Raw genomic sequence first — 288358 nt, 5'->3', positions numbered from 1 at the left:
TCGCTGACTGCCTTGTTGAAACTGAAGGAGGTTGTCATGCTTGATCGGTATAGAAGGCCAGGAAAGGTTGCACTGTCTTGGGGCCTGAAACTGTCTGATGAGCTTAGAATAATCATCTATCCTTTCATATAACATAGTCAGGGAAGTGAGTTTCAGTCTGATTTTAAGAACCTTCTCACAATTTCTAAGCCATGGATTAGAAAGTTCATCAAAACCAAATAGCTGTGGTACCATACATATTATTATTCACAATACACTTGGATTTAATACTGGAATATGAAACCAGACAGATGATGAATAGCAATGCCTCCACTAAAGCATATGGAAAGGAAAACCTTCTCCTTTGTTAAGATGAATCAATTCATCTTTATTTTAAAAGGCTTTAAAATAATTTTAATTGTTCTTTTCCTCCGTTACTGTTTCTGTGCCTTCTACTTGGGACTACTTTTTATGTTCACCAGAGCTACATAAGTGAGAACTGGGGAAGGGTATAAGAGGGAGGCATGAAAAAATGACAACTTTGGTGTCTTCCTCACCATTTGTGAGAAAATCTTTTTAAAGAAAACTGTAATAAATGCAACATGCCTATCAAATTGCAGTTTAGTGATATCGACCATGTTCATACGAACACAAAGTATGTTAATTTTCATTTTAGCAAGGTGTAATTACCTACAGCTGTCAGACTCATAATACATTTTCAAATTGCCTATGCAACATAACCTGTATTTAACCACTCTGAGATCTTATGATAAAGGGCAGAATATAAATAAAATAAAAATAAATGAAGGTATTAAAGCAAAACATCAGACTTCAACTATTCCCTCTGACAACTCAGTAGGTGGGAAAAGCCTCTGCTCTGTGTTTCATATTTGCTACTGTGATGATCTCAAACAGATGCTGGACAATTGCAACAAATCTAATTTCTTTCCAATCTCTCCGTCTCTTCTGCAAATTTCAGAGGCCAGTTGCATCCATTAGGCCACTGAGTCAAGATGCATCATCGAAAGACTGTAATTTATTGGACAGATAGCTGCACACAGCAGAGACTCGCCTAAGCACAGATATGGAAGTAAGCCAAGGATCAAATGAGGATGATGAAATGGCTGTTTCCATTAAGGGAGCAGAACATTGCATCACAAATATTAATTAGAAAGTACTGTAATAAAGTAAAGTGCACAAAAAACCCTGAGAAATAATGCTTCCTTTGTTTGTTTGGCTGTCCCTCAGAAATAAAAGCATCCATTTTGGATTCAGAAGCCCTAAAAACTATTTGCCTTTGCCCTCCAAACAGATTATATATTATATAAATATAACAGATTTATATATTTTTCAAGATTTAATTTAGTACATAGCAATCAACTAAGTTGCAACCTTCAGCAACAATCCATATAGCTCAAATCATGCTTAGTTGCTCTCTTCGTTTGGGAAAATAAAACAAACGGCCATAGTAAATATATACACAATCACAATTTTTGGATTCAATTGGGAACCTCTAACATCATATCTGGTACCTGGATCATATGTTTTTGCTGTTAACAGTAAAGGATCACATATATCCAAGTTGCCAGTTGTCTTTGTATTGTACTTTCCTCTAGGCTGGGTAACACTCAAGAGTTCCCATGCATCTAACCAGCTGCATCATTTGACTTATGGCTCATTTTTAACTCCCCCCCCCCCAAGGAGCTCAAAGTGGCATAAATTGTTCTCCCTGCACCCCCATTTTATCCTCAGCCTAAGATATAGTGACTAGCCTAATTTCACACACTGAGGCTAAGTAGGGATTTGAATCTGAATCTCCCCAATTCTAAAATGAGTCTAAACACATTGGCTCAGTTCCATTGAATACATATCCTAGATTGCTGTCTTTTGCCCAGTGATACGAACTGGGAGTAAGTTTCTGGAGTTGTTTGGCACCAGGTTCACATGAGGTATGTGAATATTTCTCAAGTGCGAGGCTTACAAAAACTAACCTGTGATAATTAGACATTCATTGTGATCCAGGACTTCAGTAATGAGACGAGATACAATCAGTTCTGGATTGATTAAGAAGCGAATTTCTTCTTGCACCAGTCCTGCCCCAGTGACGCCACCTCCAACAAAGCGATTAGCAAAATCAACCTGACAGGGGTATAATTTTTGTGGTTACAGCACATTCAAACACATCTCCAACAGCCACAATAATGTAAACATCTGTTATACATGCTCATTTTTCATGTTCAGGTGTGGTTCTCTTGATCTTAACCACAAAATATTTAAGCACTGCTACCATCTAGCCTGAGCCATTTTATCGTGCTCCTTTTTTGTTAGTTAGTGCTTGCTTGTTGTTTCATACTTCAGAACTCAGAATTACATGGCTACAAACATTTAAACCCTGATTTTTTGATTTTTTTTGGAAAAGTTTTTATTGTTAAAATAATTCAGCATTAATACACACATATTGCGAATATACAAGCATACAAACATACATTTCATACAATCCTTAAAAATATTCAAACATACCTACATTCAGTCCCACAGAAAATTCCTTTTCCCATCACCATCCCCAAACCCTGATTTTTTTTAAGATGACAAGTATACACAGAAAAGGTTACACCTGGCAGATTTCAATGAACTTCTTTCACTAGCATAAGGGTTATTAGCACTAGCACAAGATAACTTCCCCTCTCTCCTCCCCCATGTCATCCTCGATTCTGCTCTGGAGGGTTGGGGGACTCCGGCAGATTTAGAAAGCACATAGGACAGAAGAGGGAAATAATATTCTGTTGTGTGATGAAAAATCCTTGAACTGATGGAACCTTAGCTGTGGTGCTACACTGAATAGAACCCAATGAACTTGGGATCCAAAGGCATCTTCACACATTATAACCGTACCTTGGATTCCGAATGCCTTGGCTCCCAAACAAATCGTCTCCCAGACAACTGAAACCCAGTAGTGAATGTTCCGGTTTTCGAATGATTTTCAGAAGCCGAATGTCCACCACAGCTTCTGTGGCTTCCAACTGACTGCAGGATGCTCCTGCAGCCAATCGGAAGCCACGCCTTGGTTTGCGAATGGTTCCAGGAGTCGGATGGACTCCAGGAATGCATTTTTTTCGAGAACCAAGGAACAACTGTATATTATTTACAGGTACACAAAAACATTTTTCTATGCCTGTAAATTTTAACATGTGCACATAATAATAAATGCATGTTTTTTCCACATGATGATACACACAAAGTAGGGAAGTGGAACTGGCTGCAACCTCCTGCCACTTGGGCACACAATAGCAAACATGTAACACATGAAGTGGCCTAAGGAGATTTGTGTGTTTTATTTGCATCTCAGATGGCTGCGATTATTTGTGTTTTAAAGGACTGATGAAATATTATTTGATACACTACATCCTTGGCCATCTGCAGCCTACCCTGGGGCACATTTAAGTTCTGTAATTAAATTCTATCAGCACTTTTCAGTCTAGGGAGATCTAAGTAAATGTATGACAGAAGACACCTGAAAGGAATGAGAGCTCACATTCACAGTGAAAGGAACAAATTGCCAGATGATAACAAGCTGTACACTCTTGGCTTTTTTGTACAAAAAAACATGTGGGATACACATATAATCAGTGCCTTGTCATCTCTTTCCTCTACTTTATGAGTCCCTGGGGTCTCTGTCACTAGTCTGATTAAAGAGAAAAGTAGATCAGCCTGTTCATACAATTGGTCATTGCCAGAGGCTCTTCTCTGAGTGCCCCTGCCAAATAACACACAGTAGACATGGCTGAGGAGACAGCTTTCTTGATGGTGGTGTCCCACCTATGGAATGGTCTTCTACAAGACACTGACTCGGCATTTATGTAGCCATCCTTTCAGGACCAGGCAGAAATCTTTTTGTATTTTCCCAGGGTTTCTAAGATTTGTGGGGGTTTTTTTAGAAACGTTTGCTTGGAATTTGATCTGGTTTTAGATTGTGTCTGTTGTTTTACATTTCATGCTACTATTTTAATCTGGAGTTTTATAAATTGTCCTGATCAAAACATACCGAAAGGCAGGATATAAATTTATTAACTAACATCTGAATTGTTTAAAAAATAATGAGAGTTACAATAAAAACGCTGAAAGGCATTTGTGGTTGAACTATTGCTCAAAGTATAATGCATAAACCTCCCAATAGACCTCATTCTAATATTTAGTCTGAGTCTGGCCAAGTAGAGGGATTTGTTCTGTTTATGCAGAATCAGAAAGCTACATAGCTGAAATGGGACTGACAATAACATTGCCGAGGTGAAATTGGATGCATTCAATGCAAATTTGTACGGAACAACAAATGCATTATTAAATATTTTCCTGCCTCCAAGGCTACAGTTTTAAGTGGCTTGGGATAAAATTTAATATTGCTTTGCAGTGTTAAAACACACCTTGGTTTTAATGTATTTTCAGGCTCTTCAAGTGTAACAAAAGCTATAAAGTTATGCTTCAGAAGAAAATAATCACGACATTAGAAAATGGCCTCATGTTTCAAGAAGTATGAAAGAAAATCTGCCAGAATGGAGTGACCATCATAGGCTCCTTACCTATGTTTTTTGCTAGAACTACCCACTCCAGAGACATGGGAATGAAAAATGGATTGCCGAAGGTCTCTCTCACACACAAACGAGAAGTTAAGAACTCAAAGCCTTTGAACAATTCCCAAATTAAAATACTATAGCTTCCTCCACTGTACAACAGCTATTACCTGAGCCAAATTAGTATTTATGTCATCAACTATAATTATATGAACTGTTGTCTTATTATATTCATTCTGCATACTGTAACAGTGCTCAAAGATTATAATCAGGGTCAAACCCCATAAAATAAGGGGATGTATGAGGGCTAACAGTCTCTCTTCTCAGAACCACACTAATCTAATTCATGATAATAAGCCAGTGAACTAGATCAGTAAATGGTAGAAGAGACAATATAATGAACACAATAATGAGATCATGTAATTTTGCCAGCTACTAACAATACACAAACAACACTATGCACATTCTACTTTTTGGGAGTTTTTTTAAATTCCAAATTGTAACTTATGCTACTCCATGCGTTTTCTTAGCACTACAAAATGTATTATGGACACAATTTTTCATTAGCTCTTACAGTTGAGACTTTCCTCCCCCCCCTCCCCATGTGGCCTTCATTTGCCCTGCTCCTGATTATGTGTGTCTCAGGCACATTGTTTTTATATGCTCAAACGCCTTGCCAAAGGGCAGGAAATAGTTATTTTGTCTTGTCTGTTCTTGCTAAGTAGTGGCTGCTAACTATGTTTTTCCCCTGGAGGCTTTCTAGAGCATGCTTTGTGATGAGGATGGGAAATCTGTGGCCCTCCAGATTTCAATGAACTCTCATCAGCCCTAGCCAACACAACGAATTGTCATGGATGATGGTAGCTGTAGTACAACATCTAGAAGGCCATGAGACACCCCCCCTATATTATATGGGCATTCCCCCATGATGCACCCCAGAATTCTGCAATCCACAACTGCATTTGGAAAATGGAGTTCCCACCCTTTCTGCATTGCATAATAATTACTGATCCAAGTTTTCCTGCCCCATTTTACTCTAACAGGTCTAAAAAAAGGATGATGGTCTGTAACATTTTCCTTTTTTATTCAGAAGTGAGAAACCAAGTTTTAAGCAGGAAGACAGGAAGCAGGAGACACAAGTCCTAGAAAACATACAGAGATATGGGACACATAAGAGGTTCATTCAGATTTGTTCCAGTAGTAGATAGGTAGCTGTGTTGGTCTGCCATAGTCAAAATAAAAAAATTCCTTCCAGTAGCACCTTAAAGACCAACTAAGTTAGTTCTTGGTATGAGCTTTCGTGTGCATGCACACTTCTTCAGATACACGGTATCTGTGTATCTGAAGAAGTGTGCATGCACACGAAAGCTCATACCAAGAACTAACTTAGTTGGTCTTTAAGGTGCTACTGGAAGGAATTTTTTTATTCAAATTTGTAACAGCAGTCCAGAGTTATCTCCTAACTCTGGACTGCTGTTACAAATCTGAATGAACCTCTTATGTGTCCCATATCTCTGTATGTTTTCTGGGACTTGTGTCTCCTGCTTCCTGTCTTCCTGCTTAAAACTTGGTTTCTCACTTCTGAATAAAAAAGGAAAATGTTACAGACCATCATCCTTTTTTTAGACCTGTTAGAGTAAAATGGGGCAGGAAAACTTGGATCAGTAATTATTATGCAATGCAATGTTACTTTTAAGGATGGCCTAAATGTCAGAGAAATGCCAAAATATTATATATATTTTCTTCTCCTGGGATTTAATGCTATAACACATCTAACTATAGTGTTCAGATAGGTTTATATGTTATTTTGGAATATCATTTGTAAAATAAAGAGAGTTTTTTTAAAGAAGAAGAAGTGAAAAACAAGGATGCAAACTGGATTTAAGTAGATTTTGTTCCATTAATGGTCTACTATGGGAATGATCTTCTAGGAACTTCTCCCAGGCAAGCCTCATTACAGTGAAGGGACACACACCAGAGCACATTAATGGACTTGTGCATCTCCCTGTGATTGCAATGAGGCTTGTGCAGAAGAACAAGAACAACCCACAATTAGTTTGGTGTAAATCCTATTACTCTGGCATCCTAAGGCTGCTGAATGGGTTTTTAAGTCTAAAAGGGATAAATCAACCATTATTAACAAAACAGGTACCAGCCACCCATACCACACTTCAGAATTCAGTTCCCTCTCGGCTAAAACTACATCAAAATGCTTGTAGATATGGACAAGGCGGAATCGTTATCAATCTGTTTTAGCTGACTGGCTCTCAGACCAAAGCAATTCCACTAGCAACAGACAATGCCTCCTGAACTACTGAACTGGTCATCTGCTGGGGCACTTCCAAAATAAAGGAAACAAAAAACAAAACTGTCAGCCTGTCACTTTCATACCCTGGAACCACCCCTCTCTTGTCGCTCTTCAATCTCTGTGTGACCTGAAGAACCTGGAGCTATCCGGGTATTCCGATTGTCAATCAAAAGGTTATTCACAGAGTACACATGTGAAAAACAAGGTGAGCTGGAGACAATAGATAACGTTAAGGCTGTCAGAATAATCAATTCTGCTGTGTCTGTTATACTGCACACTAGTTTGGTACTTTCACAATCAACCTAGGGCACAGCTGAATCATTCTGCTAAAATGCCCAATAGAACAAAAGTTTTGTTAGAGCATAGCACAAGCCAATATATTATGCTGCTTTTACCTGTAGCATCCCATGCCCGTTGCTCTCAATAGTGCCTTCATATGTGACATGCAACCTGGACAGCTTTTTCTGGGTTCTGTAATAAAATACAGAAATGAGGAATGGAACAATACCTTATAGAGAGAAAATACATTTAAAAAAAACAAAAAACACAATTTTATCATGTTGCAAATTTATAAGGAAAATGTCTCCGGTCAATCAATCTGTAATTACATAGGATGGGTCGCACTTATGGTTAATGAACCAATCCTACACAATATCTGCACAGTGAGAGGAATAGAAATCCAACATTAGCAGTACCCTAAAACCATGTTGTTTGCCGCAGTTGTAAATGTTTGCACTTGGTACAGACTGTTTAGGTGGAGATGGCAGTTCCCTTTAAATGGAGCGCCATCCCTATACTGGGAGAAATTAAATAAAACTCAAAAGGGTTGCCGGGAGTGTTAGCACAACACACATCATAGCAGTTTTGTGATTAGGCCCTATGGCCTTAATAAGTTTATTCTCATTAAATACAAGCAAGCAACAAGTCCCATGAGAGAAGGGCAGTCAAACTCCATTTTGGATTCTGCATTGCTAGCATGCAAAGAATCAACAGCAGCTCTTGTTCTTTTACCATTTATATACCCAATTGAAGCTCTATAAATGCCTATTTGCTGGCACACAAAAACACCTATGGAAAGCATATCCACTGTTAACCTCAGACTGAATGCTGAGGTGAAAGATGAAAAATTGACACATATTGAGGAGAATGGAAAATCTATTTTATTTCTGCTGAAATGGAAAATTTAAAGCTTTCGGGTTTTCATTCAAAATGGCCCCATTTTGCTTATTTAAAAACAAAAAGAAGCATTGTACTATACTGCAAAAAAATTATCTTCTGTTTCCTTTTTTAATAATACTCAAACTTTTTGGTTTAATACCCATTCTTTATCTAGACAGAAATTTTTATTCTGCATAAAATGGTATTCCTGGCATATTTAATCATCCTGTAGTGCAATTAAACAGACAAGTTTAAATTAAGCTGCATTAGTCATATCTAGCTATTGATTTACTGCTCCTAAAAACCTTTATTTTGGCCCCTACTTGAACAAGATCCAAATGCTAACAGAAGAAATTAATAGGCTTCATAAAGCCATTTCTGTACAAAACTTGAGTGCATTGGCATTAATGCAAAGTTACATTAGTCATTTCCAGAAGAAACAAAAATTTAAAAAGCAGCTTTCTCACTGTGAAAGCATTTTACTGCTTAGCCTCACTCAGCTTAATGGGAAGCATGTGATCATTTATTAGCATACAGTTAAAGTCATTTAGAAAATAGCACTGAGACAGATCAATCTAATCTTTAGAATGTACAAATATGGCCTTAGACCCTAAAGTGTTCTTCTGCTGATGGATGGGTGGGCAGTTCCTTCTTCCTGCTGCAGCCCCCTCTGCCACGTAGCATCCTGTTACAGTCGTACCTTGGTTTTCGAGCAGAATGCGTTCCGGAAGTCCATTTGACTTGCGAAACGTTCGGAAACCAAGGCACAGCTTCCAATTAGCTCCCAATTGCGCAGGCACACCGGAAACAATAGTGGAAGCCGCATCAGATGTTCGGCTTCCAAAAGAATGTTCAAAAACCAGAACACTCACTCTGTTCGACAACCAAGGTACGACTATATTAGGTTTGTTTCCTTCCAACATGAGCCAAGAGGAGCAAAGTAGGTACAAGTTGCTTGTGTTTTGTAAACAATCGTTTATGACCTACTGCAAGGTGCAAACATGGTTGAAACAGAAAGTTACAGAGAACTTGAGATATAATAATAACAGTAACAACAAACAACAACAACTTTATTTTATATCCCAAAGCCATTTTCTACTCTGTGAAACTGACATGGATCAGTCATTTGCACAAGATGCTTATACAACCAACCTGGGTTTCCTGACAATCCCCACCCCCACCCCCCAATCCCAGGATGTCAGGCAAAAGAAAAAAGCTGAAACATTACTGGGATTTAGGTAGAACTGCTCTAATCAAAATGAAACTATTTTAAGAGATATTTTACCCTACCTTTCCCAATCTGGAAATTCCTGTAGACACTGTCTTGTAAATGTCACCAGCCCAGTGGGTTCTACAAGAAAACAAACCCAAGCAAGTATATAAAAATGTAGCACTTCATTTCATTTGGAAGATAAATCTACAAAGGATGTACCTCTGGCACAGAAATGTTGCTAGAGAAACAATATGTTGAATATTTGTTTTTTGTCCAAATAATTTTTATTGGCTTTCGTGTAAATACAAGAACAACATATAACTAGTTGATTGCCTATATTAAGATGTTCATTCCTTGAAAGGGAGTACTGATGTTTTGATTTTTAAATTCCAAGTGAACAGAGTAGTGCAATCAAATAATAGATCAACAACAAATAATGAACAGAAAATAGAAAACGAATGGTGGTTGTAAACTATTTATATTACCCATCTTACCTCTCAATTCATATTCTTTTGAATTTAAAACTACTAGAGGAGGTGTGTTCTCCACACTTTTTTTTGCTTAATTTTAAACTCTGTGTACCTTTATCTTGAGAGTGATTTTGAGGGACAGAAACCTATGAAGTGGTCTCTGGTAAAATAGAAAAACACATTTTATTTATGTAACCTTCCTAGGAAGGGAAAGCTACATCCTTCTGATTTAGGAGCATTAACCTGATCCTAGGTACCTTTTCTCAATGAAGGAGAATGTACTGCAGCATATGTAAGCCTAAGCAACAATCTAAGTTTGATTTCTTCTAATGGATTAGAAGTGGGACGGCAATGGGCTCCAATAGTGAACCCTTCTAAGGTATGCATTTGAAGATGCAGGAAGAAAATAGGATTGATCTGTATGAGGGTCTGCCTTCTTCAGAAAAATGTAGTCACTCCAGTGTTCTCCAAAGGGGAACTCGGAAAGGGAGATAAACCTCATGACTCTGGCTTATTCCCGAAAATAAATCTGTGTGACAGGTAGAACTCAAACTAAACATGTAGATTGTTATGTGCAAGGGAATGGCTGCATAAACAGGCATTTATTGTTGGTCTCTGTTAAAAGTTTTGGTGAACAAAATTAAAAACATTAATAGTGTAAACCCAATTAAGGTTGCAATCCTGTGCACACTTTCCTAGGAGCAAGCACCACTGAACACAGGGATTTCCTTCTGAGTAGCTATGCACAGAATTGCATAGAGACTATCTTAACCACCTGAAAATGTTTCATCTCTTGTGGTTTGCTATGATTTGGCTTACTAGTTTGCTAACCTAATTCATAAGGGAAGAAGACATGAAATATCCTGGCAAATGACTTTATGGAAAATGTTTGAAGAGTCTTCTTACCAAGCTAGAAATTCTAAGATATTCAAAAGGTTAAACAGAAGCTTTGTTTGTTTGTTTTCCAAAGGCAGTGATTTCTGCACAAACCTTGTGTTTACTCACAAGAGGACTGTCATATTATGAGATCATGTTTCACAAATTAAATGTTTGTCTTCTGAAAACAAAGCCCTTGGTTTTCAGGAACTCAGGATAATGTTACAAGTGATTTAATTACTGTTTGTAATAAAAGAAGTTTTGGAAATGGAATATTTAATTTCTTTTCATTTGAAAGATGAATTACTGTTGTTGTCTTCTTATTAATTACATGGAAAAAGCAAATATGCCATTTTGTCTCCATCAAAAAAGAGGCTACATGTTACTAATAAAAGGCCAATAGTCCCATCATTACCTTTAAACAAACGAAAATGAAAAAAGCGCAAAATATTGGTATCATAAAAACTTGGGCAGTATAACAAGATTAGATATTTCCACTGGAAAAATACAGCATGAGGAGGAGATGTGAAACTATTGGGTTACATCCATTAGTTAGAGTAGACCTTTTGATATTAATGGAGCTAAATTAGTTGTGCCCATTAATTTCAATGGGCCTATTCTGAGTAGGATAGCATTGGAGAGAACTCGCTGTTTTTGCCAGACAAGCACATGTATGCCATAATGACTAATTTCAGTTTGATTGCTAGCCTTCTTTTTGTATTCTCGGGTAATTTAGATTAAGGTACTATATGTGTGTGTGTGTGTGTGTGTGTGTGTGTGTGCGCGTGTGTATATATATATATATATTTGTGTATACATATGTAAACGTGTGCATATATAATTAGTATATCCATTTTTAAACTACTGCTCAACTACAGCTATACAGAAGTATTTTGAATATGATTGCATTAGCCATCCTGGGCCCTACAATCAATGGAGGCCCTGTTGGTGGTCATGACCCCATGACAAGGCCTTCATGGTGGTGGTTCCCCATTTGTGAAATGCCCTCCCTGAAGAGATGCATCTGCCCCCCTCATCAACAAAATTCCGGAGGACTTTAAAAACATGCGTGTTCTCTCAATAATTTGATAGCTGAAAGATACTGTTCTTGGAAATCTTGAAATTATTATGGGAGAATGTGACTGTTCTAAAATGTTTTACTTTTCTCTGTGACTCTTCTGAAGTAGCAGAAAAGGGTTTTCAGTTTCTCAGGCTTCCTTGGCGAACGCCCTTCAAACAACCTACAAAAAGCAAAAAAGGGGGGAAGATTATTATAATTCAGCAATTTACTAACCAACGGAAGCAAGGGATGACTTGAATGAACAATTAATTATAGCAATTCTTCAAATATGGAGGCTTTAGAATAGAATTTGATTTAACCTGAGTTAAAGACAGTTAAGGGACGCGGGTGGCACTGTGGGTTAAACCACTGAGCCTAGGACTTGCCAATCAGAAGGTTGGCGGTTCAAATCCCTGCGACAGGGTGAGCTCCCGTTGCTCAGTCCCAGCTTCTGCCAGCCTAGCAGTTCGAAAGCACATCAAAGTGCAAGTAGATAAATAGGCACCACTCCGGCGGGAAGGTAAATGGCATTTCCGTGCGCTGCTCTGGTTTGCCAGAAGCAGTGTAGTCATTCTGGCCACATGACCCTGAAGCTGTACGCCGGCTCCCTCGGCCAATAAAGCGAGATGAGCACCGCAACCCCAGAGTCGGTCACAACTGGACCTAATGGTCAGGGGCCCCTTTACCTTTAAAGACAGTCCAGTATTAGTACTGTACACATCAGTTCCCGACATATCAAAGAAACCTCAAATTTCTTAAGCACTCTGTTGTACAAAGATGCCTGAAATTGTGACATGAAGGCTGGCATCGTTAACCTTGCCATATGGGAATCCCTTGCAGACAATTGCAGAGCCTGGAGACTGTCAGGTAGTGTATCCATAGCAGTGACCAAAGGAAGTATGACCGCTGGGAGGAGCACAGAGAGAAGAAACCCCATAGTGCACCTGTAGCAGCACGTCCAGATGCCTTCATCTGCTCCAGCTGCAGCCAAACATGTCTTTCCTGTATTGGTCTCTACAGCCACAGAAGGTGCTGTAACCCCACAACTGTTTGACTTTATGCCTGAAGGAGTACTACTCCATTGTCTACCAAGATCAATGGACGCCAACAACAACAAAATTACTCACAAGTTCCAAAAATTTAAAATGGCCTAGGACGCATACTGACTTTCTGAGCACACATTCTTCATGAACTCATTGCAATATATTTGATGGAAATATATTAGATTTGTGAGTATATTTCTCATGGGCCACTCAGACAACTGTTGGGTTTTTTTAAAAAAAAAATATTTCATTTTATAATGTATATAAAGCAGAGAACAATTATAAGAAGAAATATAAAGATGAAAAACAGAACTCTAAAACATGTAGAAGTAGTAGCTACACATGAGTTAAAATAACAAAGTCCAAGACTATCAAAATTATCAGATCATCAAGTTTCGTTCCAGATTTGCCAGGCTTGTGACGAGGATTGTCATGAAAATGATTGTTCGGCAGTATATGTCAAAAAGGAATGCCGTATCATAGAAAATGTGTCTTGAGGTTCCAGTCACACAACTACTGAGTATTACTGTATTTTTCGCCCTATAGGACGCACTTTTTCCCCTCAAAAAATGAAGGGGAAATGTGTGTGCGTCCTATGGGGTGAATGCAGGCTTCAGGAAGCTATCCGCAAGCCTTGGGAGCCTGCGGGAGTTCCCGCCGGGATCCCTAGGCTTGCAGATAGCAGCCTGTTCTGGGGGCCGGGGTCGGGGGAAGCTCGGGCTGGGTGGGGGGGGGGATAATTTTTTTTTCTTTATTCCCCCCCCCCAAAAAAAAAACTAGGTGAGCCCTATGGACCGGTGTGCCCTATAGGGCGAAAAATACGGTAATTATTTTTCTTTGCCTGATATTTTCCTGAATTGAATTAGAACTAATATGTTTGATTCCTTTCCTTTCAATGAACAGGAAAGTGTTGTAATTTTCCTATTCCTGGAAAAGGAGCTACATGAATTACATGAATTAGTTTTTCAGGTGCTATGCTGTTCCTGTGTGTAGACCATTTGTGTATGAGCAGTTTCATACGCAGTTAACCAACTGCAGTGACATCTGCATTGGCTTTAGTGGTAAAGAACTCAGAATCTAATTCTAGACTATCTGAAGAGCTATCTACATCCCCTCAAGTGAAAAGATTACTTTTACTGACTTACACCTCAATGGTGATGTTAGGAAGGAAAAATTTCACTACTCAAGAAACATTCCCAATTCTTCTTCTTCACTGCATTTTAAAGCTTTAGAAAACTGCACTCTAAAAAAACACCTCGCGTTTAAATAAATTCTTTTATGAAAGCCAACCTAAGAGACATCCTCTATTTTTAGTGATTAAGGAAGAACATACTTTTACCTCAAATCATCATTTAAAATAAAAATAAAAATGTGTCATGTACCTTCCAGCAACCTGCCCTTACACTGCTTAATCTGATTTTAGAAAGACGAAAAACGTCTTTATGGGTAGCATAATGCAATTTGCCTGGAGAGAAAAATTGTGGGGACTTCAGAAGCAGAATGCCTCTAGTTGCATGTTCGCTAAAAGATATCAGATATAGTAAAAGCCCTTTGGGGGATGCAATCTCGTTTTTAAAAACTATTCTTGAAATACTGAAATGTTAACTGGGAATGGAAAGTGACGTAATAGCATCCAACTAATTCCATTTGTTAGAAAGGCAGACAAGCTTTTACAGTATACAAAACAAAAAGAACAAAAAGAACCCATTACCCTTCAGGTTTTCAGTACTGAAATGTATTTCGGTTTTTTAGTTTGCAGAAGTTAACTTACATGAAAGGCACAATAAGGAAAAAATAAGGGTGGGTTTCAGCTAACAAACTCTGTCAGCAGACGTTCTGCACTTCCTCCCCACTTGTCCCACCCACCACATGCTCCCCACCCCCAAAGTGAGCCACCTGCAGGGGGGAAGAGAAGAGGGTTTGTTCTGCCTGGCAAGCTGAAATGCTTGTACAGACAGAATCTTTGTCACACTGCAATATTGAATTCTACTTATTTTAAAGTAGACAGCAATTTAAAAAAAGAAAAAGGGATTTCTCGTGGTTTAGTTGACCTTGAAAATAACTATATTTCATGCTTTTATTCTGCCCAGTTTTTAACGTTCAGACTCACAGTTTTTACACTGAATTGTTTCACAAATAAATAAAATATCAATTCAATTTCCATTGTACTTTCTCTCTACTTTAGCTGATTTCTCTATCTCCCTGCCCTTTCAGGGGGAAGGACTACTTCTTCCTTCCTTGGCCACTGTTGGCCCTACATAGAAGACTGGGGAAGAGGTCCTGTATACTGCTCTTCCATCAGCAGCTCCAACGACCACCTCACTGAGCATAACACATGCCAGGAGTTGTTAATATCATCCATTTGATGAAATCTACATGCTACAATGCATTTCCTGCCAATGAGGAGTGAAGACAAACTCTAGTGAAATCCTTGGAATTGACATGTTTTGTGTTGTTTTAATTGTTATACCGTGTGTTTTTTACCAGGGACATTTCTTTGAGAACTTTTTTTCCTTGAAAGGCTGTATATCAGTAAGTATCAATAAATAAAACCAAGTTTGTGCACAAGACATTATAGGTCATACTTGTGCAATCTGCATAGCTCAATTTTGTGGTGTACAACTCCACCAATCCTATTTTGCACATTTTACATTGTTGTAAAGATGGAAAACAGGAACCAGCCTGAACAGGCAAATCATCTTAGATATTATAGTTTCAAGAGAAGTTTACAAACACAAGAAACTGGTTCACTAGTAAGAACTTAATCATGCCTGCGTGTTTGTAATGAATGTCAAAATAAATGAGTCAGGACAGTCATAGTAGCCAGGGATGCTCTAAGCAATTAACACATTGATCCCCACCCCACCCACAACTCTGAATGACAAGAATACATGAGTATGTTTTATTACAGTTTCTCAAGCCACACTGCAGCCCAATCCCAAAGCAATTCCCTGATTGGAATTCAGATAATCAATTTACTAATGCAAGAATCCAGCAGAAAAACAAGTCATTTAAGAAATAAATCTCATTATGGAGCAGTCTAAGTAAAAGACAAAGCTCAGCAAGCCCGGCTTTACATTGCAGTAATTGATAAATTACTTGCAGTTGCATATTTCCCTCCAGTACGCCACTTTTGTCCAGAACAAGATGCTCTGTCAAACTGCCACATGGCTACTTCAATTTAGAAGAGAGATGTAAAACTTGAACAGGGCTGATCATTGCTGCAATCCACAATTTGTCTTTGACCTTCCAGCCTCTGAATAAATACAGCAGCAATATTAATCAAATTGAAGACATTTTAAATAGAGATTTAAGCATTCTGAAATAATATGGAGACAGATATGAGAGAATGCCAGAGGTCTTCAAAATGCAGGGTATAGTAGGAGAAATGCAACCAAGGTTGTCCAGCTACTACTATGGTTCCGATTCGGTTTTGATCATGTTCTGAATATGGTGCTCCTGCTGTTATTCCCCTTATTCATCTGCTACTGGAAGCCTAGGTTTTATGCTGTTTGTGTTTCTATTGTTACTGGTTTATGGCAAGCTTCCCTTTTCGAAAACTGTTTCTTATTTTATGTCCTGTTAGTCACTTTGACTTTCCTTTGCAAAGAAAAGATAAAACTGGCATCAATTTCCAGGTAAATTTGTAATATTCTGATAATATTTTCCACCATTTTTTGAGCCCCTGCCTTGCCCAAGTATTAAGTAGGCTTATCATTCCTTATTTTGCAGTTGATGCATAGGGCTGGCAAGAAAAAACTCCTATTTGTGTGGTCTGTATTATGAAAGGAGGATTGCATTCAAGGAAGTCATACTCATAGGGGACTCACCAAAATCAATGAACCTGGTCAACGTAAGTCCATTACTTTTGATGAGTCTGCTCTGAGTAGGACTTAGTTGGATGCAATGCAGAGGACTTATTTTAGAAATCATTTTTCAGCAGCACTTTGTCTTTTCCTCCTCTAACATCTAAGTACTGCTTTTCACATCCAGCAGTGAATTAGGCAGTCAATTGAGCATAAAATGGGTGTTTGCAGATTACTTTTTTTTCTTTTTTACAAAATTGAGAGACATGAGAATTATTCACTACCCAATTAGATTTTATGCTTTCAGATGAGATAGCCTCAAAGCAGCTTGAAATGATGTCACACACAAAGTGATGTAGAAAACAAACCTTTAGTTATGGCTGCAAGTCTTTTCAAGTTAATTAAGTAAATGAGCTTCAATTTCTCTATTTACATAGAAAGTAGCTTAGAGGCTTTAGATTCCCCTGGCTTCAAGCTTAAGGAACACACCTCAACCATTTAACCTCACAGGCAATATCTTCTTAGGTTTATTGCAGTCAAGCAAATGTCAGGTGTAATATCATCTCCACACAATTAAAAATATTGTCTTGTTTCATCTAAAAGTGAATTATTTCATGCACTTTCCACATTGAAGCCATTCCCCCGCCACCGCGCTCCACAATGTGTGATAACCCATGCCACACACTGCTGCTCACTGCTGCATGCCAACACATTCATCATTCCTAACCACTGGGCATGATGGCTGGGTTGATGGGAATTGGAGTTCACAACAGCTGAAGAATACCACGTTGGCAACCTCTGTACTAGCCAATAAAGAACAACAGGCTATTGTATTTTTCATACAATTCACACTTGAGGTAGGTCTTTAGAACCAGTTTTAGGCCTACATACTGCACCACTCTGGCTCCTGAAAACATCCAGGTGTTTGAAACCGGTTTATATGTAGACGGTAAACAGAATCAATTTTCATAAATATAATATGGAGCTTTATCCCCTAATCAGATTACTCTGAACAAATGAAAAAAAATCCCACAGAGAATACTCATCAATGTTATCAAATGGATGTTTATGGTAAGAGAGAATTACATTACAGCTAAATTAGATTGTCCAATCTCCCTGTGTAAACACAATATGCAACATAATAGTTTCCTTTCTTAAAGCTATTCCATAAAGGTGCATATATCTTAACTAGTGTACATTTCCCCACTCTCCCATTTTTTAAAAAGAAGTTAACAAACTTTCCTTGTTGACACTAAAATGATGTCAGGGAGTATTGCTTCTGCTACCTTTAAACAAAAGAAGCATATTCTAGTTTTAAGCTTAATATTTGCATAAAAAATCATATTCAGAATTGTGCTTCAAGAAAAGAAAAGAAGGATCGATCAGGAATTTTCTACTTGATGTGAATGCAGTTTTGTTAATGAAACTTAAAAATGACTGAAATTAGGGAGTGAGGGCACAAAGGCTCTTATACAAATCTTTTGGATCAAAATAAGCAGGGAGGGGGAAAGAGGCAGTTACAGTAATTATATACTCTCTGATCTCTATCTGTATTTGGACTACAATTCCCATCATCCATGACTAGCTAAGGATGATGGGAGTTGTCGTCCAAAAACAGCTAGAGACCCAAGTTTGGGAAACCCTGAGCTAGATTAACAAAGGAAAGTAACCCCTCCCCCATTTCTGGTTTTGCTGCCATGTACGTTTTGATGTTTTTATACAATAAGTTTGATACAATAAGAGTAGCTGTGCTAACTGATGTTCAGTGCTGCCTTGAGCGATTGGGAAAGGTGGGGTATAAATGGTTTGAAAGGCTTTTTCAGCCAGTTTCTCTCACAGATTCTAAATAGCAGGCCAGTCTTTTGACCTGGCTTTCAATAACTGAAGTTTTTAAAGAAACTACACGGGAGGAGCAACACTACAGCCACTTACTCAGGTGTAAGTCCCACAAAACTCAAGAGACTTGCTTCTGAACAGATATGCATAAGATTGCTCTGTGAATTAGCATGATCCCCTTTAATTTATAAGACTTTAAAAAAAAAATAAAGCGCCACATGTACACAAACCAAACAATCACCTACATTCCCAAAATAGTTATTTAGGCAAAATATTACACATGTGATATATCACAGGATGTTTTTTTAAAAAATCCCCAGAATACACCTTTCTCAAGTGGTTATTTTTACACCAGCAAATATTTGATTTGCCTTTCATTCTTCTGCAAAAATCACAGAAGAAAAGCAATATGGAAACATTTTTAGATACTTACTATTGGCAGAAATCTAAGTGAGATTGGCAACAAAGGCCAGAGGAACAATGAAATTTGGAATGTCCCCTTGCAATAAAAGCCTGGTCCTTCATATGTTTACTCAAAAGTAAATCCAATCAAGTTCAATGGGGCTTACTCCCAAAAAAGTTGTCCACAGGATTGTAACCTAAAGGGGTCTTCCAGGCAAAGTAGCTTGCAAGTGTCATTCATTCTGAGACAGTATGTATGCCTGATTTCTGCTCCCTGTTGCAATTCCTGTGTTGTTACCCCCTCACTGGTATTATCTGAAAGCAGTCTAATAAAAGAAGAGAGAAAGTCCTTATGTTCCAATTCCAATACATAAAGATTCCTAAAAATTCTGTCAGCTGGATGTTTCAAAGCACTTTGGATCACTTGCTGTCATCAGCATGTAAGAGTACCAAGCAATGGTATACTTGAGAAGATTTAAGGGAAATAAAATACATAGTGTTCTCAACCTTTTGTACCAAGTGTCTCTTGTTTTGATAAAACAGATTGATGGTCCTGTCAGATATCAAGACATGCAACTGAGAGTTTTCTGTTTAATATGTACATATTAAATGTGTCATTTCATTTTATTACCTAAAATGGCCAGGCCCTACACAATGTAAAAATGATATTTCCTAAGAGAAGGAATATATCCATCTAGGGAAGGTGCTAAACCTAATCTGCCAAGCACGTCTTAGCATACAATTGATTTATTTTTATTTATTTATTGAAAGCGGGTGCAGCTATAAACAGAATGGTTGATGTAATTTTACTTAAGTGTTTACAAGCAACAATTTGATGTAACCCTGTGATCTGAGGATAGAACTCCTAATTTCTTTTCTACCCAGGTGTATGCTTTCATAAGAGACCCTCACTAAGCATTTTGTAGAACTTTTGGTGGCTGTCACCTATTTTAACTACAAGTAGCTGTGAATGCACTATGCTCCCAGAAAGGGCTGTGTCCAATGTGATAAAAAACAAAACAAAAAACCAAGCATGTATAACCCTGAACAGCAAAGAAGAGGACAAGGGGACAGCAGTTAAAGAACCCCCCAATCATCTAAGCTGGTCTACCAACAAACACACTTTCCACTGCCATGTCAAGACAGATAAAATCTATGCGCTGGGCTTTAGTTTTGGAATCACTGTTTCATTATGCATTGAAAGGTTTTAACTGGGTTCAAATAAAATCTGAAATTAACACAAGCATGTTAATATATACCTTTAAAAGCTCTTATAACTAGATTCCTAAGCTTCTATCAATGATTTGGATCCTAAGATAAGTTAACTTGAAGGAACATTTCCAGTCTCTTCTTTGCCCTGTAGCCATCTGCACCCCTTCTCAAAAGTATCTTGAACAGGTTCTGGTGGGGTGAAGGGGTTTCTGAGAAATGTGGGAAAGGGCATAAGGGTTGCTAGACCCCTAAATTGGGTCCATCTGATTTGGGGCAAATTCTGCCCTCCACCAAGCAACCCTCTGTGTCCTATCACACATTTTCAACAAGAGAATTTGTTGCCTTCATGTCTTGACTCTGGGCTTCTCAGAAGCATCATCCTGGCCACTAATGGAAATAGGATGCAGTGCAAGATGGACCTTGAGTCTGATATAGCAGGGCTGTTCTTATAAATGGGGAAGTGTTGAAGGAAGTGACAAGTGAGGGGAAGGACCACTATTAGAACTGAAGCGGTGAGCATGATTACGGTAAATGGAAGGAAATTAGCACTCTAACAATAAAGATTATCTTCACCAATTATGAATAGTGCTGCTCATTTTAAGCTCCATAACATTTCCATCAATAACTTTAGTCTCAGATCTACTTTTCCATATTTTCCAAATCTCACAAAACAGGTTTGTCAGGAATCATTTCCTATTTTAATGAGATTCTTTCAGGAATTAGCAATACAATATGGACAACTTCTCCCCTACAGCAAGACACCCCTGAGTATCAGCTACTTAAACTGGCACCATACCTGTTGAAGTTAATATCTGGATAGCTAGAATATTCTGATTTCATCTTGGCATTTCGCCGGGGGAAAGTGCAGAAGAAGGCATTTGCTAGCAAACTAGCAGTCTGCTCCTGTGACATGGTGATGGAGTGGTTCATTTTTTGTTTCAGTAGAGGTACTGGCTAACAAAAGGGCAGAAAGATGGACATAATTAGTTTAGCAATTCAAAAAACAAAAACAGAACCATCACCCAGAACCCAGAAGAACAAAATTACATTTACTAATTTAGAGCAAAAGTAATTTAGGGGCCTTAGTGGGTTCTTAAATCAGCAGCACCATTAAAATCAAGAGCTTTTTATCCAAGATGATTGGGAAGCCTTGTTTGACGAACTGGAGATTTCTAATCAATAACAACAAAAAATGTCAAACAAAGCACCACTAGCCTGAACAAAAAGGAAGCATCCATAGGAACAACGGATGCAATATGATTAATCGTGAAGGAAAAATAAAACATCAGGAGATTGCAACAGCTGTATTTTACAGTCTCCCTGTCACAGATTAAAGAAAATGGGCAATTACAGCAATCACAGCAAAAGAAGACAGCAGGATGATACAAAACAACATAACTAAGGTATTCTTTGATTTTCTTGCTATAACTAAGAGCAAAAAAAAATCAAGCTTCAAGAAAAACCACATAATGCTTCATTCAAACACTACCATTGTTATATGTTTATTCTATAAATTAGCTCCCAATACTCAAAATAGAGAAGAAAGGGAAATACATGAGCCAGATGCTCTGATTCTGGCTCATGGAGACCATGGTTCAATGTTAAGTGAGAACTAGGCAATTTAAAATTATTTTGTGCAGCTACTTTAAAATGCACAGTTAGAATTAATCAGTAAAGGGATTTCATACCTTTTCTACAGATTTTCCAAATCTCCTTATTCTTCCTTAGTTAAATATGAGCTTTTCTGATTTATGAGAAATCAATAGTTTTGCCTTTATTCCATTAACTGAAGTGTAGCTATTAAAACTTAACTGTTTGTATCTAGGATGGCTTTTGGAACGACTTCTAGAGATCCATACATGTGAACAACTTTTAGCAGAATTCATAAGCTGTTCCAAGTTAGTAGTCTGAGCTACAACCAAGATTCCTGGATGGATTCAGCTTAATGTATCATCTCTGAACAATCTTCAAATATGTATATTTCTAAAGGCAGAGGTGGGGAACCTCCAGTCTGTGGCAAAATCTTGGTCCTCCGTGGCATCAGGGGTGGAGGTGAGAGGGCAACGTAAGGGCAGGGCTTTGAATGAACTATCAGGATAAGTAGCTGCCTTTGGAAAGATTGCCTGCATTCAGGACTCTTAAAGGAGAAACGATGTCTGAGCAGCTACCTCCCTTTTCCTTAAAACAAGGAAGCACTTTAAGGACTGGACATGGGTCTCCAAAAGGAGGAGAAGGGGCTGTTAGGGAGATCCTGTTGGAGGCAGAGGTGGGGTAGGGGGAGCAAGCCAGCAGAGGGAAGTAGGGTGGGGGGTAGAGTCCATGGGTGGCAATATTCAAAAGGGGCTGGGCCAGAGTTGTCCCTGGCAAGAACAGTGAGAAGAACAAGGAAAGACAGAGCTGAAGGCCTGCAGAACTTCCCTGAGCGCTAGGAAGGACAAGCTTTTTGCAGCTTTTCCTATCTGAAGGGGTTCGCATTGTTGCCATAACATGCTACCCCCAATTGAAGGATATAATGTGCAGGACAACCTAGTCTAATGGACTTGGGAGCTCTGGAGAAAAAGCATGAGGTCCCTGAGAAATATGAAGGTATCAGCCCTTGTGTAATTATTATACAGGACGGGGTCCAAGAAGGTACCAATGTTGGACAAACTCTTTCCTGCCATTAAAACTACTGCTGAGAGGTCCTTTGAGGTGACATGGGTTTAGAGGTTAGAAATGAGTCACTCCAGTCAAACTGCTTCTCACTGAATCAAGAATAAATATTGTTTTTTTTGCCACAAGGGTCTGTGCCAGTATATAGATTCAAAGGAACCTTGGGGTTTTGAATTTACCCTCCTTGCAGGAGTATTGTCTTCACAACAAAACAGCTTTAAATACAGAATTATTTGTGGATCTCAGAGCTCTGCTGTTTTTACGTTTTTAAAATAATACAGCTGTCAAAAAGCCGTGTTAAAAAAAGGACTGAAAAATATTCTACTTACTTTTTTCCTGAAAATATCTTTGTCAGCATTTAACTAAGCATAAATGTTGTACTCCAATATTGGGTTTTTTAAAAGTGTATTACTGGGGGAAGGGGGGGGAAATGGGCCCCACAATTACACAATTATTACTTGGATACAAAATATTATTATTTAAATTGAAATTAAGATGTTCACCTGATCAAATATCACTGTAAAATATTTCCGACTGCAATCCTAACCCCTTACCTTAAAGCCCCATTAAATTCAATGGGCTTTACCCATGAGTAGATATGGTTAGGACTGAAGCCTTACTTGTGCATGCAATGACATACTGTGCGCAAAATACCATCACTGTGTTACACTTGAGTTTGTACAAGAAGTGACAAATCAAGAATTTTCAGAAAGCAAGGAGTTGCTTTAAGCAACAACAATGATTTCACAACCAGTTATCCTTCTGTACGTTAGAAAGACCGGAACAAAAAGAAGCCACCTGAAAATGCCAGCTTTCTGACTATTCTAGCACATCTCTCCAGTGTATGCAAGATTTTGATATATAGCTCAAATCAAGGTTCAGAAATGGGATAGCGCATTTTTAATGTCCTTTTATATTGTTATGGATGTGTGGTGTCTTCACTATTCCCTAGGCCTCAGCTCAACAAGGCAAGTACCACGTATCAGGACCTTGGCATTTTGACCTCAACCATTCGTGGTGGTGCACAGCAAATTAATCTGCTACAGAGAGTATACTTAAGATGCGTCCACTAACCTGGGTGCAGATGCTAGGCAAACAGAGTGCAAGCTTCACCATATCGGGCAAAATGGACTGAAACAAATGCTGAGCCTCTGCATCTTCAAGCACCTAGAATGCAAATAAGAGGGTGGATTTAGGCCTAGTATTAGGAATATGGTCTGCCAAATTAGTCTCTCTGTACAGCAACTGGCTTTTCAAGACAAAGTCATTTCTCAGTGCAAGCATTTTTAAAAGTCAAATGTACAAACATAAAACTCGGGAGCCCTTACAATTCAGCCTCTAATGCTACAGTAGAATCAGTGTTTGGCACCAAGTCAAACCTGAAATGTTTGGCACTATATTTTTAAATTTTATTTCTGCAACAAAAGTGCATGGGAATGTACTAAAATGAAAGATTAAGATTCTCGGAATTTAGAAGGGTGGACACATCACAACAAACTCTTTAAGAACCATTCTTGGCACTCAACTCTTCCATCTTCCTGGAGAACATAACCTGGATTTTCATATACAACCTGGAAATCAAGACCAGACATTTTCAATCCTGAATATTTAACAATCCTGAACTTTAAAAGTAAGGCTATTATTCTAACAACCCACTCAGATGTTTGGCGTGTGCATCAGTTTGGAAGCAAAACAGGGCTATTCAGAATAAGGAAGTTGACTCCCTGAATATGCAGAAGTTCATAAATTAAAAGGAAAAAGATTACAAAAAACCCAGAAGTGGCCCTGAGAGCTTCCACGAATATGGAATGTTGCGGGCAGAGAGATAAGAAAATACAATAGTCTTTAACTAATTTCATGTCTGGAAAGGATAGTTCTAGACTCCCAATGAACACCAAAGACAAGAACTCTGAATCATTTTGAAGGGGAGGGGCACACTAGCTTAGGGGGAAGGGAAGCACAGTTCCTAGGTTACAGAGTATTCCCAACTATATTTGCAGACCCTGGAGGCAGTTTGCTTTGGGTGGGGGAAGGCTGTGGGAGGCTTTGCAAAGCAGTCCTGCTACTTTTTCAAATAGGTGTACAGTACACTATCCACTAAGAAAGTGTGGTACCTAGCAGCCAAGACCAAATGACACCAAATGTTTTTGTCCCTAAGGACTGGGGTTCTCTTCACTCAAGCAGACAGTTTGCTGTACTTGGCTCTTCCTTGCAGCCGAGACCGGGGGGGGGGGGGGCAGGGGAGAGAGAGAGAAATGGGGAAGGATTGGTGATGGTATTAAGATGCCCCCTCCCCAGCCTTTAGATTTTCATTGTCAGCCTTGACAATGTCCCTCCAAACCTCTCTTCTCTACAACCCAACTTGACTGGCTTATGCTTACATTGAATAATGTCTATCTATCAAGTACCTTAAAAACAACAACATTCGAGCATGACAAACAAGAAAAAGAACAAGTCTCTATTCACAATCTAATCAGACAACATGAACAAAAATAAAAAGGGAAGAAATGGAAGATGATACCATCTAAAAATACCAGTAAAATAAATTGCAAAACAATCAGATTTTTATCTTATGAACATTTCATGCACCACACAATTACAACTTCATATTTTGCAGCTGCATAGCCTAGAAAACTACGCTTTGAATTTTAGGCTTGCAACAGCTGGCAACCACATAATATTGAGAAGGAACAGTACTATTAGATTTAAGGTTTTGTTTGAGGGTTTTTCTCTTCTCCATTTCACAAATCATCATCTAGACTGCAAGCCAGGAGCTGTGTTACTTTATAATATTTGTAAGATGCTTAGATGATAACAACAATAACACATCCTGCACAAGGCACATAGTGAAGAAAGTCTATTAATTCAAAGTAATTTTAAGTGGGGGAATGCATCTGCATAGAGAAATCATAACAGTTAGGAAAATGAAGAAGCTATCAAACTGATCCAAAAGCTTTCACAAAATGTAAGAGCGCACTAAAATTCCTCATTGCTCTCAACTACAGGCATGGGACACGAGAGTAATTTCAATTGTCAGTTGAGATGAACAAGTGTGGGGAAGTGGTTAGAAATGTCAGATTAGGAGCAGGGAGACTGGAGTTCAAATCCCCACTCAGCTATGAAGCTCACTAGCTGACCCTGAGGAAGCCATTTATCTCTACCTTCAAATCCTGTTTGTGAGGATAAAGTGGAGCTGGGGAAAGAAGAAAAAATATTTATGCCACCTTAAGCTCCTTGGAGGAAAGGTGAAATACAAACGTGCCAAATAAATAAACGCAATAAATTTCAGATGCCAAAAAGCTATTATTCTCTGTGTGACCAACCCATGCCAATGAACGTTGACTTGAGGGGGGGGGGGCTACAAGAAGATCCATGCATTCCTTGGCATCCACATGCATTTTCTTCATGGATGAAGACTTGTAAATTTTATGGCACAGTTCTTGCAATATTCTAATAAGTCTTCTGTTTATTTATGTATGACCTACATACTTCCACAGTGATCCCTATTTTTGGAAACAGATTTCTTTGTTACACAAATTGCATCAAATAAGAGTCTTTAGGCTGTAAAATAGCACTTTAACAGCCCCTAGGCTTTAATTGTAAGAGAGAAATTCAAAACTGTGGAGGTGTTCTGCCAAAGTAAACATATTCCCAAGTAGTAACATATTGGAATGTTAAAGGTTGAATTTGGATTTCAGGAGGCAATATAAAACAAATACATATAAATTTAATTCAAAGAAAGACATTTAACCTTAAGCATCTATAAGACTGTCAGCTTCTGATAGTTCTTCTCCTTTGGGTAGCACTTCCTGTCTTTTAAAACTGACACATGAATAGTAGCTGCCATGCTTTGTTGACTGCCACAAACTCTATAGTCTCACTCATCTGGTGACAGATTATGGCACTGGACTTTGTCACAGCTGTCAACACTTCAACCTTTCCCTTATGCAGCTCTGGAAGTAAATGCAGTAAGAGCACAGGAGACTTCCCCCTTGAAACAGAACCACAACCAACAATTTCAGAGAACAGGTTTGGAAAACAAATAAGAACTGCACTTGCTCTGTTTAAAATGGGTATTTTATTTCTTTTTAACTCACCTCCATCAAAGGATTCCAGGGCAGTATACGGAATTGCAAATAAAATTAATTCACACCACGTATAAAAAAAATTAAACCAACAAATAAGCATACAAAATACAACAAGACAAAACACTAAAAACGGAACACAATTCCAAAAAACTACAATCAACTACAATCTAAAATGCCTGGGCAAATAAGAAGGTCTCTTGACACCTGCTTCATCCTGCTTTGGTCTGCCTGAATGTAAAATGGTCTTTCATTTACTTGCAGCAAATAAGTTAATCAATTAGCAAACTAGCACATTAGAATAAATGCATCAGGTATTAAGAATAAGGACATGTATAGGTTTGCTAAGGACCAGCCTCCAGAGGCTGCTCTTGTAGCATCTACCTAGACAAATATGGCCACCAGTCACTTAAGAATGAAAAGGGTTTATTGTTATTTTATTTTTATTATTTAATGAATTTATATACTGCCATGGAGCTCAGCCAGATCCAAAATAGGAAGTTATGTAGGATCTTGAACCTCTAAAAGCAAGGGCTTATTTGGTTTAGACTTGCCACATGGTGCAACAAGCAGGTATCTGAAAGCAAATGTATGATATGGGTACCTTTATCAGAGCAAGCTGATGCTACTCAGCTACTGAGTGGATCTATTCAGACTTAATGTTGTTTATCATTACATGCATGATAGTCAGAATTGTGTCTCTCCCCTCCCCTCTTGTGGTACAGAGGTTTTAACTGTAAATTGACCACAGTTGAGTATTCTGTCTGAAAATTAAAATGTGGTTAATCTTAACTATGGTTGGTTGAAGCTAGACAGCATCAAACACTACGGCTTCAACCCATCATACTTAAGACTAACTAGTGCGTCCAGATTCAGACAATACTTATTCCAACTCTCAGTACCACAGCATAATGTATGAAGCAGCCCTTTGTCACCAATTACTGCTCAAGTTCTACCTTCAGGATTCAACTACAGTGGTACCTCGGGTTACATACGCTTCAGGTTACATACGCTTCAGGTTACATACGCTTCAGGTTACAGACTCCGCTAACCCAGAAATATTACCTCGGGATAAGAACTTTGCTTCAGGATGGGAACAGAAATCGTGCTCCGGCGGTACAGCAGCAGCAGGAGGCCCCATTAGCTAAAGTGGTGCTTCAGGTTAAGAACGGACCTCCAGAACGAATTAAGTTCTTAACCCGAGGTACCACTGTATTGAATACTGAAAACAAGAATATGCATTTTTCTTTAATGACACTGGTATTTTTTGAAACCTGCAGGAAAAGGGCTATTTGTTACTTTTTCTTCACATATAATAACACTGCAGTACTGTTCATAACCCACCCCCCAACACACACACTTCCAACCACTTTTTATCCATATCCTATTATAGTATATTGGTTGTCTCATCTTCTGAGCAACCTACACTTTGAAACAAAGTTGTATGATAGTATAAAACCTAGACTATATCCATCTTACCACCTAAGAGATGTCAGATCACAGACAGATACCATTTTTTAAAACTCTCATTTTAAAGCAAATTTTATTTCTCAGGAAAGGTACCTTGTTTACACAATACCGTGTGCCACTCACCAGAGAAATTACTTGAGTGAGTCTTACCAAGGTTAGTACATGAGTGATTGCTTACATGAAACCTAGTTTTAGCTCTGATCACCAAAGACCTGTATCAGCAAGAGTCCTGCTCATTTTAATGGGAATTTGCTCAGGCAGATTACACTTGAGGACTGTGCTGAGGATTCAAGGAGCTCAGCATATTATAAACAAGAGGTTAACAGCTCTAGGCCGAACAACTGTGACCTGCAGCTTCACAAAACAAATGTTCATCGTGCGGTAAAAGTGGGCTTGATAAGCAGCACCATAAGTAATGATCTCATAATTTTATAAACTGATCCTCCCAAATGCAAACCCTGAGCACACTTGACATCACAAAGGAGAAGCAAGGAAAGATAGCATGGGACAGAAATGCTGGTGTGAGTTTTTAAACTGTACAGTGGTACCTCGGATTACATACGCTTCAGGTTACATACGCTTCAGGTTACAGACTCCGCTAACCCAGCAACAGTGCTTCAGGTTAAGAACTTTGCTTCAGGATGAGAACAGAAATCGTGCTCTGGTGGCGCGGCAGCAGCAGGAGGCCCCATTAGCTAAAGTGGTGCTTCAGGTTAAGAACAATTTCAGGTTAAGTACGGACCTCTGGAAAGAATTAAGTACTTAACCCGAGGTACCACTGTAATCTTGACAGACTAAACTAAGCATGTGATGCACCACACAAAAATGGCTTCACTTTCTCCTCTGTCTGCCCCATTTTAAATCAAAGGATGCTTGCTAACTGATTGATATTCCCCTTAAGAAGATGAATGTCTCCCTCAGACCAGTTGCGATTGCATAAGCTCAAACACACACATTCCCTACTTTTAAAAATAAAGGGGGTTTTGCTTGCTGGATTTTTTATAAACTAAGTGCCATGACTGATTAGGAATTGTCTTTACATGTGGCCATTTACTGCCGCAGCATTCTTTAACAAAAGGAAGTTTCTCCTGCTATGTTAAATGAATACAAAACACAATTCCAGGAAAAAGCCTGTCTGCTGAATTCAAAATGAGTTGCTGTTTTCTGTTTGAAAACTGACTACAGTTTTCCCCAAAACGACAGTCACCTGCTTCTCAGTATAGCATAGCTTTCATATTATTTTAAGCCATATGATTATTTCTGCATCAGAAAGACATTCCTTATTTTTAACACATTTCAGAACAGAATCAAACAAAATTAATAGGCATCATAAATGTGATTCCAGAAAAGAACTTAACGTAAAAGTGTGTTCTCAGCTAGCACTGTCTCTCCTATCTCAACAGATAGCCCCAGACTGTCTTTATTATGACGTATTATCTATTCACACAAAATCTGGTTATTATCCTGCATCTTCTAGCGCAATTATCCCATCAATTTCTAACTGAAGGAAGTCCAATAAGAAATGTGATAGGAAATTGCACTGGAAAGTATGGGGCAACCGTCACCAGCTGCCAATGCCTCATAACCACAAATGTGCCAGGAAGACTACTCAATAAGCAGATGACGTTGTATAACCTCTGTGCAAGTTTTATATGAATGTTCAACGGCCAGCTGGTCTGGAAACTCCACCAGCAGCCCTTGATGCCCTGCTGGTCCTCAACCTGGCTTTCAAGCAGTCACTTGACTGGCCAGCAAAAAAGGAAGAAAGGATCAGCTCATTCTAAAAATATTTTTTACAGAAGCTTCACTACCTGGTTTCATGGAGAAAATTCTTACTATCCACAGTCAATGAAGTGTCCATTTACAAAGCCTAGTCTACATGGGCCATGTATTAGCAGAGGCCGCTGAGTAAAAAACGCTTCAGCCTGAGGTCATTTCTTGAGATTGGAGGCAGAGCCATCTGAGCAAACCAAGAACCATGAAGGTGACTCCAGAAACCTGAATCAAATATCACTTGGTTGTATCCATGACAGCATGAGCGTAGAGATGACTTGCCCAAGAGGAGTTTCCTCCTCCCTTCTCCAGACTACACTCTCCTGAGTCCCCTGAAAAGCTTCTCTTGAGCCAACTCTCAGGAAAGTTTTGGGATATGGGGCCACAGTAGGAAGAGTAAATGGAGAAAATTGGTTGAGATTGCTTATTGTGCATTGGATGCATTGGCCCACAAAATAATGCTAATTCCAATTTCTAACATTTCAGGTTAAAGAAATACTCAAGACTACCAGCACAATACAAATGCATCCTCTAAACCAGGGGCAGCCAGTGTGATGTTCTCCTGATAACGCTGGACTACAACTCCCATAATCTGCCGCCATTGGCAATACAGTGGTACCTCGGGTTACATACGCCTGAGGTTACATACGCTTCAGGTTACAGACTCCACTAACCCAGAAATATTACTTCAGGTTAAGAACTTTGCTTCAGGATGAGAACAGAAATCGTGCTCCGGCAGCGCGGCAGCAGCAGGAGGCCCCATTAGCTAAAGTGGTGCTTCAGGTTAAGAACAGTTTCAGGTTAAGAACGGACCTCCGGAATGAATTAAGTACTTAACCCGAGGTACCACTGTACTTGCTGAGGCTGGTGGGAGTTATAGTCCAACAAATATCTGAAGGGCACCAATTCCCTGCTCTAAACACTGAAAGTGTGTCAGTAAGCTCAAGTTATTTAGTATTGTTGTTTTTTTACACATAAATTTTCTATTCTTACAAGTTGTTAAAATGAATTACCAGCACCACAAGTGAAGGAGAGGAGAATGGCAAGCTGTACCCATTCTCTACTTCAGTTATTGTATGAAATGAATCCACTAGGAAAACATGTACAGCTGTCAAAATGCAGCCACTATCTTAGAATGGTTTTCTGATTAGAAAAAGCAAAGAAAAAGACAAGGTAATCTTCAGAGGAAGTAGGGGGAGGAAATCTCATTGGATTATGCAGGAAAGAGCCTTATTTGAGGGGAGGGGAGGAACATTTGACATTTATCAAAACCACAGACTGACACTTGGAAAAGAAAGGAGGAGACAGCTTACACCGACAGAGGTTAATTTGACTCTCTTTAATTGTTTCTGAAAGCTAAAATATGTCTCCTGCCAATCCCAGACTGCAATGATCTCTCAGGTGTATCTTACTTGACAAGCAATGCTTCATTTAAATGATTTCCATAATTTTAAATAAAGTTCAAATGTTTTATGAGAGTGTATAATAAGAATGTATTTTCTTCATTTTAAAATGTAAATTTCTAATTTTTAAATAAAGCATGAGATAGTGCTCCCACCAGCTCCTTTCACAGTTTATATATTTCTCCAAGGCTCATAATGAACTCAGGCTTGCAAGAGAGGTGAAAAATAATAATTAAAAAAGGCTTCTTCAGCTATGTTTGGAGAAAGAGAAAGATCAAGCAAGTAGGCTTGTATAGAGAAGACAGGGAAACGCTATTGGGTGGCAGAGAAAAAGCAGAATTGCTCAACACCTACTCTGCCTACATCTTTAACCCAAAAGGAAAGTAGTGCCCAGCCTGGTGATAAGAGAATAAAGGGTGCAAGGAGGGAGATGCAGCCCAAGATAGGGAAAGAGGTGGTAAGGGAACACATAGCTGCTTTAAATGAATTAAAATCTCTAGGGCCTGATGAGCTGCACCTAAGGGTACTATAGGAGCTTGCAGGGTGTGATATCAGATCCTCTATCTATAATCTTTGAGGATTCTTAGAGAACAGTTGAGGTCCCTGCACACTGGATAAATGGTGACCCCATCTTCAAAAGGCGGGGGGGGGGGACCGAGGTAACTATGGACCAGTGAGCTTGACATCAGTACCAGGAAAGGTCTTAGAACAGATAATTCAACAATTGCTGCATAAAAATGTTAATCTGAGCCCTTTGATATCAGTTTAAAATAAAGTCCATCCTGAGACATTTGAAATCTCGACTTTGAACACATACTTAAATCTTATTGTTGCTTCATCTTTAAAATGCTTAACTCATATATTCAAAATGCATATAGTCCACAAAGCAACCATCTTTCAATTCTAGAGTTTAAAGAAGTTTGCAATTTGTTCAATAAAAAAGGAATGTTTCTGCCCTTCTGCACGGGGGGGGGGGGACCTCCACTCTGCATCTGAAAGTTCAGTTTTATTAATACTGGATTCTGCAACTATAATATGACCTAGTATTTTTAAAGCGTACAAACTAAAATGAAACGGAGCATGGAGTAACAGGATAATATATTATTGTGCCTTAGGTCATTCATTCCAAGCTTAAAAGCCTATGTTTATAGCACTGACCTCTCTCAGTACAGCTTGTATCTTTTAGTACTGTCCAGACAATTATAAAAATGATTTATCAAAAAACCAGTCATCGGTACAAAGTGCTTATATATACTAGCTTTGCCATTTATTCTGGTTTTATTAATTGAAGCAACCATTTCATTAAAATTATATATGGGTTTTACATTCTACCTGACACGCCATCTATACATAGTTTGTAAGTCAGAGAACAGGATCTGCCTTATTTTATGTACAACACATAGTCTTTGAAGGCACTCTAGAACTAATTGCAAAGAAAGCAAAAACACTGCAATAAATATCTGGATTTTAGCTAACGACATATATCAGGCACCACCTCCTACGCCAAACAAGCGAACAGACATGAGGCAGGCATCCAAATATGTATTTTACCTATATAGAGCTTTCTGAAAAAAGGCTATGGCTCATCATCTGTATGTGTTCATAAATACAGTTGTTGTTGTTATTATTAATTTATTATTTCTTCCCCGCCCATCTGGTTGGGTTTCCCCAACCACACTGGGCGGCTTCCAACAAAATATTAAAAATACATTAAAACATCAATCATTCTAAACTTCCCTAAACAGGGCTGCCTTCAGATGTCTTCTAAATGTCATATAGCTGTTTATTTTTTGACATCTGATGGGAGGGCATTCCACAGGGCGGGCGCCACTACCGAGAAGGCCCTCTGCCTGGTCCATGAAAACAAAAGTATTATAAATTTCCTTAGGACCAAACTCTGAATTACTATAATTGCATGGTTGCTGAAATAAAAATGGGAGGTTTATAAGACCCCCATGTGGTTGGAGGTGAGATTTAACCCTTTCCTGTACAGTCTCTATCCTGGTGAATTTGCACCTCCTTTGAGTTGCAATAAGCCTTAGGGCAGGCTTCCTCAACCTCGGCCCTCCAGATGTTTTGAGACTACAATTCCCATCATCCCTGACCACTGGTCCTGCTAGCTAGGGATCATGGGAGTTGTAGGCCAAAAACATCTGGAGGGCCGAGGTTGAGGAAGCCTGCCTTAGGGAGAAAAGCTGTCATTGGGGCCCAACGCCTGGATTTTAACCAGGAACGCAGAAAGGGAAGACCTCAACCTCCCTTCCCTGTGCACTACAGTCCCAATGAAAATTCCCCACAGCACTTTGTATTATGAGTATCTTCTTAAAAACCAGATGTGCCTTAACATAAGAAGAGCCCACCTAGTCCAGCATCCTGTTCTCACAGCGGGAAACCCGTGGGAACCCTCATGCAGGATTGAAGCAAAAGAGCATTCTCCCCTTCTGTGGTCTTCCATAGCTGGCATTGAGAAGTATTACTGATACCAGCTGCAGAGACAGAACATAGCCAACATGGCTGGTAGCCATTGAAAGCCTTGACCTCCATGAATTTGCCACTCCTCTTTTAATCGTCTGCTGACCATATCATTACAGCCTCTTTCCTTCAGGATCTTTGGAATACCATGGTACCTCGGGTTACATACGCTTCAGGTTACATACGCTTCAGGTTACAGACTCTGCTAACCCAGAAATATTACCTCGGGTTAAGAACTTTGCTTCAACTTGAGAACAGAAATCGTGCTCCGGCGGCGCAGCAGCAGCGGGAGGCCCCATTAGCTAAAGTGGTGCTTCAGGTTAAGAACAGTTTCAGGTTAAGAACGGACCTCCAGAATGAATTAAATACTTAACCCGAGGTACCACTGTATCTAGATTAACATTTTTATGAATCAGCTAAAAGCTAAACATTTAGAAGTTTTTGAAAATCTGCCAAACTTAACAAGTAGATGTTATGAAACAATACAAATTCTCCATCTGGTTTGCTTCCGGAGACTAACTCCACCCAGACAGTTTTCATAAACCTTTCAGTTTCCCCTTAACTTTAAAAACAAAGGCCAAGACCAGTCGTTATTATATGAACTACTTGCATAGGCCTGTAATTGAATTCCAATCTGCATTTATTGTTTTATCACTTGTTGTTTGCCACCCTAGGCTCCTTTGGGAGGAAGGGAAAGATAGAAGCAAGTAAATAAATAAAATAAATAGCATACCTGCTCTGGATGGAATGCTTTCACTTCCTTTTGTAATTATAATTGTTTTGTTTTTAGAATTGTGTACTATCCTGCTGTAGTCCCCTTTGGAAGCTTGTGGTGAAGAGAAGGTAAGAAATCTTAAAATAAACATGACTTATGCACATTTTGGACTATGTCCATCTACAGTGAAAGCAATGCTTTGACTTTTCCTCATTTAAACATGCATCTGAAATTAAAGAAGATTAGCAATATTCAGGTCTAGAGGAATATTTTTTTTCTGTAATGGAAGGGCTCCCTCTTCTGTTGGTATTTTAAAAACATAGTTAATACATGCAAGCATATTGTACAGAACTATGCATCTGGAGTGCAAGTTAGCTAACCCAAGCTAATAACACATGTGTTTCAACACATTTGCCTCAAAAAATAATCAACTTGTTTCAAGGCAAATTAAGTTACATAGGTATAGGCCAAGAGCTCAGAACTCAAACCACAACCTTAAAACACCTCCTGAATGTTATGTCGATTCCACAAGAGATACCAAAATTGTGTTATTTTGACTAGAAACCATTCTTATAACCCCAGTAATGCAGACAAGGACCGAGGAAATAGTGACTTGTTTAAATACACCTAGAACCTTAATCGTTAATGTGAGTTGTAGCTGGGGGAGTTGCATGCTTCCTTCCCAGTTCTATGCCACAAGGTTGGGAGACTTTATATTCGAATCAACTTAGGAACAGTGTGGTTATCATAATCTACAAATAGGGAAGTAGCGTGCAAGTTGAAAACCTGCATCTGATTTCAGTATGTGTAGTGAGAGAGTAGGCTGGAGCAGATATAACATTTAACCAACGCAATGTTGCACCATGTAATATACTCTTGTCATTCTCACTCCAACCAAATCTCTTATATTGAGCATTCCATAGCAGGCACTTGACCTTGTAACTACTAGTAGAAATTAACCCTAAGCTTTACTTCAATGTTAGATCAAGCAGATCTCAACACTCTGTGGAATCAAGAGGAGTAAAAGAGTGGCCTACATGTCAGACACAAGGCTATTTCTGCATATTATAAAACAAGATATCCATGTCTGGACATCACAGTAAGCCCAAGTTCTTCCATCTGGGGTCTCCAGATGAGAATTCTTATTGCTCTCAGCCAACTTAACCGACAGGAACAAGCCAGCTTGAATCATGGCATCTTAAGCTCTCTTCAGACATTTACAAAAATATCTGAATTATAATCATGAAGTGGGGGCAAGATAAACTGCTTATCACTTCAGTGACAAAAGCAGTAATTTGTGCTCATAAGTGCACAGAGGTACATTAACAATGCTTATTTAGGGCAAGATATTGCTTGTAACAAATATAATATTTCATACATACTGGAAGAAGGACAGAGGGCTCCAGAATTGGTGTGCGGATTTGTTTGAGGTTTTATTAAACTACAACTTTTTTAAATGATTTTGTACGCATCGTGCTTGCTTACTTCAACTAAAGCTCAAAGCTAGCAAGTCTTCATTAGATTATCACACTCAAATGCAGTATCTTAGTAGAACCGGTTGTGTTTTAAAAAACCAACAAAAATACTAAGTAAGTGCTTTCTGAGTATCCAAGTAACTGTTAAATCAACAGTCATTTGTCTGATCTAAATATCTACACAGCACACACACACACACACAGATGGTAAGGGGAAACAGATGCACTGATGTGAGCTTGTAGGAATATAAAGGCTGGCTCCCACAGTGACATACAAGAGGGATCGTTCATATTATCCCTTTCAAGTGTGCATCAGCAAACCAAACAGGGTACAGTCCTCTTTAGTTAGGAGATACAGACAACCATATAGGCAAACCTAAGCATTTCTGCTCTGAAAATAGAGCTTCTCACTTTGGCTATATATACAAATTACTACAGAATGAATATCAACAGCAATACCATAGAAAAGGCTGAGCTACAATTCAAGACAAGCATTTAACATCCTTGTCTCTCTTCTTGAAATATACATTATTGACATATTGGGAAAATCCCTATCTACAGTTTTTTCCCAGATGGTCATATTATCCCAGCTGTAGCATGCCAGATGTTTTACGTTTCAGTTCTAATTAAAGATATTAGTCTGAATAGCTTACAATTTTAGGTGTATAAGTACATTCAGCTGAGATCCTTTTTAAGTTTCTTACAAGATGCGCAAGTCTGAGAAATAGGTTAATTTTGTCCATGTAAGATCAGTCATTTGGTACTGTGCTTTTCTAAAAGCCTTCCTCGTCTAATATTATCATGGTTAAATGAAGTCAACCATTCCACACGGACACAAAAGCAACTCACGTGGAGAATAGGAAACAGAAACAGGAAGTAAGAAAAGTGCCATATTCTCTCTTTTCCATCCAAAAGTCAATTAAATAATGGAGAGCATATAGAGAGATTTAACCTCTCTCAACTTCAAGCCCATATGTTCTTATCAGAGCAGCTGCTGCACAAGATCAATCTCATAACATCAATGGCCCATTCCCATTGCTTTGCTTTCTGAGAAAAACAAGAAAGGGGTAGAATTTTTTTAAAAAAACAATCAAGGATCTTGAATGTTTCACCCATTGATGCTCCTAGCAAACATTCATTTGGAAAGCAAACTGCAGAATTATAAACTTGGCATTTGGTTAAGGGGGCATGTCACAAACTTGAATTGCATATGACCTTAATCTTCTCTTAGTGACTCCCAAGGAACTTTAAGCTCACCCAGTGCTTGTGTAAGGCTACTGTTGGCTCCTTATCATTGTTGACTTATTTCAAGTCAACAATAAATCCTTATGTGTCTCATTAATAGGACCAGCTCTGGGAGCTAAATTAAAATGGAAAGGGATCCTAATAGCATGGAGGCCAAAGGTTCTTCCATCTTTATTTATGACTAGGGAATAATCAAGGCTGGACTGTGTACATTCATCAGAAAGAATTAACGGGCAACATAGGCCAACAATGATCATTACTTTTGAAAAGCAATACTACTATAAAATAAGATACACCCTTTAAAAAAAACCCAACCAGACACTATTCACTTAATGCTGCTCCTTGTGAATAGCAAAAAAAATTGCACTATTTCATTAATTTACCTTTCATTTATATAACTGTTAACCATCAGAGAAGAATGAAAAATAAATCTTTGATTAAAGATACAGGCTTCTAAAAGCATTCATTAGTACTGATGATCTTTATTCTGTAACTTACTGGAAATCTATTACAATTCCTTTGGGAGGAGAAACTGCCAAATTAAGTGAACTGATACATTAGGAATATAAATTATCGGAGTAAATGTTTGAGATTTAATTTAGTGGAACGTGACACAAGTGAGCCATAACATACAGCTCATTACTTCCAGCAGCAGGTAAAAGGAAAACCAACATTAGCAGATTAGATTGATTGATTGATAAGATGTCATTTTTACTAAAATAGATTATATTCTCATCTTTAGAGGACTCTACTGAAAGAAAATAGCTGCTAGTACATAGCTACAAAATATCTTGCTCAAATGCTAGTGGAAAGGTTTGCACAATGCTATTATTAGTAAGTTCCACAGCAGTTCTCTTGTTTCCTCAAGCAGAAGTACATGTTTGGATTTAGTATCACTTTATCACTCAACATTCTAACTAAGGTATACGTATTACCCTAAGGACAAATATCATTTTGAGGAGCCACTGCCATCACCAACCTCCTTTCTGCAGTACGGTACACAGGAAGTACCTTAGCTGAATGCGTCTGATGTGGATTTGTAGTAGACAACACAACTCTAACTCAGTTCTTTACTCTTCACTTCAGACTCCCGTTTCTTATCATAGGCACCTCCATAGTCCACTTACTATTCCTTCACTAAACAGGCTCAAACAATCCAATGGGCCTCAACTGCAACATAGACAAAATTCCATTCCACCCCTACTACTCATACAAAGACCTCCTGGGCATGACCAGAAGATACCTCCTACTACATAAGAGCATCTGTGCCTTCATATATATACTTTCCTTGTTTGAGGGCTAACCCCCCACCAAAAAAATACCCAACCCCCCTCTAGCCCTTCATAGTCTAATTACCTAATAAATTGTGGACACTTTAATTGTGCGTGTACACACATACAGAGATTCTGCCACCCTAATGTCCTGATGGATTAGATCCAACATTTATCTAGTCCAGCACCCTATTTCCAACAGTGGCCACAAGCAGGACCAAAGCACACTGGTCCTCTTCCTTTCATCTTCTCCAGCAACTGATAATTTAGATACTTCCAGGATCAGAAACAGCATGTAACAAACCATGATACTGAGACTAGGAGCCATCAATATTCTTACCTTCCATTAATTTGTATAATTTTCTTCTAAGGCCATCGAAGTTGGTGGGCATCACCATCTCTTGTGGTAGCAAATTCACAATTTAACTAACTGCTGTGCAAAGTGGTTTCTCTTCCTTTCCTGAATCTTCTACCACTCAGCTTCATAATATTCTAATATTTGAAGAGGGAAAGGACTTCTCCTAAACCACTTTCCCCACATAATTGTATACACCTCTAATATGTCCCCCACTTACTCACGTTTTTCTGAATTAAAAAGCCGCAAACACTAACTTCTACTCATAGGAGAGCTTCAACGGCCCCCTGATCACTGTGGTTTCTCTTTTCTACAATCATATAAACACTAATCACAAGGGCTAGAAATGTCTTCATTTGTATTAAAAACCAAAAAAAAAGGTAGTAGATAGAAGATAGAAGCTGCCGTGGAATCTGGCATTTTGGGGTCACAGTTTATTATCTACAGAGTGATCACAGTTACACGGATTTTAAGAATTGTACAGTGGTACTTTACTATTCTCCCTTGTCCCCTGTCCAGCCAGTTCTCTGATTTGAACTATTAGTCTCCCAAGCAAAAGGAAGCTAAGTCTACATGAAACATCTTGCCTTAATAAGAGTAGAAGATGAACAAGTCAAAGCATCAGCTATTGTTGAAGCTCTGTCAGCTTGCAGTATCACTGGGATCAAACTCTGCATTCCACCCCATCTGGCATGTTCAAGTTAATCGGCAATCATCTCCATTTAGTCCCCAAGGAAACTCTATTCCCATTCAATAGCTAGCATGCTCTGGAACTGCAAAGCTTTCGGCAGCTGCCTTGGTAATTAACAGAATACCTCAAAGCTTTTGCAGTACTTAACTCTTATGCATAAGGTCAATTCTCTTTAAAATACATGCCTGAACAGTCAATATAGTTCTTCAGTTTTTGAAGGATAGACAGAAGTAATTCAAAGCTGTCAGTTAACTGTGCGAGGGTTTTGTGCATGTGCAAGTATGCAAACAAAAGGATGGTTAAATAGGTTACTACCTTTTCTTCTAGTTTTAATCATTCAAGTAATGTCATGTGACCCAGTAATCATTTGAATGTGTCACTCTAGCTTTACTCCTTAAATTTCTAAGACATTTCAAAATAATTCAAAATAATTCACTATTCTAATAAACCAGAAAACATCACCATTCTCTTTTTACTGAACCCTTACTCCCTCTTCTACAAAGGCCACTGAAACCATATACTACTCTCTTTGGATGACATTCTCAACCCAATCCATCATATTCTTAAACTTTTAAGTGTCTCTTGCATGCTTTATTGCCATTTATAAGTGTCTCCTGTGTTTAACATTAGTTTAAAATACCCAACTGCATTTTTAATAATAGAAAGGGGAAAGATGGTGGTCACATCCTTCTACTTTTCAGTATTAATGAGTGGAATCAAAAACAAAACGAAATATTTTTGAATAGTACAGCCTCTGTCGTTTCTTGGTTTTGTCCAATTTCACTAACTACTCACTCAGGTGATGGATGTTACTGGAGAAATGTGCTATATGTTTAACTGAGACATCACACCAAGTATGGTTTACGCTAACCATAGTTTAAAAAGCAAACTATTGTTTTAGCATCCAAATATAAAACAGGCAAACCATAGTTTAGGACATGTCTGCTTCTGTGTTCCACCATCCCAAAACTTAATTCTCTTCTCCATGGTAAAAGAACACTTGGAGGGAAGCAATTGTATTAACTATGACTTGTCAATTCAGGCATCACGTTAATCTGAATTTATGATTTGTAAACCCACTTCAAATCATGGTTTCAAATTCTGGTTTGAGGGCCAATCACCCTCAACTATGGTCTGTCCATTAAGAGCTCATGCCAAACCATACTTAAAACTTATTTAGCTATTATCGCCTACAAAGTCTGAATTGAGTCACAAAGTCTGTTCCCATTGTTCTATCTATAATTATCACTTCTGCACATGCTTCACTAAGTGCATTCACTTATTAACTGGTTAACATTACGAATAAATTATATTACAATAATGACAAAGAAACAAATAACAACAAAATATATATTTATTTCATTTTCCAATATGAAAAACGCTTGTTACCTTATCACAGAACTCAGTAAGGGCTGTGAAGTCCCATTTCTTGGCATATGCAACATTATATCTGAGTATAGCTTCCTATGAAACAAAAAGTGATAAAAAGGTGATCAGTAGGACAACTTGAATTTTGAGAGATCAGCACCCTCTGCTGGTCCAAGTAGTTCTGGACAATTTTTCAGCAATCCTTAGAAAACATACCCTGTCACAAGAAGATAAAGGAGAAGCAAAATTTCAGCAGACACAGAGTTGCAAGAATGGACCCATTGATCCATTCAGTCCAATGCCTCCCACCCTGGGACAGAATTTCCCAAATTTAATTCATTCCCAGCAAAGGCCAATGCAACCCTTATTCTGGTAAAATCTTACCAATAGTAAGTTCAGAATTTATTTTCTTCAGTTACATACTTTTTACTGCTATTGATTTTAGTAATGGCACTTATTTTCAAAATCTTTGGTCAGTCTGATTTTCACAATTTGTGCTGATTTCATCTCTTTTTAATTCAGATTTTCTAATTATACACGTAATCATACAGAAAGGCTCTTAAACAGGTTCGTTACCACAGTGCACGCAGAATAGTGTAATCAATACGTGGCGGTATTTCCTTTCCAGAAATTCTCTCCATCTCACCCCCAATAACTTTTTAAATTCCATTAAGTTCAAAATGCAGTCTGGGGATTTAGCATGAGAGCTTTTTAAACAGGGAATGCTGCCAGCCTGCATAAGCTAGTCTCCCCTCCCCACCCCAATCCATATTTAGCCTCTGATAAGCTTTTGTGCCAAATCTCCAACCAGCTTTTTATGTTATTTGTTTTCTTTTGTTTGTAACTCTGCTATTTCATGCAAAGAGCTCCAACCAATTCTCAGGCTTCAGCTAAGCTGGGAACTGTATGTATTAAAACCTCAATGGTCATCACAACCCAGATTCTGCTTGGACAAAAAAATAATGTCATACCAGAGACTCAAACCTATGCCACTGTCTATTACACCGCTCCCCAATTTTATTAACTCCCACTATCTCTGCAACATGTCCCAAAGGGTCACTCTTTTGACCCTTTTGAATGAGAACATGAAGTGACCGTCTGTGACATTGTGATAGGAATTTTGAGGTCTTAGATATATGTTAAATGTTCATAAGCGTACCAACCAAGCAAAACCATTTTGATTCCCAAACTGAGCAAATGTTTTCTCTGCAAGGTCAAAGTGGGAAACCTCCCCATTGTCTCTTTCCTCACAAATCCTTTTAAGATTTAAGACTTAAGATATGAATTGGGTGTGAGCCTGTGACCTGGCCCTGGAACTAACTATTCATCATTACAAAAGACTGGCCAGGCTCTCCAGGGTATCCAATCAAGTAACCTGCCAGACAGGAGATAAGACAGGAGAAAAACAACATTCAAATTTTCTGTGATATAGGTATGATGTATCTAGGGGGGGGGTGATCTTAGGTTACACCCCTTCTGTGATGTATGTATGATGTATGGAGGGGTGGTCTTGAGCTCCAGGGCAGGGAATTTAAAATGTCTATATAAGGCCTTGCGTGCCACTGTTCTGGGTTCCTCCTTCCTTCTGTGTGTGGTGAGGGAGGACCCTGTTGCAACAGATCAATAAAGATCAGGCTTACTAACTGCTTTGCTTCTCAATATTCTCTGGTTGGCCTCTGTTATTTTCTCCTACCAACAGGGAACCTACGTAAGGACTCTATATGGGCTCTTGGGTACCCCATAAGGGGAAAAGGGCAGATTTTTGTTTACAACAACATAGAGATTCCTCAGGCAAGATGGGGAAAAAATGCTGACAAAGTATACTATGCAATGCAATAGCATACAGACTGTCCAATAAAACAGTCTATTTGTACTAATCATTCTCAAAGTGCAGCACAGCAATATTTCACTGTGCTATCTTTCATGCAGTAGGATCTTGCAGAATTGATGGATGTTCATTTAACTGTGAAGCATGTAGTCATTCATTTGAGTTCCACTTCATCAACATCTTGAACCACCTACCCCTTTTCTAGCAACTGTATCAAGATGGGGTCAAACAGTTATTTCTATAGATGACAGGATAGGAATACAATCATAAATGGAAGGATGCCAGACTGCCTTACAGAGATGTTAGCACAGGTGTGATCAATTTCAATTTTCAAGCCTCTTTTTATCTTCTGTCCTGCAAACTCAGGCCACCACCAACCTTGATAGCAGGTTTAATTATTTTGCTTTATTGTCATTGGTAGGCACCTAAGAAACACTGAAAACCCCATAATTCAACACCACTTGCATTACAAAAGACCTTGAGCTACAATAATAATTGTGTCCCATTTAGAAAAGGTAATTTTCTCTATACAGTGGTACCCCGCAAGACGAATGCCTCGCTCAACGAAAAACGCGCAAGACAAAAGGGTTTTCTGATTTTTTAGCCGCTTCGCAAGACAAATTTTCCTATGGGCCTTTCTCGCAAAACGAATTTTTTTTTTGAGTTTTTCCCCACAGGCTCCCTCTAAACTTCAGCGGAGCGGGGCGGGCTGGAAGGGAATCCCTTGGCCCCCCCCCCGCCGGACTTCCCGAAGCTCTTTTGAAGTCCGGCTGGGGTCCAAGGGATTCCCTCACCGCCGCCCGCCTTTAGAAGCGCTCGGGGAAAGCAGCGCGCTTCGCTGCTTTGCCCAGAGTGCTTTTAAATGCGGGTGGCTGGGAGGGAATCCCTTGGACCCCCGCCGGACTTCCTGCAGCTCTTTTGAAGTCCGGCGGGGGTCCAAGGGATTCCCTCACCGCCGCCCGCCTTTAGAAGCGCTCGGGGAAAGCAGCGCGCTTCGCTGCTTTGCCCAGAGTGCTTTTAAATGCAGGTGGCGGTGAGGGAATCCCTTGGACCCCCGCCGGACTTCCCGCAGCTCTTTTGAAGTCCGGTGGGGGGAGAAGGGCTTTTCTTCCCACTGCCGGCCTTCAGAACAGCCTTCTGAAGGCTGGTGGTGGGAAGAAAAGCCGTTCTCCCCCCGCCTGCCTACAGAAGAGGTTCGAGGAAAGAGGCGAAGGAGCGCTGCCTCTTCACCTCTGTCCCCGGAGCTTGCCGTTCTCCCCCGGCCTGCCTTCAGAAGAGGTCGGGGGACAGACTGTCCCCGGACCTGGTCTGAAGGCAGTCTCCATAGGAACGCATTAATTGATTTTCAATGCATTCCTATGGGAAACCATGCTTCGCAAGACAAAAAACTCGCAAGAAGAAAAAACTCGTGGAACGAATTAATTTCGTCTTGCGAGGCACCACTGTATTGGTAGTACATGAATAAGGATGCCAGGCAACTTTGAGTAGAATGAGCTTGTCATAAAGGCAAAATTATGAAGTTACTTTTTATTCTTTACACATTACTAAAGCATTAGTGTCACAACACTAACAGAACTACTCATTCATAAAAGAACTGATGAGGTATTACATTTCTTTGCCTTCCCAGAAGATTGTGCTGAAACAACAATTTAGGCATTTTGAAATCAATTATTGGAGGGTTATTGGGTTGGGGGGTTATTGGGTTGTTGTTTTTATTTTGATTATATATTTTGTGGTTTTGTGTTCTGGTTTTGTTCTGTGAGCCACCCTGAGACCTCCAGGTCTAGGGCAGTATATAAATTCAATAAATAAATATTTACAAACCAACTTAAATTTGTCTACACCAACTGTGGCTGCAGGGCAGAATGCAACGGAAAATGATGCTGTTACCTTGCTGAAGCTAAACATGTATGGGTCTTGGCTGTGCCTGCATGGCAGACCACCCTGTTCTGGGAATCTTGGAAGCTCAAATTAAGAATACTTAAAGGAAAAAAACAAATTTTTCCATGAGGATTATCAGCTTTAAATTCCACCATAATGGATTACACATTCCAGCATGGTGAATGGGCTACAGCAAGGACTTAACAAGAACCACACATTGCCGTAAAAAACAAAGAGAGAACATACTGTAATTATAAGCACATACTCTACACGCCCAGTTTCTGTTTTTTTCCAACAAAAGAAGTATACTGACATACATATGAAGACAGCAGCACCTACAGGAAATTTATTTAATATACTTTCAGTGATTTTGACCAGTTTGGCTTTCTGAACATGTTCTTAAAAAAGAATCTACCCAAGCTTATGTACACCTTCCAGTTAAAGGTAAAGGACCATTAGGTCTAGTTGTGGACGACTCTGGGGTTGCACGCTCATCTCGCTCTATAGGCCGAGGGAGCCAGCATTTGTCCGCAGACAGCTTCCAGGTCATGTGGCTAGCATGAGTAAGCAGCTTCTGGGGAACCAGAGCAGCACACGGAAATGCCGTTTACCTTCCTGCCAGAGCGGTACCTATTTACAGTGGTACCTCTGGATGCGAATGGGATCCATTCCGTAGCCCCGTTCGCATCCTGCTGTAAACGCAACCCGCATCTGTGTGCGCTGTGTCTGCACATGCACGTGACGTCATTTTGAGCGTCTGCGCATGTGCGAGCGGCAAAACCTGGAAGTAACGCATTCTGTTACTTCCGGGTCGCCGCAGAACGCAACCCGAAACTGCTCATGGTAAAGGTAAAGGTACCCCTGCTCGTACGGGCCAGTTGTGTCCGACTCTAGGGTTGCGTGCTCATCTCACTCTAGAGGCCGTGAGCTGGCGCCATCCGAAGACACTTCCGGGTCATGTGGCCAGCGTGACGAAGCTGCTCTGGCAAGCCAGCACCAGCGCAGCACACGGAAACACCGTTTACCTTCCCGCTATAAAGCAGTCCCTATTTATCTACTTGCACTTAAGAGTGCTTTCGAACTGCTAGGTGGGCAGGAGCTGGGACCGAACGACGGGAGCTCACCCCGCCGCGGGGATTCGAACCGCCGACCATACGATCGGCAAGTCCTAGGCACTGAGGTTTTACCCACAGTGCCACCCGCGCTCAACCCGAAGCTAATTTAACCTGACGTGCTTTGGAACTGCTAACACCTTCCAGTTACCGTATTTTTTGCACCATAACACTCACTTTTTTCCTCCTAGAAAGTAAGGGGAAATGTCTGTGCGTGTTATGGAGGGAATGCCTACGGGTGGCATGCCTACGGATTTTCCTCCTCTAAAAACTATGTGCGTGTTATGGTCGGGTGCGTGTTATTGAGCGAAAAATACGGTACCGTATTTTTCGCTCGATAACACGCACCTGACCATAACACGCACGTAATTTTTAGAGGAGGAAAACAAGAAAAAAATATTCTAAATGAAACAGTAGATGTATGATTTTTGTGGTTCATGCTGTGGCCACAGACATGTGATCTGATGGTGAGTTTGGGGTGACCCAGTGCAAAAATCCTGAGGATCCATGTGGATCCGTGCTTTGTAACCACGTTTTAAGTGGGGATGGAAGGAAAAGCACTCAAGGGATAAGGAGCACGCGTGGGGTGGGTGGAGAAGCAGCTTTTCTGCGAGCTGAGCAGGGAGGGAAAGAGCACTGTTGCTTTAAAGGTATACTTAAGGTATTTGCCCTGTGCCTGGGGTTTTTCCCATTTAACAGTTTGCAGCCTTTTTCTTCTGCTCCTTGTTTTGAGGCAGAATAGATTTGAGCAAGTGAGGAGGACTTGGATTGCAGGGGATTTGCCATTAGCTGTGTAAAAGCTCTCCTCCTTGCAGCCTTCTACTTTGTTTGTACAGGTGGCTACTGGTATCAGGTTCAGTTTGAGTGATAAGCAGCCACCAGCAGCAATAGAATGGAGCACAAAAAGCAGTAGGGGCACTAGGACCCAGACAATGCTCAAATCTATCCTGCCTGAAAACAGCTGAGAAGCGGGGGGATAGCCTTTTCTTTTACTTCCTGGTTTTCACTGCGCTCCTGGCTCAGAGCTCCAGGTTGGTTTTGGTTTTTTTTGCTGCTGGTTGCTTAAACTTTATCCTTCCTGATCCAAGCCCTCCTGTCCCTCTGCAGCCTCATTGCTCCATTTAGAGAGCGCTGGGACCTTTGCTAGCTGAGGCTGCAGCAGCTGTTGCCGGCTACTTTAAAAGCGCCTGCTGGCTTTGAACTGCCTGCCTTCTCCCGGCTTGCTATGGCTCCCGTCTGTCCCTCCTCGCGTGTAAGCGGCTGCTGCCCGCTTTGCTGGCATGGCTCTCCTTCCCTCCCTCCTCCTCAGCTCCTCCCCCTCCTCCTGGCTGTAAAGCAAGCAAAGCTAGAGCCGTTCAAAGCCCTGCAAGCGGCTCCGCTTTGCTTGACTGACGGCAGCCATGGCTCCGGTCGAGTGCATTCGCTCCGTAACACGCACAGGCATTTTCCCTTACTTTCTAGGAGCAAAAAACTGCGTGTTATGGAGCGAAAATTACGGTACTTTGTACTAACTCAATAATTTCCAGGTTCAAAAGGCAGCTGGGCAACTGCTGCTAATACATAGTGGTTTATGTGAAACAAGTTATTTGCAAGTATTAGATTTTCCAGTTTCTAAATGGCCTAATATTTTTAGGAAGTAAGAAACCTCTGCACAAAGTGACTATTCTCCGCAGATCAGCATAAACATTTCACTGCTCTCTCTATATGTCACTGTTTTCCATTTAACTGGTGGGTTGTATTGTGATGTCATACCACTTTTATTATTATGCTTTTAAGACAAAGAGAGGTCAGTATCCCTTTACTTTTCATAGTTGTATAGAGGATGGAATTTCAACTATAGCATTTCTCACTACCTGCCAAAATTTCTTCTTCTATACAACACTGGAGGTAAAAGGTTTTTGTCCTTTGCATCTGGAAAAAAGGAAAAAAAAGATGGACATGTATAATAAAATATTCAACATGTCTCCCCTGTTGCAGATAAAAGACCTAGGTATGAAAAGGAGACTGCTAATTAAAATAGATATTGAAAATGAGATCAAGAGATATTTCATTCAGTTAAAAGACAATTGAAGCATGACAACAGTTGTGGGCTTGTTTTGGCTTAGATTGCTATGACACAGGAACAGTATTCTAGCTAAAAAGGACAAAAAGGAAGCTGAATCTAACTCATAGTTCTAATCAGGCTTTTTTCCACTGGAACTCACCAGAACCCAGTTCCAGCACCTCTCAGATGGGTGCCATTGCCATTATAAGAGAACTCACAGTGCCATTATAAAAACTCATGGTGAGTTCTGGCACCTTTTTTTTTCTTAGAAAAAAAGCACTGGTTCCAATGCTTTTGCAGGTTCAGAAAGTCAACTGGTTGAATTGCTCTACAGAAATTAAAAGTGCTATTGACAGGATCTGTTTATTTTTAAAACCATTGAACTGAAATTTAGTATTTAAAAGTATTTTTCATGGATACTGGTGCCAAGCATTTTATTCATTCTAATGTAAAGAGATATTATTTTTAAAAATACTATATAATCAGACCACACAATTCTACTTGTCATGCATCTGATGCAACTGTAAATAGTAGCCCTAAAAGGTGATTAAGTTGAAAGATAAGAAATATCATTGTACTTTCACCTGTTCTTAAGCAACCTGTTTGGAGGAAACTAGCAGAGGTATATTTGCTCAGTTTTAGAATTTCCCCAAAGAGTCCCAAAGTTTTGATTTTGTTAAGTCACCCAAATCACAGGCTGTGTGTACCTTGCCAGTTGCCAAGATAGGAGGAAATGGTAGCATATCTGATGGTTTGGGTAATCAACAATTCAAACATGTCACCTCTCCAAATCACGAAGTCAACTGGATATCCTCACGCTTTGGGGAGTGCAAAAATGTAACCATACTAAATCAGGTCATCCACTCTCTAATATTGTTAAGTGGAAACTTCCAACATTTCCAATTTTCTTACTATGGCAATAGGTAGAAATCTCTTTGATGAAACCATTATTTGAAACTGGCTTTCAAACCAGTTTGTCTGCTCAGATATAATAAGAAGTTATGGTTAGGCAAAACTGAAGAGAAAGTTTCCAAATTCCTCTTAGCCACAGTGCCGGAGGAGGAAAGTGGACCTACCTGCATATGTTGGTTCACATCATGCTAAATTATGGTTTAGCATGACAACCAAATGCAGCCAATTATTTTTTTAGAAAGCATAGTGTTTTTCCGCCTTACCTTCAAATCACGGGAGCTGGTGAACTTCTTAAGCAGTGAAGTCTGGATCAATTCCCATCGACTCCCAGCAGTTCTTTCACCATTCTTAAGAAAGAAAATAATATTTAAGATTCAGCTTAGAAAATTATATTCAGGCTCACAACTAACATGAAAATAATAGTGAATTGGAATAGAATGACTGCCTACTTGGTAATTGTGCCACAATTATGGAGGAAAAGAGGAGAGATCTATTGGTTCAGTTTTAGAATTCACAGGAGTCCATAAACTGAAATTTGATACGGTAGCCAACAATTTTTATTTTCGTTAGCTAGTGGGTATACTATAGATGCACTTCTTAGTACAGGCAGTGTCTTACCCTTTGGCCTGAGCAAATACAGCCTACTGCTCACAGAATTCAGGATTAAGACTTACAGGGCAAATGGAATACCTCCCCTAAAAGCCTGACTCTCTCAAACGCTCGTTCCAAAAATTAAGACTGCACTCATCTCTCTAGGAGCTGTACATAATTAAGACTCCCACTTTGCAAAATGCAACCCTTGTTTTCCCCTCAACTCTAACTCAGCAGCAATTCATAATTAATATTGTCTCACACAGACCTTTCCAACTTTCCTGCCATAGGAAGATTCATACAATCATAGAGTTGGAAGGGATACCAAGGGTCATTTAGTCCAACCCCCTGCAATGCAGGAATATCTGCTAAAGCATCCATGACACATGGCCATCTAACCTCTGCTTAAAATCCTCCAAGGAAGAGTCCACAACCTCCAAAGGGAGACTGTTCCATGGCTGAACAGCTCTTACTGTTCTTCACTCTTTACACCAGGGGTAGGCACCCTAAGACCCGGATGCGGCCAATCACCTTCTCAATCCAGCACACGGATGGTCTGTGAACCAGTGTGTTCCCCTGCTTTACATACATCCCGTAACACAAAGCTTTATTTATTTCGAGAAACAATACAATATGTTTTCATGGCTAAAAAGACAAGTAGTGAATACCATCCTTTTTCCCACAAAACAAAAAATAAAGTCCACTCCAGGCTTTTCTGCTGAAGACCCTTTCCTATAGCAGCTACAGATAGCTTTTTCTTTAATCAACCTTGGAAGAACAATGCTGAAGGGATTGGTGGAAAATGTCTAATTTCATCCCTCCTCCGGAGGAAAAATTGAGGCCAGTTACAAGTGGACTCTGGTACCTGAAGAAGAGCTGAGGGACTGGCGTTGGACTCTGGTAAGGTGGGGGCAAAGAAGAGAGCTGCAGACATAGGTAAGCACAGAAGCAAGAACAAGGACTGAGGAAAATAAAATGCTGCAGCTAGTTCCCATTCAGTCAGTGAATCAGATGACTATGGGGAGATGTGGCAGAATTAGTGATTCAGCAGCAGAGGTTGATCCGACATCATAGTTTAGCTACTAATAGGGAAAATGCCAGCATGTTTAAACAAACAAAAACAAAGGGGGGTATCAGAAGAGGAGACTACACACTAATTATAGCATTAAATTATTGGTCACCATGGTATCAATGTTTGCGGACTCTTGAAATGCTTGGCTTTCACACATTTTTTCTGAAAGCTGTACAAGTACACTCAAGTTGGCTCTAAAGTAAGGTAAAGTGACTCTTCCAAAGGTCAGGTATATCAAACAACTCCGTATTCAGCATTTTTTAGTCTTTGTGGACTCTAGAAAAATAAACTGTATATAATTCAGAATGAAAACAAAGGTCTTCCATAAAGCAAAATACTATGATTATATGGTGTCTTTGTCCTTATGCTTAGTGAAGTCATTTAGCAGCAGATTCAGGAAGGACAAAAAGGAAGTTCTTCTTCACATGCCACATAACTAATCAAGGACTTCACTATCAACAAAACGTGGAGATTTCCAGTAGCTTAATCAAATTAATGGGGAACCGTCCACTATATACAGAAGCAGTTTGCTGAATATCATACACCAGCGACAAAGGGGGAGTATCAATCTCATGTCCTGCTTTTCGAAGGAATCAAACTGGCCACTGACACAAAGAGAACACTAGATTGACTACATGACTCATAAAAGCACCTCATATGCTTCTGAAATCTTCCACTGCTCTGTCTATAATGTTCTATGAACCTCTGCAAATCATTTCTACGCTGTAAAATCAACTGCCGTGAACCTTTGGGATGGGGAGCTATACTTTAAAAAATGAAAAGTAAGCGTGGAATTACAAAAACCAATAATATCACCTCAAATTCTACCATAAGCCCAAGAAGCTAATAAACAGCTTCTAATATTTAGATATAATTATTTGGCTCAAAGTTTGTTCATTTGTTGCCCTGTGAAATAAAATAGCTTGGAACCATGGATTTTCGTAGCCCATGGAAATATATTGGCATGCACCTACTCAATGCAAGCCACAGTAGCGAGAAGTAAGGGTCGTTTATGGCAACTTTATCTTCACTCATAATACAAACACTTTATCAGTGCTAAGCAATCATATTTAAAAGTAGCAGGCAGGAAAATGAGCTGTCATTCTGTCACACAATTATCTGGATTCATACACTAAATGTAGTGCAATACATCACATGCATTAGAATAGTTATCAAACTTGAACAAATCATCTAAAGCCACAATAATTTATGATTATGAATTTAGAGCATATCTAAGAAACTTGGTGGAGTTTTTAGCCTGACAAAAGTTTTATTGCCCAGATTTTTAGCATGCCTCACCTCATCTTCTACAGGATATAAATTTTGTTCTGAACAAGGCATCTTAACATGCTTATTGTCCCACAAATCCTTATAATGTGTTGGGAAAGGTTTAGGCACTTCTCCTTCCTTCAAAAGATCTACCTGCAACAGAGAAAATATGTAAGGAGCGCTGTATTAAATCTTACAAAAATGAAGAAATTACCTGTGATCTTATCTGCAAGTACAATGCACATTAAAACTTAAAATATAATTACATATCCAAAAATACACAGGCAATAATGTCCAGTCTATGCAATATGCAGGAATTTGCATTACAGCAAAATAAACATATTCAATACTATGCAAAAGTACAGTGGTACCTTGGTTCTTGAACTTAATCTGTTCTGGGAGTCCATTTTACTCCTGAACCGTTTGAAAACCAAGGCACAAGTTCCGATTGGCTGCAGGAGCTTCCTGCACTCAAGCGGAAGCTGCATTGGATGTTCAGCTTCCGAAAAACGTTCACAAACCATAACACTTACTTCCGGGTTTGTGGCGTTCGGGAGCCGATTTGTTTGACAACTGAGCCGTTAGAGAACCAAGGTACCACTGTAGTAGTTCTAACTTAGGCTGCAATGTTATGCAGAGCTACTTAACAAACTACTCTCCCTCTAGAAGAGCAAAGAGGCAATTTTGAGTTAAGTTACAGGCGGAAACGTGTTTAAGTGCCTGCCCTCCACACCTCTGTGATCTCACTCATCCCTTCCTGAAGTGGTTGTCCTTTTAAAACAAAAGATGGCAACAGGGCATGAACATGTGTGCAACAGGTAGTTAGCTCCTAAATGCTACTCTTCTGAATTCTAGGGTCTACTATTCTCAAGGCATGGCGATCTAAAGACCTCCACAACCTGCTGAATCAATACTTAATCCAGACTTTATCAAGAGAACAATAACTGTCTAGCTTTAATTTACAAAGGAAGCTTTGTTGGTAAAGCAGCTTGGATTTTCATACTCTGATTGTCACTGTATGATTGGCAGATGGCCTCAAATGTGGCAGACGAGTCCCACACATTGGCATTCTTCTCATCTCTTCAATTGGTGTCCCAAACCATTTTTTATTAGTTGGAAGTGGAGGAGGAGTATATTTAGCAATCTTCCTTCCTGGTCGAGGCGGCTTTAATTCACATTGTTCATTCCTGCCATTAAAAGGAAAGTTAAATTATCATCTTAAGCATGCCTTTTTCACTGAACAGAGACTCTCGGTGTCAAACATATAGTTTTTTTCTCTCTAGATGTCTTACTAACATTCAAAACCAGTAATGCAGTATGTTTGCATCATGTAAACTAGCCTGATGCTTTTTATCTAACAGAAATAATTTCATTCTCTCCAAAATATAAACAGAGGAACTATTATTACACAGTGGGGGCAAAATATAATATTCACAGAGGCATTTATGCTCACCCCCTCCATAAAAATCCTTTTATTTTGGAGGGAGAAGCAAAATTTGCACTGCCACACACATAGGCTGAGCATATGAACATGCATATCATCCAGTAATGCATCATTTGGTAATACATTTCTTCTTGTCACATGACATGCAGCTCACAATTGCATGAGTGAACCACCTTTCTTGAAAACTACTGTGTTTGAGGTGATATCAAGTAATAGGAAACAGCTATGATGTTTAATGATGTTTATGGTGTTTAATCTATGATGACTATTTCACATATCCAAGTCATCACTTGAAGTTTTTTTTAAAGAAAATTAGTGTTGAGTGGTGGGTAAGGGGATTTGCTGTACACTTAAAATGCTCGCCTGCTGTCCTAAAACAATGGACACATGATAAACTTAAGTGAGCATATTTAGTTAATCTTGGGAGATGTTTGCAGGATACACAAAATTTATTCATTTATGAAAATAATTTAGATACAGCTCTTCAGCAGGTAGCTCCCAAAGCAGCTAACAATTTCACACACACACAACCCATAATGAAACAAATTAGCTCAGTTGCATGCAAAACCCTGTACCTTTGCCTATATGGTTTAATTTCAAACTGTACAAGCAAAGGAAAACATTCCAGCTGATAACATTGCTCCTGGTGATTGTCAGGCAGGTGGCCCCTTGCACTTGTCAAAATGACCCAAGGTGGGTAGAAGTCTGGATGATCCAATTTACCACCTCTGCTACAGCTGGTTCCATTTAGACTCACAACTGTATTTTAAACAAACTGAAGTTTCTGATCAATCTTCAAAGGCATCGCACAAAGAAGGCCTTAAGGTGGTCTAACCTGGAAGTTACCAGAGCAGTTATATCTGTCCAGTAGGAGTTGTGGTTGCTGCACAAGCCTTAGCTTACGCAATAGCTCATGTTAAAGTAACACTGAATTAGACATGTTTTTATGTCTGTTTTCATAGATGTAAAGTTTTACTATATAGACAAGAATGAAATTCTAACTGCAGTGCTACTTGAGTGCAATAGTATGGAAAGACGAAAGGGAGACAGATTACCTTTTCTCCTCTGTCCTGGGAACCCTCATGAAATGGGAAGTAATTTTAGAGTCCTTCCTCCCACAATGTTTGGCACCTTTGCATTCTGATGACACAGCTAGTGATATCCCAGGTGATTCAGTGGGCGTTTCACCCTGTTTGACTTGATTATCCACCCCTTCCAAGTGGAGATTAAATCGAGCACCTTCACCTCTCCGGGATTGTGACTTTCTTGAATCCAGGTCAGCATCTGCCTTTCGAAACCGTGAGGATTTGTTTGATGCTTTTGGCACATCAATGTCTTCTCGGTCCTCAAGAAGTGGACTGGTTTCTTCATCAGCCTCTGAGCCCTGACAGCTGTTTTTGGAATTATCTACATCCATTGGTGAGTCAGGTTCACTCTCTTTCTCAAAAGAAGGAGATTCCCCCCAGCATCCTTGATCTCTTTTCTGAGTGGCATACAAATCAGGTGAGCAAGCATCACAGCCTGCATCTGAAAGTGGGCTCTCAGGCACTACATCCACCTCCTCCGACTCAACAGCTATGCAAGTTACATGCTCAGAGTTGTAGTTCTTAAAAGGCTGCAAATTTTGCAAAGTTGCTTGCCTTTCCGGATCATAGTCTTTTAATGGCTGTTTTATATTTGCTACCTTCACAGGGCTGCCTGATGAAAGTTTCCTATGAGTACAGTTTTCCTGATTTTCATTGCAACCCCGATGGGCCTGACTGCCAGTTTTATGTGTTTGATTAGCATTAGCATTTTTCAACTGGTCTCCAGTTTGGAGTCCTTTCAAAGACTCTGCTTCTGAAAGCTGATCCCTACCTAGCTGCTCAGCTTCCCAATTACGCAGGGCGGCAGTCTGAGGCAAGGCCACATGCTTGGTGTTCATTTCCACAGGTAATCTGGAACAGCCCTGCTGAAGAACATCCTCAGCATTTTTCACTTCATGTTCAAAAACATTGTCTTGTTTTACAAATGTCATTTTGGGCTCTGCTTCTGTGCTGCAAGTTTTGTTTTGTGAACTGTAAAAAGAAAAACAACACAAATACAAATAAAATGTTGACCCATAACCAAATGTAAAACTGATGTTTATCTTCCCACAAAATAACACTATAGTAACACTTCACTATTTTAATAAAGTTGTTGCAATTCTTTGAGTCCAAGGCCATTTTCTTCAGTAGTGGCCACACCACCTTCTTTAAGGTATCAGGCATTCCCCGTGCCCAGGGCCCACCAGCTCAACACACCCAGTTAAATTTCAGCAGCCATCAGAGGCAGGGCTCAAAAGAGCAAGTTCATGCACTGGTAACCTCAAGACTTGATAATGCAGTGCATTCAATGTGGGGCTACCCTTGCACCTGGTCCAGAAGCTGCAGCTGGAGCAAAATGCTGCGGCTAATAATAATTTATTATTTATACCCTGCCCACCTGGCTGGGTTTCCCCAGCCACTCTGGGTGGCTGCCAACAGAATTAATGATGATAATAATAAAAAAGCAATTAAACATCAGACATTAAAAGCTTCCCTAAACAGGGCTGTCTTCAGATGTCTTCTAAAAGATAGTTAGCTGTTTATTTCCTTGACTTCTGATGGGAGGGCGTTCCACAGGGCGGGAGCCTCTACCGAAGAAAGCCCTCTGGTTGGTTCCCTGTAGCCTCACTTTTTGCAGTGAGGGAACCGCCAGAAGGCCCTCGGAGCTGGACCTCAGCTGAGCAATGGGGGTGGAGACGCAGTAAGTTTAGAATGAACAAAAGCACCAGGCATATTTTGATTATGAGTTTTCTCTCCTTTTGTTACATTCTGGATAAATAAATTACACCTGTGTTCTGTTTTTACCTTTTTGACTCCACTGTTTTGGGTCCTTTATTCTCCATCCAAGAGGTAATCCTCCTTTGTTTGTAAACTAGAGGGGGGAAAGAAGAACCACAGTACAATATATTGCAACAACCAGCTTCCTATTTTAAAACCAAAAGGGATACAATATTATATTTTATAATTGTCTTGGCATCTGAATTTTCTGCAAACTCCAAACTTGTTTCATGGTGCTTTGGCTAACTCTGGTAAGTCAGTGAGGCATGCTCAAAAGGCAGCTGCAGCCAATCATAGCTTCCTGACAAGCATATCTGTATGATATGATAACAATAGGTTATCCGAGTAATCCAATTACTAATACCACCAGCTATTTAATTAAAATGTGTACTAGAAATGGCATTTCTTGGGTCATCTCTTCTCCAATTCTGTTCATGCTTTACTCCATGAAGGTAAAACAAATTCAGAACAATTAAATCAGATGCTATTTTCAGGTTATTACTAAACAGAAAGTTGGATGAATTTATATGTACGATAAAATAGTTTGTACTATTTGAATTATTCAAAAATAAAACTGTCCAGAATTGATACAATGAAAGAGAGAAGACCAGTGCATTTGAAACAATGCCTTGAGAAACTGTTGTGCTAAGAAAAGCTAAAAAGAGCACTGCAAACCAAGAGATTTCTTCAGTAACAGAAGCTCCACTTCTGCTTCAAAAGGAAACGCCACTCAAATTCTCTCGGACTCGCGCCTTACACACCCAATTCTGACACCTTCACTACACTGTATGGATTCCATGAAATATGTATGCTCTTGTCTATGAAAGCTCATGCCATAATAACTGGGTCAGTTTTTCAAGTGCTACAAGACACTTATGCCACTGTATACCAACAATGTATCCCTTCTCAGGCTGAGAATTTTTATTCACAACTTTGAGTTTTACCAAGCAACTTTCTTTGTACAGTGGTACCTCGAGTTAAGTACTTAATTCGTTCTGGAGGTCTGTTCTTAACCTGAAACACTTCTTAACCTGAAGCACCACTTTAGCTAATGGGGCCTCACGCTGCTGCTGTGCCGCCAGAACACGATTTCTGTTCTCATCCTGAAGCAAAGTTCTTAACCCGAGGTACTATTTCTGGGTTAGTGAAGTCTGTAACCTGAAGCGTATGTAACCCAAGGTACCACTGTACTAGATAGTTCCTATCTTTCATCAATCTTGATTGATCAAATAATAATTATCTTAATACATTCTGGCCTTCCTAAATACACATTACCAGGGCCTCAACAACTAATCTAAGATGCTAAAACAATCAAATTCAGAAGCATACCTTTTGTTCCAAGTACTCATAAGAGTTGCAGAACAACATTATACAGAACTGCGATACCAATAAATTGACTAGTCAAATACTGTTGTCAGTTAATTCTTGTCAAATGAACACCAAAGCCAAGAATGCTTTTATATGGCTTCCCTTTTAATTGCAGCATATTCTGTAAAGCGGAAGTGACCACTCTTCTTAGATGGAGCCACTGTCATGTCAAACTATGACATTATAAAAGCAGGACAATGATTTTCAGTTTTTAAAGGTAATGTGACAAAAGCATCATAACTTGTTTTAAATTACTGCAAGCGACCATGCCGAATCTGTCTACTTTACAGCCCAATCCTATGCACGTTGAGTAAGAAAGGAGCATCACTTTATTCAGTGGGCCCGTTTCCATCAATTGGTAGAGCACAAGACTCTTAAATTCCAGGCCCATGGGTTCGGGTCCCATGCTGGGCAAAAGATTCCGGCATTTCAGGGGGGTGGGCTGGATGACCCTTAGGTTCTCTTCCAAGTTGCAGCATGTCTCGTGGACCACAGCCTTAAGCGTGATCCTGACATAAACAGCTTGGAAGGGCTGCAACCTTTCTCCCAAGCAGAGCACAGGGATCAAGGCTGGCACCGTAAACCCAAAAGCTCTTGGCTTTTGGGTGGAGAGCATGAGGGCAGCTGTGGCATTGGAACCACACGCAACTGATGCGCGCGGGGGGGGGGATGGAAATGCACACACCCCTTTCCCCACCCCCAAGCAAACCAGATGAGAAAAGCAAGTGAGCAAGAATGGCCTTTCCCCCCCCTTCTTTTTGTAGAGAAAGGATCCCCACGGCGACGCAAACCTTTGTTCCCCACTGTGACTGCGGGGCTGGCTTTGCTGCTGCTGCTGGACCTTTGCTCCCTGCTGAAGGGAAGAGGCGGCTGCCACTGGGTCACTTTCCTCTTCCAGGAAGGGGGCTGCGCTTCTTCTTCCGAGCCGCTGCTGCTGCTGCTGACGCCGACGGCAGAGGGGGCGAGCGGGGGGTCCGACCTGATCCTTTTCCTGGGGGCGTCAGACCCCGCACTCATGCTTGGGGGGAGCAGCACCCGCCCTCCGACCCTCCTCCGCTCGCCTCACACGCCCCCGGTGGAAGTGGGGGACGACGACGACGACGACGACAGGGTCACCACCGGGGAGAAAGCGGGCCCGGGGGCGGCGAAGGGGCTCCGTGAGGGGGGAAGGCGACGGGGAAAGTTCCCTTCCACATTCTCCCGGCTGAGGGGAGCGAGGCGGGCACCCGCACGCACGCCGGCCCTCTTATGCCGCTCGAGGCTCCGCACCGCTTCTCTCCCTCAACCCCCCCCCCCGCCTCTCTCGGACACGCTCCCCAAGCTGAGGGAACCAGCCTTCGTCGACGGCCTCCCCCTCCGCCCGCCGCTTCCCGTTTCCCGGCCGAGCCGGAAAGCAAGAGAGCGCCGCCGTCGCAAAGCGGAAGTGGAGACGCGCGCGAAGCAGCCTCGCGCGCCGGCGTCGCGGAGTCGCTTTACGGCAGCCGCGGCCTTGGCGCTGAGGAGGTCGTCGTGCTCTCCTTTCCCGCGCCGGCCTTGAGGGAGGAAGGAAAGAGCGAGCGAGCGGGCGCCGAGGGGAAAACGTCCATTAACCGCCGCCGCTGCTGAGCACGAGGAGAGGGAGGGGAGAGGGCTGCTGAAGCCCCCCCCCCCGGCAGAAGTCCGTCCTCCATGGAAGGGGGAGCCGGGAACTCGAAGGGCTCCGGGCTCGGCGGCCTCTTCGGCGGCGCGGCGATGGGTGGGCCCGGCTATTCCCACGCGGACCTGGCCGGAGTCCCTCGTGAGTGTTTGGCATGGGGAGCTTCTTCATTCTTTTTTGGGCGTCGGGTTGGGGGTGCCCTATTTTATTCATCCCTCTTTTATAAGAAGTGGTGCGGGGGGGGGGAATAAAATGATGGTGGTGACGATACGTTGGCAGGATTATTGTAAGAACCTGCGGTTTTATGATAGTATATATTTAAAGTAGATGAATAAGTGAACAAATTAAGTTAATTTGGACATGCTGAAGATAATAAATTTAAGGAACCGCAGAAATAAGGGGAAGGAAGTCAGGCTTTGAAATGTTAAAATTAGTGAAATGTATAAACCTGAAAAGTATAAATGAAATTTTAAAATAGTAATAACCAGCTTTGACCATAGAATACAATCAAATAAAAGACTTAAAACTGACCAATGTGGCGCCGTGGAATTCTACCTTGAAAGCGTGGGGGGAATATCACATAGGACTGAACAGAAGGCTGGTGCTCTTTCTTGGAGCTTGTATTAGATCCTCTCTTTTATTTTCCCTACTGTGCAGTTTTGTACATTTTAAAGTGAAGGAAGTCCGTGGGGGGGGGGATATGAAGGTGCTGGGAGGCAGCTTTGTGGGGCTGCAGCTCGTAAAAGTTGTGAAGGAGGGAAAGCAGCTTAACTCTTCCAGGTGTATTTTCAAGGTCATGGAATGGTAGAGTTGGAAGGGGGTCACAAGGGTCATCTAGTCCAACCCACTGCAATGCAATGATCTTATGCCCAATGTGGGGCTTAAACCCACGGCCCTGAGATCTGAGATTGAGTCTCATGCTCTACTGACTGAGCTATCCCTGTCCTGTAAGCATCTGTGGTGTTTCCACCAGGCATGAGGCTGAAAGTGGTCCCTGTTTTAACTTGGGTTTGCCAGCATGATCAAATGCCTCCTTTCTTAACATGAGGCATACCAGTTTTAAGGCCTTGACACAGTGAATGGTCTAAATAACTTTTGAGCATGTCAGAAAAAGTATATATTCCTGATTTTCCTGATGTATTTCTGCATGTGGCTTTTCTACTCTGTCGTACGTAGAGTTTCAAGGTGATAGTTCTACATTAACACACAGATTTCTTGTGTGGCTACTTAGCCTGAAACTCATGTACAGTGGTACCTCAGGTTAAGTACTTAATTCATTCTGGAGGTCCGTTCTTAACCTGAAACTGTTCTTAACCTGAACCACCACTTTAGCTAATGGGGCCTCCTGGTGCCGCCGGAGCATGATTTCTGTTCTCATCCTTAAGCAAAGTTCTTAACCTGAAGCACTATTTCTGGGCTAGCGGAGTCTGTAACCTGAAGCATATGTAACCTGAGGTACCACTGTACTGGCTTTTCTCTCCTTTCATTCTCCACACTGCTCTCTTCTGTACTAATCAGCTTTATAGGACAAGCATGGCTCACACTATGAATATTATTTCATTGAGTAGGGATTGCTTGGTAGACATAAGCTAAGCATGGCTCACCTCGACTTAGCAGCTGCTTTACTTCTCTCTGGTCCTTTATTTGCTGCTGCATTTCCAAGGATTGGTGTGTTGTATGAATCAGCTCATGTTTTTTTTCTGGAAGAGCTCACATGATAGTTCTAAGCCAGTCTGGCTTAGCATTTTGTGCAACCCAGGCCACAATGTACATTTGAAAGTTAACACTGCTTTAATTTTTCATCTTTTTCTGTCTCAGCCCTTTACTGTCATATGACCTTTTACATCTAGTTATACTGAAATTTATCTTTCGTTTTATATTTTATTTTTTGCAGTGACTGGAATGAATCCTTTGTCTCCATATTTAAATGTAGATCCCAGATACCTTATACAGGTGAGATGTAAATGCTTGTTCAAATTACATTACCATATAGTTACAATTGATTGCTAAATGTTCATTTAAGAAATTTATGTAAAAGTTATGAGTATATGCATGTAAGGTAAAGAGACGCGGGTGGCGCTGTGGTCTAAACCACTGAGCCTCTTGGGCTTGCCAATCAGAAGGCTGGCAGTTCAAATCTGCTCAACGGGGTGAGATCCTGTTGCTGTGTCCCAGCTTCTGCCAACTTAGCAGTTCAAAAGCACACCAGTGCAAGTAGATAATAGGTACTGCTGCAGCAGGAATGTAAACGGCGTTTCCGGGCGCTCTGGCACTTGTCACAGTCCTCTGTGTGTCAGTAGTGGTTTAGTCATGCTGGCCACATGACCCAGAAAGCTGCGGGGGAAAACCACCTCCCTCGGCCTGAAAGCTAGATGATCGCCGCAACCCCATAGTCACCTTTGACTGGATTTAACCATCTAGAGGTCTTTACCTTTTTACCTATACAGTAGTACCTTGCGTTACGTAACCCTCTGGTTACGTAAACTTCACGATGTGAACACAGCAAACCCAGAAATATTTGTCCGGGTTTCGCCGCATGTGCAGAAGCGCTCTAACATGCACAGAAGCGCTCTATCGCGCCGCACACATGCACAGAACAGTCACCTCCGGTAGTGAACACCTCGGAATCCGACCGGAATGGATCCCGTCCACAACCAGAGGTACCACTGTACGTGTGTAAGTAGATGTTGACCCAGTTTGCCATGGTTAGCCATGGAAGGTTAAACCACAAGCACAGATTCTACTAATGTGCTAAGCCAAACCACAACTTTGCACAGAAGCAAATGAGACACTTGTCACTCTGGAATCAACCCATGCACAAGTGAGGTCATTGTATAGTTCCAAAAAGATTTTGACCAGTTTCCTCATCAAGCGCTCCAAATTGAGGACAGGTCCTCTCATATTTCAGTAAATGGATAAACCTTAACAGAAGAGATAATGTTCTCTGTTAATTTTATTCAGAAAAGATCAAGTCAGTGGGCAGTGTGAAGTGGCCCATTTTCACACAGCACCAAACAGTTCAGAAAGATAAATATATCTAGATGTTTAGCCCTTCTTAAGCATGCACCACCCACTCTTATAAGCTAGAAGAGAAGTTGGGAGCTCCCTTTCGCAGGGTTCAAACACGCAGTGTCCACTCGAGAGTGCTTACAGTGTTCAATTGCCTTGTTGCCATGCTTGCTCTTAAAGATCAACAGCCACACAGTCCCAGCTTCTTGCAGCTTCTAGGTCTGTAGGCTAGTATGGGCAGAAACTAAGTGTGAATTCTCTCTAATCTGGGAACCAGTCATACAGAGTTTTGTTTCTAAACTCCAGTGGTGGTCAGCTGTCTTTGTCATCTCCATGTCTGTGACAGTGTTACACTGCTGGGAGATAAAAGTGCTGTCTATGTTAGCTGTCTGTCAGCTCCTCTGTTCTGGAGGCAGCTGATACCAGTGGGGGACAGTATTGTGCTTCTTTGAGAGTGTGCTAAGCAGTCAATATCCTGCTCGGTGCTAGACTAGAAGCTTACACACGTGGTCAACATGCAATGGCTTGAATTTCTGTGTATTATTCTCTTATGGACCTTGTTATCTAACCTTTCATTTGAGCACCTGATTAGCTCAGAGATAGCTAATCTCTTAAGTAACACTTTTAGATAAATGTCAACACAGTCAAATGAATGTATTGCACCTGTTTTTATAAAGCAAACAAGTTTTTCGCCACAAATGTAATTTAAAAGGATATCTCTGTTTCAGGACACAGATGAATTCATTTTACCCACTGGAGCTAGCAAAACTAGGGGCAGGTTTGAGCTGGCATTCTTTACAATTGGAGGATGCTGCATGACAGGTATGGGTAACATTTAATTTATATTGTGATGTTGTTCTGTTTAAAAATGGATAGAATTTGTATATGTGTGTGTGTGTGTGTGTGTGAGTGTATTGTGTAAAAATATATTTGTGATGTATCAAATTTAGCCAAGTCTCCAGTGACATACTTCTTGTCTAAAACAAGCAACACAAACTTGAGTGCATTATAGTAGCAAATTCTAGAGGGGTAGTGTGTTACTTTTTTGTAGCAAAAGCAATAGTCCTGCGGGACAACAGAACAGACTCTTCTAGCACCATTGAGAGTGTCAATGATTTACACTGTTTTCACAGTGCATTGATTTCCAGGCCTTGTGATTTAGGTTGTATCTCTCCCCCATTTACACTGTTGATACTTTGTAAGCTTTGGGCAATTTATTATTTTTTAAACGACGTTCCCTTTGAAGGCTTTTCTGGACATAATCATCAAATGGTAACAACAGTTGCAAGGCCTTCATTGCCAAAAATGAACGATGGAACATTTGAGTGAAGGTTTGGGATGTTTGAGACTGTTGTTGATTCCCTAAATTTCAGCGGTAGTCAGCTGTCCGTGTCATTACCGTGCCTGACAGTGTTACACTGCTGGGAGATGAAAATATTGTCCAGTCTGTCTGTCATTGTCACCGTTCTGGAGGCATTTTGGCAGCAGGGTGGGGCAGTGCTGTGCTTCTCTGAGAGTGTACTGAGCAGTTAATATCCTGCTCAGCACTAGAATGGGAGCATACACATCAGCTATCTATAATGGCATTTATGTCTGCAGTATAGCATTTGTGGTTTTTCTGAACATACAAACTTTGCAGTTTTATAACAGGATATTGAAGATTCTGTGCATAGGCTAATAGATATTTTTTGCTGGTGTGGCATGATTTGGTATTTTTCCATCTCACTTTCCTACATCTTCTAGGGGCTGTTTATTCTCCCCCACCCCATGGTAGAGAATACAGTAGGTAATTGCTATGGGGTGTGATGGTATAGGAAGAGAGAACATAAGAACAAAACATAAAGAGCAAAGAAAGATTGGGCAAGTGACTCACGCAGGCCGCATTCACTGTTTTGCCTATAAAATGTAAATTGCCTTCAATAATGCAACATATATCTGCTTCAGTAGAAGCATATCATTATTGTAGTGTATTTTTCCGTAGACTGCATGTTTAATTGGTGAGCTGTTTTAATCCTTACGGGAATGTGTGTTCAGTTTTCATTTCCTGTGGTTAATCCTGATGTCCTGCCTTTTAGGAGCTGCATTTGGTGCACTAAATGGCCTGCGACTGGGCTTGAAGGAGACACAGAGCATGGCTTGGTCTAAACCTAGAAATGTACAGTAAGTACATAATTCCAGATACTTTTCAGCTTTCAAGGGTTGCTCATTTTTCATTTTGTTTTCAGAAGAATTCATAGGTATTCATGGTCTTACTTCCTTCCAGATACTTATTTGCTTGCTTGCCTTGAATTTTGACTTCCTATAAGTGTAAGTGAGATATCATTAAATTGGCCTTTAGTGCAGTCAAGATAAAATTACACTTCTGTGTAAGTCTTAACTCATAAAGCCTTTTGTGCCCATAAAGCTAAAGGACTAAATACCAAATCTGGGGTGTTTTAGTATTCCTGACAGCGGATTGTCACTGCCCTGAGATGTGTGAGAAGTCTTGAATTAGGATGAGCTCAACGTGTGGTGGTGATCACTTCATTAATCTTAAAAAGAAAGTAATTGAGTTATTTCTGAGGAAACACCTTTTCTCTTTCTATCCCCTCCTATCAATTTGTGTATGCTTACATTATTAATTAATTAATTATTGAATTTATATACCGCTCTATACCCGGAGGTCACAGGGTGGTTCACAGAAAAGATCAACAAAAGAACACAATATATATACTGTAATCAAAATAAAAACAACCCAACAACACCCCCACACACACCAAAAAGAGCCACATTTTTAAAGGGCATAGGATGTCAATACATGCACATATTCACTTGATTTTTATAAGCTTTACTTTCCAATGAGATTTCTTGTTCTTTCAGATAAATCTTGGCCAAAAACAAATTATGCTGGACATAGAAGATTCAAATTCATGATCCTATGGCATTTTTTTAAAAAAAGTATATTGAACAGATTGTTATGTAGAAAGATGGCAAACATTAAATCCTTTAGACCAGCAGGTGGCAGCAAACTAATATTAATGCTTACTGGACCTTCAGGAAGATATGTTGAAGGTCAGTTATCCCAGTCACTCCATTCTTAGCAATTGCAAGGATAAATATTCTCCACAAAATGTGGCTCATATGTGGCCCTCATTTGTAAAACTGTTTTAAAGGAAAACCATAAGAATACATATAAGATTTATGTATAATCCTTTAATTATCCATCTGTTAGTACTTCTTATTACCATTTTCTAGAACAATGGGGGTACAGAAACTTAACATTTTGGTGCATGATCCCAGACGAAACACATACCTTCAGTTATTATTATTATTATTATTTATATACTGCAACATTGTCACAGAACTAGTGAAGATAGGTTTCGGAAAAATGACAAGTGTATCCTACACAATAGGGAAGTTATATGTTCTCTAAACTGGAATAACCCAACTGCCTCTCAGAATCCATGACATACCCTTTTCCTCAAATCATCATCAATTCCCTTCTGATTCTTCATGATTCTCAGCTCTGTGGAACTGCTGCTACTATTGGTCTGCCTCCTGTAGCATCCATATTAGACACTGAGATTGGACACAACATTTGCTTCCCATCTTTCCTCCGTTTACCTCAGTTCTTGCAATATTCATTGCTCAGACATGTTAACTCCAAATTCTGTGAAAGTATGGTAGATTTAAAAAGGACACATTCGCCTGCATTTACGCAATTGGCAGCCTACATTACCTGAATGATTAGTTGAAGTATATTCTCCCATTGGATTTCCCTAGTCCAAAAAATAAGGCTCTGTGCGAGTATTCGAGCTACAATGACTATACAGGTATGTAGCTCACATATTACGTGGGGGTTACGTTCCTGGCCATTGTGTGTATAAGCAAAATCACATAAAGCCAGGATCCCATGGAACCAGGGCCTCTGCAAGGTGGAGGTCTGCTTGCCTGGCTATGGGGAAGAGGCACAGGGACTCTGACAAGGTCCCAGGACTGAGTAAGTGCTTGCCCAGCTTTTGGAAGGAGAAGGGAGAGCTTTAGGACCCTTCCAGAGCCATAGCACCTCCTTCCCAAAGCCTGACGCCTTGCTTACCTGATTTGGGAAGGAGGCGGAGGACTGCTCCACCTTCCCAAAGCCCGGTAAGCCCACAATTGAAGCTTTGCGCAAGAATGTGGGGAGAATAAATAAATAAATAGTGTGTTTCCTTTGTGCTCCATTTATTATTCCCCCTTCCCTTCCCCTCAAAGCTGCAATTGCATAAGTAAAATAAATGTAAGATGTAAGTCACCTGTGCAGCTTTTGCTACTGTGAGTTAATGAATTATCAATTTTATAGCAAGTAGTCCTGAATCTCCTGGGTTAGTAGAACCATAAAAAAGAAACAGAAGGGAAATTGGCATGGGTGTTCATTCAGCACATGTGTGTGCAAGTCCTAGCAGCTAGGCAGGATTGTAATAAGTAAATTATATGGCAGTTCTGCTTGGGCAGGAGCTTGCACAGTGGGAAGAACATCTTTCGATTTAGTTTCACTTTTCTTGCTCTCTGTAAGGTGCACAGCATGCTGTGAGCAGATGACACCTTGCACGTTCTGAAAGGTACCTTTGCCTCCCGTTCATCATTTGTCCCTAGGTTCCAGCGGTAGTCAGCTGTCTGGATCAGTATCATGCCTGTGACGGTGTTACACTGCTGGGAGATAAAAGTACTGCCTGTTTTATCTGTCTGTCACTGTTTCTGTTCTGGAGGCAGCTGACACCAGTGTGGGGCAATACTGTGCTTCTCTGAGAGTGTGCTGAGCAGTTAACATTCTACTCAGCACTAGTCTGGGAGCATACACACTTGTTCAGCATGTGATTTTAATTTCTTTGGTAGAGGATGTTTGACCTTCCCCTACTTTTTTTAATAAAGTTTATCAGAAGTACTATTTAAGGATGTCCAAATTAAAATGTGTACAATTTAGCACTTGGATTTTTGCATGCTTAACAGTCTTCCAAAGGACAAGCCTCTTAATGCAATCTAAACTATTTGGGCAGTCTTGGTATAATGTCTCTTAAAACTCTCTTGTTGAGTGCTGACAGAACTGTAGCCAAATCCAGGCTAATGTAGGAGCATCAGCAGGGGAACTCCCAAGGCTTGCAGAGGTAGGGAAAATGAACAAGAGCACTCCACACTGCACTGTGATCTAAAATATGCAGAGCAGTGTACTGGTAAAAAATGTAAATCTAGAATTGGCTCAGTTAACATGGTTGCCTTTGATGAAAGCACTTTTCTTTAGAATGTAAGAAATCAGCCTTGCATTTTGATTTAAAGAATTGCTTGATGAATATATTCAAATCAGTTGTCTGTCTTGGAGGGGGAAATTATCTAGCTTCAACAGGCTCCCAAAGCTGTTTTCTGAATTCGAGCCATAGCGGAAGGGGGGAGGAGGAATTGGATTATTAATGCACTGTGCTGCATCTTTAGTAGCTACCTATGCATAGAAATACTTCTTCATTCCTAGGCAGCAGTCACCCCATTCAGAATTTTCAGTCCTGATTTCAGCTTCACCCAAATATGGTTGCTTCTGGAATCGTGTTCTAATGACCATTTAATTGATATATTAGAACTAAGAAAAATGTCTATATAAACATGTGCTTTGGGTAGTTCATTTAGTTTATGTCCCCTGGAATCTGTTCAGAAGCTTCAGTTATTCAGAGTAATTAATGGGGCAGAAATGATTATATTATGCTTCATAGCCCCAATACAGTGCTCTTCATGGCACAAGGCAAAGCGCTTCTGAAACTGAGGGACTTTCAGAGGCTGTTTTTGAATTAGGTACACGGCTCTGGTATTTAAAGGGGTGGGGAGATAAAAAGAAAATTCACTGTGGGTATGATCAAGCCATTATGCACACCTTAACTAATTATTTGGATCACAACCCATGTTTTGTGCACTTGCTTTCTTCAGAACCTGAAACATGCTAAGTATGTTGGCCTACAGAAAAATCTATGGATCTACTTCTTTAAAAAAGAAGTGAACAATAAATCTTTTAGCTAGGATGCTTCTGGAAAAAGAAAACCTGGAAAAAGTATTGCATAACACTGAGCTCCAAATTTGCATTTGAGTTACATAAACGTTTTAATTAACCTTGGCATGTAGTGCCACCTGCCTTAAAGCAGAGCAGATTTGTTAAAAAATGCAAATGAATTTAACTTGTCCTTTCAAGTTAGGTTCCTATAGTAAAACCTGTATTGCTGGTGTGCTAGAGAGCAAACGTTTGTACAGCATTTGATTTCTCCAAGTAGAACAAGTTTCATTTAAGCTTTCCCTTTTTCACTCTTGCCTTATGAAATGCATGGAACAGATTCTAGGACAGAAGGCGTGAGCAGAAGAAACTTAAGTTGTCTTTGGTTCTGTTTAGGCCTTGAAAACAATATAGCATATGATAAAGCAGTACAGATCAATCTCTTTCTCTCATTACTTCCTTGTAGGATTTTAAATATGGTGACAAGGCAAGGGGCATTATGGGCCAACACTCTTGGGTCTCTAGGTAAGTAAGTTTGATGTGTAAACCAAATCTACGTGGGAAATGTCGACAGGGCCTTGCAAAGGCCCAGGCCAGGTAGATAATGTGCCCGCCGCCCTGGACACCGGGGAAGCCTTTCTCTCGTGCTGCCAGCCATGGCCCCAGGGAATCCACCGCCTTTGTGCCTCCACGGTCGCCCCAGTGCATCCCCTGCGATTGTGAATATGCTGACTGAGGCCCCCTTCAGAATCGGAGGCCCAGGCCGTGTGGCCCATATGGCCCCCCCCTCTCTGTCTGGGTCTGAATGTCAATATCATTCATAGTAACTGAGTTTAATTTTTCAGTAAACCTGGAAGTCTACTAGAATTAGAATGGAAGTTTTGTCAAGGATTCTGGCTTCTTCGGGTTTGGAAAGTCATTGCACTGCATTGCAAAGCATAAAATGAATCTTAAGGCCTGCTTGCCTTCCCTTAAATGAGATTTAGAGGCCTGAAAAATCTCCCTTTGTCACAGAAGACTCTGACATCTTCAAGGATTCCCTCCCCGCTTTCTGCCCGCCCCCATCAGCAGAGAAATCATAGATCATGGAAAATTGCCATTTGAGCTCAAAGGTCCCAAAGTTCAAGATTCCACCCTTGCAAGTGATACATTAACAGACACTTCGCAGCTGTGTTTGTTTTCTTGAGTAACATTTCCTTGTTTGTCATAGTCCTTTACCCTGACCTGTCTAGTGACAAGTCTGCAAATATTTTAGAATTCAGTTCCTTTCTGGGAAGAGAATCTTCAGTTGTGGGCTTTAGGATGGGTGGGTGAGTGTGGCTCTACTTCCCAACCAAAAGACATATTCAACTGCCGTTCTTAGTTTCCAGTATGAGATTAGGAATGCTTTTATAGAATGTTTAAAAGTCACCCTTTTGAAATAGTGTGAAATAAGTTTTTCAAAAGTTATAGTGGGCCCTAATCTTTTTCAACTGTGTTGCTCTTTTATGTTCAGTATTTGTAAAACATTGCAGGTCTGCTCATTTGGGTTTGCTGCTGACCACCCTTGTATAATACAACTCAATAATATTGATGGTGCTTTTCAAAGGTTTTGGCCCCAATTGATTGATCTTTGCATTTGGCACTTGTGTAGAACTATTCAGCTGATCCAGTTGGAACACTTAATAGCAAGTTACCTTTCCCTTCAGAAGCTTCAGTGCTTTCATGTCCCCTGGATCTACACATTCTGCCATTTCTTTACGTTACAGGGCTGCATTTTGCGTCTCTGATAAACTTACCTCCTCATTTCATCATCCAAAGTTAACTAAGTTTACAGAAAGGTTTCATGCCCTCTTCTCCCCATTGACATCGCTCTGCACATGTCCATACCCTGAAAAGCCTCTCTGGATGGCCAATGGGTACAGCTGAACAACATAGAATGGTGCTACTGGGGGTGAGAGGGTAATGGGAAACTTTCCTTCATTGATCTTAAGTCAACTTCCTTAAAATGCAAGCTCAGTTTTGGGCACTTTCCCCAAGAGAGAATGATACTGAGACCAGAATCTTGCTGGGTTGTTCTGTGTTGGACATGTATTGTTGTTGGTGGGTGTTTGTTTTCACTGTCGACTTTAATTCAATTCCAGCACTGCTGTATAGCGCATTTGGAGTCATAATTGAAAAAACTCGAGGTGCAGAAGATGATCTGAACACAGTTGCTGCTGGGACCATGACAGGCATGCTGTATAAAAGCACAGGTACGCTGGCAAAATTACCTTTATTCATTTTGGTTCTGCGTACAGGAGTTGGGTCAAAAGTAAGCTTATCTGTTCCATGTGTGCTTAATGTCATGTTTACTGACTTGTGGTTATATATTCTTAAGAACAAGGCATGAGCCATGTGAAAACTCAGTTTCCCTTTTCCATATGCATTAAACCTTTGTCTGAAATCCTAATACAAGGGCTCTGCCTTTAATGAGTTCTGCCTTCTGATTAATGGTGATAGAAACTGTTAATCCAGAGCTAAAATAAACAAACAGTTCGTAAAATAGAAATTGGGGGTAAATATATGAGAGAATGCTTTGTTTTGTGTGGTAATTTTGAGGGTTTTAAAATTTGTCTTACTGTGATAAGAGAAGACAGAATAAATTTAAATGTGAGAAATGTTCTAAATGTAGACTTTAGCTTTTTGGTGTTGTGGTAACAGAGTTCTGTGAGGATTGCCAAAGGAGGGTGTCAGGCTGTGCCAAAGGCCTGGTGGAACAGCTCTGTCTTGCAGGCCCTGCAGAAAGATGTCAAGTCCCGCAGGGCCCTGGTCTCTTGTGACAGAGCGTCCCACCAGATCGGAGCCACAGCCAAAAAAGCCCTGGCTCTGGTTGAGGCCAGCCTAACCTCTCTGTGGCCTGGGACCTCCAATATGTTTTTGTTTGAAGACCGTAAGTTCCTCTGTGGGACATGCCAGGAGAGGCGGTTCCGTAGGTACGAGGGTACCAGGCCGTATAGGGCTTTGAAGGTTAAAACCAGCACCTTAAACCTGATCCTGTACTCCACCAGGAGCCAGTGCAGCTGGTATATGTAAGATGATTCACTGTAGCTGGAAAACATCACTGATAAATGATATTTGAAACACACAAAAAACTCTATGCTTCCCCTAGGAACAAAGGAAGGGTTGTGCAGCCTTAGGTTATATACCTCAGAACCCAATGCAAAAATTTATTCCAAATTCTCAAGTGGAAACAAATATGTTAAGAGACATTTGTGCTGGCATAATAGATCTGCTGTGTGTGCAACAGTTACAGACAACAGAAGAGCTGAAGAAACTAGGCCATGGTTTTTTACACGGATTTTAACACACTGGAAGCAGTAAATAGGAAACCAGTTTATCAATTGTAGAGCGGGCTCCTCTTTAAAAAGTCTGTCCATCTTTTCTAGCTAGAAATATTTACCTGAACTTCTACCTACTACAGCTGTAATAGATCACTCTCCAGGTCCAGCCTTGTCCAACATTATCATAAGCAATAAAGCTATTTGTTCTATTTGTTTCAACATTAGTTAACTTTCAGGGCTCCTCCCAATTTTAAATGGCAGATTTATGCTATTGACACAGGCTACTGCAATTCTGAAAGCAAGTCTTATCTTAGCAAAGTGCCATTAGATTAAATATGACTAGTATCGGAAAACCAATTGAAATTAGTGATACATTAGCGAAAAACATGAAAAAGATCTGTCATCATTTTTGAGTGCCAAAAGTACATGGATCTATAGAAAGGAAAAATGTATTCAAATCTTGGTTTGTGCTTATTAAAAAGTTGGCCAGTTTGGTTGTATTTCTATGAACAGTCTTTGCTTTTTCCAGCTGCCTGTTGCCTTCTGTCTGCCATATAAATTAAACTCGGAAGTTAGAGTGGCATCAGGATTTGGAAGGGTGTGTGGGTGTATTTCAGAAACTAACTCCCCTGGTTTGGAAAATGAGGCATTAAAGCTGAGCAGCCCTCTTTGTCTCCATTCTCCCCCAAAAGATTGAGCTGGGAAACCTTGGAAGCTACTTCCCATGTAGCAATACATTCTTTCAAGCATGTTTAGAAAGGTTCAGGAGCATGAAGATTTAAAGCTGAGACGTGCGGTTTGCAGAAGGGACAGTTGGTATATCTGAGCTTTCTTAGTATAACTCAAAGCTCTTTCTGAGAATTCTGCATGAGAACTTGGAGAAGGAAAGCTAATTATGAGGGAAACCTAACAGAAATTAAATCATCACTACTTGGAAAATATATTTGTGGAACCAGAATGTGTGGTGCTTTATAACTATGCCTGTATAATTGGCGGTATAATGAAAGAGTTTGTACTGGTGGCATTATTCTGGATATATGCAGGCTAAATAGAAACAAGCAATGGCACAGGAACCAGCTAGGTTGGGTTTAACGGAGGTATATGGAAACCTCTAGGTTTTTGGAGTTTGATAGCCCAGCACAGCAATTGGTCTTTTATTTTAGAAAGTGGATGGTTCTTGTCTGACATGCTTGGAGCTTTCATCAGGCTTGAAACTGGGTGTTTTTAGCTTTCTCACTTCTTCATCAGTGGAAATGGCATGATTTGTATTGAAAACCATTTGGTTCTGTTCACATAGAGTGAGTCCCACCATTGTCAAGAGTACTGTCCCAGTAGATTATAAATTTAAAGCATGCTACGCCTGTAGGCTAGAATGATCTGTTTACTTTGTTGTTGTTTAGTCGTGTCCGACTCTTCGTGACCCCATGGACCAGAGCACGCCAGGCACTTCTGTCTTCCACTGCCTCCCGCAGTTTGGTCAAACTCATGCTGGTAGCTTCGAGAACACTATCCAACACTGTCCCAATAGATTATAAATTTAAAACATGCTACACCTGTAGGCTAGAATGACCTGTTTACTAGAACCATCAGAAAACACAGCACTTTTTACATTTTTGCACAAAACGTTTTACGTTAGAAGGCTGATTTATGTAACAAAAACTACCACGAAATAAGAGCAGATGGTATGCCACCCACACCTGGTATGAAATGCAGAGGTGTGTGACTTTGCATTTACTTTATTTTTAGCAATCCCATGATTTGGAGGGGGGATTTCCAATGGCAATCAGGAAGCTGTCTCTGTGGAGGTGCCTTATTATGGCAGAAGTTGGTACTGGATAGGCCTTCCCAATTGGCAGGCTCTGTAAGTGTCTGCTTTCAAATATTGCAGCCTGCAACTCTTTAAGTCATGTTTTGACATTCTCCTATCTCAACATGCGTATGTAAAAGAAAGATAATGACAGCTGCTTGTTTTGGGGGATTCAGTAAAGTGACTTGCTATCCAAGGCTAGCAGAATTGACTTCAGAGGAGGGACAGGAGTACTTGCTTGCTATCGCATAGCAAGCAGAACTAAAAAGGGTCAGGAGAGTTCCAAGCCCTGTTATTCAAAAGGCACTCTTTCTTCTCTTTGCCAAACTTGCTTTTTTAAAAAAACAAACACACACATATTCACCTTGATGTGAATATTTTCAGGCAGGAAAGGCAAACACTGCCAGCTGTGCAAATGCAAACTGAATTTCACACAAGTGACTTGGTTGTACGTTGGTGCTTAGTTCTGCTGTTCTCCTTTGGGGTGTCCATAGCTGGGTATTGGACAACTACATTGCAGTGCAAAGGGTTTCATTGCAGGGCTTTACACATTATCAGAAAAAATGAGAATTGGTTTTCATCTCCATGAGCATGTTCTTCTGGTGTGTTACACCGGAATTAAGCCCAAGCTAGACTAGCTTTTCTCCCTCTGTCCTGCTTGAAAAGACAACTCTTAAAAGAGTCAAGACTGCATTAAGTGTTCTGTTGTAGTTCCTGTTATTTCATGAACTTTTAGCTATATCACATAGAAAGTCATGACACAAAAATCCTGTCACATAGCCCGTTGTAGGCTGTATATATAGATGGGATTTTCTCCCTGCTCAACATATTTTATCTATCAGTACAAAATGTAATGGGTTTTGCTGCAAACTGCTTTTTTTCTAAGGCACTGGAAATGACAGTCCTCACTAAAATAAATCTAAACCTATAGAATGGGGATTCTGGTACCATAAAACTAGCTTTACACTAGCCACTAGTTAAGTATAATTTCCATAGTGGTAATGTTGGTAGTTTATTTTACCAAAAACAACCAAGGTTCTTGTGGCACCTCAAAGCTTAACAAACCTATCGCGGCATAACCTTTCATGGGACTACACAGTCCATTAAAAAAAGTCTTTGAAGTGCCACAGAACTATTATGTTTTCATATTAGGGCTGAAATTTAATATATTTGACCCTTTTCTGTATGTAAGTGGAATTGTTTTTTCTTCTTCACACCTTATGTCATGAACCTAAATGTAGCAGTCATTGGATCTGTGAGTTAAGACACTTAAAATTTTTTCCAACTAATAAGTGGCTGAGCTTGTGAACCACTGTTTTAAGAAGTTGTTCCCATTGAGGTGTGTCAATATTTTCCAAGGCAACGGCAGTTTTTGTGATCTCTGGTACTGTGTTTTTACTTGTACAAATGTTCTAGTACGGCACAGCCCACGCGACTAAGCCCCTGAGATTTATTAGCTGATCTCTTTTCTTTACCACCACTGTTTTCCACAGGTGGACTACGAGGGATAGCGAGAGGTGGCATTGCAGGACTCATGCTCACTAGTCTCTATGCTCTCTACAACAACTGGGAGCACATGAAGGGCTCAGTGCAGAGGCAATCACTCTGAGCAGCATTGAGAACTGAGAATCTACACATGTAGTGCAATCAGACTTGAAACCTTTCAGTACAGCATGGAGCAGAATGGAAACAAAGACTAGAAAACCTCACTGTGACATGGTTATCAGAACCGGTCTATCCTTCCAGCTGCCAGATGGTAACATGCTAGTATCTGTGAGGGTGTGATGAAGTTGTCAGCTGAAGATCTTGCTTTGGCAGCATGTTCACTTTTGCCTGGGCTAGTTATTTTACTTTACATAACCCATGTTAATTGTCCCGTGATGAGGTTTATGTACCTATACTGTTGCTTGATTTGGTTCTAATAAAAAGTTTTTGTCCCTACAGCTTTTGCCACTTCTTTAATCCTCTGTTGGCAATAGGCAACTTGTTTCTTGTAGCAGGTAACTGTGCCTCAGTACATTAGAGTGATTTTACAACTTGCACAATTCAATTCATTTGCTTTATAACTTCTGTTCTGAATTGTGTTGTGTCCAGTATTGGGGAACAAGATTCCACCTTCTACCTAAATTAATCTGCAGAGTGAGGTTCATTTGACGATGCTATCCTAATCTAGTTTTCCTCTATAGAAACATGTACATGTAAAAATATAATAAGGAATGAAAAATATAAAGCATGTTGAGTCTGTGTTGTTCTTGTTCTATTCTATTTCAGGTTTAACCGAACTAACAAATTCTTTGTTGGGTTTCATGCTTATATTTTAAGGTATTGTCAGCTAACTGAACCAATCCCTTAACCCATGGCAATTATGGTGCTGGCGAATGAGCTCTATGCTGCCACATAATGCACAACCCTGCTGCTGAGCTCCAGCTGATGGATGAGGCCCAACCATGCCTTACTAGCAGAGTTGGGTGTGGTCTGCAATTCCAAATGATTCAGCTTTCCAAGAAATTTAACTCTGATTGAGTTGTCAGTATTTTCTAGTATTCACATGCAAACCATATAATTATACAAAGTCTGCACATGTCAAACTAAGAAGTTTCTGTGTACGTACCCTGTTTATAACATTTTCACAAAATCTCCCATGAAGAAACAGAAGTATGCAAAGAAAAACTTTGTTTTTTGTTCACAGCAATGGTTTAATGGAAAGACTTAATCAGCATCAGGAAATATTGAACTGATGAAGAGAGAGCAATTCTTAGGACTTGATAAAGACAGTAGGCTTGGCCTCCATTTTCATTATTCATTTCAGGTCAACTATCTGAGGTTTGTTAAACATTCAAAAGCCACACATTTCCATTAAATGGCTCAAACTACTACTGCAATTAAAGGAGTGCACTGCTTAAAGACAGGTGACAATAACCCTTTTGCTACTGAAGGCCTAAGTTTATATAGTTTTCAGTAGTTTAGATCAGTCTACTCACACCAGTCAAAGAGCACTTTAAGATGATTTTTTGACAAAGATCAGAGCTTCTCAGAAATGCCTTAATATCCTGTGATACAAGGCAAGTGGTATTAAGGTTGTACTTAAGCAACATTTACTTTACCCCAACACCTAAATCTACTTAATCTGAATATCAATAATAGTATAAAGTTAAGAAACATGGAAGTTAAATTTGCATTAAATAGCAATGTGCTTTAGAATACCTAGACACCACTTGAATCCTGGTCAATTTCCACAACTTAAGGTTGGCACCAAGTTACTGGGAAGCTTCTGATCTGGTTTGGTATAGGATCCATTCCAAGAAAATAAAACATTTTAACCACTTGGTATGACGCTCTAAAACAATCATTGTTGCATAAGAGCAGGATTACTGTAAATATATTGGTCTAAAATGTCTAATATATTTACAACCAGGAGTTGTTTAAAATAAAGGATAGGTTTGCTAAATTAAAGGAGTTTTCCCTCCCTGGGGTCTAAGTTAGAGTTTACTTCTAAATCCTCTACTCAGCAGTCATGGAACAGGAAGCAAGAGTCTTTTGTGCCATGTGTACTCCAAATATAATCAGGAAGATATTTCAAAGCACTGACTTCCATGTGACCAGCCAGGGAAAGATCTTCATTTCATAGGCCCCTAGGATGCATACAGTTGCTTCTTTGCGGCATGAGTCAAATCCACAGCCCAAAGTTGACAACCATAACTCAGCTACATACAGCTTTAAAGTGAAGTTTGGAAGAGGCAGATGAATCAGCCACATAAATGCAGTAGATTGCAGTCAGTACAAATGTGCGATGATCAGCAAAAAGGTAACTCTTCAAACAGTCCAGGTTTTTCACATCTAGAAATGCAATCCAGAATTGTTACATTAGAACAGAAGCTACACAAAAAACATCTTTTTTTCAAATGCACCTGTCTTACTAGATTCAATTACTGGAAACAGTAATATTGCTGGAATTGTGCAACTACACCCATGATATTCTTGGAAGGTTAAACACACTCTGTATCAGCAGATCCTGGTTGTGGGCTACATACTTTGCAGTGTACATTCCTGAAGCAATTGACCTGGATAAGGGTTCATAGACCAGTGCAACAGTTTATGCCTACACGATGCCATCATATGCACATTAAACTTTCCCCTCTCCCTTCAAACATGCCATGTGGCTAACAGAAGATAAACCTACAGAAACTCCAGAGCCAGGAAATTCCCTCGTCTGAAGGTCAATGTGGGCGAACTGTTACAGAGCAACTGAGTAGTGACACCCAGAATTGCAGATTGTCATCACATTACCCATTCCATCACAAGGGAGAGTATCCGGTTTCAAGAATATGACCACCTCAGACTTCATCGCAAAAATCTAAAGTGTAGGTTGGCCAAATATACAACTTTAAAAACTAGTCCAAGTCGTGCTTAAAGATCCAAGGAACACAGGGCAAAATGACTGGGTTACAATAAAAAAATTCCTTCCAGTAGCACCTTAAAGACCAACTAAGTTAGTTCTTGGTATGAGCTTTCGTGTGCATGCACACGAAAGCTCATACCAAGAACTAACTTAGTTGGTCTTTAAGGTGCTACTGGAAGGAATTTTTTTATTTTGACTATGGCAGACCAACACGGCTACCTATCTACTACTGGGTTACAATAATTATTCATAGTTCAAGGAACCAGGGATGGTAATGTTTGATCCCTCAAGTTTTTAGGAACTTTGGCTGCTTGAAACCTTGGAGGTGAATAAACAAGCTTATCAAAGGAAAGGTGTTAAAAGACTCTTGCTAAAATGAGAAATGGCAACTGAATGGTTACCTGTAGAGGATTCTGATATAGCCATTTCTCTCTCTCTCCATTCAGCTTCATACATGCAAAGAGGTCACACACTGTAGGAAGGCCGTAGTCCTGGAATAAAAGGCAGATTTCTCATTAAGCTGCACCTAGTGTGGACCACCATTCTAATCCTGTATTTTTGAACAAGCTGCAAGTGGCGCTAAAAAGTAATCTTAAGAAGCTAAGACTCCTCACCACATACTTTCAAGGAACTTGTAGGAGCTATTAAAAAAATGTAATGCTAAAGGAGCCAGAGACAGTTGAGTGTTAATACATACATGTGCCTTCTTGCGTTGCAGCCATTTGTCTTCTGCAGGAGGCTGACTGGAAGAGTCTGTGTTCGCTGAAGACAACACCCAGCTGTTTACATTAAGAGGGAGGTGGAATGGTTCTAGAAGCTCCAGAAGAGAACTCTTGCAACTCACTTCTGCTTTCTCCCTGCTTGCTTTCTCCTCTGCACCCAATGCTATGGCCTCTGGCTTGGCTAGCCAGGTTGTTAATGGGGTTTCAAGCAATTCTTTCAGTGGTTTTAGAATATCGGGACTGTCCTGTTCGGTTGCAGAAGGGACCGGTTCCTCCCCCAGCTGTTGAGGATAGAGCCAGATGTTCAGGGGCGGCTTAGCTTCACCAGGCTCAGTGATGGAGCTAGGTGTCTGTCCTACTGGTACCCCATTTTTATCCTTGCCTTCCTTCCGAAGAAGCCACTTGCAGAGAGCTTCCTTCTCACAGTTTCCATCGCACACACACTCTGAAAAGCTAGAACATGGCTCATTGGCTCTGCATACGTCTTCGACTTTGAAAGAGGGCTGCAGAAGCCAGGCATCATTGGTGGACGATTTCTTCCCTTCCAGGTGCTCACCGAGGCACCGGAGATTGCCAAGGTTTTCTATTTCTATACCCTTGGCCTGGATGCCACAACAATTGTTGCAGGAATCGGCTTTGGGGAGCCAATCGCTGATATTGTATTCCTCCCTAAAGGGCTTAAACACGCATTCCCACTTCTCCAAGGCATTCATGTTTTCCGATTCAGAAGGCGTAAGCAGCCAGTCGGAAAGATCCATCTCTTCTTGCTCCAGGAGCTCCAACTCATCTATCTTTTCAATGGAAAAAGAGGAACTAACTGTGGAGGTGGAACTTTTGCGCCGGCGTGAATCCATTTTCTCAGGAGATCCTTCTTGTTGGTTCTGCAGGAGCCAATTCTCCAAGTTTCTCAGATTTCCCCAGGCTTGCTCCAAGTAACACATTTTAGGAGACTTTAAATCCTGACAAACAAAATGGATACCAAACGTTAAAAACTTCCAAGAAAAAAGTTCAGTTAACAAGATACCATTTGCACCTTGGTGTAATGCAGAAAATGTAAAATGAGACATCCCACCAGTTCTAAAACTTACTTTTTCCCAAGTACTGTAATCAATTAGAATACTTTACCTGGTTGGTCCCTGGTGAATGTGTTTTCAAGAGCCAGTCTTCGTAGTTCTTGCTAGGAACATGCGGGCCACAGCAGGCACTGTCAGGTTTACTTCCAAGAAGCCAGTCAGAGAGTGGGAACCCCACAGTTCCATAAGAAGGCTTCTGCTAACATCACAACAGCAAACTTATTGTTACACATTCAGTTCTGGTTAGAGATCACCAGGAAAAAACTACCACCACCCCAAGGAACAACCAAACCATCATTGGAGCCTGACAGATTTATGAAGGGATTCTTTCAACATTTGAGCAGGAAACACTTTTGGAATCAGATTTGTTGTGAATTTGCACAGCATGCTCAGTTTAGACCTATTATCAAGTGCCCTAATTGGTGGGTCATGGCATGATAGCTGTTCACAGGAAATACATAGAGTTCTAAATATTGTAGCAACTCCCTACAGATGAAAGGCATGCTCGCTTATGGTGCATGCAAAAGGTAATCGCCCTGAAAAGTCAGAATAGGGGTGGGCCTGCTGTCCAGATCCTGAACTTCCCCACCTTCTGCTAGCAATTTTGACATGGGCACAGCCACCCACCATCACCATGAGTTCAAACCACTTTTCAGGTAGTTTGGATTCAAACAGTGCCTGCACATGCCCTGCTTTTGGCAGAATCAGGAATGCTGGAGTTGTAGCCATTCCCAGCAAGGCTTCCATTTGGCACAAAGTTGGAAAGGCAGTGAATGCAAGTCCCACTTGCTAAATGGCAATTTGAATTCTTTCTTTGCAGTCTGATGTCAGATGTGGGGCAGTTGGGCATGTGCTGGAAGACGTTCCCTGTTCCTGGATTGTAAGGTCACAGCAAGCACACTTGGTCCTATACCTCTAATCAAGCCTTCCGTTAAGTCTCTCAAGTCACAGAACCCACAATGAAATGCTGGTAGATACGTCTGTTCTGCTGCTATCATGCAGGAAACAACTTTTAACTCTACCTGCTCAAGTTTGGCTGGCACAGGGCAGTTCTTGGCAGGAATCCATGGGGTGTAGTCTTCATCATCATCAGATGTTTGCTATTTTTAAATACACAGAGCAAGTCAGAATTATGATAAAGCTTACAGGTTGTAACTTACTTCTTACTGAGCTTGTCATTTTAAAATTCTGGAATTTTTCAAGCCAATAACATGTTGAAAACCATGAACTTATGCAGCCCTTCAGGATTGTAGCTACTGATTATAGGTTTCCAAGTAGCAGATACATAGAACAGATCCCACACCCTTGAGGAAATCCTCTACTCACCATTGTTGTGATTGAGCCAAAAGATGTGATGGCCTCACGAAGGAATGGCATATTCGCCTCAAAACTCAGAATGGAATTTTCTTCTGGTTGGAGAGTTAAATTGCCCAGTCTGTCAAAGGGGTGGGGTGGGGGGTGAAGAGAAAATATGCATCAAGCACTCAAGTTGAAAAAGCAAATGATCACGATCATTTTCCATAGCCCCAAAATGAAGCCACTGTTCATTAGATTAAAAGTTGAGCAGACCCTGCTGAAAACAAGGCCTTTGTGACCTATTTTGAACTGTGCCAAGGATATTAGGCCTCTCAGGTTCTTACCAATTTGATCAACAAATCAAAACCAAGACACATATAGGTCAGTCACTTTCCAAGGTCACAATTTTTAAATCTGTAGTTCAATATTTTCAAGACACATTAGGAAATTGGAGGTTCTCTTTTGCAGGAAGATAAATTGTATGCAATCTCATACCACTGATAATGGTGTGAAACACACCTTGTAATTTTAGTAATTCTAAGCCTGGCAGTAAGATGAATTCAGTAGATTTGCTTACCTCTCCAAACACGATGAAATTTGATTGGCAAGGTCATTACTGTGAGGCTGCTCCAGCTGATGGATGAGGCAATTGAATTGTCCTAACAACTGTAAGAGACAAAAGGACTATACGTGACTTCACTATGAACATCAGGAGCCAACTTCAGCAAGGCTCAATGTGTTCTTATGCCAATCACAACTAGCACATACTCAAGGCTAAATTACTGTAGTTCTGAACCAAGAGTTTCAAGCATAAACTGAACTAAGTGTACGGTTCGACCTTACCCAACAGAGTTGCTGGGCCTGCTGTTGCAAGGCTTCCTCTTTCAGCTGCTGAATGAGATCCACCTGCTCAAGCAACCAAACTTCACGGCTGCGCAAGCATTCCAGGTGGCGGCTGATGCAGCTGTGAATTTGACCTTTCACCTGCAAGATAAAAAATGCTGGATTCAGTCACTGTTCTTAAGACTAGTTCTAAGCCACAAGTGTCTGAAGTAGAATCAACCAAAGCCCATTTAATATCATTGTTATGCCAAGTTGTTTGTACTTCATGCAGTGGTGAGCCCCCATTTCAACGTGGAAAGTTTCAAGAGATAGCTAGCACACAAGTGACCCTCTTCCAAGGCTCCCAACACTGCCACAAGATGCATTTATAGTATTGCTCCCTGGCATCGATGAGGAATGATGAAGTATTCAGGTATAGTAAAGCAGGAGGTGCTGCTACATATGTGATGCTTTAGTATACATGGAGCAGCAACAAGAGGATAACCTCCAGAATCAGCTATGGTTTTTTAAAATTTATTTCTTCCCCTTCCTGTCCCGCAAATACCTCTCTCCAGTTGTCTTTAACTTGCTGTTCAGCCTTGACTACTCCAGCAATTGCTGTCTCCAAGTCCTTCTTAGCCTGAAGACATTTGACAAGGGGTTCCTTGCTACTGGAGCTTGCACTTGTCTCTTGGGGTAGACTCATCCTTGACATTTCTAAAAAGAGAAACACAAAAAATAATGTGCCAATATGCCCCACTCGAACAAGCAAAGGAGGATGAAATGGGCAACAGACTACACAATATTGTTTTCACTATTCTAGATAATTTTGCCACCCAGCCAGCATATTTGTGCCCAAGGATTCTTGCAACCCAAGTCTGTCTTAATTGTGCTGTTAGTCTTTTCTTTCCCAGTCCTTGACTATAGTCTTCCCTCTGCATTTTCAAAAGATCAACACTTCCAGTATTTGTTAGGTGGAAGCAGCAGCTGCATTATCCAGCTGGCTTCAGAGATGGCTTCTATCATCTTTGCACACTCCTGCCTTGCTCACAACAAGTTTAACTAATGCTCAGGACCACAGATTATAAATTAAAGTTGCACATAGACTTCCCAAAAACTCTAAAGAATTCTTTCAGACACCCACGATACTAGCACATTCCTAGAGACAAGTTACACAACCAACAAACTCAAATATGTTTTACAGGACTTCAGATTGTAATTGGACAGAATGTTTCAATAAATGTTTTCCCCTATTAAAGTAAATCACCTGCACTTTCCAGAACCCAGCAGGGACCAGTTTTTCAATACTAGTTCCCTGTTCAGTTCCACAAGACCATATTCCATGCCCCTTGAAGCATTCCCCCCCCCCCATTTGGGTGATTAAAGCAGCAGTCCTACACTTAGCAGAAATTCTATTGTCTGCAATAGGCCATACTTTTGAGGGAACATGCATATTGCACTCACCTTTTTTAAAAGTTTTCAGCCCCATTACTTTCTATTTTATTACATTTTCACCCCTCTTTTCTTCCATCATTGAACTCAAGATGACACAGATGTGGTTCCCAGCAAACAGAACTAAAATTTAGTTCAGTTTAAGATGCCTCACAGACATGGGCATAGCCAAGGGGAGGCAAGGGCCTGCCCCCTAATATCTTCTTTTTGGAGGGATTTTTACCCCTGATCTCCCCTAAAAAGCTCAACAACTCCCCTCCCCCAACAAAAATCCTGGCCATGCTCACAGTCTATGCTACTGGCATTCTTTCCAATGTAAATCCAGCAAAGAATTCAGACACCAGCTTTGAAAATAATAGGTGCCACTCGGCCAAGTTTTACTCAGTGAGTCTACGAGTAATGACTAAATTAGGTCCATTAATTTCAGTGTGTCTATTTCAAGCAAAACTTAGCTGAATACCACCCAATGTCTCCCCCCGTTGTAGGATCACTCTCGCCCCCCCCCCGCAACCTTGCTACAAGTAGATCAGCGAAGCAGACGTAGCCTGTAAAGAAATCAAGACTTCTAGCCCCTGCACCCCTGAGGAATGTGGAAACGAGCAGCAGCTTCTGTTAATATTAAGCAGCACGCGAAATGAAACCAGCCAACCTCGGCAGCCCGGTGCTACGCTTATTTCCCCGCTAAGATCCAGGGGGCTTGCTCGCGCGTGCAATTTTCAGAGGCGGGCGCCTTCTCTGCTTCCTGGCATCGGAGGCGGCCGGCCCAGTGCACATTTCTCCCGGAAGGGGGCTTGATCCCAATTGTGCATCCTTGGGGCCATTTTGGCTGCCATGGGCTGCCCCTTCGCTTCCCTCCCGCCCTGCAATCCTGCATACCTTATGCACCGGTCTCTCGCGTTTCTAGGGAGGACGAGGGCCGCTTCCTCCCGAGCCAGGGGCCGGCGCCTGCAGCACGAGATAACGCTATCCGCCCAGAGCAAGGCTGCTTTAAAGGCGCCTGCTTCCCAGAGCACATTCCGGGCCCGCCCCTCGGCTCCTCCCACGCTCCCGCCCTCCTCGCCCACGTGGCCAGAGCCGCCACAGCTGGGACGGAGCCTTGCACGTCTTCGCGGAGGGAGGGAGGGAGGAGGCTTGAAAACTGCCCAGCAACTCTCGCGGGGAGGGAGCCCGATCCGTCCTGGAGATCGGGGGCGAAAGGCCAAATGCAAATGGAACCGAGAGGCACGTAGGCTTGTTCCAAAGAGGGGAAATCCGCCTCCTAAAAAAGGATTTGCCACTAGGCGCATGCATGCCTTATAGATTTGCGACTATTATTATTATTAATAAAATTTGTATAGCGCCCTATACCCGCAGGTCTCAGGGTGGTTCACAGGACCATTTCTAAGATGGTTTGGGTGTAGCCAGAGCTATTGCCATATTCCAACGCTCCATGTGGAACCTAAGGCTTGGTTTAGGGGTTATTATGCATGTTTCCTTTTATTTATACAGTGGTACCTTGGCTTCAGGTTACAGACTCCGCTAACCCAGAAGAATCTGAAGAAGTGTGCATGCACACGAAAGCTCATACCAAGAACTAACTTAGTTGGTCTTTAAGGTGCTACTGGAAGGAATTTTTTTATTTTGACTATGGCAGACCAACACGGCTACCTATCTACTACTGGAACCAGAAATAATACCTCGGGTTATGAAGAGAGAGACACAGAAATGTGGCATTCTTAATTTGGTTTCAATCTTGGGACTACCAAAAGGTGTGCATTAAAAGAGGCCTGTTTCTTCAAGCCTTTGCTATGCCGAGAGGTTCCATTACGGCCCTCCAAAATGCAACCATTGGCCTGATCCTATATGCACATTTGACAGGCACGCAGAACTTCCTTCCTTCCTTCCTCAAGGGCAAAAGTGCCACGTTGAAGCCCCGCCTGAAAGGATCTCAGGAAGCAGGTTTGAGAAATGTTTCTGCAGGCATCCACTTACAGAAGAGCCGGTATTGGCTAAGGGAGTGGGGGGGGGGGTGTTGAGCTGCATCAGTTGCTGTTGGGACTATAACTTGACCCCCCCCCAACCATTAGCCAGCTTGGACCTCAACTTCTATCAGCCCCTGCCAGGGGGTCTAGGTTTCCAAGCACAGGTTTCCTTCTACTGAGCTAGATGGATCTATGGTCCAGCACGGTATGAGGCATCTTTAAATGTTGCAAGAGAGCATGCATAGGATTAGGTGTCCAAACCAGCCTAGTCAATGTGGCTATTAGAATTACCATCCAAGGACCAGTGGTACAAAATCACACACGGTGGAGTGCTCCTGTTCAGCCTTCCAGCCAGCTTGCCAGACCATTTTCCAGGGAACTCCATTCCCCACCAACAGCCAGCCAGCAATCAATGTGTGCAAAGCATACATCACCCTCACGTAGCTATTTAAAGTCAACCCTGAGGAAGCACACTCTCAAAAGATTCTCTGTATTTCTGCAAAGCTTGGCGCTCCCCCCGAAACTTGCTCCCTGTGTAAGCAGTGCTGTTTTGACTATGGAAGACTCCGTGTTTGGAAGAAGTTCATTTTTAGTAAGGGGTAAAGGGGACACCTGATCATTAAGTCCAGTCGTGGCAGACTCTGGGGTTGCGGCGCTCATCTCGCTTTATTGGCCGAGGGAGCCGGTGTACAGCTTCCGGGTCATGTGGCCAGCATGACTAAGCCGCTTCTGGCAAACCAGAGCAGGGCACGGAAATGCCGTTTACCTTCCCACCGGAGTGGTACCTATTTATCTACTTGCACTTTGACGTGCTGTCGAACTGCTAGGTGGGCAGGAGCTGGGACCAAACAACGGGAGTTCACGCTGTCGCAGAGATTCGAACTGCTGACCTTCTGATCGGCAAGCCCTAGGCTCTGTGGTTTAACCCATAGCGCCACCCGCATCCCTAGCACATTTTTAGTATATAATAAATTCTTTTTACATTTATTCACACCTCTTTTCCTCCAAGAGCTGAAGGCAATATACGTAGTTCTACCCCAGCCACCCAATTCTATCATCTCAACCTGCCTACAAAGTTAGGCTGCGAGGGTACAAATTTTCCGAGGCCATCCGGTGAACGTTATTGCTGAGCACTCCAGACACAACACACCAGCCTTCTCTCAAATCAACAAGTGTAGCATACACCCAAAAATCAAATATGAACTATTAGCTCAACTTTCACCATTTGTACTTTTGCAGCCAACCCTGGGCATGTAAGTGGTTTATACCCCTTCCTATTTCTTTCTATATTTTACTGCAGCAATGCTTGAATGATCAAACGAAACAAATTAAAATGCTAAGCCAATTAAGGCTGCAGATAACATAATTCTTTTGTAAGTTTGTCTGCTAAACATTTGTGGGACAAACTACGAGCAGTTTTGTCAAATGTAGTCCTTATTACTCATAATCAGCTTTTAAATAAGCCTGCATTACTCAAGAATATTTTTTTTAATTGCTTACAAGATGACAGTCCTTCTAGCCTGCTTAATGCAGGTGTTCAGTTAGATCATTCTAGGTTCAGTTTGTTTTGCCTGAAGAATCATACTAATATCCATCTGCCAGCTTAAACCACAAAATGTTGAAATATATCCCACTATTATTCCCTACCTGACAAAGCTTACATAATTCAAGCACAGACATGTGTATAATGGAATTATTGCTTGTTTGGTACTACTTGGAAAACAAAATGTGCGCTGCAAGGGGTTGGATTACCCTCAAGGCCCCAACTCTACCATGCTATGATCTCACTGGCATCTGTATGTGAGGAGATATCAGAGTTCTTGTGATATTTGACTTCAGATAGGGTTAAGGTTGACTTCAGTTGTTTTTATTTTGATTCTGTATTTTGTGGTTTTATATTCTGATTTCATCCTGTGAACCGCCCTGAGACCTGTGGGTATAGGGTGGTATAATAATAATAATAATAATAATAATAATAATAATAATAATGGCAGCATGTTCACACATATCACAAGCAGCATGCAGACTTTAATAATAGGAATGTTCCAGATTACCCACTCATCAGGACAAGGAAACAGATATCCTACCCCAGCCACCTCTCCCAAGTTTCTCCTATTCTAGGGTTGCCATACGTCCAGAATTCCCGGACATAGGCAGAATACGGCAGTTGGAAACAGTGTCTGGGTGGAAATAGCTTGAGTGTCATATCTGCCAGAAGTCTCCTTAAAAATAGCTCAACAACTTTTGTGTCCAAATTTTCACCCTTTGAAATATGGCAACCCTATCTATTCCAAAACACATCCCACATATGAGCTCTAAGCTACCTTGCCTTCTGAAATGTATCTTAACTCCATAGTCAACTATAGTCAACAAACTATAGATCCTATAAGTCACGAGACTTCCACAAAAGCTCAAGGATTGTTAATGATTGTAGGACCAAGACACAAGAAGAAGAAGCTGTGCTACATATGCAGACAAAATGGGTCAGGATGTTCCGAAAAGCAACATGGCTTTTCCTTGAAACATACAACTCACTGTGCCAAAGACTGAAAGCAGACGTATAGGTACAAGTTAGTTCAAATAACCCTCTATAACGGAACTAGAAGATATTTTAGGTTCATTACAAGAGGAACTGCAACTCTTGCAACATTGTGTTCCTGTTTCACAGAATATATCATTTCTAAAGTATGTTGGGGAAAGAAGCACTTATTAGCAATACCATAGGCCTCCCCCTCCTATATTCTGGCACTGTGTTATGTTAGAGAACCTAAATTCCCAGCATAGCTAAGTCCTCCCCTTCCCATCTACATGAGCACTAATAGTTAACCAAGTAGCTGCATGCAACCACAAGGAATACTGTATGGATACAACTGCTTTACATGCACCATTAAGTATCTCTGTATCAGATATTCCAGCAGCAACATCATTTTACTAAACCTAATTAATGCTCTGATCGCTTGAAACTAAAACCAAACACTTCTTCCCATATAACTTTTCCCTGCCCAGCTTCTTAAAAACAAAGAGCACAAGGCAAATAAAAACTATGGGTGGAATCCAACTTTGTGAGCTTGGGCTGCCCCTCACGCAGTCTGGAGGATCCTCATGCAAAGACTCCTGGTGTTCATGAGGGGCTGGAGGAAGGAGGGGAAACGAAAGACCAAGCCAACTTACCCACACATATAATATTTATGTCAGTCACTTTGGGCCTACAAGGAAAGGGGGGGAACTGCCCAGTGAACCTTATAGTCAAGAGGCTGTTTACAAGCTAAAGACATTCCCTGCTCCATACAACTTGCACACACCAGACAAAGCCTATCAAAGCAAAAGGAAGTTAACACTGACATTCTTGACAACTGTCTGTCCGAACACTGATAGTATTTTCTAAGGTTGTAACTAGGAACTGGAGTGTCCCCATCACAGCCAGTACATGCATGGGGCTATATCCTTACTGTGTGTGCAGCAATGGGGGGGACGGGGGACATTTGAAAGACAATGTGAAGTAAAGTAAACACAACCACTTCATGTTACCCAGTGCTCCTCTAGGTTATTTTAATAGAAGCATAATGCTCTGTGTGGTTTTCCAACAAATCATTTTGAAGGGACTGCAAATCCAATCGCACCTTCAAAACATGTGGTGCCTGAAAGGTTTTGTGGTCATATTCTTCGCATGCTCGTAAACACAAGATTATATTCTTACAGAATCATCAAGTCACCTACTTTATGACTTGCCAGTTTTCCATTATCTATGTGTTTCTATTAAAAGGAGACCAAAGGGAAAAAACAACTTTGTTCTATTTTGACACCCTTTCCTCTTAATCCAATACAAGAGAGAAAAACATAAAACACATGCAAATAAAAGCTGCAGCATAAAGCCTCAGGAATTTCCCCTAAAACCCAGAAGCTTCAACAAAAAGCCACTTGCCCATGTCTCAACAACAGGACTCAACTTTTAATAAACATATATCACTGAAACCAAGTATACTTCCTTTTACCCCCAACACAGAACAAATTGGTGACAGAAAACAAGACATGCTGATGATTACCGTATTTTTCGCTCTATAACACGCACCCGACCATAACACGCACGTAGTTTTTAGAGGAGGAAAATCCGTAGGCATGCCACCCGTAGGCATTCCCTCCATAACACGCACAGACATTTCCCCTTACTTTCTAGGAGGAAAAAAGTGAGTGTTATGGTGCAAAAAATACGGTAATTGGTTCTTGATTTATAGATGTATGGTTTTGTTGTTGTTTCACAATAAACTAAATCTGCTGGAGCATATATTTTTAAGATACAAACTCCGGAAGGTGTGGTAAGTGGCTTTTACATTAAGACCAAGATTCAGAGACTCTTAAATGCATGCACTTCCCAATTTTCTACACACATCACTTCCAGCATTATGACAAAGACTAGTCCCAATTCTAGATTTTAGAAGAATAGTAGGCAATAGAGAAGGCTGCTGCTGCTGCTGAAAATAATTACTCCTAACTGCTGTGCAAGTGAAGCTTCCTGAGATGCACACAGGACACTATGTCATCACTAAGGCAGAGCTGGGATTTCCTTTCCTAAATTTCCTTTACCTTGATACCAGGGTGAGAGAGTATTAAGCAGAGATGAATGTAAATGCTGTTTCACTTAAAGAAATTTCTCTCCCTTTTCAAAGCCCAAGATAATCTTATATCCCACAACTCCATTTCCCTGTAGCTTTCAGCATGCAGACACTTAATCTCAAACATTTAAATAGCTCTTGCTGTCATGCAGTTCTACATTCTTGCTTCTTAGCAGGGGCTGAAAGCTCTCCCTGTGCCCCACAACCCCAACTGTAGTGATAAGCATATTATATTATTGTTATTATTTATACTCCACCCATCTGGCGGGGTATACAGCCCTGCTGTATCTACCATGACACTCATATCTGCAACCAAATTATTTTGAGAATACCAGAAGACAAGACTTGCACCAGCCAATGTAACCTCAAAGCTTTCAGTAATGCACCAGACAGACTGGTGCTGCAATCATACCACGCAAGGAATTGCAAGGGTGTGGCTGCACCTGCCAGGGAAGTTCTGGCCTTTTTGAGAGGCAACCCCACCCACTCCATAACAACCGTACTAGACAACAATTGCACTGTGTAGCAACTTTCCCCTATCCACATCAGCTACAGCTTGCCACCACTGCCTCTTAATTCCTAATATAAGTAACCAACCAGAGAAACACTTAACTCTGGCTTGATCATGCCCAATGTTTGGATTTATATATAAAAGGCAGAGGTCATGATTCCACCCTTCCTATGTGGTACAGGGCATCATAATTCCAATGTTGCTGATGTGGAGAGGCTAGACTGAGGGATAAGGATAGCTGCATATTCAAAATCATGTACTGAGGTGGGCTGAAGGTAGACTGAGATCTGGGCAATTTATGGTAGACTTGCAAGAGTTTGACTCTCAGATTATTTAATGATAGCGGCAGCAAAGCTCCCACCTCATCCTCAATTAGATGGCTAAAATGCAGAAAACCAGGTGGAGATTGCTATGAACCCAGTTCTGCTACTGAAAAGCAACAGGCTTGTCATTCCTTAATTCTAAATATATAATTTCCCATCCTGTCCCCACACAATGTTCCAGTTGCTGGATCAAGCAAAAACAATGACAACGAAGGAAATCCTGTAAGACATAAGTCCGCCCAGCATTGTTTAAGAGGATCAATACTGTGTAGCCAATAAATGAATCCAGACCCTCTCACAGGAACGAGCACCCGGAAGACCCAGGTTCAAATCCCCCACTTGGGTCATGAAACTCACTGGGTGGCCTTGGGCCACTCGCTGCTTCTCTGCCTAGCCTACCTCACAAGGTTGTTGTCACTGCTTTTATAAAGGAAAAATATGGTACTGGTACTCACCATGAAGTTGCAGTTAGATAGGTAGCCGTGTTGGTCTGCCATAGTCAAAATAAAAAAAATTCCTTCCTGTAGCACCTTAAAGACCAACTAAGTTAGTTCTTGGTATAAGCTTTCTCACCTTCTCACCCCTTGCCTTTTCCTGTAAGACCTATTACAGTCGTTAAGAGTCATCAACAGGCTCATCTCAGCTATCTGCCAATCTCCCATTCCCACCACCCTTCTGAGTAATACCCCTCCCCACCTTCTCACTATATAGAAGGATCTGGCAACTTCTGTTTCAGTGTATCTGAAGAAGTGTGCATGCACACGAAAGCTTATACCAAGAACTAACTTAGTTGGTCTTTAAGGTGCTACAGGAAGGATTTTTTTTTATTTTCACCATGAAGTTGTTACAGTAAGTGCCACACTTTTAAGGTGATCTGTTGGGGGAGCTGCTGGTACTGCGTACCCTTGAGTACCCCCCAGAAAAAACCACTGATTGTTGTGGGGGTTAAATGAGCAGAATGGGGGAAAGCTCCATGCACTCTGAGCTGCTTGGGCTATGAATGCGATCGATAAATGGCATTAATAAGCAGGTGAGAATGTGAGCCACCCTCGCCACGGGTTTTCTTAGGCCCCCCAACGACACCAAAAACATTTTTTTAATATTTTATTTGGCAGGGGGAGGGGCTTACGTTCAATCCCCAACCGCAGAAATACCAGACACTTTCAGCGTAAGGAAGCAACGCAGGGCGTTACATTTCACGCTGAACGCCAAGAAAGATTGACACGCGTTGGACTCTTCCCACGTGCAGTTACGTAACTGGCTCCTGGGACGGAAAGCGGAGGGCAATATAGGTCAAGGCGAGCCTCTCCGCCCCACCTCACTCAACACCCTCGTGCCGGTCAGCGGCCGAGGCCCTTTCTCCCAACCCGCGGCTCCCACCTTCTGACTCACCCGGCAACCTGCAGGCAGCGGCCGGCGCAAAGGCGACGAAGCGACTTTCCCCTCAAGGAGCTCAGGCCGGAAAAGAGGGTTCGCGGGGTGGAGCGGGGGCAAGATATCGCGAGGTTTCCGCGGAGGCCCGGCGCCTTCGGGTGACGGTATTCGGCCGCCCCCTCCCGTTGGTTAGACTGAGGCACCAACGGAAGCTGCCGGGAGAAGAGGCATGCGCACTCGCGCCTCCAGAAGCCGCTGCCCGGACTCAATTGTGGGCGACGTCGCTTCCACCTCCTCTTTACGTAAAGCAGGCTGGGAGGAGGGAAATAGCTCGTAGCTCAAAGAAATAGCCAGGGAGGTTGTTTGGTTCAAGGCTTTCCCCTTGGCCTTGGCCTTGGGCTTACTAAGCTTTTTTAAAAAATGCATAGCTGTCAACTTTTCCCTTTTCTTGCGAGGAATCCTATTCGGAGTAAGGGAATTTCCCTTAAAAAAGGGAAACGTTGACAGCTATGAAAATGTGTCGTGTAGGGGTTGTTATTATTTGTTATTATATTATGTGTTTTGCGTTGTAAACCCCCCTGTGGCCTTTGGAAGAAGGGCGGTATACAAATTTAGCAAAATAAAAGCAAACGAACAAGCATTTCCTAATAGCTTGTAGACTGAATTAAATGACAGTTGTACAGTGTTGGAAAAACAAGCTTGCATTCACTCACCATTGCCATGATATATGTGTCAACGCTGCTTTTTTTAATAATTTTCATTAATTTTCAATTTCAATCCAATAATACCCTCATTATAACAGAACCAAATTAGAATACAGTTACTAATATCAATTGTTCAAATACCGAATTCTGTATATAACTTAGGTGGCCTCCCGCATGCTAGAATTGATTTTATTTCTGCGTTCCAAAATCTTACTAATTTCAATTGCATTCCAGTCAAAATAATAATCCCTTATACAACAACTGCAATATTAATAACGTCTGTTCGTGTTGACACATTAAATGATTTATAGAACTACAAGTGAGGCAGTCAAACTATATCCTTGCTCTTCCCTGTGTGTGGCAATTACTCTGTCCATGGTGTTCCTGTTCTTGTAAAATGTTACGTCTATCTTTTCCCCCGTTGTTGCTGTTCATCATGCCTTGAGTGACATGTCAATGCTGCTATGTGAATGGTTGCTGTCCTTATTTCAGATGCAGGGTTGTGTGTTGAGTGTTTTTTTGTCTCCCTCTAACCTCACTTTCTTTTTTTCTTTTTCTCTCTATATATACCCTGAAGGTAATTTTTACTAGCTTGCGATAAGGCCTAGTTGCTTGCATTTTTCCTGCCGGTCAAGGAAGAGGGGAAACCCCATTTTCTGGAGCCCGTATGCAAACACAAGCTTCCTGCCTTTCGTTGACCTATTTTTTTTAAAGCCTCCTGTTTGAGGAGGATACTGTTCTGCCTCTGTTCTGTGTTTCCATGGTGGCTGCCGAGAAAGAGGCTTTCCTCCCTCTATTAAGCGCAGAAATCAACAGACACCTCCGGACCGTCTCTGGCAAATTCAGGTTGCACGATTATAGTTGATGGGGAGGTCTAACACAAGAAACACGCTTCCTCAAAAGACTGGATGGAGAAATGGACTGGAAAGTATGTGATAACACTTGTTTGGCGCGACATCACCTAATTTCACACACACACACACACACACACACACACACACACAAATAAAAATGAATGCTCCTTAAATAGCCAACTTCCATCTTACCAGCCTGCAAACCAATCAGGATGAAGCGCCCCAAATATTTTTCTGACTTTATTTTCCATACATTTCAGATGTAACGGTAAGTTGCACAACGGTCTGCGGAAGAACTTGCTGGGAGGCATCCCACCACAAACCAAAATGGAAAAAGGCGTCTTTGGAAAGTCAGCTGTTCTAGTTGGTAGACTCGTTTGTGAGTAGGATTGCAGGGTTGGCCCTAGATTCCAATTTCAGCTCAGCCATGAACTCAAATCTCATTTCCCAAATCTCATTTCCAGAATTCCAGTATTAAAATAAGCACACATTCCTAAATTTGCAAAGGATTTTATTGATATCCCTGGATTTCCCTTCTCTTCCCTGTCCTTCACCAAAAAAAATCCCGCATTCTGATTGCTTCAATCCAAGGAATATACGCAGATGTCCTAGTAAAGACAGTAGGCTTGTTCTGCACCTGGCACCCAACTGGCCCGAAGCTCACGACCCCATGGACTTCCCATGTCTCTCTCCCAGTTTGGCAAAGCAGTGGGCCACCCGAGTCTCCCTGAAAATAAAATATCATCCAAGAGTTGAAACATGTTCATATGCCAGTGAGGGTTCAGTGGTAGACTTGAGTGTCGATCTAGATGGGATGCTAAATATCCAGGAGTAAAATCTTCCACAGTTTTTTGAGGTTATTAGCAATGTTATTAGCATCTCAAGATCACAGTGTTGGCTGCATGAGGTTAACTCTTCCTCTGTGCTACCCTCCCAGTTAAAAGCATCCACCCCAAATGCCTTTGCCCCACATGGCAAAACATGAAGGTATCAATTTGATACCTGTATGTACTGCCCAACGCAACAAATAGCAATAGGAGGTACAGGAGGAGAGTTAGGCCACAGTGTCCCAGTGCCATAGTTCTGAAACACTCCCCAGCCCCTAGTATTCACCCTCTAAGACAGTGTTTCCCAACCTTTTTTGGGCAAAGGCACACTTGTTTGATGAAAAAAATCTCGAGGCACACCACCATTACAGCCCCGTGACGTCAGCGCGCAGCGTCACGCCGGGAGGGACGCACGAAAGTGTAAGTTTCAATTTTTTCCCCTCCCCCTTGCCGGGGAACCTCCAAGCTTTGGGGGTGGGGGGGAGGAGGCAGCAAAGCGAGGCAGGAAGGAGAGCGCGGCTTGGCTGGGTGAGCTTTGGCAGGGGCAGGGAATGAGAGCCGCGAGGCGGGCGCTGCGGACGGAGGCGCTGCCCGCCGAGCTCGCAGGCAGCCAGGCAGGCAGACGGCGAGACCCCCGCGCTGGGCGGCCTCTCCTCGCCGCGGCCGCCCGACTTGCCCGCCTCCCTCCAGGCAACATCTCACGGCACACCAGGCAACATCTCGCGGCACACTAGTGTGCCGCGGAACAGTGGTTGGGAAACACTGCTCTAAGAAACTATTGGAGATCCTATTCACAGATCTCCTTTGTCATACATACCTGGCTTGATCTTGAAACAGTCGTATTCTAAGTAGTGACATAATAGGGTTGCCATACTTCCCAAAGTGAAAATCTGGACACAATTAACAGTACAGTGGTTGCTCAGGTTACATACGCTTCAGGTTACAGGCGCTTCAGGTTACAGACTCTGCTAACCCAGAAATATTACCTCAGGTTAAGAACTTTGCTTCAGGATGAGAACAGAAATCTTGCCGCAGCGGCGCAGCAGCAGCAGGTGGCCCCATTAGCTAAAGTGGTGCTTCAGGTTAAGAACTGCTTCAGGTTAAGAACAGAACTCTGGAATGAATTAAGTTCTTAACCCAAGGTACCACTGTAGTAGCATGATAAGCTCTTAAATCTTTGGCTATTGAAGTTGCAAATTTTTCAAACCGACAGTGACAGGGAGATTTGTCTACTGATAGCACCTAAAACCAGATTTGTGTGGAAAGGCTCTGCATGAATATCCCATTTCTGTACCTGGCAGGCAGCTGAAGACCTTGCCGTATCTTTCAGTCCAGCACAGAGCATTGATGTTTGGATTTTGCTTCCCCAGAACTTCTTGAGGTGGCATGTGTTGAAATCTATGACTGGCAACTTGGCCTGATTCAAAACCTCAGAGAGAGAGAAGTTTTCATCTTGTCCACCTTCAGTGCATAAAACAGAAGAAGAGTAAGAACCAGAACATTTTTGGAACCTTGAAGATTAGCATTTTGTGACTTTGCATTACACTGGAAATGGTAAATACTTCGAATATTCCATATTCTACAACTCCTTAAATTCTAAAGAAAATTATCATGTCAGGGCTCAAACCTGTCTCAGAATAACGACACTTGTGTTAGAAGGCCTGGTTTTTAGTCCTAAGCATGTGTGGCTGATTTGGACTTCTCGGTTGTCAAGGAAATGCACTCTGCACATGTTTAGAGACTCTTTAACATATTGCAAGACTCAACTCGGCTACCAAAAACTGATTCCAGGGCCAAATTCTTTTAACTTTGCACAAATTAAGGCTGCAGAGCTATAGACACTTATTGAAAACAATGTAATTCTTATTGGTGGCACACGACACTCTGAAATACCTCTCATGCCCCCCCAGCCAGTCACCCAGCAGGAGTGTCCCGGACGGAGAAAACTGCCTCTTTTTGGCAGGCAGGCATAATGGATAAACCTGTTGGCGGTAATCTCTTCCACTGGCTTGACCAAAGCAATGTCATACTCTAGCTCATTTAGCTGAGGGTACTGAAAACGTTCGTGCCGATAAATTCGCTTCACCCGGTAGCTTCTTTCTGTGGATTCCGGGTAGTTAAGGTGATGCTTGCCGAGAAGAATTCGCCAGTTGGTGACATCTTCTTCCTGTCCCCTGAAAATGATGCACCGTAGGGTTGGGTGTGTTGTCTCACATGCCCCCCCCGCCCCGATCTGCTTTTACCTGCCTTCATAGTAAAGTAAAGGTAAAGGGACCCCTGACCATTAGGTCCAGAGGTGGCCAACTCTGGGGTTGCAGCGCTCATCTCGCTTTATTGGCCGAGGGAGCCGGCGTACAGCTTCTGGGTCATGTGGCCAGCATGACTAAGCCACTTCTGGCGAACCAGAGCAGCGCACGGAACCGCCATTTACCTTCCTGCCAGAGCAGTACCTATTTCTCTACTTGCACTTTGATGTGCTTTCGAACTGCTAGGTTGGCAGGAGCAGGGACCGAGCAACGGGAGCTCACCCCATCACGGGGATTCGAACTGCTGACCTTCTGATCAGCAAGTCCTAGGCTCTGTGGTTTAACCCACAGCGCCACCCGCATCCCACCTGCCTTCATACTTAAGTCTCATTCTCCACCCAGACTAGTATCGCTACCATAAATGAGCGAAACCGCATGGGCACTCAGAAAAAAATGTTCCCACAAGAAGTTTCCAAGTATAGTTTTTCACTGGGGGACAAGTTAATAAAACCTCTCTGTTTTCTACATGTAGAAAAAATTATATATGAATGATTACAGTGGCCAACGCAGGTTCCCAACCCTTTTGCCACATGTGGAGGTGGACGTTATACTTAAGGGATAAACAACAGGCAGGAGGAAAGCTGTTCAAGTCTTTCTCCTGCCCACTGCTTCCCACTCCTTCATCTCCTCTCCTCCAATGGCTTTCCCACAAGACAGGCTCAATGACCAGAAAGAAGCTTAGCCAGACAGAAAATAGGGGGAGAAAAAGTGACGGAGAAGAGAAAAGTTAGTGTGTGGATAATGTCATTATATAGTTTAGCCAGCAGGTGGCACTGTACTTAATTGTCTTTGGGTGGGGTTAGGGGTTTCCTGTTGGTGTTCTGTACTTGTTTAAGAAGGTCAATAACGTTCTTCCTGACTGGTGAGTCCTCTAAGCATTGCATGATAGTAGGTACGCCCCACCTGCTTTATCGATGCCAAAAGGCATACCATTTTGCATGAGCCACCCACATTGTTTTGATCTGCCTCCACAAATTCACACACAGTAGATAACTTACTTCTGGAAGCAGTGGGCAGCAGTGAGAACCCAGTTTTTGTGAATGAGGGTGCCACCACAGACATGGACGAATTTATCGCTTGGTTTAGAACGGACCTGGGAAGGAAAATGGAGGGAGAAAATGCAGAGCTGAATCACAGGAAGGAATTGGAAGTAGGGCAAAAGTAACCTCTGCAACAGCGGTTCCCAAACTTTCCCCTCCATAGACCACTGGAAAACTGCTGGGGATATTGGGGAAACCCTTAATTTTTTGAAGCAATTCTAAATGGTCACAGGCCAGAGTTTGAGAAGCCTGTTGCACAACATATCACATGTGAAATGGATTTTTAAAACAAGGCATTTTTCCTACTGCGTACATAAAGCAAGTCAGGTATGTGAAGTCTTCCTGCACAACAGTCTAGCCATTGAGCCAGGCCTTTTTTCAGGATACTCCATTCCATTGCCTTGCCTTGCCTTGCCTTGCCTTGCCTTTTTCCTTTCCTTTCCTTTCCTTTTTCCTTTCCTTTCCTTTTTCCTTTCCTTTCCTTTTTCCTTTCCCTTCCTTTTTCCTTTCCTTTCCTTTCCTTTCCTTTCCTTTCCTTTCCAACTTCAACATTCAACCAAAATGTTGAGATAGCTGAGCATGCTCAATTTTCATTGGGCTGTTTTGGGTTCTCGCCCCTAACCCCACCTTAGTTTTTGTTTTTTAAATAAACACTTTTCTTTTCTTTTCTTTTTGCAAACTTCGGCATTCCCCTGCTGATAGGCCCCTGTGGTGAAAAGATGACGTAGTTTTCCCTACATGACAACTGGCACTTGGAGAATTCGGAGCACTCTTAGTACATAGGGCAAGTGTGGCCTGCAACAAAATATTGCAGTGTGAAGTACAATTTGCTGTGGTGGAGATTAAAGAAGGAAGAAACAGATACAGTGGTACCTCAGGTTACATACGCTTCAGGTTACAGACTCCGCTAACCCAGAAATATTACCTCCGGTTAAGAACTTTGCTTCAGGATGAGAACAGAAATCATGCTGTGGCGGCACGGCGGCAGCAGGAGGCCCCATTAGCTAAAGTGGTGCTTCAGGTTAAGAACAGTTTCAGGTTAAGAATGGACCTCCGGAACAAATTAAGTACTTAACCCGAGGTACCACTTGGCTTTGGTTTTCGAATGTTTTGGAAGTTGAATAGACGTCCGGAGTGGATTCCGTTTGACTTCCAAGGTACGACTGTACAAAGAAACCAGTAATTCATGACCACGCCACCCTGGAAGCAAAACAATGGGCAGCTAGCAACTCATCTCCCAGCCATGCTGAACAGGGAAGTAATAAAATTGGCTGAACCTACAAACAGGAAAGTGTCAAGCAAATTTAGAAAGGGCCTTTGCTGATTTGAACTTAGTTTCTGGTTGGAACTACTTCTGGTTGGACCTAGCTTCTGAACAGACAGGTTGGAGGCCTCCTCCAAATTTTGTACATGCCCAAGGTTTGAGAATCACTGGAATGTTTCGTACCTGTAAGGAGACCTGCCACGGCCAAGAATGAGGCCTCGCTTCATTGCCGGCAATAATCTTAGCAAATATGTTTGGTTGGAAATACGCAACACCGCAGTTTTTAGGCCAGTCTGAAATCCGCAAGAAAAATAATGGGGTTACAGTATACAGAAAAGCAAGGGGGATATTTAAGCTAGTGATAGATATATAATAGAGATAGATGATAGATAGATAGATAGATGATAGATAGATAGATAGATAGATAGATAGATAGATAGATAGATGATAGATGATAGATGATAGATAGATAGATGATAGATGATAGATGATAGATGATAGATGATAGATGATAGATAGATAGATAGATAGATAGATGATAGATAGATAGATAGATAGATAGATAGATAGATAGATAGATAGATATTCATGGTTCCCAACTGTGCAGAGAAGAGTCCTTTGTGTGTACAGAGGGGGTATTTTCAGCACAGTACAATGAATGGGTGTGTGTGCAGGGATAATAATAATATTTGTATGCCACTCATATTTCCCCAACCACTCTGGGCGGCTCCCGACAGAATATTAAAAACACGATAAAGCAAGTCTGATCGTGGTCCTTTCCACATGCGTTAAATGGTCCGAAAAGTGCTGCAAGTCCTTTTGAGATCGCCCCTCCATGTATCTAATAAACGTAGCGTCCCAGTCTGTCCCTCCATACATTTAGCAGAAGCGTGAAAGAGGCTTCTTCGTAAGCCACATGTGGAAGCCCCTCGCATACATACAGCGATTGGGTAGAGCCAAAGGGTACAATCCTACGCCCTTCCACCTTCTTTATTGATGCCAAGACCCTCCAAGTGTCCCTATTTTCCAGGGACAGTCACAGATTTGCATAAGCCATCACAGTTTCTGATTTGATCCCAGAATGTCCCGTTTTTCCTTAGGACGTCCCTATTTTCATCAGAGAAATGTTGGAGGGTGTGCGTCAACCCACGGTATTTGCAAACCTCTTTTGATCCACCTCCAAAAATTCACGCCTGGGGTGGGTTTGAATTGTTTGTTCACATATGTCAGGGGTTCAGGAGCAGAGGCAAGGGCAAGGGAGGAAACAGAGAGCGAGGGGGAGGAGGCAGAAGAAAAGATGAGTGATGACGATGACCCGAGATCTCCGAGTCTTTCCAGTGAATCAGAAGATTCACAGAAAGGAGCACCAGTGGCCAGGGCAAGGGGGGAGCCTAGGGGGACACCCCAGGAAGATAGAGCCAGAGGGGACTCAGAGGAGAGCAGTTGGAAATCGGGACCAGCGTCACAGCCAGAGAGCAGGGAAGAGGAAGAGCGCCAGAGATCAAGCGCTGGCAGCTCGCAACAGGGGGGAGGGCACGAGTCAGGAGTGGCCACACCTCCATCGGGGAGCGAAGAAACGGTCAGACGGAAAGTGGAAGGTTGGGCGCGCGCGCCAAGTTCAAATGCACAGGAAAGTGACGCAGTAGGCAGCCAGGAAAGGGAGCCAGGTCCTAAAGCCCGGCGCAAGGAGACAGGGAGTTCCAGGGGGTCGGCGTCAGAAGAATCCCGGAAGGAAGAGACCCCGGGGGGCAGAGGGACCCAGAGGAGAACAGTCAGGCGGAAAAGGTGGAGCAGGGCTAGGATATTAAGTTGGTGCACAAGGGGCGGAGACTCAGACGGAGCTTCGCCGATCTAGCCATTAGACGTAGAGTTGCACGCAGCAGCTTGAGAATGGAAACTGTAACTCAATAAAGACTTTTACTTAATGACCGCTGGCTAGCGTGATCCTCTGTGAGCTAGGATCTTGAAGCAGCTCTGACAGTAAGCTCCGTCCCCTTATTGTGGGCATCTACAGCCTCGAGGAGAGGAGAGAAGCAGGTGCCTGCTAGCTAGCTCACGAACGGCAGACAACATGACGGCTGAGCAGCAGATAGAGGAACTCAGAAAAGCAGTATCACAACTGAATGCCGAGGCTCTCGCATCCAGGAAGAGAGAGGAGGAGGCAGCTGCCGCCTGCAGGGATCTCCAGGTCAGGTTGGACATGCTTACGAAGCAAGGGCAACTGACACCCAAACAGGAGGGAATTGGGTTGGCAAGACGAACAGGCGGTCTGGTCTCTCACTTCGATGGGAACCTGCAGCAGTACCCCAACTTTAGAGCAGATGTAATGTGCGCACTGGAACTGCTGAAAAAAGACTTTAGAGATGAGCAAGAGAAAGTGGGGTTCATCATGTCCCATTTGCATGGGGAAGCTAAAGCATGGCTGCGCAATTTGTGGAGGGATAAGGATCCGGCGCTCCAAAATGCGGATGCCTTTATTAAAGCGATGGATGGGTGTTTTTTATCAAGCATTGACGTGGATCTTGCTCGGCAGCAGATACATGGACTGAAACAAGGGAGGGCCAGCGTAAGGCAGTATCATGCCCGCTTTTTCGCTTTGGTCAGTGCTCTGGAATGGGACAGGGATTCGGCTCCTGTAAGAGACCTGTTTTGGGAGGGATTGCACGGCTCTGTTAAAGATGAAATTGCCAGGGGGGAGAGACCCCGGACCACGCAGGAGATCGTTCAGAGGGCGCTAGCCGTGGGGGTGCGGCTGGAAGAACGTCCGTGGAGCAGGGACGAAGGGCGTGGAGGGCGCGAACCAGCCAGGGGCTCCTCCTTCCTTCCCAGAGAAGCAGCGCGTGCGCAATCCACGCCTCCGCCAGGAGGAGGGGTGGAACCTATGGAGGTTGGAAGTGCAAGGGCTCAGTCAGCAGCCAGAGCCCTAGCACCGACAACAGTGAAAGCGAAGCCTCCTAGAGGGAACAGGAAGTGTTACATCTGCGGGGATCCAGGGCATATGGCGAAAGAGTGTCCCCGGAGGCTCCACAAGCACACTGCAGCCTCAGCAATGGTAACTGCAGCAACGCAACAAGGAGGACCACAGCAGGGAAACGACGATGTCTGGCTGGAGGAAGAGGCACTGGGGCCCAGCCAGACGTGTCAGTGAAGAAGTCCCCGGAGATTTCACAGCCCATGGACCCCCTCCCGCCCAAACCAGTAGTGAGGCTCACCGCATCGCTCCAGCTGCCCGATGGAATCACCATGGACGTGCCGCTCACCATTGACTCGGGAAGCAATGCGGACTTTATAGGGCAGGACTTTGTAGACCGGCACGCTATACAGTTGCTGCCGGCCACGCTGCCCCTGCAGGTGGTCACGGTGGATGGCAGAGAGCTGCTAGGGGGGCAAGTGGTGAAGCAGACGCCACCAATGGTGATGCGCCTTGGGAATCACAGGGAAATCATCAGCTTCAACGTCACTCAACTATCGGACACGCCCATTGTATTGGGCATGAGTTGGCTGGACAAGCACAGCCCAACGCTGGCTTGGTACCAGAGGCAGCTGACCTTCGGCTCTTCCTTTTGTGCTGAACACTGCATCGTGCCCCGGCAAGAAGGAGAGGAAGAGGAGTCACAGCTGCTGCTAGGCACGCTGCAAGCGATTCCCCACAAGTACGCAGAATTTTTGGAGGTTTTCTGCGAGAAGGAGGCAGACAGGCTACCCCCCCACAGACCATATGACTGCAAAATTGACCTGCTGCCGGGGGCGGCGCTGCCCAAAGGGAAGCTGTATTCCATGTCTGAGGACGAACTGCAGGAACTCAAAGAGTTCATAGATCATAATTTGGAGCGCGGTTTCATCCGGGAGTCCAAGGCAGCGGGGGGCAGTCCTGTATTCTTTGTTAAGAAGCGGGACACGCCCCAAAAAAGACTTGTGGTGGACTATCGCATCTTAAACAGTGTGACCAAGCCATCGGACTTCCCCATGCCCCGAATCGACGACCTCCTCGCAAAGGTACGGAAGGGCAGCGTGTTCACCAAGTTAGACCTGCGAGGGGCGTACAACCTCATTCGCATGCGGGAAGGAGATGAGTGGAAGACAGCCATGTTCACGCCTCTGGGCACCTACGAATATAGAGTTATGCCTTTTGGATTGCAAAATGGCTCCCACGTTTTTCAAGCGTTCATGCATCACGTGTTGGCGGGGCTCCTCTACAAGACGTGCGTCTGTTTCTTAGATGACATCCTGATCTTTTCGGAATCGCAGCAGGAGCATGACAGACACGTCAAAGAAGTGCTAAGCAGGCTACAGCAGCATAGGCTCTACGCCAAGCTGGAGAAGTGCCAATTCGACGTGACGGAGGTGGATTTTCTGGGCTACAAGTTGTCTGACAAGGGGCTCGCCATGGACAGCGCCAAGGTTCGAGCGGTGTTGGACTGGAAGAGCCCATGCAACCGGAAGGAGGTCCAACGGTTTGTCGGCTTCGCGAACTTCTATCGCAAGTTTATCAAAGGCTTCGCTATGCAGACAGCGGCCATCACGGACACGCTTAGCTCCAAGAAAAAGAAGTTCATCTGGACAGAGCAGGCGGAGCAGTCCTTTCAGGCACTCAAGCGTCTCTTCGCGTCGGAAGAGCAGCTGCTGCATGTCGACCCCAGCAGGCCGATGAGGGTGGAGACAGACGCCTCAGACAGAGCCGTGGGAGCAGTCCTGCTGCAGAAAGACCCGCAGGGGGTTTGGCGGCCGGGAGCGTTTTACTCCAGGAAGCTCAGCAAGTCCGAACAGAACTACACCATCTGGGACAGGGAGTTGCTGGCCATTCATGCAGCATTCAAAGCATGGAGGCACTTCCTGATCGGCGCCAAGCACACGGTGCAGGTCTGCACGGACCACAAGAATCTGGAGCACTGGCGCACGGCACAGTTCCTGAACCAAAGGCAGATACGTTGGGCTGAGTTCTTTGCGAACTTCAACTTCCGAATAGAGTATGTCCCGGGGGACACCAACATCATGGCGGACGCTCTCTCTCGTAAGCCACAATATCTGGAGGACGCCAAGCCAGCGGCCGCCATGCACATCTTCGCACCAACAGTGTGGGCGTGCGCTGCGGCAACAGTGGACCTGGAGGCGGTGCGACGAGCGTTGCAGGATGACTCCTTCGCGCAAGCAAAGATGGCAGAGGTGCACTGGGGCACGGCAGCGACCGACGAGTTCCAGCTGAGAGATGGATTGCTCATTCGTAAAGGGGCCATCTACATGCCGGGAGACGAACTTCGCGCCAAGGTACTGCAGCAGCTGCACGACGCGCCCACTGCCGGGCACTTTGGCAAGGAGAAGACGGTGGAATTAGTCGCCAGGGACTTCTGGTGGCCCGGAATGAGAGGGGAGGTTGCGGACTACGTGGCGAGGTGTGACACCTGCCAGAGGGCCAAACCGGTGCACAGACCGCCGGCCGGACTGTTGGAACCGCTGCAAACTCCGGTCGAACCATGGGAGAGAGTGGCCCTGGACTTTGTCACGGATCTGCCCAGCTCGAGGGGAAAGACGGCCGTGCTGGTGGTGGTGGACTTGTTCTCCAAGATGGCACATTTCATTCCGTGTGCCAAGGTGGCCACGGCGGAGCAAACCGCCAAACTGTTCATAGACCACGTGTTCAAGGTTCACGGTCTGCCACGGTCTATTCTGTCCGACCGGGGGCGACAGTTCATCTCGAATTTCTGGCAGAAGCTGATGGGCTTCCTGAACGTCAAGATCAACCTGGCGTCGGCGAGACACCCGCAGACCAACGGGCAGGCGGAGCGGGTCAATGCCATCATGCAGCAGTACCTGAGATGTTATGCGAATCAACAGCCTGCGACGTGGGTGGATTACCTGCCGCTCGCCGAGTTTGCCTACAACAACACGAAGCACGTGTCCACGGGGGTCACGCCGTTCTTCGCCAACAACGGGAGGCACCCCAGAACCTTCCCGGGACTGGAAAGGATGGGGGAGGGGGAGCCGCAGACAGCAGATGCGTTCGCGTCGGAGTTGCAGGAGGTCCACGATCAGCTGCGGCGGCACCTGGAGCTGGCCAAACATGCATACAAGATGCAAGCGGACAAACACAGAAGGGTTGGCGAAGAGATCCATGTGGGAGACTGGGTCTGGTTAGCAGCCCACGCAGTGCCGGCCAGGTCGTTGGCCAAGAAGAAGCTGGGGCATAAGCAACTGGGTCCCTACCAAGTCGAAGAGCAGGTCAACCCGGTGGCTTTCAGGCTGGCGCTTCCGGAGGGTTCCAGAATGCATCCGGTGTTCCACAGATCGGTGCTCACTCCCTACAAGGCACCGCACAGGTTTCAGGAACCCGGAACGGCACCGAGTCCGCTCAGAGAAGGAACCGGGCACGCGGGAGTGGCACAGGAGGAACGCATCAACGAAGTCACGGAGATTTTGGACTCCAGATGGGGGGAAGAAGGGGTAGAATACCTTCTCGCCAAGGAGGGCACCCCGGCCAGTGCGAATAGCTGGGTGCCGGGCTACGCCTTGGACGAACCTCTGCTCAAAGACGAGTTTCATGCCCTCTTCCCACATAGACCAATGCCAGCAGACTTTTTCGACGACTGGCTTTTCACGCCCACGCTTTCTGCCAGCACGTTCCGGGGGTTCGACTCGGACGAGGACCCGATACGAGACGCCCGTTCCCCGGAGGGGTCACCCTCGGGATCTGCCTCAGAACCCTCGTATTGGTGGGACGATAGACCAGAGGAGCAGTGGCGCAGGAAGTGGCAGGAAGGTCCAGGACGAGCAACGCCGCCAGGAGGAAGTGAGGGAGAGACGGACATGGACGTTTTCGGGGACGACCCTGGTTTCGAGCACGGCGGCACAGAGATGGAAGCGGAGGTGACCGTCGTCGACGAGAGCAGGGAGGAAGAACCGGGAGACTTCAGATGGAGGCCCGCCACGGGAAGCGAACTGTATCCGACGTTCGTCCCTCTGACACAGCAGCACCCAGTTCCCGCACCGGAAGGAGGGGAGGGGGGAATGGGGGGCTTCGAGGGGGGGATGGATGTCAGGGGTTCAGGAGCAGAGGCAAGGGCAAGGGAGGAAACAGAGAGCGAGGGGGAGGAGGCAGAAGAAAAGATGAGTGATGACGACGACCCGAGATCTCCGAGTCTTTCCAGTGAATCAGAAGATTCACAGAAAGGAGCACCAGTGGCCAGGGCAAGGGGGGAGCCTAGGGGGACACCCCAGGAAGATAGAGCCAGAGGGGACTCAGAGGAGAGCAGTTGGAAATCGGGACCAGCGTCACAGCCAGAGAGCAGGGAAGAGGAAGAGCGCCAGAGATCAAGCGCTGGCAGCTCGCAACAGGGGGGAGGGCACGAGTCAGGAGTGGCCACACCTCCATCGGGGAGCGAAGAAACGGTCAGACGGAAAGTGGAAGGTTGGGTGCGCGCGCCAAGTTCAAATGCACAGGAAAGTGACGCAGTAGGCAGCCAGGAAAGGGAGCCAGGTCCTAAAGCCCGGCGCAAGGAGACAGGGAGTTCCGGGGGGTCGGCGTCAGAAGAATCCCGGAAGGAAGAGACCCCGGGGGGCAGAGGGACCCAGAGGAGAACAGTCAGGCGGAAAAGGTGGAGCAGGGCTAGGATATTAAGTTGGTGCACAAGGGGCGGAGACTCAGACGGAGCTTCGCCGATCTAGCCATTAGACGTAGAGTTGCACGCAGCAGCTTGAGAATGGAAACTGTAACTCAATAAAGACTTTTACTTAATGACCGCTGGCTAGCGTGATCCTCTGTGAGCTAGGATCTTGAAGCAGCTCTGACAACATATTACACTAAAGTAATGGCCATAATGTTTCATTGCCCATGAAATAAAGGAAATGAAATAAATAAAGGGCCTTCTCGGTAGTGGCCATGAAATAAAGGGCCTTCACGGTAGTGGCGCCCTCCCTGTGCAACGCCCTCCCACCAGATGTCAAAGAGAACAACAACTACCAGACTTTTAGAAGACACCTGAAGGCCACCCTGTTTAGGGAAGCTTTTAATGTTTGATGTATTACAGTATTGTAATATTTTTTTGGAAGCCGCCCAGAGTGCCTGGGGAAGCCCAGCCAGATGGGCGGGGTATAAATAATAAATTATTATTATTATTATTATTATTATTATTATTATTATTATTATTATTACTTACGATATACCCTTTCTCATTTACGATAACAAAGCAATATGCCAATACACACATGACGCATAACAAATCCAATAAAAACCACACCCAAAAATCATCGCAAAAAAAAAAATTGTGAATGATTTGTTTCTGAAAGGTATGAAATCTTTTGTCATGCTCAGTTTGGGGTTACCCGTTGCTGAAGCAACATTTGATGGTGGTGAGAATTGTTAGCAGACCCCTATTCCCCTCACAGAGTTAACTGTTTTCAAAGTGCCCTGGGAATACAGATTGATTGTTAAACCATTCCTTATGCATATCCCAACCTTTTTCTGTGTCTATCTGCAGAAAGAAATTGAGTATGTGTTGGAGGTGTGAAATCTCCCATCTTTTCCAGTGGAATCCCATGCATGTCTACTTCAAAGTAAGCCCTGGTATTATAGGATAGCATCCTTTACCTTAATGTCAACAAAAGCTCCTCTTGCTTAATTGCTCTGCGAAAGCTTTCTGTTAAAGGTACAAGAGCAAGACTAGGAACAAAACATGGCAATCTTCTTCATAATTTCCACAATGGTAAGAATAAACTGAACTAGATGATGCAACGTTCTGACTCCGTATAAGCAAGTTGCCTGTGCTCCTATGTAATAACTGCTACCAAGAAATGACAATCCCATCTTACCTAAATCCAGGCGTCTGGGAAGAAATACCGCCTGTGTCAAAGACACCTTGGTCAAGGAAAGCATAGAAAGCCAAGCAAAGAATCTGTCCAAAATCATTGCCAAGAAAAAAGAAAAAAGGACTTGATCCAGGAATTGTGCAAAGGGAAACTGAGTTTGCATGTGCTATCGTGAACAGGATGGCTGGATCCAGCGTGAGAGAAGAGGGGACTGCTGCTCGTTGTTGCTGTCACTGTTAATGCACTCAGACAAAGCACAGAGGATCAAAACAATGAGGTCTAGATGCTTCTGCATGGACGCGACACTCCTTTCTATGGCTGGCTGCAAGAGAGCTGTTCTCATCAGCAATTTTACACCAAAAGGCCTAAACAAGTCAGGTAGCAGCTGCTGCAAGATATGGGGTATGCACAGAAGGATTGCCAACTGACCAGGAAAATAAATCAGTCAAGTGTTGACCGTAACTCCCACAAGTGGAGGTGAATGCAGAGATAATGTTGCTACTTTCTTTATTGGCTCGGCTCTTGCGCTTTTAAGAGCAGATTAATCTGCCCTCATTAGCAGGAGGAAGCTGTTAACTGACTCCAGATAACGCTCATCTCCCTGCAGTGAAAAGCTCCAGCTTGCTACTGCCTGGGCATTGGGTTGCAGTTAAAGGCAGAAGAGCCAAAGCTGAGTTTAAAGTTGGCAACCCTAAGTGTACACAGTCAGTCATATGCAAGGGAGAAAATGATAGGATTTATTGGAGGGATTTTGGAATTAGAGGGGGAGGATGATCAAGAAAATGCCATTGACACTTTCACTGTTAACAAAGGGGACAAGCTTTTTTCATACATTAAAATGGGTCTGCTGAGGGAGGAGGGGGATCACGCCCACTAGCTCTGCATATAATCTTCATACCTTTATCTGAATGTCAGAACGTGCCTCTGTATATGCAATTACATGCACATAGGCTCTGCATCAGCATCCATGCCTGCAGTCAGGAACCCTGCAAAATTCAGCACCCTAATTGCAGGGGGCGGATCTAAACACAGGAAAAACACATGCTATAAATAAGTCAGAAATTAGATTATTTTAACGAAAGAAAAAAATTCCTATGGGAAATGTTGTTTTAAACTATTCCTGCTCTCTGGCGCCATCTGGTGTTGAATGTTTAAAGTGCATTCAATTTGTCCTTTCTTTACTAATGTAGCTGAGAGCCTGTGTGCATGCAACTTATGTGCATATTCAGGATCTGTTCCCACTCTCTCGTGGGATTGGGATGAGGATAGCTGGGTACAATTCCATGCCTCTTTGCACCATGGGCATAACCAGAATTTATGTTGGGGGGGGCAGGCTTCATGTTAGGTATATTTCAAAAAGTAAAAACCAGGACACCCTGAAAGTTGCTGAGCTCATAGGCGCCGACTCCATGGGGCTTGAGGGGGCCCGAGCCCCCTCAAAAATTCGTTGGGGGCTCAGCCCCCCCAATAATCTCGGGCGGCGGTGGGCGCGTCCGCGGCTTTTATAGGGCGCCCGGCGCGCACCAGCTCGATAACGGGCACCGGCGCGGCGGGGGGCGCCGGGCCGGGGGAGGAGGGCGGCCGGCCTGTCTCCTTGGCAACCCCATTGAGCAGCGCCGGCTCCCCCGGGAGGGCCATCCCCCCGCGCCGCCGATCGCCAACACCGCCGACGCTGTGGCTGCCCGAGCCCGAGCCTGAGCCTGAGCCCGACCCGGAGCCCGAGCCTGAGCCCGACCCGGAGCCCGAGCCTGAGCCCGAGCCCAAGCCCGTCAGTCAGTCAGTCAGGAAGGAAGGAGAAATGGGGAGGGAGACGAGGGAGGAAAATTGCGCGCAGGGTGAAGAAAGGAGAAGGGCGAACGAGACGAGCTTCCAACCCAAAAAAGGGCTGGAAGACTGGGAGGATGAAGGATCGGGAAAGAAAGTGACGCCTTCCCCGCCCGCGACGTCGCCCGCTTGTCATTGGCAGCGCAGCGGGCGCCCAGAGGGGCTGGGCACCGGCGCAGGGCCGCTCCGCAGCCGCGGAGGACAGTTGCGCGGCTAGCAAGGTGTGCCGCGTAGAGCGCGGCCCTTGTGTGGCCCGGTGGCCAGGCAAGCTTGGGCGGGGACCCCCATGCAAATCTAAGACGGGAGAAGAGGGCAGAGCAAAGGGGGTCCCTTCCCCAACCTCCGGCTCTGAGACTTCCCTGAGCCCCAGAAAAGCGAAAGGATTTTCTCTTCTTCTTTTTTTATAAATATTTTATTAAGGTTTCAAATACAAAGTTAGAAACATACACTGAAGAAAAAAGTAAAAGAACAAGAAAAAGAAAAAAAGAAAAAGAAGAAAAGAAAACCAACCATTCAACACATTTTTTATATAACTAACTGGACTTCCTCGCATCTCCCTTACCCTGCATTCTTTATAATAAAGATATCAGCAAATTATTACCTTGTTTCGTACCTTATTTTGTACTTTTCAAATACTATACCTCTAAATTTAACATACTTTTCATCAGTTACTTATATCTTAAATTAAACATAGTATTACCTTAGATTTTGACCTTTTCTTACTTAAAATATAATTTCCTGTTTCCCAAATCTAATTGCTGAAGCTATAGTTTCCGAATCGTGTAAATTTTTAACATTCATACAACTTATATTGTTTTTGTAAATAGTCCTTAAATTTTTCCCAGTCCTCTTCCGTTGTTTCTTCTCCCAAATCTCGGATTCTGCCAGTCATTTCAGCCAGTTCCATGTAGTCCATCAATTGCGTCTGCCACTCTTCCAGTGTGGGCAAATCTTGTGTCTTCCAATATTTTGCGATAAGTATTCTTGCTGCTGTAGTTGCATACATAAAGAAAGTTCTATCCTTCTTTAACACTTTCTGGCCAACAATGCCCAAGAGGAAGGCCTCTGGTTTCTTGGGAAAGGTATACTTAAATACCTTTTTTAACTCATTATAGATCATTTCCCAGAAGGCCTTCACTTTTGGACAAGTCCACCAGAGGTGAAAGAATGTCCCTTCAGCCTCCTTACATTTCCAACATTTATTATCAGACAGGTGATATATTTTTGCAAGCTTGACTGGGGTCATGTACCACCTATAAATCATTTTCATAATATTTTCCTTCAAGGCATTACATGCCGTGAATTTCATTCCGGTGGTCCATAACCTTTCCCAGTCCTCAAACATGATGTTATACCCAATATCCTGAGCCCATTTTATCATGGCTGATTTGACTGTCTCATCCTGAGTGATTTTCTCTTCAACCTGCCCTCCATCCTCTTGCAGAAAACTCTTTGCCTGCCCTGCCCGTATCTCGTTTTTGCTTTTTAATTCCACACACGCACCCTTCGGACTTCGTGGCAATCGGGCGCGCGGGTGCGTTTCCTAAGAGAGTGAGGACCCCCGCCTCCTCCCCACCTGCTCCCTCGCCAGCCAGCCAGCCGCGCGCCCTAGCCTGAGAGCCCCGGCCGTCCCCGTCGCGCAATCGGCTGGATCTCCCTTCAGCAGGCCGTGCTCACAACTCGGCCCAGGGACCCCCCAGCAGCGGATCTCCGGCCCAGCTGAAGAATCCGGCAACAAGCCCCCTCCTCCCCAATCGCTCCGCCGAAATACGCTCCAAAACCCCCCAGATAGGCCGCCGGCCGCCAAGTCTAGTGGCGCCCTGAGCGAGGGTCTCTCCCCAACACCGCCACCTCGAACTGCGTTCTCCCGGCTACCCGAGCGAACCAGCGGCAGGACCCCGGTATGGGCCCCCCCAATATTTTTTATAAGTCGGCGCCCCTGGCTGAGCTGTACTTAGACAAACACCAAAAAGACACAGAACCTCTATTTGTTATTTATTTAGGGGGCAACTGCCCCTCCTTGGCTATGTCCATGCTTTGCACACATTGAGCCTCCTGCACACTGTTATTGAAGGAATAAAAAGGGACTGTGTCTAATTTCCTACACCCACATTCAGTGAATATGGGAGGCAGGAGCACAGTCTCCAAACTGTTCAGTTGATGGTGCTTAAAGGCTTTCTTCAAACCTTCCTGCTGAATGTGGGAAGGTCAGGAGTAGCAAAGAGGGGCTGGGTCAGTGAGGGCAAAACTGCTGTACTCGGACTGGGGAAAGCGCTTTGTGTAACTCAAAAGCTTGCACATTGCATTTTCAACAATGCTTGGTTCAAGGTGTATTCTTTTTTACTCACCGTTTGAATCTTGCTCCAGTGAAGCAAAACAACTACAGTGGTACCTTGGTTTAAGAACAGCTTAGTTTATGAACAAACTTGGATTAAGAACGCTGCAAACCCGGAAGTAGGGGTTTTCCTTTGTGAACTTTGCCTTGGAAGCAGAACATGTTTTGTTTCCTGTTGAGTGTGTTCCATTTGTAAATTGAGTCCCCCACTGCTATGGGAAAGCACACCTTGGTTTAAGAACGCTTTGGTTTAAGGACAGGCTTCCAGAACGGATTAAGTTCGTAAACCAAGGTACCACTGTATTTGGAACTATGGAACATTATAGGTCACTTGCTAGAAATTCATGACTGTTCACCAGGTGAACACTAGGTGGCGTGAAGAAGTTTCTTCATATTTCTATGAAGGCGGTAAAGCCAATTTAATGCACTGGCAGCTCTTGACCCAGATTCGTTAAATTACACTGCCTCTAACTGCATCAAGTGTTCGTGTGTAGAGGGAAGGAGGAGGGCTGGTTGCTGGGTGGGGAAGAGACAGCCTGATTATGCAGCTGAAGAGGCTGCTGTGAAATTGTTGGCAAGCTACAAAGGGTAGCTTCATTTTCTTATTGCCTATGATTTGCACAGGGACAGTTTTTCCTCATTTCTGTCTCGAAATGCTACAGTTATTTCAAACACTGTTGAAGGCGGAGCATGCTCTGTGATTTATTAGGAGTCCGATAAGCAGACAGGTGACATCTGCTTAGCTCATATATTAGACATGGGATTAATGCATCTAGGACTCACAAGCTGCAGCTCAGGATTCTGCAACCTCCATCCATCCTTTTTCTGCGTGTGGGTTTTGAAAGGTTGGGAAATAAAAAGTGCAGCATATAGTCTTCTTCTAACTGGTTGAGCCAGGCCTACGATGGGACACGGTATCTTAAGGGTGACAAAACACCCCATCAGTAAAAATGGGTGGAGATACAGTGGTACCTCGGGTTAAGAACTTAATTCGTTTTGGAGGTCCGTTCTTAACCTGAAACTGTTCTTAACCTGAGGTACCACTTTAGCTAATGGAGCCTCCCGCTGCTGTTGCACCGCCGGCGGGCGATTTCTGTTCTCATCCTGAAGCAAAGTACTTAACCCAAGGTACTATTTCTGGGTTAGCGGAGTCTGTAACCTGAAGCGTCTGTAACCCAAGGTACCACTGTACAAGTTTGATTGCTTTCAAAATTGTGACCGGTGTGTACAAAGGAGCTGGGCATATTATAGGGATTTGAAACCTGTGCATGCTGACATCTTGCAAACATCCTCAGCGAGGCCCCTGAGAGTTGATTCTGAGCCTCATGGTTGTTGTGGAAGATTGTGCTCTGACTGCAACGCTGTACCCGAGAACAGCACTTTAGTTTTCCTTCTAGGTAGGCATGTGAGTTTGTGAGTGTGTGTGGCAGAGTCTTCCCATCCAGCCCATTTACTTTGAACTATAGAAACTTTTCGAGAACGTTCATCTGCGTGAATCCTGACCCGGGATTGCCTTTCTTAGTCACCCGATAATATTAGGAACAGGCTTTTATATACATAGAGATGTGAAGCCTTCACCACATCAGAGCACTGCTGAATAATTTGATCCCACTGCATACAGTGGTACCTCAGGTTACAGACGTTTCAGGTTACAGACTCCGCTAACCCAGTACCTCGGGTTAAGAACTTTGCTTCAGGATGAGAACAGAAATTGTGCTCCGGCGGCACGGCAGCAGCAGCAGGAGGCCCCATTAGCTAAAGTGGTGCTTCAGGTTAAGAACAGTTTCAGGTTAAGAACGGACCTCCGGAACGAATTAAGTACCACTGTAACCTGCCTTTTCCTCCGAGGTCAGGTTATATGAGGGAGTTATCCCAATTTTACCCTAAAACAAGCTTGTGAGATAGGTTAGGCAGAGAGAGAATGTCAAGCCTAATAGAGCAACCCAGTGACTTTCAAAAAAGTGAGCGGGGAGTTGAATGTTTTCTCCACAGCACAAATATGATACTTTAACAACTGCATCACATTAGCAGTGGCAGCTGATGGGAATTATGCTTTAGAACCCCAGATAGGACTTCCCACCAATGCAGCAGCTCCTCTGCACGGACCTGGCTGTGTCTCTGCATAGGCCCACCATGACAGGCGATGCAGAAGGAAACCTGCTATATTGCCAGAGGATCAGTATCAGATGATCCACATGGCTTCCGAGATCTGCCCTACTGGGCAGGTGACAAGATTATGGGTGTTATGATCATATGATGCCTGGGCTAAAGCCCTTAATGGCTCAGGATCATGGAAGGCAAGCTGTCTCCATATTGACCTGCTTGCACAGAAAGATACTTGGGGGGTGGGCACCACTCTCACAGGTGGCTGCTAGGGAGAGTGGTGCCCCCCAAAAGACCTGTGGAATACTCTCCCAGGAGGGGTAGCCCCAGAGCTTATGTTATTGTCCTTTCAGTTGCACCTTTAAATAATTGGCTGGTATGCCCTAGCTCACTATGAAGGTCTATGGCACAGCTAGGCTAGCATGGGAATCAGAAACTGAGAAACCAGAACGCAGAAAGAATAATTACATCCAAAGTAACAGCAGGATAGCAAAGCAACTCCCCATCCAAGTAGAATCGGAGGATTCTGGGAAAAGGTGAATCTACTCATCGGGAACTACTTGTTTATCATATAATTTCACACATCAGCAGAGACTGAAAAAGACAATATTAATCCAGCAAGCATCCCAGTTCAGAACATTTTTCTAAAAGGCCATCCTTAGGCTTCAGAAATGCATAAACAGAGCCATGTTTTTATGGGATTGTGCTTTAAAAAGTATCTGCTATTTTCAACATTTAGGTAGCCATGGCTCAGTGGTATGACAGTGAGCCTGTGAAAACTTCAGGCTCGGCTACGCCCTCCTTCTGGCAGGGTCATGAAGAGATGGAAAGCTTCCAATTTAACCATAGCTTAGGGTTATGTCTGAACCCTAAATTGTGGTTAATCTTAACTTTGGCCAGCTTTATAAACCAGTTTGGGGTTAGTGCATTGTAGTAAACCATAGTTATGACTAAACCACAGTTTGTCTAGGTTCAGACATAACTTTATGTTGTGGTTAGTCAAAAATGGAGGTAAAGGTCTCCCTGCCCCATTCTTCCCCATGGCCATACTGAGGGAGTGGGGTGCGTAATGGAAGCAGGCATGTCTGAGGCTCACCCTCATAAACCATGGTTTAGCGTTTTGTACAAATGCAGACAGCACATAGATGAGTGTCTGGGTGGTTTTTTTGACTTCCTAAATCCCCCCTTGAAAATCCTTTATGCTCTAATGCTTTTCAAAAAGCAGCAGGAACACCCCTGGAGAAACTCTGCTGTACACGCAAGAGCAACACAATTAATAACCAAATGACCTGCAATATGCAAAATAAGGAAACATCTGTTTTATTTACTTTTCCCAATTAGCAGACACTGAGCTCGTTGCCTTGCTGGCTTTCCTCATCAACTGCCACCTGTTTCAGTCTGGTGGACATCAGCTCAAGAGGACAATTACATTTAATGCCAGGAAAACAAAAGTAGCCATGTCGCATAATGATAGGTTAACCTGAGATTAAAATTCATAGTAAACCAGGCATTTGTGACTCTTCTCTGGTAACACTGGTACAGTTGTGCCTTGGTAACAGTGTAAGCACCAACTCCCTTGTGTATTTAGGATGCAATTCCTCATGGCTGAAGAAACTGGATGTGATGTTCTGCAAAGAGTTGTGCCAACTGCACAATGATCTGCAATGCATCCGGTCTAGAGGAAAGACTAATTGCACTGAAGTCACAGGTTTTATTGTACACAGCATTGTAATTCAATAAGCTATCTAGTAACAAGGAGTGTACTCAATTATGTGCTTTCATAAATTACTACATGCCATCTGTGTAAAAAGTATAAAATGGAATTCTAGTATTTAAAACTACCTGCACAATGTTGCAGTAAGACAAATGCAGGGACCAAAGTTTAACACTAAATCAATATTTTCTCTCCATACATGGTTTTTAAAAGGTTCTTACAATTCATACATGTACAGTGAAATACAGTGATGTGCTTCAAGCCGTCGTTCAGAAAAACATAGTATTTGCTTGAAGTATTATTCAGAGCTAGATCACCTGGATAAAGCAATACCATATATAAAATGCAGGCATTTGGGCTTTCTTCTTCTTTTAATAGATCTACACATTACTCAAAATAAGGTGGTACAATTCTTGACCTCTTCAAGCTGAGGGTAGAGGAAGAGAATAATATATTTTAACAATTTATATAATTCTGTAGCACTTTAGGCTACAGGCTGAGGAATAATAATATTTTATTTGTTTATTTCACTTAAAGCATATTTAAACTATGCAGCAAGGAAGGGGTCAGGAAGACATGAGTCCATAGCTTCAAGACAACTGATTAAACTGAGTGCCTTCCCCCTAAAAACAATGTCTTACACACATCCTCCAAAAACACTCTTTAAGTGTAGCAAACTAGCACAGCGGGGAGGAAGATTTAACACAGTTCTCTCTCTCATGCGCTAGTTCAATGCATGTTGTTAGGGTTTATTCATGTGGAAGAGCATTCAAAAACAAGAGCCCAACCCCACCTGTAATCTGAAACGAAACAGTCCAAAATTCTACTACTTCATTCTGAGTAACATGTAGATGAGGGATATATGTACTAAAAACTGTCCCTGGAGCCTCTGCCTTGCAGAGTTCTATTTTAGACCAGCTCACAGTTTCCAGTTTGATTCCAAAGGGACTCCATATTGTGTACCCGTGTTTATTTGCAACTATTAAAAAAACCAACGGTCTTGCAGTCTGCTAGGAAAGTTTATTCCACTGCTGTGCTGGAACGGGCACAGCAGCCTGGATTTCTTAGGCAATGCATCATTGTTCTGAAAGAGGTTTTCTTTTCCTGTTTAGCTGGCAGCTCCTCAGTACTTTTCCTAGAGATCTCTTCCGGTTCAGTTTGAAACTGTTCTATCTGAATTTCAAGGTGCTTCTGGATGGCCAAGCCAAGGACCTCGGGGTCTACAGCCGCACCGTAAACTTCCCATGTCATGCCTTCATCGTCCCACCTCACCTCCCGCACTGGAGACTTCTCACCCTCTGCCTCGGGCTCCAGATTGACCTCTGGGAACACGTGAGGGTGGCCTTCTGCTGCGACCGAGGGGCTCGTTGCTGCAGATTTACATTCCTTCGTTGGGATGGTTTGTACCTCTGCATCTCTGCACTCGAGAAGGGGCTGCAATCCCCGGGTGAGGTCATTCATGGAGGTCATCGTCCCTGTGTCCTTGGTCTTCAGGACAGTGTTGACGCCGTCCTGGTGGCTATTCAACACCACGTACGTTGTCTTCATTTCCTCTTGGGCCCTGCTCGGTTGCACGCAAGGCTGCATGTGCATCATGTGCTCCCCACGCACACTGCAGCAGCGCAGGATGCGCTTTGCATCCAGGCCCGACTCACTCACGGACGACACGAGCTTTGGAAGTGTTGCCGTTTCGGTAGCGGGCAAGGACTGGCAGTACCCGGGGGTCACTTGTCCTTTCCCCGATTCACTAACTGAGCAGACCAACCTTGGAATGAACTGAACGGAAGGGATGGGCAAGGAATGGCAATAGGCCGGTACGGTGCCCTCCATCTTCATCGAAGACTCCGGCCTCATGCCGTAAGGAAGAGCAGTACTATTATGGATGGCCACCATGCCAGGTTGGTACATGCCAGCTGCATAGTTGCTATACACAATTCCACCCTGGGCGTACATAGCCCTGTTTGAGAAGTGGTCTCCAGGCATATGCGGCCCGAGAACATTTGAGTGATACGCTCCAGGGTCCGCAAAAACATTCACGTTTTGCGATACAGCACCATTGTCAAAGACACTAGTGGGCACATCTTGGTCTCTAGGCAAACTTGGGGCCCGACTCATGTGACTTTGGAAACTGGGGGCATTTTCACACGTGTCCGATCCATATCTCGGTCTTGGGAATGCGACGCTGCCGGCTGCAGCCCCGTAACTGCTGCTGGAGCGCATAGCAGAGTATGTGGCACTTGTCTCCATGTGGGGAGTGGAGCTCTGCTGTTTACAGCTGCACGTTAGGTCAGAAAGGCTTCTCTGGACAGCAGCTCCCAGTGCTTCCATCGTGCTCACCTGCTGCAGATTTGCATCACAGGTTGCGGACACATCCTCATCGGTACTGCTCTTGGTGTGTGTCCTAGGGCCAACCCCTCCCACAGAAACTGGGGGTTGCTCCACACCCAGGAAGTGGTTTGTGCTTTTGGTGGTGCTCTGAACGCTGTCGCTTGGAGACAGGCTGCTCACAGTTCGGAGAGTGGATGCAATTTCCGAGCGGGTTGAAGACCATGCAGAGCTAGGTGTGCTTCCCAGGTCGTTCTCCCTCGCCTGGGCTTGGCAAGCAGAGCTGCTGAGGCTCTTTCGCAGCTCCTGCCTGCTGTTGTGTCCCTCCTCAGAACCCACTCGCCCAACGCCGGCCAGATTTGTGGAGCTCTTTGAGAGAGGGTGATAGTTCAGGTTCAGAGTGCTGTGGCAAACAGAGTTCAAGGTTTCCTGGTGGCTGTTTGTTTCCATGGCACAGGAGAGTTCTAGGGCAAGAAAGGGGGAAAAAGAGACAATTAAAAGCAGTTCACGTGTGTGGTGATCACACAGGGTCCCCAGACGTTTGACGTATTGATCCCTGTGCCACCACTGTGATTGATTCCCCGCTGCCACCAACCCATTTCTCTCGGGTACACACAGAGTCCAGACAGCTGTTAACATTAAACTAAATAAACAAGTTTATTTTATAAGCCTTAACAAGTTTATGGTTTCAGATAATTTTTCTTGTCAGTTTCTTAATCTTAGTTTCTTTACCGGCCTATACCTTCCTAATACCTTCTAACTGATTATCCCAGCTGTCTATCCGACTCCTCTTAACAGATTCTCTCACTCTCTCACATCAACCTATCCCAACCCACAGAAGTATCCTTGCTTCTTCTCTAACACCCGAATGACTTCTCAACAACTCTAACTCTAACTCCTCCCCTTGGGTTCCCACTTGCCAATCACTTCATACTCATTTAACCCTTTCCTTATGACCTAGCATGATGTCACCTAGGAGGGCAAACTCCACGTGTTAAAACAGCTTTGCGCAGGTTCTAAAATAAAGTCACACCCAAGGCCGTGCATATACTCACATCCCCCGTTCAAATAGTCCTGGGAACTGTAGTTTATTGAGGATGCTATGAGAGGGACAAACCACTGTTCCTAGGATTTTGTGGGAGGTGTGGAAAATGTATAGTGTATATGCAACCATATATGTATAGTGTATATGCAACCATATGTATAGTGTATATGCAACCATACTACAGTTCACATATGTCGTAATCCCTGCTACTTATTTGGCATTTTAACAAGTCAAAAGCTTCTATTTTGCAAGAGACTTTTCTTTTTAGATGCCAGGAAAAACCCACCTGTTTTTTCAGGTTTTTAATTATCTTTCAGTGTTTAGCTGTTTTTAATTTTGTTGTTTGTTTTCAGCTGCTTTTTTGACAGTTACAAATTAGTTTGAAAGCCACCCCAACAGCTTTCTAAGTCAAAAGGTAGGATCTAATCCCTTAAATTTATTAAGGTGGAACTTTCCTGCCATGGAGGCAACATGATAGGAGAATATTCACTTAGGAGTAAGATTAAACAGTGTGTGTGTGTGTGTGTGTGTGTGTGTGTGTGTGTGTGTAGACTACATTTAGTTCCAGGGCTGACAGATTCACAACCAATCGCAGTGTTATGAAACAAGTTTCCAAGCAAAAAAAATAATATTAACATTGAATTCACTCTTAATATGGTACTTATGTTTGGAAATCTGCAACAAATCTGTATTTGGGCACAGCAAACAGGAAACATGCAATTTGAAGTGGACATGTTATGACTTATGAGTACCAAAACATTAGACAAGCAGAAGAAGGATTAGGATAGAAATGGAATTAACATCCACTATTTTTGGCTTAGCTTCAGAAGCGGATCTGAAATGCGTTTGCTAATTGCACTGAACTGCTTTGCTTGAAACCAACAAATGCATGTGTGCGTGTGTGTCTCCTCTATGAGTTATGATTAAAGCAGTGACCTATTTAATGTACTAGTAAATATAGAATCTGAATTATTATTAGATTTTCTGTTTTGATTGCTGATGTTGATCTGGTGGCAAATTACTGAAATCCCTGGACAATCTTGTAAAAAAAAAAAATGTTACGGTATTTTTTTTAAAGGAACTCTGAATAACCTGCAGGGTCTGAATAGCAATTTGGAAAATGGAAAGTAGGTAGATGAAATACATAAGGATTTAATTAAATTATGGGGAATTGGGAGGAGATTTTTTAGAGCGTGTGTTGCTGTCGACAAAGAGCTTAGGAAAGCCTAGCAATGCACCAGTGCTAATCTTTTATTCAAGAGTAAGCACTGGCAAAGTTCGTCTTTAAAGAATTAAACTAAAAGTTGTATTTGACTGACGCTTCAGATAAAGAGCCAAGTTTTCCATCTTGACAAAAAAGATTAAACACACTGGAACAAAAATGATATCCAAACAGCAGAAACCAACAAAAACACCTTTTTATTTTTAAGAAATAAATTTGCCGTATACTTTATAAAGTGTATAGCAGGGATTGGTCTGGCTTCCAGGTGTTCAACTCCAACTCCAGTATCAACTTCATTCCAGCATGGCCAATAGAGTGGGATAGGGAGAACTGTAGACCAGCAACACCTGACAGGCCACCATCTATTCTTCGCCCCTGTTGTGTAAAGGCTTAGGAAATTTCATAGATAGGCCAAAGTGTTGGGTGGTGATGCCAGAAGGGGTAATAGACACCCATCTTCTCCTTGCCTTCTCTTCCTCCCAACCTGCCTTCCTTGCTTCAGCTTCTCCTCTACTCAGCATGCCCCTCCATGCTAAATAATAATAATAATAATAAGAATAAGAAGAAGAAGAAGAAGAAGAAGAAGAAGAAGAAGAAGAAGAAGAAGAAGAAGAAGAAGAAGAAGAAGAAGAAGCAGCAGCAGCAGCAGCAGCAGCAGCAGCTGCCAGTCTGGCTGGGTTGCCCCAGCCACTCTGTGCGGCTTCCAACACATCCAAAAACACAATAAAACACCAAACATTCAAAACTTCCCATACAGGGCTGCCTTCAGATGCCTTCTAAAAGTTGTATAGTTATTTATCTCCTTGACATCTGGTGGGAGAGCATTCCACAGGGAGGGCGCCGCTGCCGAGAAGGCCCTTGTTATGTACTGAAGTTCCCACCCTGGGCCAGCAGGGGGATACTGTAGATAGTTTTCACTCAGGTCCACATATGCAAATAAGGCCCTCTTCCCTGGTTCCCTATCCCAGTGTTTCCCAACCGGTGTTCCGCGGCACACTAGTGTGCCGTGAGACATCGGCTGGTGTGCCGTGGGAGGGAGGCGGGCGAGTCGGGCAGTGAGAGGCGGCGGCGGCGAGGATCCGCGTCGAGCCGGGGGCGGCTCCGCGGTGGTGGTGCCGAGCGGCGGGGCAGCGCGTGCAAAAGGAAGGAGCGCGAGACAGCGGAGGAGGAGGAGGCCGGCATGTCCGGGCAGCAGCAGCAACAACAGCAGCAGCAACTCCCGCCGCCGCCCCCTCCTCCGCCCGCTATCGCCGCCACCACCACAACAGCCGCCGCCGCCTCAGCTGCCCTCGCTCTGCTGCCTCCTCCCACCCCCAAAGCTTGGAGGTTCCCCGGCAAGGGGGAGGGGAAAAACTTTCACTTTTGTGCGTCCTTCCCGGCGTGACGCTGCGCGCTGACGTCACGGGGCGGGGCTTTAATGGTGGTGTGCCGCGAGATTTTTTTTCAGTAAACAGGTGTGCCGTTGCCCAAAAAAGTTTGGGAAACACTGCCCTATCCTATTCACTAGGACAGTTCATCCATCCTGATGCATTTCACACCCAGCTTAGAAGCTGGCTTTGGTAGAGAAGGCTTTGGGCTTGCCCACATCTGAGCGTTTTTCAGCTGTTAATCCACTTTCCCTGCATTCAAACAAGACCTGAAAACGCCACACCTGTACATATTTGAATTCATATGTGATTTTTTTAAAAATTAACAACCTGTTTTATTTTTGAAACAGAGTGTATGTACAACAATAAATACAAACAACCCATAAAGCATTTGAGAGAGGCACATAAACAACAACAACAACAACAACAACAACAACAACAACAACAACAACAACAACAACAACACATGGCTAATCTTTTGAGGTTCAGCCTGTAAGAACAGCAGATTGATCAAACTGCAAAGTCTTTGCTTTTTGAATACGTGCAAAGTCAGGCCAACAGGCTACAGACGATGGAGAGCTGGTTGCACAAAGGGAGAGTTGCTTTGTTCTCTACGTTCCTTAGTCTTACCTCCCAAGCAGATAGACTGGCCTTTGCGCAGAATCTCCATGGCCATCCCTATAGGATAGTGCTTCCCTCTGTATATTGCATGGCACCGCAGAAGTAAAATAGGCAAGAGGTCAGATGCTGGTACAGATATTTAGGACAGAGCTTGGCAGGTCTGACTCGTCCCAAGTTCAAGTAACTTATTGCAAGTGTTGTTGCTTTATTCTGGAAAGGTAGGAGGGTTTACTATTCCCACCCCACAAATGGCTTCTCTGAAGTTATTTTTCTCTAAGCATGAGTTTCTTTTAGTCTTGGGAGCCCCACTGGCAGGGACTGGCAGGAGGACACTGACAAGTGTGCCATGGGGGGAAAGGGGGCCAGAGTCTGACTCACTAGAGGGGGGCAATGGTTTGTGGGGATTCTATACCAGCCAAGAGGCAAGAATCAGAAGCATGGGACATGTCAGGGCTGGAGGAAGAAGAGACAGGCACACAAGTGAAGGGCTGGGTGCTTCCTCACCCTCTCCTGCACCACTGCCTCCCAGAGCCAGGAGAGAACTGAAGGGGGAAGAGCAGAGGCAGCTTCCATATAGGCTTAGTTTCCAGCTACATGCGTGCAGCCCATTGGAGGAAGGTATATAAACCAGAGGAGGGGGAGTGGTCCCCAGTTGCTGCAACTGCTCCATAGAGCATGGACCTGGGAATAGCTGCCTAGCCATTAGGCTACATACCCTCCAACATTCCTCGGATGAGAATGTCTTTTGGCGCCACACTCATGTGAGAGCACAGCACCACTGCAAGCGCTGGCTCATCCTCCTCTCCAAGCTTGGTGGCGGCAGCGCCGGAGGGGGGAACTGGGACATTACGGGATCAAATCAGAAGCTGGGATGGCATCTGTAATTCCAGGATGTCCCAGGAAAATCGGGATTGAGATTGGGATTGGTGTGTGTAGATATCCAAAGCTGCAGAAGTGACTGCAAGTCTTATCTTTGACAATAAATCGTTAACTACCTGCTATGTGCATTGCTTTTGCTGAGAAGCACCCCTGACACCACAAGCAGAAACACTTGAGCTCTGAAATCTGGTTTCCCATCAAACTCTATGCCAAAGCTTCTAGGCTCCATCCAACAAAATGATCCCATTAGCTTGAGTTCTCCTGTGGGGTTTTGGAGTGAGCATCACCTAGCCACCCCATGCAACTGGTAGAAGATTGTGGCTTTAAATGCTGGGAAGCCCTCCAAATTTCAACCAATTGGAAATAAAATTTCCCCATTCCATATGAACCGAAAAAGTGTGGGAAACTCAGGTAAACAAAATGGTGGGCAAAGTCAAGAAACCAATACAGTGGTACCTTGGGTTACATACGCTTCAGGTTACATACGCTTCAGGTTACAGACTCCGCTAACCCAGAAATAGTCCTTCAGGTTAAGAACTTTGCTTCAGGATGAGAACAGAAATTGTGCTCCGGCAGCACGGCGGCAGCAGGAGGCCCCATTAGCTAAAGTGATGCTTTAGGTTAAGAACAGTTTCAGGTTAAGAACGGACCTCCGGAACGAATTAAGTACTTTAAAGCCCTAAACGGCCTCGGTCCAGTATATCTGAAGGAGCGTCTCCACCTCCATCGTTGTACCCGGACACTGAGGTCCAGCACCGAGGGCCTTCTGGCGGTTCCCTCACTGCGAGAAGCCAAGTTACAGTGAACCAGGCAGAGGGCCTTCTCGGTAGTGGCGCCCTCCCTGTGGAACGCCCTCCCACCAGATGTCAAAGAGAACAACAACTACCAGACTTTTAGAAGACATCTGAAGGCAGACCTGTTTAGGGAAGCTTTTAATGTTTGATGTATTACAGTATTTTAATATTTTTTTGGAAGCCGCCCAGAGTGGCTGGGTAAGCCCAGCCAGATGGGCGGGGTATAAATAAATTATTATTATTATTATTATTATTATTATTATTATTATTATTATTATTATTATTTAACCCGAGGTACCACTGTAGTACCATTTTCAGCATCCACAGAGGATTCACAGGAACCTATTTGCCTGCCACATCTAAGGAGACCACTGAGACCTCCTTCCAGAAACCATTACTGACTTTATAACAGCAGCGTCCATGAGACAGAAGCCTGTGCAGAAATAATAGAGGGCAAGGAGCTCTACTTTTAACACCAAGGCAACCACATGCCTCGTTTTACACCAAGAAGGGCAGTGTGATTTTAATTTACTTATAAGATTGACTCTGGTAGAAGGCTGCTGTATCTAGGTTCTTATCTGTTCGTAAGCTCATTACAGACACCCTGATTACAACCAGCAACTTCTGGGAAGCATTGCTTGTGAAGAAAGAAGTGTGCAAAAGAACCCACAATTTGTGAACTCCACCGAGATCTCTCAAATATGCAAAGCATCAGTTTCACTACTACTTAAATTATACATGGGGGAGCAAGCCATCTCTTCCAACACAAGTATCGGGGGGACAATTATTTCTTGTGCTCTGGACCTAATAATAAGAAAAGTCTGCTCAACATGTATGGAGTTCTAAAAACTTTCTAGAAACTACAAAGGGGGTGGGGAGGGAGAGAAGAGCCATGAAGTCCATTGGGTGGTGATTCCGTTCAGTTTCTGTAGGTCGTAAATTGTACATGCAGGGAATAGGGGGTAAGTCACACCCCACTGCTGTCAAAAGCCAATTACCTACCAGACTCGGCCTTGTAATTTAATAGCTTCGTCAGACTTCTATGCAGCATATTTACAGTCTGGACAAACTACTGAGAAGGGATAAACCATCAACAATATCATTTCAATCCCTCAATTTAAAAATTATGAAACATGCCTCCTTCCCCACAAAAATCTGAATAATAAAACAGGAATTTAGTCTATTTTAAAATTGATCAGTACTTCACTACAGGTAACTTGCACCCTGTGGGCATTTAACTTGCGCACATTCAGCTATTTGCACTTGGAAAAAGAAATTGGAAAGGGGGGAAGGTACCTGGAGGAAGAAACTTTGGAAATCCTAAATAATAATAATAATAATAATAATAATAATAATAATAATAATTTATTTATTTATACCCCGCCCATCTCGGTGAGTTTCCCCAGCCACTCTGGGCGGCTCCCAATCGAGTGTTAAAAACAATACAGCATTAAATATTAAAAACTTCCCTAAACAGGGCTGCCTTCAGATTAAAAATAGAATAGCTGTTTATTTCCTTGACATCTGATGGGAGGGCGTTCCACAAGGCGGGCTCCACTACTGAGAAGGCCCTCTGTCTGGTTCCCTGTAACCTCACTTCTCGCAATGAGGGAACTGCCAGAAGGCCCTTGGCGCTGGGTCTCAGTGTCCGGGCTGCCATTGAACCCAATACACTTTGACTGTACACAATTTTGGCTCCAGGTGCCATCTCTGGAAGATAACCCCAGTATAAGTTGAGAGCCACCTGTGCATGACTTTTAAGGCTCCTTAATCTCTACCAGCATGAGTTTGACCAAACTGTGGGAGGCAGTGGAAGACAGAAGTGCCTGGCGTGCTCTGGTCCATGGGGTTACAAAGAGTCGGACACCAGTGGCGTAGCGTGGGGGGTGCAGGGGGGGGCGGCCGCACCGGGCGCAACATCTGGGGGTTAGGGTTTAGGGGCGCAAATCCACGGGTTAGGGAGCGCAAATCCATGGGTTAGGGGGCGCAAATTACTTGCCTTGCCCCGGGTGCTGACAACCCACGCTACGCCACTGTCGGACACGACTAAACGACTAAACAACAACAACAAAAATCTAATTGTGATTCGGTTTACTTAATAACAACAAGGAAATAAGATTTCCCACCCATCCACCCCAAGGTTTAATTCATGTTTGCAAAGCATTCTCAATATCTTTCTTGGAATGTTATGTATATACAGCACATTAAGACAAGGCTGGAGGTTGGGGAGGGGTAATCTCTGACTTAAATCAAAGATAAATTCCCCTCCTGCTCCTGCCACAAACTAATACAATAATTTCATCCTTCCATGTTCATAATGAGATTTGGGTGACACGACAGGCACAAAAAACTATTTGAGTTTTTGTTTCATCAGCCATTGCCAGCTGCATATCAGCATATGGGAATCAGCCATCTTTTCTCCTTCCCTGCTCCTGATGTGTCAGGTGGGGTGGCTAATCCTGAGGATTTCGTACACGTAACCGAAAGGATTACTCAAGTGTTTTGTTTTTCTGACAGGTAATATAGTTTCTCTAGTTTAAAAACAAAAAACAAAAAAGACCTGCAATTTTGTCTCCAAATGCAGCTGCCTTTAAAATGTCCTTCCTTCCAGATGGTAAATTGCTACTAATCAAATCACTGCGCTAGGTTTTATTTAATGCTCAGACTGACCTTCCTCTTACTTCTAGCTGCACTTGAAATAATCTTGTTCGAGCAAATAAACCAAAGGCAATGTGTGTTTAAATGTAGGTCAGCAAGAATATTTGCCCGTATCCTATTTCAGAGCTTGCAGGCTTGTTTTTTTTAAAACAGAAGAACAAGCTTTAAACTAGAGGTTCCCAAATTGTGGTCCACAAGCTCCATTCAGGTGGGCTGCTGAAAGGCTGGAGAGTAGCTGAGAACATTTGCACTTGGTTAATTTTTCCCCATTGACAGATATTGAAGCCGTTTGGGGCAGGGCTGGGTTATCGGACAGATGATCAAGGGCTCAGACTTGGTCCCGTAATTTTCATAACACAGCACACTGATTCTTCCCCCACCCCCCAAAAAACCAGTTAAAGGTGACTGATGAACCTGACCTGACTTTCACCTCAAAAAAACCAGCCACATCCATCACACTAGACAGGTATAAAGACTATAATTCAGAACTTTCCAAACGGTGTGTCGTGACATGTTAGTTTCGGCTGCAATGTGTAGGTGTGTCGCACAAACGCTCCCTGTGCTCCCCCCAAGGCTGGAAAAGCAGCAGGCAGCCCCCCCCTGGTTTGCTAGTAAAACTGAATTACTGTGTCGCGAAATGATGCATGTCTAAAAAGTGTGTCCTCAACATGAAGTTTGAAAAGCTCTGCTATAATTGTTAAAATATGGGTTATGTGTTCGATTTCTAAAACAAAACTGTTAACCAAGACCTCTAGTAATTACTCCATGAAAAAAGGGAAGATAGGCTTTGGCCTAAAGTTTTTGTCACACCTGGGCATCTCTGTTTGATTTAACCAATTTGATTTAACACATGCTTTCTTCTTGTCCCTGCATATCATACTGTGTAAGAGACTGTAAACTGGGTATAACATGCATATAAGAGTTTCCTTCGGTAGAGCATGAGATTTAATCTCAGGGTTGTGGGTTCGAGCCCCATGTTGGACAAAAGATTGCCTGCATTCTCTCCCAACGCTATAATTCTGTAAACATAATGTGACTGTTTTATATCACACCACATGCAGCTGTTCAAATACATGAATTAGCTAATCTTGTCATATTATGCAAAGCGAGAAGGACATTTTGGAAAAAGTTGATTATGCAATGAGGGTCATTGTAAATAAACATAACAAAACACGAAAAGGTTTCAGCCATTATGGTTTAAACTAGAATTCCAACAGTTTCCCAAATCATGGGCATGACTAATGGAGATTCCACTCCTTTTAAATATATGTCGTATTACTTAAATCCTCTGAAGAGCTCTTTATTTTATTTTATAATTTTATTTATTATTTACTGAATTTACGGTATATACCACTCTATACCCAGAGGTCTCAGGGCAGTTCACAGAACAAAATCAAAATATAAAGCCACAATATATATGATCAAAATAAACAACAACAACCCAATAACACTCCCCCACCAAAACAAACCCCAAAATCAACCATATTTTATTTTATTTTATTTATTGAATTTATATACCGCTCTTTCTGCTCACAAGCTGAGGAATGGAGATTCAGAATGAGAATGCAGGCCATTTTTTTCTAGCCTAAACAAGCATTCTTGTTGGAATACAGGATGAACAGCCAGGGGTGGAGGGCGCAAAGTCCCATGTACAAACACAAATCTACCATGCTTGGCAAATTCTACTTTTAAGGAGTTATTGGTGCATGTTAGAGGATACACGTATCTACACTTTGTTGACTGGGAAGGCTGTGGGAAAGTTGTTAATTAAAGAACAGACAGCGAGCAGACGCTTAGAAATATCAAGCTTCAGTTTTCATTTATCAGAAACTTTGGGGATTCAGAATGACCTAATAAAAATACCGTATTCACTCAAGTCTAATGTGCCATCAAATTTAATGTGCACCTCAATTTTCAGAACCTTGAAACCAAAGGAAGTATTTGCTGGCGGATGTAAATGTGCCATTGAATCTAATGCGGTAAATGGCTCCTCAATCTGTGATAGCCCTCTTTTATGTTCCGACACTTTGTTGCATAAATTTAGCACCTGTACTAAAAAAGGAAAAGGAAAAAGCTGTTTACTTGTGGTAAGATTCTGCAATATTATGAGTATTATGAGTTAATTATTGGTTTATTTTTTACGAAAGGCAAAATGTCTTGTTTTGATTTTATGTAACCCACTCTGGGAGCCTTTTTGGATGAAGAGTGAGGTACAAATACTATAAATGAATAAAATAAGACTAAAGCTACCCTAGTAATTACTAGGCCAATAAGTTTTCTTGGAGGTTCTTTCAAAACTTTACCTGGGCTTCTCGATGAATAATCTGGAAGTTTGCATCAAGTTTAATATACTGTAATTTCAGAAGAACAGATAAGTTTAAGATGTGGGGAAAGGTTGACTGACCTTATATTCTCAGTTGCCATATGATTAAATATTCTGAGAGCAAAGGGAGCTTTTTATACAGCACTTGCTGAGCTTGAGGCAACTTCTGATAGGATTAATCTTCACAGATTATGCTGAAAGCTTTGGAACACAAATATTGACAGGTGGTTATTTATTCTTTTGGAAGCCTTGAGAGTGAGAAAGAAACAAAAGTTAACTGACTTAATCCCCTCTTCAAGGTGTTGATGCCAGGGTTTTGCTTATTTTTAGATCTATATCTAAAGGGTGCTTCTCCTTTTTTTTAAACAGTGCAATCCTATACAAGGCTGCGTCCAATTGCCATTTACTCTGGTTGCAATGCGCTCCCACCGCTGGTTTTTGCATCTGTGTACACAAATTACCCAGAATGCAGAGTTTGCCTGTGGTTTCTCATGAAATACTGCCGTTTGATGCATTTTCCCTAAGTTGGCTTTGATCCAACTTGAGAACTTCAGCAGAAAACTAACTAGGCAATTCACACTAGGGAGGTAGTGTGAGATCAGGGCTGCATGGGCTCCATCTCACCAGATTGGCCGCTACCAATTCATGTTTCTTTCAAGAAGGGTCATAACTGCAGATGACTGGTACTAAATGGTTGCGATTAAAGGGGGGGGAGGGGCTTCATGCTGAAGCACGTGCAGTGCTTGCATAGGGTCGCGTGTATGCTCTAATTGTGTGTGAGCCTAGTGTCTCCAACGTGGCATCCACAGGCACCATAGCACTCTCTCACACACACCTTGGTGCCCACCAAGGCCCCTGCCCAATATTTTTTATTTTTCATGGGGGATTTTTTGACGGGGGGGGGATGTCATTGTTGGGTGTTGCCTGGTGTTTTTTTTTAATGTTTCATTTGTTCTGAGATACGTGTGTTTTGCTTGGTTTCTCTTTTTATGACTGAGCATCACCAGCTTTTCTTCTGTGAAATGGGTATATTCCGGTGTCCACATCAGTTTCTTAGATTTGTGTATGTGTCCCCTGGGCCCCAAAGAGTTAGGAACCCTGGGGTAAGCAGTATAAACATACAACCAGGATACTCATGCAATAATCATTGCCTGTGGAGCATACTGTGCTTTGGACAGCCTAACTCAACTTCAATGACAATTGTAAAAGTCAACCCAAGCTAGGGGACAAGCTGCTTCTCTGGATGATGCTCCATCCAACTGTGGTCTTACATTTACCTCCAAGTCAAACAAATTTGGGCATATTGCTCCCCTTAGCCCTGATGTTTTCAAATCCCCACCCCACCCTTGTCACCCCATTGTGAAATATAAGACGGCAGATATTTCAGTGCCCCTCCCTTCTGCTTATGCTACTCTGTAAAACACATTGTAGACTGCTGATGCTATAGGAAGTAAAGAATTGGTGGTGCCAGGTGAGGGAGAAGTCTGCTAACAAGAAGCCCTTGGAATGGGGTATAAAGGTAACGGTAAAGGGACCCCTGACCATTAGGTCCAGTCGTGACCGACTCTGGGGTTGCGTGCTCATCTCGCTCTATAGGCCAAGGGAGCCGGCATTTGTCCGCAGACAGCTTCCGGGTCATGTGGCCAGCATGACTAAGCCGCTTCTGGCGAACCAGAGCAGCGCACGGAAACGCCGTTTACCTTCCCGCCGGAGCGGTACCTATTTATCTATTTGCACTCTGACATGCTTTTGAACTGCTAGGTTGGCATGCGCAGGGACCGAGCAACGGGAGCTCACCCTGTCACGGGGATTCGAACCGCCGGCCTTCTGATCGGCAAGTCCTAGGCTCTGTGGTTTAACCCACAGCGCCACCCTGCTCCTTGCCACTGCACAAGAAAGAGATGAAGTTTAAGGGCTATAACTGACTGCTGATGCTGCCTCAATGGAAAGGGAAAAGCCAGCTGGCAGAACTAACTTCTAGTGTCAGAGCAAAACAAAAAACAAAACACTGCCAACTTTCACTAGCCCTGTAAGAACGGGACCACAGGCATGGGATCTTAAGAGATATTTCAAGCAGCCTATACCTCCAGAAAGTCAGTTGCACTGATATAGAATGTTAAGCGTCATGACCTAACAGCAATAATGAAAAAGACTCTGCTATCCATTGTTTGTAATAATCAGGGAGGTAGAAGCGAAGCTGTGGCTCCTGGCTTGCTGTAGACAGCTAAGAATTAAATCAAAGTGCCAGCTATGCAGGGAGAACTGAGTTAGCATTGGTTGGAGAGAAGTGGTGGCTGTGATAGTGAGAAATGTCATTTCCTCCACATCTATTCACCTGGCACCACTACTGCTTGTGAACATTAAAATTGTCGATTGAAAAAGAGTAGAGGTAGGAAGGGAAACTGCAGATAAAGAAGAGCTTCGGTGTTGCTTAGCATTGAGATCAATAAAGTCTGAATGTGCACGCACTTGGGTTGTTGTTTCAAAAAAGAGAGACCTGCTAGCGTGCCGTTGAAGAGGAACACCTGCAGCCACATGAAAGACCTCTTCATCAAACTGTAATCTTTTTGTGAAGTTGTCTAGTTAATCCCTTGTGCAATTAGAAAAGTGGAACAGGAACAGACTGAGTGTAAATTAAATTGACACCAGCTGCTGTCCAAGGAATATGAAGTGGTGTTCCATAGCTACAATGAAAAGGGGCTGTGACTACAACTGTACAAAAGGTCTCTTAAATTGGATTAACAACTGTGCCAGTACTGGTGAAGTAGCATTAAGTTATATGATATATCTGGTTTTTTACTACTTGTGTTAAATCTATACTTTTGTACGACAAGGCTAAAGCTGCAATGTAAAGCCTGGCCAGAGAGCAAGGAGGGCACCACTGCGTCCATAGCCCTGCCAATCATGCTGGTTGGGGTGGAGGGTGCCGGTGGGTGGGGTGGAGCATGGAGTTGGTGCAATGACCAGACCCAGATCAGGCCCAATGACATCTCACAATGCCAGTGGGGCCAGCTCTGGATCCAGCGCACTCTGGGCTGCTGCAACCCCCTCCTGCACCTGTTTGGGGGTTTTCTGTGGGCTGCTGCCAGTAGGGATCCCACTGGAAACTCCAGGCCAGCAGAGTGACACCGGCATCACTTTGCAGGTGGAAACTCTGAGGACACCTCTGCCCAATCCACACACACACACACACACACACACACACACACACACACACACCACACACACACACACCACACACACACACACACACACACCCCAACCTGCACAAAGGGGTTTTGGCATGCACTGCCCAGCCATTTTGCTGTGCTAACATGAATTGGCAAGAATAGGTACCATCTATTAAGGAGGAGGGAACTGACAGAGACTTAATGGGAAGGCTAATAAATCTACACTGGAGACTTAAAACTGGTTTATCATTAACCCTTCTTCAAATGAACCTCTGGAAATTGTACTTCTTTTTTTTATTTATACAACAAGTTTTTTATTTATACAACAAGAAAAAAAAACAAAAACAAACCCCATATACCAAATACCAAATTACACAAATTACAAAAGTAACCATAGACACATAATTTTCTTAGCAAACAATAAAACATCTATTGGTCTTAACAACTGGGTCTTTGGAAATTGTACTTCTAAGGGATATCTGTCAGAATCCAACAACAATTCTTAGGATTCTTTGAGGGGAGGGGGCAGCATGTGTTCAACTTATATAAAACCAATCCAATTTTATTGTGTAGCCTTTGTTCTCAAAATAATAAGTGAGACAGGACCTCCAACTGGAGAACTGGTTCAACCTCAGCCTTCTTTCAAATTTCAGTGGCACCCTGTGTGAGGATAAAATTTGGTGCCCTCCCCGCCTATTGCCTTATGCTCTGCACATGCACAACATCCTGGTTGAGGTGCCGCCTTCAGCTCAGTGCCCAGTGTGTGGGAACGGGTCATGCTGTTCTATATCTGCCCCTGCTTCCTGACTTTTCCAAACTCTTCCCCATTTTCCCATCATTTATACCAAATAAATGAAGTTTAGCAGATGCCCTTGTCTGAAATGCATGTGATAACTGAGTTTAAGCTCTGTGGATCACTGGTTTCAATATCCACGTGGCATGCCGGTGTCGGCATTGGTTAAGGAAGCTGGTTTAGAGCAAAGGTGGGCAACCTTTTTCAGCCTGTGGGCTGCATTTCCTCGTGGGCATCTTTTCTGGGCACCACATGCCAATGGTGGGCGTGGCAGCCAGAGGCAAATGTGGATGGAACAGTGGAGGCGACTGTTACTTTTACTTCCATAACAGGCCACTAACCAGCTATGCAGGCACCAGTGGTTTCTACACACATAAACTCTCCATCCTCCACTTGGCCAAAAGCACTTGAGGAGCGTGTGGGCAGGGCTTGTGAAAGTTGAATTATGAAACCTGATTAAGTATTCAAGTACAAGTCTCTTATACTTGAATGCAGATGATATTGTCCAGTGCTTAGAGTGAAAAGGAGGAATGGTGAGAGTAACCCAGTGGGGAACCCCCAAGGGACGGAGGCTCAGAGCTTGGGGATTGGTGGTGAGAGGTCAGAGGGAGAAGAGAGAGAAGACTGGGAGGAGGAGGTATCAGAAGTTGAAGGGGTAAAATGGCTTAGTGAGCTGGGAGAGTCTGTGGCAGAGAGAAGTCCAGAATCAGGGGCAGAAGCTGAAGCAGGAGAGTGGAATGAGGGAGGCCAAGATGCAGACATGAGTCAGGCTGGTGAAGAGTCACAGGTGTTCCTTTTTGGACAAGGTGAACTAGAACTATAACATTCTCCTGTTTAAAACTAACTTTTCAAGCACTGGTACTGTCAGATGAAGTGTGAATCTTTAGCAAAAGGGGTTTGACACTTGATCTTCACATGCAGCAGAATCACGTGGTACACGTTTGAATGGACTGTGCTATTCAAAGTGCAGGTAGCAATTGCATATTTGAGTGCTTGCCCACAAAAAACGAACCACCAACGTCCAACATCCTGAACATAGAAAACTAGCATATCATGCAGCCTTTAGGCTGGCCTTCTCCCCGATGCCCTAGCTTTCTATATACAGAGATATTCCCACCACAATAGTATAGTCTAGGTGGGTGGAAACTATATGATCTGGGACTCAGCTTGTCAAAAAACAACGTTTTGAATGTGTTATAAAGATGCAATAGCAGATGGTGCCAGAGAGCAAAAAAAAAATAAAAAAAAATTGATGTGATTTTTAGATAGCCTTTTTTTCTTCTGTTATAACAATTAAATTTCTGATTTATTTACAGTGTCGTCCCCCCATCCCTGATCCTGCTGCATGCACAGATCAGCTTTGAGCTGGTATCCAAATGCACCAATTCTACTCAAACAATAGCTGTGCCCATATTAATTTCCACTAGTCCAGCCACAGCAGTTGATGGGACCAATGTCAGTATGGAAAACCCCACACAATGTGCAAACATTACTTCACTGTATTTCTGGATTAGCACTAATTCACTGAACCAGTGAAGTTAGAAACTCTTGTATGGGCATGGCTACAGTATGAAATTAGTAAGTTAAATGCTGTACTTATTAAACTTGGCAGATAGGTCATTTAGGGATTTGTAGTATGTTGTGTGGCATATATCTTGCCACACACCTGATCCCTGCAGTCCACATAGTTTAGAAACAATGTCCACACAGGTGACTGCAGGACCCTTGTAGGCTCTACAGCCTAGCTTCATAGTGTTAGCATTGGGAAATCTTTTAAATTCCTTCTCCTGCACTGCTAGGATGGAGGTGCACTAAAGCACTGCATTGATAAATTATCGCTTAGCCTTACTTTTAGACTTGGTGCAGGCGTGCACTTGAGTACCATATGCGTGATGACTGGAAGTTGGATGTGTGTGCTGACTACACTACCAAGTGTTATCTGAGACAATACGAGGGCTCAGTCTGCCGTGTTAGTGGCCTATTGACAGATCCAAGCCAATGAGTGTAGCTGTCAAGAGTTGAGTGTGTATGTACTACCCCTTACTAGGGTGAGTCCAATACATTTTGGCACCTGAGGCAAACCACAAAATGGTGCTTTCCCCCTGCCAAGGAAGGAGTAAGTGAACAAGGGGAAGAATAAAGATCTACATTGGGAACAAGAGGGTGAGTGAAGAAACAAGGGGAAGGGGAATCACGTCAACCTTACCCAATGGTTGAAGTGGGATCAAAGGCCACTGTGGTAGGAAAGGGGCCTGTTCTGAATCATGCCAGGCAGATGCAGAGCCTAGAAGACCCCCAAAGGGCAGCCTTCCACCATTTCTTCTCTAGGGGTGGGAGACCAGCAGAGCCTCCTATTTGCCAAGAAACTGCTAGAGAGGTGGGGTGGGGGGAGGGGGCTGCCAAAGATGTGGCAGATCCAACCTCCAAGGAGCACACCAAAGCTATTGCAGCGGCGGCAGCGGCAGCAGGCAATTCATTTATTGGAGAATGGATCTGCTGGCCCTCTGGATCCTGGGCCTGAGGGGGTTCCCTTGACTCATGCGTGAGCCGGCCCTGTCTCTTAACCACCATTATGGAGAAGATGGAGATATACCATTGTTAAAATTAAAAGCAAGCCTCTTGTTTAAATTGACATTAGGTACAGCATCTTAAAAAGAAGAGACATCACCTTGCCGACAAATGTCCGTATAGTTAAAGCTATGGTTTTCCCAGTAGTGATGTATGGAAGTGAGAGCTGGACCATAAAGAAGGCTGATCGCCAAAGAATTGATGCTTTTGAATTATGGTGCTGGAGGAAACACTTGAGAGTCCCATGGACTACAAGAAGATCAAACCTATCCATTCTGAAGAAAATCAGCCCTGAGTGCTCACTGGAAGGACAGATCCTGAAGCTGAGGCTCCAATACTTTGACCACCTCATGAGAAGAGAAGACTCCCTGGAAAAGACCCTGATGTTGGGAAAGATGGAGGGGCACAAGGAGAAGGGGACGACAGGATGAGATGGTTGGACAGTGTTCTCGAAGCTACCAGCATGAGTTTGACCAAACTGCGGGAGGCAGTGGAAGACAGGAGTGCCTGGCGTGCTCTGGTCCATGGGGTCACGAAGAGTTGGACATTACTAAACAACAACAACATCTTGTTGTTGTCTGTCTGTCTGTCTGTCTGTCTGTCTGTCTGTCTATCTATCTATCATCTATTTTATATTAGCCAGAATGATATTCCAGCAAAGTTATAATGGAAGCATTGGAAAATAAAAAAGTTACTCTGCTGTCAGATTAATCTAGAAACCACATAACCACCACAATCCTCACTAAGATGCCCAAATGCAAAAGAGAAAGCCTCCTGTACCTTTAATAGTTTAGAGAAGAGAAATGTTGGTAGCACAGCTCTTCTCACCTCTGAGCATTAAGCTGAATCTGCTGGAATTCTGCTATTAAAGGTGGCATGGAGAGTCCTGTCTTTCTTTGCATCTGGCCTCTCTAATCCCCAGTGGAATACTAATTGCCAACATCTTCTTAAAAATAATATCTATTCCCTGGAAATAAGAAAAATGTGTAGAATATATGTATTAAAAGTAGCATTTTTAAAAAGTATGAAAAAATTATAATTGTGGTGGGGGAAGCATGATATTGCTTCAATCTTATTACAGGATTTTGAATACTGGCAACTAATGTTGCAGTTCTGGATGCAATAATTTATAAGTACGTTCCATCAGTGCAAGCTGAGTAAATATGCATATAATTTTGTTGTAATGGTAGCCTTCTTTCCACTTTTATGTATGGCTTTCACTTCCAAGATGCCTCCTTAACTATCTGTTAGTTTGGGCGTCTTTATTATGGACTCAGTTATATAGCTGCAAATGTAACGTTTTAAGTGTGTTTTAAATGCATTACACAAATGTGACACTAGATGGAGCTGATAAGCTAATGGCAAATTCCATATATACTTTACATTTCTTTTACAAAAGGCATTTTCACAGCATTTTTTAAAAAATCTGTGTAGATTCAGCCTATTAGGCACAAAACAGCTGTAAGATTTGACCTAAAAATTCATTGGTTACTAATACAGGTATCTTTTGGAAAGTTGTCCTGTATGTTTTCCTAACGCATAAGCCTGTTGCATTCAGCAACGACTCTTTCCTATAATTTAAAATTTCAAAGGTGCAATTTTCCTAAAGAAAACGTGTTTGACTTTTCTCGTGCAGTTATCTAGTTCAGTGCTCACAACACAAACTGCAAAAATTTGTAGTTTTGCACCTTTTGGAGCAACGAGTGTGTGTGCATGCAGTGTATTCAAGAGCAAGCTGCATGTAAGGTTGCCAACATTTTTAACAGCTCTGTGCTTGCAGCCAGATTAAGCAGATATGCTCTCTCCCACCATATGTTTTCTGTGCTGGGAAAGCTCTGCTTGCTAAATCTCTGCAAACCACACTGCCTTTAAAAGCAGAGGAGCCAATGCTGGGACCCAGAGGGTTCTCCTCCCGCTCCCAGATAACCAGTTCACACCCCCAACCCCCATTGTTGGACCCATGGGATTTCACACATATTCACGCATCATGCATGCTGCTCTTTCTGAGCCCTCCCAATACTGTATTGTTTTTTTCCTGGTTCCAGCAATTAAGCCAAAGCTAGTTAAAGAAACACACAGGGCAGTAACTGAACACACACCTCCTGCCAGTGCACAATCAATACATTTCCCCATCTATAGTATCTGCCGTCATAGTCTACATTTCCCCACCAGCAAAAGAACTCTGTCTCATTTAAAGTCAACAATACAAAGATCTCAGAGATCCATCTCCAGATTGCCGTTTTTAAAAAAGCACCAAAACTTTAGTGAATTCCATCTAAGGAAGAAACAACGTGGAAGTGTCAATTTTTATTCCAGAAGGGGGCGTCACAAAATGTAGAGCACTAATATTTGCACAGTGCATAGGTGCCAAGTCCCTGAGGCCCTGGGTGCCTGAGCACCCACAAATTTCCCCATGAAGGAACCGGGCACCCACAAATTCTGGTGCCAGGGCCATGCACGCTGCACAGCACCCATGGCCCTGGGCACCCCCGATCATGGGGCCACATTGGCACTCCTGGCACAGTGTATCTCTTGATTATAATTCTAGGGTGATTCAAAGGTTATTGGCTGCAACCTTGTAGCAAAAAGGGGAGTGCTTGTTCCCTCCCATTTCACACAGACCACACTCAACAGCAATAATTCAACCTCCTATGCCCTTTTAAAATGTGGTTTTTTTGTGGGGGGAGCCTAGTGGGTTGTTATTTTTATTTTTATCATGTATTTTGTGGTTTTATATCTTGATCTTATTCGGTGAACCACCCTGAGACCCCCAGGTATAGGGTGGTATATAAAGTCAATCAATCAATAATAATAAACAAACAGAACAGGTAGAGCATATAACCTCCAGCGCCCCAGATGAGCATCCCTAACACATTAAAGAATGGAAACAAAATCACTACACAACACAAGCACAGCAGAGACTTGACTCCGGCCACATGGCCCAGCTCCAGAGGGGTGTTAACTCAGTCCCAAAACCTGTGTTTAATTCTGGAACCCTCAAAAGCAGACGAGGGTGCCCCTGAGCATGTGCAAAGTACACCCCCCGCGCGCGCGCGCGCCACAGTGGCCTAAACTGGGACGAAGATGAGGCCAAGTTGAAACGCACAAATCCAACTTTGGAAATCCTCCACGGGACGAAAGGGATAGTTAAGCAAAAGCTGGCACCCATCTGGCAAGGGGGGTCGAGAAAAGCCACTTGTGAATCCGCGTTGAATCCGGCGAGTTTCCTTACTGGCGTCTTAAGGGGCTCTTTTTTCCCGCCACCGCTGGGAAAAGGAAGCCCATCATATGGCTAACGCAGTCACTGCTAGGTTTCCCTGGGAAAACCTCGACAGCCCCTTTTCACGCGCACGCTTTGTGATTCGTAAAAAAGAAGAAGAGAGGTTTCTCCGACGAGGTTTCTCCCTCTTTGATAGAGGGCAGAGGGAAACAAGCGCCGGCCTCCGCAGCCCTTACCTTTCCCTCCAAGTCACGGAGGTTTCACATCCAGGCCGCAGACGCCTCCAGCTCTTGGGGGATTCCCACGAAGGATGAGGATGCTCGATAGGCGAAGAGAGAGGACCGGAATGGCGCGCGATCTCTTGCTCGAAGTCTCCCTTTGGGAACGGCCACCAGGGGATGAGGCTGAGGGAAGGCGGCAAAACAGCCCTCGAAGCGAGAAGGAAAGAGGGCGCGCGGGAAGGGGGGGGGGATAAAATAATAATAATAAATAGCCCGAGGTGTTGTGTGTGTGTTTCCCCCCTCTTCACATCTCCAGGTGAGCCTCTTTGGGAGTGCCTGCCACCCCAAAGGCTGTGAGCAAACAAAATGGAGACTGGCAGCCGAGGGACTAGAGATAATCCGGTTGCCTCATCTGATTACTGGGCCTGTGCAAGCTGAGGGGAGGAGAGAGGGAGGAAGGCAGGGAGGAAGAAAAGGGTCAGGGAAAGGATAAAGGGGCACATATTTGTATGTATATATACATATATATAAAAGAAGAAAGGGGGGGTGTTTGTGTGTACGGAGGAAGCGGCACAGACAGGGCCGGCTCTACCGTTAAGCAGAGGGAGCTGGCCGCCTCAGGGAGCTGATTTGGGGCCTCACCCAAGGGCAAGGAGCTGCTTCGTTCTTTTATTTATTATCGCCTTTTACTGCCACCGAAGGGGAAGGCGGCTTGTGGGGTTTTGGGCCTCGGGTGCCCAAATAACTGCGATGGCACAGTCACAGGAGGCAGGGGTGCATTTGCTGCTTCGCCTCGTGCAGGAAAAATGTTTGATGCCGGCTCTAGGGATAATGAGAAGTGTTCCTTGAGAGACAGCCTTGTCCTTCATATTCTCAGGAGGTCGCTGTGTTTTGCAGGAGAGCTCTTCCTTCACGTCCATAAAATATCGGAAGCCCGCTCCGTGGCAGGGCTTTCAGTCCAGGCGCCCATGCTCACAGAGTGGCAGCATCGCTGTCAAAAGACGATGGGCACCCACGAGCCGTACTTTCTGGAAACAGTCGAAGACTTTTTTTTTGTTTTGATTAGCTTTTCCAGCCAGGTAGAAAGGTCTCTGCCATATGCAGTGCTTTTTTCTGTGGGGACTCAGGGGTACACATACCCCTAAACATTTTGTGAATCTGACCTCATTGAGGGGCAGTATTTCAATATGAATAGGAAAATGAGAGTACTCCTAAACATTTTTAAAGGAAAGAAACACTGGCTTTAGGTTTAAAAACAGCACAAAATGAGCAGCTGTCTTTAGCTAGTTTTTTGCACCCTTTTAAAAACTATTCTTAGCCTTAGATATATTTGTAAATTGACTTGAGGTGCATGTAAAAGGCAATTCAAAATAATAATAATAATAATCGGGTCAATTCAGAGTATATTCAGGTGGTTGGCTGCAAAGGACGTTGGCTTTCCTGTCCATTTCATATTTGTGCAGAAGAGGCAGTTTGAAGGGCTGAGAGAAAACGCAGGCCTCTCCTGAAGTTCCCTCTCCCATGCAATGCTGAAAGCTACACCTTCTTGTCCTCCTCCTTGTCTTGTCAGCCTCAGGGGATAGGTGGGAGGAAAGAAAATATTACAGTAGAGCAGAACTGAATTTGAAGGTAGAGGTAATTTATTTTATTGCATTGTACTCTTCTGCACACAGAGCAGCTAACAACGTTTGTAAAACCACATTAAAAGCAAAATTTCCCACACCACAGTTCACCATAAAATATGACAACTGCATGTCATGGGGACACTCCTGCCATGCCCCAAAGGCTTGCTCAAAAGCCTCAATTAAGATAAAGTGAAGGACAGCTGGATCTGTAATGTCATATTCTCTTAATTTGAATCCTTCTCTTCATTCCCAGCCATGGGTGCTGTTGGAGTGAGGCATTTGTTAGTCTAAAATGCATGCCGTAAAAGCAGGACTGTTATTTAGCAGTTCGAAAGCACGTCAAAGTGCAAGTAGATAAATAGGTACCACTCCGGCGAGAAGGTAAACGGCGTTTCCGTGCGCTGCTCTGGTTCGCCAGAAGCGGCTTAGTCATGCTGGCCACATGACCCGGAAGCTGTACGCCGGCTCCCTCAGCCAATAAAGGGAGATGAGCACCGCAACCCCAGAGTCGGTCACGACTGGACCTAACGGTCAGGGGTCCTTTTACCTTTTTTATGGTGAAAATTCCCTAAAAAGAAGGAACTGGGGAGGAAGCAGAATATATAAATGAATAAATAGGCATTTTTAACTGGAAAAACCAGAATAATCAGGAATGGTAAAATGAATGAAAAGAGTTCACATGCTTATAGGGACGGAGGAGTCCAGTGAGAAATAAAACATCATTAAATTTTGGATTAGCTGCAACCTTAATAGATGTGAGAGCATACCCACAGTTAGTTTCCCTAATCTAGTCATGCCATCCTTGTATGGTAGGTGGCTTTTCACTTTATTCCTCATTATTGGGGTAGCTTTGGGAGCTGCTGTATCACTGGGGACCACAGCCACGCTGCTCCTGTAACCTAGTAAATGACTTTATAACTGAGCTACCTGATCTGCAGATTCACATGATGCATCTTGATGGTGGACAGTAAGTACCACTTCAGAATGTGAATGGGGGATGAAATGTTTGAAAGTTCGTTTATGCAATGTACAGATACAAGCAAAACCAGCACGATGTGGAAAAGGCTAGCCTGCATCCTGTTTCCGAACATGCTGGTTTTGAGTGTGCACATTACACAGAAGCATTTTGACATGAGGCTTCTCCCCCACCCCCACCCTGACACCCGCTGATAAAAAATTCCCCTCCAGTCTGAATAGTACATTCCAGGAATAAGTTCACCATGTGATTCTTCTGCATGTGCAGATTGTTTTATTGTGATGGTTTAGTTCTTGGCCTCACTTTGGAAAGGGACTACTTTCACCCCATTGATTGCCACCTGATCTTTGAATTTAATGGCCTTTGTACTCCAGCGTCTTCCCCTTGCATGCACTCTGGGTAAGCAGAAAACTTACCACCCGGTTGTCTCTTGCAAAGGTCACAGCAGTCATGGCCCTGGTTGTGTGCTGGCTCATGATGGCCCCAGGCTCTGTGATCTGAAGAGCACGGGAAAGCTTCTACCATTCACATTAGAGCCCAAACCCATTTAAGCTGGTAGAATTGCACTTGCACCACTTAACGTTCGCCTTGAGGCAGGCTTGGTGTGTTTTTAAAAAGTCTGGTTTATAAAGTGAAAATAATGTAGGCTTCCAGAAAAAAAAGAGATGCCATTTTGTGGGCAACACAGTTTGTTTGCTTGAATTCCACCTGCCACGATTAATTTTAATCAAGTCCGGGAGGGAGGCATATTGAAAGTGTTTTAATGTTATTGTCAAAAGGCTATGTTGCTAATTTTAACTTTATACAGTTTGGAACATCTAGGTCCATTAATGTTGCCTTGAGAACATCAGCCACACTGAACCACCACCACCCTATAGCCACAAGCCAAATGGGGACCCTGCTGGTTCTCATGCTAAATTTGCACTGATAAGTCTGAGCTCTAATTGCAGGTAGTTAGGGCTACCATACATCCTGGACATAGCCGTGATTTGACCATTGGAAACTGTCCGGACGAAAATTGCTGAAATGTCTGGGAAAATCTGGACGTATGACAGCCCATGTCAGGAGTGTGGATTTTGGTGAATTTCCTTTAAAATACCTGAAAAGCTTCATGAGCCATAGCCCAGCAGGTCTGCATTGCATTCAGGAGGTGCCATATTCAATTCTCAGCATCTCCAGGTTAGAATCGTAGAATGGTAGAGTTGGAAGGGATCCCGAGGGTCATCTAGTCCAACCCCCTGCAATGCAGGAATCTCAATTAAAGCTTCCATGACCGATGAAATATACTCAGAGTCGAGAGTGGATTTCATGCTCTTTATTCAGCTCATAGTGGTGAGAAGGAATGGAAGTTCCCCCACAGTATCTGCTTTATATACATTATTTACACAATGGGCTGCACGTGATTGGCTAATTCCAGGATTCTCCTGTAGGCCAATCAGGTTGTGGATTCACTTCCATCTGGAGCTGGATTGGGTGGCTCCTGCGGACCAGTCATACTGCTGCATTGTTCTAGGACCAATCAGACTGCTGCTTTTTGGATCCTATTGTTCTAGGACCAATTAGACTGCTGCATTTTGGACCCTATTGTTCTAGGACCAATCAGACTGCTGCATTTTGGATCCTATTCAACTCAGTACATAACAACAGATGACCACCACAACCTCTGCTTAAAAACCTGCAAGGAAGGAGTGTCCATCACCTTCTGAGGGAGTCTGTTCAACTGTCAAACAGCTCTAACTGTTAGGCTGTAAAATACTCCTGCCCCCAAACCCTCAAGAGCCACAGCCAGGCTGTGGGAAGTAATATTGAGCTACATGAACTATTGGTCTCATTCTGTACAAGGCCGGTTCAGTTGAAATCCTGTGCTAGTTGGTGCCTTAAGGTTGCCAGGTTACACCAGGGAATAGCAGACAGAATTATTGGGGGTGGGGAGAGGAGACGCATAAAAACTGTAGCTGCCCCATCTCCTGATTCAGTAAGAGGCTGAAAGGTACAGGGGGAATTGAAGGTTGCAATTTGGCAACCGTAAATCCGTATGCTGCACCTGTGCTAGTGCTCCTGCACGAAAAAACCAGGCTGCCATCTGGACACACCCTAATGCACAAAGGGTCACACACACGCTGCATCAGATTTTAATGTTATTCCATGTAACTGAGTCATTCTCTTCCAAGGTCAAGTCCGCTACGTGTAAAATGGGACTACTCATTCAATAACTCCTAGAGACACTGTGAGGATGAAGCTGGTGAATTTTTTTTAAATGAAAGCACATTGTACTAAATAATAATAACAAAACAAATACAGTAGTTGTAAAAAAAACCAACCAAAAAACATTGTCGTAAATGATTAGCACAGCACTGCCACCCTGTGGATATGCAGAGCACAATCCAGCCAGACTTAGTCACACAAAAAAGCTCGCAAGGGGGGGGGGGGAGCACTAGGGTTTCATTGTAATCAGGACCAAACTATGCATTAAAAGTGCAATTGCAATTACATGTCTATATATATATATATATATGTATATATATATATATATATATATTTGCTTTCGTAGATTTTCACGGGTACAGGAATGCAGGTTTTGGTGTCTTCGGGTGTCTTCCCGTGTAAGAGTTGGGGTGTCTAGGCGACGTTTCGACGAGGTCTCACTCGTCATCTTCAGGCTGGTGCTTTCGGCTTCTTGTTACTGGAACAGAGCAGGATCTCAGTGTTTGAGTTCCTATAAATACTGTTGAGGGGGTGTGGTGTATAGCCTCCAACGTTCTGGGCAGAGAGGAAGTTCCCAGGATAGTGTGCCTTTTCTTCTTTTGTTCATTAATTACTTGAGGGATATCTTGAGTGATTTCTTGAGTGATATTCTGAGTACCACTTAGGAGGGTCATTAGGTGTGGATTAGTTGCTAAAGCTTTCGTGTCTTGACCTCTTGAGCTTGTGAAGAGTTTTTTTTTTTCTGAGAAGATGGTTGTACTGCAAATAGTTGTGCTCTGGCTTGGCTTCGTGTATAGGGGCGAGCTGTGGTTTTGTGCCCTGTGCCAGCCAGATCTGTGTAGGGATTGCAGGGGGGTGCAGCATCCGGAGGTGCCACTATGGTTTGGCTACTGGATGGTGTCTGTAATTTATCTGTGGAGAGGGTCTGGGTTTGGGTCTGGTGTGGTTGATTGGAGATGGCGTTCTGTGTGCCTCTGGTTCTGGTGTCGGTTTTTGTGGGGAGGGCTAATTTCCAGATGTCTGGCAGGCGGGACGTGTCGTCACGCTTGTTCATGTTGTGAGGGTGTTTCTCTATCTCGATGGCTTCCATGATTATTCTCTTGTGGTGATGTTCCATGTTAAAGAGCAATTTGGAATCTGCAAAATTAATTTCGTGTCCTGTTTCTTTCATGTGTTGGTAAAGAGAGGAAGTTTTTTCTTCTTTTTTGACGGCATTCTTGTGTTCTGCGATACGTGCATTTATTCGTCTGTTTGTTTGTCCAATGTACGTGGCTGGGCAGACTTTGCAGGGTATTTCATAGACCCCTTGGTTTTCTAACTGGATTTTATCTTTGGGGTTTCTGAGGATATTGGCTATTTTTTGGTTGGTGCAAAAGGCTGTTTTGATATTGTGTTTATGGAGGATTTTGCTAATTTTATCTGTAGTGCCCTTGATATAAGGAAGGAGGGCCATGCCATTGTTTTCTTCTGTGTCTTGGTTTTTGGGGGGTGTTTCTTTTTGGATTAGCTTCGTAACCCTGTTTTGCTGGTATCCGTTGGCGATTAACACATTTGAGAGATTCTGTAACTCAGTTGTCAAGTGGTCTTTGTCAGCCAGGCGTTTGGTTCTGGAGATGAGAGTCTTGGCTACGGAGTTTATTTGTGCAGGGTGGTGGTGTGATTGTGCATGTAAGTAGCGGTTGGTGTGTGTTTTTTTCCGGTAGATAGTGTGTCCTAGGGAGCCATCAGGTTTTTTGTAGATTAGGACGTCAAGGAAGGGAAGTTGGTTGTTGGCTTCTATTTCCATAGTGAATTGTATTTTGGGGTGTAGGCTGTTGAGATGTGTGAGGAAGCTATCTAGTTTTTCCTTCCCGTGTGGCCAAATTACAAAGGTGTCGTCAACATATCTGAGCCAAAGTTTGGGTTTGTGTTCTGATTTGTCTAAAGCATTGGTTTCAAAGTGTTCCATGTACAGATTTGTGATGACCGGAGAGAGGGGTGATCCCATAGGTGCTCCTTCTATCTGTTTGTATCTTTGTCCATTGTGGATGAAGTACGTGTTGGTTAGGCAGTGGTTGGTCAGGTCCAGGATGTATTCGGGGGGATTGTATTTGTTTTGAATGGCTGTCAAGGCTTCATTAATGGGCACTTGTGTGAAGAGAGATACAACATCGAAGCTCACAAGTAGGTCATCGGGATGTAGGTTTTGCTTCTTTATTGTTTCTATGAACTGGAAGGAGTTTGTAACGTGTGAAGCGATAGATTCTGCATAGGGCTGAAGTTGCTTAGCGAGAAATTTAGCGAGATTTTGTAGAGGTGAGCCTATGGAGCTGACTAATTTGGCCACACGGGAAGGAAAAACTAGATAGCTTCCTCACACATCTCAACAGCCTACACCTCAAAATACAATTCACTATGGAAATAGAAGCCAACAACCAACTTCCCTTCCTTGACGTCCTAATCTACAAAAAACCTGATGGCTCCCTAGGACACACTATCTACCGGAAAAAAACACACACCAACCGCTACTTACATGCACAATCACACCACCACCCTGCACAAATAAACTCCGTAGCCAAGACTCTCATCTCCAGAACCAAACGCCTGGCTGACAAAGACCACTTGACAACTGAGTTACAGAATCTCTCAAATGTGTTAATCGCCAACGGATACCAGCAAAACAGGGTTACGAAGCTAATCCAAAAAGAAACACCCCCCAAAAACCAAGACACAGAAGAAAACAATGGCATGGCCCTCCTTCCTTATATCAAGGGCACTACAGATAAAATTAGCAAAATCCTCCATAAACACAATATCAAAACAGCCTTTTGCACCAACCAAAAAATAGCCAATATCCTCAGAAACCCCAAAGATAAAATCCAGTTAGAAAACCAAGGGGTCTATGAAATACCCTGCAAAGTCTGCCCAGCCACGTACATTGGACAAACAAACAGACGAATAAATGCACGTATCGCAGAACACAAGAATGCCGTCAAAAAAGAAGAAAAAACTTCCTCTCTTTACCAACACATGAAAGAAACAGGACACGAAATTAATTTTGCAGATTCCAAATTGCTCTTTAACATGGAACATCACCACAAGAGAATAATCATGGAAGCCATCGAGATAGAGAAACACCCTCACAACATGAACAAGCGTGACGACACGTCCCGCCTGCCAGACATCTGGAAATTAGCCCTCCCCACAAAAACCGACACCAGAACCAGAGGCACACAGAACGCCATCTCCAATCAACCACACCAGACCCAAACCCAGACCCTCTCCACAGATAAATTACAGACACCATCCAGTAGCCAAACCATAGTGGCACCTCCGGATGCTGCACCCCCCTGCAATCCCTACACAGATCTGGCTGGCAGAGGGCACAAAACCACAGCTCGCCCCTATACACGAAGCCAAGCCAGAGCACAACTATTTGCAGTACAACCATCTTCTCAGAAAAAAAAAAACTCTTCACAAGCTCAAGAGGTCAAGACACGAAAGCTTTAGCAACTAATCCACACCTAATGACCCTCCTAAGTGGTACTCAGAATATCACTCAAGAAATCACTCAAGATATCCCTCAAGTAATTAATGAACAAAAGAAGAAAAGGCACACTATCCTGGGAACTTCCTCTCTGCCCAGAACGTTGGAGGCTATACACCACACCCCCTCAACAGTATTTATAGGAACTCAAACACTGAGATCCTGCTCTGTTCCAGTAACAAGAAGCCGAAAGCACCAGCCTGAAGATGACGAGTGAGACCTCGTCGAAACGTCGCCTAGACACCCCAACTCTTACACGGGAAGACACCCGAAGACACCAAAACCTGCATTCCTGTACCCGTGAAAATCTACGAAAGCAAATATCTCACCTCTACGGGGAGGAAACCTTCCAGCTGACAAGAACCTACGAGAAACTAGAAATCCGAAGAGCCACCATCTTATGTGATCTCTTGTTCCTACGCAACTGCCGAGACAACAACTTAATTCCCACATGCTTCCAACTTAAATTCCACTCTAAAACCCCAGCTACCGAAAGGATCCTGAAACGAACTGAACTATCCCTAATCAGAAACGAACTACATAAGAAAAGATACCTACTAAACCAAACCAACAAAGATCTGCTCACTCTTCACCTCAAACTCTGTAACAAAATCCACCCTGCACTCTGGGACAAATGCAAACAACTAGCCGTTTGGAGAGCTGAAACTGAGTCCTCTTACAAGACAGACACACACACCAACAAACTCCACAAACTAGAGAAACGCCAGAAGCCCAGCCACCCTCCACAACAACCCATGAAACAAACAGTACATAACATATCAGACAGGATCCTCACCTCAACTGAAACCAAAGTACTCTCCAAAGGTTTCAACTTTGCAGTCGCCCCGAGACGCATCCCCACGGAAAACATCATATGCGGAGTCGAAGCTAGCCTAACCAAAATCAACCCAGATGAAGCCAATAAAATCAGACTTGAAGTCACCAACATCCTCTGCTCCAGCAAACCACCCAGAAGCAATTTACACAAAGAAGAACGGAAAGCACTCACCAACCTGAGGAAAGACAACAACATAATCATTCTCCCAGCAGACAAAGGTAATGCCACTGTTGTGATGAACACATCGGACTACCAAGCAAAACTATCAAATCTACTCCAAGACCCTACCTACCAACCTATAAAAACAGATCCCACCACCTATCTGGAAAAAACCACCAAATCCAAAATAAAAGCCTCTCCTATCAGTGAAGAAATCCAGCTAAGAATCATCCCCAGAGAAAAATCATCCAGATGCCCCAAACTCTACGGTCTCCCCAAGATACACAAAGAAGGAACACCACTCAGACCAATAGTCAGCTCCATAGGCTCACCTCTACAAAATCTCGCTAAATTTCTCGCTAAGCAACTTCAGCCCTATGCAGAATCTATCGCTTCACACGTTACAAACTCCTTCCAGTTCATAGAAACAATAAAGAAGCAAAACCTACATCCCGATGACCTACTTGTGAGCTTCGATGTTGTATCTCTCTTCACACAAGTGCCCATTAATGAAGCCTTGACAGCCATTCAAAACAAATACAATCCCCCCGAATACATCCTGGACCTGACCAACCACTGCCTAACCAACACGTACTTCATCCACAATGGACAAAGATACAAACAGATAGAAGGAGCACCTATGGGATCACCCCTCTCTCCGGTCATCGCAAATCTGTACATGGAACACTTTGAAACCAATGCTTTAGACAAATCAGAACACAAACCCAAACTTTGGCTCAGATATGTTGACGACACCTTTGTAATTTGGCCACACGGGAAGGAAAAACTAGATAGCTTCCTCACACATCTCAACAGCCTACACCCCAAAATACAATTCACTATGGAAATAGAAGCCAACAACCAACTTCCCTTCCTTGACGTCCTAATCTACAAAAAACCTGATGGCTCCCTAGGACACACTATCTACCGGAAAAAAACACACACCAACCGCTACTTACATGCACAATCACACCACCACCCTGCACAAATAAACTCCGTAGCCAAGACTCTCATCTCCAGAACCAAACGCCTGGCTGACAAAGACCACTTGACAACTGAGTTACAGAATCTCTCAAATGTGTTAATCGCCAACGGATACCAGCAAAACAGGGTTACGAAGCTAATCCAAAAAGAAACACCCCCCAAAAACCAAGACACAGAAGAAAACAATGGCATGGCCCTCCTTCCTTATATCAAGGGCACTACAGATAAAATTAGCAAAATCCTCCATAAACACAATATCAAAACAGCCTTTTGCACCAACCAAAAAATAGCCAATATCCTCAGAAACCCCAAAGATAAAATCCAGTTAGAAAACCAAGGGGTCTATGAAATACCCTGCAAAGTCTGCCCAGCCACGTACATTGGACAAACAAACAGACGAATAAATGCACGTATCGCAGAACACAAGAATGCCGTCAAAAAAGAAGAAAAAACTTCCTCTCTTTACCAACACATGAAAGAAACAGGACACGAAATTAATTTTGCAGATTCCAAATTGCTCTTTAACATGGAACATCACCACAAGAGAATAATCATGGAAGCCATCGAGATAGAGAAACACCCTCACAACATGAACAAGCGTGACGACACGTCCCGCCTGCCAGACATCTGGAAATTAGCCCTCCCCACAAAAACCGACACCAGAACCAGAGGCACACAGAACGCCATCTCCAATCAACCACACCAGACCCAAACCCAGACCCTCTCCACAGATAAATTACAGACACCATCCAGTAGCCAAACCATAGTGGCACCTCCGGATGCTGCACCCCCCTGCAATCCCTACACAGATCTGGCTGGCACAGGGCACAAAACCACAGCTCGCCCCTATACACGAAGCCAAGCCAGAGCACAACTATTTGCAGTACAACCATCTTCTCAGAGAAAAAAAAAAAAAACTCTTCACAAGCTCAAGAGGTCAAGACACGAAAGCTTTAGCAACTAATCCACACCTAATGACCCTCCTAAGTGGTACTCAGAATATCACTCAAGAAATCACTCAAGATATCCCTCAAGTAATTAATGAACAAAAGAAGAAAAGGCACACTATCCTGGGAACTTCCTCTCTGCCCAGAACGTTGGAGGCTATACACCACACCCCCTCAACAGTATTTATAGGAACTCAAACACTGAGATCCTGCTCTGTTCCAGTAACAAGAAGCCGAAAGCACCAGCCTGAAGATGACGAGTGAGACCTCGTCGAAACGTCGCCTAGACACCCCAACTCTTACACGGGAAGACACCCGAAGACACCAAAACCTGCATTCCTGTACCCGTGAAAATCTACGAAAGCAAATATCTCACCTCTACGGGGAGGAAACCTTCCAGCTGACAAGAACCTACGAGAAACTAGAAATCCGAAGAGCCACCATCTTATGTGATCTCTTGTTCCTACGCAACTGCCGAGACAACAACTTAATTCCCACATGCTTCCAACTTAAATTCCACTCTAAAACCCCAGCTACCGAAAGGATCCTGAAACGAACTGAACTATCCCTAATCAGAAACGAACTACATAAGAAAAGATACCTACTAAACCAAACCAACAAAGATCTGCTCACTCTTCACCTCAAACTCTGTAACAAAATCCACCCTGCACTCTGGGACAAATGCAAACAACTAGCCGTTTGGAGAGCTGAAACTGAGTCCTCTTACAAGACAGACACACACACCAACAAACTCCACAAACTAGAGAAACGCCAGAAGCCCAGCCACCCTCCACAACAACCCATGAAACAAACAGTACATAACATATCAGACAGGATCCTCACCTCAACTGAAACCAAAGTACTCTCCAAAGGTTTCAACTTTGCAGTCGCCCCGAGACGCATCCCCACGGAAAACATCATATGCGGAGTCGAAGCTAGCCTAACCAAAATCAACCCAGATGAAGCCAATAAAATCAGACTTGAAGTCACCAACATCCTCTGCTCCAGCAAACCACCCAGAAGCAATTTACACAAAGAAGAACGGAAAGCACTCACCAACCTGAGGAAAGACAACAACATAATCATTCTCCCAGCAGACAAAGGTAATGCCACTGTTGTGATGAACACATCGGACTACCAAGCAAAACTATCAAATCTACTCCAAGACCCTACCTACCAACCTATAAAAACAGATCCCACCACCTATCTGGAAAAAACCACCAAATCCAAAATAAAAGCCTCTCCTATCAGTGAAGAAATCCAGCTAAGAATCATCCCCAGAGAAAAATCATCCAGATGCCCCAAACTCTACGGTCTCCCCAAGATACACAAAGAAGGAACACCACTCAGACCAATAGTCAGCTCCATAGGCTCACCTCTACAAAATCTCGCTAAATTTCTCGCTAAGCAACTTCAGCCCTATGCAGAATCTATCGCTTCACACGTTACAAACTCCTTCCAGTTCATAGAAACAATAAAGAAGCAAAACCTACATCCCGATGACCTACTTGTGAGCTTCGATGTTGTATCTCTCTTCACACAAGTGCCCATTAATGAAGCCTTGACAGCCATTCAAAACAAATACAATCCCCCCGAATACATCCTGGACCTGACCAACCACTGCCTAACCAACACGTACTTCATCCACAATGGACAAAGATACAAACAGATAGAAGGAGCACCTATGGGATCACCCCTCTCTCCGGTCATCGCAAATCTGTACATGGAACACTTTGAAACCAATGCTTTAGACAAATCAGAACACAAACCCAAACTTTGGCTCAGATATGTTGACGACACCTTTGTAATTTGGCCACACGGGAAGGAAAAACTAGATAGCTTCCTCACACATCTCAACAGCCTACACCCCAAAATACAATTCACTATGGAAATAGAAGCCAACAACCAACTTCCCTTCCTTGACGTCCTAATCTACAAAAAACCTGATGGCTCCCTAGGACACACTATCTACCGGAAAAAAACACACACCAACCGCTACTTACATGCACAATCACACCACCACCCTGCACAAATAAACTCCGTAGCCAAGACTCTCATCTCCAGAACCAAACGCCTGGCTGACAAAGACCACTTGACAACTGAGTTACAGAATCTCTCAAATGTGTTAATCGCCAACGGATACCAGCAAAACAGGGTTACGAAGCTAATCCAAAAAGAAACACCCCCCAAAAACCAAGACACAGAAGAAAACAATGGCATGGCCCTCCTTCCTTATATCAAGGGCACTACAGATAAAATTAGCAAAATCCTCCATAAACACAATATCAAAACAGCCTTTTGCACCAACCAAAAAATAGCCAATATCCTCAGAAACCCCAAAGATAAAATCCAGTTAGAAAACCAAGGGGTCTATGAAATACCCTGCAAAGTCTGCCCAGCCACGTACATTGGACAAACAAACAGACGAATAAATGCACGTATCGCAGAACACAAGAATGCCGTCAAAAAAGAAGAAAAAACTTCCTCTCTTTACCAACACATGAAAGAAACAGGACACGAAATTAATTTTGCAGATTCCAAATTGCTCTTTAACATGGAACATCACCACAAGAGAATAATCATGGAAGCCATCGAGATAGAGAAACACCCTCACAACATGAACAAGCGTGACGACACGTCCCGCCTGCCAGACATCTGGAAATTAGCCCTCCCCACAAAAACCGACACCAGAACCAGAGGCACACAGAACGCCATCTCCAATCAACCACACCAGACCCAAACCCAGACCCTCTCCACAGATAAATTACAGACACCATCCAGTAGCCAAACCATAGTGGCACCTCCGGATGCTGCACCCCCCTGCAATCCCTACACAGATCTGGCTGGCAGAGGGCACAAAACCACAGCTCGCCCCTATACACGAAGCCAAGCCAGAGCACAACTATTTGCAGTACAACCATCTTCTCAGAGAAAAAAAAAAAAAAACTCTTCACAAGCTCAAGAGGTCAAGACACGAAAGCTTTAGCAACTAATCCACACCTAATGACCCTCCTAAGTGGTACTCAGAATATCACTCAAGAAATCACTCAAGATATCCCTCAAGTAATTAATGAACAAAAGAAGAAAAGGCACACTATCCTGGGAACTTCCTCTCTGCCCAGAACGTTGGAGGCTATACACCACACCCCCTCAACAGTATTTATAGGAACTCAAACACTGAGATCCTGCTCTGTTCCAGTAACAAGAAGCCGAAAGCACCAGCCTGAAGATGACGAGTGAGACCTCGTCGAAACGTCGCCTAGACACCCCAACTCTTACACGGGAAGACACCCGAAGACACCAAAACCTGCATATATATATATATATATATATATATATATATATATATATATATATATAAAAAACACCTAGCATATTGGGGAGCGCAGTGCATAGGCAGGAGCAGGGAATTAACACACAGGGAATTAAATAGGGAAATTGTCCCTATTTTCAAAAAGGGGAAAAGAGAGGACCCAAATAATTACCGCCCAGTCAGTCTGACATCAATACCAGGGAAGATTGTGGAGCAGATCATTAAGCAAACAGTCTGTGAGCACCTAGAAAGGAATGCTGTGATCACCAATAGTCAGCATGGATTTCTGAAAAATAAGTCATGTCAGACTAACCTGATCTCATTTTTTGACAGAATTACAACCCTGGTAGATGAAGGGAACACAGTGGATGTAGTCTACCTTGATTTCACCAAGGCATTCGACTTTGGTGCCCCATGATATTCTTGTAAAGAAGCTGGTAAAATGCGGTCTTGACTATGCTACCACTCAGTGGATTTGTAACTGGCTGACTGACCGAACCCAAAGGGTGCTCATCAATGGTTCCTCTTCATCCTGGAGAAGAGTGACTAGTGAGGTGCCACAGGGTTCTGTCTTGGGCCCGGTCTTATTCAACATCTTTATCAACGACTTGGATGATGGACCCAAGGGCATCCTGATCAAATTTGCAGATGACACCAAACTGGGAGGGGTGGCTAACACCCCAGAGGACAGGATCATACTTCAAAACGACCTTGACAGATTAGAGAACTGGGCCAAAACAAACAAGATGAACTTTAACAGGGAGAAATGTAAAGTATTGCACTTGGGGGGGAAAAATGAGAGGCACAAATACAAGATGGGTGACACCTGGCTTGAGAGCAGGACATGTGAAAAGGATCTAGGAGTCTTGGTTGACCACAAACTTGACATGAGCCAACAGTGTGACGCGGCAGCTAAAAAAGCCAATGCAATTCTGGGGTGCATCAATAGGAGTATAGCATCTAGATCAAGGGAAGTAATAGTGCCACTGTATTCTGCTCTGGTCAGACCTCACCTGGAGTACTGTGTCCAGTTCTGGGCACCACAGTTCAAGAAGGACACTGACAAACTGGAACGTGTCCAGAGGAGGGCAACCAAAATGGTCAAAGGACTGGAAACGATGCCTTATGAGGAACGGCTAAGGGAGCTGGGCATGTTTAGCCTGGAGAAGAGGAGGTTAAGGGGTGATATGATAGCCATGTTCAAATATATAAAAGGATGTCATATAGAGGAGGGAGAAAGGTTGTTTTCTGCTGCTCCAGAGAAGCAGACACGGAGCAATGGATCCAAACTACAAGAAAGAAGATTCCACCTAAACATTAGGAAGAACTTCCTGACAGTAAGAGCTGTTCGACAGTGGAATTTGCTGCCAAGGAGTGTGGTGGAGTCTCCTACTTTGGAGGTCTTTAAGCAGAGGCTTGACAACCATATGTCAGGAGGGCTCTGATGGTGTTTCCTGCTTGGCAGGGGGTTGGACTCGATGGCCCTTGTGGTCTATTCCAACTCTATGATTCTGTGAACACACACACGTTATGGCCCCCTGGAAACTGCTATTTCCTCCAGAAGGGAGGAAAAATAATCAGTGCAAACAGTAGCTTCTGAAGAGGAATTTCCACTGGGACCATGGCACAGAGGAACAGGTTAATTTCAGCTTTACTCCTGTTACGATATTGATGTAGATCTGTGTACATGCCTGTTTTTCATAGGAACCAATTTAAGTTCAGCATTTATTTGCTTTATTATACCTTTATATTTAATCATAATAATAGGTACCATAATACTCACCTTTAATTTTTGCAGAATCTTACCACAAGTAAATTGCCTTTTCTCTCTCGTGCAGGTGCAAAATTTGTGCAACGAAGTGCCTGAAGCAACATTTGAGGGCTATTGTAGATCCTTACATTTCGGGAATTTTTAATTTCAGAATCGATTTCTTTAACTGAAACCTTAAGTCCCATTGATTTCAATGGGATGTGTTTGTACATTATATTTTCTCGATGAGCAATTAAGATTAGTTCTTTAAAAAAATATGTTCACTTAAAAACTTAATGTGTGTCTTTATTTATTTACAGTATTTAAAAGTCCTGCCTGTCTTTGAAGAGTGGAGGAATGAACATGTCGCCCATCTTAGTCCCACAACAACCCTGGGAGGTAGGTCAGTCCAAGAGAGAATGGCTGACATCAATATTTTCCAGTGAGTTTTGTGGCTGATTGGGGTTTTATTCAATATACATCACTTCAATTAACCACACCTCTCTATGCAGCAGGGGTGAGAAACCTCAGGTCCCTGGAGTTGAATATGCCCTTCTGTGCCTTTCCTATCAGTGGCCTGGGGAGAGGAGTAATGGCCTGGAGAAAGTTCCAAGGGTTAGACAGAGACGAAATTGTCAGTTTGCATTTCTTAGTACAGAAAGTATTGCTCTGGTGTGTAGAGATCTTTCCTGTTCTGCTTAGTTCAAGAGGGTTCTGGAAGGTTTCTTTCTATGTGAAAGAAGCAAGCAGAAGGTTCTTGTTTGGGTTATTCCTTCTGGGAAGCTGAGTACAGCTGGTTTAAATTGGTTCTGTTATACTTTGTGTCAAGGTCATGCTGACTATAATAGTCAGACCAGGAGGACCCTGGGATTCACACTTACTCTTTCTAACTCTTTGTTCTGGTGTGGTGTTCTGTTCTGTATGCTATAGTGTTAAGGTTTAGTCTTATTATAAGTTCTTGTTAAGTTTAAGATAAGTCTGATGCAACTGGATTTCTTATGGACAGTAGCAATCCTGAATGTATTGGATTTGTGACCGTTATGCTAATTTGCCTTCAGTGGCAGTAAAGCTCTGCCAGATGAAATACAATTGCCTCTGGTCTATCTTTTGGGAATCCTGCAATGTGTTTAAGCTTTCCTCTGCACAACAGAAATGACCTCTCTGGGTAAAGCATCTTCAACAGGGCACAGGTTGGTGCTAAATATTTAGAAGCATAACCTGCCTGTATCCCCAATAATACCAGTTCCAGGATGGTATTATGCCACAACCGCCAGTGTGCCTCATCTTGACCATACATTTGCTGGTCAGTCATTTAGAGGTAAGAATGTTTCTTCACATTACAATGTGATCTGGAACTGTAAGCTGACCCCAGCCTGTGATAATCTGCAGGGTTGCCTCTGTAGCAGATTGAAGCGCAGTTAACTGCATTTATGCAAGCAAATCTTGCTTTAATCTATCACTTTTATATAACCTCCCCTTACAATCATAACAGAGATTAATACATGATTATTATTTTTTAAAACATGTCTCTGTTCTCCTTTTGTAAGCAACGTCCCTCAGCTGAGAACTGAAATTCTTTGGCATGGGTGGAAGAAGAATAAAAATGAAAGTTATTGTGTTAAGGAGAGGACATCTCATCTTATCTCTGATGAAAAGGAAACTGGACACATATGGACTAAAATTCAATTGGGCTATTATAAACCGTCATGACCTAGATTCCACCTACTAAAGGAACTCCGAATTTGTCTATTATTTGACAACTTTAGGTTTATTTGTATTTCTTTTTAAAGGTATTTCTGGAAACAAGGCAATTTCCTTAATAAATACCTTATTATTGTTTAAGATAGATGATTTATGTCAGTAGCCCTTTGTAGTTTACTGTGACTGCACTCTCCTCTCACCATGCAACCTGACGAGGACATTTTCCACATTCGTACAGCACCAAGCACTCTCCAGCTGGCCAGTGGTCAGGGTTGACATGGCACTGAAGAGCCAGTTGGGTGTGGTGGTTAGAGGGTTGTACTAGGGCCAGGGAGTCCAGAGTTCAAATCCCTGTTCAGTCACAAAGCTTACTGGATGACTTTGGGCCAGTCTTTCTCTTCTGTTCTCTCTCAGTCACTCTCCCTACACCTACCTCACCTTGAGCTCCTGGAATAAAAAGGTGGACCATAAATGCAATAATAAATTGTAGTCTAGCAACATTTAAAATATGAACTCCCCACCACCAACTCTCTCTCTCTCTCTCTGTTTCCCTTGCTGCCTCCTTCCTTTTTAACCAGGGAGTCTCTGTTCTTGCTCCCGTCACAGATTCTCCAAGCTCACAGCAATTTTGGAAGAACAGGAACATATATGCAAGCAGAGGAGGCAACTGAGGCAACCATCAAGGGTATAGGCAGGGAAAGGTCCCAGAAGAAAAGCAGGCACAGACTGAGCCTGGAAGAAGCTCACAAAACAATTGTTCAGCCCAGTGTTTCAAGAATGCCTTTTCTTAAATAATAGTTTTATTGACAGTAGCAATATCCTGATGCAGATTCCTAGCTGGCTATTTGTTAGGATCTGGCATAGGAAAAACTGCCTGCTCCGTATTTGTTTGTTTGCTTGTTTTAACCCTCATTTTTGGGTGGGTGCAGTATTTCAGAACGACACGAGGTGGTGCTGTTGGTACGTCTTCTGTACAAATGCCACTGTAAGGAGAAAACTGTCAAGCTTTAAAACTTTACGAGGCTCTCCCAACACCGGATTTTCCGCTGTGGATGCCTGATGTAAAAGACTCAGAGGAATTGCTCTTCCGTGGCCCTAGTCAGCAAGCCGTTTTCCTGGAGGGCCGCTTTGAGAAGGGAGTGGGGGGCAGCGGCAGGCCAAGGCGACAACTTCCACCCAACTCCTTTTGGAGCAGGTGCTTCTCATTGGCCACACATCTCTTTTGCCTCAAAGGTTGGCAGTGGAGAGCACAGTTTGGCCCAAGCGCCACCAGCTGCCGATTTATAGGGTTAACAGCAGCCGGAGCCAGCCATGGAAGCCAAGCCACGCTCAGCTCCACACTTGGCCTCCACTATCCATTGATTGTTTGAAACATTTGGGGGGCCTGCCCCCCAAAAAATATTGGAGGGGAGCAACGTAGCCCCTGGTGTGGCGTATATGACCTGCTGCCCTTAGGAAAGCCCAGCTGGGTCAAGTCAAAGGCCCATCTAGTCCAGTATCTTGTTCTTATAGTAGCTAACAAGAAGGCTGCAGACAGGACTTGATTGCAACAGAGATCTCTCTCCAATTTCAGTTCCCAGGAACTGGCATTCAGAGGCACACTGCCTCCAACAGTGGAGGTAGAACATAGCCTCTATGGTGCAGTGGAAGATGCCGTCCTTTCCTCAGTAGATGCGATTGGCTTCTGCATGTAGAAGGTGGTGGAGTCAGATCAGAAGGTTGGCGGTTTGAATCCCCGCGATGGGGTGAGCTCCCATTCCTCTGTCCCAGCTCCTGCCAACCTAGCAGTTCGAAAGCACATCAAAAAGTGCAAGTAGATAATTAGGAACCGCTGCAGTGGGAAGGTAAACAGTGTTTCCATGCGCTCTGGTTTCCATCACGGTGTCCTACATGTTTCCATCACGGTGTCCTACATGACCCAGAAAGCTGTCTGCGGATAAACGCTGGCTCCCTCGGCCTGAAAGCGAGATGAGCACCGCAACCCCATAGTTGTCTTTGACAGGACTTAACTGTCCAGGGGTCCTTTACTATGGAGAAAAGGCATGGGAGGAAATCCTGCTTCCATTCCGCTTAGCCTTTAATTGGATCAAGGTTACGTCAAACCATCAAAGAAATCTCTTATTTTTCCATTTACTTGAGAAAAACCAAACAGCATATCCCAAAAAGGTCTCAGATGCTTTGTTTCAAAATACAAGGCAAGGCAAGTTACGCTTCTGGCAGCTGGCCCCTCCGTGCCAATGTTTTTTGTCAGGATGCTCTGAGGACGCCAACCCTGCGCTTTCCAGGAAGGAAGGGGTGGCTGCTGGCAGAGCCCACTTACATTGTCCCTCTCTTGGATTCCTTAGACTTGCCAGGTCTCAGCAGCCTTTGAAATCTCAAGGAGCAACTTGGTGACCAGGAGGAGGAGCTGTTTATTTATTCAACATCCACAGGGAGACTAGGAGGAGCGGTAAGGAGCTGTGCAGCGCAAGGCAGCTAGTCCTTGCTGCCTCCTTCCCTCTAACCTCAGGTGATCCAGATCCATGTGGGAAAAAGTTATCAGCTGGCACCTGAGGCTGTCAGGGAAGGAGAGACGTTGGGGGCTTGCTTGGGCTTTTATTTATTTTTTTATTTGCTGCTACTGCCAGCCCCAGCCCAGATGCAACCTCCCCAGAGAAGAGGGAGAAAAGAACAGCTGCTAGGAAGAAAGGAGTCCGAGAGTTGAAACCTCCGTTGGGTAGATGGGAATGATGAAGCTCTGGGCTGCACAGCTGGAACATCAGTGAGAGAGAGAGAGTATCGCTTCTGTATTCCTAGGACCCATGTCTGGTACGTAGCAGCACGTGGAGCTGTGGTGCACAACTGGGGCAATTTTGCGATTGGAGAAGGGGGGGGAGGAAGAGGAGAGCGCAGTGCAACTTTCGTAGAATTTTGGAGCTGTAAGGGACCCCAAGGTTCCTTCATTTGGAGTCATGAACCTACTGTCTTTGAAAGTGTCACTGGCTTGGGCAATGCTGTTGAAAGAGGTGTTGCAGGGGGAGCAGGGGAGATCTGCATTTGCCTGTGCTTAGGAAATGCCTGGAATTTCAGCCAAGACAACTTCTTGGAGGTGCCAATGTCTCCCTGGTGGAATGCCAGCAGCCAGGTTTAATCTCCCTGTGCAACGATTAAGCTGCCGATCCGCTTTAATATGGTACGATATTGTTTTATTAAAGTAGGCACTTCTTGGTTGTCAGATGCTTTGAGAGCTCTTTGGCAGAAAACCGTCGCAATAACGAATACTAAAAGTTGCACGCCATGCGCTTTTCGTCTCTGTGGCCAGGCACAACTTGCAAGGGAGGTGAGGGCTCCTGTATGACGGAGAGGTATGCAGAAGCAGGAAACTAACCAGAAGCAGCTCCCCCCCCCCTGCAAAAAAACAAACCCATGACAAGCTGCACCTGCTGAAATTCCTGCTTCTCTACACCTACTGGAGATAGAGGCAATGGACCACTGGACTTTGTGCTTTGGAATTTTGTAACCCAGCTGTTACAGCCACAGTATTTCAGAGCAGCCTCGACAGATACATTCCAAACCCTCCCGCTTCACCTGCCTAGGGTCTGGAGCATCCTATTTCAAGAAACCTTAGATTAGAACAGGGTTAGCTTTGTAGATATTTGTTGGACTCCAGTCCCCATCAGCCTCAGTCATCATGGTCAATGGGCAGGGGTGATAGAAACTGTGGGGTAATGCCTTCTGGAGAGCCACAGGTCACCTCCCCTTGGGTTAGAAGGAGAGAATCCCAGAACCTTTGCTGTCATTTTTGTCTATCAGGATGTTGCATCTGTATATAAATTCTTGCACTGCTTTTACGTACACTGTCCTGGGAGCATGCCTGAAGGGTGGACTAAAACACCCCTTTGATAACGTAGAACAAATAAAGCCTGTGCAGCTGTTGTAGATTTCAGTGCTACCTGTTTCTCCCCCTTGCACCATGTGTTGCCAGTGCTTTTTATTTTCTAGAAGAAAAGGTGCCAGAACTCACCTCAAATAGGTGAGTATACTACTAGTATAGATGACTCCCCATTTACATGGGGGTTCCGTTCCGGGCCCCTGGGTGCATAGGCGAAATCACTTATAATGGGCTGCACAAATTGGCATTAAAATGTCTTGCATCCTTTGATAAAACGATCTCTTGATGAAGGGAAAAGAGAGGGCAACAGAGGGGCAAGTTGGAGCTCCTATCAAGCCAGAGAGGACTCTGGATGCCTAGTGACCTCTAGCCTTTGTGTGATGGAAAGAGGCATCCTGAGCTCATGAAGTGGGTAAGGACAAACAGGGAAGCAGATCTCAACCCCTTTACCTAAACGTTTGCTTACCTGCCAGCATGGGACGGTCCAGGAAGGGAACCTCAAGAGGCTTTCCACCTTCTTCATGCCTCCCTGAGAAAATGGCTGAGTCAGAGCTGCTAGGAAAGGGATGGCCATGCCTGAACAAATGTGAAGAAAGGACTGCACTTACTGTTTGCAGGAGAACTTTTGAGTGGGTTCTCTGGCATGGACTGGGGTATTTAAAGTGTGCTTTAACACCTAATGCCTGATAAAAGCTGTTGAGTTGAGCATTCCCAATTATTGTGTCCATTTGTATAGAGGAAGAGGAGAGCGGCAGGAACGGAAGAAGTCCCTTTGACATGCCCTGCCATTTGGTGCCCAACATTAACCATTAAGAGTTTTCGAACAGCTAGCATCCTGGATCACGAAGCGAGATGTTACGAACAGCTATTAAGTGATCATATTTTATTTAAGCGAATTGCTTGCTGGTGCTTAATGATGTTTTCTCAATATCTGGAAAACAGCCCATTGTTCTTAATAGCTCATTAAGGTTGAAAACTGCTATCCGGCAGGAAACATCTCCCATGCATGGTGGCATTGAAGCTAGAATTCAGCAGGATGTGAAAGGATAAAGTGGCAGGTTGAAAAGTGGTTTTTGACAGAATGGTCGTGCAGGTGAGCATTGCTTGAGGCATGAGCCTTGGTCAGGGATTCAGCCTTCCTCTGAGATTTAGGAGGAACACATTCTTCCCATGGACAGTATAGGACAGTTGTAGACAGATTTGCCTCTGTGCTCCCCCATCTATGAAGACTTCTGATTGGTTGGTTGGTTGGTTGGTTGGTTGCTTGCTTGCTTGCTTTGTGACAGGTACAAAGTTACTTCCCCTCCCTTGGCTGGAACAATGCTGGAGGAGAAATTGGCACCAAATAAAGCACATTTTTAAAAATCCAAACATTTAAACAGGACATGCCAGGGGCCTGAAAACCCAGATATGATTTGAAACCAGATATGAGTGTTATTACAAGAGTGGAAGCATTGGCTTTGGTTGTTCAGTCAATCAGTATGCACACTTCTGACTTTAGTAGTTGGTTTGGGAGGATTTGTGATCAGTGGTTTAGTAGAGCAGGAAGGGCAGGTGCAGAATTATTATTACTTTCGCAGATGATACCATTGCAAGACTGGTAATTGCCAGTGCTGTGACCTTGGGGCAGGGGAAGGGAAGGAAAGGAAAGGAAAGGAAAGGAAAGGCAGGCCTGGCCTGGCCTGGCTTGGCACACAGTCCCTTTGTTAGGCAGGCTTAGACCAGTGGTTCTCAAAAGGTGTGGCAGGAGAAAATGGCAAGTGTGGCAGGAAGATTCCAGGACAATCAATATTACATTTTAGGAAAGAGTCGGGTTCTTATGTAGCTGCATTGTTTCATACTTTCCAAATGTCCCATGATCGTATTATAAAGCAGTTGTGTTCTATGTTATGAATTAAGCACTGCTAGGAGTTGTGTCTTTTTGTTTTGCAGTGTATTTCTATTCAATAAAAAGTTTGGTGTGGCGTGAGCAAATCTTTATTCTGAAAGCGTGGCCCAGAGAAAAACGACCGGCTTAGACGGTGAGCGGGCCAAGCTCATTCAGTGAAATTGATGGTTGATTTGGAGTGTGACCCCCAACCAAAGTCCAACATCCTAAACACTATATACCAGCTCGTGCATATTTTTACTCTCCTTGGGGGTATAGCAATGGACTCTCACAGGGACATGAGAAGCTATACCAAGTGAGTCCTTGAACTCAGAACTGTCCATACTGCCTGACAGAGGCTCTCCAGGGTTTTAGACAGGGCATGTTTCCAGCCCCCTTGAATGTGCCAGGGATTGAACCTAAGACCTTCTCCATGCAAAGCAGATGAGCTATGATGCCCTCCAGATGTTGCTGGACTGCAACTCCCATCATCCCTGACCATTGGTGGTGATTTCTGGGGCAGATGGGAAATGTAGTCCCACGACATCCGGAAACTGATGTTCTGCTGAAGGCTGCTGCTGCCTGTCTGCTCCTCCATGCCCAGTGTGCATATTTGCAAATAAACAGATGTTGCCAAATACTTCAGAATTCCCATTCAGAAGGAAAACGCAGCAATGCTCTTAGAACGTCGCTTTGCTTGGGGAAATACGCAGTGAATAACAAAACAATGCACTGTTTCTCAACAACATGCGGGTTTTAAAAAGAAGTCATGCCCATTTTCCTCTGCACAGAAGTTCCCACATCATATTTTAGTGCTAGCTGCCTTCCTGATTTATTTCCTGATTTGTATCGCCTCATTCTTGGATCAGATAGGGCAAACCTGCTCTTAAAAGCCAGTGAGCCAAATGCTGCTTCCATTGCCAGTGGCATAAATCCTAAGCGCCTCTGTTTGGACTCCGCAAATTTACTCCGGAATTGCACCACCGTGAATGAAAGTGCAGCTTGGCCTTGAGCCACATGGGTGGGTCAGATATGTTTAAGGATATGATTAAGCTGTGGGCAAAGGATTGGTCACGTCACACTTGCGTAAATGTCAAGTTCTGAACCTCTTCAAGCGCACACAGTGCAGGCTGTATTATGCTGTACTGTCACAGATATTTTAGCTAATGGTACAGGCAGAGGAATTATTCCACTGCTCATTCTGTCTACCAGACACCTTATTACTGGTGTGTGGACTCTGATTTATGTTTGGGCCCTCCCCTCCACCTGGGAAAGAAGACAGAGCACACATTTGCACGTGGCACAAAGTGTATGCAAATCTTACGTGAACTTGTGTCTTCTTTTGCAAGTGGCTAAAAAAATATTATGTAAAACTTGAAATTGAGCCATTGAGAGGCCTAAACAGTATCTTATTATTGTACATTAATCTACGCTCCATTTTGGCATCTCTGGGTGGAAGTATACATTACAAAGTTCTCTTATGGTCCTCCTTGATCACCATGCCCCTGAGGTTCAGCTGGCTTTCACGAGGGACTGAGCCTTTAGTGTGGCAGGCGGTGCCTTACGGGAACTCCCTGCAAGTAGATGTCCATCATTAAACCACCTAGACATTAGTACTATGCGTGGAAGGTGAACTGATTCTGCTACTGCACTGTTGTAGCTGAGGTTGGGGCCTTGCAAACAAGAGAGCGACTCAGTTCCTGTGACTCTACTGCCATGCACCAGCCTGCTGCTCATTCACATTAAACCATAATTTGGTACTTTCACTGCACAAGAAACATTAACCAACTTTAATTATGCAGCCTGAATCTCCTGGCTTGTGAATGAATCCCACCTGAAAATAGTGACAGTCTGGAAGTTCCATGTTCTAAATGTAAGCTTCCATTGTAAAATGAACATCTTAAATCTTTTGCTCACCGAAGTGTTGGTGTGTGTGTTTTTTGCTCAATCAGAACAAGTAGCTGCTGTTGCTGGAGGTGTGGTCGGAGGCATCCTTCTATTGCTCCTTCTTGGGATAGCAGTATACCTCTTTTGGAAGAATGTGTACTTCAAGGCTTCTTATGAAGAACTTACTAATCCCGCTTCCCCAGTCCAGACACCAGTTCGTCTGCAGGAGCCAAATGTTGCAAGGTAAATAGTGTATTTTATTTTACAGTGGTACCTCTGGTTAAAACTTAATTTGTTCCAGAGGTCCGTTCTTAAGCTGAAACCATTCTTATCCTGAGGCACGCTTTCGCTAATGGGGCTTCCTGCTGCGCGTGCGCCTCTGGCGCGTGATTTCAGTCCGCATCCTGGGGCAAAGTTCACAACCAGGAGCAGCTGCTTCCAGGTTAGCGGAGCTCGTAACCTGAAGCGTTCATTACCAGAAGCGTTCGTAACCAGAGGCACTACTGTACTTTATTTTTACGTCTGCTGTCAGTTATCAAATTCTAAACTGTGGGGCAGAACATGCGACAAGAGACCCAGATTGTCAGTGGCTAACCCATTTCAGTGATCCACTGTTTATAGATTCCATAAACCAATGATCTTTCCCACTGGTTGTGTAGAACCAAATGGTGAAAATGTGTACCTTTTTATGTGCTTTATTTATTGTTTATGACTTTTGTTAAGTTAGTAATTATGTAAATCTTGTCATGCTGTAAGCCGCCTTGAGCGTTGTTTACACTGTGGAAAGGCGGCATACAAATAAAATGATGATGATGATGATGATGAAAATGTTCCGGAAGGCCTGCAAACGCCATCTTGGCTGTCAAGATAACCCTGAAACTACCGTAATTGATAGTTGCTGAAAGAATGAGCTTACATATATTTATTCACTTGCTTTGATATGTTCTTTGGCTTGCTTCTGCTTATCTGTGGATTTGGGAAGCTTGGTGATTGGCCTAGGGACAGGAGCTAGTTGTGAGATTTGGATACCTGCCACCTATGCCCTCATCAGCAGGTGAACTAATGGGAGGTTCTGGCCAAATTGACATAGGCTATTGTTGTGCAAGGTAATGATGCATAGATGCTTTCTTGGGCAAGTCATTGCTGCTTTGGTGTCTATCCTGAGTCTGTGCTGTAAGTGCACTCCTTCTTCTAATAAAGAACTGGAATTGAACATGTTTTGTTTTGTTTATTTCATATACCACCCTATACCCGCAGGTCTCAGGGCAGTTCACAGAATAAATCAAAATGTAAAACCACAAAATACAGAATCAAAATAAGAGTAACAACAACCCAATAAAACACACAATAGCACACACACACACATTATTCCACTGCTCTTGGCATGACAATCCTAGTTTCAATAAAACAGCAACATACACTTTTTAATGTGCTAAGTTGTATCTCAGTGTTTCACATTTGCCCATATAAGATGACAGAGAGTAATTTATTAAATGACTAATTCCTCTACTTGGGGTGGGGGAAAATACTACACTGACAGAACACGTGGACGTGTTTCCTACTATTGCTAGTAGAAAAACAAACTAATACAAGAAACATCTTTTTTTTAAATGTTAACACAAAATTAACAAGAAACTAACCAAAATGTTTTATATAGAATTAAGACTAGATAGGGATATGTAAAGACATATTTTGTTTGAAACTAAACTGCCATGAGAGTTTATGAGGCATCTCAAATGTAAGTAAATGCTGTTATGAGTTGCTCATAAAGGCTGCTATGAGTTGACATCCTTTATGACATCCTTCTTTGGTATCCCTGCACCTCACTCACACAGGACCTCCTTTGGGCCTCTGGATCAGGACATTAGTCCCACCTCTGGCTCCAGCATCACTCGGGTAACAATAAGTGGATTGTTGCAGTGTGGTATGCCTCCATTCCACTCCCCCCTCCCCTCAGTTTTCCATTCTTCCTTCCAACAGTCAGTTAGCATCCTGTCCTGAGCATGCTCAGTCTTCATCAGGCTCTTCACAGGGTTGGGTGGGGTCTTTTTCCCCCTTTCGTCCCCCCCAAAAAAAAACACTTTTGATACTTCTGTACACATCAGACTTTCTCCAAGTATTCTCTTTTTTATGAGGGTGCTGTTTTTGCTGCACAAGAACTACGGTAACACTTGAAGATCTAAGATGATAGGTAGATAGATAAATAGATAGATAGATAGACAGAGAGAGTTCAAATTCTAAATGAAATGTATTGTTTATGTGGGGGGAAACCTGATCATCTCCCACTCCCTTTAAAAATTATTCTGATTTAGGGTAAAAGGGTTGCACTACTTATTGTCTTTTAACTGTTTTTCTTTTTAATAAAAAAAATTAGTTCCTTAAAACCAAGGAACTGTTTTTTTATTTAAAAAGCATTTAATTTGTTTACCGTATTCTTTCCATTTCCGCTAGATGTGTTCATGTGTATAAATGATAATGCAGCCGTAGAAAATGTCTAGAAAAACAATGGTCACGTTCCATCTGAAACCAAGATCGTCTACCGATTTCAGCGGAGGAATTTAAGCGCACGTTTAAATCGAACAATGGGTTTATTTTACACCTTTTTTGCTAGCTTGATATGACTGACTCTGGTAGTTGTCTTTTCTGCAGGACGAAAAGCGTCCCCTTCATCGTCCCACCAAAATTTCACAGGCAAGCTTGGATTGATATGATAAATGGAGAACAAATTCAGGAGGATAGTGACCTCTATGTCACCCCTGACTCTGGGCCTCGATCTTCTTTCCATTCCTTAGGTAGGTTGATATTATTTGAATGAGTAAACTGAATGAGTAAACTGGACTACAGTGTGTTAGAAATCTGGAAGCAGAATTGGAATTTGTCTGAACTACAGATGGGGTCTGTTGTGGGACCGATGCAGGTTGTGGAGGCTGTATACTGTTGGTGGAAGGAATCATGCATAAAAGGCATCACGTTTCCCCCTGATGAACCTAGTGTTGTTACAGTTTGAATCTAGACCCTTGTGCCAAAAGGTCAACACATAGTCTTACTCATGTAATTATTATTATTATTATTATTATTATTATTATTATTATTATTATTATTAATAAAATACATTCACTGTAATTTCACAGTTTGCAGAGGTGTACAGGTTTGTACAGGAACATTCCATTTTGTAGATCTGATATTCTTAACGCAAAGGATCTGGGTTGTTTCTTCCTCTCTGTGAAGCTGGCGCATACCTTGTCGGAGCCATCAACCCAGAGCTGTACAGATTTCCCGAAGACAAGAGCGAAACAGACTTCCCAGAGGGTAACATTGGTCGGCTTTGGTTCTCAGTGGAATACGAACAAGAATCGGAAAGGCTCCTCGTCTCCTTGATCAAAGCCAGGAAGTTGCAGTCTCCTTCTAGCTCCTGCAACCCTTTGGTGAAAATCTACCTGTTGCCCGATGAGAGGCGCTATCTGCAGTCTAAGACCAAGCGCAAAAATCTCAACCCCCAGTTTGATGAGAATTTTGTTTTCCAAGTAAGCTTTCATGTCAGTGGAATATTACATTGATGCTGGCCCGGCCCTCCCATGAGGCAAAGTGTGGCAACTGCCTCAGGTGGCAAATTCTGAGGGGCAGAGCATGGCTAGAACTGTCTGTTATGTTGTCTGTCCTACAACCCCCAAGCTAGCTTTCTGCCCTACAGTGTGGTGGAGGACTTTGTTCCTTCAACCAGTGCCGAAGTAAAATGCAGCTACCAGTCTTGTCAGATTTTCACAGAATGGGGACTGCACCATCTTGTCCTTTGCCTCAGGCAACAAAATAGCTTGCACTGCTCCTGTTTTGATGTGATGTTGTAGATTCTTGCCTCCCATATACCTGATAACTGAGATCCAAACTACACATTACTGTACACACACACTTCTCTCGCAGTGGTCAACTGGGAGAGTATTTACTGGGGGAAATGAGACCGTTTAACCTCATTTACAATGTTCTGTTTGCTACTATCCAGATTTCCAGTAGCGCCTTATATCAAAGGACACTGAAGTTTTGTGTCTACCATGTTGACAAACAGAAGAAACACACTCTCTTAGGCCAAGTAATATTCCCTTTGAAAAATGAATCCTTTAGCGGTGATGGCAAAGTGATCGTCTGGAGAGATCTGGAAGCTGATACCCTTGAGGTAGGTGATTCATTAAAGCTTAAATCATTATCCTACCTTGAGTGTAGATAGGGGTGTTCTAGAAAACTCAGCACACACTAAACTGTCAGATGGGATGAGCTAAGAAAATGTAAAAACACAGGGCAACCCTACACATATGTACTTCCCATTGAGTTCAGTGGTACTTTCTCCCATGTAAGGAAGATTGCCACCTTGTGATTCTTGTATAGCCTGATTTGTGTATCTTAAGGGTACAGTTCAAAATGCAGATATTGCAATTGTCATTTGGCATGATCTGGCCAAGAAATGATAAGCGTTTTATGGTTCCACCCAAGGTTCAGTTCCATCGAAGTCAACAGGATGGAACTGTTTCCTGGCTCACCCCTAGATAACCAGCCCTCACATGAATTCACATGGTAACTAAGCCCTTTCTGTGCTGCAAATTTAATCAGTCAGAATTAAAGTGAGAGCAGCCCCCTCCCCATAAATGAAAGCAATAACCTGGTATAAGCTTTCAGGAAGCCAGAGATCCTGGTAGAAATATTTTTTCTTGTGCTTTTGAGGTTGAACAGCTCTATTATGAGTGGAGAGATTGTTCCTTAATAAATTTGAAATGGCAGTAGAGAGTGGGAGAAAAGGCTAGAATAAATTTACATTGTACAGTTTTGGAGCAGAGGGAAATAAAAACACACCCTTTAAGGGAAAGAGATCTGCACAGATTTCCTTCCTGGATTGGGAGCTGTGTGCACAGTCAGTTTTCTGGAGCAATATTCAGATGCCCATCCAAAGCTGATACAGATCTGGTGCGACTCCATTTGCACTACCTGATGTTATGAGTCCTCAGTGTTGCGTCCTCAGGGGCTGTGGGGGCTAGAACCCCAGACTGTGGGCAACTTTTGGCTCTCCAGATGTTGCTCAACTCCAACTCCCATTAGTCTTAGCAAGCATGGTCCGTGGCTAGAGGTGGTTGAAATAGTTCAGCAACATCTGGAAGGCCAAAGGTTCCCCCCACACCTGTTCCAGATCAACTAGTATCCTTAATGCCCTTTCCTACTGGGAGCGCATCAGACTTTTCCTTTCTGCACGTGCTCAGTCTGTGCATAAACCTGCCCCTTGGCAGGGAAAGCAAGGTAAGGAAGGGAACCAAACTCCTGGTGCCAATGACAAGCACTACATATTCCTTCTGCATTTGTAAATGAGCGGGCATGGATGGCAAACCTCTTCGCCTTTTCCTAAGGTATCTCTAATATCTATTGGGCACTGTTGCATATCACTGCTCACATCCACAACATACATGGCTTCCCCCAAAGAATCCTGGGAAGTGGAGTGTGTTAAGGGTTCTGGGAATTGAATCCTGTGAGCAGTAAGCTACAGTTCACAAAGACAATATATGGTGTCAATATCTATGGTGTGGGATAATAACCCTGCTCTTAAACTTAGTGGAGTAAGGAAAAGATTTGCTTCTTAATATTAAATTCTTGATAAAGTGCAGTTTTTCCAATACAGCTGACCAATATTCTTCTCCACCCCAAAGCTGCCTTCTGAACATGGTGACCTCCAGTTTTCTCTCAGCTACAATGACTATCTGGGCCGTCTCACGGTGGTAGTCCTGAGAGCTAAGGGATTGAAGCTCCAGAATGAAAGACATGCTGTCGGTAAGAAACACAAGGCTTAATTGGGTTTTGAGAAATTAACCCCATTTACAGCACATTACTTGGGTCTCCAGCTGTTTTTGGACTACAGTTCCCATCATCCCTGACCACTGGCCCTGCTGGCTAGGGGTGATGGGAGTTGTAGTCCAAAAACAGCTGGAGACCCAAGTTTTGGAAACCCAAGACTGAATATTTGTGATATCAACACAGTCCACTGTCAGGGACTGGGCAGAGGAGGAATGGTGGAGACCGCCTCCCCAGCCTGACCCTTCCAGAGAAGATGAAGACAGTTCAGAATTACAACAGGGGTTTGAGTGAAGTCACAGCTCAGAGGCAGATGAGGGGGAAAGCTGGGAAATAATGGGAAAGAAGGAACAAGAAGCACCAGCTGATGGACATAGTGTCTTTAGAAAGCATTCCAGACCTGCCCCCTCTCCCAGAACCCAGCAAGCACTGAAAGCAGGAGAGCAGAGAGCTCAAAGGCAGAAGGCACTTTTCAGCACCCGTAATGATGACGCATGGAGAGAGGGAAGGGGTGGAGACTCACTCGGGGCAACGCCATTATTCCACGAGGCTGCATTTCCAAGCTTCTCTCTGTGAATATTGAATAAAAAGCAGTTGGTAAGAACTTTTCCTTGTCTTATCCGTTCCTGGCAACCTGCTGTGGGGGTTGGCTCCTCTGCCGCCTGACATCCACTGAGATAATGGAGGTTGCATTCCAAACTGTAATTCCTTAAGGTGCAACACTTGGAGAAGGGGTTGTGGATTTGTGCTCCTCTGAATGCTTCCAACCTATATTGAGTGGTTTACAGCCTCATCCCCTCATTCCAGGTGTATTTGTCAAAGTGTCACTAATGAAGCATAATCAATTCATCAAAAGCAAAAAGACCACGGTTGTTCCTGCATCCTCGGATCCATTGTACAATGAGACTTTCAGCTTCAAGGCGGACCAGCAGGAGCTGGATACAGCAAGCCTGAGCCTGTCTGTGCTCCAGGATTCAGAGGGAGAAGGTAAGGAGCTGTTTTCCACTACTGCCATCTGGTTACCTGCATACTATTCTTGCATAGCAACGAATCTGATGACTTTTCTCCTTTCTCCTTCCTGTTTTAGAAACTTCACTGGGCCGTGTGGTTGTTGGGCCTTTCATGTACACCAGGGGCAAGGAACTGGAGCACTGGAATGAAATGATCAGTAAGCCCAAGGAGTTGGTGAAGAGGTGGCACGCTCTGTCTCTTAGCACCTGAAAGCTGGTAAGCACTCTTGCAAGGGATACCTGTAGCAAAGAGCTTTCTGCTGTGCTGTCTCCGGAGCAGGTTCTTCAGATGTATCCTCAGCTTATGCCCATCACAGATGTTGGGTGACCTGGTTATCAAGACAGTTGACAACGTTGCTAAAAGCACCAGATTTCACCTCAGATCTGCTCAGTTGCAAAGTGGAATTTGATCCTTAAAATCAGGAGAGCTCCCAAATCAGCACGAGAGTGTTGGCCACATATACCATAGACCACTGAAATTTCATAGAATTGCAGAGTTGGAAGCGACCCTGAGGGTCATCTAGTCCAACCCCCTGCACTGCAGGAATCTTAACTAGATTCTGCATGACAGATGACTATCCAACCTCTGCTTAAAAACCTCCAAGGAAGGAGAGTCCACCACCTCTTGTGGAAGTCTGTGCCACTGTCGAACAGCTGTTAGTGTCCGAAAACTCTTCCTGATGCTTAGTCATAATCTCCTTCCTTGTAAATTGAATCCATTGGTTCAGATCCTAGCCTCTGGAGCAGGAGAAAACAAGTTGCATCCTATGTGACGGCCCTTTAAATGTTTGAAGATGGCTATCCTATCTCCTCTCAGTCTCCCCTTTACCAAGCTAAACACACCCAATTCCCTCATCCGTTCCTCATAAGGCTTGGTTTCCAGACCCTTTATTATCTTGGTCCCCCTCCTCTGTACACATTCCAGCTTGTCAATATCCTTCTTAACTTTTGGTGTCCAGAAATGGACACAGTACTCCAGATCTGACCAAGGCAGAATAGGGCAAGAACGTAAGATTCTGCTGGCTTGATCCCTGTATTTTAAACCCTTGGTTAGGAAGCACTGTGCCATTAAGAGTTTCCTTAGCAATATCAATTAATCAAATGTATTAGGAGGTACCGTAAGTGCATTAAGGATATAATTGAGCACAGAAGGCATGTTATGAAAGCTAGTTGGAGGCACCACATCTGCAGCGTTCTGGCTTTGGAATCTCTGGCCTCATTTATTAGAGCCATTTCCATTATCTCACTGGTCTGAGGCAGGTGGACAAAGCTTCTGTGCTGTTCTCTGAGAAGATGGATTCTGCTTCAGGTTGACTAAAGCATTGTTTCATCAGTCACAGGCAGAATGATAATGGATTATACTAGTGCAGGCTTCCTAAATCACCAGGCTGTGTGCATGTGTTGTGCTAATGCAAAATGGTGAAAAGGGGGGGGGGGGGGAAATGGAAGCATTATCCAAAGTTCCTGTTTGAACTTTCTGTTCCTAGTCTTTCTGTTTAGGTCAGGGGGGAAAAAAATTCAAGCTGTGACCATTTGTTATGTTCTCCTAAAGTCGTGCGCAAGCCACTTTTTAAAAAATCAGAAAAGGTAATTTAATTTCAGTAACTCACTTGAGAGTTCAGCTCGTGATATTTTCTAATCATTAAATTATTCTTCAGTGAAGGAAAAAAAGAAAATGAGGAAATGAAACAGGCTTCCCTTTGAAGCAGGATGCAGTGTTAATTAATGTGAAGCATGAAAGCACCAGACTTCAATCTTGGTTTCCATTGTAATTCTGAGTTGTATCTGCCAAAGTCATACTTGGGATGTGTGCACATTGCAGCCAGACAATTTATTTTTTCACTTTGTTTTGAAGCTGGTTTTGGGGGGGAAACACATCACATATATATATATTGTTTATTAAAACAGTGAACTAACAACAACAATTAAGGAGGAGAGAAAATGAATAATAAAACTTTTTTTAATATTACAGACTCCATATACGAATGTGACCTCTACTGTTGGCAGCAAAATGCCTCTGAATACCACCAGTTCCTGGGAATCAGAGGTGGAAAGTGGGGTGTTGTGCTCAAGTCCTACTTTTGGGCATCTGGGTTGGCCATTGTGAGAACAGAATGCTGGACTAGATGGGTCATTCGCCAGATTCAACAGAGCTCTTACATTCTTACAAAGGAAGTGAAAATCAAGTTTATTTATGTGCTGTTCTTACCGACAGAGCAAGCTGAGAGCAGTTACTTGGTTTTTGCTTGAAATGAAGCACCGGTCATCTCTTGGGGGTCAGTTATGCTTTGGTTATTAGTCTGTAACGTTTTGCATTATGTTAAAACAAGTGCTGTGAAGCCTTAGAAAAAATGCATTTCCCTTGTCCCTTTCCTGTGTCTATCTCTTGTTATATATAAAAATACATTTTATGTGATTAAAAACAATTTGAACCAGTGTGTTATTCTGGTAACTGTAGTCTGCTTCTCATAAGATGCTAGGCTGTTTAGTGAGTTGGTGTCAGTTTAGGGCTGCTTCCTGCTGGTTCCTTATCATAGGACTGAGTTTGCCCTTAAGCATTGGCCTGTTGCAACACAATTAATTGTGAGACCCACACCCACTCCTTTGAGAGTTTTGAAAGCTGCCTCATGATGGATAGGAAGAATCCAATCAGAGACGTTTAAAGGAAAGTCCTTGTATATTCAGGGAAGCCACTCAGATGGCAAAAATTGCACGCCAAGTGGTTAACGGCAGCCAAGTAATTGCTTCTGATTGTGGTGATAAAGCTTCTCAGAATCTCACTCTGCATTTTTCCTCAAGTTACAACACACACTCAAGGGAGTCATGAGACAGAGCCATTCAGTGTGTGAGAAAAAGTCTCTACCTTAGCCCATGCTGACTTCTTGTTGCTTCAGTTGTGGGCATTTGTTCTCATGTGACTGAAATGTTGGTGGGCCACTACAAACCATCCAAAGTTCACAACAACTAGAGGTTCAAGGATACACTGGGGAGAGGAAATGATTGTTAAAGCAATTTAAAGCTGTAGTTTAGACATTGATCCCCCTGCCCCACAAAGAACAAGCCTAATAAACAGATCAGCTTTTGTGGTGGTGGTAGCGGCATGTGTTCATTAGATTTCTATTAAATGAAATGTAATTTAAATTGTTTTCTTTCTTTCTCTGAATGTCACTATAGAAACAAGTGTTTGCTCTGGAACACGTCTGCAATTCTGTAGTGACATTTAACTTCAATCCAGGAAATGAGAGATTTCTGGTATGAATGCAGAAGTGTTAGTCAACAGTTTTATTTGATTTGTTAAAAAATAGCTGAAGTCACAATCTGCAAGTCCATGAAAGGCTCTTCAGAGGAATAAAGAAAGATCAGACTCTGAAGTACACATCTACTTTCAAAAGTGAATTTTATTATAAATATCACTGTACAATGGTAAAAAATGGTAAGAAAATTGGGGTTCATATGGAAGGGTGGAGTAGGGAAAAGTAGTTTCTTAGGTAAGACATTTAAAATGTTGACTGGATGTTTTCAAAATACCCCAATAATTAATCTTGCTTCTAGAAGAAAAATAATGGCAAGAGCAATATTAGTCACAAAAGCTAGTTTCATAATAATTACCAGAAGGATCTTGCACAGAAATAATTGCTGCTCATAAATAATACAAAGGGTATCTACAAAAATACAAAACCTGGGATATTTTAAAAATCATTAAAAATAAATATTTGATTTCAGTATATATATTCAGAGATCAAGATGAAAATCCAGCAAATTGAAAGTCTTCTCCAAAGGGTAGCTATTTTCATCCAGTACAAAATGGCTCCTGATTTCCAAAATATAGGATGCTTGTGTGTCTGTGAGCAGCGAATGACACAGATCTGCTACTATCATGCCGTATGTGGTCTCTAAAGAAGGCACTGCAAGAAACAATGAATGGTTCAAACATTATTATCACACGACTCCTTTCCAGTTTACACTCAAGATAAGCTATTCTCCCTGGAAAAGCCTCCTCATACAAGAACAGGAAAAATAGGCCCTAACAGGGCTCCCCAATAATCTTTCCTTTAGAACAATATGAAGCATTTTGTGACTTTCAGTAAAGCAGGGTAATCCATTCACAACTATCTAAAATTTAAAAATATAAGTGTTCAGAAAGAGTGAAGCCTGTCACTGACATTGGATTCTTGGTTAATACTGAGGAAACCCCATGACTGTACAAGGGGGGGGGCAGTGGATGTCTGCAGAATACTCACAGAAGCACCACCCCTCTCTCCTGTGGTTTTCTAAAGTAGAAGGGGTGATATACTGTTCAATGGCATTCAGAAGATGCAAAACAGTAGTTAATAATTCACTTAGCGAAGTCATCTACAGCCTGGTTAACACATAGCATCAAACCATTGCTTGGACTATGGTTTGGTGCTTGTGAGTGCTTTACTCCTTCCTCATTTGTGACCACACCTCAAGGCCAAAGCTGGTTTGTGTGCTTTTGTTATAAAAGCAAGCCAAAGTAAAACAAGATAGCAGGGGTGCAAAGGGGCAAAAGGCAAATGTTGTTTTATACCATTTTTTCTCATGCTAGAGCCAATATCTGCCTGCCAAGATATTGTGAAAAGCAAAGGAAAGAGGCCTGAGACGGGGATAAAGCACAAGATAAGGGCTCTAAGATAGGCTGCAATATATTTAGAAAACGGAGTAACATTCCCATTGGCCCAGTTTACCCTCCCAGACCACATAACCCTCAACTTACCTACCCATGACACCTGTGTTTGCATGTTGCACCAAGCCAGGCTGGTTTGTTTTCCCCCACACATGGCAGAGCCAGGAGCAGCAAACTATGGTTTAATGGAGCATGCAAACCAGGCCTCTGCCCCCAGAGTGGAAAAAGTTCCCAGAACAGTTGATATGTCTCTGTCGGAGAAACACCTGAATAAACCTCTCCCAGTTTAAGTTTAATGAGGATTTTTTTTAAAGGACTGGCATTAGGGAGAACTCCCACTTCACATAAGTAGAAGTTGAATAGCCGCAAACATTTGACCACTAAGTTTTGTCTGCTTTTTTTATTCAGTTACACAAATACAGTGGTACCTCAGGTTAAGTACTCGCTTCGTTCCGGAGGTCCGTTCTTAACCTGAAACTGTTCTTAACCTGAAGCACCACTTTAGCTAATGGGGCCTCCTGCTGCCGCCGGAGCACGATTTCTGTTCTCATCCTGAAGCAAAGTTCTTAACCCGAGGTACTATTTCTGGGTTAGCGGAGTCTGTAATCTGAAGCACATGTAACGTGAAGCATATGTAACACGAGGTACCACTGCAATTCATAGTGTATTACCTATAGCCTTGTTCAGCCACTCTGCTGGAATATTGAGGAACATTTTCTCCATTAGTTCTGACGCCACTTGAACGGACACATCACATTTCCCATCCTCTACAGTCATCAGTGCAGGTCTAAAGGAGGAAACAGGAAAAGTGCTATCAGTACTAAGTCAAGTCAAGTCAATGTTTATTACGGAAACAGCCGGCTTATTAAACCAGTTTTTATGCATAATTCTCTACATAAACAATAAAAAATATCAATATGGGGTTTAACAATCAATATACTAATTAAGCGTATTTAAAATACGTGTCCTGTCAGTGCTTGTGTTTAATGGCTTAATTTTTCATTAAACCTGAGGATAAGATAATTAAGAGTATTATCACATTCAGTCGCATACTGTTATCCATGACAAGTTGATTTAATGACATTATCTTGATTTAATGACTCGGTAAGGTACCTTGATTGAATAAGCAGGCAAAATTTGCTTCTACACAATATGCTAGTGTATTGTTTCAGTAGCCTTTCCTTGTATTTTAAAGTGGTAATATATTTATGACACTTTAGAAGCTGAATACTTACAGCCAGAGTGACTGCAACACTCTATTCGGATATTCCAGACATGAGCAAGAGGGGAAACTATGATTACGTGAAGAATTTCTAATTCCTTCTAGATCTCATGTACTTGAATATCAGGTATTTGGGCATTTTAAATAATAAAATACATATTAAGAAGAACATTGTTTAATTTCTAAAAAGAAAAGCCTGTTCAAAAGGTTGCCACAAAATTATATGCTCATATTTTCAAGCCCTTGTAATTCCAGATGAACAAGGATCCGTAGGAAGAAGCTCAACTGCATTGTTGCTTAGAGAGAAGATCTTTATATTGGAAGAATCTTTGGGGAAATGTAATCAATAACTTTGTTCTTTTGACTCAGCCTTTTGTATAGGGAGGGGAATACATATATCTGGTTATTGTGAGGTATTATAAGTTAACCACAATAAAATACAGTTTGGGGAGCTTATCGATTGCAACTCCCTTGCTCTAGAGCAGGCTTCCTCAACCTCGGCCTTCCAGATGTTTTGAGACTACAATTCCCATCATCCCTGACCACCAGTCCTGCTAGCTAGGGATCATGGGAGTTGTAGGCCAAAAACATCTGGAGGGCCGAGGTTGAGGAAGCCTGCTCTTGAGAATCCCCCAACCACACAGTTGAGCGCTTATTGGGGGCTACAGGGGGGAGAGGTTACGGTGCAGTTATACTGTTAGTTTTTTAAGCTGTATTTAAATGAAACAGTTTAACTGTAGTGCAGTTAAAATCTTGAAAATGTCAAAGGACAGGCATCTGAAACGTGCTATGAATCTTGTTCTCTACCCTATAACTGAAAACTGAAATGATGATCTTGGAGACCATCCAGTGTCAGAGGGCTGTGCCTAAAGACAACATCTTATAATTTCCCAAAGAAAATAGTACCACTCATTTATGAAGTTCTATACTTATGAACAGGGACACGGGTGGCGCTGTAGGTAAAAGCCTCAGCGCCTAGGGCTTGCCGATCGAAAGGTCGGCGGTTCGAATCCCTGCGGCGGGGTGCGCTCCCGTTGCTCGGTCCCAGCGCCTGCCAACCTAGCAGTTCGAAAGCACCCCCAGGTGCAAGTAGATAAATAGGGGCCGCTTACTGGCGGGAAGGTAAACGGCGTTTCCGTGTGCTGCGCTGGCTTGCCAGATGCAGCTTTGTCACGCTGGCCACGTGACCCGGAAGTGTCTCTGGACAGCGCTGGCCCCTGGCCTCTTGAGTGAGATGGGCGCACAACCCTAGAGTCTGTCAAGACTGGCCCGTATGGGCAGGGGTACCTTTATACTTATGAACACCTCCATTTGTTGTTCAAATCCACAAAGGCAGAGTCGGAGGGGGGGAGAGAAGTAGAGCAATAAGACTAAGCTTTTTAAAATAAATAAAAAATAAATACATGTTTGCAGCTGACCCTTCAAAACAGGTCATGTGATTCAGAATAAATTCAAGGGGGGGAAGTATACTCAAGCATATCTAACTTTTGGCTTCTTGAGTCAAGGACGTTCTCAGCTTTGAAGTTCCAAACACTTGACTAATGGTGGTGCTTAATCAGTTCGCTCTCTGTATGCAAGCAATTAAGGTGAACCAAATCAGTTGGCAGCTGAGCAGCTATTTCAGTCCCCCACTAATACTTTTAATCAACTACAAATAAATTGCAATTTCAAAGAGAAGCAGGTTGAGATGCTTAATTTCGAAATATACTAAATAATTAACACAGGACACTGGCTTCTAACTACAGCATTATCAGTTCCTGATAAGGTCACTGGGAAAGATTTCACCAAACGTCATGCTCTTATAAAGTCAAAACCACTACAGGAAATTAAAGGCTTGTAGATGTAACTATTGGGATGCAGGTGGCGCTGCGGATTGAACCACAGAGCCTAGGACTTGCCGATCAGAAGGTCGGCTATTCAAATCCCCGAAATGGGGTGAGCTCCCATTGCTCGATCCCTGCTCCTGCCAACCTAGCAGTTTGAAAGCACGTCAAAGTGCAAGTAGATAAATAGCAGCGGGAAGGTAAATGGCGTTTCCATGCGCTGCTCTGGTTTGCCAGAAGCGGCTTAGTCATGCTGGCCACATGACCCGGAAGTTGTACGCCGGCTCCCTCAGCCAATAAAGCGTGATGAGCGCCGCAACCCCAGAGTCGGTCATGACTGGACCTAATGGTCAGGGGTCCCTTTACCTTTAGATGTAATTATTATTTGGTTTTACTACAACAATCAGATTTTAACTATTATAATATGTTAAATTCCATTTTTGGGAGGAGGGAGGCGGAAGGCAGGATGTAAATTCACATACCCACACCTGAAATAGAAACTTTACATTAATATACATAAAGGGAGAGAAAGAGAGATGCAAGGCACACTTTCACATTCTTAACTGCCCGCCATGCCATTATTTTCAATCCTTGCTGCAGAGTTAAAAATAAGCTGTAGAAACCCAAGGAGCAATTAAGTGGACCAGGAAAGAGAAATGTCACGTTAATTTAATTGTTGCATGCAGTTCCTTAAACCAGACAAGAATCCATAATCATAAATGCAAATCAGATCCAGTATTTGCCTTTCAACAAATCTAATAGGCAAAAGAAATGTTGGTAGGTGATAAATTCATTTAAGAAACCCTTTCAAATAGGATTTTCACAATAGGATTTCTATACATCTCTTGCAGACAAGTACAAAATTATGTTGTACAAAACTTGGTGTATAAGACTATGGACAAACCCGCCATTTGCCTCTCTCTACAGTAAATTGTCTCCATGTGAATGCTAACTGCAGAGTTGCTACAAAGCCCTTAACATTTCTGAAAGAGACCACCTCAAATATCAGCTATTGCTATATATAATAAAGTCAGATGCATCTGTGGATTTTGTGGGGCGGGGGTTTCCCACCTGCATAAACTATCCACTACTGCCACCTAGTGTTTGTTGTCAGGTTTCTCTTCCAACAGAAGTTGCTGAATTATTTCAGAAAGGTAATTGGCTTCTTAAAACATGATGCTGTTTCTAGTTTTTAATGAATTGCTGCTCCAACAGTTTTCCAGGGGTCGCTGTGTTACACTGGTACCCATAAACCTTTTGGACTTCAGCCTCAAGCTCTGTCAGCAACTTTTATTACCATGGGAATCACCAAAACAGATAGATAAAAATAGAGATTTCTATCCAATGAAACCATCCTGTTTGTATATCCTGTTTCTGCCTGTGCAATGGAACTTCCCCACTCCTCCCCCTGCATGTATACCAAAGCTGTTCTTGGGGGTTCCCTTCGGAAGAGAGGAGTGGAAGGGGAAGTTCTGTTGCACAAGCTGAAGTCCTTGTGTGACTGGGATGGACTTTGGCTGATACAACCCAAAGATCACACTTTGTAATAATAATAATAATAATAATAATATCTTTATTGTCATTGCCCCCTTCGGGGACAACGAAATTACTAATGAAGTAATAGTAATTTATACAAAGATATGCATTAACACTTAGTTCTGTAACACTGACCAAACACAGTTTCTGTTAGACTGAGGTGTTTTTATCCTGTTGCACCACAACATTGTTTGCTTGGTATATGGAAGGACATAAAAACTAAACTAATACTTTAAATGGGAACTTGATGGTCTTTCGGGTTTATACACCATAAACACGTTCAATATTTAAATGGTGTAAACAATGCTTATATTAAAAGGTTGCATTTATAACCTGGCCTGCTAATCTCATAATTCCCAGAAAGGAGTGTGAGACACTTGGCTCCTCCACAAGGTGCTCATTGCTATGGGCTGCAACAGGATAGGGATGCCAAGGCACACAGCTGTACACTTGCCCTTCCATAGGATTTGTCTTCATCTACCAGAAGAATCTACTTACCCTTCAACCCTCTGTGAAAAACTCACACAAAGTATTATCAGTTTTTCTACTACCCATTCATACCAAAGCAGTAAGAGTAGGGTGACAGAAAACCACAAGCCTAGTGAATGTAATTGACTCAATCTGACCCTGGGAGCATTTCACCAGACTGGACTGATTCCCTTTAAAACAATGTTATGGATAGAATGTGGAAGTATAAATAAAACGTATCCCCTTTTACAATAATACTCCTGCGGGCCAGATTCATATGTTAACATGGCAGCTACCGTAAAGTGATTCTCCTTCACTCTCACACATTCATTCATATATTCATTATATACACACTTTTTTACCTGTAGAATATCTTCACTTTATTAGAGGGTAAGCAGCTAACACACTGTCTGTAGATCTTGTTATCATCTATTTGTAGTTCAAGTCCACATTTTGCACAGCCCGCATAGGTGATCTGAGTAAGAGAAGCAAATATCTGCTGCAGTGAAGTTTTATAATCAAAGACAAGTTGTCCATGTGGAGAAGAGGCAACAGCAAACTTCAACTCTGAGATGCAGGCTTTCACTTGGATCATTCCTACGGAAACATAAAGGAGTTGTCTAGTCTCTTCTGCTGCCAAGAAAACAGGTAAATCATTATTGCCAACTGAATAATGGTAGCTACTTGAACTATCATGTAAACTAATTTTAATCTTATTCTAATCTTAATCTTAGTCTACAGTAAACCCCATTGAGTTCAATTGGATTGTTTTTAAGGTGTGTTAGATTGCAGCCTAAACAGCTCTTCTTCACTGAACCAAATTAGACCAACAAGGACACAGGGAGTGACACTTGGAGTTCTCTTTTCCTAATGGTCCATATACTTATTGAAAGAGCATTAAACATATTTCCCTTTGGGTTGGCATTCAATCACCAGGACTGCACAGATGTGGGACAACTCTAATTTAATTAGATACTTGGCATTGTGTGCTCCTTTTTTATTTTTAATTGCTGTAATTTGCCCTCTCAAAGCTCTTCAGTACAATTTAATAAAGGAGCAAGAAAATCCCACTCCCTTAAAAAGAGGAAAGAAAAAAGAATGAAAATCTCACCAGAACATTTCCCCTCCAGAAGTGCAGCAAGAGTAGTTATACCCATCAGTGATGTGACATCCTTCTGAAACTTCTCTTTGAACTCAATAGCTCTTCTATCATCATCGAAGAGGCACTCCAAAGATGTCCATGGTGTTGTATGCAATTCGAGTTCACCAGAGATAGGACTGTGTTTTACAAATAGGTATTTGAATTCCCATATGTGGTCTAAGAAGAAAAGAATAACCCCACTTAGAATTTTAGATTCTAATTCCTTGTTAATAGCCACAGAAAACTTTGGATGGAATAGTGCACTTTCAGAGATGATGAAAAAGAGGAATACCTTCAATGCTGTGTGCAAAAAATAAATAGATAGCATTTTGAGTGTTTACAAACCAGATAAATTTGCCTAGTTTACACAAACATCTTGCTTGGGAGATGCTATGAGTGGTGGAGGAAGTCACATCAGGACCAACCCATCCTACTCACCAAATGCATCTGTCCCATGTATGAATGTAAAGCAGGGGTGGAGAAGCTGTGGCCCTCCAGATGCTGCTAGACCCTAACTTGCATCAGTCCCAGCCAGCACGGCCAATGACAGGGATGCTAGGAGCTGTAGTCAAGCAACATCTGGAGGGCCACAGGTTCCTCAGCCAATGAAAGTTTGCACAGGGCCAATGCCTTTAGAATCCAAATCACATAGACCAGGGGTCAGCAAACTTTTTAAGCAGGGGGCCGGACTATATTTTGGAAAAAATAATAATGAACGAATTCCTATGCCCCACAAATAACCCAGAGATGCATTTTAAATAAAAGCATACATTCTACTCATGTAAAAACATGCTGATTCCCGGACCGTCCACGGGCTGGATTTAGAAGGTGATAGGGCCGGTTCCGGGCTTTAGTTTGCCTACCCATCACCATAGCTTTTCCCTTTTCTTGAGAGGAATCCTATTCGGAATAAAGGAATTTCCCTTAAAAAAAGGAAAAAGTTGACAGCTATGACAATGACATAGACACACAACATATGGTCAATTCCCACACAGGTCACGTATTGCATGGTTTGGGCTTGCTCCTATTGGATGAATATTTCATTACAATCAAGCTGAGAGAAGGCAACCGCTAAAGGTCTCCTAGTGTACTCATAGCTGGGAAGAGATTTCAATTTCCTGGCTTACAGATCATGACCAAAACTGCTGCCCAACATCTCTTTACAATCCTTGCAACAAAAGATAGTGGTATTTCAATTTCAATACATATGAACACTTCTTTATATTCAGAATAAATGTTACTGTATCTTCTGAGGAACGTGCTCAAGATTACACTCTCACATACTTAATATATTTATAATGAAATAATGGCTTGTAAATACTTTGATTTCCAACAGAAATGACCTCTGTATGCTGATCTATTTTCCTATGCTCAGTAGTACTATGAATGACCACCACATGCTGCTCTATGGTGAGTTAGGCATAATGCTCAGTTGTCATGACCTACAGCCCTGGTTGGCATGAAGTAAACTCCTGATCCTGGTAGTCTTGATAGGAACATTTAGGATTTTTCAACAGAGATAGATATTTGGACAGTTAAGAACACAAGTCTTATCTTACCTTCCAGATATAGTCCTTTAATGATTAAACACAAATTGTTTGAAATTTCAAATTACTCACAAAACTAACTGTAGACTAAATTGCAAGGTTGAATGACAAAGAAGGGCACAATGCTAGATTTCTTTGCCTTAATTTAACAAAGCAGAGCTTGAAATAAATGCTATAAAAAGCAGTCAGCTACCTGCAGTTGTTTAAAGAGCAGAAATCTTAATATTTTTGCACAGGGACACACAAGATGACCCTGCAATATACATGGACATATATCACATAACGATAGGCAGTTTGCTAGTTCTAACATAAATCAAGACTACTGTGTGAATTTGTGTTGCTTAACACAAAAGCCTTAACTAGTTAGTAACTATTTGGAAACAAACTGAAACAGTTGCAAAAGTGATTGATATTGCTATTTCAGAAGTAAGAAATCAGCCATATATTTGACAGGCATTTGTATTATACAGTATGAGATAGCCATTTCAAACAAAAAGGAGATTAGGGTCAAATGATAACATACTGTTTGCTCCCTTCTGTTGCCCTATGTCAATGGATTACACAAAGAATTCCACAAATATTGCATTAAACCAAGTAGTGACTTTTTACCTCTTTTCCTTTGAAGCTGAGGACAGTGAGCCGATAGAGCGCCCCATAACACCAAGCCATAATGCTGGTCCTTCATCTGTTCCACTGTTAAAATAATTTTTCTTTTTGTTTCTCCTTTGTAACTGTATGTAGATTCTATAGATAAAATATTGCAAACGCAAACATGATTTATATAGAAGTTGAGGGGGAAGTAGTTGAGGGTGCTGATGTTAAGTCAAGCAGAATTTTGACACCTAAAATTATATGCAAGAGGGGAAAACTAACAATTCAGCTGAACGTGCACCAGGTGAAACCTGGTTAACTACACCATATTAAACAATCATATTTTCAGAAACTATTATGAACCACAATTAGGAAATGGTACAAGTTAATGGTTGATCAACATTTCCTGAAAATCTTTTCCCAAACATTGAGTGACCTGGCCCCATCAAATATATTGTATTTATATGCTGCTTTAGACTACAAGACAATGAACTACTTTTGGTTTTGACCTTCCCCCTTTGAACAGCAGATCTCCATGCCAGAGCACAAACTATATACTTTGAAAGTCCCCTTGGTTTTGAAAAGGGATTACTATGTGGAACATGAAGGGATGTTTTTTAAAAACAAGTCTTTGGGCACATGGAATAAGCCATATAGTACTCTGCATCCTGGACATAAAAGCTTCCTTTCAAATATTTGCATTAACATGCTTAGTGGCTGTTTTCTCTCAGACAGGTAAGTCGGAGGGAGGTATCTTTTCAAGGTCTACTCTTAGGTTTTTTAAATCTGTAGCTAGGGAACTACCATGCCCACCTTATTCTTTTCAATCTTAAGATACAGCCCCAGTGAAATATAGGATTAAAAAGTCAACTCACCTGATAGCACAGTGATGTTGATAATTTTCACTATTGTGTGCACCAATCTATCTGGTTTGAGCTGATCTAGTTGAATATGCTGTATATTGTTCAAAGTCTGGGTCTGCCTTTGGGGGAGAGCTTGAAGATAGGCTTGCTTGGAAGACACATATGCCAGCAAATCCTGGAGAATATTAACATCCACTATATGCGAGACTAGAAAAGAACACATATAAAAATTTTAAAATATTTCTAATTTTTGGGCAGGGGGGCTGTATGTTTCACCTATGGTAATCCCAGACCAAAATATCACTTGCAAGCATAACTAGCAATGTTCTTAACTTAATTCAGAAATAATAATTTAAAAATTATGTACTACTTAATGCCAAAATAAGCTTCTAAGCAGTTAGAAATAAATGTAAAAGATATATATTCAATGCAAATACAATCTCAGAAGTGACAGTTAACTAAGTTTTACTCAGGGTAAGCCCATTGAAATTAATAGACCTTAGTCATGTTCGTGAATTTCAGCGGCTCTACTGAGTAAAACTTAGTTTAATACCACTCAGAAGGCACTCATAAAGGCACAATTTGTACATCAGGATAAAACATAGTTTTGTTCCTCTCCACTAACCAATGGGAGCAACAATCCATGTTGTTGTATCCAAGCTTATACCATAGCTTGTTTCATCCAAACAAACCTTGATTAGTAAACCAAACACAAACCTTGATAACACCATGGCTTGTTTGCTGTGGAACAAATCATGATTCTCCAGGGATCATGGTTTGCTGCTACTGCTGGCTAGAGGGAAGGAATGAAAGAGCCTTCTGCACATCTGCCATGTGGTTTACCATGATATGTGAATGCTGCCACTGTGATTCATGTGTTTAAAAAAGGCATCATTTATCTGATGAGTATGGTGTGTTTATTCAGGATTTTTTTTATCACATTGGCCCTGTTCAATTTCTTTCTACGAGAGCATCCTCAGCTCTTCTCAGCAGCAGACAGAAATTGATGCTCAATCATATCACCTGCACCCATGCCTTCCCTGAACCTAATGTCTGAACATAGATTGAAATTCAGGTTGATATTGGGATACAGAAGTATTATTGGGGACAGCAGGATAGGGAAGAAAGTAAGTGGACAAGCATATAACATTTACATTTCATGTAGAAAAATGTTTGATTGAGCCATAGGTATGCCACACACATTCTAGTGCTCCTCGTGCATTAAATATTTGGATTAAATTTGTCTGAAGGGTATGAACTTTAGTAAAAGAAGTGATATTGTCAGGGAACTGCCATCAGAACAGGGGTAGGAAACAGAGGGGCAGTTGTGTTACAGGGAGCCTCCGAAAATCTTGCGAAGCAGTTCCTCTTCCGGTGATGAGGAAAGCCCCACCTCCAGTGGGGAAGAGGTGAAAGGACCAGAGGATGCTGGTGGGAGCCTCAGTACCGCTCCTGGCCAAGCCGGCCAGGAAGGAAGCATGCCCCTTCCGTCACCCACCCTGCGCAGAAATCTCAAGTGCAAAGAAGGAAGGAAATGGCTGGGCGTAATGAGACTTTTATGTTGGGGGAGGTCCAGGAAACAAGCACTCCCGGATTCTGCTAGCGATTGAGGTAGACATGAACTTGTGGCTCTGCACTGTAAATAGTTTGTACTAAAATAAAACCTGTAAAAGACAGGTCTGAGGCCTGCCTAGTTACTCACGAGCAACCACCACTGCCATCTGACAGATATTATGCAACCATTTCAAGAAAGTTTGGGAAATACTAGATTTGAATTATTAAGGAAATCATGAATTGGGACAAGAGTTCACTGTATGCAAAGTATTAAAGCTCACATTTGTTCTGATTAATAGTCGAGCAGCTTCCAAGATTCAATAACCGACTAGTGAACGTTGACTGCAGCAATATTTCCCCATTCCAGCGATTCTCATTTATAATCACATCTGCAACGAAGAGAAGAAACCTCAGTCCAAGTCACCAGGGGGCGGGGGGGGGGGATGGACAACGATGACACAGACATATCCCACTTCAAATCTACAAACTGGACTAGCCCCTGTTCGAAAACTGAAAGCCACCACCAAGTTGTTCAAGCTTTGCATGACTTTTTATATATTTAGTCTGTCTGAAGTGGGCAAAGATATGGTAATATTAAAAGTCCAGCTTTGAATTCAAATTTTGGCTTCAAAACACATTGTGGAGAACCCTTCACCACTGCCAGTTTCTGTTAGGGCGACAGTAAATACAGTTCTGATGGGGAAAAAGAATGATTTTTCAAAGCTGAGTCTTCGGAGATAGCATATGAGTTTTGCCAAGCCTCCAATCCATGTTTTTATGAATTGAGCCACCAACTGTTTTCTTTCTCCTCCATCATTGTAGCAAACACTGATCAGCACTTGACCTCCCAACAAAAATCAGAAACTCACTTCAAACCCTGACTTGGAGGGCAAACACTAAATGCTTTTCAATTCCAGTGCAACAGCAAATCATGCTTATTGTTAAGCTGCAAACTGACAGTGATGCCACATGCGAGGGAAGGAGTGCAAAGGTCGTTTCTGATCATCCAAACTGAGCAGATGCATGTTGAGAAAAGAAAAATCCCTTATTTAACAGTACGCCAATTCAGTTGCTGCCTTGAATCAAGGCAGTATTAAAAAACAAATGCGGGGAGCGGAGGGAAATAGATTATGCATTATGATATTGTTTGATAGAGGTTTCTTGGATATTCCTAATAGCTAGGAAGCATTAATTGTAGGGTGGGGCTGGAGAGCAACTCCTCTACCACATCTCTATAGCTGTAGTGTGTTTTTTATAAATGTGCTTACAATATGGAATGTGTTTCAGGAGACACTTAACATTGTACCCGAGACTCAGCAGAAAGGTATATACCATCGACCAGTTCACTATCTAAAATACTTCCTATGGAAAATGTCAAAAATGAACTGATAAGCGCCATTTTAACCCTCACCTGTGAACAGTACGATATCGCCAGGAAACATTGTAAGTGACCAAAATGCTGCTGCTCTCCACAATGCAATCTTTCGTTGTACTTCAGACTGATCAAAAACTACGACTGTGGCTAGGGGGACTCTTGAGGACAGTTTAGATCCTGGCTTTGTTTGTATTTCTTTAATATGGCAAGGATGTAGAACTGTGACTAAGACGGTGTACTTCTGACCTTTGCATAAACAGTCTTTAAGCAGGGATGGACGTTTCAAAACTTTCTTAAACCCTGAAATTCTCAGTTGCTCTATTTGTGGAACTGCACAAACTGGAGAACAAATCAATTTGGCTTTCTTTGATTGCTGTTGGTCTCCAAGTGTAATGTAAGTTGCCGGTGAAATATCTTCAGATGTTTGAGATCTTTTAGCAGAGTGGCTGACTTGGGAACACAATATTCCTTTCTTCCATGGTTCAATATAATGTACCTCTTTTTTAGGTTTATCATCAGATGAACACAAATGGTCTGTAGGCATATCAGCATTTTCTTGAAAGCTATTTTCTCTCAAATACGAGTTGCTTTTCACGGTACTATCAAAGTCAAACAGTTCAAGAGAGCTATCTGTATCAGTGATATTTGCACACAAACCACCATTTTCATTTAACTGAATATGCAGTTCTGTGGATGCTTCATCTTCCCTACAAAGTCCATCCAATTCTGTTCCACTCGCCTTTGTAGATTTGCTTTGTGTTTCATTTTGTCCTACAGCATGCCCTCCTGAAAGCAGAGCAACTTGGCTTGAAGTCAGAATACTAAGGAATTCAGTGTCTGTTGAAACTGGAAGATTTGAACACACATTTAGTGGTTTTCCAGTCTTTGATTGTTTCATTACTTGTGGGAAACATCCCTCCAAGTATTGATTCAAGAGCTGGTAATGAGCACACGGAACATCTGATGGTTTCTCATCCTGTCCTATAGACTCCAGACCTCTGCTAAACTTTTCGGTACTAGAAGCCAAGGGAGGAATAGTAAGGTTATGCATCTTACTGGTACCTTCTTCAGCATCTTCAGATTGCTTGCTTGGTTCACCTGTTTTTATATCTGTGAGAAGCTGCTGATATGGAAGGTGCTTAGCTTCATTGCTGAGTAATTTTACTCTTCCAGCACCAGCTCCACAGTCTGTCAAAATAACATCAGTCAGCCCATATTCTTTCCCACCATCTGGGGGGAAGTGATCTTTGGACTGAGCAGTCAATTCTGTATCATTCGGTGTCCGATGATCTACATGTTCAAGAAACATACATTTTCTAGTACAAAGTTTAAAAGTGTCCTTAGGTAATGAAAAGTAGAGTTTCTGCCATTTTTCAGCAGTAGATGCTGAAAACCTCTCTTCTTTAGAAGTCTTTAATGAGGCTGGGAGGCTAGGTGCACCAAAGAAAATATGAATTTGAGGTGCTGCAGACATGCTGTTCTTTCAGTTTTTTGATTATGAAGAAAATTTTAATATAATAGTTCATTTAACACACAGTGCTTAAAATGTGACTTATAATCACTCTTCATTTTTCAAACAATTCATTAAAGGTTAGCAATATTAATATTTCATACACATTACCCAAATAAAAAATTCCATCCTACTGATTTTGGAAGTTGGTTAAGTATCCCTAATAAAACATTACAAACTGAGATGTATCATACAACTGAAAGACTTAATAATGGTAGTTTGTGTTTTAAAGAGCCCAGAACACTATGGTGTCCAACAGCCATTTCTACCCATGTGACTTTTATGGGATGTTCCTTATTACTTTTGGTCCCTAGCGAAGAGTCACAGTGAAGCTGGGAAACACGCTTCAACAGCATCAGACTTCTTAAGGGATACAGTACAATTGTCTCTAAAACTTAGCTGTGTTTGTTAACTTTTAGTTAAATATCCAGGTTTATTAAAATGCATGAAGACAAGATGACAACATCACTAATGAAATTTTTCAGTCATGTTTCTATGCTGAAATATTATGATTTTCATATTATTCAAATCTGGATGTTCACTGCTACTTGGCACTTTGGACATCAGCTTCTGCTCACATCTGGCATTTTATTTTTTTTAAGTGATGGCGAAACATGCACAATCATGAATGCTTCCACTTGAAATCAGGAGCCCAAGATCTCCGATACGTATTCCAGATTTTTGATCTTCTGTAAAATATTTAAAAAAAACAAGCACAACGCTCAATAAAATTCTTAAGCATTTATTACTTAACACATAAAACAATTATTTATATTCTATTTTCCTTCTTAAAGAGGAACCCAGAGTAGGTTACAATAAGAAACATTTGCCTCTCATTTTATCAGAAAATATTTAATCCATATTCTTAGTTGCCCATCAGAGGTCACCAAATCCTTAGAAAACTATGAGTAGACTCTACATTGTAGCATGACTGTATGAGGCATATATATATACAGACATTTTATAATTAATCCAGTTCTGGAGCAATATTAAACATACCCTAACATATTTATTTATTTACTGTCTGCCCCAGTATGGACAAGTATTTTATTTCAAGTGGAATCTAAAACTGAGATTCCTTTTTTATGAAATAATTTTTTTATTAGATTTCAATTACAGTCCAATAATAGCCTCATTATAATAATACCAATTTATAACCCAAGATCAAAGCCAAAAATCAGCCAAAGCAGTTCAGTTTAGGAAGAATCAGAACAAAGGGACACACCAAAAGTGAAAGAGGAATGTGAGATGCAGTGGGCAGGATCAACTGGGAATGGGTACTTTAGGAACAAAGTATTTATTGTGGCTTCATGGATCTTGTGGATGAGCAACTGTTCCAAGTTCAACAGCACAGTGGGTTGATCACATCCAGCGGAAACAATAACCCAGTATTTATAAGTAATTTATAAAGAGAATATAACGGCAGGGATGAAGTAGACAGAAAGTAAAAAAGGAGAAATTGAGAACACTGTTCAGTGTTGCCTAATCCAAGGCTAAGGTTTTCATAACATCTGTAGGATTTAAATGGGTCTGGTAAAAGAAAAAGATCAGCCAAGGTCATCATGAACCACAAACTCTGAGAGATGCAATACTGCTGGAAACAGCAGTGCCAAAGTAGAGATTAAAGGTCATGCAGTGTTTGACAAAAGTAATGATGAAACTTTAGGCACTGGCCTACTATCAACAGGATGGAGTCTGCTACCTCTGAGTTGTAGAGTTCAAAAGTGACAGAGGAATGACAAGAGTAAATAATTTGTTTAGGTCAACCCCACAGAGCATAGGTTTGAGACCACTTGCCCCATTTGTTCATAGGTATATTACATTTAACTTACTTTTGTTATAATTTTATCCAGCCCTTCTTCCCATAGGGCAGTGTACACATAGGTAAAAAAAATATCAATCCATTTAAACATTTAAAACCAATAGCCATATAAGAAGTAATATCAGTACAAGAGTTTAAATATACAATGAATTACGGTTGGAAGGGATCCCAAGTGTCTATCTATCCAAATGCCTGCAATGCAGGAATTGCAACTACATCATACATGACAGATAGCCATCCAACCTCTGCTTTGTCTTACCCATAAAGAGAAAGTAAAATATACAAGTGGGAACTGCAACAAAATGTTGCAGTGTGTAGTACTACTCTTCAGCGTTCTAGTCATCCAACAATGTCTCCTTTTGGGATTCCCCATTCAATTCCTCATCCAACTTTACAATTCTATGATTATATGATCTCCTCTTGCTTTTGGCCTCCCAGACAACATACATGTAGCCTCCTATGGCTGCTGGGTGGCAGAGGGGGGTTGTTCCTAAAGCTTTCCCCTACAAACCTAGGGGTTCCTCTAAACATGCTGATACCTTCTTCTCAGTGGCACCATTTAGATTATATAGCCATCATAACTCAGTACCTGAGAATACTATTAGTATATACAGCACTTCAATTCTTTGCTCATTCCTCCTACCTTGAAGAACTTCCTGAAAGTAGGAAACAAAATACTACAAACAATTTGAGATAGAGCCTCTAGAGCAGTAAAAACTCTGGAGAAGCTGTATTGTGCTTGATTCTGGGAGAAATGCATTTTCCCCACATAGTAGGGTTATCACTATATTGAGGCACTACTTCAAGCATACTAACAAAAACAGGAGGAGCTGTACTACACACAGAGAGAGATATACAGTACTAAGCTACTTTCTGTAAACAGCAGGGAATGTTTCCCACTAAATTAGGTTCCTGCAAAGGTCAATTCAGAAATAGAAGATCACCTAAGTAAAGAAAGCACTCCATGCTTGACCTGACAAAATCATTATAATCTCAGATTTCATTAAAACACACTGGTTTAATTTAATTTTTGATTTAATTTTTTAAAAAACAAACCTTTTCAATGGAGGAACAGGAAAGGGGGAGAAAGAACAACACTGGTTTCACTCAGCATTCCTAGAGGTTGATACCACAGATGGGAACAACCTTCTTCAATGGCAGCACTCCAAATCACTGCTGACAGATGTTCATTCAGACTGCAATCTCTGAATATGAAGGCCAAGATTGTGGGGCTCTCTCTCACATTAGCTACCTGGGCTGAGGTTCATGCAATTCTTGCTATGTAGAAGCAGGCTACAAAAAATTCACCCACTCCCAAGCCATGTCTACTTTAAATGAGATTTTGTATAATCAGAGGGGAACTTTACATTATTTATAGCTTTGCATCTTCTACACAAAGACTGTAGCTAAATCTATACAATAATAAAAAGAAAAACTGTTGCTTTGGAATTAAATGTTTACAATCTGGGGATACAATCTTGCATCTAATGCTATGCTTTTAAACTAGGTGACCACAGCAGAACTAAGTGTGTACAGTGGTACCTTGGTTCTCAAACTTAATCTGTTCTGGGAGTCCGTTCAACTCCCAAAATCATTCGAAAACCAAGGTGCGGCTTCTAATTGGCTGCAGGAGTTTCTTGCACTCAAGCAGAAGCCGGGTTGGACATTTAGCTTCCGAAAAACAGTTGCAGACCAGAACACTTACTTCCGGGTTTGCGGCATTCGGGAGCCAATTTGTTCAACAATTAAGCCGTTCAAGAACCAAGGTACCACTGTATACCTGAATCCAAATAACTGGATTCATCCAAGAGACTGTTGGATTGTTGGACTGTTGATCCACCTGAGCATCTTGCCCCAAAGATGATAAATTTGAAACTGCACTATAATTGCCTAGATTAGAAGGAACAATAGTTGGTTTTTGTTCAGACCTGCAAGTACTCACTCTTTCAGATTAGCACGAACAGTTTAGAAGTAACATTAAACCACAAGACATAATAAACCATAGTTAATTTAAAACAGGAAACAATGCTTGAACTTGTGGCCATGCAGGAGGAAGAAAGAGAAGGGAGGTGCGTATGAGCTTGAGGCTCACAGAGGCTCATTCCCATAATGCTAAGCAATGCTTTGTGTTTCATCTCATGGAGGCTTATGAGGCATTCATTGACCCTTGTTATAAAATCAGAAAGGACAAGTGTCAAGCAGGCACATCATGGCACAGACCCAGTCAAGCACCTTACCCACACCCTCAGCTGAAATCAACCGATATCCATCGAATCACCTGCAACAAGCACAACCTAAGCTGCCTTTTGGTATAAACCCCAATATATAGCCAAGCCGGAAACAATGCAAGTTACTTTATCTGAAAAATGTGTTTTTATGACAGGAATTATTTATGCAGCAATCCTAAAATTATTTGCTCAAATGCTTGTAAAGCCTTAAACACATTTCACCTTTCATTTGCTTTTAATATCTAATACACAGAAGAATATGGGAGAACAATTTTAAAATTATGGAAGAAGAGAATGCTACAGTAAGGCTGTTAATAAATGTCAATTGCCCTGCATTTCTCTAGTGACATATGGCAATCAGTTTTTTATATTACATTTAGATGCTGTACTAAAGTAAAAAAGAGAGATAAAACCTGCAACTGACATATACTGGTTAGAACTAAAAGGCACATTTCCATTACCTTTGTTAATTATTACACCATTTCTTAATCTGTTCCACTATAAGTGGCCAATAGAACATTAGCTTTTTATCTCTGAGGTGGTCAGAGTCTTACTGATGGGTCAATGATCTCTTAAAATGTGACTAACTGCATCAGCAAGTTTGAGCTTTGCTACGAGCTGCAACTGATTGTTGTAACGGCTCTTACTACACAATTAGAAGCCATGAAAGAAAAAAAAGGGCTTGCACAAGCAACATAATAAGATAGAAAGTCTTTTGACACAAAACACTGCTATACCATTTCTCTCTCTCTCTCTCTCTCTCTCTCTCTCTCTCTCTCTCTCACACACACACACACACACACACACACACACACGAGAATCTGTGGGGGGTTCTATTTTGTCTAGCAAATTATCTTTCATCACTTCAAAGACCAAATTAGAGAACAATGTTATAGTTACTTCTTAGCAAAACAATTAACAGCCTAATTCTATGCAGAGTTAGGCACACCTAAACTTAGGGAGGCCTAACTGGCTGTTAGAGGTTACTTATATAACACTTACTGTTGTACACAGAACAGCTAGAATGAAAATGTAGTATGTGCACAACTCACACGTTTAAAATCACAATTTGAGGACAAGAGAAACACTTGGGATTTCAATCTGAAAACTACTCAAGGCGTTATTTAAATTTGCATTCCGGGGGGGAAAGCAAGTGAGGTGGAAAGAGGACACATGATTCAGTCTCCAAAATGATTGATTTCTCCTAACCTGTTTCTACTCCCAGCCAAACAACCGTCCCACCACATGTGCCAGTAAGTGCCAATATCCTGGCAGTCCCTCCAGCACATGAGGAAGGAGCTCAATGACATATGAGCCATCCAATTTGGTGTCAGGTACCATTAACATGCTAATACCTCCCTCACATTTGCCAACATAGATTGATGTTTGTCTTGTACCACAAGGTCATCCAATCCTGCTCTTCAAGGGTCAACTGCAATTCTGTTTCCACCATATAGTTATGCCATATATATACACTTTTATTCCTGGGCATCAATCATGGGTGTGATTAGGTGCCTTGCAAGTAGTAGCGAAGATATGGACAACCTGGGCTTTCCAATATAAAGGCAGAAATTGAAAACCTTGGGCATTCCAGTTCATGGCTGAAAATTATTGCAGGTGTTCTCAGATCAGGGGATACCAACCTTTTCAGCCACTGACATTTTTGGACCCATCGGCACATTTGCAAACTGGAGAAACTGTCATGGGCATCACAAACACACCATAACCTGTCCCTCACTCCCCTCGCCTGAAATAAGACTTCGCAACCCAAATTTATAATTACCCCTTTGAAATCATATGTTATTACAACAGTTTCTGCTTTAGTTTCCTGCAAAGGTATATTAGTGACTCACAGGAAACTGGTCAGGAAGAAACAGTTTTGCATTTCCAAGAATTCAGTGATGTGGAACACTTGATCTAAAATGTGAATAGACATCTTTGGTACAATCAGAAATATTTACGGTTATACAATGTCAAGTGCTCTTGGTTAAAGTGTAATGCATAGTCAACTTACGCAATGGAAGTGCTTTCTACTCAAGATAGATTTGGGACAGAGTTGTGCCCAGATGTGTTTTGGGAACAAACAATGGATAAGGATTACAGCATTTTGAATGTCAAGCCGATTGCTGTACTTGGGGTCATAAAATATTTTGCTCTAACAAAAAATTATTTTCAAATTTTAAGAGATGTTACATCTTTTTATTTCCTATGCAGCATGTGTGAACACATCACATAAACTTCCATATCTGTATGTACTGCTAAGCTTATGTGCACAGGCTCCTCCCTTGGGAAGCATTTACTGCTTAGTGGCACCAGTTTTTTTATGGGGCCAGCTACATACAAATAAATTGCTTGTAGAGCAAAATACACTGGCTCCAACACCACTATCTAGAGAACAGAGTGGACCCCAAGAATACGGTATGAGGCTAAATGTTCCCTGAGGCAAGTACAGTGGTATCTCGGGTTAAGAACTTAATTTGTTCTGAAGGTCCGTTCTTAGCCTGAAACTGTTCTTAACCTGAGGTACCACTTTGGCTAATGGGGACTCCCGCTGCCGCTGCACCACCGCCGTGCAATTTATGTTCTCATCCTGAAGCAAAGTTCTTAACCTGAGGTACTATTTCTGGGTTAGCAGAGTCTGTAACCTGAAGCGTCTGTAACCTGAAGCATCTGTATCCCGAGGTACCACTGTACTTTCTTGACAGATTTTGTAACACTATAATCTGCATTTACTTGCTTAGCTTTTCTTTTTGCTGAATTCCAAATGTGGGTGGAAAGTCTCACTAGCTATTGACCTCTGAGATCTTCTTCAAATGAACAGGTGTTTTGTTTCAGTAACAACTTACTTATGAAAAAATCCATGCAGAATGTAATTGAGCTTCCCCTAGAATGGTAGCTTAAAGTACTCACTCACATTTAAATGTGAGGCAAATCTATGGAATACAAGGAATAAAGTTGGAATTGTCTGCATTAATAGTTCTGAACAATATTTTAAAAGTTAGCTTGATATGTAGCTAATTTTCTACAATTTTAATTGACAATAAGCTTCATTGAACAGGATGGCTCACTTTAAAGTAAATACAGGCAACTCCCAATTTACATAGGGGTTACTTTCCAGGACACCATATATTTAAGTGAAATCACATATATTTGAAACACCATTGAAAAAGCCTGCAAACACCCCATTCTGCCCACACCCGTTTTTGTGAGGTTTTTGGGTCACTTCTGGGTTATGCAATGTGCATATGAGGAGCTGCACACATATTGAACATGCTTAAAGGTGAAGTTGCCTGTATGTAGGGACAGCATATTTATTTACTTGATTATAGCCTGATTTTCCTCACAGGATGGACCCAAAGTAAGTTACAACTTCATAGAAGAACTCAAAAGTAAATCTATAACCAAAATCACCATAAAATTAATATTTTTATACTGTTTTGAAAATATTTTCTAACCCCTCCCCCCAAACCCCCTGATGTTAGTTTTCCTAAAACGATTCCGATTGAACCAACTGAGTCTTGTGAGCCAGATTTACAACTGAAGTGTCAGAAGAGGTTCTGAGGCTCACAGCCAGTCATCAGCTTGACTTCTGATACCGATGCCATAAGGAGTAAGACCTCACCAAAAGGTGTGAAGCAGGCATTCCCATTTATATTTCAATCTCTATATCTAATTCCAGCCAAGGGTTTGATTGCTTCCAGACAACCTGTTTATTGAGGGTTCATTTTTATGTTTGCCAGGTTAGACAATGCTGTGCCAAGCAACCACTATTCTACACGTTCCTGTACATTTTCCTGTCATCTTCCTTATTGCCGCTGATATTCTTGGACATTATTCTTGGACTTGCTGCACAAGTCCTCCAAATCAGCTTTAATGGTGGAACCTGAATTTGCCAGCATGTGATTTAATCCTACCCACAATCTTGTGACAGTCTTGAAACATTCTCCCCCCCCCCCCGACTCACCTCACAGAAAGTTGAACACAATTCAGTAGTCACTGCAGCTTAACTCAGATCAATTCACAGGATCATACTGTTAAACCTTTTTCAAAAAGGCATTTTCACTGTAAACAAAAAATAAAGAACTTGGTTATCTACTTGCTTGTTATCGGCATGTGAATGTTAGCAGTTTCAACAAAATGTTCTCTGTTTATATAAACAGTTCTGCTAATTGTTCATTTTAAATAGGAAAGAAACCAGTCTGCCACTACTGACTTTGGGCTGTTTCTAGCTCAAATGCCACTTATCTGTAAGACATTTGGCATCAGCAAGAGCAATGTTGACTTCTAGAGCTGTTTAACTTTAAGGAAAAAAGAATATATTATGTAGCCCTTCTCAGCGACATTTTTTACCATTCAAGTATTTCATGCTTTGGGTGACCCCTCATCTATGACACAACTGTGAAAATTAGCACTGTTATTTTCCAAGATGTAAAAGACCAGAACTACTTTTTAAAAGAGTCAGCTATCATAACGCTTTAAATTCTTCATTGGGTGGGCAGGTGGATGGGACAAATGCATACTTAAGGCAGGCAGATTGAATATTCAGTGTAGGGTGAGGGAACCATGTGCATGTCAGTACCTGGCAGCCCTGCTGACCTGGAGGCCTGTGAGTTTCCTCAGGCCTGGGAAGGGGAGCAAAACACCAGCTGGGGATGAAATATGTTAAGTTACTCAAAAGCCAGAGAGATAATCTGTTGGCACATAGTGGGGCCCTCGTTGTATGGGAGACAAAGAGGAAGAGAGTGGGTTGCCATGAGTAAAATACAGTGGTACCTCAGGTTAAGAACTTAATTCGTTCTGGAGGTCCGTTCTGAACCTGAAACTGTTCTTAACCTGAGGTACCACTTTAGCTATTGGGGCCTCCCACTGCCGCTGCGTGATTTCTGTTCTCATCCTGAAGCAAAGTTCTTAACCTGAGTACTTTTTCTGGGTTAGCAGAGTCTATAACCTGAAGCGTCTATAAACTGAAGTGTCTGTAACCCGAGGTACCACTGTATGGGTTGGGAACTATTGCTGATACCGTTGGTTGTTTAATCAGTTTAAATGTTTTGCTTGTTTTTACATACATATTTGGTTAAACTTAAAATGCTACTTTTTGCTGCTGTAGTTTTGCTTGATTAACTTATGATAGCATTGTTTATTGGTCCTGTTTATAATATTTTGTAATTTTTCTATATTGTTTTTCACCATTTATTGTTATTACTTTGTTCCCCACAGTGGGATTGAAAACATACAACTAAGAGTGGGCTATAAATACTGTAAATAAAAAATATAAATAACTAAATAACCCACACACCATCAGCAAACCTAGTAATAAGAGAACTAAGCAGATGGATCTTCTACAGAGGCAGCATTACAGCAGAAAGAAAATGAATTCTAGGGGCTTATGGGGCTTAGCAGCTACTCACACAACAACCAGCTGTACCAATAAGCAAGTAAACAACTTGCTTCTTTATCTTGGTTAATAGAAAAGCCCTGTCTCAGCTGCAGTTATCAAGTGCAATATTGTGCTGGTAAATTGTGCTCCAAAATTATCAACTCCCATTTTTATTTTTATTTTGCAGAGAATAGTCAGTAGTTTTAACTGGAATTCAGCAAGCATCACAAGTAATAGTGCCTTTTAATATTTGCTTGAAGATACCAAATGACTCTGCATACACTCCAAAAATATACACTTCAATTACATTTTTATAGATATGTTCCAAAGGGCAGAACCAAAATCTAGTCAGTGCAGATTGTGTTAAGAAAAGCAGAAGCAGATCCCTGGTTTTCATTGATTGCTGCCATCTGAGGGCTGTTGACTGCCTGCATACCGTGTCCTTGAACTAGGGAGTCCTGTTGCAGTGATATCAGCACATAGTTAAAGTTAACTACGATTGCCCTTCTAATCATGGCTTGTGGTGGGTTCACAAACTATGCTTAAAACAAACCATGGGGGGCAGGGGGCAATGTCCCTTTGCAAACCATGTCCCATTATGTCTGCAACAGGTTGAGATGGTAGAAAAAGAAGCAGTTTAGTTATTCAGTTTTGTTGTTATAGCAGCTCTCGCCTTTAAACCCCCTGTGATCCTTTAGGTGAAAAGATACATTTTACAAAGTTTTTCTTGCTTGGGATTTGCAAGATGACTCATGGTGGAAGATGTGGTTTACTCATTCTTCAGTCAAATTGGCTTCTCTCATAAACACAGACTTCATTTGAAGATGCTTCCTCTGCAGAATCCACATGCCTTTAAGAACTCCCCACTGAACTATGGAAAATCGCTCTTACAGTGGAGAATATATAATGGTCAAGAAAGATATAGTCAAGAAATAAAACCATAGTGAGAGAAGACTTTGTCAGAACCAGGCAATAGGAAGCTCCCTTTCATCTGGAAAATGTATGCAACACTCTTAAATCAACACATAACCAGAAAGTTGTAATGCCAAAAACTCCAGTTAGCATAACACAAAAAGAAAAATGTGTGTACTCCAACAACTCAGTCCAAAACACTCTTGAAGACAAATACTAAAAGGGCAAAGCAGCTACTTGCTTATATAACTGGCTTGGCCATATTATGGTTTGCATCAACCTATAGCAAGTAACATTATTTCAAAGGGGATTATTATGCACTGCACAAAAATATGGCCATTCATGCATTTTTTTAAAAAAAAATCATTGTGTTTCTATTGTTGTATAGTGCCTGAATATTTTACATGAATTGGTGGAATGTAAATGTGATTATAAAAGGAAAGTAAGATGTACCTTTTGTCACATAAGTCACTGACACATAGAACTGCACCCTAATATTTGTCAGTGGGAACTGTCAACATAATGTAACCTACATAACAAAATGGAGAACAGCAAACAATAAACTATAAAAACTCCAGCCATTAAATCACCCTGAACACATCATCCCACTCCTCTTTCTACATACCAAGAGACAACTATACTTACTTTTTGAAATACAAGGCAGTAGTCTAAGGATGCTATAGCCAACGTGTTTTTATTCATATAGCCTCAAAAGTATTTCCCATTGCTAAAAAGGTTTTGTTTTTCATAAAATTGGTTAGAACAATCTCCCTACAATCATAAACTAATTTAAATGCACACTGTTCTTTCCACTTCACATGTATTCCCAGCCCTGTAACCTTAGTTGATGTTGCAATACCCAGGCACCTGATAAAGAACTTTAAGGAAAAATATTTATGTAAAAGGCCATAGCAAGCAAGAAGCAGTAAGGGAGTACAGAGTACATGAAACCAGTTTATGCTGGCCAACAGATCATATAGGCAACACAAGTTTAATGCAAGGGCAGTGTTTCAAACTGCCAGGTACAACATGTTGAGATTGATATTATGAGCTAAAATATAGGCCTGTAAAAGTCAGGGCTAAAGTATTTTATAATGGTCTAATGTTTACACATTACCCAATTGACAGAACTTTATTATAAATATAGTAAGAAAAACTAGTACAGTGCTGATGGAGTTAGATTTGGAGAACTAAATTTAAATTCCACGGGTCAATTCTCTGGTTATGGCCAAGTTATTATTTCTCAAACTCTGGGACGTGTGTGTAAAATGTAGGTCTTTCAGAACCAGGGTTATATGGTTCTGGCGGCTGCTCCAGTCACCAGTTTAGATGCTGCATTCTGGATTAGTTATAGTTTCAGAGTCACCTTCAAAGATAGCCCCACGTATAGCATGTCACAGTAGTCCAAGTGGGAGATAACCTTACACACACAGGGCTGTGTGCATCGTACAGCCTGTCATTCATAGAATTGATGTAAATAAGGCATCATTCATATCTCCAATGTGGGCTACATTTTGCAGAACTGATATGGTGTCTCACACAGGAAACAATAATATTAAATTATATGGCAAACTCAAGAAATGTGGTTAATTCCAGTTACCCAGTGAACAAAAGCAGTCACATATTCCTGCTTTTCCCAGGAAATGTGCTATGAATGGATGAAACACTCCTGGCAGTTTTCTTGTTGACATCTCTTGTTGACATCTCTGAACAGGGCACTACTTCTGGAGTTCGCTGGTGGAAAGCAAATTACCTGATTGAAGAGGTACTTATTTCCCTTGGAACATTCCTTGTGCTGTTATTGTTTCAGTCTAACAGCAGGCTGGTAGGCTTCATCCTGTCCACTAGTAGGTGCCCCAGTCTGAAAACTGAAGCTCTTCCTATATTTGAACCACACATGAGACAGGATTCCAGCTTGCTGTTTCACGGCTAGATCCCTTCCTTTCAAGTCTTGGCAAGCAAACTCTAGCTAAGTCAGCAGTTGGAACGTCCAGGAGGCTGGCGAAAATTACTTACTGTCATTGCCCTCCCCAGTATCTCTCTCTTTTTCTGCTGTTTGTCTTCTCTGGAAGAGAAACGAGAAAGCCAGCTGTAAATTATCTAACCTAGTGAGACAATCTTTCTATACTGTATTTAAGCCAGGCTGCTAAGGCTCCTTGACAAAAAGATCAGCACCAGCAACTGGAACTTTATTGTATATTCTTTCTGTTTTTTTCTATGCTTGCTGAATTATTGATTTCATTTTCTTTGAATTTATTCCGTAAACTGCTTTCTCCACTGACCTCAACCTCTGCGTTTTGTATTTAATAGTAAGTGGATTTTTCTTGTAAGCTGCTTTGGGCAAACTCAATGTAGAAAGGCAACATATAAATAATGTATTAATTTATTATCCATCAAAAGATCTATTGGTTCTAAGTGAGCATGCCAGTCAGCTGTTTACTTGTAAAAAATAATAATCTGCTACTCTCTTTGTGTGCACCATAAGCAAACAACACACCATAAGCAATCTGCCAAGGTATGGAGGAGGAAAAATAACCATTTCTTAGACTAGAAGCAGCTCCAAGAGAACACAGTCTTAAAGGTGCACTGTCACCAATTTTGGTCATTTGCACCACAGAAAAACAGTGATTCTAGGCTATTTTCCTAAGGGAAGAATTTTTCCAGGATTGTTCTAGGCCTTCTCAGTAGTCATCTGAAGACAGCCCTATTCTGATGTTTTAATGTATTTTTAATCTCCTGTTGGAAGCCGCTGGGGAAATGGGCAAGGTGTAAGTAATAAATTATTATTATTATAGTCGAGTGCACACTGTGATATGCCCTCCTGTAGGATGTCAAAAAAATAAAGAACTCTGACTTTTAGAAGACATCTAAAGGCAGTCTTGTATAGGGAAGTTTTAAATGCTTGATGTTTTAAGTTAATAAGTTCCAGCAAAACTGAGTAAGAAGAACTCTGGATCAAAAAGTAAAGGGTCACTTGCAGGGGTTCTTTTGAGCAGGAACTCTGGGGAACGGAGTCCCTTTACTTATTTAAAATTTTTTATTATTATTATTTGTCCGGGGGGCTGGAACGGATATACATGCACCCAATGCCCGAGCCAAAAATCCACCTGTATCCGTAATCAATAAAACTGTGGTCTTTTTAAATCCAGATCATGGTCTGTTTGAGTTGATTAATCACATCTTACATTACATAAACTTCCTGGCGAGTTTCTCCTTCTCTCCCCCCCCCCCGATAAAAACAGGAAAGCAGCACTGGTCACTCATCGATGCGGTGTGCCAAGTGTGAGGCAAGACATTTCCAGGAGAGCCTGAGGGAAGCCACCGCCGAGCAGCGCAATACAGGGGAAGGCCTAAGCCCGGGAGGAGAGGAATGCAAGGCGGCCCTCGGTGCCTGTCAGAAGGACCGAGAGGCCAGCGAGGCCTTCCTTTATTTACTAAAGCGGGGAGCCTCACGGCAGCTACCCTCCCGCGCTCACCGACCTCGCCCGGAAACAGCCGACTTACCTCCCCCGCCCCCGAACATACACCCCAACGGTTAAAATAAAACCGCCGCTGCGCGCGCTTTGCTGAAAAGGAGGCGGGACAAACCGGAATCCCTCACCCAATCAAAAAGCTCTCTCTTACCTCAGACCCGCTTTCCCTTCGCCGCCGCACCGCGCAGGCGCGCTTCCAAAAAAAAAAAGCGCCGCCCGAGAACACGGGCTCCTCCCACAGCTGCCGAAAGAGGTGGCGGTTAGTGGAATAGGTGCGCCTGCGCAATGGGAGGAGGTATTACCACGACCCCTTCCCTTCCCCTCCCTTTCGGCCCGCCCCCTGTTTGCCTCCCGCGGAGGGGCCCATTTAAAGGCAGCGGCGGGGGCCCGCTTGCCCTTGTTGTCGAGCCATTGGGCAGCAGCTTTGCTCCTCCCACCCCTTTTCCCCCGCCCTGCCGCGTCGACGCCCTTCAGTTTTCCCCCCTCTCAGAGCGGCGAGCGCCAGCCCAGCGTCTCCCTTGCCCTTTTGCCGCCGCTGAGGTAAACCGCCGGCCGCCCCCCCTCCGCCCCACGAGCCCCTTTTCGCCGCCGCTACCATGTACCGCTGCCTCGGGGAGCTCCTGGCGCCCGTCCGCGCCGCGGGCTCGCCGGCACTGTCCGGCGCGGAGCCGTGCGCGGCTGCCCTGCTGGCGGGGAGCGGTCCGGGGAGGAGGAGGGCGACGACGACGAGTCGGGACGACGGCGGGCGCCGCCAATACAGCCAAGCGGTGTCGGCGTCGGAGGACGACCCCAACTTCTTCAAGATGGTGGAGGGCTTCTTCGACCGGGGCGCCGGCATCGTGGAGGACAAGCTGGTGGAAGGGCTGCGCACCCGCGAGAGCCCCGAGGAGAAGCGGCACCGCGTCCGCGGCATCCTGCGCATCATCAAGCCCTGCAACCACGTGCTCAGCGTCTCCTTCCCCATCAAGCGGGAAAACGGCGAGTGGGAGGTGGTCGAGGGCTACCGGGCGCAGCACAGCCAGCACCGCACCCCCTGCAAGGGAGGTGAGCCTCGCCTTCCCGAATACCCAGCCCCTCCTCCGCTTATTTCCGTGTGCGGCGTAATGTTTTCTCAAAACTTGGGTTCTTGTCGGACTACAACTCCCATCGTCCCTGACCACCGGTCCTGCTAGCTCTAGGGATGATGGGAGTTGTAGTCGGACCAGAGCCGAGAACCTAAGTTTGAGAAACGCCAGCAGTGTGTTGTAATATGGCCTGGGGGACCAGAGTTCGAATGAGCCACGAAGCTCTCTGGGTGGCCTTGAACTTAGCTGCTTCTTTGGGGATCACTCCTAGCCGAGTAAAATTGTCATCCATAAACACGGTTTTTACAGCGAGTCCTACCTCACAGGGGTTTTGGGAGGAGAGGAGCCGTGCACACGGCATTGAGCTCCTTGGAAGAAATGGTGGCGTGCTGTATAAATAATAAAAACCACCTCGCCAAGCTGCTTGGTTTTCTTCCTCCCAGTTGATTGATGCGGCTCCCTCTCTGAATGGCTCTACCTGAGCCTCAATGAAAAAAGAAAAGAAAAAAAGGCCAGCTTAAAGCCTGTTCATTAAAACCAAAGAAAACAAGAGGGACGGGGGAACCCTGAGTCACAATGAATGGGAAACAGCATAGTCCCAGCCAAGATAACTAGCGCTGTATTCTGTGTCTCAGCCAAAATAACTGTGTATCCATTGTAGCTTGGAAAGTGCACAGTCTTCGAAGTGGCACATGACTCTTAGCTCTTTTTTCTGCAGCAGTGGACCACTGAAAGGGGTAGCCCAGAGCTGAGTTTTCCTCATCAGTAACTTTAGCAAAGTAAATCCCTTCCTACCATCTTACCCACCAATATAGTCTGGAGTTACCATTTGCATTGGGTTTGTGTACACCATGTACTTTGCTACTGAAGTAAACAGGTCTGCTGAGTGGGTTGGCTGGAATGTAGTCATTGCCCCCTTGAGAGCTTTCCCTTCTAATATGACTATTGTGGTTTCAACAGCTGAAAAAAAGATTATAATTTTGTGCCTGTTTACTCAGGAGTAAGTCCTGTGTAACCCAAAAGAGCTTTGGAGTAAACGTGCATATAAGATGAAGCTCCTTGGATTAGGTCACTTGCACATACGTGCTGAGCACTTAATTTATCACAATCAATTATTGTACCTGGGATGACTCCATTAGAAAGTATAGTTGTTAACAGGAAGTATCATAGTACTGAATTTGTATGTAACCTACCTTCCTGTGGTGTATGTGATTGGGGATTCCACTTATTATTACAGTGGTGCCCCGCAAGACGAATACCTCGCAAGACAGAAAACTCGCTAGACAAAAGAGTTTTCTGTTTTGGAGGTGTTTCGCAAAACGAATCTCCTATGGGCTTGCTTCGCAAGACGAAATGTCTTGCAAGTTCCTGCGGGTTATTTTCCCTTCCCCCCTTTTTCTAAGCCGCTTATCAGCTGATCCGATAAGCCGCTAATAGCGCTAACCCGCTAATCCGTCAATGGGCTTGCTTCGCAAGATGAAAAAACCGCTAGACGAAGAGAATCACAGAACGGATTCTTTTCGTCTTGCGAGGCACCACTGTAGCTTTGTAACAGTATCTTAAAGTAGTTTGGGATGAGAGAGACTGACCCATGGTGAGGTGTGTGTGTGTTTTTGTGTCTCAGATTCTCCCTTTCTAAATACGTGGTGTCTTCTTTGCATCTGCCAAGAAATGACTTGCATAAGTCATCATGAGCTGAAAGTGAAAGTGGGAGCAATCTCTTAACTGGTGAAGTCTGCACAGAACAAAAATGTGAAAAGCTCGCCTGCTAAATTTCTGCCAACCAGGCAGTTTCACACATGCAAAGAATAAAATACATGGCAACTAACTATTTTGTGTAGGCAAATGTGTGGCTAGCCTGGCTGCCATGTTGGCATCATGAAGGGAATCTGCATCGCAAGCAGAAGGTCCTAGGTTCAATCCCAGGCATTTCAAAATAGGGTTGGGAGAAACTTCTACCTGAAATCCTGGAGGGCCACTACCTCTATAAGGCAGCTTCCTATGTTCCTATTTTCCACAGTGCCTTGGATCTTGCACTGTTTGGGGGTATTGTGGAAGAGAAATGGCACCCACCACAAAAAAAATAGTTATGAATATTCAGAGAAACCTCTGCAGTGGGCTCTTTCTAAGCAGTGAAGGGAGGAAATATAAAAAATTCCCTTTAAAAAGCTGAGAAATTCAGCTTTGCTGTAATAGTACATACCAAGAGTAAGTACCTTCTCCGGTTTTGAAACTCTCATTGTTCTAGGCTCATTTTGCTACAATTTCATTATCCTGAGCAGTTTCTGAATTCTGGGCGCGGTACTATACCTAAGATTTCAGATTAAAAGTGGGAGGAAAGGAGGACCTTTTTCTGCCTCCCCACTTCCAACTACTCTCTGAAGACTGGAGAAGAGACCCTCTTTAGAATATTAGGGAGGTTGGCAGGAGAAGGACTAGACCAGGGGTCAGCAAGGTTTACTTCGCCTGAGCGGGTACACTCCAGCCGAGATCCCTCCTGTGTCTGTGCAGATGTATTTTCCTGCATCTGTGTGTGCGCAGATGCAATTTTTGGCATCTGCACATGCACAGATGCAATTTTTGGTGCAGCGGAAGCAAGTTCCCACCCCGTGCTGCGCTGGTTTAGCGCTGCGTGCGGGAACTTGACGAGCAGGCGGCTCAGCTCAGGGGTGGCTTGTGGGCCAGTTAAACAACCACCGTGAGCCACTTGTGGCCCACGGGCCTTAGGTTGCCAACACCTGGACTAGACTATGGGAAAAATTAACATAATATTTTAGCTGCCGTTCATCCATTTTCAGCTTTGTATTCTTGTTATAAAAAAAGCACGCCTAGACATTCCGTTGTTGCGCCCATAACCTAGGTTTAAGGTGCCATTTAGCTCCTAGCTTTCATATCTCAGTTTCTAACACTGGTCTTCTTTCCTACACTTCTTACAGAAATTGTTTTCTAGTTTGCTAGCTACATAAAGTGTAGAATTCTTATGTGCTTTTCCATAATTGTTTCCATACCACCTATATAATTTAAGTAGGTAATTACTATTTAAAAATTGCTCTTTCGGGAGTAGTCATATGCTGTATAGTAGGCAGTTTCTCCTGCAGAAGAACTCATCTATGATTTACATACTCCAGCACCATATCTATATTCATGACGTTGGGAGTAAATGTGCCTTGAGGGTATGTAAGATGGAAGTAATTGTTTGTGCCTTGGGTGGCAACACTTAATTTCTTTGGGAATGGAGGAGGAAATACTGTTTCCAAAGGCAAATTGTTGAGTAATCCTGTAGGGATTATTCAGTATTAGGTGCCTCACTCCACACATGAGAACATACACTCATAGAAGACAGAGGAGTAGAGCTTTGGCATTTATCATTAAGTTAAATAAGTGCCTTTTAATTTTTTTTGTCTGCTTGCTTGTGTGATCAGGGTAGAACTATAATGCAATCATATACATGTTTACTCAGAAGTAAGACTTTCAGCATGGCTTATTCTTGTGACATCTCATATGTTCCATGCAGATTAGCTGAGGAAGCAAAGGATCAGAAAGGGGACAATTTGCATCCTCCTGAGGAGGCTTTGTGGAGAGGTTTAAACGTGTCTGCCCAGTACTGAAACTACGTTAATAAAAAAAAATAGATATTTGGGCTGCTGTAGCTAGAAAAACATAATTGGGGTGGGGGGCAGATTAAACCATAATGCATGTGGCAGTCAGTTGCCTAAGGGCAAATCCTGCAAAAACTTAAGAACTCTAAAAACATCCTTTCTATGGTATTCTGTGCTCCTGATGAGGTTACATTGGTACAAAGGTTGTTAAGGTGCATTTTGGCAATCAGAGAATTTAATCTCTTGTTCCGAAAGAAAATCATTTCAACATTTATCCTCATCTCAGCCCTATGACAACTGAACTTCCTCCAAATTCTTGCAGCAGCTCACCACAGACTTCTTTCCTGTAGAGTTTTATAAAAAGGTCCTTTGTGGAGTAGAGGAACTTAGTGTACAAAGTTTCAAAGAAGCTGGTTATTTATTGGGATTGTCCTCCTTGAAGCTCCTGTGATTTTTGCTTAATCTTCAGTGGCTGTATCAGCCTCAGATGTAAGTACAAGAGCTGTTTGGTATGCCAAAATCATGCTCTAAGTTTGGTAACGCAGAACAGTATGTATGTTTATTCTTCAGACAGTGGAGTTTACAAAAGAAATTGAAACATCCAGATAAATGCTCACTAAATCTGAATAACAAATGGAAAGGAAATCCTATAATACAGCCTATAAATACTAGCAGAACCATATCTAACGTAAAATCTTTTCCAAAATTGGTTAACATCACATGATTGTACGAATAATAGTGAGTAAAATAACTACACCTTTGGAAGGGAACTGATTTATTCTTTAGTGACCAGATATTATGGTGAAGATAACCTAAGAGATGCACAAAGCAACTGCTGTATTCTGCTTGCAGCTCCTATGTCTTGCTGACATAGTAGTTTTGCAATATTAACTTTTATCAGTGTTTTATTGAATAGCACCTAGTTACCAATAGAGCATACAGTATTGCACAAGAAGCTCAGTTAGGTTGGATTGGCTTATGTATAAATGCAACTGAGATCCCCAAATCCCCATTCTACACTTTAGTGACCTGCTCCATACTCAAGTTTCCCCAGAGTTGGGAAGTCATAATTCCTATGATTTTCATGCATTATTTCAACATTTTCTATGTAGGGAAAACAGTATGAGTGGTAGAAAGTCAGCTGAGAAGTAGTGATGTTGTATATATGTACCTTTGTAGTGACTGCTGGAGGTGGTAACCAAATTTATATCATCCCCTGGGTAAGTTTAACAGTCATGCCCCTAGCTCTTTCCCTTTCCCTCCAACTCTTTGTCTGCTTCATTTGTTATTTATTTGCAATTAAAAACTTAGTAAGTTTAAATTTAAAAAGTATATGGACGGAGTGGGATGGTGATCTATGTAGTGAGTATGACAAAAAGCACAGATCCAGTTGTAGTTTGTGCCACCCATACAGCTGCCTCTTGAGATGCGTAGCTTTCCCGAGTTAGTAAACTAAGCTCCAGGTGTCCATAATGTGCCCTAGAGTGGGAAGTATCTAATACTTTTGATAGGCTTGCTATGAAAGCTTGTTGCTGCTGGTTGACTCCTTGAAAAATAAAAACTTGCATCCCAGAGGAGACCTCTTTTGTAATAGGATCCAGACAGTTCCTTTAGGGGCTTCCAAAGGTTTGTGTGCATTCAGGGAGGTTTGGGACAGCTGTGAATATCTGACCCTTTCCCCACATCAGTGCTACTTTTTAAGAAAAAATAATAGTGTGGGGTTTACTAGTAGAAAAACCCATGCCCAAATAAATCCTCACTCTGTTCAGCTAGGGATGGTATTCACATCCTGCCTGGACACCTTACTGCAGAAGTCTGACCGTTATATTCTAGTACTTGGAAAAGCTAGAAGCAAAGCTTTTTATGACTTCACTGCTGTGTACTGACAGATGTTCATATACTGATTCTTGATACAGCATAGATAATTGAAGGAAGATTTACTTAGAAACACCAGTATTGGGGCCTACTTATGATTTTTAAAAATATATATGCTCGATCCTTTGGGGTAGATAGGATAAAGTAAAGGTTTGAGCTTCAAGTAGATGCTTGGATAATAAACAAAATTTGGCTTTGGCTGTTTGCTGTCAGCATAGCTGAAAGAAATCATTAATCTAGGACGGAACAACTACTAAGCTGAAAGATAAGACCTGCTGTTTACCAGGATCAGTGTTAAATACTCAGAAGATTAAAGTCAAAAGGTCAAAAGTGGTGGATTTTTTTAAAGATTTGCATACATTGAAATGTTAATCAGTCAAAGGATTTTGAATTATTTTTATTCTTTACTAAGGTTATGATGTCAGATGTTCAGTGAAATTTAGAGTGCTTCACTTGTTAATTTTTCTAAAAACAAAGGTTTTTTCAGCTACTTGAGGCCCTGTAATTGGAGATTCAAGGCCACTGAATTTGGAACATTCTGCGTGCAAAGCATGTGATCTACCATAGAACTGTGGCTCTTTTAAGGAGCTCATACTGAGTATTTATGTAGTGCTTCTAGGGAAGCAGTTTTCAAGCTCTCTTTTGTTGTTGACAGCTTGGTAGTCTTGGTGGACCACTTTATAAACATTTTTCTTTCATACCAACATCATTACAACCAGTGCTGTAGTATGAAAATTACCGTGCGGGACTTGCACCAAGCTGCTGAGAAGGTCCCCTTCTGGTAATTATTATTATTTTAATTTTTTTGGCAGAAAGTAGTAAACTGCATCAAAGGAAAATCGTAAGCTCTAGGGGAGGGGTAAGCAACCTAAGGTCCGTGGGCTGGATGCGGCCCAATTGCCTTCTTAGTCCGGCCCACGGACAGTTCGGGAATCAGCGTGTTTTTACATGAGTAGAATGTGTGCTTTTATTTAAAATGCATCTCTGGGTTATTTGTGAGGCATAGGAATTCGTTCAAATATTTTTTTCTTTTCCAAAATATAGTCTGGCCCACCACATGATCTGAGAGATGGTGGACTGGTCCATGGCTGAAAAAGGTTGCTGACCCCTGCTCTAGGGGCTATAGTGCCTTGTTTGCTTATTGGATAAATTTGTCCCTAGTCTAAAAGCACTTAACCCCATCTGGGGGGGGAGGGAATCGTTGTACAGAAGCAGCCTTTCCATCATTCACCAGAATCGTGCTCACACACGGATGATTCATAGACCACAATTTGAGAACCTTCTATGGTGATCAGAGTACTTTAACACATTATCTTAATATTCTAAACAACTCTGTAAGGTAGATAGCATTGCCATATCAGAGCTGGCATACTGAGATATAGTAATGCACCTAGTGATTTTGTGGTTTGAAGCAACATGGTGTTCTTACCCCCCCCCAAACTCTCACATATGCACACCCTGCTCTACTATACTTGTGGTGGGAAGCAGATAGAAACTGCTGGGTTCTTTTTTTAATGCATGGTACTGCTTACCTGTAGGATAAGGGAATTGCAAATGCTCTATATAAGTGACTAATAAAAGAAATCCTGTTTGATGTAACACATGGCACATAATGTAATTCATTAATACAAATAATATAGTTTATATAAAAAGTCATCATTTATATAAAGAAATGCAAAAATTTCCCAAGATCTCACTTTGCCTGTTTGACTGCGTGCTTCGAGGCGGTGCTTAACGGGAAACTACAGCTGTTCTTGCTAATCATATAGACAGCTGCCTAGAGAACTAAATGTATCCACTACAGGAAGTAGGAGTTAGCAATGTGCAACAAACTTCTGACTCTGTCTGTACTTCTCATAGCAAAAGCTTGTTAGACCAACAGATTCTGGGCCTGAAAGTAAACTCTTGATCCTATAGTGATGAACAAATCTGTGCTGATTCTTTTGTCAGCAAGAGTAGATGATTGACTTCGGATCCTGTTCAAACAGGGGATCTTAAATCCTGTCAGCCTTGCATATTGGTATGTAATATATTTAAAGTCGTAGCAGTTTTAACCAATACTAGATTAATACAGTGGTACCTCGCAAGACGAATGCCTCACAAGACAAAAAACTCGCTAGACGAAAGGTTTTTTCGTTCGCGATTTGCCTCGCAAGACGAATTTCCCTATGGGCTTGCTTCGCAAGACAAAAATGTCTTGCGACTTTGTTAAACCGTTTAAACCGTGCTTCGCAAGACGAAAAATTCGCTAGACGGCAAAACTTGCGGAACGAATTAATTTCGTCTTGCGAGGCACCACTGTAACTGCAAGTGTCTCTGTTGGATCACAACATAAAAATTAAACTACCTATGGTTACTTGTTTCTAACTACATAATTTTATATCACTTGCTACCTTTTGAATTACTGCTGATATTTAAATCTCAAATGCTGTTTGTTTACTCAGTGAACCATATATTCTTTATAGTGTGCATAAAACAAAACAAATTTGGAAATACTGGTATAAAGGTAGTTTGTCCTCCCATGAATCTGCTCAACAATTAAATCCTATAGATTTCTAGTATGGACCCTAGCATTCTGAACTTTTTGCCTTCTCATTCTTCTTCTTCTTCTTAAATTGAGTTTGGCCCCAATAAAGTGATGCCCGTGTATGTTGGCAGTCATGTACTCTTCAGATTGTACTATACAGTTTTTTAAAAATGTATATAATAGGGAAACAGACAATTTCAGATTGGCAGACTCCGGTGTGATTCTTTAATTCATCGATGACACGACTTGTCCTTATGTGCTGTGGGGTATTTGCCTACCTGTTGCCTAATAAGATGTTGGCTGTCCCTTCCCTAAGGCTGTGTAGAGGCTGCTGCAATGGGGAATAGTGATCTGACACTCGTTAGCTTCATAGGATTAGTTTCGTATGGTTATGAGTGGTAGTAGTACTTACGGAACATGTCATAAATCAGTGATAGAGTACATGGGACTTTTTGTATGAAAAAAAACAAGTTCAAGAAAGATTTACCTTTGAGACCTTGAAGAGGTGTTGCCAGTCAAGAGTAGATAGTGCTGTGCTAGATGCTGCATTAGTCTGACTTTGTATGGTGGCAACTTCATTTGCTCATGTCATAAACATAAACAGAAGGGCCCTGCTGGATCAGGTTGAAAGCCCAACTAGTCCAACATCTAGTTCTCACTAACCAGATGCCTATGGAAATCCCACAGGCAGAAACAAATTGGCCAACTTGTTTTGTCCTTTGTTCATACTAATAAGGTTCTTATTGTCAACACAACCATCTTCACTTTTCCTTTCATTTAAGATTTTATTATTAAAAAATACCTAACGTGTATATATCTAGTAATGTCTAAATAGCATTAAATCCAGATCACTCAAGTGTGCTAACCTAGTTTGTGTGTGTTGATATGGAGACAGCCAGAGGGGGAAAATATGTGAAATACGTATTTTAAAACTCTATAGTTTATTCTTCCTTTCATAAGCAGAAGTTACAGGATTGCTCTCAAGTTTGCTGATGATTCCAGAGTAACTTTCACTACTGTTCCATTGCAAAGGAGGTGAATCAGTTGTTAATAAATCACAATGTCTTTCTAAGTTAGCTTGCATTTTTGGGTGTGCCAGGGAAGGAAAATCCCTAAACAAGTAAGATTCTTTGCTGGTTCAAGTGGAAAGTATTTTGCATAGCTATGAGTCATTTAAGTCTTTTACAGAAAAGCATCTTGTCTCCTCGCCTTTGAGTTTTAGGAGTTATAACAGTATTGTGCACAACCAAATAAGAAATGTTAACTTTGCTGTGTAACTTCCATGTAGGGGCCTTGCCCCTGCCCTTCAGCACTTTTCCAATGGAGCTCTTTGTTTAGCTTCATAAAACAGTGGGTAGTTTTCATAGCTTACTTGATTAAAAACAAAGTATCAGTGAGCTATCAGTAACAAGATCCTCCTGCCATTTAGTTTATTTCTTTTTAGTCTTCTGGTGTTCCGTCAAACAGATAATGCCAAGATACAACATTTTAACCTTTTTGGTATGCTGATGCAACAGATTGGGCTGTTTAAAATTACATGTCATGTTGATAAACTTAGATGCATTGCCAAATGCACACAATATAGTTATTTCCCTTCTTTGCTGATCGGGAGCAAAGATACCTTCACCAGTGATTTGACTGAGAGGTTATTTGAACCACTGTCTCCCCTAGTCCCAGCTTGACTTACAGGTGATAATTTTGCAGATATTTTGATATCTGATTGCAGAGCTAAGCTGCTCATTGGAGCACATGTTCTTTGTGACCCATCATGGTCTCTTGTCCAAACTAGTGTGCTGTTTTCTGTAGTATTTCAAATGGGAGTTGGGAAAAGCCATAGAAAGCTTCTAGCAGTTGGTACCACTACAATCTATGGGGGTGGTGGTTTGCTCCAGAATCTTATTCAGTAGCTGAGTTGAATGGATCAGTGATGATGATAATTTATATACCACTTTGTGCCCACAGGTCTCAGGGTGATTCACAAAATAAAATTGCAATATAAAAACGTAGACTACATAATCCAAATAAAAACAGAAACAACCAAATAACGCCCCCCCCCCCATTTTCTTTAAGGGCATTGGATGACAATCAACCAAAGTCCTGGTTAAAGAGGAATGTTTTTGCCTGGCACCTAAAAGTGTATAATGTAGGCACCAAGCGAACCTCCTTGGGGAGAGCATTCCACTGCAAAGGCCTGTTCTCATGTTGCCACCCTCCGCACCTCTCAAGGAGGAGGCGCACGAAGAAGGGCTTCAGAAGATTATCTTAGGGTCCGGGTAGGTTCATATGGAAAGAGGTATCCTTGAGGTATTGCAGTCATGAGCAACTAGCTTCCTTGCACAGAATACCTGAAGCAGTTTTTTAGGCCCTTTTAAGTACAGTCTATACTTGCTGATATTTATACATCTACAGCACTTTAAACATTAAAATATATGTGGCTACGTAACTCCTGCATCCCACCATTTCATTAATGTATTATTGTCAATTTCCCTTTTTGCTATATGGACTGCAGCTGCATCATATTCAATAATATTTTATTCGTTTTACTTACGAGATGGAATTGACTGCACAGAAGCTGCTTGCACTCTGGACTAGTCAACTTCACCACTCCACTGACTTGGGAATATGACTACATTTGCTAAAAATGGTCTTTACCTTCATCATTACATCTGTAACCTACTATTGCTGAATTAGCTCCAGTTCCATAGTAGGGTGTAATAAAAGTAGCTGCCAGACAGACATTACATACAGTCTTACTCTATTGAAGATTAGTTGTGTTCTGTATTCTGTAGTGCACCTAATTGCAGATGGTCCAAAGCTGAATGGATTTTGCCTCAAACTCCTTCATTTATTAAGGTTGTCATTTAAAATAAATGAGATAGTTCATATAAGTATACTTACATCTGATGCTAGCACCAAGCAGCTGGAAATATTCCAGCCTTTAGTTGTGATTCAGGAGAGCTACATATGCAAGGGGCTTGCACTAGTTCAGCAGGTTTAGAAAAGCATAAAAGATTTTTATGTGGGGGTGGGGGATGAATGCTCTACCTCTTGGAACACTGTGTTTTGAGCTCACATACTACTCTCATAGTTCTTTGGGTCCTAGTCTTTGGTTCCAGTCAAACTGGAAAGAATAAGTTGACTGAAAACTAAGGCTGAAACTTTATCACTATGCTCAAATTAATATGTATATCCTTATCTAGAGTGCCCAGGTATTGAGTGATTCTAGTGCATATACAGTGTAGTTTGGGTTCTCAAGTATTGAATTGCTGCTTATGCTTTCTAATGGTATTGGTGGCATTTTCAGTACAAAGCAGTACAGTATCTCACTTAAAAAAAAAAAAGCTGCCTTGTGGATCCAACGTGGTAAATTTCTAACTGCTGGAACGAACTTGTCGTGACAGTTACTGAACTTGCTGCCTTGCTCAGGGGATTGGGCAACCCTAAGTGTGCTAGCAGACAGCAGGCATGCCTCCGATTAATGTGCTTCCGAAAGACTGGAATGATGAAATGTTGACTCTAGCTAGAACAAACACTGCAATACTGTATGCCCTTGTACATTCCAGGCATGTTACCATTAAAAAGTGGTTCATCTCTTTCCTCCATATGCAGTTACTAGCTTGGCTTCAGAAATGAAGGCGAATGTAAACTGAAACATTTCTGCTCCAGCAAATGATACCAGAGTTGTCAAGGGAATACCCATATTCAGAATGCAGCAGCTACGCAGAACAGTGTGGATGGCTCTTGTTTCATTGTACTGTCTCAACTCTCAATGGTCCTGCACTTATATTTTCTTAATGGCAACAACATCACAACTTATGGTTCAAGTAGTTCCTTGAAAAAGGCAGCATGTCCTGTCTTAACACTAATTTTTCATGTATTATAGTTAAACAATTAGTTTACTTTCTAGATGCAGAATTGAAAGAGGAATCATTTGAGCTGATTTTGTGTTTCTTAAATACAAATGGAGTTTCTAGAAGCCACTTTTGTACAGAATTGAAACCTCATTTAGCTGTCCTTTCTTTGTAAGCAAGTGTATATCAAGAGGAAGTAATTCATAGGTCATTGCCCAGCCCCTTTCACAAAAGGCAAAGGATAATAAATTTTGTTTACATTTTAGATTTTATTAAGTCACTGTAATATCAAAATGAAGGGGGAGAATTCTTTTTCTTTAAAGTAGAAATTATTCATATTGTGGCTTCAGGTATTCCAAGCAAGCAAAACTATCCTCTTGAGCAACAGCTTCCTGCATATGGTAGTAATTTTCAAACCACACACTAACAACCAAATGTGAAGACAGCATTTTGCTCCAGTGCATAAAAGCTAGAATTGGAGTATACCAGTTCTTTGCCTCTAACACTGCAAAACAGTGTCAGAATTGCAGGGGTGTTAACCAATAATAATAATTTTGTTGCTTACTTGCTGCCCATCTGACTGGGTTGCTCAGCCCTTCTGGGCAGCATCTAGCAAAATACTAAAAACAGTCAAACATTAAAAACTTCCTTAGAGTGGTGTCAGTGGCTGCCTCAGGTCTCAGCTCACAAAAGACCAACGCCAAGCTCTTCTTATATACAAGGATGTTTATTGCAGTTCATTATTGATTCCACAACCGAGGCGCGCAGCCCCGAGTCTCTAACGTTAGACATTTGAAGTCCCCTCTGAATCGGTCCCGCCCCTGCACCAACTTAAGAGGCTTGTGCTAGACCACCTCTTCCTGTCTTTCCTTTTCCGCAGGGTCTTTCTGCCCCCCTGGGTTCCTTCCCTCCTGCTCTCTCCTGAAGCGGATTCCTGAGATGCCTGTTCCCCCCTCCTTCGTGCTTTGGGGCTGGGCTCCTCCTCCGGGCTTTCTCCATTTCCGCGCGCCTCCACATTTGAACTTGGCGCGCGCTCGCTACCCCTGACCTTCCTTTTGACACTTACACTACTCCCTGTACTACTCTCCGCCTCTTCCGCCAGGACGTTCTCCCCAGATCTCCTTCCCCTGTCTCTTTCCTGCTCCGCTCCGTGTGTCACACTGGGAACCCCCCTCTCTTCCCTTCGTTCCTGCTGGGAAGCCGGCCCCGATCTCCCACTCCCGCTCGGGGTTTCCCTGCTGCTTCCCTGCTCCTGGCAGGTCCCCCCTGTGACCCCCCTTGTCCTGACTAGGGGCGCCCCCTCCTGAGAATCCTCCGATTCACTTGAGAGACTCATGGAAGATCTCAAGTCATTGTCATCCTCTTCCTCACTGTCCTGGGATTCTTCCTCGTCGCTCTCCGTCTCCTCCCTCACCTGTGCCTCTGTCTCTGAACCCCTGACAAGTGGGTATGCATTCTAGCACAAACCTTCAGGACAGATTGTGTCAGTAAGCTTCTTGGCATATTTATTAATTGCTACTAATCAAGGAAGGGTATTCAGTTTTAGTCCTTGAATACACACACAGCTTTATTGTGGTCCATAGACCCAAAGTACGCAGTATTTTAGTTCTTGGATACCTTTGCTGCATACAAATTTGGGATGTTTTTTGTCTGACTCCAGAGAACTGAAAAATTGCTTGTGTGGGACTTTTTCACAGTGATTCTTTTGCAATGCTTCTTGTGCAAATGGCACTTAATTCTTAGCCTTTGAGGCTTGTTTCTACTTGACTATGAAAACTTAAGTTGGCTTATTGTTTTCCTTACAGGTATTCGGTACAGTACAGAAGTGAGTGTCGATGAAGTGAAAGCTTTGGCTTCTCTAATGACATACAAATGTGCCGTAGTGGGTAAGTGATGTTTGTAAAGGTCCATGTACATTCAGTCATTGCCAATGCTATTTAAGAATCTTGAGGCCATGTCAAACTTAAATCTCAAGCATTACATTAGAATATGAGATGGGCTACTTACGTATTTATTATATATAAAATATTTAATTCCAACTGTTCTTCATTTGATGTTTTCAGTGAAGCAGTTATCTGCTTAAAATGAGAAGAAATTTAGGTTTAGAATTGAATTAGCATAGCTAGCCTTTATTTAAGCACTTGACTGTTAGCCATGGGCAACAAAGAGTTGCATGCAGCTAGGGAAATTGGGTTGTGGAGAGAAGATGGATCACTTCAACCCTCTTCTGTGCCCAGCATGGAAACCAAGCTGACTGCCAGAGAAGAAAAGCTACCTTCACACCCAACCTAGAAATATAGCTGCTGCAGGAATGACAGAACTCATCCCTTCTCTACCATATCCCAGCAGTCTAGTAAACATTCTTTGCCAGTTAGTAACTTTTGTGAACTTTCTAACAGGGCTAAATTAGTGGGATGTGTTGGCAGCAGAGAGGGTTTATATGGGGAATAACCATATTTACTGATTAACAGGATTTGGGAGCACACCAAATCAACCTACAATTTATATGGTGTTAAAGCTGCCTGTTAAGCCCCACTAATTCATAAGTCAGACTTAATTCATTGTTTTAAAACATACACATAGGCCAGTTTAGGTGTTCCCTTTTTAAGGAGGGATTAGGATTATACCTCAGGGTCCTATAGTCTTTCCCCTGCTTTCTTTCCCAGCTTCGAAATCTGTGGGAATTTGGGCTCAGCAAAATTCTTCAGTTTCTATGATTTATCTCCATATATTTGTGATTCAGTGCCAGTTAACAATCTGCATTGCTTTTAAAGGCTTTTTATGTTGCTGTACGCCACCCTGGCGTTTTGCAAGGGGGGGTATATATATTATTTTGTTAATAAAAATAGAAAATGCCAAATACTCATCACCAGTAGTGGCAGGTTCTGTTTTCCCCATCATTTACCCCTACTCTTATTTTGCAAGTTTTGTATTCTTGTTTAACTTAAGCACAAACATTTGTTTTCAGACGTGCCGTTTGGTGGTGCAAAGGCTGGTGTAAAGATCAATCCTAGAAATTATACAGTAAGTTCCAATCTGACAGAAATCTTTTAACCAGCATGCTTAGGTTGGGTAAGTTTGAGAAATAACTCTGCTATAGTAGGGGTGGAAATCTTGTATTCTGTAGCATGTTGAGGAATGAAACATAGGCAATGTATTCGCAATTTAAGGTTTTAAAACAAGTAAGGTGTTTCAGAATCTCCTGTGTAAAAGGTTACATTGCTTAAATTTATTTACAGGGGTCCACATATTTTGGCTGACCTTGTTAGCTAACCAAACATTTAAATTCACCAAGACACTGCTCTCCCCCCCCCCCCAGAAGAGCTGGATGTTTTCACTGTTCCTCAAACTCATTGCAAGGTTGGCGTCAATCCCATGTCTCCTTCCTGCTGTTCCAAGTTTAGATCCAGAGATTGGATTAAGAGGTTACTCCCGTAGTTGCACTGCATTTACAAGGTGCTTGGAATGTTTCAAGCACAATGTAACTGGGGGGATGTGTCCCCTACACCAAGCAGAGTTGTTGTAGTATGACTAAGAGCACATAAGCAATGGAAACACAAGTATTGTTGAATGTTTTTCTTGGTAAAATCTTTAACATATGACATTAATGGTTGATGTCTTGGGACCTGGACCTTAACTGCTTTTTTGTTATAGGATAATGAATTGGAAAAAATCACAAGACGGTTTACCATAGAACTCGCAAAGAAGGGCTTTATTGGTACGTTATGCAGCAACTGCTGTAACAATTGCTATGAGAAAGATGGCTCAGCAGCATTTTCTGCCTTTATCTCTCCAGAAAGGTTTTAGTAGTTGCTTAGCATGTTTTGAGTAACTCATGCACCACAGTGTAACTGTTGCATTTATCACCTCTAGGTACATGCAGAAATGCCAAAGTGCTTTGTATCTTTCCTCCAACAAATCTATCAAGTTAGACTGTGTCTGGGCTGCACCACTTCTGATTGCAGATTCTTGTGACTGAATGCCGAGAAGAGTTTTAGCTTCTCTTTGACCTGCTGGTTCCCAAAGCGCAAAGAGTTATTGTTTATGGAGGTGTACCCAGTCATGCCAATTCCCCCATATTGTTTGAAGTGGTACAGCCCAGACACAGGGTTACTTCCCCAGTGAGAATTGAGTGACTTGCCAGATAACACCTTCCATCCAGTCACTGAGTAGAGCTCTCATATTTATAATACAGTGGAGTTTTATTTAGTAACCTGTCCAATATTGGGGCTCTCCTTTATCATGAGGGATGGAGGAAAGGGCATGCTGGAAAAAGGGAGGATGGGAATCTTTCGTTCCATTAACTTACTTTCAGATTTAAACCATTATCTCTTCTTTTTGAAACTCCCCTTGCCTCTTTTTTCTCTAAGCTTAAGCTACTTGGTCTTTACTTAAAACAGGGATTGCCAATATCTGAATCCAAGAGGTTGACTTTAGCCCAAGGTCCATAGTATATTGCACTGACATATACACATCTTCTGACCCACTCATAGGCGGTCAGACTGTACCATAAGAGCAACATAACTTTTCTAGTAAGGGCTTTGCCGTGTGATATTTGGGTAAAAATTTACCAAACCTTGATTAAATTTTAGTGGTGCCAGTTGCAAAACTGCTTTATGGCTCAGATCTAGTTACTGTTGGTCATCTCTACTTGAAAAGAAAGATGTTGGCATACTCCAGAGTATTTAGTTGCTTTTGTATATTTTTCAAATATACCAAGACCTTGTTGATGTGGTTGTGGCCAGGGTTGCACATGTTTGCATGTATATGTAGCATAGACTTGTTCAGCAGCTGTCACTTATTTTTGCTTTCTTTCCTAATAATTCTGAACACTATTTACTTTGTGCAGAGTTAATGCTTTCATTCTATGGCCCCAGAATTGCACCTGAGTAGCTAACAGCTGTGCAAACGTAGCAAAATAGCTCTTCTTAACCTGGTCAGTTTGCTATTCAGAGCAATTTTGTTACTGTTAGCTTTTTCATGCTGGTCGAAGTTGTGCCAGTTTTAAAGGAAGTTGAGGAAGGAAATTGAAGCTCCACCTTGTAGCAACCAAAAAACAAGGCTTTGTCATAGCTTTCCAAAATAACCTGATGGTTTCAGAAATGACTATCTTATACTGTGTTTTCCAGCCTTTACTAATGTCCCTTATAAGTTTCACTAGTGTGTGAATTGTTCTGTTTCCATTTTTTTGATGTGAATTCCCCCCCCCCATAAAATTTTGAATGGCTTCTCATAACCAGGCATAACTCTGTAAAAAGGGGCTTGTCCCTACATGAGAAATACTGCAAAGAACTGAACTGCTTCTGGTCTAACAGGAAAATACTTCTGTAAATGAATTATTGTTATCTTTGCCTTGTTTTCCTGCTTAAAGATATTTCTTCAAAAAAACACTGTACAGTGGTACCTCGGGATGCGAATGGGATCCGTTCCTGAGCCCCATTTGCATCCTGAATGGAACGCAAGACGCGACAGCATGTCTGCGCCAGTCGCATTTCTCTGCGCATGCGCGTGACATTATTTTGAGCGCATGCGTGAGCTGCGAAACCTGGAAGTAACATGCTCTGTTACTTCTGGGTTGCCGTGGAGCGCAACTCGAACGCGCTCAACCCGAAGCACATTCAATTCGAGGTATGACTGTACAGGGATTCTAGGCTGCCAGTAATCCTAAATGCACTTTCACGCCAAAACCATGAAGAAAATTAGAGGAAAGCATTAAATACCTTTTCCCAGAGTAAACCGAGTAACACAAACTTGGTCCTGAGTCATATTAACGTGAGACACAAACATCTCAGTAATATGGAACATGTGAAAAGCCGGGAATGGTTCCACTTAACCTCACATGTGGCTCTAGTATACAGTGCTGCTGCATTGGTCTATAGATGATGATAATTAATCATCTGATCCAGAAGTCTTCCAAGCAGCCTCCAAAATGTGGGTGCATCATAAGAAATATTGATTCATTGTTTATAAACCACAAACCAGTACTGTACTGTATTGTAGTTCACAAAACGGTGTAAGAGTTGCTATGATATTGATCACTTAAGGTTGGCTGTAAATTGATACAATTGAGACTCGTGTTTGAATTGTGTTGATGGTTTTAATCTTGCCTGCAGGGCCTGGTGTTGATGTGCCTGCTCCTGACATGAGCACAGGTGAGAGGGAGATGTCCTGGATTGCAGACACCTATGCCAATACCATAGGACACTATGTAAGTTCTGAGTGAAGGCACACGCTTTAATTTAGGTAGAATTAGTCAACCCATTTTGCCAATTGTGCAACATTTACCATTTCTATAATCTTAAGCACTATGACTAACAGATTTGTGGTATTTCGCATGTGCAATACAATGCAGAAGGCTTGTATCACTTTTTAACAAGCCGGCACCACAGTCATTTGTATTGCTACTTGAGTCTTATTCCTGATAGAATTTTGGCGTTAGTTTTGAATGTACAAAACTAGTAAAAGCTGTTATAGCAGTTGCTTGATGCTTTTATATATTGCAGAGTAAAACAATTGTAATTGCCTCTGTTTCAGTACATCTTTGGGCTGTTGTTTCATTCTAAATTGGTGGTGTTTAAAAAATTTGGGTAGCTTCACACATTGATGAAGTTAGTGTGGCTACATTCTATGAACCATAATGTTCCCATAATATACATCCATACTTGAGTTTTTCTATTGCATGTACACATGAGAAGCTAAGGCCCGTTGCAGCCCCCAGGAACTTGTACATATGGTAGTAGAACCTGTTCCCCCAATCTTAATTCTTGCATTATAGAGTCGTATACCTAATGTTACTCTAATGCAGTGCCTTCCAGATGTTGTTGAACTATAACACTCATAATCTCTGGTGAAATTATGTCCCATGCTAGTGTGACTAATGGGAGTTCTGAGCCTAACATCTGAAGGGCACCCAGTTGTCTACCTCTTCGGTAATGTACAAACCAAGGAAAAATCATGCTAAGAAAAGGCTGGGTTAAATCCTGTTCTGTTGTATACTAGTTCTGTGTGTTAGGGAGCCTCTTGAATATTGCTGTTCAGGCCTATTCATAAAATGAGATTCAGGCCTCTGAGCTACTCATACCTGCAACCACCAACTGGAACCAGTCAGACAATAGTAGCTGGGGGTCACACAGGGAATCTTGATTATTGGGACGAAATCATTGTAGTGATGGGGAAGGCCTATTCCTGAGATTTTGTCCAGCTGCCGCAAGTTGGAGTAGTACTGGCCAGTGGTCAAATTCACTCTAAAGCTGTCTATACAGTGGTACCCCGAGTTATAAATGCTTCATGTTATAAACTCTGCTAACCTGGAAGAGTTACCTCGAGTTGGGAACTTTGCCCCAGAATGAGAACGAAAATCGTGTGCCAGCGGCGCAGTGGCAGCAAGAGGCCCCATTAGCGAAAGCACACCTCTAGTTAAGAACAGTTTCAGGTTAAGAATGGACCTCCGGAATAAATTAAGTTCATAACTAGAGGTATCACTGTATATTTTTATTCATTGTAGTATAACTGGAGGTGGACCTTAGTCTCTTAAAAGAAAAATAATTGTGGTGGTTATACGTCCTGCAAGGCTGGCTTTGTTTTGCCTCTTTCCATTTAACACTTGCTCATCTCTGAATAACAGGGCACGAGAATACAGAAGTATGCCTCCTGGTAAAGCAGTTTGAATTCCCTGTCATAATTTATACCACAACAGGAAAAGTGTTTCTTTTTCAGGATACAACAGGCTGGCCTTTGAGAGTTCTTAATTATTCATGCATGAGAAAGCTTTTGAATAATTCCACAGCTCCTTTGGCTAGATTGCTGTGAGTTAGCATTTTGCTTGTTCAAGGTGGCTATGGAAACAAGTTTCTGGAGCAGCTTCTTCATTCGGCCTGTTACATTCAATTTATACTTTGTTTGCAAGTTAAGTGGCAAAATGATAAAGATTCTAATAAACACAAAGTAGAAAGCAATGAGAAGTGTTAAGATTTAAAGTCTTTGTTGGCCCACAAGCATGTTGCTGTGATTAAATTCTACTGTAGCAAACTTTTTAGTATTCAGGACAGTAGACCAGTGTCCCTCTACAGTTTTTGTTTTCCTCTTTTATCTTGTGATTCAAGGCACTACTTCTAAGAGATTTTTTGTCCCTGGGAATGTTTGCATGTTAGTTCTGGGCATCGGATGCCTAAAAACAGGCAAAACATAAGTATTGGGGTAACTTAGTTAATAATTCTCTGCAAACCTGCAGGTTTTAAGTGTCAGTTGAAAATCTCTAGCTCAGTAATTGTTTCATGCAATGTGTTGCCCTAGGAATTAGTTTGAGACTTGGTGTTTCAAGGTTAGTCAAATTGAATTGTAAACCCAGTTCATTTTCAGTTCAAGTATTGCCTAACTTTTTGAAGCAACAGTGTGGCATGCCTCACGTGCATTTAAAGTGAAAAAGCTTAGTTCTGTAGTCTTGTATGAACTTCTGCTTTCAAAAGGGCATAGATAGGCATGCATGAAAGTGTTTTGTGGGGTTCAAAAGCTTGCAATAAGTAGGAGTTGGCAGAGTTGTTCATTGTATATTCAAGAAGAGTAATTTCCCTTTCCCAAAAGCATGAGTGACATCTTAGCTGTAAGACAATCTAGGTGACTTTCTATAAAACATTCTGATGGTGATCCTCAGATGTTTCCTGCTGTAAAATCACAGTCCTTTCCCAATTCAGCACAGACACCTGAATCTTGACAAGCTAGAAATGGCCAAGCTGCTCTGCAGCACCCATTGATTCTGTTGTAGGTGCAACAGCTCCCAACCAAAGTGTTGGGTGCCAACCTGCCTGTGGAGCCACAGCTGCTTCCAGACCAGTTGAGTCATGCAGTATCTTGTCCCTGTTCATGCCCTGCACTCTAGGTGTGCCAAGCACAACACTCCACACTGTTGTGTGATATAGCAGGTTTATGGACTGGGTCCTGTGGTTGTGGGATTGTAATCCCAGATGCACTTGCTATGAGAGAAAACACTAATGCTCACTTGTGAATGAAGCAATTCTTATATGAGTCATCAGCAAAAGAAAATAGTTTTATGCTATGAGTCAGATGTTGTTCTAAGGCGTAGCAAGAAGAAGAATGCTGCCGAGAGTTTTAAGGGGCTCCTGCAAAAAGTAAATTTAGAGATAAAGAGGCAGTTGAAAAATGGAAGGAAATGGAAGTTTGTTAAGGAAGTTCAAATTGTCCAGAACGTTGGTAATATGGGGAATAAGCTTTCCATCTGTCATTTGTGGGAGGTGTTCCCTCCAGTGGCAGCCCTGTGTTATGGAAGCACACAGTGAACTTGACACCAGACTGCCAGCTTTTCGTGGTGGTCCTCATGTTTAACTCACCCTTTGTGTAATGAATACACATGTGCTAAACTACAAATTAACCAGCCAGCCCCTCTCTGCTTTGTTTTCATTGAGGGAGCAGTGAAACATGCTTCAGCTGTTTTTAAAGAGTCTGAAAAAAAGAAGATGAAACCAAAAAAGTGCAGAAAGAACTATATAATTAGAAGAGTTACCCTGCTATGCATAGGCTTGGATATCTGCCTGGGCTTTTAACAAATTAAAGGATTATGCTAATAGTTTTCAAATAATTGTATTTTATGTTCCCGTTGCCAGATTATTTTAAAGGTGATTAAACAGCTTTGGCTGATTTAGTTGTAAACTGCCCATAGAAGGTTCAGATCCTCTTATGTGCTATTGCAAAGTCGACAAAGTCTACCCAAAGTGGATAATATTTTAAGCATAGTTTAATTGGGATTTCTTATAAGCTTGTTTTAATATAGCAGGGTAGCAAAGCTAGACTAACATGCTTTTTAAGATACATTGAATCAATAAGTGAACTATGAGGAAGCTGTTCCGTTACCTAAAGGGTGCAAATGACATTTATGAACCATTCAAAACTTGGGTGTACCCATTCACAGAAATCACTAGTGTGTGTCATTACTTGTCAGGAAACCCTGCTGTGAACCAAATCCACCCCTTGAGCAAATGCACACTGATGTAAAATCTAATTAAAAAGCTGTTTAAAAATATGTCAAGGTGATCTTGAGTAATCTGGTATCTCTTCTTTCTGGCAATTACATTAATATTTCTGCTAAATTTACTACATGGCACTTTGCTGGGCAGTAAGCAGATCCTCAAGGCATCCTATGTCATGCAAATGCCTTTAAATTGGTGAAAGTACAGTATTGTGATAAACTGATTTGTTTGCAGGAGCAGCAACTAGATATGTTGACTTCAGTGAAGCTAAAACACATTAGACATCATTAACACATAAAAATTCAGATGTTTTGACAGATGTTTCCCATGGGAATGAGCCTAACTAATTTTTTTTATTACTTTTTAGGACATTAACGCCCATGCTTGTGTCACGGGAAAGCCAATAAGCCAAGGTGGTATACATGGTCGTATCTCTGCCACAGGCCGTGGAGTCTTCCATGGAATTGAGAACTTCATTAATGAAGCATCCTATATGAGTCTGTTGGGAATGACTCCAGGATTTGGGGATAAGACATTTGCTATCCAGGTAATTTTGTCTAGAATAGTAACCACACTGGAGAGAAAAGCTTTAAATGATAATATGCATCTCATGGGATATTGCTAGAACCTTAAAGAACAGACGTGGCACACAGTATGACATTCAGATTCTGCTAAACCAGACACTGTAATTGACATTGGTAAAGAGGTCTAGCTCCTTTTCTTTTTTCCTTTTGTATTGTGTCAGATCATAAGCCTGCAGGAAGTGACTTCATAAAAAATCTTTGTGTAATGCTTAGAAAAAATGTGTGCATTATATATCAATCATGTTGGAAGTAGTATCTTCTGTAGATAGGTCCTTTTTTTGTAAAGCAACCTCCAGTGTATGGGGGTTTCATGAACATACAGTAGCTGCTGTACTGCATTCCAGGTCCTGTGCCACCTGCGTAGTCTGAAAGTAGACAACTTTTTATTCATTTATTAAAAGCATTTATAGCCTACCCTCCATCTCAGTGGATTCCAGGGTGCAGGACAAGCTAGTTTCCATAAAATTTCATGAACAGCCAAGCATAATAACATAACAATAAGAGCAACTAAAACCATGGAGCTGGGTAAATGTCACAAATAGTACTTCTCTTTCTAATATGATTGTATCAGTCAGAGTTTTGAATTTTACAGTTACCTAGAGTTCAGAAACTTGTATTTGTATTGCTTGCTAGAATCCTTTATTTAGAGCTACGTAGAATCAAATTTTAGATTTGTTAAAAAGGAAAGTTGCCCTTGCTAAATATGGGGTTGTACTAATGAGTTACTGTATTTTTGCCAATTAATAAGCGAGAGGGGAATTCTGACCTGTGAAAACAGGGATGCCAACACTGCCGCTCTGGAATGCTTGTGTTGGCAGAGCTGAAATGGGGTGTGCCTGTGCCCAAACAAACAGGGAAATAATAAGGGGGAAAATGGAGACAGGCAAGCTTTGTCCTTGAATAAAGCTGGAAGTAGGTTGCATCCTTTCCCCTCTGAAGTAACTGATTCAAAAATTAGCTGAAATAGGCTGTACAGACTGCTAAACTGTCAGGGCTGGAGTCTGGCGTAGGTCAGCAACAAAACAATAAATCAACTGAACCCAGTGAAATTATTTATTCAAGGAAACCAACCACAGCTCTGGCCTACTTGTCTCTGAAACATTTTCTAGGAGGTCTTGCCCCGATGAAGTAATTGCAAGGACTGAAGGTCCCCACCTTCCCAGTGCCCACTAGGGCTCCTCCTCTCCAGGGTCTTTCCTACGCAGTCTCAGGCTGCATCTGCACACAACCAACCTCTGCTCTGTTTGTCTCATTTCTCTGTGAGTTATAAAGACCACATGGGAGTGAAGCTGGTTGGAGCAAGAGCAGAATACTCACTGGCTTCTGCCTTGGAGTCTGAAATGTGCCCTGCAGCAGCCTCTTCCTGTGCACTAGACCCTGTCACCTCTTCTGCTTCTGACACCGCCTCCCAGTCTGCTCCTTCTCCCTCTGACTACTCCTTGTTGTTCCACTAGGCTCTGATCCTTCTTCCCCGGGGGATTCCTTAGGGGTTCCCCATTTGGTGCCTCCCACCACTCCTCTGCATCCAGCCAGGGCATGGCATATGCTAGTGCAAGTTTACTTGCATCCTAAGTAGTCATTCCTAGTGCAAACATCTAGGATTGGGTTCCAAAACCATATGAATTTTCCTCTAGGAGGATCCAAACCTCCTCTTCTCCAGCTTAAAGAGTTCAGCATCAGCATTCCAAACTACTGGGAAGAGGAAGAAATATTCTTGAAACTGAGTATCTTTCAGTGTAACCTTTGTGAAAACTAAACACATTGCTTTAATGGGTGGTGGTGAAATCTTTCATGGACTTTCAGCTAATTTCTTATATCCCCAGTAACAAACATGGCATCCCCTGAAATGTGAATACCGTACCTGACCATAAGGCGCACGTAGTTTTTAGAGGAGGAAAACAAGAAAAATAATAATCTGAATCACAGCCTCCTTGAGAGGAGCGTGATCCCCGCAGAGGCTTGGGACGCTTGGGAGGGACGCTGCGCATCCACCAGCCATATGGTTGATGGGGCGCAGCTTCCATCCTAAGCCTCTGCAAGGATCGCTCTCCTCCTGCAGAGGCTTGGGAGCCTTTCCTTCTCCCCACTTTTTTCTCCCTCTCCCCAAGCAGCACAGCCCCCTTTTCCAGCCTCCTCCTCTCCATCCCTTTCACCCAAACTCCTCAGGCGACGCCTGCAATTTCTCCCCTTCACTGCTGCCTCTCCTTTGCCCTCTACCATGACTCTCCACTTGCAGCAACCTACCTCCTCTCCCTTCGCCCCGCTTCTCAGTCCCCCTCCTCTCCGTCCTCTTTCTCCCCTCTCTCGGCAACTGCCTCTTCCCGCCATCGTCCAGCCAACATCCCTGAAGCTATCGGGAAAGGGGAGGCCGTCGGCTAAGCCTCTCTCAAAGAGAGCGCGAGGCAGTGTCGCACAGCCTGCCTGCCTCTCCCAAACCTTCCCGGGGCTTCAGGGGAAAGGGAAGGCTGCCAGCAACCCGGGAGGGTGGGGCAATGGCATGCATCGCACTCAGGTGATTTGGCTCCAGGGACCACACATTCACTCCATAATACGCACAAACAAAAAGTGCATCTTAAGGAGTGAAAAATACGGTAGGTTGTGATTTAACCAGCAAAGGTTTTGATATCTCCCGTTTATTTGTACAGTGATCTTGAGCCTAAATATACTTCTCTTCTTTACAGGGATTTGGCAATGTAGGATTGCATTCTATGAGGTATCTTCATCGTTATGGTGCAAAATGTGTTGCCATTGGAGAAAAAGATGGCGCAATTTGGAATCCTGATGGACTTGACCCAAAGGAGTTGGAAGATTACAAATTGGTATGAAAAACTGGTTCTTGATTTCATTGCAAATTTGTACAGCAAAATTAAACAACATATTGGCAATGGAGAAGGTACATTTGAGTATTTTGATCAATAAAACGGGGGAAAGTGTTCCATAAATGTGTGTTAGGACTACTCAATATACAGAATTTAACCATAGATTTGTATTTGGAAAGTATATCTGCTGACTTTACCATTAAGGAAATTTCCTTAAGAGATCCATATAGCATCGATCCGACTGCTCGACTGATGTACTTCTGACTGGAAAGTATATTCTCTGTCTAGTGGGTGTTTAAACCTCCAGGCATCAATTAAATTTAAATTTTCAATCATTGCAAAGAAGGTTTGTGGTAATTTCCCTTCTTTTGACTCTGATTTCCTTATTGTTCTGTCCATCTCTAAAGAAAATACTCCATTCATATCTCCTAACATAATAATATTTTGGTCCATGTACTCCATTAGCCTGTTTTTTAAATCTTTTAAAAAATCAGCCTTCTTTTCCTTCGGGGCTTATATTCCTACAATTACAACTTTCCCCCCTGCATTGTAATTTGTGTCGCAATCACTCTTCCCAATTCATCTTTAAATAATAATTGTGTTTCAAATTTGGGCCTAATATACAAAGCTACTCCTCGTTGCTTGGTGCTGTCTGATGATACAAATTCCAAACAATGTCCTTTGTTTATCAGTAATCTGTCTTTTAGCAATATGTGTTTCTTGTAAACAAATTGTATCTAAATTTTGTTTCTTTAAAATATGTGCTATTTTATTTACTTTTACTTTTCCATTCAGTCCATTTACATTCCAGCTTAATATTTTCATATCTGCCATATTGGTTAGGTTTCAAAGTCTTGTCTTGTCTTTTTTACTTTTCTTTTTCTTCCTATTTTTATCTTCTTCCTCCTCCTGACTGTCTACACTATCCTCTGATTGTTCTGGGTCCTGTCCTCCTACTGCACCTTCCAGAGCGGGGTCTGTACCTCCAATATCTTTATGATACTTCCTACAGAATTTCTCTTACCTCCTTTTCATCTCTGATTCTATGTTTATAAGTTAAAGAGTTACCTTCTGGGTACTCCCAGTGGTACCTGGTGTCATTTCTTCTGAGAGTACCTCCAAGGTCTTTAAATGGGGCCCTTTTTTTTAAGGAGTCGGGGAAGGACTTCTTTATATAAAATAGTTTCTCTCCCCCCAATTTTGAATTTATTATTATGAGTCTGCCATATTTTGTCTTCTATCCACCCCAAATTTAGGTGTATCAGGCAGTCTCCAGGCCATTTTTGGCCCTTGCTTGTTTGGATCTAATTCTATACCTAATTCTATGGAATTAGATATAGAAGCAGATTGGATTATTGAAACTTCTGTTCTATTTGAATTCACTGGAATGAGCCATTGACTTCCCTTTTGTATCCAAACAGCAACATGGATCAATTCTCACCTACCCAAAGGCACAGCCCCTGGACTGCCACATTCTTGAAGCAGACTGTGACATCCTCATCCCAGCTGCCAGTGAAAAACAGTTAACAAAGGCCAATGCCCACAAGGTCAAAGCAAAAGTAAGAGGAGCCTGCAGAATAAATGCTTGATAATGGATCCAGAAGTTGTGATCTTCTTGCTGTGGAAAAATTGTGTTATTTTTGATCACAAGTTTTTCTATATTCAGCTGTAATATTTTATTTTATTTTCCAGATAATTGCTGAAGGTGCTAACGGACCCACAACTCCTGAGGCAGATAAAATCTTCCTGGAAAGGAATATCATGGTTATTCCGGTAAGGTATATAATTCCTCCATGCCAAAATTAGCATTCATTTTTTTTTAAAAAAATACCTGTTTTACATGCCAAATATCTTCTGGGAATATAAAACTTGGCAGTAAAAAAATGTGCTATCATTTTGGAGTGCATTGAAATTTTTAGCAAAATTCCCAATGATTTTAATGGAGCTGGATTTGTACCCTATGAATATCCATTTTCTGTATAGCAAGGGTGGTACAGGGGAATACATCACAACTTGATGCATAACTTTGTAAATTGATAGTTAAAAAAGAAAACCACAGAGTTATAAAATTACTCAAGGACTCAAGTTGAGAATGAATTTTGGGCAAGGGATCCATCCTGGTTGAAGATTAATTGTATCCCATACAAATAAGCCTACTAACACTGATCAGATTTATCTTTCCTTTCACTTCTGTATTTCCAAGCTGTTACTCATAACAGAATGGGGTGTTTGAAGGCTTTTTCAGTGGTGTTTCAAATATACACAATTTCACTTAAACGCGTGATGCCTTCGAATGTAACCCCAGTGTAGGGGGGGGGGTACCTGTACTGTCATTTAGCCTAGTTGGAATGTAAAGGGAAAGAAGTGCAGGCTTTTAGTACAACACCCCATTTCTCATCACTCACAGCCACATTCTCACAAGCCCCTAGTCTGCATCCAAAGGAATGGGGTGCTTCTATGCTGCTGCTCCTCACTGTGGCTTGACTTGGAGCAGTGATATAGTACTCCTTGGACAGTGCCAGCCAACCTTAAAGTCCCACAGGCAGATGATATATATGCTAGCCCTCTATTCCATCCCACAACAATATCAAACCTATAGTTACGTAAATCCAACTAACAATAACACCCACAACGTAACTGGCTGTGTTTAACTATGTGAATTATTTATACATCATATAAACATATCTCTTTTCACATTATCAAATTAAGTAGAAGCCATTAAAACCAACATTTTGAACAGAAAACACAAATAGATCAGTTCTTATATATGTAATGTCCAAATAGAAGCTTTTTTGTGTTCCACGTACGTCTTTACTAATACAAGTGTCGGACGCGACAACTTTAAGAAGCAGTACTTGTAGAAAATGAACTTGTTGTTTGTAATGTTCCACATATGCCTTTGCAAAGTGTAGTTGTATGCAGTTGCTGTATGCAGGTATCAGACGAAAAATACGAAAGAAGTTAAGACAAGGATTCCCGGAATAATACTTTGTTTTGCCCTGCCGGGCTTCGTCAGCCATGCATACTCTAAATAATTGCTTCTACTTAATTTGATAATGTGAAAAGAGGTATGTTTATATGATGCATAAAGAATTCATATAGTTAAACCCTCCCACAACCCGGCAAGAATGCTGGCCTTTGCTGGCCTTTGCCTAGGTAGCAAAGGCATAGCTCCTGATTGACTCCCCTTAAGTCACTGCATTCCAGTTGTTAAGACAACTAACAACTTGACTTGCTTTATCACCTTGGGGTTTCCATCTGCTGTTGGTATCTTTTTGGCTTCCAGTAGATCAAACATTGCACAGCTGCAGGAGGTAATACCTGAACAATCGTCTTGATTTTAGGAGTAGGGGGAGAATCCCCATGAAGAGTAGTACGGGTGGCAATGTCATGGAAGGGAAAGCTCACATCTGAAATACATTATGAGAGAGTCCAGCAATGGGGTGCAAGAAACCACCTTGGGGATTTGGGGGGGGGCACTTAACCACCCTCTGGCACTGCCTGTGCCTGTAGCATGTTAGCAGCCAGTGCAAAGATGTTATACTCTCCAAGGTCTGCTTCTGACTGCTGCCTCCTCAGCTCCCTCTGCTTCAACCCCCCACCCCAATTTAAATGCAGCAAGATGAGATGGAAGAAGCTGCAAAGGTGACACCCAGCAACTGAACCCGATTTGAAGTGTGTTGTGCTCAATGAGTGTTGCTATCTGTAATAGCAGCTAAACTGGATTTTTCAACCAGCTTTATTTTTCATTTTACAAAGTGGTACTAGAGTTTGTGATATTAAAAATTTCTGTCTGTTGCAAAGCGTACCTTTCCAAATTACCATCTTTTGCAGTTTTGAAGTAGGCTTTACGTTGCCTACAATGCATTTTCTTACCAAAAAACACACAAAACCTTTCAATCTTGTCCTATTCAGGATCTCTACTTAAATGCTGGTGGTGTAACTGTGTCTTACTTTGAGTGGCTGAAGAACCTGAACCATGTCAGCTATGGTCGCTTGACTTTTAAATATGAAAGGGACTCAAACTACCACTTGCTAAGTAAGTATAACAAGTACTGCACACTTTATGCAGATTCAGTAATAAATTGTATCATCCCATCTACTAATAACAAACTCACTTTCTTTAGAAGATTTCAAGTTTTGTGAATTAGTTTATGATATATTCTGACAGAATCTTTTAGTAGAACTTGTTTTTGTATGGCATAATGCAATAAATAGAATAATATTGCCCAAAACCCCCCTATGTAAATGCAAATAAATAATACTGGAGAATGAGATTTTCTGTTCTATAGTGAAAGTTTATAGATACGTTTCTGGCAATACTGAAAAGCAAATTTCAGCTTAAAAGTGGAAGTAGATACATTTTGCATTAGTCTACAAGTCTCGTCACCCGGCTGTCTATCTTTGAATCTCTTCAGAGTTCTGTCTTCCTGCAGCAGAATTGCTTCAGGTGAAATATAGGAAACTTAGAAGTAGCAAAGCAAGTGCTTCTGAGAGAGACTGCTGAAACTTGCCTTCTGAGTCAGCCAGGGCTGCACACTCATTGAATACAGCAGGATTTACTTCTGAATAAGCAGGCATAGGATTGGATTGTAACTGTCTGGACTGAAACTTGCTTCATTTAAGAATCATGCATAGGAAAGCAGCATGACTTATTTATTTCTCCCTCCTTCAGTGTCTGTCCAGGAAAGCTTGGAAAGAAAGTTTGGGAAACATGGTGGAAGTATTCCAGTTGTGCCTACTGCAGAATTCCAGGATAGAATATCTGTAAGTAGCTGCTGCAAGATTTTGCTCGTTGCATATCTGATAAATGTCTATTGCAAAAAAGGAAACCAATCTGTGGGCACAAGTTGTATAATTGTCAGACTAGAGTAAAAATACCTTACTACTTATAGTATGAAGGACATAATATGTGTTTTGTTTAGCTTCTTTCAGTGGGTTATAGTTCCAGAGGTTGCTGAATTTTGGAGGGGAAATGCAGGTGGTTTTTTTATATCTACGCACAATCTTTGTTAGTCCATGGCAGCTCATGTTGAACATGTCGTGCTATAACAAGCCCCAGCTGGGTACTAGAGGTGGGAGCTGGCAGACTCCCTAGATTGAAGCAACTTAAATGTCAGACCACATCAGTATGGCTGCTGTAGGTGGGTTACCAGTAGGTTGACACTAAAAGGGGTCTCTACTTTGGGGGGGAGGGTCACACAAGTGTAAGACACTACCTCTTGATGCTTTTCTTTTGGTACCAGCCCAGATGAATGTATTCTGACTAGTGAGGAGGAAAGGAAGGAAGTTATTGAACACAGTATGGGGTGGGAGCGCTTCACTTTCTAGGTGAGAGAGAGAGAGAGTGGGGGCCCTGAACGTTTGACAAAGTGCTGACACAGGGATGCAGCAAGATGCTCTCGTGCTTATCGACTCTGTGTACTTTCTTATGCTTGAATTGATACCATGGTACTACGTGCCTTGGCAAAGTTTCCATTGGGGAACAGGAAAGAGTGTGAGTGTCCCATTCCAGTGATCACAGGCAATGGGGCAGTTGGCAAAAGTGTATGGGGGTCACTGTGGGAGATGAGACTATGGATACCTGCGTCCCATGCCCCATAGCAAACTTCTCCCCTGTCCACAGGTTCCTGGTAGTTGTTTCACTGTGCCTTCTGACTTTGTAGTGCTGTTAATTAATGCTAGTGACTTATCCATGATTTTTTTGCGGATGAATGGGCCAACCTGGGATGTATTGTGAAGACCTGGGAGGGTGGGGTGGGCAGAGTAGATCTGACTCCGATTTGTCCTCCTGGATACTCTGTGCAACATCCACATAGACTGGGGAACTGTCTTGCTCACCACAAAGGTGTGTTGCCTTTTGATAGTCCTGGAAGGCCTGCAGCTGGGACATAGAGACTGGCTGGGAATTTGCAGCTTGCCACAATTGTTGTCTAACTTTGAATATTTACTGACACAGTACTCTGAAGTGTGCTGAATACCATGCATGTTATATACATCCAGGATAATCTATTGCTTGGCTTCCTAAATAGAAATTCCAGAGGGAATAGCCTTGTTAGTATGTCAACTGAATATAAACAGTTAAATTAAACACATTTAGGTTGGTTTGGCTTTGGCTAGTTTCCTTTTCTATCCAGCAGTTAAAGGGGTATACAAAAAGTGGCATAATATATCAATCCCTTAAGCACTAATATTAAAAAAATACAAAATGGGGTCTGTGGCTGGTTTCAGACTGACTACTCATTGCAATTCTTTTCAATATAGGGTGCATCTGAAAAAGACATTGTCCATTCTGGTTTGGCCTACACCATGGAGCGTTCTGCTAGGGTATGTATTATGTAATGTTGGAAGCTTTAAACTTGTGTTGACACCTTATATCCAAAGGTAAATTGCAGAGGCACATAATAGGGTGAAATTGTTCCTCCTCGCTCCAGTTTCCGGGTTGCATTAATCAGCATTGGGTAACCTACACAGATCATTAAATGAACTCTATAATTTTTCTAACTTGCTGATGAGCAAAAAAATATTCAACAAGTAGTGGAGGCTGTTCTGCCTGGTGAAGTGCCTGGTTAGTGTTGCTTTAGGCTGCCCTGTTCCCTGTTGTAAGCTCAATAGGAAGCCCTTTTGAGCAGAGTGTGTACATGCATATGATTGCACTGTCTGTCTCAGTTAAACCAGAGTGAATACACTGAGGCAGCTCCTCGTTTCTACCATCTGTCTGGAATGGCAGCTGACTTAAAATGGTTTGCTCTGTCATCAGTTCTGTGGTGTGTTTCTCAGCCTCTTCCAGGATCAGAGTAGCTGAATGTCAATGCCCCAACATTTAGAAAGAATGGGTAGGTCCCTGTGCTTAATAAATTGTAGAAGTATTCAGTTACCACTTTATTGGCTACCTTGTGCCATTTAGAAAATGAATATGAAACCCAAGCTAATTAAGGAGCATTATATTCCTTATTCAATGACTTCTCCAAGTCAGATCAATATTAACATTGTATGTGTATTCAATGAGAGCTCAGTAAATATTTTGTACTCACATTGTAACATTTTTGTATTCTCTAGCAAATCATGCGTACTGCTATGAAGTACAATCTAGGTCTAGACTTGAGAACAGCTGCCTACGTCAATGCAATTGAGAAAGTCTTCAAGGTGTACAATGAAGCTGGCGTGACCTTCACATAAACGGATAGTCATCTGCCAAGGTCTGGCACCCTGTTGCATACCCTCTTCAGAAAGCGTATTTCAAGTTTACATATAACCACAGAAACCCCTCTTTTCTCACTTAACTATAGCGGATATGATTCTCTGTTGGCTTCAGTTTGAGTTGGTCTTTCATCATTAAAAAATAAATAAATCTGGGGGTTAGTGCTTCATGCCGAAAGATATCTAAAGATAACCAGTTCATATGCACTTGTTTTGGGGGAAGGGGGGAGGTTCTAATTATTCTTTGCCATGAAACTTTAAAAAAGGTACCTTTTTATTGTATGAATCTGTGGTCTAGCCACAATAAGCAACCTAGCAAAGCTTCAGATCACACGAGTGTGTGCTATTGGAGCAAATAGCCAACTATTCATGCACTTTGGTTTTCAAACAATAACTCTCCCAGCTTTGGCACTTTGAATAAAGGCCTTGGATGATCAATGCGGTGGCATTATCAGCGACAGAACGGGCCTCCTGCAGGGAATATCTTTGATAGGATTCTCATTTTTACACTTAGCAGCATCATATACCTGGTTCCCCTTAGGCAATGTGTGTTTCTTTTTATAATCTGTGCTCCTGTTACAGGGATGCCTTTAAATCATGTACTCATCCTCTACTCAAGCACTGCAAGGTGCACGTAAAAAGATGGGTTCCGGGAGCTAGTATTTTTATAAGCTGAAGCAGTATCATTGTTGTACAGGCACCCAGCGAAATTATCTCTTGTGTTTAATCTTATCGCAGCATATTCATTAAACTTGTTTTTTAAAATAAGAATTGACATGTACTTGAGCATAATCTTAGGTAGTCCAAAGAACTTGTGTAGCCTCTTACTCAGTTGTGTTTTATTGTCTGAGAGCTTTTAGCGTTAGCTATTGCCTCAATGAACAATTAAATCATTGGCAACAAGGAGGCAAGCTGCTACTACAAACTTTGTGTAGTGTCCTAACATGCTGACTTTGTTCTCCTTTTTTTGGCGGTTTGCATATTCTGAACATAAATAGTTTAATACAGAGAGGGCCTTGAAGCCAGGACTTGATCACAGTTTTGAGGATTCTTGATAGGTATTTTGTCCAGAGGAGTCCTATAAAAGTGCCAGGTGTATTTATGTAATGAATATGAATGTTTTTTAAAAAAAAACCAAACCCAAGCCTTCCCAGAACTCATGCTTTTTTCTAGTGACTTTGTAACTCATGACATAACATGGTAACAAAAGCAATTATTAAAAGTTGACCTTTCCAAACATATGCTGGTTTGTGTTTTTCATAGCTTTTCGCAACATCACGAGAGCTGAAACGTTCAGTGTAAATAGAATGAAGCTGGATTTGGAATTAGACAGAGAACTTTTCATGCATCTTTCATAGTACTGGTAATCAAATTTGTACAATGTGTAAACGTTCCTTGGTTTGAATTGGGATGCTACAAAGGAGTTACTGATGCATTTTATTCCTGACGGCTGTTCAACGTATGCAAACTATTTTTGGTGTTATAGATATCAAGTGTTGAGCAGACGTGTGTGAACAGTCCCTTGAGTTTTCTGAACTGTCCCTTTCCTTAAACTTTGCATTTCGTCCTGAACCCTTTCCCCCCTTAATGTTTCAGTTCTTATACCCTTTCCACTTCAAACTGCTACATTTCTTGCCAGTGACCAACAGTTCCCTAGTTCGTCCAGCCAAAACTCTTACAGCTGTGTGGCATAATCATGCTAATACATAGTTTCCCTCAAAACTTTGAAGTTTTTCTAAATAGTTTTAATGAAATGGAGTTTCATCTGAGCTTTGCACACAGGATCTTCACAGTGGGGTGGGGAGGGTCCCCCACTCACATAGAATGTTGTGTGGGACCTGAGGAGTATTTAGTTAGATGATGCATAGTTAAAGCCACATATTACATTTTATGTGTGTGCCTACATGCTTATGTGTGCACTAGAGTCTCGCATAAAATGTATATGCCCACTTAACACGCCCTAGCACCTTCTGCGAAACCAACCTCATGAATACTTCTCAATACAGTCATATTGAACCACCATGTAAAAAAATGCACCTTGTTAAAGATTAATTTAATAAAATGTATAGGGATTTTATAGCTTCACTTTTAATGAAGGTGTAAAGAATATATGCCAAACACCTGAATAATTTCGGTCCATTAAATATATAATAAGAGAAAACAGTATAATAGGTTTAAGTTGAAACGTTCTTCTGTTCTTCACTTTGTCCAAAGGCTTTGCCCCAGGCAGTTACCTGGCTTGTTAGGCTTTGTGCAGCCTTTTCTCCAGTATCCTGTGCAGCCTTGCAGGTGTCATCTACCACTTCAAAACAAAAAGAGAAACAATTTAAGGAGGTGAGAGACAATGGCTGACTACATATGTGGTTTGCTTTTTCCATAAGATTGGAAGTGCAAGTGTGCATGTGGGAAGGAAAGTCTACATGCTGTTTAAGGAACCCGTTCACCAGATGAAGAAGCTGGCTTGCAGCAGTTCAGATCTAGTTCACTATTGTCTGCTCTTGACTGAAAATGGCTCTGCAGGGTCTCCACCAATGGCATTTCCGATTACATTGGTACATGAACCTTTTTTTAAGCTAGATTTGCCAAGGGTTACACTTGACATCTGCATGCAAAGTGTGTGCTTTTCTGACTGAGCTTGGAAAGGAGCTACAGAATGCTTATTGTGTAGGCTGCTAACTTGAACACTAGCCACCTGGGTAGGTTCAAGGTAATAATTTAGCACAGTGGAAAAGAGCTAAATTGGATTTTTGAGTTTTCTGTCTCCTGATACATAGAGTTGTCATATGTGAAGAGGTAAAAATCTAGACACAAAAAGTTGTAGAGCGTTTTTTAGGGCAATCGCCCGATAGCCCCTCTGCCGCCCAGGTCGCCCAAGTATGAACCAGAGCAGTCTGCACACACAAAACCCCCCCAAACCCAGGACATTTGTTTAAAAATGTAAAATTTTCCCCAGATGGGTATGTAGGACCCCTGAAGGACATGTCAAGAAATTCCTGGGTGTATGGCAACCCTATAATACCAGTTACTTGAACACAGATTTACTATTTGGAACAGAAAAACTGTTCCCCACTTAAGTCTGTACTGGAGGGGTGGGGAAAATCTGAATTTAGAAGGTATACACCAAGTCTTTTCTACATTTATAAGCCATCCAGATACCACACATTTTGAGAATTGCCCAGGTTATTAGGATGCCTTCTTACCTTTCTGACCAGCTTCTGTAGCCTGGTCCAGTGCTTTCTGCACAGCCTGACCTGCTGAATTAACTACAAGTAAAAAATAAGAATAAATCACAGAAATAGAAAATTTACAATTCTCTGAATTGTACCGAGCACGTGAATGGTGTATCTTATATATTAATACCAAACTCATAGTTGGTTCTTACATAGCTAAAAAGCATTACCCCATCGCACAATGGAGGTATCGGCAAGCCTTTATGGACTCCCAAGGTCTGCAGAAGGTAAAAAAAAAATAGAAAAACCTAGAAGAGTGGAGGAGGGCCCCAGTAAAAACTGAGCATGCTTAATGGGTCAACATGCTGGCTTTGCTGTCGGAGGACGGAAATAGAAATCCAGAGGGAAAGACTATATAGAACAGAATCATGGAAGACACACTGGCTGGCAAAAATCCGTAACAGGAGCAGTTCACAATGCAACATTTTGTTGTTGATCCCACATGTTGTCGTAAATCATTTTCAGGAAGAGAAACATAGCTTATTACACAAGGTCTGCTGAGAGATTTATTTGCTTTTGGTTCTTCTGTATCTCACCTGGCAGTGGCTATTTCATCAGTCTAACAGAACTGTTCCTATCCTAGCTGGTCACTCTTAATTGTAACTTGATGAGCTGATGTCTGAGATCATTAACATTTTAAGATGCATTTCAGTTTTGCATTTCTGCGATAGTGAATACACACTGTTCAAGGAACTTGCATAAATCCTCCATGTTGCCCCGGGTCAGAAGATTTGCCAACTTTTCTCACCAAATCATGGGCCTTTTACTGCTTTTTGACCAAAGCAGAAAAATCTCAGCTGAAGCATTTCCTGGCAGGTTGGGAAAACTCCGTTTATGGAATTTCTGTTGGCCACAGCAGTCCAGCTCAAGAAAAGAAAAGAAGCGAATCCAGCATTTCAGAGAGAAAAAGCAATATACGGTCTCCATCCAAACTCTTTAGAAAGACTGCCAGTTTTTCAAGCAAGCCATTGCAATAGCTTGAACAGAAGCAGGATTTCTAGACAATAGCTGGTGATATTTCTCCACATACTGCAGAAAGTGTTGCCTGTTGGTTTTTTGCTGGCCAGGCTGTTTTCGGGTCAGTTGGCAAACCCTGTTGTTTATATAATGAGTTTTATTTTGGAATCCCAAAACAACATTTTGTGCCTTGATTACAAGCCCTGGTATAAACACTTGCATGGAAAACCTGAACAATTATGAAACAGAGGGGTCTTTGTTTGGCTTTCTAGACCCATGCCCTTCCATAACTTTTATTTAAAGGTCAGGATAATTACTGTAGGCGGTACATTTCTTGACAGAAAAATCAAACCTTTTTTGTATCTATAAATAATAAATCCAATTTGAGGTACTTTGAATTACCGTATTTTTCGCCCTATAGGACGCACTTTTTCCCCTCCAAAAATGAAGGGGAAATGTGTGTGCGTTCTATGGGGTGAATGCAGGCTTTCGCTGAAGCCTGGAGAGCGAGAGGGGTCGGTGCGTACCGACCCCTCTCGCTCTCTAGGCTTCAGGAAGCTATCCGCAAGCCTTGCAAGCCTGGCGGGAGGTCCCGCGGGCTCGCAAGGCTTGCGGGCAGCAGCCTGCAGCCCACAAGCTCGGGGTATAGCGGGGAGGCGCAGTGCCGCCACCCCGCTATTCCCCGACCTGATCTGAAGGCTGGCGGGTGGGTGGGAGGAGCAAGCTTACTCCTCCCTCCCCCGCCAGCCCCACAAGCTCGGGGGATAGCGGGGAGGCGGAGCGCCGCCACCCCACTATTCCCCGATCTGAAGGCTGGCGGGGGGGGAAGCAAGCTTACTCCTCCCCCCCCCGCCAGCCCCACAAGCTCGGAGGATAGCGGGGAGGTGGAGCGCCGCCACCCCGCTATTCCCGGACGTGATCTGGAGGCTGGCAGGGGGGAGAAGCAAGCTTGCTTCTCCCCATCGCCAGCCCCACAAGCTCGGGGGACAGTGGGGCAAGCCGCTGCCCCACGGAGGCTAGAGAGGCTGTCCCTGAAGGCAGAAGAGGGAGACGGAGTGCTCCGTCTCCCTCTTCTAGCTTGGGGATGGCTGTGCAAATATATATATCTAACTGAGGTTCTGCCCCCCACCCCAAATCCTGGCTAAACTCATGTGGGCATTGCAGTATTGTACGCCCCCCCAATCCCCCCTTGTAGGGACAATACAGACATTAACTTTGTGGGGAGGGGTATTTTCTCAGAAAGGCAAGATCCAAAGTGCCTTCTCATGAAATCCATGCTTGGTTTTTACCCCACCCTATTCCAAAGAGACTTACTAAGGCAGAAGAAGAAAGTTGAACATATATGGTAACAAAAATAAAAATAGGTTCCAGGCAGCTTTGCTAACATACCAAGAAAAAAATGACCCGATCTGCTCTTGTGCAATTAATACCCTTGCAGCCTTTTTTCCTATTACACTGGAGCATGATCAGCAGGTAAAATCATTGAAAGTTGTCTTACATGAGATCAGACTACTTTGTCATCAAGCCTAGTGCATTTCTGGATTCCTGTGACTCAAGGGTTTCAGGCAGAGGTCATTCACCTCAAAGCTATTAACAGCATAGAGAATAAATTGATAGTAATACCTGCACATCAAGTTGCTGTTAAGACAACAACCCACCCCAAGTCTGATGTTGGCGTTACTTAAGGATAGATCTTTCTGTGACTGAAAACGTAGAATATAGACTGGTGGTTTTACAAGAACAAAGACATAACCTCAGTGTCTTTACCTGCAACCTGGGAAGCCATCCCGGTCAGTGTATTTCCTTCCTCTTCAAGATTCAGCTTAAACATTTTTGCTTTTGTGTGGATGAGATCTCCTGCTCCCTGATTTGTAGATCTCCAACTAGTTGACGGACGGTCACTTTCTCAAATGCAGTCCAGCCCTGTTTTGTTGCTTCCCAAAGAGTTGGCTCTTATAGACAGGCAAACTCCTCCCAGCTAGGATCCAGAAAAACCCACAGAGCTCTGTTAGTCACCAAACTCCTGACTTCAAAGGAAGTGGAGGGATGTTTGGAATTACTGTATTCTTCCCTGCAAGGGAGAGGGTGGAGTTTGGCACTTTTAAAATCTTTTTTAACTAAAGTAGTTTTCCACAGCTGCAAAACAAGAGTGGTTGTGGACTGGGCTGGCCAGCCTGCTGTTATGAAACGTTTCCATAATGATGGCTTTCAGAAGAGCTGGAGGTTTTATAAGGCCAAATAACGGTAAATTTCAATGTATGGGAAGGGGGAAATGACACCAGTCCAAAGATACTAATTACTGTGTTCGAAAGCACATAGACTTCATATCAGAAACCTGTGACCAAACTGGATGCAGCTGTGCAGGAGATTAATTCAGCCTTCTGTTTTTTTGTGGCACACCTGGGAGTGCAAAAATGGCACCAGGCAAGCCTCTGATCTGTGACCGACAAAACCATGTTCAGTCTGGTGGATCACAAAGTGTGCCGACCTGCTTGAATTTTGCCTTTCTGGAAAATGCCCTCAGTTGGGTTCGTCGGATGGAAGGACTCCTCCAGGGAAGGAGAGAGATCACTCTGTGTTAGACAATATTTTGCTTGCAGAAGGTTCTCCGCTGAGGACCAGGTAACAGCAGGTGTGCACAACCTCTTGGTGGGGAGCCGCTGCTAGTCTGAGTAGACAAGACTGGGCTAAATGGACCAATAGTCTTGACTCTGGTGTTCACATAAGGCAGCTTCCTATGTTCCTGTGCAGAGGCTCATTGTATGGCAGATGGATTCTGCCTTTGCAAATGAGTGGCTTCACACAATCCACCCTTGTGACAATGCTATGTGATGAACTTCTCGCCTCCATTCTAGTCAAGGGTACCACTTGTGTGATGGGAGAGTTGGGACTGTGACAGGTGATACCTGTTGGAAGATGGTGCTGAAAAAAAGATGATGAGCATTATGTATAAGAGGACGGGCAATGGCTCGTTGCAGTTATGCCACTGTTCCAGAGTTCTTGAACTAAAATCCAACCTTTGGTTGCATTAAGTCTCACCATTCACAAACTGGCCCATGGGGGTAGCCAGTTGAAGTCTATGGACTTTTCCATCTCTAAATCTTGGTTGTTTCTGACAGCAACAGCCAGCTGGCAGAAACAGTTACCAGGATACCTCACCCTTTTCCTGCTCCAGACACAAAGGTGCAGGCATAGGATGGAAAGTGCTCCATAGTCAGTGAATCACTTCCTGCCTGCCTGCCAATTCTCAGTTTCTGGTGCATTGGTTTTTAGTGCCAGGGCTTAAGCCAAACAAATGGTTTTTAGCATAGAAGCCTTATTTCTGAATCTGTTGTTCTCAGGTGCTCAGAGGGCAGAATTAGAGAGCTAATGGGTGGGAAATGAAAGGAAGCATATTTCAGGTAAATGTTAAGCTTCCTAAAGGTAAAAACTATTCAGCAGTTTAATGTTCAATCCAGAGTAGTATCCATTTATTTTTCCTTCCGCTGATGGTTTCCCAATGTTCAATCCGGGCATCTTGGGCTCATACCTTTTTCTTTCTATCCAAGAAGTCAAAAAGAGGTTATCCAATTATATTATACCAAATCTATTATTTTGGTTGGTGGGCTGCACATCAATTATTCTGATTATTCCAGTAGTACCACCATCTCTCCCCCCCTCTGTTTTCAGGTATAGAAGAACCCAATTGTTTAGGGGTTGTTCGGGTGGGGGCATTGGCTGAGGGGTTGGGGAACAATAGCCAATACATGTGGTAAAATGTATCTTACGTTTCACACTGGAAAGCTATTTTTGTCTCCTGAACACCTTACATTCTATGCACATTCATTCCTCCAGCGAGTCTTGGATTTGAGAAAGGGGAAAGGACTAGAAATCTCAATAACATTAAAAATACCTATGAGAAGGTAGGCATTTTGCTCTCAGAACCCAAAGTTCCCTTGCTCTTTATTGATGCTTGCTTTCTGTGTTGCTTTCTATGGTGCCCAAGGTACACTTTTAGGCAATGTTAGGTATGCGTACCAGCCAGCCAGACAACATGCCATATCGCTAAAACAACAGGTTATGCTTTTTAAAGAGTCCTTGAGGTAGGTTGACGGGCAAGACAGCCTCTTAACCTTTTCCAGTTTTTCTAGTTTTATGTGTACTGCCAGATACTGATCGGATGCCCTGAGAGTGACAAAATGCTCATTTCATACCTAAAGAAAAAAATGGGGAGGGGAAGAGAAGAAAAATCCCCCATACTTCCACGGTTTCAAAATTCAGCATTCATTAACAGTGTACTCTTAATACAGAAATAATATACTCAGAAATAAGACCTAATGAAGCTTTTTCCCCCAGCCAAAACTCACTGGAACTCAGTTCCAGCACCTCTCAGGTGGGCGCCATTGACATTGAAAGAAAACAAGGGAGGTGCTCATGGTGAGTTTTCTAGAAAAATAGCACTACTCACTCCCCAAAAGAGCAATTCTCTCAGTCTCTTAAGGTGGCAGTTGGCAAGCATCAGTAATTATTTCTACAGTTTCGGGTGAAGAGAAGAGTTTTCTTTCATGTTTACAATGCATATTGGAAAGCATATCTGTTCAGCTTGGTACGTGATTCAGCGATAAGGGCCTTTTAAGTGTTAAAAAGAAGGGAGAATTTTGACAAGTGTCATTTCTCTGATCTCAGTGCTTGCCGCTGTATGGGATGGAGCATCACAGAACAGCTAATACAGCAGAATGTTGTGTGGGTGGTCCAAAATAAGCCCACCACTCATGCACTATTATTATGTCAATGACATGTTGTGTCGTGCACTATTATTGAATCAATGACATTCCCCTGCCCCCCCAAAACCCTACAAGCATTCTGAAGTAGGCCCCTAGCTGCTGTCATCTGCGGTGATGCTGGGACCCAGTCCGACCATTAGGCAAAATGAGTGCTCCCACACATGATTCTGGGTGTCATGAGAGGGCAAACAATAGTTACAGTATTTGATTTTTCACCACTCTCTTTTTACTGTCAGGGAAGCGAGAGCCGCTTGCTTGGTTTTCGGGCTCAGCTAGCTGCCCAAATATCTTGCCTTGGTTCAGATACAGTAGTACCTCGGTTTATCATAGAATCATAGAATCATAGAATCATAGAGTTGGAAGAGACCACAAGGGCCATCGAGTCCAACCCCCTGCCAAGCAGGAAACACCATCAGAGCACTCCTGACATATGGTTGTCAAGCCTCTGCTTAAAGACCTCCAAAGTAGGAGACTCCACCAGACTCCTTGGCAGCAAATTCCACTGTCGAACAGCTCTTACTGTCAGGAAGTTCTTCCTAATGTTTAGGTGGAATCTTCTTTCTTGTAGTTTGGATCCATTGCTCCGTGTTCGCTTCTCTGGAGCAGCAGAAAACAACCTTTCTCCCTCCTCTATGTGACATCCTTTTATATATTTGAACATGGCTATCATATCACCCCTTAACCTCCTCTTCTCCAGGCTAAACATGCCCAGCTCCCTTAGCCGTTCCTCATAAGGCATCGTTTCCAGGCCTTTGACCATTTTGGTTGCCCTCCTCTGGACACGTTCCAGTTTGTCAGTGTCCTTCTTGAATTGTGGTGCCCAGAACTGGACACAGTACTCCAGGTGTGGTCTGACCAGAGCAGAATACAGTGGCAGTATTACTTCCCTTGATCTAGATGCTATACTCCTATTGATGCAGCCCAGAATTGCATTGGCTTTTTTAGCTGCCGCGTCACACTGTTGGCTCATGTCAAGTTTGTGGTCAACCAAGACTCCTAGATCCTTTTCACATGTACTATTTAAGAACAGTCTTGTTTACAAACGATTTGGTTTACGAACTCCGCAAAACCGGAAGTTGTGTTCTGGTTTGCAAACTTTACCTCGGTCTACAAACGGAAACTGAATGGTGGAAGGGCACTGGTGGCGGGAGGCCTCATTAGGGAAAGTGCGCCTCAGTTTAAGAATGGACTTCCGGAACAGATTAAGTTAACAAACTGAGTTACCACACTACTTTGCACCTTGATTTGGGAATAGGAATGGAGGGATCTGTCCATTTTACTTCTCTCAATTTCTTTTTTCCCATCTTAAATTCAGTTTTCCACATTTCTGCACCGATTTACGGATTTTGAAAAATGAAAATTCACCAGTGTTTTACTACAGATTTCTCCTAATGCATGTTTATATGCAGTTTTGACTAATGTACACATTTTCTGAAGGAGCTTTCCCTACTACAACACATGATTTTCAGTAATACACTTATTAATTTTTATTCACTCCTCCCCCCCAATATATACATTTTTGTAAGCATTGCTTAGGTCGGGAACTGCACTGCAAAACTGAGTTGTGTTAATTTTGAAGGATCGTTGTGTTTTGGTTCTTGTATTGTTTTGGGAAGCACGGATTAGGTATGTTTGCCTTTCTGTTCAAACTGAATTGTACTCTCCCTGCTTCCCGATTTAGGAAGGGAGGAACTGCCATTCTTCTCTACCTAGCAGAATGCCTTGGGCTGACTCTGTGCACTTAGAAAACAAATTCTACTGTGGTCAGTTGTCTTGTTCCTACATGTGCCTTAGAATCATAGAATCATAGAATCATAGAGTTGGAAGAGACCACAAGGGCCATCGAGTCCAACCCCCTGCCAAGCAGGAAACACCATCAGAGCACTCCTGACATATGGTTGTCAAGCCTCTGCTTAAAGACCTCCAAAGTAGGAGACTCCACCACACTCCTTGGCAGCAAATTCCACTGTCGAACAGCTCTTACTGTCAGGAAGTTCTTCCTAATGTTTAGGTGGAATCTTCTTTCTTGTAGTTTGGATCCATTGCTCCGTGTCCGCTTCTCTGGAGCAGCAGAAAACAACCTTTCTCCCTCCTCTATGTGACATCCTTTTATATATTTGAACATGGCTATCATATCACCCCTTAACCTCCTCTTCTCCAGGCTAAACATGCCTTAATCTCTAACATCAGCATGCACTGCTTCACAAGCTGTGGAAAGAAAACACGGCAAACCCTGAGAATTATATTCTTAGGCTTCTACTCCACACCGTGGCTGGAAAGAGAAACTGCAGTAACACTGACATGTTATGTGAAAATGTGCATCAGTGTTGCTTAACCTGAGGCTGTTTGAGGAATCTGCAGGGCATCATCACACACACGATGATCTGGTCAAAGAGTGAGAAATTGGCATGGGTGAACTTATCCTCAGTGGCTTCATATACCACACAGAGGGGGGAAATTGGGTCCATTACAAGCAGGGCTATTTGTCCTGGGCATTACAAAATAATAACCTGTCTAAAAGTATCTCAAAATTTTGCACCACAATAAATGATGCAAATTTACCATTTTGGGTGTGTGCTGTGGCTCTCTGGCCTTCCCTTGTCACAGCTTAGTCTTTTAACCTCTAACCCAAAACTCGCCTCTGTAAAGCATTGATCTCTCCGTCACTCACACCAGTCCTCCAATCCCTGCACTGGGTCCCCATCGCATCATGCATCCATCTCAAACTCCATCCTTGGCTTTAAGGCCCTGCCCAGGTTGTCCCACTCTTTGCTATTTGTACGCCAACATCCCCACCTCCAGTGGGGCAAATATCAGATTGGGGAGGCCTTAGATGGACAAAATGTTGCAAAGGGAAAATGTTGACGCTCCATCTCCCTTTCTCTGATCAGAATGGTGACTCCCCAGGGCTGCTTTGAAGGTGTTTTTGATTGATTGATTGATTGATTGATTGATTGATTCAAAGAAAAACACATACACCAAAAGACTGGCAGATCTAAGGGCCTAACTTTGGCATACATGAACTGGCAGGACAACGGGGAGGTGGAAGAGGATCCCAGAGAAGGGTGTAGCCGGAACTGTGACACACTGGGGCAAGCTGAGGATGGGGAAGGAGAGGTTCATGTAGGAAGTACTCACAGGGTGATGGAGGATGATGAGAGGATGGGAGTCAGTGCACAGGAACCAGAGCAGCAGGACCTATCACCAGAGCCACAGAGGCCCCTGTCTCCACGAACACAGTGGGCTCTGGGGCATAGGGAGCAGTGGGAGGGGTGCTCCAAGAGGCTGAGGCAGGCAAGGGCCCCAAACCCAGCTTCCTCACTGGCCAGGTGAGGCTCACTAGCTCTGGGAGGAGGGTTGTGATTCCTCAGCTGGAGTAGGCTTGGAACAGGTGAGGATCATATGCCTCGTCAAGCCCAGATGCTGCAATCAGCATGCAAAAGGAGAAGCAGAGATGAGGGGCTGTGTTTGCTCAACTGCCCATGTTGATAGACCTCAGCTTGGATGCTCCAGGATTTTTGCAGGACTGTGCTTCGGACACGTGGCTTGACCCTGGACTGACTTGCTGCCAGGTAGGCCAGGGGTTCAGGACGGAATGGATGCTTTGCATACAGAAGGGCCCAAGCTTCTTTAGGTAACTGCTCAGGGACTAGGTGATAGGTAAGATCTTTGCTGGAGACCCTCAAGAGCTGCTGGCAGTAAAAGTAAATGATTCTGGGCAAAATTGCTCAGTATAATTCAGCTAGCTAGATCCATAAGAAGCTATATCTTGATAGTGGATCTCCTGCGCCGTGCCGAATTTATTTTATTTATTAAATTTATATACTGCCCTATACCCGGAGGTCTCACACCCTGAGTTGAATGGCTGAAGTGTGGTTTAAATAAAACCAGGGACTTCCTTGCTCCATGCCACATGATGCCCAGTCTCAAAGTGCCCCTACAGTGAAAGGAGGTAGGCATGGAGGGTTGGGTGGCTTGGACAACCACTTATTCACCTGTGATTTTATCCTTGCAAGTCACTGTCAACTCCCATGGGGGGAAATGCAGCATAGAACTCAGTCACATGTAAGCACCCAAAGAATTCAGATTGTCATGCATATTTATTATTATTAACATTCAAGTCAAGAAAAGGAAAGACATGAAAGGTAAAACAACAAATAGTACTTCTGTGTTAACAATTATGCTTTATGGGTATTGCTATGACCTGTTGGTTGGTTGATTGTGTTTGCTTGGAAGAGAGCGAACAACACAGTGTTCCATTGCTATCCTGCACCCTCCTCAATAAACTTTGCAGTTTTGCAATAGTTGCCATTGACTGCCTTAAGAGCCATTCTTATGACTGCCTTAACATTGCGTCACTGCAGAGTTTTCAATACAATTACAGACTACTCTGCTAAAGAAAGCAGTCTGTTTCAACTAAAAATAGTGCAGCCTGGAAGTGCACAGTACAATTGTTGAGATCTCAAAAACTGATCCCAGGTGGCAATGGGTTTTTCTGCGCATTTGTGATAATGCGTATCAGAAATGGTGGTAGTTCCTCTGATTGTTTGATCCTGCTTGGAGAACTCACAATGCAGTGTTGCACAGTCAGGCTGCACACCTCTGGCTCCTTGGTGGAGCAAACTAACACAGCATTAGAAACCATTCCACCTACTGTGTTTTAAACTATATATAGATGAAGCCCATTTCTCAGATAACGACCAAGAAAGGAGTTGATCTATTTCAAAATACACCCACCAGAAAACCTTCGCAGGTTTAGTGGTAAAAGACATTATGTGCAGAAGTGCACACAAGGTGCAGGTTGGCTATGCACAGTGCAGTTGTTCAGATCTCAGGAAGACAAGCAAAGTTGCGCATTGATTGTTAATTGTTCAGTAGCGATGGCAAATTGCAGTTTATTTGTGGTCCAATAGGGTGGAGGGCTAACAGTGCAGTGCTGTATTGCCAACCCACATTTTCTTGCAATGGTAAACATTCCAAAAAATGCACTACATGGCAGGCTCCTGGAGCCTAACAATTTTTTGGACAGGGAAAGTCAATATGAATAACTTTGGAAAATAAAACCCTTCTCTCCTGGGTCAACAACTAGTGTTGCCAGAGGGGGACCACTTTAACAAGAGAGTAGAAGCATGGGACAAAGCTTCACGCCTTAACTACCAAAATGGCTTCCTGCCAAAATCCCTCTGTCACTGATGCTGCTCATTTCCATTCCTCTTTCGCCTCTAGGATTGGAAATTAGGAGGGCCATAAACGTACTGCTTAATTTGGCCCAGGGGCAGGCAGTTGACAGCTATTTTTTGAGAAAGCAGACAAAAGGAGAGTTAATTCCATCCTTGGTATGACTCCTGATATACTGGTGGTAGTATGATGTCTTGTCTTTACAAGAATGAGGCGTGAGACTGGCAGGGGATATGAAAATCTTATTTCGGGGGCAGCCCTCTTTTTTCATGCCATATGACAATCACAGGTGCCAAAATGCCTCGGACTAGGTAGTTAGACCAGTGTTTCCCAACCACTGTTCCGCGGCACACTAGTGTGCCGCGAGATGTTGCCTGGTGTGCCGCGGGAAAAATTAAAAAATTCGAAAGATTTTTTTTTTAAAGTCAAATTTTCGATTGGGGCGCCATCACTAGATGACCCCTGGGGTTCCCTCCCTCCCTCCCGCTCTGCGCCTCCCTCCTCCTCCTCCTCCTCCTCCTCCTCCTCCGGGGAGGCCCTTCCTGGCTCTCGGCCAAGGCTTGGCGGCTGCCACTCACTCACTTGCTCGCCCACCCGTCCCTCCATCCCTGCACCCGGCCTCTCCCCCTCCGTCCCCGGCGCGGGGGCTGCCGGGATCCGTAGTCCCCTCGCCCTTGGGCTCCGCGCCCGCGTGGGGTGTGCGAACTACGTTTCCCAGCGTGGCCTGGCGGGCCGGGCGTTTTGTTTGAAGCGCTCTTCTCCCGGCCATGGAATGAGCGCAGCGGCGGCGGCCGGGCGGGCAGGGGCTCTTCCGCGCAGACCCCGCGCAGCCTGCCTGCACCCCCGCGGAGATCGGGCAGCAGGATGGAGCCCGGGGATCCCCGCGGAGGCGGAGCGGCGGCGGCGGCTGCCCCCCAGGTAGGGCTGCGTCGGGGGGGTTTTATTTTTGCAATGCTGCATCCGCACCGGAGGGGACGCATCGGACCGCGGGGAGACCCCTTGGCGTGCGTGCAAGGCAATGCATGCGTGCAGGCGTTGCATGGAGTGCAGTGCAATGCAATGGTAACGCGGTGCCCTGCATGCATATATGCAACTTCCACCGGCGCTCCGGACTTGGCAGGTGAGGGGGGTCCCCAGTGGGCGGCAGAGAGAGCCGGGAGGGTGAAGGGGAGCCGGGGGGGAGCAGCGCTGCTCCCCGAGCCGAGCCCGGGGGGAAACTTCGGCGTCGTTGCGCCGGGTGTTGGAAGCGGAGGCTGGCGGGGGCCCCTCACCTGCAAAACCTGGTCGCCTCTCATATATTTCGTGCATTGCATTCATCGCCCGCTTTCTCCTCCAAGGAGCTCCCGGGGCGCGCGTGGTTCTCCCCGTGTTATCCTCGCAACAACAGCCCTGCGAGGTGGGTCAGGCGAGTGGCCCAAGGGAGCACCCAGGGATTGTCCTGGCCAGGTGGGGTGATTTGAACCCTGCTCTCTGCCCGGTCTTCATCCTCATTTAGCCCCCACATGTGCATGACTGAGGTTTTCCCCCCTCATCTTGGCTATGGTGTGAGTCTGTGCTGTTAATTAATGGGGTTCTGCCTTCGGAGAAGATGAGCCAGCCCTCAAGGAGGTGATTATGTAATTTGCTAGCAATTCATGTCCCTCCCGGCGTGACGCTGCGCGCTGACGTCACGGGGCTGTAATGGTGGTGTGCCTCGAGATTTTTTTCATGAAACAAGTGTGCCTTTGCCCAAAAAAGGTTGGGAAACACTGAGTTAGACAATTCAGTTGTCCAAATCTGGCACGTTTTTCCTTCTGAAGGAAGGTGGCGATATGATCCTTTTCTTTCTTTTCTTTGGACTGCAAATCTACAAATCAGAAAAGGGGGCGTGGAGAGAATATAGTTCATGCTTTCCGTAAGGATAAGGATTACGACAGAATGGAAGAGGGAAGAGTGTGAATCTGAGGATGCCAAACATTCTTTGGTCTGATTTCAATATCACGATGGCCATCATTTCTTGAGCCCAATTTTTTTCTCGAGGTCGGTCACACCATCTTGAGCTGCCTTGTACACTTGGTCCACAGCTGTAAAAGGGGAAGGAAGGATGTTACTAATCGGGGTTTCCCAAGCACTTGGTTCCTAATGTGTAGCTTCGATGTGCTGCCTAGTCTGAACAACCACTATCCTACTGCAAAAGTAAGATAGTCCACTTAATACTCAATGACTCCTCATGTCCCAGCTTCCCCTTTCCCTAGCCAGTCAGAGATTAGGGATGGGATCTTGCTTTGAGGTCAGTTGTGATGTTGCTGCGTTTTCCCTGCACTTGGCAGAATTCCAGTGTGTGCGCCTTCCTCATTGGGATGACACTGGCAAAGACTGAGTCAGCTGCCGTGTTCACAGAGCTATAATTTTCAGAGTTCCCCTGGGAAAAGACATTATGTTTACAAAGCAGATGCTTGGCTACCGCTGACCTTATGCAACCTACCAAGGGTTGTATACTTATATCATAAATGGAACAGGCACAGATCATTCTGAATTGACAATCTGCTTTTAAGCTAGTAGCAATTTTGAATCCTACCTTTCTGACCCGCCTGGGTAGCTTGGTCCACAACTTGCTGCGTGGCCTGTCCCACCTTGTTTACTGCAAGAAAGAGAAAAAAAGAGATTTATTTAATTTAAAAAAAATCAGTTGTACAAAGGGAAGGCACTAGGAAAATCAAAGGGCAATATTCATTTTATTTTTATATATATATCATAGGTTTCTTTCAGGATGTATTCTTCTCCCAGAGCAATTTATAATAAAACCTGTGCAAACTGTAGGGGTGAGAAAATCTGTAAATTTGGGTTCTTTCAGTTGCTAATTTTTCCCATCTTAAGTTCATTCGTAAAAATTTGTAGAAATTTTGAGATCAGTTTGCAAATTATTATTTTTTTAAAGTCCTTATGAAAATTAACAATTTTAGTGCGATTTCGCCTAATGTACACATTCTTCGTATGCAATTTTGCTTAATATGCATATTTTTACAGGCAGTCCCCCTTATATAAGATTTTTGTGCATTATTTTCACCAATGCATGCATTTTTTTGTACACTTTACAATAGCATAGCCATTTTTGTACATATTGCTTGACCAGAGAACTGTGTTGCAAAATTTGAAGAAGTGGCAAATTTTGAAGGATGGCTGCATTTCGGTTCGTGTATTGTTTCAGGAAGTGCAAATCAGTTTGGCTCACCTTTGAATGTGATTTGAATGACATTTCTCCCCCGCCCCTAGCAAAGTGTAACCCCCACCAAGCTGAAAACATCAGCAATACTTGAGGATCATCTGGTTTCCATGGTGTGTTTTTGCAGCCCCATGCATGCATGCAGAAGCCCCAGAAGGGTTTTAATGAATCCCTGGCACATTTTCCGTTTGTAGTTGATGGGTTGTGAGATGCTCTTGGTGGGTCCACAAGCTGTGTGGTCCTCCATCATGAGGTTAGACTCGTGGTTCAGATTGATAACTTTATCAGACACGCATCAGCAGACAATAACAAGATGTTCTTTGAGTGCACACTAAGTACATAGATATCATAGGAAAAACAAGATCTTCCTTATCACAGCACCTGGGTGAATGGCTGTGACCTAGCAGATCAGTGGCATCTGAGGGCATGAATGTACATGTTTTTCAGAATTGAGTTGTTTTTGGAGAGAGGAAAGCAGTGACATCACAAGTAATGGGGTGAGCAGGAAAGGCTATTTATCTTCGGTACAGGAAAGAAATCTCACCATTCCTCTGAGCGTACTACAGTGATGGCTAGCTCACACCACTCCCCTAACTGATGTTGGGAAAGATTGAGGGCACAAGGAGAAGGGGGCAACAGAGGACGAGATGGTTGGACAGTGTTCCCGAAGCTACTAACATAAGTTTGATCAAACTGCGCGAGGCAGTGGAAGACAGAAGTGCCTGGCGTGCTCTGGTCCATGGGGTCATGAAGAATCGGACACAACTAAACGACTAAACAACAACAACAACAACCAAACATTGATGCTTGCATTGCCATTCCATCTCTCAGCCTGATCTATCTCACAGTGTAGCATAACAGCCAACTCCTAGGGGCTGAGGTCCTTTCGGGGGCCTCCATAAAATATTTGAGGGCCTCCCCCCCCAAAAAAAATTGATGGGCATTGCCATTCAAATGGTGTGTGTGTGCCACTTCATGTGATCATTTATGTGGGTGGGGCTCACTTGCCCCCCCCCCCAATTTTATTCAACTTGGCACCCCTGTAGCATAGTCATGAGGATAAAATCGAGAGTGGGGCACATTGTTCTGAGCTCTCCAGAGGAAAGGCAAGATACAATGCAATAAACGTAATAAAAGTAGGCTGCATCCACTTTAACGCTCAGGACTATTAAGCAGACCATATAATGTCAATCAAGAAATGCCATTGTTAGATCCCTGTTGCTGAAGGGCTAACCTGTTCTTTGGTGAAGCTCTTCCTGGACTGTTCCACTTCAGACTGCACATGGGTGTTTTTTGTTTTTTTAAATGAAATTCAGCCTCCTTCAAGCATTTAAAAACAATAACACCTTGTTTATAGAAGTCTAAGGCTGCATTCAACAGCACAACCTTCATCTGCCTCAACTGCAACAAAGCATGTCTCTCCTGTATCGGTCTCTACAGCCACAGCAGGTACTGTAACCTTCCAATGTTTTGACATCACCCCCAAAGACGCACTCCTCCATTGTCTCCCAAGACAGATGGATACCAGCAATCCTAATTATAATGCTAGCACTTCTACCCCAGATTTTAATGTTTCTTTTATACTACCTCACCTGTTGCATTATGGAACTGTGGCTTGTTGCTCAATATACCACCATGTCATGCTAAATTTGATATTGTAGAAAAAACTGTATGCTTAAATACTGCCTGAAATTTCTTCACCTGAGACTACAAAACAGAACTCCTGCAATTTGCTGAGTTAACTGGTTGTAAAATTGGTCCCCCCCCCACCAGAGCCAAATAACCTGGAAATGTACACTAAACTTCTGCTAGAGTCTGCTGTTTTTCCACTAGTGGCTTTTACTTTGTGGGAAAGATTGCATAAAGTGTGGAAATTATCAGATAAGGAAACTTTGTGAAAATGGAATAAAATGCTGTGTGGATGCAGCCTAACTTGCTATGCCAAAGAGTTGTAGAATCATAGAGTTAGAAGAGTTAGTTCCTAGAGTCATGGAATCATAGAGTTGGAAGTGTCTTCAATCTGCAAGACACTTTTTCAGAGGGGTGCATTCTGGTTTACAAGAAGCAGAGACCAGGATGGAAGGAGACCAGCTTGATGCTACCGAGAATGTATAAACCAGCCCTGAGTACAAAATTCCTTTTCATTGGGCATCTGAAGTGAAACCAAGATAGATAGATAGATGATAGAGTTTCTTACCAGCATCCTGCACAGTCCCTTCAGCTTGTTGAGCGAAGCCCTTAAAACATGGTTGCTTTCCAGACATGGTTGTTTTCAACAGCTTCCGTCCTTAACCAAATTTAAAACATCAGCCTTCTAAACATTCTGCTGTAGTGTCTCCAGCCTTTGCTGGTTTTATATACAAACCAAGACACCCCCCCCCCCCGCCTTGATGCTCACTGGGCAAATATTTTCAATAGGTGGAGCATTCAGGTGGCTTAGCATTTTAAGCCCAGATAAACGAAACTGAAGGCACGTGTCAAAATGCCAAATTCTTTGCCTTTCCCAGGTGGGAGGTGTGTCTCAGCAAGCGTTTTCTTTCTGCATCAGTGGGAATAATGCTCATCCCTTCTGAATAGAATCTCGGTGGAAAATAACTGAGCAAATGGCGGGCACGTCAGCACAGAGCAACACAGAGGCAGTTGTGTGAGAGAGGCACCAATGTCCATTCGTATCTGGGCCTGTGTATCCACAATACTGAGGTAATCAATGTGGTGCCCCCCTTCCAATGTTGTTGAACCACAACTCCCCTTCACCCCCGACTATTTGTTGGATAGAGTACACCACATTATACACCAAAGTTCACCACATTGGCTACTCCTGCCTTTGCCGAAGTGTCCTCAAAGGTTGCATTCCAATTTATTGCTCTGCATGTGGATTTCATTTCTATTGCACTAAACATTTACAAAGTGCTATCCTTCGAAAAAGGGTATAGGAAACCAAGGCCTTTCCTACTTATCCTAGGCCTCCAAAAACACAAGTACAGTGGTACCTTGGGTTAAAAACTTAATTCGTTCTGGAGGTCCATTCTTAACCTGAAACTGTTCTTAACCTGAAGCACCACTTTAGCTAATGGGGCCTCCCACTGCTGCCGTGCCGCCGCTGCACGATTTCTGTTCTCATCCTGAAGCAAAGTTCTTAATCTGAGGTACTATTTCTGGGTTAGCGGAGTCTGTAACCTGAAGCGTCTGTAACCCGAGGTACCACTGTACTGGTGCTCAGATGTCTCTGTCCAGGCCTCTTATCCTCCTTTGTGCACCATTCATGGGATAGATGCAGTATCTTAAATGGCATAGGTTCGTTTAATTAATTTAAGTCTTAACAGTCTTTTGTATGCACACCCTCTTTAGGCAATTTGTGCATATTACTTTACTTGCTTCCAAACTCTTTCCTTTTTATTGATTTATTGAACAGAATTGGTATACCATGAAATGCAAGAAACTACTAAAAACCACTAAGCCATCTTTCCCCGTTCTGGTATGGTGGTGAGCCGAGCTTTATTTAGTAGTTCTTCTAATCCAGTCATGCAGCCAGCAGAGTTTGTGTCAATACTTACCTGAGCTTCCGTTCGCGGGATCACCGGTATTGACTCTAGCAATCGTATTGCCGAACTAGTGTGTTTTAGTAAATGAGGCGTGTTTTGCTCACCATTTAATGCAGCGTTGGACAGGCCATTAATGTCTCTCATCTCTTGACTCGGAATTTTAAAAAGCAGAGAGAGCAAACAGCCACCTGAAGCCAGCAAACAAATATGAAGTACAGTCCAGATGTGTCAGGTGGCGAGGAAAGGAAAGAACCCGTCAGGCAATGCATGGACTTCTGAGAACAGAAGACAACAGAAGCAGCTTGCTGCTGGCTTAATAAAACACACAGATTGAGGCAGCTGTCTTTTGTGTTGACCTTGAGCTGAGAGGTTCCTTGGATGCTAAAACAAGGCCTGGATTTGGGACATTCGCCCACTTTGGAACTTGGGGAGACATGAGGTGATGAAGCAGTTATACAGTAGGGAGGAGGAGCCATGTCTTAGCAGCTGAGCACATATTTTGCATGGAAAAAACACCAGGTTCAAACACTGGCATGTCAAGGTAGGGTTGGCAGTGACTCCTGTCTGTCTATACAGTTGATACTGAGCTAGACAGATAAGCGGTCTGACTTAGGCCACATCTGTCCCATTTATTTAAAGCAATGCTAAAGCATTTTAACAGTCATGGCTTCCCCCAAAGACTCCTGGGAACTGTCGTTTGTTAAGGGTGCTGAGAGTTTTTAGGAGACTCCATTCCCCTTCCAGAGCTACAGTTCCCAGAGTGGTTTAAGCATCAATTCCTCTTCCCAGGGAATAGTAGATATGTGAGGGGAATAGGAGTGTCCTAACAGCTTTCAGCACTTTTAATGAAGTTCAGTTCCCAGGATTCCTTGGAGGAAGCCATCATGTGGTATAATTGTGCATGCACATCACACATACAAATAATTCTGGGAACCATAGGCTGGCCTCAACCAGAGCAAGGGCTTTTTTGGCTGTGGCTCCGATCTGGTGGAACGCTCTGTCACAAGAGACTAGGGCCCTGCAGGACTTGACATCTTTCCGCAGGGCCTGCAAGACAGAGCTGTTTCACCAGGCCTTTGGCCAGGGCACAGCCTGACTCCCTCCTTTGGCAATCTTCACAGAACTCTAGCCCAATGCTTGCCATTAATTTGATTTGAATTAATTTTATAATGAAATGATTTTAGAATGTTGTATTATTTTATTGTTGTTAGCCACCCTGAGCCTGGCTTCGGCTGGGGAGGGCGGGATATAAATAAAATTTTATTATTATTATTATTACTGCTATTATTATGGGTGCTGGGAATGGTTGTCCTGTTAGGTAAAGGTAAAGGTACCCCTGCCCGAACGGGCCAGTCTTGACACACTCTGGGGTTTGTGCGCCCATCTCACTCTATAGGCCGTGGGCCAGCGCTGTCCGGAGACACTTCCGGGTCACATGGCCAGCGTGACAAAGCTGCATCTGGCGAGCCAGCGCAGCACACGGAACGCCGTTTACCTTCCCGCTCGTAAGAGGTACCTATTTATCTACTTGCACCCAGGGGTGCTTTCGAACTGCTAGGTTGTCAGGCGCTGGGACCGAGCAGCGGGAGCGCACCCCGCCGCGGGGATTCGAACCGCCGACCTTTCGATCGGCAAGCCCTAGGCGCTGAGGCTTTTACCCACAGCGCCACCCGCGTCCCGTTAGGGACAAACTATAATTCCCAAGAGTCTTGTGTTTTGAATTTATAGTGTGTACACACTCTTAGTACATGGCAGCTTCCTGCATTTTGGGTCTGTGTTGAAAAGCAGGCAGTTGAGCACCATACCATGTGTCAGTGGGGTTTCATTGTCCTGGCAAAGATGATGGGACAGTACACAGAGACCCGAAAATCTGTGAATTAAGGCAAGGAAATGCCTGAGGAACCCCAATTTATGTTGCCACACCCAGAGGCTTTTCTTTTGCAAGAAACACCACCAGGCACACACATCTGGCTCAAGGATTATTTAGAAGTGTGCTTGTTTTTAAGTTGCAAATGAGAGGAAATCTATGACTCACGCTGCTTGTTCTGGATCGTCTGTTTTGTTTTAATCCTTGGCTCCACCCAAGAGCTACTGAGCAAATCACATCAAATCAACTGTGAGTGGTCCCTGTTAAGAGATGAACACTGCCCTGGCTCTGCTCTTGATGATTTCGCAAAGGGAAGAAGCATTTTGCAGAAGCCTCTGCCAGGAACATGGCGACTTGTGTTTATCTTAGGGATGCAAGGAAAAGACGATGGATCCAAATGACAGCTTTGCATCCTCTTCGAAGTTTACCTTCTATATTCTACCTGCACAGATAGCTTCCTGGATGCCACTGGAAATCCCTTCCCTGCCAGTCTGAGGATTGCAAAATATATGAAAGATATTTCCTCAGCTGTATCACAAGCAAGGCCAGCCAGTGTTTGTGTGTGCAGGGGGGCCATTTGGCCTGGACCTCAAGTTCAAAGGGGGTCTCAAACTCAGAAAGTTGTTAGTTGTTTGGCAAGCTCAGCATAATTATTATATTTATATGCACCAGACCACAATCTGATACACTTGTCTTACAGCTGCAAATTTAAGCAAATCTGAGATGTGATTTGGAGGAAGGCATACTGATATAGATTTGGTCATATTCAAGAGTTTAAAGCATTCATAGATATTAATGAAAAGGGATCAGCTCTGGCGGCACAAGATTAGACTGTGATGCATGTGTCCTCTTCGATCAGCTGATAATATAAACCAACCACTCACTCATTTCCCCCCATCTCTCTAATTTTTTAATGCTGGTGTGGTATGCCTCTTATTAACTATTATAACCAACAAGACTTACAGTCAGAATGATGAATAAACTGAGAAGGCGCAAACAAAGACTTAGTTGAAACAAGTTGTTTTATTTTGTGTCTCTCTTTTTCTTTAAAAAAAAAAGTCCACCATTTTTAGGGATCTCAAGTGCTGATGCTAATGGGCAGAAGATATTAACCAGCAATTCCAACCACGACTGTGCTATATCACGGCTACCAAACCACACGCTCAGAAGGCTTTGAAGATGGGGAAGGAAGGAAGCCACAAAGGAGATGGGGGGGACGGGGACAGACAGAGCTCTGCTGCACACAGTTTCCCTAAAACAGATGGTCAAGAGTCTGCTAGACATCTATGATATGTCGGTATGAGGCAAGTGAAAGACTGTAGTGCTGAATGAAGTTAGCCTAGGGGATGAGTGATTTCCCTGCTCTGGTGGCAGCTAACATTTCTGCATTTACTCCTGGGATTCCCACTTTTCACACTAGGAGGGTTAATTTCCTTCATTTTCGCCCTGGGAAGAAGAGAAACAAGAAAACAGGTTAATTTGCCCCCCACCAAAATCCAAGTTGACTCCGAAGCCAGAGGGGAAAGCAAGATCTCTATACACATGCAGAAAGTTTTGAAAAGGAGCAGTAAACATGCCTCTGAATGAGCTGTCATCAAATGCAATGAGTAAGTAGACCGTAGGAGGGGTTCCCCACTCTGCCAGGCAACATACATGTTGATATTTATGATCAGGCATGTAAGTGGTTATTTTAGTGGCACCATAGGAATAAACAAACAATAGTGTGCTGAGTAGACACTCTCCTCAACAAAAGTGCCAATGTCAGAAAAGAGATATTTCACCCTTTGCATCAATGAGAAAGAATATACCGTATTTTTTCCTCTATAAGACTCACTTTTTCCCTCCTAAAAAGTAAGGGAAAATGTGTGTGTGTCTTATGGAGTGAATGCAGGCTGCGCAGCTATCCCAGAAGCCATAACAGCAACAGGGATTGCTGCTTTCACTGCGCAGCAATCCCTCTTGCTGTTCTGGCTTCTGAGATCCAGAATATTTTTTTTCTTGTTTTCCTCCTCCAAAAACTAGGTGCGTCTTGTGGTCTGGTGCGTCTTATAGAGCGAAAAATACGGTGTTATGCAGAAAAATGAAAATGTGGAATGACCCTGAGAAATCTGGAGGAGTGTGTGTGTGTGTGTTTGTGTGTTTATATTTATATGTTACCGTGTGTGCCTGAAATTTGCTGAATGCTGACATCCTAGATACATTTCCTCTCTAGGGTAGCTTGGCTATTCCATTGGGCAGAGCAATTGCCTCAGACAACAGATACTGTTCCTCCTGAACTCCTAGGCAATCCGCCTTGTATGAGGATAGGGCTGGGTGCATCACACAGCTTGTCCTGTACCCCTTACACTAGCTTGCTGCCCCCAGGTGTGCTAGAGCAGGGGTCGGCAACCTAAGGCCCTTGGGCCACAAGTGGCCCACAGGGGTTGTTTAACCAGCCCCCGAGCCACCCCCGAACTGAGCCACCCACTTGGCTAGTCCCAGTGCGCGGCACTAAACTGGCGCAGCATGGCAAGGGGACTCACTTCTGCAGTGCCAGAAATTGCGTCTGCGCAGACACACGCGCAATCAGGCCCATGGAGTGATCTCCGCTGGAGTGAACTGGCCCAGGCGAAGTAAATCTTGCCGACCCCTGTGCTAGATCATTCTATCCTACAGAGGTGGATTTAGGGCAGTGCGAGCAGTATGGCTGCACAGCCGAGGAGGGCACCTTCTCAAAGTCTGGTAGGTACTTGCCTGGCTGCAGGAAGGAGTTGTGAGAGCTCCAACAGGGTCCTAGAATCCTCCTGCCTCCTTCCCAAAGCCAGGCAAGCACTTACCAGACTTTGAGAAGGATGAAGGAGGCCTCTAGACCCTGTCAGAGCCTCACACTTCCTTCTCAAAACCTGACTTTAAGCCGGAGCCAAGAGAGCTGGGGGAGGAAGTCAAATGTTGGCCTTGCACAGGGTGGCATATTACCAACCATGTTTTCTGTTGCCAGTATTGAAGGATGCTTCAAATGCCATTCCTGTCAGGTTTTTGTAAATGGAATGGGTGGGGTCAGGGGAAGGGCATGTTGTCCTTTGCCTCAGGCAGCAGAATGTCTTAGGCCTGCTCTGATGATGACTCACGGGATGCGTCAGTCGGAAGTTGGGGCCAACAGTGGGTGGGACAGAGTAAGCCTATTCCACAGTGTTGTATAACTTTCTTTCTCTGGAAATTGGCCGTTGAATTTGGAGGCTCCTGCTTAGGCAGAATGTGTTTCTAAATGAATGATTAGTGAAGAATCACAGGCCCATTCAGCAACCATTCAGAGGATGCAATTCCCTTGTAAACAATTCAGGTTGCAAATTAACTCTGTTTGAGGGTTCTGTACATGTAGGCTGGCTCTGCACCGCCACCAGCAGATAGTCCCTGCTCTGCAGCAGCTGGTTGTCTCATGCTCTGCTACTCACTTGCTCTGAACTATAGCAGTGAGCGGAGGGCAGCTGCTGGAATCTCCTCTGATGATTGGCTGGCAGACAAGGCACCTACCCACATTCCTGGTTTATTTCTCTTCTTTCCTTTTTGTATTTATGGGATTCTCCACTGTCCTCCTTCCTATTGGGTTGGGGTGTCAAATGGAAATCACCTTCATCTGTCTCTCCAACCTGGAAGGACACCATGGCACCATCGGCGGGGTCCCCAGCTGAGGACTAACATGAGGACGGTGTGCTATCACTAAGCAAGCTCTTGGGAAGGACACACACAGAGACACACCCAAAAAGCCACCTTAATTGGTGGCACAGGAGAAGAAGAAGAGGAGTTTGGATTTGATATCCCGCCTTTCACTCCCTTTAAGGAGTCTCAAAGTGGCTAACAATCTCCTTTCCCTTCCTCCCCCACAACAAACACTCTGTGAGGTGAGTGAGGCTGAGAGACTTCAGAGAAGTGTGACTAGCCCAAGGTCACCCAGGGGAGGGAGAGGGGAAGCGAACCCGGATCACCAGATTACGAGTCCACTGCTCTTAACCACTACACCACACTGGCGGCACTACCTGATCAAGAAATGGTGTGGCAAAACAATGGCGACAAGGTGCAGTAAGCACTCCAGATACCTGAGTTCATTTGCTTTATTCATTCATGGAAGGGGGAAAGATGGCAGTTCAGATATTGTTGGACTCCAACTCCCACCATCTCTGGCCATCAGCCATGATGACTGGGACGGATGGGAAATGGAATCCAATAAATCTGAAGGACACCACACTAACTTCTCCCGAGATATACCATTCCCCAAAGTGCACTGAAGGTACCTTCTGAGCTTTGCATCAGCTAAAGTTCTTGGCTTGTACTAGGGAGCCTATGAGCTAGTCATTTTCCCTCCGGCTAACCCTCTAGGTTTTGTTGTCCTAGAACTTAGGTCCACCAGAATGTGACTCAGTTTTATAGGCTATAATGAACCTGAATTATAAATTTTCCTTCCTTGCAAAGTATTTCTTCTAACACCCTTTTTGGTTAAAGTGATAGCTTTGGTATATTCATATAGGATTGGAATGGAGTTAGGAATTATAGCTGGAGTTTCTTACCTGCCCCTGGATGAATGATTGATATTGTGCGTGATTGTTGTTCGAAAAAAAGTTGCACTTGAAACTTAATTTTTAAAAATGGTTTTAAAAAATGAAATACAGTAGTAAAAAAATTGATATATACTAAGATTTAATATATGCACAAACAAATACGCCCAGTGCATTATCAAGGGGTCACTTGGTCTGGAAAAATGCTCCATCAAAGTCAGCTCTTAAGCTACAAACTACTTATTCTAGAATCATCCCAGTAAGTAGTTTGAGGTTAGTAAGCGAAGACTGGAAACAGATAGTCGTTCTTTTTTGACCCCACCCCGAGCTGCAGGCAGTTTGAGCTACGTACACTGTTCTACTCTCAAATTTGATAGAAAAGTTATCTAGGGTTTTGCATCATTTGAGAAATCTGTAAAACCCATTTGCCGAGATGCAGCACTGGGGCTGCATACACACCATACATTTAAAGCATGTGAGTTTCCCGCAAAGGATCCTGGGAACTGTAGTTTGATAAGAATGATGGGAATGGTTGCAGTGTGAGGAATATACTACAGTTCCCACGATTTTTGGGGGGGGCGTATGTTTTCAACGTATGGTGTGTACACAGCCTGGGACAAAGTAAATGTGCATGTATGCAATGGGGAGAAAATCTGACCCACTTCCACCTATTGGGCAGGGTATTATTTATTATTATTATTATTATTATTATTATTATTATTATTATTATTATTATTATTATTATTATTTATTGACGACTGTCTGCTTCCAGCCAGACAGGCCAGGAATGGGCTTGTAGCTGGAAAGACAAACAAAAGGGGAGTATTTTTGGCATTATGATCAGCAGAGAAAAGATCTGAAATCACCTGTATGCAGAAAAGAAATGGAAACCAGCTCAGCACAGAGAAAGTAAGGAAAGAGCAATAGATGGCGAGAAAAACCCCAGACCAGCCAAGGATTCTGGGGTTAGCTGGGCTGTGGCTGTGCTTTACCTCTGCACTGATTTCTGTGGCTTCCACTGGGGCGTCGTCTTCAGCAGTAGCAGCAGGCGGCTCTTCAAATTCCACTGGGTGCTCTAAGTCCTCCTGTGGGACGTAAACCACAAGGCAGAGCATTAGGAGGGCAAGAGCAGACCCTCCAACATTTCTCCGGTGAAAATAGGGACATCATAATCCATAATAATGATAATTTATACCCCATCCATCTGACTGGGTTGCCCCAGCCACTCTGGGCAGCTTCCAACATATATAAAAACACAATAAAACATTAAACATTAAAAAAAAACCTTCCCTATACAGGGCTGCCTTCAGATGTCTTCTAAAGGTTGTATAGTTACTTATTTCATGGGCTTGGTGGGTCACATAACTCTATACCCTCCAACATTTATCCGGTGAAAATAAGGACGTCCTAAGGAAAAGCAGAACCTTCCGGGATCAAATCAGAAACCGGGACGGCTTCTGTAAACCCGAGACTATCCCTAGAAAATAGGAACATACTGCAGAAGCATACTGAGGAACTATTGCAGAGTTGTTTGTTTTTTTATCATCAGGGGGAAAAGGCTGAAGTGAGACTTCTCTGGATCCAGATCTCAAAAGATCTCTGCCCACTTGGTCACACTGCCTCTCCTTAGCAGGGTTATTGCTGAATCCCTTTCAAGGTTATGCAACGTTCTTGCGACAAAAATGAAATCTGGCAGCTTTCCAACCAGCTTCCACCAGCTTGCTGTGCAGATATCAGCCAGGCAAACTGTTTACCTCCCCACAGTGTCACCTGCTGATTTCTGAATGCCAAGCTGTTCAGTGTTCAAGAGCAAGCCAGTCCATTATGGCGGCGGGGGGGGGGGGAGCAGGGGGGAGTTGGCAACCTCAAAGGAAAATCAGGCTGGCAATGGAAGGCATTGAACCAGCTCCCCATGACCAGACCCCCAGGCAGCAGCAGACCTGGCTGGCTGGGCTCACATACCCATTTCCTTTTCCTGGTTGGATGCATATTCATTGTTTTACCTCCGGCGAAGGGGCACTTTGGTGTCTAGCAAGAACAGATGCTCTGTTCAGCTTGGTCAGAGAGATGACATAATAACTACAGGGGTTTGGACTGTTCTAGAAGGTTTCTGATGGCGCTCGAGTGGGGTGTTAGGGGCAGGGGAACGGATATTTGCCAAACAGAAACTGTTAGAGCCTATGGTACAATCCTAGATTAGTTCCATCTAGTTCTCACAGCCCCTATAAATAATGGTCGCTGTCCCCATGGTGTTTTCCCCTTCCTCAAGCCAGTAGGTCAGTATATTTATTGTTTTGAGAGTAGGTCATCGCCAGTCGCTGAGCCACCAGGGGGAAGCTTGGCTATTGTGCCTGCTTCCTCCTTCCTCCCCTGCTGCTCCTTCCTAGCACTTCCTCCTCGTCCTGTTCTGTTGCAGCTCCTATATCTCTATATCTCTATATATACATAGGTAGATCTGAGACACAGGCAGACTAACACACCAGGGTCAATGGAACCACTCGCAATTGCACTGACATTCCTCTTTGGCTCCTGAGACGTGCCACACATTCTGGTCAATTCTATGGCCTTTTAAATGTGTGTGGGGTGTGTGGCATTTATTATTATTATTATTATTATTATTATTATTATTATTATTATTATTATTATTATTATTATATGCATTTTGTTCCTTTATGTTGTAACCCCCCCCCCATGATGTTTGGGTGAAGGGCAGTATATTGATTGATTGCTCAAATACTACAAAGCCTATGAATCAGGGATGGGGAATTGGTGGCCCTCCAAATGTCGCTGGCCTACAATTCCCATCAACCTTGTCCACTGGTCATGCTGGCTGGGGCTCATGGCAACTGGCGTTCCTTCTGGAGGGCCACAGCTTTCCCATTCCTGTAATGGAACTTTAGTTTTCAAAATTAAAACGGGGGTTTATCGAGAAGCCGAGTCCCAGTATCCCATTCTGTGCTTTTTCTGGCAGTTGCCTACAATTGTGTACTGCATACATAATTTCCCTCTAACTGGACCTTGTATGTTTACTGTTGAATTTTTGAAATGTATGGTTTGTGGTGGGTTTGTGGTGGTGATAATATGTATTCAAGTAAAGAACTAGATAGATAGATAGATAGATAGATAGATAGATAGATAGATAGAACCCGAAATATTCAGGTTCAGAAATGAAACATGCACACTGATAAATTGCCTCATTTGTAATTTCAAATTTGAATCTGAACACAAATTTGAAGGCTGGTGAGGACTAGACTGAGGACACTGAGGCTGAGGATCAGTAAGAAATGTCACTCTCTGACAGGGCTAAGCTGGGTACGTTGGACAACTGCGTATTTTAAGCATTCATTCTTCTGTAAAGCCAAGGGGGGTTGAAATGCATTTGAAAAGAAGGAGCATGTGCTGGTGGAAGAAGAGGAGCAAAACCCATCCTATGTCTCCTTAATGTGCTTTTAAGCTGTTTTCCCCAGATAGTACTAGTGAGCTGGGAAGAGAGGGAATTGCTTAAATCTATGGTGCACAGCAAGGTAAGGAAAGGTTTTACACTCTTCTCTTACATGCTCCTTTTGGGGAAATCTCTCTCTCTCTCTCTCTCTCTCTCTCTCTCTCTCTCTCTCTCTCTCTCTCTCTCTCTCTCATCTATCTATCTATCTATCTATCTATCTATCTATCTATCTATCTATCTATCTATCACACATCCACCCACCCACCCTTCTTTATATGGGAACAGGACAAGTGTGTGTTTAAAATGTCCCGTTACTGGGTGAAACCCATAATGCAATGACACAAGTTAGAGCCTCCTCTGTAGTGGCCCCTCTTCTATGGAACCCCCTTCTTTGGATGTGCGACTGACACGATTTCCATCAGGCTCTTGAGCCTCTCTCCTCCATCCAGGCCTTTGATTCAATAAGGCTAGTGAAATTAGCCGATGTCCATGTACGGTTCTTGATTTTTTTCAAATACGTTTTACACAAGTTGGGGCATTTTGTGGTTTCAGTTCATCAACCTTTGGTATGGCAAACCACCCTTGGGAACAGGGTTCATGGAGAACGGCTTAAAAATCAAATTAACATATAACTAATTAATCAGATGCCTGTGATTGCCCAGCATGCTCAGCTCGTATCTAATGATGAGTGACGTGCTTGAGAATCTTCTTCTGTTTGTTTCTCAGGCCACATTCCACACACCATGATTTTACTTCTCTGACTCACCAATCTATTTTTAACCAGGCAGGAACAAGCCTCTTGAGATTTTCTCTTTCTCTGAACTGGAACAGTAGCGTCCGACACATTTCCAGGATGAAGGAGTGTCAGCTTGCATAATATATATTTAATTTAATTCCTCTCTCTCCTCTCTCCTCTTATAACTTCACAAGTTTTCCCCGGTTAGAAGCACAAACATGACAGGGCAGCGCTTATGGTTGTATCAAACAGGAGCCTTTCCATCATTCCTTTATCTTCACATGCCCTCCCAATATTTCGCACTGGCTGCCTGCGGACTGTCACTATTTTGCGAGAGGGATTGAGGCACAGTGGATTTGCTGCATCCTGTGTGGGCATGCTTTTCATGTTGTCCTCATCCAAGTGGCAGCCAGCACTTCAGTTGTATCTCAAAAATAAAATACAAAATTGGCCACATCCACAGGTAAAAAGGATACCTGAATGCGTGCCCATGATGGACCTCAGTTTTCTGAGACTTGGTGAGGCCACACGTGTAATTTTTAAACATTAATCCACTGTTTTGTTCAAGTCTGGTGGAAAACTTGTGTCTCAAAAATTGGCCACACACACTAATACCAGAGCTCATGCCCACAGTGGAACTTCCAGAAGTGGCAGAGGATGGGGCAGCCACAATACACACACATTTTTAATCCACTGAAGAGTGGCATTTCTGAAGATGGTGAGAATATGTTCCTTTGCCTCTGATGTTGCTATCTTTACACAGGCAATAAGATAAGATAGTTGTCTTTGCTCTATGTCTGCCACTGCCTGCACCATGTGACTTTTAAATGCGATCCATAGCTTTCTATGCTCTGCGAGGAAAAACTCCAGCCAGTTTTGTTTCAGGGCTATGTCACAGAGAATCTACTGAATCAATTGCTCTTAAATTGTATTTTAGGATATATATGTGTTATTGTCGTGTGTGTTGTGATTTTATCACTTATTTTTTGACGTATTCTGGTCTTTGGCTTGAGCCTTAATAAAACTGTAATGGAACTGAGGCGATGCAGCAAAACAAGGCCAAGCACCTGCTGTCTGCCTAATTGGTCCAGCGTCCGCGGCTCACTTACAAATTGAGCAAGCATTGGCTAGTGAACGCGTGGTCGGTGCCTGCATTGCAGCAAGCAAGCTTTGTGCCGCATCATCTGAATGGAAAAGTTGATCACCGTTCTGAGACGAGAACGGTTAAACGGAGGTTGTTTGGTACTGAAATTCACACATGCCAGGGCAGGAAAGAAAAAGCTTTGTGGTTTCCCTGAAGCACAAACATCTTCTCTGTTTGTCAAGATGCTAGGCAGAAAATGAAGACTCTGTAAGAGGAGTGTGTAAGAACTCTGGACAATGATGGTGCTATCCTGCCCCCCCCCCAAGAAGATGCAGATAGCCATCCTGGGACTGAGAACACCTGCTCTTTTCCCCCATGTCATCTAAAGCTGCTTACACACTAAACCTTCAAAGCACATCTGAAGGACTTTTTCTCCCTCAAAGAATTCTGGGTACTGTAGTTTGTTCAGGGTTGCCAGGAATTGTAACTCTGTGAAGGATAAACTACAGTGCCCAGAATTCCTTGAGAGGAAGAATGTGCTTTAAAGCTATAGTGTACACAGCCCAAGAACATTTCCGAGTGCTAACCATCTATACCGACCTTCCTCAATCTGGTTTTTGACTACAACTCCCACCAGCTCCACCCAGTGGTCAGGGACAATGGTAGATGTTGTGTGAAGTATCTGGAGTTCACCAAGTTTATTTCTCAGATGGCTGAAGGATGAGAGGCGAGGTTGTCAGGGGTGAGGAGTTATTAATCCATCCAGCCTGCTTACTTTCCGCTACAAATAACCCACCATGGGCTTTACCTGGCAAGTCCAGTTTGGGGAACATGTGTTTGTGATGCTTATGTTCTGGCCTACCTTTTGTACAACCCCAGTGGTGGTGACAATGGTCTCTGCTCCTTCTACGGTCTGCTTTGCCACAGTGTTGACACTGGCCACTACAGATTCCCCCACCAGGTTGGCTTGTTCTTTGGTCTTCTCAGCAACTAAACATAAAATAGAAATAGGCAGATCTGATGAGCTACAGTGAAAACCATTCTCTCTTTTTTTTTTTGGGGGGGGGGAGACCTAATTATAAACTTTTGGCAAAAGTCTTGCCAAAGTCTTGCTTGCTCTGAAAGTGGCAATGTTTTCTGTCAGCTCTCACAGAATCTCATAGAATCATAGAGTTGGAAGAGACCCTGACGATCATCTAGTCCAACCCCCTGCAAGGCAGGAATATGCAGCTGACCCTTATGGGGATCGAACCTGCAACCTTGCCGTTGCCAGCACTACGCTCTAACCAATTGAGCCATTCTGTTGGGAACAAGTGTGGTCAAAGAATGTAAGTGTAGTCACAGGTATAAGAAAAAAACACAACTCGTGGAAGTGAACTGAAGGCATAAAATGGAAGCTGCTAATTCAATATATAACGTGGAAATTTGCAATGATCTTACCTGAAGTGACACTCTGCACTACGCCCTCTTTGGTTTTGGTCCCTGTAAAATGGAGGAAAAGGTATTTTCAGGCTTGTTTTCATTGATCCTTGTGCTTTTCTTTTTGTAAAAAAACAAACGGGGGTGGGGGGAGCGCCTTCAATTGACATTCACGGTAGCATGACAGTATGTACAGCAAAGGCATACTTAGGCAAAGTGCAGATGAGTCATTCATCCCCACACAAAAGGATCAGAGATTCCTGAATCCAAGACAATGAGGCACTTCAGATAAGTGGCATGGTGAGAGCCCGTACAAATGTACAACACAAAAGCCTTTTAGAGGGCATCTTTTTTCCTGTGTGGGGAGGTGGGAATAGAGAGGAGAAAGTTTTTTGGGGGGGAGGGGTGTTTCTAGACAGTTGCTATTTTGCAGGGAGGATTCGATCGCATACCAGAAAATTGCGGTTGCACAATTAAAATGGATTTGGACCACTTGCACAACAAACCCACCACCACCACCCACCTCTTCCCCTAAGCTGGACATTTTGTTCTTTGGGCTTGACTTCGGGTAGTTTTGCATAAGAGGTTGGTACCTCCTAAATCAGCTAAGGCTGCATCCACACTAGCGAAAGTGGAGAAACTTGGTTCAGTTTGCATTTTGGGGCAAACCTACTTTGCACCTTCTGAAATAATACAAGAACTGAAACACAGCCATCCATCAAAATGCACAGCTATTCTGAATTTTGCGGTGCACATAAGCCAAATAATGTTGACATACATCCACACGCTGAGGTAAAAGTGTCCATAAAAATGCATCAATATTAGTGAAGATAAGATACAAAAACACACCAATTTAGGGAATTTGCTTTGTTAAAATGTGCGTATTAGGCAAAACAGCATATTAGGGGAAATTCACATTCAAATACTGGTGAATTTTCCTGAGGGCTTTTTTAAAAAAATCACACAAATGTGGAGAACTGAACTTAAGAATGGAAAAAGGAGAAAAGGAGAGAAACTGAAATGGACCGATTCACCCACCTCTAGTTCACATTATGATGTAGCATGAACAATTTTTTTTTCTTCAAACAAACAACTACTGGGAGTGTGCCTCAAGCAGCCAGCTTATTTGAAACTGATCCTCAAATATTTGTTGTTGTTTTAAGATTTTCAAGTGACCTGTTTCGCCAGAATTCCAAATATCACTTGATTTGTTAGGTAGAGGCCAGTAAAACTTGAAAATAGGTATTTGTGGGAGAGGGTTGCTGTGTATCTGTGTGGCATAACTGAAAGTGTGGACTTTCAAGTTTATCCACGTATTAAATAAAAGGAGTCTTTGGACTGTATGAAAGTGGTATAGTGTTAGTTTTTAAAATAATAATAATGGAGGGGAGTATGAATACTATCCACAGAGTGGTATGAAATCTTCCATGACTGATTTGGTTGGTTGTGTTAACACAAGCATAGTGTGATTTCCTCCCACCGCAACCACACATTTAAATGCAGAGGTAGCCCTTCAAACATTGGTTAGCTATAGATGAGCTCAAACTTAAGGTATACTGTTGTTGTTTTTCAAAAAGAGGTAGTGCTGGGGATTTGAATTTGCTGCCAGTTGACCGCAAAGCCAAAAATCATCTGGCCAGGCAATTTTTTTCTCCTTGTGCCCAGGGTGGGTATGTGTCTTTGCGCATGCGTGCCAGAAGTGAGGTGAGGAACGGAGGAAGCCCACAATGCCTGCCCAGCCGTCGATGCCTCTGGACAGCTGTTGCATCCTCATGCCAGGCTCCCTGAGTGGCTTTGTGAAGCTCAGATCTGAGGAGGGTGGCATGGAGAAGGGCATAATAGCCACGTACCTCTTGATCCTAGCCTCGCCACCTTGTGTGGCCGGGGTCAAAGGGCATGTGGCTGTTGCGTCCTTCTCAGGCCGCCCTCCCTGAGGTACTTTGCAAAACTGAGATCTAATCAGATCCCAGCTTCGCAAAGCAGCGAAAGGCTGGCTGAGAGAGGGCGGCAGGAGCAGTGGCACCCCCCAAAAAAAATGCGCCCAGTGCAATTGCCCCAGCAGCCCTCCCCACACTGTGCCCCTGAGTTGACAACAAAGCTGCACCCGTGATTTCTCCTCCACGTTTCAACCTAATTCTGGGGTCATTAATTTAATGAAGGGCAGGCTAGAAATGGAAATGACAAATAAATAAAGTGGGAAGGGGTGGTGCGTGGATAAAGCTAGCTCAGCCCTCAAGGAGAAGCAGATCACTCACCCCACCCCCTGTGCTTTTTTTTTTGTAAGCCTGGAAGGGAAACTAAGCCTGTAGGAATAACAAAGGAGCATAACAAGCCCTAGCCTGTCTGGTGAGTTGACTGAAAACGGCATTGTGAATCTGTGTGCATCATTTGTGTCTCTTTGAAGGTTTTAAAGAGCATCGAAAGGTTAGCACAGCCACACATGAACGCCGCAGCCTCGATCCACTGCCATCCATAGGAATTTAAACCCTTGATGAATGCCACGGCCAAACGAGCGCTGTGCATAGCCTTTTAAAGGGTCCAGCAGGGCTGGTCCACCCGTGAGGCAAGGTCAGGCAACTGCAGGGGCCGTGGATCTGGCCTCCAAGCAATGCGTTGCCCCATGCGTCTTGCATTTTGAAACAATGCACCAGAGCCAGAGGAAACGGTATTATGTACATGTTTGATGTATTACAGTATTTTAATATTTTTTGGGAAGCCGCCCAGAGTGGCTGGGGAAGCCCAGCCAGATTGGGGGGGGGGATATAAATAATAAATTACTACTACTACTACTACTACTACTACTACTACTACTACTACTAGACTTTACTGGCACCATCTCCTTCAGATTATCCGGGAGGGACTAGCAGCAGCAGTGAGTGAGGAGTCTCACACAGTTAGTGAGTTGAAAGTCCCTGCAAAAGCCAGGAGAAGGCAGCTCTGGTGTTGCTATTCTGAGCTTGTTTGGTCTGCTCTTTAAGGACCACACCCAGTGAGTCAGGCTTCATGCTCGCCTTATGCATGGCATGAAACCCGACCTGCCAGCGCAAAGCTTTGCCAGCAAAGTACAGCTGTTGCCAACCAAAGACAAGAGCATGACAACAGCAAGTACATGCTGCCACTGAGGGGAGATATCCTGGCTACATTATCTGAATTGCTCCTATTGGATAGTATAATCATAAAGTTGTAGAGTTGGAAGGGACCATGAGGGTCATCTAGTCCAACCCCCTGCAATGCAGGAATCTTTTGCCCAATGTAGGGCTTGAACCCACGACCCTGAGATTAAGAGCCTCACATACTCTCCAACATTTCCCCAATGAAAATAGGGACATCTACTACTACTACTACTACTACTACTACTACTACTACTACTATTCTTATTCTTATTTTATTAACATTAAACATTTAAAAAATCCCTATACAGGGCTGCCTTCAGATGGCTCGAGGGTCGGATAAGTCCATACTCTCCAACATTTCTCCAATGAAAATAGGGACGTCCTACCATACCCTCCAACATTTTGAAAATAGGGATATCCTAGGAAGAAGCGGGGCATTCTGGGATCAAATCAGAAACTGGAATGGCTTCTGTAAATCCAGGACTGTCCCTGGAAAATAGGGACACTCTGGGGAGGCTCTGGTCTCGTGCTCTAACACCTTGCAGAGCCTATCAGGTGAGCCACTTCCCACTTGGCAGAACGAAAAAGGCCAAGGCCTCATAAACAGCACCACAACTCAAGCTGCAGTGCAGTCAGATTTGTGTTAACCATGTGAAGCAAAAACAACTCAGCTTTGAGTGTGTGCCCTAGGGGCGGAGTATGCAAGTTAGGCAGAGAGATGCTGTGTCCTCCTGCAGCAGCCTTGCAAGACCAGCCGCTGCTCTTCTCCATCTCTGCAGTGACTCATCAGTATTGCTACTTGTGCATAGTCAATAGGGATCTTGAGGGATATGCCAGAAATCCCTTTCAGTGCAGCAAAAAACTGGTTGCTAATAAACGGCATGATTTGATGCCAAGGCCAAGAATATCTCCAGGCAAGGGACTGGTTTGCTAAGATCCCAAGGGAAAGAGGGACTTTTCCCTCAGATTGGATCAAAGAGCTTCTCCAGGTTAGGATGTAAACCCCACTCCCGATCTGTAATTCTTCAGTGTCTCAATGGAAGTATGTTGTGCTAAAATTTTCATAGATGTGGCAACTTCCAAGGTCAGATTAGCTAGTTAAGATTAAATCAGAAAGAAGCAGTGTATTTTAAAAGCACTAGTTTTACGGCTGTTAAAACATGCTGTTAAATGTTATCTGCACAGACTAAAGTCACCCTTTTTTTTTAATGCAAAAGAATTTGTGCCCTTTGGCTACTACATGGGCCCGGTTTTTGGTTCACAGGAGCCACTGGTACAATTTCTCCCATTTACTTTGTTTTTAATGTTTGATGTTTTATTATGTTTTTGTATTTGCAGCCACGCCAGGCTCATAACAGCAAATGTGGGGAGCCAGGCAGTAGAAGCCTTATTTCCTCCTTTAGTGGGAGATTTAAAAGTCTGTGGCCGGAATCCCTGAACTGTCCACCTCCATTGTCAGAGGCAGGTTGCTCTCAAATGCCAGGTGCTGAGAATCACAAATGAGGAGTGGGCTCTTGTGCGCAGGTCTTGCTTGCTGGTTTCCCACAGGCCTCTGGTGCGCCACTGTGAGAACAGGATGCTGGACTAGATGGGCCATTGGCCTGATCCAGCCAGCTCTTCTTATGTTCTTAACCCTACAGCTAGTGATATATAGCCTGACACACAGCAGGAGGCTTGTACTGCTTTCCTTAAAAGATGCCCCTGGCCTAAATGCAGGGCTTTGTCATGGTCATTTAAAAAAACCAAATACTAAGCATTGGATAGGCAGATGAATCTTTGTCATGCTGGGAAGTCAGCTAGATCCAGAAGCAGGCAGAGTTCCTTCGTGCACCTTCAAAAGTTGTGCAGAAGCGGGAAATTTGTTAGGTCATGCAAGGCTGAGGAGAGCTGCCCCTGTTAAAAATCCCCTTGCATAAAGTTGTGAAATATACAGGAAACTTTTTTGCCAGCATCTGAAGGCAGCCCTGTATTAGGAAGTTTTTTAAATGTTTGACGTTTTATTATGTTTTTATATGTGTTGGAAGCCACCCGGAGTGGCTGGATGGGTGGGTTATAAATAATAAAAATATTATTCTAGGTTTGATAAACCTAGAATACCCCTCCCAGATGCATAGCTAAACAAGAAAGGCGATGCAGACAACAGTGTGGTGACCACTGCAGTTCTGATAGGATAGCCGCTATTGCAGAATTGGAATCTTAACACATGCGTCTAGGCCGGCCCTACCATTACACAGAGTGAGTCAGCTGCCTCTGGCAGCAGATTACGGGTGTCATGAAAGGGCAATGCATTGTTAAGCGATTTTGTTCGTTGTTATTGTACTTTTCCTCCCAGGGGGAGGTGCTTGTGGGGTTTTCTGCCTCAGGTGCCAAAATAACTTGGCTGGTTTTGAAGAATACTATGCATCTTGATGGGGTCTGTGGGTGTGGTGTGGGTTTGCTGCTCCATCTTAGGATGCAAAATGTCCTGGGCCACCCCTTATTGAAACCAAACCACAGTAAGGATGCACCACCACTGATCAAGTGTGATGCTTTTGCTCAGAAGGATGCAATTACCATGGCTGAGCAGGGAGGATATAGAGCGCCTGTAATCAGAAAAGGCAGCCTACTGTGCCCGAGAGGGCTGGAAAATGCTTGATAATCTACCGCTGACAATCTTGTTTTAAGCTTCCTGATGCAGCTTCAACATCTCTCACAGCTCTTCGGTCTTTCTCCTCCAATAGCCCCTCTCTGGCACTTTTTAGTACTGAAAAGCTTCAGTTACGAATTACTGTTCTTTGTATTTAAAACGGACCATTTCCACAATGCATCACTCAGGAGCAGCTTTCAGAACTGGTGGCAGAGCTCTATCTCTAAAGGCCACGTCAGATCATTGCAGATCTGAAGGGCAGAGATGGCAAACTTCAGAAGCAAAGCTGTGAATGCAAGCCTTTTCGGTCCTCGTGAAATTTTCAGCCTGAATCTGCAGAGCTGAATGGAGAGGCTTCACCTGGGCACTGGTTTTCAGCTGTTGTTTCTTGACCTACAATGTGACCATCTCCCTCCCATTCCACACGACTGTAACGAAGCAAATGTGTTTGCCAAGGTGATGAATGGGCACTTCCGCTCTAAGAGGATGAAGAGCGGAGACAAGAGAGGGGACCAAAACAGAGAAGGGAAGATGGATGCCTGGGTGTCCAGAGCGGGGAGTTGAACCATGATATCTAGATTGACAGCTTTCATTTAAACCAGCATTTGTATATCCTGATATACAAATCAAAATGCACACACACTATTCCTCTTGTTTTGTGTGTGAGAAACTAGCTTGCTCCCTCTTTTGGTGTTCAAATTTTTCCCTCCCCCGCTGGAAAAAATTCCTGTGGACACCCAAGGAAGAAGAATGGAGATGCCTCAAATATTAAAAAGTGGATCTTGGGAGCATGTGATTGAAGTGATTGAGGACTACAGTACTAGAGTAAAATCACCAGCAGCACTGAGAATTTGAGAGGAGGGTAGGAAGGAACCTTTCATGTCATTTTTCAAAGTGTTCTGTGAAGTCTTTAAGGAGGATGTTGCAGCCTTAACATTTTGCTTTTGAGCTGGGTGACCTTATTTTCTATTTTGCTTTGAAATGGAAGCAGCCAGCTCTGATAAGTTATTGACTACCTTTCCAACTCTGGCCATTGGAGATCCTGGCAAATCTGCTACTATAACAGGATTACGAGTGGTTCCAGCTGAGTTTCAGAACACTGCTTTGTCGCAGTTTCTATGCGCTTTCAGACATGCTCATGGCTTTTAGAGGGTGAATGCTTCTATTATAGAGAATAGCAGCTTGCACCCTTCTGGGTGCAACAGTCTCCCTGTGGAATGGGAAACATCGAAGGAACTTACAGTGCAAACTCATGCATGTCTAGTCAGAAGTCAATTCCGTTGAGGTCAATGTGACTTACTCCCACAGTGATGAGGTTGCAGCCTTTAAAAAAAGGCTACAAAAAAGGAAAACAAATCCCTCATCTAGTCTCAGACCATGGCCATGTTCATAAATGCTTCTCCACTGTGTGCCTGGCTTCAAGGACAACTTGGCTATCTTCCTTTCAGGGCAAATTGAAGCCAAATTCCACTGAGTTTCTAGAAAGAACAAGAACTTCTGCAGCCCTTAATTGATAACACAAGCCACTACTTTGTTGTCAGCCAATTAAATGCATCAGAGCAGCTCCTTTTGCTGGGAAAATGATCCATAACTAAATGCAAAAACCAAGGCAAGGCTGAAAAGCACTTAAATATATATATATACAAAGCACCCACCACCCACCGTGGCAGCCACTTGACCCTTGCAAATCTTCCAAATTGCAAATTCAAGTGTATCCCTACTGTGTTTTATGACTTCCTTGATATTGTATGTGGGCTGGAACTGGTCTGTGACCAAAATAATAAATTCATTCATTCATACCCCTTCCAAATCTTTGGGAAGACCGGTGCATCATGAAAGGGATGACCTATAATGACTTAAATGCTGAATCATAAATGATCTACCTCAGGTTTGCCACCCGTTTTCCTACCTCTGCTGCTAGAGCAGAGAAGTAGCAGGTGAAGCTGTCTCCTGGAGCGGAGCTTTGCTTGCCTGCCCCTCCATCCTTTGCAGAGGTACCCAGAAATAAGTCCTGCTCCCTGGGATGTACTCCAAAGGAAGTGCATACAGAGAACCGCAGCCTTTACATCAGTGCATTTCAAACCCTTGCTAAAAGCACAGGTCCAGGGGAGGTTGGCATCACTCTCACCATGCCATGTGCTTTGTATTTCCAAAACTAGTTCATATTATGGGACACCTTTACTTTACCCTCTTTGAAATATGACTACCTGCCCCTGGGGTATGGAAAAGGTAGCATCATTCCCCAAGGTCACCCAGCAAATGTGGATTTCTCTCCCCCCCCCCGTTGCATTGCAGCAACAGCCACTCCTAATAGGAAGAAGGAAGAGATCTCTTAGTAATAGGAAGAGACTCTTACCTACATACATCACCCCTTCTTTGGTCTTCTCTGCAGCTTCGGTCACTCCCTGCTTGGTCTTTTCTGCAGCCGCCACCACACCCTCTTTTGCAATGGAAAACCCTTTCTTAAAGACATCCATGCCGGGCTGCTCTTGCGGTACCTGCCGAGAGGTTCCCCGTAGAAAAGCTTTGGGAGATGGAGTGGTACTCTGCCGGCTCTCTGCAGTGCCACTCTGCTGCTCACTTTCTCTAGCTAGAGCCTCCTCCTGCTCTTATCCCTCTGCTAGACGAAAAGCAGCGCCTGGTGGACTGTATCGTCCTTGCCAGCTCTTATTGATGAGGTACGTTGCAGCGTAGCCAATGCCTGCGAAGTGGCTGGTGCTGAAATATTAATGATATGGATTTGCCTGGTAAGGTTTTAGAGTGGTGTTGGGGGTGGGGGGAAAGAAGGATGCCGAGGTAAGTGAGAGACTTTTTGGAAAGCATCCAGATCATCGCCTTTAAAGATCTGCTGCAGTGCTCACTCAAGGACACTCTGTAGATGCTTTTCAGCTGGAGAGGGGGGCTTATTTATTTATTTATTTATTTATTTATTTCTGCAGCCATGCTCCCGGGAACTAGACTTTTTTAAAAAAAGCAAAGATCTCGAGGGGCTTAGCATGTATAGCAAATAGGAGATGCAGAGAGTGCCTGGATTCACAGCAAGCAAGCAAGCAAGCAACCTGTCTCATCTTTCAAACAGGGTTGTATCTGAGCTAGGGATGACCAGGGCTTTTAGCTGCAGAATCTTATCATAGTGCCCAGTGCTTGGGAAGGCTCTACTGAAAGGCTCATAGCCTGCTATCAGCCCATCACACCCTTCGGATTAGGGGCGAATGAGGATTTCCAGATCACAGAGCAAGGCGTCCAGGCAGGCCTGACCCACTTCTCAATTCAGAAACTGAATGCTGCTCTTAGCACCTGACATGTCCCCTTGCCTCTCTAGCCTCTTCCCTCCATGCTGGCCCCACATCCTCAGCCTTTGTGCATTGGACAGATAAGTCTGGAGTCGTAGGAGGGGGCATTTTCATGCATTTGCTGAATGCACATAGAATTTTCCCAACAATCAGGAACCCTCGTTTCAGGGAGGTTTACAAGTGCATTCAGCCCAACATACAGAATAATCTCCCTTTGGATCTTTGCCCCAATATGTGACAGTCTGGGGCTGCAGCTAGCATGGACAAGGGCAAGGGAAGCAGGACACCACTCAGCTGATTGTGTTTGTGCGCCCCATTTGTGGAAAATTAGCACACTTGAATCATCATGATGGATGTCAGGGATGAAGACAAAGGGGGTGGGAATGAGCAGACAAGATCTTCAGCTGGGCTCTTTTGGGGGAGGAAGGGAGGGATATTGATTGAAATAAATAACTAAACAGCAATTGCATGCATGTGTTGGCTAATGAGGTCAGCTTTAGATGGGGGAAATTTGTATTCCTTCTAGATCAGGCTTCCTCAGACTTGGCCTTCCAGATGTTTTTGGCCTACAACTCCCATGATCCCTAGCTAGCAGGACCAGTGGTCAGGGATGATGGGAATTGTAGTCTCAAAACATCTGGAGGGCTGAGTTTGAGGAAGTCTGTTCTAGATCCAAGCCCTTAGACCTGACAAAACTGTGGAGAGCTCTGGTGTTTCAGTGACGTATTGATATGGGAGCTAAAATGGTCCAAGAGGAAGCTAAAATGGTTGGAGGAGATAACTCATCCAGACTCCTCCTCTAGCCCAGAGGAGTGTGTGTGTGTGTGTGTGTGTGTGTGTGTGTGTGAGAGAGAGAGAGAGAGAGAGAGAGACCTGGTTCATGCACAATGTTTAACCTTAGTTTGCAATAAACTGTGGTTTAATGCGCACAAGTGCTTTGATGCTACCCAGCTAATGCCCACCCTTTATCAGTGGTACTGCTGTCAATCACTCGCTGTAGTTGCTGCTGTTGGTGCATGCTCTGAATGAGGAAGCAAGCAACAAGAGGAGCAGAAACCTGAGCACATCTGGTCATATCTCCAGAAGATGATCCAACTGGGAGAGGGAGAGCCAAGCAAGAAGGTAGCAGCAACTGTGTGAAGGAGGAGAAGGCCCCACTGTGAGTATCTTGACCAAGGGCCCACTCCCAAGGCAAATCTAAAAAAAGGTAGTATAAGCACTGATAACTGGGAAACACTGGCCTGCGAGTGCTCCAACTGGAGAGCTGCCTTGACCAAAGGTGTCTTGGACTTTGAAGAAGCACGAACTCAGGACGAAAGGGAAAAACATGCTAAGAGGAAGGCATGCTTGGCAAACCTTCACCGTGATCAACTCCTGCCCAGAAACCTATGTCCCCACTGTGGGAGGACGTGTGGATCCAGAATTGGCCCCTATAGTCACTTACAGACTCACTGTTAAGACCATGTTCATGGAAGACAATCTTACTCGGATACGAGTGATTGCCAATGAAGAAGAAGACAAAGACCCACTGGAACATGAACCAGTGCTGCTTGAAAAACACTTCACGTTTCAATTCAGGTGAAATTCACTCTGTGTGCAGAATAACTCTGAGAAGCTTTATTTTGGGCCACCTTGAAATTCCTCAAACATTCTGCCTGAAAAGGAACACCCTCCCTCAAGCAATTGCCAGAGTCCCAGTGGTGCAGACCCTCTGCCTCCCTTTTGAAAAAGGGACTGGGTACAGGAGCCGCCATTTAAATTTCCCATAATGCTCCAGAGTGATGCTTCATAGGAGTCATTGTGGGAAATTTAAAGGGTGGCTCCTGGACCCAGTTTGGTGCTGCCACAAGGTAAGCCAGAGGAGACCCACTGTCACTGAAGCAGGGGTACTTCTCAAGCTCTCTGTTCATTAGGGCTTCTGCGTGAAATAAAATTGAACAACAGGAGGTATAGCAATAACTACCGTACTTTTCCGTGTATAAGACTAGGTTTTTTTCTTTTAAAAATATGCTAAAAGGTGGGGGTTGTCTTATACATGGATAGTGCATAGGGTGGACGTTTGATTGGTTGCTGCCGTGGCTGTCAGCGGCTGTTGGGCGTGTTACTGGTTGCTGCGTCAATGGCTGGTGTTGATTGGCTGACGCTGCGGCAATTGGGCGGGTGATTGTGTACAGATGAGAAGCGGATTTTTGGACGCGTGTGGGTGAGCGATTTTCGGCAATCCAAGCTCAAAAACTCTGGCAATCCTCCCCTAAAAAAGCTCAAAAACTCTGTGCCATCTCCCACCATTTTCTTGAGATGGAAAAGTGCGACAATCTCTTTTTTATTATTAGGCTTCCTTAGGTGCAGAATAAATAATTGGGTCCTTGAATATGTGGCTTCCCAGAACTGGACAAAACTGGAAGTGTTAGCAGAGAGGCCTGCTAAGGAATAGAGAATATGCCGCAGTATCATGAAGAATAATGACCCATAAATCACTTGCGCAATAAACACATAATAGGAGTTTGACTTCCCGGATAGCTATGAATTCAATCTTTTGCTGCTTCTCAACAGGAGTCTAAATGAAAAATGACACACACAGAGAGACGACTCTCATGCCTATGCTGTATGAGCGATATTCCCCTCTCTCATATGAACAGGTTGAGCAGGGTAATATATTAATGGACAATGGCATCTTTTACAATGATGGAACTCTCTCCTTCTCTAGTGACCTTAAGGAATTTGAAAGCAGAAGTCCTGGAAGGAGAACTGTGGTGAGAGGCCCACTTCTAAAGGTCTGTCAGAAAGACTGTGGCTCATCGGAAGAGCTTCTGTTTTGCAGGTTCAATCTTCACCGTCTCCAGTCAGGACTGGGAATACGCCCTGGCTGAAACCCTGGGCTAGATAGACCAATGATTTCATAGAATCATAGAATTGTAGAGTTGGAAGGGGCCTTTAGGATCATCTAGTCCAACCCCCTGCAAGGCAGGAAGATGCAGCTGTCCCATATTGGGATTGAACCTGCAACCTTGGCATTATCAACCAAATGAGCTGGATGGAGAGCTCTACAGAAGCTTCTTTTGTTCCTAAAGGAATCTTTTTGCAGAACTTAGGCCAGTTTGTTAACTCAACGGAACATAAGCTGAATTGACTTAGTCTGGATCCAAACCAAGTTTGTGGACACATTATTCCAACAGGTCAAATTCTGTGGTTTCCAACTACAAAATATAATTTGGAAGTTTGGTCCTGAATACGCATATGCATTTTTGCATTTGAAAATCCCTCCTCTTTCAAAACACTAAGGAGGAAATGAGCTGAACATTATATTCTGGACACCAGGCAAAGAGTCCTCTGTGATAAGCACGGAGAGAGATGAATAAATAAAATATTGATCCAAGTTGAGATTAGAGCTGCAGTCCACTAATCGACATCTTGTTACTGACACAATTAGTTTAAAAGGGTTTTCCTTTCCTTAATAGTCTTTTCTCCTTTTGACCTTCACTGGCTCCTTAGAAAAAGTCATTTGAGTTTTCAGGCATGGTGTGCAGTTTTCTCAGGAGCTAATAACTGAGAGAAAAATATGAGTGTATCAGCAAAGCAAAGATTTCAGAAAACACTTCTGAAAGCCACCCCTGAATTCTCACTATCAATGTTACACCCAAAGTAGAGACTCACAGGGGAGTCTGTAGGAACCCAACTTCTACCCTGTTGGGTTTGCCCATTATGCATTGACTTCCATAAACAGAGGCTGTGGAGGCAAGGCAGATTACCTGGTTTCTGCTTATATTGGTGCTGCTGGAAGAAGGGACAAAATACCAGATGGGTCATGTGAATCAGCCCAAAGATCTTACATGCAAGATCCATGTGCTTGGGGGGATCTTGGAGCACATGTTGACAACAAATGTTAGACATGTTGATTCAGAAAAACAAATGGTCTTGCATGAGTTGGACATCCGAGTTGACACAGGTTAAATGACTTCTATGACATTTGCTGCCTGAGTACAATCAGCCTTGCACATGGAGGTTTAATAGTAATGTTTAGCATTTGCGAGTGGGAACTGCAATGAAATGTTGCAGTGTGGAGTGCTTCTCTCCAGCGTTCTAGCAACTCCATTCCATTTTCCCCTTCACTTGTCCCAGACTGCCTCCAACAGTGGAGTTAGGACAAAGCCATCGTGGCTAGTAGCCCTTGATAGACTCCATGAATCTGTCTCATCCTCTTTTAAAGCCATCCAAGTGGGTGGCCATCTCTCCCTCTTTGGGGAGTGGATTCAGTCATGTAACCATGCACTGTGTGAAGAGCTGCTTTCTCCTGTCTGAAATCTCCCAACTTCCAGCTTTGTTGGGTGGCCACGATTTCTAGTATTATGAAAGGATGGAAAAACTTCTCTCAATCCACTTACTCTACACCAGGACTTTGCTTCTCATTTCCACCTCTGTCTGCTGTTTACCTGGACCAAGCATAGGAGCCAACTCCTAGGGGCTGAGGAGTCTTCACCCCCCCAATAAAATATTTGTGGGGGCCGCCACCTCCAAGTTGATGGGCATTGCCACTCAAATGGTGTGCGCCCACCACATCATGTGATCAATTATGTGGGGTAGGGCTTACCTGCCCCCCCCATTTTATTCAAGTTGGAAACCCTAGGACCAAGCCTGAGATTATTTTATATGGCGATTCTGTAGTCAGAAGTTGGGATTTTCTGCATGCAATCTATTGCTCTACCAGTGAGCTATGTACCTAGTCCAGGTCATAAGGTAATGGGACCCCTGACTGTTAAGTCCAGTCACGGACGACTCTGGGGTTGTGGTGCTCATCTCGCTTTAGTGGCCGAGGGAGTCGGTGTTTGTCCGCAGACAGCTTCCAAGTCATGTGGCCAGGTTGACTAAGCCGCTTCTGGCGAACCGGAGCAGTGCACGGAAACACCATTTACCTTCCCAACGGAGCGGTACCTATTTATCTACTTGCACTTTGTGCTTTCGAACTGCTAGGTTGGCAGGAGCAGGGACTGAATAACAGGAGCTCACTCCATCGCAGGGATTCAAAGCGCCAACCTTCTGATCGGCAAGCCCTAGGCTCTGTGGTTTAGACCACAGTGCCACCCGCATCCAGCTCATACCCTTCACCAAAGGTGGAGACTATGTGGTCCTCCAGATGATTATTAGTCTTCAATTCCAGTCCTTCATTGGTCATGCTGGCTGGCGCTGACCATCTGCCCTGGACCATCCTTGGTCTGAAACGGATCCAGATCTGCAGACAACAAAATGGCATTCCTCACAGACATCTTCCCTCCTGTGCCTGAGTTCCTGGAAGCTTTGCAGGGAATTTTTATCCATGCGCTGATGACTGCCACTGGGGCTCCACACTCAGAGGCTCATGCACATGCACAATTGATTTTTGGAGATGGGTGAAGGAGGATTCTTGCTAATGCAACTTCCATTGGATTTGCGATAAAGGCTAATTACAGGTCTTCATGCTTGCATATTCCTGTCATTTGCTTGGTACATAAGAGAGCCAAGAGTTTTTAAAGAGAACTGACCTGCTGCACTTAGCACAGTTGTTGAGTTGAAGTCCTGGACTCTGTTTGGCCATCTAAATCAGTGGTAATGAAACCATGCTACCAGTGGCGTAGCGTGGGTTGTCAGCACCCGGGGCAAGGCAAGTAATTTGCACCCCCTAACCTGTGATTTGCGCACCCTAACCCCCAGATGTTGCGCCCGGTGCGGCCGGCCCCCCCTGCACCCCCCACGCTACGCCACTGCATGCTACTTAAGGAGGGGGGAGAAAACATGTTCTGCTCTGAAGAATATTGAAATTATGCACCTAGGCAGTCCAAATTCTGCCCCAAGAAAAACGGGATTCTGTGAACAGTAAGAAATATGCCTATTGAGCACATCTGCATAATTCTCTTTCTTTGGATAATTTATTTTATTTTATTTTATTTTGTTTATTTTTGCTGTTTGCTTTGTGATGCATCATAGCTGCTGGGAAATGTTATATGCTTCCAGCTTCTGAGATTTCTCAACACACTTTCAAGCTCATTTCCACACTAAAAGGACTAGAAACTTAAATTAATATTAAGCAATGGATACCCAGATTCTTAGAAAGCTGAATTCTGAAGCCAGTCCTGCATTCTGCTATGTTAGGCGCTTCTGCTCACCCAGTGGGTGGTGTTTTGTGACCCCTTTCTTTGATGGATCCCTTTCTTTAAAAGTCTAGATTGCACTTTACAGGGCATACAAGCTGGAAAGTTAAAACAGTAATACCTATTGTTTATACAGGAGTTTCCTTAAGTGCTAGGGACCGTCACATAGACTTCCTTGAACTATCTTTACAACAATTTAGTAAATTGTTGTAGCAGGTGTGGGGTCAGAGCTGAGAAAACATGCTGTTTAAGGGTACCCAGGCATGCCATATCCTGAGGCGAAATTTGGACCAATGACTTTAAAGCTCATTCTTTCAACCATTAGACTACATGCAGCAAGTGGTGTGCTGTTGGGCAAGATCTCAGCCAGCAATCTTTCCCAGCCCTGTTACCTGAGACCATTTGAGTTCAAATTATCTACAGCATACATTTAAAGTACATTACCAGACCCTCCAAGTGTCCCTATTTTCCAGGGACGTCCCTGATTTAGAGAAGCCATCCCGGTTTCTGATTTGATTCTGGAATGTCCTGCTTTCCTTAAGATGTCCCCGTTTTCATTGGAGAAATGTTGGAGGGTATGGAGTTATCCAACCCCCTGAGCCGTCTGAAGACAATTGTGTATAGAGAAGTTTATTTAATGCTTAATGTTTTATTATGTTTTTATATATGTTGGAAGCTGCCCCGAGTGACTAGGGCAACCCAGTAAGATTTGTGGGGTATAAATAGTAAAATTTTCATTATGGAATGGGATGAACCTATTTTCATCAGAGAAATGTTGGAGGGTATGCCCTCCTTCACAGAGTCCAGTGAACTGTAGTTTGTTAAGGGTGCTGGGAATTGGGGGGCTCTGTGAGGGGTATTCCCTCAGGATTCTTTGGAGGAAGTCAGGTGATTTAAATATGCTTAAAGTGGATGTGAGTGAGTGGGAAGGAAGGAAGGAAGGAAGGAAGGAAGGAGAGAGAGAGAGAGAGAGAGAGAGAGAAAGAGAGAGAGAGGCGCAGGCAGGCAGGCAGGCAGGCAGAATGAGTCCACACTTTCTAAGTTGGGTGTATAGGTGGTAAATCCACACAACATTCCTATATATTCACCGAGAACAGCCGAATCCTTGTTCCAGTTCTGTGAGCATAAAACTCCTTCAAATTATTCAAACTATATGCAGAGAAATTATGACCCTGAGGAATTGCCATTAAAAATATGTCCTAAAAAGATTCCGGCTGGTAGGGCTTTTTTTGGGGTGTTTTTACATCTTTTTCTCCCTGACCTTATTATCAACAGCGATGTAATAACATCCTTTGTGTATAAAGAACTTGCCATGCTTTAGCTTGTTATAATCCTCACATCATCAGCCCTGCATGGCAAATCGGTATTATTCCCCGCACCCATTTCACAGACAGAGGAGACTGAGGCTGAGAGAAAGACTTTCCTAAGGTTATTGAACTGATGTTCAAAATTGTATTTTTTATGTTGTTGTAACCTGCACTGCAATCTTCTGGTGGGAAACTCTATAAACAAAAAGCAAGCAAAATTTAAATGGGGGGGGGGTTACTAGCCATGATGCCATACCTCCACTATCAAAGGCAGTTCACCTCTGCAGACTAACTGCTGAGATGCACAAGTGGGGAGAATGCTGTTGTGCTCAGATTTAGCTTGTGGGCTTCCCCTGAGCATCTGGCTGCAGTGGCGTAGCAAGGTCAGGTGGTACCCGGTGCAGAAAATTTCTTGTCACTCCCCCCCCGCCACCACCACATTGAAATTATTAAAATAAGGAAAGATACAGTTGCAAGTGTTATTTTATGGTTTATTTACTTGTGAACACAAGCACTTTAAACCTTTTTTTCATGGTGGGAATTTCTTATTTTAAAAACACATATTTTTGCCATTTTGTCACCCCCCCCTCCCCAGTGATGACACCTGGGGCGGCCCGCACTCCCCTTCCTACGTCACTGTCTGCTGGGCCACTGTGAGAACAGGATGCTGGACTAGATGGTTGAATCCTAGGTTGGAGAGCAATGAACCAGGGATGGTAGTGTCTGAGAGAGAGTTGTGACTGGGCTGGAAGTTGGAGACACAGGCAGCCTTGACTTTGTCTGTGGACTGAATCCCAAAGCTATGGCTTTGGTGGTGGTGAGGTCTTCACTGGAAACCTAATGCGGAAGCGAGATCTGTTGGAGTCTTAATGCCGGGAGCTCATCCATCCTGCACTCAGGTTAAAATAAAACCATACACCCAAAAGACAACATGGGCTCCATGGACCTTCATTCCAAGGAACTGAACCCTGGAGTGGGGAGCATGCAACATGTCAGTTGGAGTTGCCCTGTTCCTGGTATCCACTTCCTGTTCCTGGTATCCACTCCCTCTCCCAGGCAGGGCTCCAGAAATCCTGGAAGGAGGAGGATGCATTTCAGTTTCTAAGTGCGTTAAAAAATGCGGGCTCAGGGTGGCCACTAAGACATGACATAATGCACACAGTGCGTCATTTCCCAAAGAACAGCTGATCAGGTTAGTGTTGAACAGTTGTCACGGAAGGAAACACTATTTAGGAAGCTAGATAAGAACCTTGAAGTCTCTCTCTACAGACAGAAGAGCAACAGAAAACTCCTGTCTCTAACCAGATACAACTAAGTCCAGCGCTGCCTAGTGGCCAAACTATGTAATGGCATCTAC

General features: G+C 43.0%; 10 protein-coding genes and 3 long non-coding RNA genes across 27 annotated transcripts in view; 5 read left to right on the top strand and 8 right to left on the bottom strand.

Annotated features, from left to right (window-relative positions):
- LOC308585369 overlaps positions 1-3908 on the top strand; it is a 4337-nt gene extending 429 nt beyond the window's left edge. Inside the window, exons 1-2 of the long non-coding RNA XR_014007339.1 lie at positions 1-1069; positions 2565-3908. The exon at positions 1-1069 is cut by the window's left edge and continues 429 nt beyond it. This is a non-coding gene — a long non-coding RNA (uncharacterized lncRNA). The remainder of the gene's footprint in view (positions 1070-2564) is intronic.
- PARG (poly(ADP-ribose) glycohydrolase) overlaps positions 1-58635 on the bottom strand; it is a 69528-nt gene extending 10893 nt beyond the window's left edge. Inside the window, exons 1-13 of the mRNA XM_081190837.1 lie at positions 58059-58635; positions 55927-55993; positions 54112-55113; positions 52616-52799; positions 51643-51765; positions 48944-49027; positions 40925-40999; positions 23655-23747; positions 20725-20882; positions 11731-11810; positions 9301-9361; positions 7248-7323; positions 1971-2118 (exon numbers count right to left, since the gene is read on the bottom strand). Of these exons, the coding sequence (XP_081046963.1) occupies positions 1971-2118; positions 7248-7323; positions 9301-9361; positions 11731-11810; positions 20725-20882; positions 23655-23747; positions 40925-40999; positions 48944-49027; positions 51643-51765; positions 52616-52799; positions 54112-55113; positions 55927-55993; positions 58059-58284 (2377 nt within the window). The 5' untranslated portion in view covers positions 58285-58635. The remainder of the gene's footprint in view (positions 1-1970; positions 2119-7247; positions 7324-9300; positions 9362-11730; positions 11811-20724; positions 20883-23654; positions 23748-40924; positions 41000-48943; positions 49028-51642; positions 51766-52615; positions 52800-54111; positions 55114-55926; positions 55994-58058) is intronic.
- Positions 58636-58780: 145 nt separating this feature from the next.
- Positions 58781-74947, top strand: LOC308585310 (mitochondrial import inner membrane translocase subunit Tim23). The gene is made up of 7 exons (XM_081190980.1): positions 58781-59044; positions 60798-60856; positions 62641-62734; positions 63988-64072; positions 68362-68420; positions 70019-70129; positions 74498-74947. Exons 1-7 carry the CDS (start codon positions 58936-58938, stop codon positions 74611-74613), a joined length of 633 nt encoding a protein of 210 aa, XP_081047106.1. The 5' UTR covers positions 58781-58935; the 3' UTR covers positions 74614-74947.
- Positions 74948-75675: 728 nt separating this feature from the next.
- On the bottom strand, positions 75676-91706 carry NCOA4 (nuclear receptor coactivator 4). Of its 5 annotated transcripts, none has more exons than XM_081190897.1 (10): positions 91566-91706; positions 81882-82033; positions 81338-81478; positions 81072-81160; positions 80525-80633; positions 80221-80298; positions 79251-79397; positions 78101-79084; positions 77805-77894; positions 75676-76841 (listed from the first exon to the last, which is right to left on the bottom strand). In XM_081190897.1, the coding sequence occupies exons 2-10, from the start codon at positions 82029-82031 to the stop codon at positions 76836-76838; spliced, it is 1794 nt and encodes a 597-aa protein (XP_081047023.1). In that variant the 5' UTR covers positions 82032-82033; positions 91566-91706; the 3' UTR covers positions 75676-76835. The 5 variants fall into 5 exon arrangements, with proteins under 5 accessions (XP_081047023.1, XP_081047025.1, XP_081047021.1 ...); XM_081190899.1 differs by having other exon boundaries at positions 91554-91656; XM_081190895.1 differs by lacking the exon at positions 91566-91706 and adding an exon at positions 83654-83798.
- A 1938-nt stretch (positions 91707-93644) lies between these two features.
- LOC308586154 (chymotrypsin-like elastase family member 1) lies at positions 93645-107441 on the bottom strand (the record flags this gene model as incomplete). Its single annotated transcript, XM_081192430.1, has 6 exons — positions 93645-93832; positions 95227-95393; positions 95826-96106; positions 97237-97331; positions 98726-98835; positions 107345-107441. 6 exons carry the CDS (start codon positions 107439-107441, stop codon positions 93656-93658), a joined length of 927 nt encoding a protein of 308 aa, XP_081048556.1. The 3' UTR covers positions 93645-93655.
- Positions 107442-114929: 7488 nt separating this feature from the next.
- Positions 114930-138864, bottom strand: GPRIN2 (G protein regulated inducer of neurite outgrowth 2). 2 transcript variants are annotated; one of them, XM_081190919.1, is made up of 3 exons: positions 138539-138864; positions 128633-128799; positions 114930-118106 (listed from the first exon to the last, which is right to left on the bottom strand). In XM_081190919.1, the coding sequence occupies exon 3, from the start codon at positions 118090-118092 to the stop codon at positions 116338-116340; it is 1755 nt and encodes a 584-aa protein (XP_081047045.1). In that variant the 5' UTR covers positions 118093-118106; positions 128633-128799; positions 138539-138864; the 3' UTR covers positions 114930-116337. The 2 variants fall into 2 exon arrangements, with proteins under 2 accessions (XP_081047045.1, XP_081047044.1); XM_081190918.1 differs by lacking the exon at positions 128633-128799.
- Positions 138865-158973: 20109 nt separating this feature from the next.
- Positions 158974-173440, top strand: LOC308586091 (synaptotagmin-15-like). Of its 4 annotated transcripts, none has more exons than XM_081192362.1 (10): positions 158974-158996; positions 159175-159355; positions 164238-164415; positions 166822-166964; positions 167401-167696; positions 168170-168340; positions 169854-169974; positions 170803-170982; positions 171083-171222; positions 172978-173440. In XM_081192362.1, the coding sequence occupies exons 2-9, from the start codon at positions 159349-159351 to the stop codon at positions 171214-171216; spliced, it is 1230 nt and encodes a 409-aa protein (XP_081048488.1). In that variant the 5' UTR covers positions 158974-158996; positions 159175-159348; the 3' UTR covers positions 171217-171222; positions 172978-173440. The 4 variants fall into 4 exon arrangements, with proteins under 4 accessions (XP_081048488.1, XP_081048489.1, XP_081048487.1 ...); XM_081192361.1 differs by lacking the exons at positions 158974-158996; positions 159175-159355 and adding exons at positions 160807-160830; positions 161155-161290; XM_081192363.1 differs by lacking the exons at positions 158974-158996; positions 164238-164415 and having other exon boundaries at positions 159009-159355.
- A 945-nt stretch (positions 173441-174385) lies between these two features.
- Positions 174386-203401, bottom strand: SHLD2 (shieldin complex subunit 2). Of its 6 annotated transcripts, XM_081192356.1 has the most exons (12): positions 203244-203401; positions 201636-201684; positions 200073-200148; positions 197295-197392; positions 187807-189969; positions 186677-186784; positions 184854-185048; positions 183997-184131; positions 181811-182017; positions 181062-181296; positions 176322-176437; positions 174386-174910 (listed from the first exon to the last, which is right to left on the bottom strand). In XM_081192356.1, the coding sequence occupies exons 5-12, from the start codon at positions 189242-189244 to the stop codon at positions 174738-174740; spliced, it is 2607 nt and encodes an 868-aa protein (XP_081048482.1). In that variant the 5' UTR covers positions 189245-189969; positions 197295-197392; positions 200073-200148; positions 201636-201684; positions 203244-203401; the 3' UTR covers positions 174386-174737. The 6 variants fall into 6 exon arrangements, with proteins under 6 accessions (XP_081048482.1, XP_081048481.1, XP_081048480.1 ...); XM_081192355.1 differs by lacking the exon at positions 200073-200148 and having other exon boundaries at positions 201373-201684; XM_081192354.1 differs by lacking the exon at positions 200073-200148.
- Positions 203402-203554: 153 nt separating this feature from the next.
- Positions 203555-237830, top strand: GLUD1 (glutamate dehydrogenase 1). Its single transcript, XM_081192360.1, has 13 exons — positions 203555-204136; positions 217814-217894; positions 218977-219032; positions 219663-219726; positions 222122-222216; positions 226356-226535; positions 229254-229391; positions 230813-230950; positions 231084-231164; positions 233307-233430; positions 234067-234158; positions 235656-235718; positions 236451-237830. The coding sequence occupies exons 1-13, from the start codon at positions 203689-203691 to the stop codon at positions 236568-236570; spliced, it is 1680 nt and encodes a 559-aa protein (XP_081048486.1). The 5' UTR covers positions 203555-203688; the 3' UTR covers positions 236571-237830.
- Positions 237831-238625: 795 nt separating this feature from the next.
- Positions 238626-242815, bottom strand: LOC308586092 (uncharacterized protein). Its single transcript, XM_081192365.1, has 3 exons — positions 242546-242815; positions 239792-239854; positions 238626-238893 (listed from the first exon to the last, which is right to left on the bottom strand). Exons 1-3 carry the CDS (start codon positions 242607-242609, stop codon positions 238766-238768), a joined length of 255 nt encoding a protein of 84 aa, XP_081048491.1. The 5' UTR covers positions 242610-242815; the 3' UTR covers positions 238626-238765.
- Positions 242816-252476: 9661 nt separating this feature from the next.
- LOC308586491 lies at positions 252477-256318 on the bottom strand. Its single transcript, XR_014007914.1, has 3 exons — positions 256119-256318; positions 253277-253339; positions 252477-252782 (listed from the first exon to the last, which is right to left on the bottom strand). It is a non-coding gene; the product is annotated as an uncharacterized lncRNA (long non-coding RNA).
- Positions 255518-257778, top strand: LOC308586492. 2 transcript variants are annotated; one of them, XR_014007915.1, is made up of 3 exons: positions 255518-256030; positions 256429-256621; positions 257635-257778. It is a non-coding gene; the product is annotated as an uncharacterized lncRNA (long non-coding RNA). The 2 variants fall into 2 exon arrangements; XR_014007916.1 differs by having other exon boundaries at positions 257632-257778.
- Positions 257779-260334: 2556 nt separating this feature from the next.
- Positions 260335-278992, bottom strand: SNCG (synuclein gamma). Its single transcript, XM_081192056.1, has 5 exons — positions 278636-278992; positions 270562-270603; positions 269984-270111; positions 264852-264944; positions 260335-260776 (listed from the first exon to the last, which is right to left on the bottom strand). Exons 1-5 carry the CDS (start codon positions 278754-278756, stop codon positions 260756-260758), a joined length of 405 nt encoding a protein of 134 aa, XP_081048182.1. The 5' UTR covers positions 278757-278992; the 3' UTR covers positions 260335-260755.
- Between the last annotated feature and the right edge of the window lie 9366 nt (positions 278993-288358).

The sequence above is a fragment of the Podarcis bocagei genome (assembly GCF_964188305.1).
Source record: "Podarcis bocagei genome assembly, chromosome: 4".
Lineage (NCBI taxonomy): Eukaryota > Metazoa > Chordata > Lepidosauria > Squamata > Lacertidae > Podarcis > Podarcis bocagei.
Note: the sequence above shows the minus strand (reverse complement) of the source record. Positions and strands in the feature narration are given on the sequence as shown.

Coding starts and splice junctions, on each gene's coding strand:
- LOC308585310 (XM_081190980.1), top strand. CDS start 58,936: ATGGAAGGGGGAGCCGGGAACTCGAAGGGCTCCGGGCTCGGCGGCCTC. Junction 64,073..68,361: donor TCTAAACCTAGAAATGTACA/GTAAGTACATAA, acceptor ACTTCCTTGTAG/GATTTTAAATATGGTGACAA. Junction 70,130..74,497: donor CATGCTGTATAAAAGCACAG/GTACGCTGGCAA, acceptor TGTTTTCCACAG/GTGGACTACGAGGGATAGCG.
- NCOA4 (XM_081190895.1), bottom strand. CDS start 83,783: ATGTGCTCTGGGAAGCAGGCGCCTTTAAAGCAGCCTTGCTCTGGGCGG. Junction 81,479..81,881: donor TTAAAGACAACTGGAGAGAG/GTATTTGCGGGA, acceptor TTTATCTTGCAG/GTGAAAGGTCAAATTCACAG. Junction 79,085..79,250: donor ATTCACCAGGGACCAACCAG/GTAAAGTATTCT, acceptor TTTGTTTGTCAG/GATTTAAAGTCTCCTAAAAT.
- GPRIN2 (XM_081190919.1), bottom strand. CDS start 118,092: ATGGAAACAAACAGCCACCAGGAAACCTTGAACTCTGTTTGCCACAGC.
- LOC308586091 (XM_081192361.1), top strand. Junction 167,697..168,169: donor ATGAGAATTTTGTTTTCCAA/GTAAGCTTTCAT, acceptor GCTACTATCCAG/ATTTCCAGTAGCGCCTTATA. Junction 168,341..169,853: donor TGGAAGCTGATACCCTTGAG/GTAGGTGATTCA, acceptor TCCACCCCAAAG/CTGCCTTCTGAACATGGTGA.
- SHLD2 (XM_081192355.1), bottom strand. CDS start 189,244: ATGTCTGCAGCACCTCAAATTCATATTTTCTTTGGTGCACCTAGCCTC. Junction 182,018..183,996: donor TCAGCTTCAAAGGAAAAGAG/GTAAAAAGTCAC, acceptor TTTTCTTCTTAG/ACCACATATGGGAATTCAAA. Junction 174,911..176,321: donor GTGGCTGAACAAGGCTATAG/GTAATACACTAT, acceptor TGTTTCTTGCAG/TGCCTTCTTTAGAGACCACA.
- GLUD1 (XM_081192360.1), top strand. CDS start 203,689: ATGTACCGCTGCCTCGGGGAGCTCCTGGCGCCCGTCCGCGCCGCGGGC. Junction 226,536..229,253: donor ATAAGACATTTGCTATCCAG/GTAATTTTGTCT, acceptor TCTTCTTTACAG/GGATTTGGCAATGTAGGATT. Junction 234,159..235,655: donor AATTCCAGGATAGAATATCT/GTAAGTAGCTGC, acceptor TTTTCAATATAG/GGTGCATCTGAAAAAGACAT.
- LOC308586092 (XM_081192365.1), bottom strand. CDS start 242,609: ATGTTTAAGCTGAATCTTGAAGAGGAAGGAAATACACTGACCGGGATG. Junction 239,855..242,545: donor GATGGCTTCCCAGGTTGCAG/GTAAAGACACTG, acceptor TTTTACTTGTAG/TTAATTCAGCAGGTCAGGCT. Junction 238,894..239,791: donor TACAGAAGCTGGTCAGAAAG/GTAAGAAGGCAT, acceptor TTTGTTTTGAAG/TGGTAGATGACACCTGCAAG.
- SNCG (XM_081192056.1), bottom strand. CDS start 278,756: ATGGATGTCTTTAAGAAAGGGTTTTCCATTGCAAAAGAGGGTGTGGTG. Junction 264,945..269,983: donor CCACTGGGGTTGTACAAAAG/GTAGGCCAGAAC, acceptor TACGTCCCACAG/GAGGACTTAGAGCACCCAGT. Junction 260,777..264,851: donor CCACAGAAATCAGTGCAGAG/GTAAAGCACAGC, acceptor TCTTCTTCCCAG/GGCGAAAATGAAGGAAATTA.